A 288,358-nucleotide genomic window follows, 5' to 3' on the forward strand; every position below is an offset into this window, starting at 1 on the left:
AAGGGGGAAGGGCCCCAGTCATTTGTTGCCAGGAGATAGAATGCCAGCCACTTATGGGCACTGGCCCTTTGCTCTGCAACACTCTCACCCCCTAGAGACTTAAGAAATGCATAGGGGAAACTGAGGCAGCCCTACAGTATTCAGAGGAAACATTAAGAACAGTCCTACTTCATCACATCTACTCAAGATGGGAATCATTTTCCTAGCTCTAGTTGTGGACATAGCTTGAGTGTAACTGAGGAGGTGTTACCCACAGCAATAACTAGTTAGTTTCTGGACCTGAATTTTGTCACCAGAGGAAACCTTAGGGTGCATCACCAATTCCTTTCTCCAGCTGTTGAGCAAAGAAAGATATTCCCTAAAGCTCAGACAATATAACAGTCTCACTTATCTGAAAGATAGAAGATGGAATAGACGACAGCCTTCACCATTGTGCTGGGGAGAAACCCTTCCCCCTTTTGTTCCGAAAAGAAACCATATACCTACTTAACAGCCACAGTTTCTATTATTACATTTAATGACTACACTGAGGAGTTCCAAATTCAACAATCTTTTATGAAATTTAATTATTTCCCCCCAGGATTTGCAGAGTAAAAAGGTACAACTACTTTAAAATGGCTTCTGCTCATGACAGCTTCTATTAAACTACATGATGAAGGTGTAAGCTGCTAATGAAGGGCAGTTTCTAAGTGAAGATCTGAGATACATATTCTGGTTTTACCTTTAGTTGAATGTTTTCATTTAGTTGCTCATTTTGTTATACAGAACAAAAGTGAAGAGGTTTGAGGCTGCATACAGGGTCAACTTTGTCCTGCATGTAAGCCCATCAAGATTACACCAAGAATTTCTTTAGTCCATGGCACTGTACCAGCAGATGCTAGAAAGACAGTGTATACTGCATGCAGTGTCATCTAGCAGTTAGATAACAAGACTGGGTTTTAATTGTACTTATGACATCAGTGACCTTGGGAAAGTCATTTACCCTCTTTGTGGCAGCTGCAAAAAATGGGGATAATACATATCAAACCCATCTCACAAGGGTGTTGTGAGACTGTCAATCAATGCTTGTAAAGCACTATAATTGTTTTATTACTTCTGTAAAACACACACCTTCCCTATGCATAGGAAAGACTATCCTACCGTCTGATGCGGGGGGGGGGGGGAGGGAGCAGGGGAAGAACATTGCCTTGAAACTGACCCACCAACTGTGCAGTGGTAATAGACTAGAATTCTGGCATCAGTACTACTAATGATGTTTTTTTCTAAAATGACTATGCAGCATAAATTCTTTTGAACTGAACTGCTTAGTCAGAAGAATAAGTGAAGCTGCAAGGATAAAGGACTACTTTTTTGTATTTAAAAAACATCTGCCTTGAATGAAGCAAATTGGTTTTTAAAACACAAAGAATGCCCTGGACACAGAAAAACAATGGCTTGTTTTTAATGCTACAAAACATTTGCAATTAACGGTCATATAGTTAACATTTTACTGAAATTATTCTCATAGCAAGTAATTAAATGCAACTTTCATCCTACTACCTAATAGGATACTGAATGCTATTAAACCTTAGATATTCTTTGATTTTCAAATGAGTTTTAGAGCAAAATCATTTTTTAAAATCTACATGCAAGATAATTTTCAGCATTCCTTTTCTGTGATATTTATCACTTTATACTGTGCCTTTTAAAATAGCTGGTACATCTTTATTAAAGAAGTAGAAAAGTGTAAATGCAATATAACTTGAGATCAGATCTGACCCTAACACTGGCTGAAATGCTGGCTCCTGTGCGATTGAAAGGAGTAATTTTAAATTGTTGGGTGCAAAGTAATTTATTTTTAAATTACTACATATTTAGTTTAGAGAAACAAGAAATCATAGGCCAACTCTTACTAATTGTTTCTTTCACTAATACCTTAGGGGTGTGTCTCCCACTATTTAGTCACAGGGGCTCTTCCCCTACCTTAAAGGACATCATAACAAGACCAAGCAAAATAACCACTACAATTCACCATGACTAATTTATTATTAAAAAAGTAAAAAAAAAAAAAAAAAAAAAAAAAAAGACAGAACAGGAGAATACAAGTGATAAACTGGTAAATTCCATTACAATCTTTTGTGTGTGTCTCTCGGTGGAGGGGCCTGAACAGGGTTTACACCTTTGGGAGTGAACCACCTCTTGCAGTTGCTTTTCTTTTGCTAAGTTAAGACCAAAATATATGGTTTCCCCAAATTACTGTGAATTTTAGTTCTCAAAACAGTCTTAAAATTAAATTACTTTTAGAAAGCCTTCGACTTAAGTTGTTGACTCTGCATGATTTTTTTTTTTTTTGCGCAGGGGGGGAGCTTCCCGGTTTGACTGAGGGTTTGCTTGTGTACTGCCAGTAATTAATTCCTCAATATATATATTCTATACTTATACGGCCTCTTACACTAGTTTAGCTTAGCATCAAATGACCTTGCTATATTTATACATAAAACATTTCACTATTCATATAACAATATCAGGCAGTTATTACATGAAGGCTTGCTTTAAGAAGTAAAATGTACATTTACAAATATTTTGTAAGAAGCTTATGCCATCTTCAGCACTGGAGAAACATTACGTTTAAATATGTTGAAAATAATCAATATTTTCTGTAAAATGTTTCCCACCAGAAATGTTCTCCAAGTTTAAAGAATGAAGATATATGTTTACAAAAGAAAACAGTTTCAATTAGGATATTTCTCTAATTCTTTTCTGAGTGGAATTATTTAGATTTAGAACCAATGATATGCCTCTGAACTCAGTCCCCGTCTGGCTTAAAAATAAAAAACAAACAAACTACCACACAACTTTTACCTCTGGAGATGAGCCAGACTGTTTGTTGCCAGGCTCATTACACTACCTGGACCCTCCTGTCAGACATGGTGCCACACAAGTTGATCCTTCCCATCTGGCTGCAGTGGTCATCCACCTAAAAGTGTAGATGAAGAACTCAGGGGCCAGATGACCCTAAATTCTTCCCTGAGGGCCCTGTCCAGGTCCAGTAAGATTCCCTGGAGTCCACTTCTTTAGGCATTTCAGAAGCCATCCTATTGCTGGGGCTCCTGCCACTGCTGTTGCCTGGCAAGCTGCACCTCCTGCTGTTTCTGTTGACTCCACAGGAGAACTGCATCGGTCTGTTGCTGCTGTTCTGCCAGTAGACCAAAAAAAAAATCCTCCATCTTTTCCCTTCATAATAAATAATAATAATAATAATAATAAACACAAAACAGTGGAGTCAGTGGTAAGACACCACACAAACCCCTACCAGCTATCACATATGCCACTGTCTTCTCTGTAGCTGCTTCAATTTTCCCCTAGTTCCAGGGTCTAATTACCTGCCTACATTCTCCATCACATATAGGCTACTGGGCTGTTTGTTTCCCCAGCCCAAGAAAGATTAAAGGCCACACCCTGATTCTTCAGTCCCTTCCTTCAGGGAACTGTTTATTCTCCAAAAACAAAAAACTCACTAAATTACACCCAAACAAAGCTATTCCCCTGACCAAGGTAGAGTGCAGGGGACTCAAAGGCGTCTCCCAGGCCCTGGTACCCACCTTCAACTAAGCTTGCAGCTCTTTATTATAAATCACCTGGCCCCTTCTCAGCTGGGTCTGATAATCTCCTCTACCAGGCCCAAACACTTGTTCTTAAAGGGGTCTTCCTTTGAAGAGGGTTGGTTGCTCCTGACACAAAGGGCCAGATCACCCTATTACAGTGAGCAACTAAAGAAAACCCAAAAAACATTAAAAAGCTGCCATACAAAGAGCAGTAAGTCAACTTTAGCCTCAACTAAATGGCTTTTCTTAAGTTCACAGACCTAATTTCAATTTTTTGATTAACTTTTAACTCTAGAATATTTAAAAGTTTTCTCCTTTTGGATGTTTGGCCAAGCAATTCCAGAACACATCCAATACATTTGACAGCTGGAGGGTTATTATTTTAAATACAGTTTCAATAAACCTCAAAAGGTGATAGTGTCAAGACTTAATATGTGATTTCATTAAAAACTGCTAGCACTTAGAAAGATTACTGGTGGCCGCTCACAACTAGGGGTTGATGTAATTTATAACTTGGGTCCACACAACTGAGCCATTCAATCTGATAATAAACATCAATCATAGATTTTTATTGTAACATTTTGCAGTCTAAGTGGAAAACATTGTTCTTGAGAACAAATTAGGCATCCCAAAGTGACTCTTGCAAGTATATATTAACTGTAATATTCAGAGTTAGAATTCAACTGGATCAGTTTTTTATATAGATATAGATATATATGGCAGTGCTCTGACCTTGCTCCCGTGGGTCCTGCGCTTCTAGGCAATTTATGCTAGCCTCTGTGGCTTACTGTGACCCTCCACGTAGCCCTTCTCTCTCTCTAGGGCCAGGGTTAGTCTACTGAGCCCTTTTCATCATAGGCCAGGAAGGAGGTTGGTGAGAGAACTCCCACAGTCTCTGTTTAGCCTCCTGTCCTGACAGGGGCCTGATTTCCCCTCCCAGGAGATGTTCCTGTAGTGCTGGGTTGGGGGGAACCCGGTCCCGCCCTCTGCTCCAGGTTCCGGCCCAAGGACCCTAATGGTAGCAGCTATTGGCAGCCAACCTTTCACTGCCAAAGTTGCTACATTTCCCTGGGCCACTTCCCCACAGATCTCTTGCTTCTCCCATCTTCACCCTTATCTTAGGGCTCCCTTAACGATGGTTTGAGGGTGTCTTCAGTAACCAGCCCTTCCGCTGCACTTCCTCTCCTCTGGCTCCCTGGCTCTCCTCTGCCTGACTGGAGTGAGCCCTTTTTATAGTATCAGCAGGGCCTTAATTAGAGTCAGGTGGTCACATTAACTTAATGGCCTCACCTGACTGTTTGCAGGTTAATTAGAGTGAGGTGTTCTCATTAGCCAGGAGCAGCCCCTGCTCTGGTCAGTCAGGGAACAGAAAACTGTTAACCCAGTGGCCAGTATATCTGCCTTCTGCTATACCCAACTGGCCTGGGTCTGTCACACATATTTTATATATTCACACACACACACACACACTATTGAAGCTAGAAAACAATTGTAATTACAAAAAATTTCACAGAAAAAAAGTTTATGCAGCATAATGGCATCTGGTGACTATGAGATCTGCTTCTCTAGCAGCTTAATGACAATATGTACTTTCATTTATGTCTCCTATAGTTGTTGCCAGAAAGTTAGTGTCCAAATATCCTGTGTGTCAGTCCATAACTCACCATTAAAATGAAGCAAGATCCTATTATGTTAACATGCAGACTCTCTCATTGGGACTAATCCACATTCTACTATTCAACAATGGGTAAAACGTAGTGGTCAGACATAATACACTGCTGGAAAGGCTAACTGCCAGAAATAATATCATTATATCAGATGGATCCCATTAATATGGAATGATGCCCAATCTACTATTAATATAGATACTCTTTCCAAACCCAGCAAGCTATTTAAAAAGTAACTGGAATAATGATTTTGCCTTTCTGTAAATCAAGTATCGTCGATATTTCAGATTTTGCACTCAGTGGAAAAAAGGTATTATTTCAAAGTACATTTTCTTGTGGTTTTCTTGAAACTATTTTTCCCCCCCCAAGGTACAAAAGTATAGGGTTTAAGATTACAATTATTTTAGAGTACAAAAACAAATTAAAAAAAAACAACACACACAAACGATCTAAAGTCCTACAAGTTAACATCCACAAGGATGGAATAGCTATTCTGCAACGGAAGAAATGAATGAGCAGATTCAGCAATTTGTTGGGCGCATTTGCCCTGGAAACCTGGAAAGACAGGTTACATTTCTGCTGTATTGGTGTGTGAGGGATGACATTTATGATTAACTACCCAGCAATGTATATGTTAGAGATTAATGGCCTTTTCCAGGGGGTCTTTGTTTTTACTGACCACTACTCTTAAGAAAAAAAAATGGGGTCTGAAACATTTGTCTTTAGGCAAGTTCCAAGACAGGACCCAAGTGAGACACTGACTTTTATGCCAGATTTTACTAACTAGCAGTCACATGAGAGTTTGAGAACTTTGATCCAGAGGCAAATTATGCAACCATGTTCTTCCATCAGGTTTTGGAGTTGAGTTCTAGGTCTGTCTCTGAATCAACTGAAGTCAATGGGAGACCTTCAGTGGATTTCATTGGGCTTTGTATCAGGCACTTACTTGTCTGTCCAGAGTGAGCTCTGGCTAGACCTTTGGACACTGAATAATGTATGGAAGAAGCAGAGTGGCTCTCCGCATTGAGAACAATGTTGGCAGCCCTGTCGTTCCAGCAAGTTAAGTATGAGGTAGTAAGATTGGGTTTCAAACTACTAACAGAAAGAATGTTGGGTCATAACCCCCAACCCAGGACAAGAAAAAAAATTCAGATATCAGATAATTGAACAACTATCAAAAATAAAGAGAATATTTTTATTAGCCACAAGTGGTAGGGAATCAAGCCAACAGAAATGCATTGCTAAGGCTTTGTGGAATGTGTTCTGAAGTCAAATTACAGTCCACTGGCATATATGGATTTTCTTTAATTACCTCTACAGGGCATACTTTACTCCAAAGAGAATATCTTATATGAAAAATGTATTACCTTTGTGTCAGGCATGTAAAATTTATGAAGGCACTTTCATTCAGACCCTTATAGCCTTGCAACTCTATGCACTCATTACGGTTACTGATGATAAATATCTTAGCTGATCTACTCAAGGTGAAACTAAAGAATTTTTTCCCAGTAAACTGCCAATTTCATAGGTAAGGCAAGTTTTAATATAGATTCACACAACTTTGTAAATGTTGCATTACTTTAAACCTAAACAATTGCTATCTTGGGATGGAAAAAACAAGTTATTAGCCCATATTAAAGCAATGGATAAAAGATTTAAAGCTTCTTTTGCTACTGGAAAGAAAGCACATTCTTTGCTTGACAAGACATCAAGTCAATCTGGTTCATTTTGAGTCCATTTAGTAATGTTATTAGGCATTAGTCAGATGATGGATTTCAAAAGGATATTCACTGTAGCAACATTATTTGCTTCCAAAAACAATAATTAAGTTAACCCCATGAATAAATTCTTCAGTATCTTCAGCCCAAATAAGGTGACAGTGGAAAAAAATAGGAGAAAATAAGGCCCTTAGACAAAACTCACACAAAGTTAAATAATAAATTTGCACATATATGGCACCCTTCATCTGCGAACCTCAAAGCAACTTAAAAACATGAGCACTATGTGTGGTACTCTTTATTCTCATAATTATCAGTATCCCCATTTTGAAGACAAGTAAATTGAAACAAGTAGTAGTTAAGGCTAATATTTCTTTAAAGTGTTCACTAATTCTGGATGCCCAATTTGAGATACCCAGCACTGATTTTTCAGAGGTGCTGCTCAGCACCTGTAACTCCCAAGCATATCAACTAATAGTAGGTGCTCAGCACCTCAATAAATCAAGTCCCAGGTGTCTCAAGATGGGCATACAAAATCTGAGGAACTAAAAATGAAATAGCTACTTTGGAAACCTTTGGTTTAAGTGATGTGTCCAAGGTGAAACTGACTCATTAGCAGTGTCAAAAATAGAACCTACCAGTAGGATCCCTGCTTCCCAACCAATTGCACTAAACAGGAAGCCACATCAAATTCCATAAGTCTGTATATTAAGCTTATGGAATAACTTACTAGGAGAGATGCCTGGGCTGCCGAAGGAAGAGATGAGGAGAATGGAGAGAAGAAAAATAGAAAGGTGGAAACAATTAAATTAATGCAGGTTGTCTTAGAGGGGGGATCAAGTTAAGAAAAAAACTATTCCTTCTGATCTGTCAGCTCCTTTTTTCCCCTCATGTTTGTTGACATCTTTCCACCACTGTAACCTCCTTGCGCCACTGCTGGTTCTCACCACCACAGTAGAAATGTCTTATGGGGTCCAGCAGCCTCTTGGTCCTTAGGATCACCATTCATTTCCACATACTCCCAAGCACAGTCAAGCTCAAACAACTGTGATACATTAATACAGAGGCCCACAGTCTAGCAGAGTCAACTGAACACTTCCACACACTTTTAATGGTGCCCTCCTTGGGGTGGGAGGAGAGAAGATGAAGATTAGGAGGAAAAAGGAAGGTTAGCATGTGGGCAGAGAGCCAAAAGGAGCTGGGTGGGAAGTGGATTTGGAGTTTACAGGTTAAATGGGCATCCAGAGATGAGTGGGAAGGGAGAGGTGCAGTCCCACTTTTGGCAAAATTTTCATCATCACTTGCCTAATGGCTGGAGCCAACTTGAGTCGAGAATGCAACACTAAGTTCAGGAACAGCTAACTTCAAAAAAGTGTCAGCACCCAAAACTTGGAGCAGAAAATAAAGAAAAAGGCAGACAAACCAAACCAACAAAGCGAACATCAGGCACATATTAAAACTCTTAAAATCCTAAGGAAATTCCCAGACTAAATACTTTAAAGGTAAGGTTAAGGCTGAGTGTATCTCTCAGTATTCTACCAGTAAAATTCCTTACATGAAGGCTGTAATGGGGAAAAAACAATTACTAAAAAGCCACGATATTCAGAATTAAGGGATTAAATTTGCAAGAATTAAACATTTGAAAGTAACAAATTCACAGTTCAGATTCCCCGAGAAACCTACCTCTGCCCTCCGAAACTCAGATTCCTTTATCCATCCTTTCACCTGTGAGTTAGCATAAAAACTAAAAATGCATCTGAGAGGTACAGAAGTAGCACTTCACATGGGTAACTGAAGTGATCAATACATGAGGCTTATCTGGGGACTTTTCAGCACCCCATGAGCCATGGGAGGCTTGTTCATCCTACAGCTCCAGCTGCCTTAGTGTCACACAAGAAAAAAAAAAGTTACTCTTCAAATCCTTAATGGACAAACAGCACAATAAAAGGAATTATTCCCTTTCAATCATTACGGTCCAAGGTGAAGTCCTTACCCCACTGAAGTCAATGGGACTTTTGCCATTAGATTCAACGAGGCCAAGATTTCATCCAAATCCTTAGATGTGCTAAGGGTGTTCAGTACCTTGGAGGACGTACCCAGTTTCTAGGATGCTATGTGTCAACAGAAGACTCACTCAGAACCAGCTTGCTCTCCAGTGGAGACATGACACCAATTACAAACCAGTGCTCAGTGATGGACATTTTCCATACTTTGCTTGCAAATTATACAAGTATATTGGTGAATCAAAATGTAATTGGTAAGATGCAGATGTCTTAAAAACTGTAAAGCTAGGGGTTGCATACTTTGTAGCTTATATAAGATGAGCTTATTGTACCTTCCATTTCCCTACCACACACTCCTCATGTAACACACCCCTATCCCATTCACCTGTATTTCAGAGACTCCCTGCAACTCCTTTGAATCTTTCCATTGATGCGGGTTCTTTGTGCCCCATTCCCCTAATGCCAGGGGCTCTGTGCCCCTACCCCCATCTCCCACCCCAGCCTTCTCTTCTGCTAGGAGTTCTGTGCGCTTCATTCTGTCTGGGTGAAAAGTCATTCATGGTATCAACATGTTAAACTCTGTGGGAAGGATAGGCAGAGATGAGATAGAAGTATTGTTATGCTGGAAGTTGTTAATGGATGCCATCAATCAGTCTGATCTAAAAACAAGTGCAGAGGAGTATGACATTGTGGCTGCTCTAAATAGCAAGAAGAGGCTTCATATGTCTCCCATTTTCCCCTTTCAGTCTTTCAATTTTCCCAAAAATCAGTGGGAGTATGGACATTGATGTGTAGAATATTCCCTGAAATTTTGGAATTAATATAATTCAACGTTAAAAAGTTGTTACGTATATACAGAAACACAAACAAAGAAAGGCTGTTGAGTTGAATACAAGGCATTTGCAAGTTGGGCAAAAAGCCCTTGAAACAAAATAGGAAAGTTGAAATTACTAAGAGGGCAGACGTAGGAGAGATAAGATTTCTTAATTATGAATCCTGAACGCTCTGAAATGTTTGGGTTTCTTGAAAGATGAACCTTAACTTCAAATATCCTAGTTTTTATTAGTGGGGGGGGGGTTGGGTTTCGTTGTTGTTTTTGTTTGCTAACAATAACATTCTTGGAATATTTACCCATACATTACTAATATGGAATCTCAACCTTAACCACTTTATTGAAAGTTTCTGCCTGACAATTAGCTTTATGATGAGCTAGCCCATTATAGGAACCCTAACCCTAGCTCCAAGTGCCCTACCCTTAGAAACCCTAACCCTAGGGCGGGAAGCCCTATCCATAGGAACCCTAACCCTAGCTCCAAGTGCCCTATCCAAAGGACACCCTAACCCTAGGGAGGGAAGCCCTACCAATAGGGAATTTAACCCTAGCTTCAAGTGCCCTACCTACAGGAAACCTAACTGTAGCCCCAAGTTCCCTACCCATAGGAACCCTATCCCTAGCTCCAACTGCCCTACCCATGGGAAACCTAACTCCAGCTCAGAGTGCCATACACATAGGAACCCTAACCCCAGGTTGGGGCGCCCTAACCATGCAGATAGGGTTTAGGTTCCTAAGTGTCCTACCCAAAGGAACCCTAAACCTAGCTCCAAGTGCCATACCCTTAGGAACCCTAATCAGAGAGCGGCAAGCCCTACCCATAGTAACCCTAGGCCTAGCTCCAAGTGCCCTACCATAGGAACCCTAATCCTAGGGTAGTACTCCCTCCCCATAGGAATCCTAACCCTAACTCCAAGTGCCCTACTCTTAGTAAGCCTAACCCTAGGGCATGAAGCCCTACCCATAGGAACCCGAACCCTAGCTCCAAGTGCTCTATCCATAGGAACGCTAATCCTAGGACAGGAAACCCCTCAATTAGGAAACCAAACCCTAGCTCCCAGTGCCATACCCTAAGGAACCCCAACCCTAGGGCAGGATACCCTACCCACAGGAACCCTAACCCTAGGGCGGGAAGCCCTACCGATAGGAACCCAAACCCTAGCTTCCAGTCCCCCACCCATAGTACCCCTAATCCTAGAACAGGGCACCCTACCCATAGGAACCCAAATCCTAGAGTAGGGTGCCCTACCTATAGGAACCCAAATCCTAGGGCAGGGAGATCTACCCATAGGAACTCTAACCTTAGCTCAAACTGCCCTATCCACAGGAACCCTAACCCTAGCCCGAAGTGCCCTACCAATGGGAACCCTACCCCTACCTTCAAGTCTCCTAACCTTAGAAACCCTAACCCTAGCTCGAAGTGCCCTACCCCTAGGAACCCTAACCCTAGGATAGGAAGCCCTACCCATAGGAACCCTAAACCTAGCTCAAACTTCCCTACCCATAGTAACCCTAAACCTACCTCCAAGTGCCCTACCCATAGGGATCCTAACGCTGGGGCGGGAGGCCCTACCCACATGAATCCTAACCCTAGCTTCCAGTGCCCTACCCACAGGAACCCTAACCGTAGCTCCAAAGGCCCTACCCACAGGAACCCTAACCCTAGCTCTAAGTGCCCTAACCAAAGAAACCCTAAACCCAGCTCCAAATGCCCTACCCTTAGGAATCCTGACCACAGGGCGGGAAGCCCTACCTATATGAATCCTAACCCTAGCTCCAAGTGCTCCACCCATAGGAACCCTAAACCAAGGGCGGAAAGCCCTCCCCATAGGAGCCCTAACACTAGCTCTAAGTGCCCTACCCTCAGGAACCCTAATCCTAGGGCGGGAAGCCCTACCATTAGGAACCCTAAGCCTAGCTCCAAGTACTCTACCCTTAGGATGCCTAACCCTAGCTCCAAGAGCCCTCCCCATAGGAACCCTAGCCCTAGCTCCAAGTGCTCTAACTTTAGGAACCCTAACCCTACGGAGGGACACCCTCCCCATAGGAACCCTAACCCTGGCTCCAAGTGCCCTACTCTTAGGAACCCTATCCCTAGGGTGGGAAACCCTACCTATAGGAACCCTAATCCTAGCTCTAAGCGCCCTTCCTACAGGAATCCTAACCCTAAGCCTGGAAGCCCTACCATAAGAACCTTAACCCTGGCTCCAAGTGCCCTACCCACAGTAACCATGACACTAGGACAGGGCGCCCTACACATAGGTACCCAAACCCTAGGGAGGGAAGCCCTACCCATAGGAACCCTAACCCTAGCTCCAAGTGCCCCACCCATAGGAACCCTAATCCCAGCTCCAGGTGCCCTACCCTTACGAACCCTAACTGTAGGGGGAGTGCCCTACCTATAAGAACCCCAACCCTAGCTCCAAGTGCCTTTCCTATAGGAACCCCAACCCGGGTTCCAAGTGCCCTACCCTTAGGAACCCTAACCCTAGGGCGGGAAGCCCTATCCATAGGAATCCTAACCCTAGCTCCAAGTGCCCTACCCATAGGAACCCTAATCCTAGCTCCAACAGCCCTACCCTTAGGAACCCTAAACCTAGGGAGGGTCGCCCTACCCATATGAAACCTAACCCTAGTTCCAAGTGTCCTAACTATAGAATGCTTAACCCTAGGGTGGGAAGCCCTATCCATAGGAACCCCATACCTAGGGTGGGGTACCCTACCCACAGGAACCCTAACCCTAGTTCCAAGTTTTCTAACCATAGGAACCCTAACCCTACCTCCAGGTACCCTACACATAGGGATCCTAACGCTAGGGTGGGAAGCCCGACCCATAGGATCCCTAACCCTAGCTCCAAGGGCCCTACCTCTAGGAAACCTAACCCTAGGACAGGAAGCCCTACGCATAGGAACCCCAACCCTAGCTCCAAGTGCACTACCAATAGTAACCGTACCCATAGGGCGGGAAGTCCTACCCATACGAACCATAACCCTAGACCCAAGAGCCTTACCCATAGGAAACTTAACCCTTGGGTGGGAAGCCCTACCCATAGGAACCCTAAACCTAGGGAGGGTCGCCCTACCCACAGGAACCCTAACCCTAGTTCCAAGTGCCCTACCCATAGGAACCCTAACCCAAGGGCGGAAAGCCCTACCCACAGGAACCCTAACCCTAGCTCCAAGTGCTCTACCCTTAGGAACCCTAACCCTGGGTCAGGAAGCCTTACCCATAGGAACCCTAACCCTAGCTCCAAGTGCCCTACCTATAGGAACCCTAACCTAAGGGCAGGAAGCCCTACCCATAGAAACCCTAACACTAGCTCTAAGTGCCCTACCCTCAGGAACCCTAACCCTAGGAGGGGAAGCCTTACACATAGGAATCCTAAACCTAGCTCCAAGTGCCCTTCCTATAGGAACCCCAACCCTAACCCTGGAAGCCCTACCATATGAACCTTAACCCTGGCTCCAAGTGCCTTACCCATAATAACCATAATCCTAGGGAGGGACACCCTATCCATAGGAACCCTAACCGTAGCTCCAAGTGCCCTACCCTTAGGAACCCTAACCCTAGGGTGGGAAGCCCTACCCACAGGAACCATAACCCTAGCTCCAAGTGCCCTACCCTTACGAACCCTAACTGTAGGGGGGGTGCCCTACCTATAGGAACCCCAACCCTAGCTCCAAGTGCCCTACCTTAGGAACCCTAACCCTGGCTCCAAGTGCCCTACCCGAACCATAACCCTAGGGATGGAACCCCTACCCATAGGACCCCTAACCCTAACTCCAAGTGCCATACCCTTAGGAAACCTAACCCTAGAGTGGGGTGCCCTTCCCGTAGGAACCCTAACACTAGGTCGGGAAGCACTACCCATAGGAACCCTAACCCTAGCTCCAAATGCCCTACCCTTAGGAACCCTATCCCTAGGGCAGGATGTCCTCCCCATAGGAACCCTAACTCTAGCTCCAAGTACCCTACCCATGGGATCCCTAACCCTAGGGCAAGAAGCCCTATCTATAGGAACCCTAACTCTACCTTCAAGTGCCCTGCCCATAGGAACCCCAATCCTAGGAAGGGAAGCCTTACCCATAGGAACCCTAACCCTAGCTACAAGTGCCCTACCCATAGGCAGTGGTGAGCTGGAGCTGGTTCCCACCAGTTCGCAGAAACCAGTTGTTAAATTTAGAAGCCATTTTGGAACCAGTTGTCCCTCGAAGGACAACTGGTTCGAGAAGGGCTTTTAAATTTTAACAGAAGCCCCAGCAGCTCCCTGCCCCTCCTCTGGCCCCAGCTCACCTCAGTCCGCCTCTGCCCCCTCCCCTAAATGCTCTCGAGGCTTCTCCTTCCCCTCTGCGGCTTCCCGTGAATCAGCTATTTGTGTGGGAAGCCTGGGAGAGCTGAGAAGGAAGCAGCGGCTTCCCGCAGGTTTGCTGGGGCAGGGAGGTTGGGGTGCGAGGAACGCTCCAGGCACCGCATGGCTCTGGCCTGGCCCCCGACCCCATCCCCGGGCAGTGCGGCGCCGGCCTGGTCCCGACCGCGGCTAGCCGGGAGGCAGGGCTCCGGCCCTGGTCTAGCATCCCGGCTTTGGTCCCAACCCCAGCCAAGCGGCCCAGCCCGGCCCCCATCTCCAGGCAGTGCAGTAAGGGGGCTGGGAGCATGGAGGTGGTGTTGGATAGAGGGCAGGGGAGTTGGGGGGGGCCTTCAGAGGGCAGGGAACAGGGAGATTGAATGGGGCAAGGGTCCCGGGGGGGCTGTCAGGAAGGAGCAGGGGTTGGATGGGTCGGCAGGGGGCAGTCAGGGGCCAGGGAAGGGGGGTGGATGGGGCAGGAGTCCCAGGTGGGGGCCATGACCCCCTCATGGGGTGAGGAGGAGGAAACCGGTTGTTAATATTTTGGCAGCTCATCACTGCATTTATGGTATGCTGTAACACTTGAAATCCTTTGACAACTTTAGGATATAGGTCTCACAGACAAGAAAAGATCACCTCCTCTGCTGTTCATTTTGAATACTGTGGACTCACTTAAAAACACATTCACAGTGGGTGGGAAGAAAGAGGTTAAACTTTTGACCAAATTTTCAGGAGGGTTCCTTCAATGAAATAGAGCATTATATATCTGTACTGACAATGAGATTTTTTTCTGTTGTCACCTTTAAAATAATGTGACAAACACACAGACCTGTCATAACTTATTGGCATAAAAATAAATCAAAATATAAGCTTTGTATTTAAATTAAACTCTACAATCCCATATTTTTTCCTTCATGTTCCACTCTGCCTCTCAAATATATCATTTCTGATACATTTCACAGATCATGACATCAAAATCTATTCTCACTAATTCTTGCTTATGAAGACTGGAAATATGCTCTTTCAGCCCTCCTTTACTGATCATTTAAGTTTCTATTGGCGCTACACTGAAAATGAAAATTTACAGTTAATCTCAAGCTAAAGGGAAAAAACACTTCAGTTTAAGTAGCAGAAAGTTTAATAAATTAAAACCTTGTCAAATGCTTCAAAGTTGTGTTTAAATTTCAAGACCTTTCACATCTTCTATATTTCTCTGTTAATGTGTGTATGCCCTTAGGATGGATTCATTTAATTGCCATTATTGTCTCTTCACAGCTGTAAAGAAATAGGTGACATCTTTATGTAATATACTGTAACGGTACACACAGCATTTACTTTTTATGTACGTCAGTTTGTTTGAATGAACACATGTTCAATATTTCATTAGTAATACTATCATCAATTCATATGGTGACATTTCTGCTTAACCCAAAACCAAACAACTCAGGGGTTTTCAGACAAACAAGAATCACTTACCAAACTGATAATTCCATTTAGGAAAAACTGGGAGAAGATTGTAGAGGCTGATCTGATAAGTTGTAAGTGCCCTCAGCAGCCATTGCCTTACAGTCCTGCCCATTGGCTTCACTGGTGCAGGCCCTTAATTGTTACATGTAATCATTCAACAATTTGGACTCAGTTCTGCACAGCCAGGTAGTCAATGCCTCCTGATATATACAAAATACAGTGTTATTGCCAGCCTACTCCCCTACTCTTACATATGATCCAGTGAGGGGAAGTAATTAAGCACCATGCTCAGCTGCCCTGCTGATGGCTAAATGTTAGTCTCACTAACCTTGTCTGCAGGGTCAAAACTTTTAAGTGAAAGTAAAGCCTTCCGCTATGAAGCAACACTAACAAAATTGACAGTGAAACTGAAAGCCATAGGAAACACTGCTATTCATGCTAAAAGAGATCAAACCATTCTCAGTTCTTTGGTATCATATTCATTGTCCCTTAGCTGGGTATTTTTAGTGAAGTAGAATAAGATGGTAAATAGTAAATGAGAAGTTAGAAAATATTTTATATGCAACATGATTAATAGCAAGTATTTTATTTTACGTGCATCTTCGTGCTTTATTGAACCAAGTCAGATGGCTCCAGAAACAATTACAACATTCAAGCCTGTGTCCTCGGCCTGGAAATTAGAGTCAGAACCTATTAAAATTTCACACCACTAAAATACTGACTAAACAAGCTCAGACGCAGCTAGAAGAAGTTTGGTTGGTTTATTGTCTCCCCCCGCCACCCCCCATTTTCTTTGCATCAGAAGAATTAAAAACCAACAGCTATTGAATATTATTGGTGCTAATATTGAGACTCCAGGATCCCACTTCTGATAAACAGTGTAATTTTTTTTTTGTACATGTTAAGTGCCTGGAGCCTTCATCCATTGCAGCAATTGCAGCTTTAAAAAAATGTAACTATTGTTGTAGACTCCAGTATGAATTCTGTCACTAATGCAGAAAAACTATTTTTTGTGTATTAATGGGCCACCAGTGACATCCAGTGGCTGGTAAGTCATAGAAAACATAGGTATACACTAGAATAACCTGCCCCTCTGAGATCTTCCATTATAATTAAAATCTGCTAGTCTAGAAACAGACTCGGTCTCAACTGCCTTATGAAATAGGCAAACCCCATCTGTTGTATCATATGTCTAATTACTGGTTTGTTTGTATTTTATGTTAGAGATAGTAACAAGGGAATTCTTCTATCATTCAAAATTATTTCTCAGCGGATGGAATATTGGAAGTGATCAGAGGAAAATGTCGGTCTGAAAAAGCTGAGGTTGCAAACACATTTTGTCACTTGGATTAGATTAAAGACGACAAGTTAGAGATGACTCAGTACATCTCAAAAGCTGAAACAGTAAATTGATTTCCAATACACTCTTCAGTCTGCTGCCATTTCCTAATTATGGTGTTAAGTGGAACAAAGTAATGCCAGTCAAAGCAAATCTTGAAACATCTTTATTGGCAAGTTATTTTGGTATCTAAAAATAACCAAAGACATTTATATTATCACATATGGTTGCACCTATTATGCACTAGCTACTTTCTAGCCATTCAAGAGAGAACAGTCCCTACCTTGAGGATTTACAGTCTAAGGACAGTCAAATAAGCAAAGAGAAGTTAGGGGAAGAGGGGCAACAAAGAGGGACTACTTATTTAAGTCAGCTACATTTGCTATGGGAAGATGGCAGAAGTGATTCATTAAGAGGGATTTGAATATGCACAGGTTGGGGCTTTGCAGATGAGCTTAGGGAGGTCAATAGGATGCACAGAATAGCGCTCAGCGGAGACTGGGTGAGAAGCTGACAAATAGGCAAAAGAGGGCATGAATAGAACACTAGCAGAATGCAAGGCATACGGGGACAACTTGAAGCTCACTAAGGAAATAGAAGTAGGAAGAAGAGTTATATAGAATTTTGAAGGTGGTGACAAGAAACTATAGCAGATAAGGATCTAGTAGAGGGATTCCAAGAGGGGAGCAACATGATCTCATGAATGGGAAAGGAAGATGCCTTGGTGGCTATAATCTGAAGAGTGGAAGGGAACAATGTGTTTGTCTGGGACGTCAGGGAGGAAGATCATTGTTTGTATTGTGGTAGCACTTATCAGTCCTGTCCTGGAGAGGGACTCCATTGTGCCAGTAGCTGTACAACACAACTAAAATGTTGCCATTGTGACAATAAATAGCTTACATGGTTTTGATAATGACTATAGTCAAAAGTGATGGTCTAAGCTCTGTGTGTCTATACAATGAACACTACAGAATAAGCAGGATTTTTAATGACAGAGCAAAATCTAAGAAACAACAATTTTTTTATTAAAGTTCCTACTCTACATTTGATGAAAGGATTGTATGGCTCAGCTGGCAATGACAAGAAAATGGGTCTGTAACTGTTTTGCCAATATGTATGATAAAACCCAGAATCACTGAAATCATATAAAATGGTTGCACAAAACTTTCAAGTGAACGTGCTGAATTTAGCATGGCTCTAATACAAATGCCTGCAGAGTTTAAACGTGTCCCTTTGCTGAGCACTGTAGAGTACCAGGCCCTCTATGGAACATTCGGCCTCCCAAAGCCAACATTCCAGACTTACAGAATTGGTGTATATCACATGGGCTGGTCTACACTTGTTTTGGGGAGGAGGGAAATCAATCTAAGATACTTTGACTTCAGCTATGTAGCTGAAGTTGCGTATCTTAGTTCTACTTACCTGGCCATCCTCAAAGCAGCGAGTTGACTGCTGCTGCTCCCCCCGACGCTGCTTACTCCTCCTGCCGAGATGGATTATGGGCGTCGATTCACAGATCGATTTATCGCATCCAGACGAGACACAATAAATCGATCCCCAATAAATCAATTACTACCTGCCATAGTGTCCATTGTGCACATTAGCAGCAAACCATACCATTCATGCATTGAAACACCACTACTGCTGCAGGGAAAAGGATAATTTTGGCCTTGCTAATTAGTACTGGAAACTGAATGAGCTTTAGCCTAAACTAAAAGGAACTAAAAGGGAATATGTCATTTCTATCTCCTCTCTGCTTTGGATCAGTTTCAAATAATGAGGATTGTATGCATGTTTCCTGGATCATTGGAATTTTTACTGTTTTATGATATTCCACAGCTAATGCTTAATTGGGTATAAAACATTAAAAGTTTTCTTAATTTTCCTAACTAATCTTGAATATTTTCAAAGAAGAAGATTGACTAAGAGGAAACTAGAAAGTAGGATTAAGTCTCTTTCCTACCTTTTGGTATAAAAACCATTCTATCTTATCTTCTTGGAGTGTAGTGAACATGAACATGATGAAACCTTATCCATCCCTCAGCAATTTGGATCTATTTCTACATCAGTAACCACTTCCACCTGTGGTTAGCAATCAGCTTTGTTTTCTATGTCAGGCTGTTATGGTTAGGCTGAAAATTTGCCTCCTTTTTCAAATAAAGTACCTATAATAGTAAACCAAAACAAATCAGAAATTGCAAGCAGCACTCTATGCAAAATTTATGCTTCCCCCTGTAACAGTTCCATTGTAATCTATTGCCGCAGGGCACGGCCATCAGATATCACTTTGGCGATTGGTCCTACTTTGAGCAGGGGGTTGGACTAGATGACCTCCTGAGGTCCCTTCCAACCCTAATAATCTAATCTAATCACCACCACCACCTGGGTGCACTCCAGTCCCAAGTATACCTTCAGCATAGTCAGCTGTCTAAAGAATTCTCATCTCTACAGAAAGAAAAGGATGCCTCCTCCCCTCAGAAGAGTTTAGTGACTAGCACTGTAGCTGCCTATACTAAATGGACTCCTAAGAAGCAGAGGTGCTGTAAGTAAGTTCTCAACTCATGCACAAGGTCAAAGCTGAAGACTCTTTCTTCAGTGTTTGCTTGTTGTTTCAATGTCTAGATTTGTTGCAAGTTTTATTTAACGGTCTTGACCCAGTAGTGTCTGCATGTGTCTTGCAAGTTTATTTTGCAGCAGTTGCCGCTTACTTTGAATCTAACTAATAAAGAGAATATGTAGCATTTCCATATTCTGGGAACCTTACAAACAGTAATTAAGACTCTGAAGCAGTTCAGAGATGGCAAGAGGTAGCAATTGTGACTGTACACTTGTTTCTATTTCTGGCAGGGGAAGGAATGGTTTTAAAGCAGTGAGTGGTGACTGAGGTGCATCCACCATGACGATGCTGAACAAAACTCTGAATGATACATCAGAAGCAGCCCTGTGCGACCTAGAAGAGAGCTATAAGCACATCTTACTCCCCCTTGCATACAGCGTTGTGTTTGTGCTGGGGCTGCTCCTAAACGGTGCCATGCTGTGGCTGTGCTGCTGCCACACCAAGGAATGGACATGCACCACTATCTACCTGGTGAACCTGGCTGTGGCTGATCTGCTCTACGTCTTCTCTCTGCCCTTGCTCATCATCAATTATGCCATGCAGGACATCTGGATCTTTGGAGAGCTGCTCTGCAAACTGGTACGTTTCTTATTTTACAACAATCTGTATGGCAGCATCTTGTTGCTGACTTGCATAAGTATCCACCGCTTTCTGGGGATTTGCTACCCCATCCGGTCACTGGCTTATAAAACCAGAAAATTAGCTATCATTGGCACTGCTGTATCCTGGATACTGGTACTCATTCAAGTCTTGCCCAGCTTGATCTATGCTCGCACTGGCTTCATCAATAACCGTACTGTCTGCTATGACCTGACTAGCCCTGATAACTTCAACAATTATTACCTTTATGGTATGGTTCTAACTGTGTTTGGTTTCCTTTGTCCTTTTCTTATCATTTTAATCTGCTACTGTTTGATGATCAGAAGCTTGATTCAAACCACTGGTAAGACCAACATCACAAGCAGCGCTGCCCAGGCTAAATCAATCCGGACCATCTTGCTAGTCTGTGGGCTTTTTGCACTTTGCTTAGCTCCTTTCCATATCACTCGTGCCATCTACCTTTACGTCCGAGTCCATCAGAAAGCTGACTGCCGTCTCTTACACAGCGCTACCTTATTATATAAGATTTGGAGGCCACTGGTGGGCCTTAACAGTTGCTTTTCTCCACTCTTGTATTTTCTTTCTGGCCAAACCAACACTGTCAGACTCATTCTGGAACTGAGGCTGCATAAAGTGGATCCCTTTTCTAGACCTACAGTGAAGGGTAAGTAGACAGTGGCACCCAGGGGGGCTCCTCCTCTTGCTGTGGAATGAAGCCTGAGGAAAGTGATCTCTGAGAACTTCCCTTCATGGCAGATTTACTCCAAAGAAGAGAGACAAACTGCTAAAGTTATTGCATGAATGCCTTTGAGGAGCTGTAAAACACTCACCTGCACTGATAAGAGATACTGAATACCAGCAATTCCCATAATGCTGAGACAAGACAAGAGGCTAGGAGGGAAGACTAAGGCCTTGTCTACACCACAAAGTTGCAGCGCTGGTGAGGGAGTTATAGCGCTGCAACTTAGGAGGTGTACACATCTGCAGGGCATCACCAGCGCTGCCACTCCCTGTTTGCAGCGCTGGCCGTACACCCGTTGAAACTCGGGTGTAGAGGATCCAGCGCTGGTCATCAGGTGTAAACACTCACCAGCGTTTTTCTTGACCTCCGTGGAATAAACAGGTATCCCAGCATACCAGAGGAAGCCTCTCTAGTAATCAAGCAGGTCTCCTTCCCCGCGGTTTGCAGGGGGGTTCGGGGAACGCGACAGCACATCGCGGGGAAGGAGATCTGCTTGCACGGGGGTTCAAAAAACACCGGAGCAAACCGCTGGGAAGGAGACCTGCATGCAGGGGGGTTCGGGGAACACGACAGCACACCGCTGGGAAGGAGACCTGCTTGCAGGGGGGTTTGGGGAACACCGGAGCAAACCGCTGGGAAGGAAACCTGCTTGCACGGGGGTTCGGGGAACGCGAGAACAAACCGCGGGGAAGGAGACCTGCTTGGGGGAGGGGGTGTTCGGGGAACACTGGAGCAAACCGCGGGGAAGGAGACCTGCTTCCCCGCGGTTTGCTCTTGCGTTCCCCTAACCCCCCTTGAAGCCGCCCAACAGCGCTGCAGTGTGGCCACATCTAACACCACTTGCACCACTGGTTGCTGTAAGTGTGACCACTCTGCAGCGCTGGCCCTATACAGCTGTACTAATACAGCTGTAACAACCAGCACTGCAAAATTGTAGATGTAGACACCCTAAATATTTTACAAAGGACTAGAAGGCAAGTTGTTAGCATTTCATGTCAAACAGCAGCAGCAGCAGTTGAGAAATAAAACTAAACTGCACCACCTCCCAAAACAAACCCCAGATCTCCACTACTCACTATTCTTTTCCCAATGGAAAGGGAAGCCATATACACATATAGAGAGGAATGTGTATAGCTGAGAAAGACTCACATTGAAATCAAGAGGAGGCAGAGCTTCCAGTCATTTGTCACATACCAGTTCAAACAATTTTAAAGTTTATTATACACTACATTTCCAAAGCCATTTTCAGGAATCCCTGTTGCTGTTTCAGTGACTGTATCTACTACTACAGAGTGAGAATGGCCATCTTTTCAGAGATGATTCTGCCTAATTTAGTAGATTTTCATTATTTAACATTTTAAATTTTTTTAGTGTTCTTTCATTAGAATGTTGATACACAAGTGTTTTGAGATGAAACGCACTATAGGATAGTTAAGCACCAGAATAGGTTATGTAGGGAGGCTGTGGAATCTGTTACTGGAATTTTTAAGAACAGCTCAGATAAACACCGGTCAGGATGATCTAGTTATACTTGGATCCTGCTTCAGCACGTGAAGTGGGGAAGAAAAGTATGTGACCTCTTGAGGTCCCTTCCAGCCCTACATTACTATAGTTTCATAAGAACTATTGTCAGCCTTTTAAAAAAAAGGCTCCAGCAGCTACTGGAATGCTACTCACTCTTAAAAAAAAAAAAGTCACACTTAGGCCTGGTCCACACTACAGTTAAAATGATTTTAACAGCGTTAAATCGATTTAACGCTGCACTCGTCCACACTACACTGCTCTTTATATCGATTTAAAGGGCTCTTTAAATTGATTTCTGTATTCCTACAAAACAAGAGGAGTAACGCTAAAATCGATATTACTATATCGATTTAGGGTTAGTGTGGACGCAAATCGATGTTATTGGCCTCATTATTTTACAGTAGCTACCCACAGTGCACCGCTCCAGAAATCGACACTAGCCTGGGACCACAGATGCACACCACCGAATTAATGTGCCTAGTGTGGACGCGCACAATCGACTTTAATATATCTGTTTTATAAAATCTGTTTAAGCTAATTTGAATTTACCTTGTAGTGTAGACATACCCACAGTTGGATGAATAGGAGAAAGCACAAGAGCTCTACAGCAGTGGTTCTCAACAAGGGGTATATGTGCCCCCTGGAGGTATGCAGAGGTTTTCCAAGGGGTATATCAAGTCATTTAGATATTTGCCTAGTTTTTTTTTTTACTACAGGCTACATAAAAAGCCTAGCGCAGTCAGTACAAAGTAAAATTTAATAGACAAAATGAGAAAGCAAGCAATTTAGTGTACTGTGATACTTTTGAATTTGTCTGATTTTGTAAATTAGTTTTTAAGTGAGGTGAAACTTGCTGTACACAGGACAAAGCAAATCAGACTCCTGAAAGGGCTACAGTAGTCTGGAAATGTTGAGACTCACTATTTTGTACAGCACCATGGAACTGATTATATTAGACCAAAAATCTGGCCAATGTCTTGGCCAGAGATTGTTGACCTATTTCCAGTTGGATGTTGTCCCTGAAAAGCAGTTACCCTAAAAAGAGGATTTTGTATATTGAAGTTTCATATAATTGCAAGTTAGTGACATACACTGTACAGCTATTAAAGTCTTGTTTCCAAACTCTTCAATGCCTCATTGCAAAGACAGCTCTATGCAATAACCAAGTCACCAAAAAAAGCTTGAAGCATGGCTAAAAGTTAGATTGTGAGCTCTCTGGGATAGGGACAAACTTTGTTTTATTCATTTGTACAGTGCCTGGTATGAGGAGACCCTTATAGGGATCCTTAGTGGGGAAACAAAAAAAACAGTGATAAGCTTGTACAGTGCTCTCAGCCCAACATCCTATTTGTCCATCACAGATGGAAGAGAAACCGAATAGGCATATTGCAGTAAGATTTCATTAGCCAGTAGCCCCCCTAACATACGACATTCCATATATCATAACAGACTTTTCAACCCACAACAGACACAATTAGGAGTTGTATGTTTGACTCTAAACAGCACATCCATTATGAAACGGAAAGTGTCCCACCAAAACAGAGAACAAGAGTTACACAAGGCTATCAGTTTGAATTTTAACATTAGTAGTAGTTTCCCTTTGTTTAGATTTAAGTAATTTTTTTAAAAAAATAAGACACCTATTCACCTGACAATGTTAAAAAAGAATAATATGGCCAGCAGAACTGAAAAAAACATTTAATTGAGCAAGTTACTCAACCAGTCAACAAGTTAGCTACTGAAAATATCTCCTTTCCATATCCTCATCCTCTCTAACACACACAACATTTACCAAAACACCCATCTAATAAACACCTTTTGAAATGTGCTTACTTGAAGAACTCTCTGGGGGGATTGCATGTATTCTTACATTACTCATGGAAGTGGAAATGAAGATCAAGGGGTTTCCCATAATTAGGAGACCAACTATGTCTGGATTGAGCTATTGAATAAGGAAACACTTAAACATGTTACTATTTCTTTTTCTCCAGTGTTTAGGAACTGAATGACTCAGGATCACCAATGGGATGTGGAGCTTTAATCTCCAATATGCTTGTTCAAATTGAGCCCAGGTTGGAAGCAACCTGGAGTTACTATCTGACAGCCCTTTAGGGGTTCCAGTGAGTTGGTCTCAGTCCAGCTCCTGGTAGATGGTGTCTCTTATCAAACAAAATCACTACTCCTGGCATTTTCCATAGAGGCCAATGACTGACGGGGCCTAGCGGTTGAAATAGTTTCTTACTGCTAGAGGCACACTTCAAGGCTAAAGTACAAAGCTAAGTAAAGAAGTCTTCACTGTTATTCCTATTGTGAATAAAGGCTTCTAATTCTCAGTGGATGGCAAGCACTTTCACTAGCACTGTCTCTCCAGCAAAACCCCTCACACAGCATTACGCATACTGACCAATGCTTATAGATAACGGCTGGCAGACTCTTCTACGGGAACTCTTCACTTAATGTTCTACTTATGTTCCTGAAAAATGCAACTTTAAGCGAAACGATGTTAAGCGAATCCAATTTCCCCATAAGAATTAGTGTAAATGAGGGGGTTAGGTTCCAGGGAAATTTTTTTCAGACAAAAGGGTGTGTGTGTAAGTTTTAAACAATTTAATACTGGTACACAGTGATGAGAATTGTGAAGGTTGGTTGAGGTGGAAGAGTCAGCGGGTGGGATATTTCCCAGGGAATGCCTTACTGCTAAATGAACTAGCAATTGACTGAGCCCTCAAGGGATAATTCTCACAACATGCTACAAGGCAGCAGGAAAGGAGGCAGAGCAGAGAAACACACCCTGTGCATGAGAGGAAAAAATGGGGATTTCCCCTTTAAGCAGCTGATCCCAGGCTTAAGTACACTGCCTTGTTAATTAAATCAGCTTGCTGAGACTTGAGACCCACAGCTACTGCCTAGAAGCTCCCTCTGTTGGTTGTGTGTCCTCCCTGCTCTATGGAAGATGGGGTAAGCAAGGTGCAGGAGCAGGGGGAAGAGGGAGGAGGAGACACCCTGACATTAGCCCCCCTCTTCTCCCCCCCCCCCCCCGCACAGCAAGCAGGTGTCTCTGGGAGCAGCTCCAAGGCAGAAGACAGGAGCAGCACATGGCACTAGGGAGAGGGACAGCTGCTGCACAGGGAACTTAGTAGAGTGGGGTGCTGATAGGGGGGCTGCTGGTCCACCCTGGTTCCAACCACCCACCAGGTAGCCTCAACGGGCTGCTCCTCCTCCAAGCAGTGGACAAAACAGATGACTGCCAAACAACATTAGAAGGGAGCATTTCACAACTTTAAATGAGCATGTTCCCTAATTGATCAGCAACTTAACATTGAAACAACATTAACCAGGATGACTAAGTGAGGAGTTCTCGTACTTGGACGGCACTACGAAGTCTGAAACGCTCAAGAAAAAATACAAGATACGGGCAGATTAGCCTGCCAGGCTGATTTCCCAACTTTCCCAGGGAGACAGCGACTCAATATTGTTTGAATGTTTGAAATAGTATACTTCTAAAAATATGAAAATGTGTTTAAATAGTGACAGAATATTTGTCTAATCGTATCAAACATTGATTAATATGTTTACATGATACACTATATAAAATATTCAGTGACGCCTAGGACTGGCCTTTGTCATTCATTGACACTGTTATACCACCCACTGGAGTGCAGTTTATAGTCTAAGTGGGATTTTGGTTAGTAATATTACCAATTAGGGAGAAGTTTAGAGGTGAGTACACAGAAAACTGGAACTCAGCAAATCTGAAAATTTCTCCCAACTTGGCACAAATTTGCTTACGGATCTGTAAAATAAGGGGTAGTATTTTAGACACTTAATTTGTAAATATTAGTTAACTACTTAGCAATCAAATAAGAGGCTATGGCAATATTCTAACCCATATCTAATGATAAAAGCAACTGAGGAAGAAAGGACAACAGAACATCCCACAGTGGAAAGTAGGGCCCCTTTTATCAAAAAGGAAGGAAGGGTTGCACCTAGAAAAACTAGGTTGGACAGTAGGTGTAAGAGCTGTACAATCTGACCTGTCCTAAGGGGAAAAAAAAGTAGGAGTGGAGACTTTTATAAACACTTATTAGAAATTGTAGCTCACCAATTATTTTGTTTGAATTAAACTTGCATTATGCAATAGCAACAAAAAGACTGTTTGGGGAAATAGTAAAGAACATTGTAAAACATGCATTTAGTAAGTTATTTCTTAACCATATTAGCTCTTCTATACAGCCTTGCACTGACATTATAAACAAGTGTGCTTCTTCACTAATAACTGTTCAAGTGCAGCACCGCAGCTATGAGGGAAGTCCATGTACTAAAAAAGGCCTTAGTACAAGAAAAGAATTTCTATGAACAGTTACATGCCACCAACATAGCCTTTGCTTTTAAGAGAAAAAAAATGTGAAGCAAATATGTATGCAGATACACAACTGTTTTCATTTATACAGAACCTTTCAGCTCAAGTTCAAACAGGAAGTAATTCTGGAAAGTCCTATGGCCAGTTTATGCAGGAGGTTAGACTAGATGATCACAAGTCTCCCCACCCCCACAACCCCAAAAAAACCAAACAACACAACAACAAATCATTCCAAGGAATTTTAAACTACATAGATACAAATACTGCCAAAGTACACCCCAACAGCACTTGCTGACTGTAATGATTCTTCTCAGTGGCAAAGGGCTGAAGCCCATTCATTTGCTGCAGCTGCTGGACTCTGCCCATCTTAGAGGGAAGATGAAAGCCCCTTGCCTTTGCTGACAAAGGCATCAAATTGTAGCTGGAACAAGATCATATGAAAGGGCTGAAGCACTTGTGCTTCAGCCAGCATGTGAGGTATGTTGTGATAACTGGGCCTACAAAATTAGCTTAATTGTGAACTCAGCTGTAAAAAGTGAGTGAACGTGAATGAGAGGTCACAACCTATACATGTTCTTGGGACAAGATGCAAAAAATATGGAGAGGGAATTAGTCCAAATGAAAAGGTCTATGATATAATTTCTACTGTGTTAAGATCATGCCTGGTAAACAAGGAAGTCCTAATTGCTGGGCAAAAATGTGAGTAGTTAGTGATGTCTGCGTAGCTTGCCTTTTTGCGGTCCTCAGAGACTTTGGAGGGAGAAAGCAGGGTACTGCTACAGCAGCTGACTGAAAAATAGGGGAAGGAGTAAGCTTCACCATAGTGGTTGTTACTACCACCCCTACCCCTAGGTCACCTGGACCTTTCTCCATCCTGATCCTGAGAGAGATCCTGCCCATAGGGACCCAGGTGACAACCACCTCCACCAGCTCAATCCTGAACACCAATGGGGATGTCAGACTGGCGCGCACACACACACACACACACACACTCTATCCTCTTCCTTCCCCCCTTTATTTCTTCTTTCCAACCCTTTAATAAGTTTGGTTTAGCCATCCTAGTCTGCTCTGCAACACTGCTGTAAGCCTTTGACCAGAAGCAAAGCAAACTGCAATACCCTAAAGAGAATCACACAGAATGTTGTCAGGTCTCCAAGTGGCTGGTAAGACTGAGTGCTGTGCCTACATTTTTCAGTAGTGAGGTTGCAAGTGAGAGTGATCATCAGAAACAAACTGCATTCACTCTGCTGTTTTCTCTCCCCCTTTTTGTACATCTTCTAGGAACTGGGAATTGGACTTTAACAGTTCCAGCCCATCTCAACTGACTACTTTTTCCACAAAAAAGGATAGTTACTACCATTTAAGAGATTGTCAAAGAAGGAGTTCTCTTAAAAAAATACAGCCACACACCACCACACACCTCTCCAGCTGAAGGGAACAAGAGATGTTAAAATGAAACACTTAAATGACTTTTCCTTTTTCTCCTTGTAGCCTAATAAAAGGTTGAAAGGATGTTTAATGCTGTGCTTGTTATGGTACTAAGCAGGCTGAGATCTCTACACTAAGCTCCCTAACAGCGTATACCACTGTTGAATGAGATGGATACAGAAGCCAAATGCACGAACGCTCCATTATAAAGCGATATAGAAAGGTCAGAAAAAGCCATTGAACTAAGAACAGAAATAAGGAAGTTGGAGTTTTGGGTTGAGGCAACATTACATAGTGCATGAGAGCACTCTATTGGCATGTCCAAGCCACAGTTGAAGGCGTGACTGCATCTAAAGCTGGCACAGGTATGTGGACCTAAAGCTAACTAGCATAATGGTTAAGACACAGAGACCTGGGCTTCAGCACAGGTTAGTAATGTGATGAAGTGTCCAGGGGGCTGGTGCAGCCCAGGCTGAAACCTGTCATTTCTTTACTATTTGTAGCCTAGATAATAGCTAGCATCGGTGTGCTTACCCTAGCTGCAATCACACTTGATTGAACTGTAGACATACCCCATGAGGATTAAGGCTCATAGACTCATAGGTCAGAAGGGACCAATATGATCATCTAGTCTGACTTCCTGCACAAGGCAGGCCACAGAACCCTACCCATCCACTTTTATACAACCCCTAATCCAGGACTGAGTTATTGAAATCCTCAAAACTGGTCTGAAGACCTCAAACTGCAGAGAATCCACCAGCAAGCGACCGATGCCCCACGCTGCAGAGGAAGGTGAAAAACCTCCAGGGCCCCTGCCAATCCGCCCTGGAGGAAAATTCCTTCCCGACCCCAAATATGGCAATCAGCTAAACCCTGAGCATGTGGGCAAGACTCACCAGCCAGCACCCAAGAAGGAATTCTCTGCAGTAACTCAGTTCCCGTCCCATCCAACATCTCCCCGCAGACCATTGAGCAGACTTATCTGATAATCCAAGATCAGTTGCCCAAATTAAACTATCCTATCATAACATCCCCTCCATATACTTATCAAGCTTAGTCTTGAAGCCAGATAAGTCTTTTGCCCCCACTACTTCCCTCGGAAGGCTGTTCCAAAACTTCACTCCCCTAATGGTTAGAAACCTTCGTCTAATTTCAAGTCTAAACTTCCTAATATCCAGTTTGTACCCATTCGTCCTCGTGCCTACATTAGAACTAAACTTAAATAATTCTTCTCCCTCCCTAACGTTAACCCCCAATATATTTATATAAAGCAAGCATATCCCCCCCGCAGCCGTCTTTTGGCCAGGCTAAACAAGCCAAGCTCTTTGAGTCTCCTTTCATAAGGCAGGTTTTCCATTCCTCGGATCATCCTAGTAGCCCGTCTCTGGACCTGTTCCAGTTTGAATTCATCCTTCTTGAACATGGGACACCAGAACTGCACACAATATTCCAGATGGGGTCTCACCAGCGCCTTATATAACGGTACTAACACCTCCTTATCCTTGCTGGAAATACCTCGCCTAATGCATGCTAAAATCGCATTTGCTTTTTTAACAGCCGTATCACATTGGCGGCTCATAGTCATCCTGCTATCGACCAATACCCCAAGGTCCTTCTCCTCCTCCGTCGCTTCCAACTGATGCGTCCCCAACGTATATCTAAAATTCTTATTATTAATCCCTAAGTGCATGACTTTGCACTTTTCACTATTGTATTTCATCCTATTACTCTTACTCCAGTTTACAAGGTGGTCCAGATCTTCCTGAATAGTATCCCTGTCCTTCTCCGTTAGCAATACCCCCCAACTTTGTGTCATCCGCAAACTTTATTAGCACATTCCCGCTCTTTGTGCCAAGGTCAGTAATAAAAAGGTTAAATAAGATCAGTCCCAAAACCGATCCTTGAGGGACTCCACTAGTAACCTCCTTCCAGCCTGACAGTTCACCCTTCAATACCACCCGCTGGAGTCTCCCCTTTAACCAGTTCCTTATCCACCTTACAACTTTCATCTTCATCCCCATCTTTTCCAATTTAACTAACAGTTCCCCATGCGGAACCGTGTCAAACGCCTTACTGAAATCAAGGTAAATTAGATCTACCGCATTTCCTTTATCTAAGTAATCCGTCACCTTCTCAAAGAAGGAGATCAGATTGGTTTGGCACGATCTACCTTTAGTAAATCCATGTTGCAATTTGTCCCAATTACCATTGACCTCTATGTCCTTGACTACTTTCTCCCTTAAAATTTTTTCCAAGACCTTACATACTACAGACGTCAAGCTAACAGGCCTATAATTACCCGTATCACTTTTATTCCCTTTCTTAAAAATAGGGACTACGTTAGCAATCCTCCAGTCGTACGGCACAACCCCCGAGTTTATCGATTGCTTAAAAATTCTCGCTAACGGGCTCGCAATTTCACACGCCAGTTCCTCTAATATCCTCGGATGGAGATTGTCCGGGCCCTCCGATTTTGTCCCATCAAGCTGTTCAAGTTTGGCCTCTACCTCAGTTGCGGTAATATCCACCTCCATATCCACATTCCCGCTTATCATCCCTCCATCATTGCTAAACTCCTCACTAGTCTTATTAAAAACTGAGGCAAAGTACTTATTTAGATATTGGCCTCTGCATACTGATCAGTTCACCCACCATTTAAATAGAGCAAATGTTTAAGACCAGAGGGAATTTGGACTGGATGCCAATATTAACATACACTTTTGTACAGATTACTATGTCATTTGTGAAATTATTTCTTGGCCCATGCTCCACCAGTACAGTACTGCCATGGATAGCAGAAAACCTGGATCTCATGGCTCTCTCTGTTTTTGTTTTGGGGTTGTTGTTTTTTTTTGGGGGGGAGGCCAAAACAAGAATACCTTCTTTCTTTCTTTCGAGGAAGAACACCGCTCTACCCTCCTTCGACTAACAACTGCATAAGTTTCCTCAAGTTATTCTTTCCTGAAGCCCTCCCTCCACCGAAGACAGTAGTCATGTGCACTGACCACCAAAGAGCACTGCTTAAAAACAATTAAAGCACTAAACACAGAGAGCCAAGTGGCCCTATCCATTTAGTTTTATTTACTATAAAAGATCAGCATCTATAAGTGTATAAGCAAATCAACTGTACATAATCCATCCATGGATAGTTTATGCTGCTTTCTTCCTAAAGACAGCGTAGTAAAAAACCAAACAAAACATCTTAGCACTACCATGTGTGAATGCAATCTTCAATAGCAACACATAAAAGCACCAAGTTTATACTGATATGCCTGGATAGATTTCATGAGGCCAGACTATGGCAGTTCTACACAATTATAATACTATCTTTGATAAAGTTTGTAGAATACTGAAAGTCATAGAAAAGTAACTCACTTAAAAAAAAAGTATATTTGCATATACAAAATTCTTAATAGAACCACGAGTTCCAGATATAAATGTCAACATTCCTCAAGTTACTTCTTATTTATTACATTAAATACAACTGTTAGGGTAACAAGCTATTAGAAAAAAAATACTGGCTTCCCTGTGCAGTTAAGACAAATTTTAAGCAATAAAGGTCAGAGAATAATAATTTAGCTCAGATTAAGACCACATTTTAAAAAACTGAAAATTCAGTCAGTCTACTTTTTTAGTGTTCTACTAGCCACTTAACATGAAATATACATGTATGAGATTTCAGGGTCCAGTTCTGCTTACATTGCAAGCATAGGAGTCCACACATCTTTGGGAGAAAGTTCATCCTAAAGCCATTTTTTTCATTGCAGATAACATTAAAACTAGTAGATACTCTACACTACATTTGTATAATTACACTGATTGACGGTTATATATTACAGTTAATTTGATAGTTATAAAAATTGTATTGTGTTATTTCCACAGGAAAATAGCTCAGCTTTCATTAACACCATCACCATGTACTAGTGCAACTTTCAAGTCTGGTTTTAATGAATATATGGTGGTTTTGTTTTGTTTTGTTTTTTTAAACTAAATAGAACAGCCAAGTTTTTGTAAAAAATCTCAATTTGACAGAATGTAAAAAGGCAGTCCTATTTCTACTGTTACATGGTCCATAGTGAAAGAAAGTAAAACTGAATTATTGCAGGAAGTTAAGTCATCCAGCATAAAATGTAGTATGACCAGACTAATGCCTACATCAAGACTATGTAGAACGGCTAACAGGCTATTGTTTCCCAAGGCTTTTAAGTTTCAGATTTGGTTTTGTATGGCACACAGCAGTCAAACCTCACCTAATGCTTCAAACCTGAACTAATGTTTCACATTACAATAGGAGCCACTTACTGACACTACATTTTTTAAGGTCAGGTGGTTGCTGATGACAGCATGTGGATTCAAATATAGAACATGGTGCATTATTCTGCTTTTGTTCTATGTGCAGTTCTTGACTGGGAAGAGAACGTTTCTGTCTGCATAAACTTCAGAGCACTTCCATCTCTTGACAAACTTTTGCAGAGTGATGCTATTTCAGCACACTTCTGTGTGCCAATGCAGATACGTAGGAAGCATAATTATCAGGCAGCTGCAAAAAAAAGTTTGCAAGAATGATGAATCTTATTGATACCTATTCTTCAGCTTATCTGTCTCTCAGATTAAAACTACTGATTTATTCTACCCCTTCAGTTTGGTTTTTATTTTTTTTTAACTTGTAGGCAAGATTCATTTCTAATAGCAATGGGATAAATTTAGCTCTTTCATAAAAACCAATATACTGCCTATGTGAAGACACAGATTTTTTTTTTTTGTTTTTTTATTGCACCGTCTTCTGTAGGGAAAAACTGCTTTGCTACTAATACCTGAGCTCCTAGTTTGGAGAGATACCTATTCCTTAAACTAAAGTCATTCTTTGGCTGTAATTTGGCCAAGTCATCTTCGTTTTGACGTCTGAGTTTCTCTCGACTTTCTGCTCTGTAAAACAAAATGGATTAAAATTAAGAGATGCGCAAACCAGAATCTGTTCATCTGAGTCTGTTAATTTTGCTTCTAGTAACTAACGGTTTACAGGTGTAAAACTGCATGTTAACAAAAACCTAAGAGACATTTAGCAAGCCACACTAATTTGATATTCAAGAAAAACAGACTAATTTCTGCAATTGTTTTATTTAGCATTTAGAACTTTATTGGAAAGTTACAACATGCTGACTCATTTTTTAAACAAAATTCAGACTATGCCTTTATCAGTTAAACAAGATTTGATCCCTTAAAATATTTTAAGATTACAGCACAAAAAAGAGAAATGACAAAAGACCTTACTAAAGAGAGACTGCTCAGCAGTCTTACAGAGTTAATAGCAATCAGGATTTGGTTTTATCACAGATTAAAGATCCAGTATTTGGCCATACAGTAGTCGTTAGAGACAGCTCCCCACTCCCACTTAGTTTCAACTTGAGCCCTTTCCATAAAGGGTAAAAAAAAGTCTTGGAAGACTTAACTGTGTTTTACTGCTACATGTGATAGTGTTTTGCATGAAGAATATGCCAAAAGCCACATTAACAGAGACCGGTTAACAAGTTTTAGAAGGCAATGATCTTTTCACTACACAAAAAGTACAAGTCAAATAATTGCTTAAAACCATTATTAGACAAAAACTCTGGACACCAACCAAAGTGACACTACTTAAAGGCTGCTCCTGTAAGTGAGATATTTGATCTAGTTTATATTGCAAGAATGTTTGCTTCAGGTTGAAAAGGAAACATTTTGCAATTACATGAAACTTCAGTTCAGTTTAAAATGCTATGACTCAACGGAGTAACTGCTCTGAGAAAGATGAATGTTTGGTAACTATTAAAAATTGTTACAAAAGCATAAGTGTCATCATAAAATAGTTTACTGTAAAATCCTCGGCATGTTAGTATGTTTTCCAATCAACTGTATTGTCCAGTGCTAAGCATCGAGCTCTAAATACACTATAAATTCTTCAAGTTGATAAGTTGCTGATCAAATGCTCCCCACTTCTGGATGATATTTCCTATTCAAATTTCTTTTCTGCAAAAAACATTGTAGTGAGAATTATTGAAAACATGCTACAAGAAACCCTGACATTCAGGGTGCTTTATCAAACACTGCACACATCTTACACTGACCAGAAAAATTGGCAAGTCAAGTAAAAATATGTATCTGCTTCTGGTGAGATGGAATGGGCTCCACATCCTGACAAGAGCCTTACATGACCTCTTCTTCTGCTCCTTTACCACCCAAAGAAGTTTCACATCTTGGCCACTATCTGTTAGCTCATGTACTATATCTTTCGGAACCCAGTTTTCATCAGATTTCAACAACTTACACTGCTGAAGTGGGATCCTAAATGTTCTCTTCCCATCTCTGTAGTGCCACCCCACAGGCTGGGAACAGAAACCGAAGCCAAGTTTGCCACATGCCAGTATGAAACCACCCCCCACCAGCCACTGTGGGAGAGATGGTTTTGGTTGGGAGATTTCGTTCTGAAGTCATAAGTGTGGAAGATGTTGTAAAATTGTTTTTATATACAGACAATACATACAGAAATCTATCTTTCACCTTACAGTAAAACTAAAATTTAGTTCTCTAGCCACTGCAGTTAAAAAAAAAAAAATTCTATCTGCAATTCACTACAGACAGATTACATATGTAAATTTAGCACCTCATTTTAGCACTTACAATAAATTGTCTTCTGACACAAACAAAAGCATTGTAGTTTGGGAAGTTAATTTCTTTAACATACATCTAGGTACCTAAGCAGCAGCACTGGGAGGGTAAAGGTGTTTTACTGTTCACAATAAGAAATTTATCAAATAAAAAAATATTCATCTGAATGAAGTCTTCATAACACCCAGCTAACTTCAAATTCTGTTGACAATGTTTTAAATATCATGATAAACTAAATACAGAACACAAATTAAACATTGGGAAATGTCTTTAAAGATAATATAAAAAATATATTACACAAAGATAAATTATCTCAAACCGAAAGAATGGACCTTATAGCTTTAAGTGTCTGCTTCAAAAATGTGCCTGATCCTAAAGCCAGTTATATTACTTCTCTAGTTATCTCCATATTATCTAAACACCTTAGTCATTACTAGATTTTATCCTCACAACACCCCTGAGACAAGTATTAACCACCCCATTTTATAGCTGAGGAATTGAGTAATTTGTTCAAGATTACATAGGAAGTCTGTGGTTGAGCCAGGAATTGAACTCAAAGAGATTTTAGTCTTATGTCCTTCTAAACAGGACACTAGACTGACTAAGTTTTTAGGAAAAAACTATCTAAAAAGCAGTCAGCTTGTTTTTTGGCTGGGTTTTTTTTTGGTGTCTACAAGTGGGTTGTATTTTCCAGCCATGCTGGATTTCTACATTTGTACAATTAAACCCTAAACAAGTTTATGTTATATATCAAAGTTCAACTTCACTGTAGTGTTGTTAATGCCCCTTTGGTCACACATTACTAAGTCCTAGTCTACACCAGGAGATTATGTCAGTATAACTACATTGCTCAAGCATGTGAAAAATCCACACCCAAGAGACACACAGTTATGCCTGCAGTGTAGACAGTTCTAGGTCAATGGGAGACTTCTCCTGTCGACCTACTACTGCCTGTCGGAGAGCTGAAGTACCTATATCAACAGGAGAGACTCTCCCATCAGCATCGGTAGTGTCTTCACTGAAGCATTAACCATAGCTACAGCTGCACCGCAACAGCAGTGCTGTTTGTGTGTCAACATACCTTCAGTTGAAATCCTTACGTTAGGAAAGTTACCTTCCCTGAAACTCAGATGTCAGTGACAGTAAAAGTAAACTTGAAATAAATCCTGTGTCTTGACAGGAGGCAATTATGCCCACTTTTGTCTAATAACTAAAGAGGAGACTTGTCAATGTGTATTGCACTAGGTAAGAATGGATACGAGTTACAGTACTGTTTTGATAGCTTCCCATTCAACAACTAAAAGCCAAGATTTTCAGAAATAGGACCCTTAAGCTCAACTTTTCAGTAACCTGAAGGGCAGTGGAGCCTGTGAGCACTCTGCACTCTTTACATTATTAGGCTTCTAAAGCCATACCTATGGCCTGTTTCTATATATGGCTTTAGAAGCCTAACTTTAGGATCCTATTTTGAAAAAAATCAGAGTCTTCATTCATCTTGCTTCTGATATTAAACCCAGATAATCTTACTTGACTCATAAGTGGCCCGATATACTCTGCTCTATATTTTACTTCTGCAATGACAATTAAGAGGTATGCCGTTACCCAAAAGCATGACTAAATGACAACATGCTACTTGTCTTTTCTTAACTAGTCACACCTACATAAAAAGGTCACCAGCAAGCAGTTTTAGTTCAGAAGTAGGAAGTGCTAGTCTTTTTTTTAATATATACTTGGGCTTGTCTACATTCATTTCAGTGGAAACATGATCTATGACAATGGTAAGGATTCACCTGTTGGCATAGGTGCTCCAGCTCCCCAACAGGCAGTAGCTAGGTCGGCAGGAGTATTCTCTGGGGATTAAGCCAGTTTATCTGCGTCACACAGGGTGGTGTTTTCTTTCACCTCCCTGAATGATGTACTTGTACAAAAGATAATCTCCTAGTGCAGGCCAGGCCTTAGAACTTTCATTCAGCTGGAAGGAACTCTATTTTCTTCTTTAATATAAGGTATGTTTTCAAGAGAGTTAGGACCAGCAAGATATGATGCCTGGGCAGTGGACATAAGCCAGCTTTTGCTTTACTCAATAACAGGAGGCAGGAGCATGTAATTCAAAGACGGAGAAAGCCACGATCCACACAGCAGACTAAATTTTGACAGGAGTTGGTCCAATAAAAGATATCCCCACCCTGTCTCTCAAATAGACAATTGCAAATAGTTGTGTATTTTAAAAAGGATAACGTCAACACTCACTACAGTGCAAACTTTGGACACCCAACTTTAGATACCAGTAGATGGCCTCTTTTTCATAGTTGCTGAGCATCTTCAACTCCAGTTAGCTTCAACTTTTTGCAGAATGAAGTTGTGAAGAATATTTCTACTGTAGTAAAGTTATTCTTACCTCATTAATTCCTGATAGTTCCATTCTAGACTTTTGGCATAGTATATTGCAAAATAAATTGACTACAAAGGTGTGGTTAAGGAGAGACTATGTGCATGTTTAAAAAAAAAAATTTCCAAGTTAAAGCTTTTAAAAGGACACTAACTCTCAGCTTTATATACTTACTCAGCTGCAGCTAGCTTTTGCAGTTTTTCCCTTTTCTTTGCAGACCAGTTAAGATCACCTCCTACAAACAGAAGTTATATTGATTTAGGAACTTCTGAAATTTGTCTTTGTATGGTATACTCCACTAGAAACATCTCTATAACTCGAGAAAATGAAAGTCAATATACATATGGGGGAAAAAAAACAGTAATATTGAAACACCTCGGGATAAGACAATACAGCAAATTGACAGAAGACTACAATTCAATATGGCAGCTAAAAGTAAATGCATTTCTAGGCTACATAAACAAATAGACATGTCACAGAGCAAGGACATAATAGCTATGGATCTAGAATCTATTAGAGTGAAATCAGTCATAAGTAACAAGCTGAGTTCAGAGAAGATGATTGATAAGTGCTAGAAGAAATTAAAGATTTTTAGAAAGTTAACTATTTAGCTATCACCTCATCTAAGCTATAATATGGGAGGAACAAAAATTTAAAGAGATCACTACCCAAAAAGAGGAGAAATTTAGGATGAGAGGGCTAGGATTAACAGCATGTAGTAAAGAAAAAAAGTTTCAGGCTGAACATCAGGAACAGTTTTGAGTGAAAAATGTTTTAAACCAAGGAAAGTGGTGGAAGCCATACACAGCTCGGGGCATTTACACGTAGACAGGATAAAATACCAGCATGTCCTTGATAGAAAACACAATATTAGCAGCAAAATGGACTGAATGTAGCAGCTTTTCTCCAGCTCTATCGTTATCCAACCCCAGCGTTGGATATACAATTAGACGTGCAACAACAGTCAAGGAGGAACTAAGATAATTTGCTTTCTGAAGAGCCAATGCAACTTTTACATATGCGAACACACAGCACTTCAGTTACTATGAGATCTACAAAAGCAATCTGAAATTTTTCCAAAGAGGGATAGGAAAATGGTCACAGCCTTACTCAAAGCCTAGTATAAAATGACCAAATCAGATATCCATGTGCAGCTGTACTGTATTCCTGTAATAAAGTTGATCTAACTATATTAAGTACCAGGTGTGTTGAAACTAGTGCTCAAGTTAGTTCAAAGGATAGGTTCTGAATCCCCTGCTTACCCTGACTACTGGGAGCATTCAGCATATTGAGAAGGTTGATAGAATTTTGATGGTAATCGGCAAAGAAAAAAAAAACTTTTACATTGAGGAGATTTTTAAAAGGTCTCCATTACCCTCCATTAATAATCTACGAAGAGTTGAGCCAGAACAGCTTTTGTTACCCTGTGTAATTAATACTAGTTACAGAGGAAAAAAATTTAGATCATTGTTGTAACTAAAATTACTGACTCAAACAGAACAGAGAAAATATGTAAAGAGATAATATAAATATGCACTTACCAGTGAGGTGATTCACAAAATACAGCATGACTACAGCTATTAGTGACACTAGAAAAGCAGAAGAGTGTTATAGTCAGCAAGGTTACTGGGAAGGGAGGAAAACCAAACTCTTCCCCTAAAATGCAATTAAGCAACAGTCAAATCTTTTAGACAGCAATGTTGACAGACATTAGGATTTAAAAATCAGCTAAGTGAGTTAGGAGCTCTTCTTAGTGACTTATGCTCTTAACTCACTTAACCACTTCAAAAATGCCACCTAGAGTGTTTGAAGCAAGATCAGGAAAACGGTCACTTAACATGGCGGGAAAAAAAAATAAAAAATCTTTCCCTGAAGATAACCTTTTTAGGTAACACTGAAACACACTAATGCTAAAAAGGTCTGACTATACTTAATATCCATCTGACCTCATTTTCCCCCTCAAAAATTTCTTCAGTACCCAATATAGATTATATAAAGTCCCTTGAGAGTAAATGATCAATACTCTAGTGAGAATTACTTTCATCAGTTTATAAAACAAAGCACCCAACTATCAATCTACACAACAGAAAGTATTCACTCACGTGGCTACAAACACATTGAGCATTAAGAAAAAAAATGTCAGGTGAGCTCCCCAATATTCAGGGGCCATAAGTTCCCACAATAATGTACTTACAGCAAATACAAGCACTGAAGAAGACTTCTAGAAACAGATACCCTCGAGAATCCAGTATCGTACCAGCTGCTATGGCAATAATTGCCAGACCCAGATTTTGGATAGACTGCATACTAAAACACAGGGTAAACAATCTTGTTATCCACATTACATTGGGAATTTTTAAATTATTTTTAAAGAAGCCAACATGCTTAAAGTATGAAGAGTACCTAGAATTGTCTTATTTGCATTTATAAGTACAACTACAAGAAAGACTCTGTACACTGGCACAAGTTGCATCATGGCATACAGAGGCAGATATGCAACAAGTACATTCTCAGATTGTACAAACTGCACCCACAAATCTGAGGGTAGAATCCAGTTCTACATTTGTGACCTGTTAATTTTGCCAGTAATCCTTTAAATATGAAAAGCAAAAGCTATTTTGGACACAATAATTCCAGAAGAATGAAAACGTATTATGCTTGTTTTGATATCAAACAAATCTATCTTAAAGAATTTGAGGACTGTTCCTAGCCTGAGTAATTTTATAAGATAGTTTCATTGCAATGAACATATTAGCAGCCACTCTGGAATAAGCTACTCAAAATTTAAATAGTGGTTCTGTATTTGGAAGTACCCGTTGTAGACTGCCCCTAGGAGACAAATATATGAATACTTACAATCCATAAGCAGTTCCCAGCTGATGTTCTGGAACAACAAAAGCTACCATTGGCCACAAAGCACAGGCAAGCAGTGAATAGGCTACTCCTAACATACACTGTTGGAAACAAGATGGTATTATATATATGCTGGTGTTGAAGTACAAATATATAGTACTTGGTATAGAATTTTAATAAAAGGATGACATTTCTGTCAACAGTTTCCACAACGGAAGCGTCAGACTCAAAGATATGCGCATAAGCCAAGAAGAAAGTGTTTTGGCAACAAGTTTCTGGGTGAGCTTTGCAGAAGCAGAACCAGCCAATTAGGAAAAAAGTTTAATTATGTGAGTATAAAATACACAGAAAAGCCAATTAATTAAAAAAAACAAGCTGAGTGGTTAAAGAGCTGTTGAAGATCCTTACAATGGTACCAGGTTATTCCTAATCATATCTGGTACAATTTAACCACTCAGCTTTTTTTTTTTTTAATTAATTGGCTTTTCTGTGTATTTTATATTCACATAATTAAACTTTTTTCCTAATTGGCTGGTTCTGCTTCTGCAAAGCTCACCCAGAAACTTGTTGCCAAAACACTTCTTCTCCACCGGAGTGAGATGAGCAAGGTAAGTCAATGGGAGAGTGTCTCCCATCGACCCAGGGTGATGTAGACACTACAATAAGTGGACCTAAACTACGTTGACTCCAGCTAAGTTATTCATGTAGCTAAAGTAGCATAACTTAGGCTGACTGGTTAGAACACAGGAATGATTTAGGAGTGATGGATTCTGTTTCTGGCACTAACAGTTACTTGTATGATGTAGCGTAGACAGCCATAACTTCAGGCAAATAATCATGTTACGTAAAATATTCCCTAACTTCGCTTTTAATTTCTGTTTCATGTAGCGTTCCCTTGTTCTTGTATTCAAAAAGAGTAAACACAAGTGCTCAATGCCATTCATTATTCTCTGTCTCATACCTCCACGGTGGTGGACTACTGGGCACAGTGCCAGCAACATGGTCAAAAAAGCATGAAAAAATACAATTTATCATATGGCTATTAAATAAGATCACATATGCATACAATTAAAGTCATTGTTACTAGCAAGAATTACCATAGCAATCCAAGGGTTCCAGAAAGTGAAGGCCAACATAATGTGAGAAGCAAGGGTTGCCACTATAGCACACATAACCCAGATAATATTTCTTCCAAGTTTATCCACCAGGAATCCAAAGACAGGGGACATGGGTGCTGATATGATATATACAATGCTACAAAGAAGTAATAAAGATAGTTTGAAAACACATTTATTCTACATTTTAAAGTACAAGGCAACTTCTGTCTTTCCATCATGAAGCATCACTATCTACAACACCAAATTCCCTCTTCACTGTGGAGCCCCATGCTTGAGTTGTTCTGGGATGCTTGAGTGCATAACAAACACATTCCCTCTCCAAAAAATAAATATCAAAGCAGCACAATTAGCATCTGGTAGTTGGTGGATGGGAGCAAATTTAACGTTTGCCACCTTGATAATTCAGGGATCAGCCTCAAGAGAAGAAAATCTAGCCCACTTGTATTGCAGAAGTTTTATTAGCCATTTGTAGAAGTCAGAAGGGCATCATCCCAGAGACCAAGATGTCTAGGTAGCCAGCAGCCTGGTCCACTGGTAGAACACAGGAATGATTTAGGAGCAATGGATTCTGTTTCTGGCACTAACAGTCACTTGTATGATGTTGAGCAACTCATTCATCCTCTCCATTTCCTCAGTCTACCCAGATTTGTTATTATACTTTAGTTAGTTGATTGTTGAGTACTATATAGCTACAGAGCATAAATTAGCCTACCTTAAACTCTGTTCGGGAAAGGAGTGCTTCTCAGTCCATGGCTCCTTGTCAAACAAAGCCCCATGATTCATTTTTATACTCTGGACTTCCCACAAGGGAGGGACTGATGCTCCTTGAGAGAAGAGCCTACCCATGCTCCCAGGAATGCATTAGTCATAAAACATAACACAAATATGTCTGAAGATGAGATTTTTGACAGAGACTCTACTCTCTCCCTAGACTAACATGTGACTGACATACATCAAAGCCTTTAATCAAATAAATTTGTAGGAATACCTGTTAATTGCACTTGCTTCTTGAGAAGAAAATTTGAATTTCTCAATGAAGAAAACCCTAAAGTAAAATCCATAGAGGAGTTTTAGAATATTTTTATCCATTTAAAATGTTACCATTTTAGCTTAAATTTGAAAGTGAAAATAGGAAAAAATTCAAAAATTTACTTTTTTTTTTTTAAAACAGTTTGACGAAAAACAGAAGAATGCATGTTATAGAAAATGAAATCTTCCAGAGAACATAGATACTGCATACAGAATTTCATAAGGTATTTAGGAGATGGATTTCTATATAGTAGAAGGTTCTAAAAATGGTTTTCTTCTACATCAGAGGAAGTCCTCAAAAGCATAATTCACTGATGGCTAACCTAGTGATGGGACAGCAAGGACCAAGCCACTGTATTAGACCAGTCAAAGCACGACCTTTTGGAGAGGATGCATAAGCAAAATGGAAAAGTCAAACAACTATCTTAGCTTAGAGAAGTCTGATGGTTAGTGATGCTAAGTCAAATCTCCACTTAACGTGACAGTGGAGAACACTGAATGGCAGCCTTCTTTCCATGGCTCTTGCTGCATTACATTTTAAGTAACCCAATTCCAGTTTTAGGTAACAAATGTAAAATGCATTATAGCAACTCAACCAATGCTAAAACCTAAAGTGTATTCTTTTAGAAAATGCAACAGATAAGAATATCCACCTCACAACTCTCAAATGATAAGAAATGACACAAGCAATATCACTGAAGAAACATCAAAAGCAGATTAACAGGCAGAACTGCTACAAAAACGTTTCCTAACGATTTCTTGAAAAATAAAACAGCAATAATTTTATTTTAAATCTCTCTTTAAAAATTTACATTGTCTCTACAAGTAGTTCTATCCATTAACTTTGTGCTAAACTGGTATGGTATGTTAGGAAGTGATGTTTCTGATGCAGTTTTTGTTTATATTTCATTTTAAAAGGGGAGGAGGGAGGGAGAAGAGAGACACTTACTTCCCAAGTCCAATGAAAGGAAACACAGCCGCATAATAACACACACAGATTATAAATATGAGCCACAAGGACAACGAGAAGTCTTTCACATCAGTTAATTTAATCACTTCACCTTCAGAAAGACAGACAGATATTGGGATCAATGCAAGTTATCTATAGGCAAGTTTAATATTTTTAAAGCTGAATAAAAACTAAATAATGCATTGTAGAATTGAGCATTCATGTAGTTAGATATTTTATGATAAATATAATCTCACTATATAATAAATTAAGCAAGAGGGAGCTAATGACAAGTTTAAACTAGCATTTCATTGATCCTGTCTTAATGCTATGGAAATGCCAAAACTGAAGACCAAAGTCCAAAGTATTCCATGGCAAGTTGGACTTAAATTCTGCAGCACGGTCCCTAGAGTCAGAGACAGTCTGGTGCAGCAGAGTGGAACATCTGCAATGACTTCTTTATTTGAACAGAAGTTGTCCATTGAAAAGTGAAATTTTGCTGCAACCCTGAACTATGGAGAAGTGATTAAATGTGGGGAGACAGCAAAACAAATTTCCAGTATGCCTCAGATTCTTGTGTAGACAACACATCACTACAGATTGTTGGGGGAAGATGTATACTTTGTAACCTGTGTAAAAGAAAGTTGGACTCTTTACACCTAGAGAACACAGGAGGCTTTTGAGGTTGCAGGACACATTAGCTGGATGTTTCTATTAATAATAAGCAGTTATTAAATAGCTACAGCTTACATTAATATGGTATTGATTTCAGCATTAGCCCTGACAGGGTAAAACATGGGGCATGAACTGTCCTTTCTGTAGGCTCTAGAAGAGGACATTACATCCAGTTTTCACTCATGTTTTCAATCATGACAGCCAGAAGCAGTGTTTGTTTCTTTATTAAAACAAGGATTTTGCAGCAAGGAGAAGATGAGAGGTGCTAAAAATCAAAGCACCAGGAACCTGATATGACTAATGGACAGATAACTGGAATTTAAGTTTAAAGGGTATTTTGTTCTAGGTTATACAGACACACTTTTAAGTAACTGATCTAGTACTACAGATGAACATACTATGCAAATTGAGCGTTTTAATAGATTTTTTTTTTAAAATCACTCACCAGTTTTTCCTTGCTCTTTACAAAGGATTTTTTCTGCTCTCTTGTCCAGATAAGCAAGAATTAGTGCACAGATTAGTGAAAAGATACATGTTACACCACCTGGGAGAAGAAAAGGAGTTCACTGTACAGTAGTAACTCCAGAAAGACTTAGTTCATGTATGTTTTAATCATACATCTCTAAACAGAACAGACCAGTCTAACAATTGCAGAGCTTACTATGATCAACATCACTTGCTAGCATTATAAAACTAAGTAGCAGACTAATTCAAAGTCTGAAGAATGTAAAGATATTTTATCTTACTAAACACTACCCTATACAGACACCACCTCAAAATCTTTTACCTTATATTTCAAAAAAATGTTGCAAGTACAATTGTGCCTGTATTTGATTACAGATAAGTGCACTTATCTAGAAATACAGTTACCTGACTACACACACAAAACAGCAGTTACAGGATAGTGAGTGCAGTGTGTGAGCAATTCTGCACCAGAAGTTAGTTGTACTTTGAATATCAGAAGCAAAACTCAAGCCCAAATGTAAGCAGAAGCAATGTCTTAACACTCATGGTTTGGTTTTGTTGGGGGAAAAAGGGAACAAAGACCTCACCCAAGTGGAAATTTTCTCTTCAGAGTACAGATGAATAAACATGTACAAGAACTTTGACATGCTGCCTTTCTGAGGAACAAGGGATGCATATAGTTCAATGGAAGATTAAGATTAAAATTAAAAAAAAAAAAAAAAAAAAAATCTACCCACGATTTCCAAGCATATGCAAGACATGAAGGCCACTATACATCCCCACAATGAAGACTAAGTTTGGTTTCATAATACACCACTAACCGTCAATCAAATGCGATAACTACCCAGATGCTGACTTTGCTTAAAGTCTTAACTTATTGCTGGCCATGAAGACTTGCCTTGCCAGTTATACCACTACTCTCAGACTGAATATAGCTTCTTTTCAACACTATCAAGCAAATTTTCAACTGAAGAACTTATAACAACTCACTCATTTAGCTTTTTCTAGTTCATGCATATTCTTTAAAATGTTCTGTGTACGTTGTTTATGTCATGCAGCATTCAGGATTTTCATACATGTTATTGATGACTTAAAATATTTACTAACCTATCATAAGTGTAAATCCAAGTGTACTATGACCTGTAGAGCCCAGCAGATCTTGAACTCTGGAGTATATCCATCCCATGATATTCATATTCACAGTGCTCCCCTAGAAAGAAAGGACAGTCATGAAGAATACTGCAGTTTACAATTCTATTATAGTTTTAAAAGGATCAGTTGAGGTGAACAGTCTACGTTTCACCAATTTCCCAATAAATATCAGTGTCTAAGAAAAGCCATCTACAAAATAAGTTTGATTTATGTATCCCAGTTAAAATTGCACTACTACAAGAATTGAATAGGTTCAAGATTACAAAGATAAGAATCCAGTCACATACAAAGTTTCAGAAGAAACCCATACTAGATGTTTCTGCACTTGCAGCAATACCACCATGAAGTCTACATTATACACTGCAACAGCTTCTGTGTTATATGTATGATTTGTTTAACCAATATTTTAAACCAAGTAGACTTCAGGAGGACATGTCTAACCAGAGCAGAAGATAATCCTCGCAGAACAAGGGATATTCCAATGATATCCAAGGGATATTCCAATGATAAGGGAAGACTGGAAAAGGAAAAAAAAAAAAGAATTTTTTGCCAGAAGCTGGGAATGGGCAACAGGGGACTGATCACTTGGGGATTACCTGTTCCTTTCATTCCCTCTGGGGCACCTGGCATTGGCCACTGTCGGAAGACAAGATACTGGGCTAGATGGACCTTTGGTCTGACCCAGTATGGCCATTCCTATTTTCTTAATACAGTCGATTCTTATTTCCTAGCCCAAACAGAATGAACAGCAGGCCCATAGTCAGATAGCAGGTCAGATATATTTATATAAAGTCCATAAAATACCATTTTAATACTTCCATACTGAACAGTCATGTTGTAGAGTAAGAAAGAAACTCAGGTCCCAAATCAATTGATGTATACTGCAAATTAAAATGCAAAAAAAAAAAAAAAAAAAAAAAAAAAAAAAAAAAAAAACCAAAGCAAGCAAAATTCAGCCAAGTTGACACTCATTGTGTACACTGCATCAGTAAAGTCTGTTGTACATTTTAAAAATTCACCCTTGAAGAAGGCAGACATTACTGCCATTCCTGTCCTGCCTTCGTATGCAGTATTAGTTTTCACTAGGGCCTCTTCAGAAGTTTGACAGTTAACACCTCAAGGAACTGCTGTGTCCTGGGGGTTACATGATGCAAACTGTAATGCACAACATCCATGCTGGAGTTTAAAATGCTCTCTTATGAGATTCTTCGTAAATGGAGTTTTGGTAATTTTCCACCAGTGCATCCTGACCTCATCACACAGTTCCCACTTCAAAGGAGTACAAAGTCAAATTTTAAACGTATGATTATATAAAAATAGCATTTACAGGTCTTCATACTTACAATTCTAGCCATGCTAAGTTGTAATCCAAACACGAGGTTTAATTCCTTGCCTTTAAACCAACTGACAGCATAGGCATTTTGTGCTACTGCTAAAGACTCCCCACCAATTCTAAATGAGGGAAAGAGAAATATATGTAAAAATGTAATCTGAACACCTGTTGTGATAACAATTCAGTACACTGATTTGACTTCAGTCCATGTAGTGCTGTGTAGGTTCACTTGAATTTTACATGCACACATCTAATGTAACATGAATCGTAACTAATAGAAACGTGTAAGAAAGGCAATGGTTTTGCATTTTGAAGACTATAGCAAAGTGGAAAAGAGTAAGCTGAAGTCTGTGAAAATGGATTTGGTTGTGCAAAGAGAGCAATGTGAAGACAGCAGAGGCAAAAGAGAAATAAGTGAGATTGCAGCACCTTCTTAGAGGAAATGGAAGAGTGTTAAGAGCCAAGGAGTGATGACTGAAGTTAACAGAGCCAGGATTTCACAAAACTTAACTGTGTGTTTATTGTTGCTCATCTACAGTATGTCATGGATTGTCAACCTCTATTCATACTGTTGATCACACCTTAATAAAAGGTATCTTATAGCCCACCTCTTTTCATTTTTTATTCTGCAACATCCCTGAGGGAACTACAGCAATTATTTACATGTTAAATTGCATTAAATGCTAAAACACATTACTTTTACAACTGGAGACAAGGAGCACCAGCACCACAGCGCTATTCAGATCTTTACAGACAACTGCTTGGCCTGCTGGTTATGTATGGTTCGTTATTGTTTAAATTAAGTAAAGAAATTAAATAGAGCACTGAAACATTAGAAAGTCGTTTCCAATTTCTAATTCTTTAATAAATTTAGGAATGCAATTGCAACCCACCACAGACCTCACTGAAACTATATCAAGACTTAAGTATGTAGGCTGTGGGAGCGCAAGTATGCTAGGCACTTTGCAGAACACAGAAAAAGATAGTCATGCCTCTAAGTGCGTACAATCCAATGTTGACCTTTTTCCTAGACTTACCCAAATACAAATCTGCCAGCTTCCATTAGCCAAAAAGCATTAAATAGAGCTCCCATCGCAAAGATCACCTGTAAAATAGGAACATTGAAACAAACAGAACAACTTTAACAACCCAACTTTAAACTAAAATGATTCTGGAACATCAAACTACACAAATCATGTACCACGTGAGCTAACAAGCTGTTTTTTGCTTTGTGATATTTTTTTTCCTGAAAGATAGTAAACATATGGAACTTTGCAATACTTTAATGATTAATGTGCTGCTAATGAACATTTAAATACATACATTTGTAAGTATGAACACCACCACCTAGGAAATGTAATCAAACGCCTATTGACAAATATCCAGTTAACTGATGCAAATTGAATTTCTGTTTAAGCATTTAAGTTTAAAAAGCTAAAAAGAAATTCTCTTTGCAGAAGTATTCTGCATAGTAGCTGCTGAAGGCATCCTAAAGTATGAATGAACATTTGAACCTATGGAAAGGGTTTGTTTTTTTTAAGTAAATTACTAATTATATAGTCAGTCCATCACTAATATGTTATCATGCATAGAATATGGAATAATGCATTACCTAGTTACTATAGTTTCAATTAATATAAACAAGCTAATAAACTGCTACAAAATCCTTATAAAAATATTGTTCACAAAGTCTGATTAACTGTACCCAAACCTACAGCAGTTTATGTATATACAGTATTCCCATAACTAAAAATATAGTAAATGAAGCTGAGAAGTAGTTTTTCTTATCTTAAAAGGAGCTTAATTATTGGCCATGTTATCGGATTACCCCTCACGGAAGGAAGATGGACACAGGTTACTGCAAGGCCACATGGGAGGAAGGATGTTTATGGGGCACTGTGCTTTACCACTACACAGAGTCAATCAGAACTACTACAGAACATATGCACTCAATGTGATCTATGTTCTAAGGCCATGCAGCTTTCAGGTAGAAGGGAAGAATCAGGACAACTGTTAACAAGGCACAGGATTCACCTCAAAATCAAGTACAGGTGAATGCACTAACAATAACCATCCTTGAAAAATGTGGGCAACAGCAAGTCTTTATGTAACTCCAGGCCAAAATGGATGCTGTAAACGTAAATAACTACTTTGCAATAAAGAATTATAATTTGAACAATACAAGCAGGTGTCTCTTAGCCCTGGTCTAAACTTGGAGGTGGGGTGGGGGGGAAGGAATCGATCTAAGATATGCAACTTCAGCTATGGGAATAGCGTCGCTGAAGTTGATGTATATTAGACAGACTTAGCTTGTGTCCTCACGGTGTGGGGTTGACTGCCGCCGCTCTCCCGTCGACTCCACTTCCGCCTCTTGGCGGTGGAGGAGTTCCGGAGTCCACAGCAGAGCGATCAGGGATCAATTTATCGTGTCTACACTAGACACGATAAATCGATCCCCGATAGATTGATCACTACCTGCCAATCCAGCAGGTAGTGAAGACCTGCCCTTAGAAAATACCTCTATGAGCTTCTTAAGGCAATTCCACAATTGTTAAGCCTAACCTGGTTTTTGCCTGCAACCCTCTAGCTGAAATGCACACATTATGGAAGGGCATGATGCATATTAATTAGCACAGATTAATTATGCTATCTATGCATTTTGTTCAGCAAACCCGTCAACAACATGACACAGCCTGTTGTGCCCCTTTTAGTTTGCACTTACTTACTTGTCCAACACAAACAAAGGAGCTGAATATTATGGTGCCCAACCTGTCAACAAAAATTTAAGATATTTAAAACTTTAAAATAAAGCCAGAGGTATTGGAGTACATTGAAAATATTTAACACTACTACACATTAAAAACAGAAGTGCTTCTGAAGCATTCTTAGGTTTGGAGATTTAAATCAAACTGCCCAGAAATCTTGTTTCTACCTGTTACTAACCATGTGCCCCAAGATGAGGAAACTGTTATTGCCTACGATCAGCAGAAATGTCGTTATCTGGAAGAGTAAATGTGTCCAGTGTATAGCTCAGGACTTCTAGCTCTATTTAATAGAATTTACATCAGAAAGCTCCACATTATATGGACATGCCAGAGCTCTCTCTGGCTAAATACTGCTTATCTGACCATTAGCAGTAAAAGAGTCTGGCACTCTTCATACAAGCTTTCTTTGTGCTAATGAGATGTATCTGTTACATTAATTGCATTGGAAATGCCATAGTTCCTTCCCCAAAACTTTAAAATTTAATATGTAAACATATTACAGGGACTGGATTAGATGATCTCTGGAGGACCCTTCCAGTCCTATGATTCTATTATAGTTTACAAACAATACTTGATCCTTTCTTTTGCACTGGGTTTGGTGTTCATAGATACATGTCTGAGGAGATAACAGATTGAGAAGTAGGAGTGCGTATGTTCTGGTTTTCAAGTACCATCATCAGTTTCTAATTCATTTAAAACCTGTAACTTTAATCTTCATTGTTAGGAGGAAGGCAGTGTGACACATCGTGAAGTGACATAACTAGAATACAGTGAAAACATTACAGCATAGGCACCGACTCTGTGGGTGCGCCAAGGCTAAAGCACCGACGGAAAAAAGTGAGTGGGTGCTTAGCACCCACCAGGAGCCAGCTTCCCTCCCACCCACCCCCCCCCGCATCCCCCATCCGCCGGTGGCCTTACCAATCAACTCCTCCCTCTCCCTCCCTCCCAGCGCCTCCCGCCTGTCACGATCAGGCAGGGGGAGAAGAGGGGACAGGGCTCACGCAGAGGAGAGGCAGAACTGAGAGGGAAGAGGCAGGGTGGGGGCAGAGCAGGGGGTTGGCCAGCACCCAGGCCCAGGGGAAGCCTCATAGCAAAGGACACATGTGCCTCATTTTTATCATGATTTGGTTAATACTTTTTAAAAAACTGAAGTAAATGTATTCTTTCCACTTTCCATTTTTATGTTAGAAACGTATTAGCTTCATCCAGCACTTTGTAGTCAAAAATCTAATAGTTTACTCTGTAGTGAGTGCAGAACTTAATAATTTACTCCAGAGGTTGGAGGAATCAAAGCTCCTATACAGTTTTTCCACTTCCAGACTCTTATACTATTACTGCATATACAAGAGATTCATATACTCAGCAGTTTAAAAAAAACATTGCAGCACTATTTTTGAAGTACAGCTTTTAAGACACTACTCTCCTTTAAATAAGCCTGTATTAGATGAATGAATCTATCTGCCTACCCTTGGAACAGTTTCTTAGTAAATAAGTATATAGTATAACTTAGTACACAAACCAGAAAACTAAAGTTGTGAAATATTTCCTAATCACTGAATTCAAATCATGTTTAAATCAGCAAGCAGGAAACCTTGATTTAAAAAAAATTTATTCTTGTTTTACATTTGTAGTTGGGATATGTCTACATACAGAGCTGGGGTGTAATTCCCAACCTGAGGAGACATTTGTGCTAGCTCTGATCTAGTGTGCTGAGCATAGGTGTGGCCGCATGAGCCATGGAAAGGGCTAGCCACCACTCAAGTATATGCCTAGGGTCGCTGATGGGTACATACTTGGGGCAGTTAGCCCATCCTGTCAATCGCACCTTCCTAGCTACAATCCATTTCTAAACATGCTAGTTACATCTGCGTTAGCGCAGATGTGTGTCTCCTTGAGCTGGGAGTCACATCCCTAGATTCAAGTGTACACAGTCTTAGCTGTTTTCCTAAAGGAGGATTACACCAAATAAAAATAATGAAGCATTAAAACACATTCATTAGCAACAAATATAGTCTTTGCACTAAATTTAGTACTTGACAGACTTAGTGTATTCTTCAGGTTAACAAACATTTAAGCAATTATAAAACTAACTTATGTTTGTCCAGATTCTTAATTTTAACATTTTTTTATGTTAGAAAATGGTACACCACATTATTTATTTGCTAGATTACTTTATTTTACTTGCCGTATATACCCAATCATAAGCCTGTTCATTTATAAGCCGACCCCCTACCCCGCCCCACTGCCGCCCCAAGATGGATAAATAAAAATGGAAATTTTTTTTATAATCCATTCATAAGTCAAATCTATAATTCAGGGGTCAGCACTCTTTGGCTCCCAGGGCATCAGGATAAGCTGCTGCTGGGCCAAGATGGTTTGTTTACCTTGAGTGTCTGCAGGCATGGAGGTAAACCTACGTAAACAGTGTAATGGCGCACCAGCGGCTTACCCTGATGGGCCGGGACAGCAACTGGTGGGGAAATTTGGGGGCGGGGAGAGGGCATGGGAGGGGGACCCACAAGCTGGGAGTCAGGGAATAACCGGTGATCACCCCCCCATATGACCCCACCCCTAGCCCGGGACCCCAGACTCTCTCCATGCCATCCTTTCCCACCTTATCTGGGGAGGGCCAGGGAGGATGTCTCTGGCCTGGCTGGAGCTGCTCTGGAAGGCTGGGTAGCACAGCCACACCTTGCTCCGGTGGGCCAGTCTGTGCGGCGTGGCCGCAGCATGTTCCAGCGGGCTGGGCCAGGTGGCGACAGCCTGCTCTGGGGGGTGGAGCCAAGTGGCACGGCTGCAGCCTGCCAGCCCCAGAGCTGCAGCTGCTTCGGAGGCTGGGGGGAGAGCAGTGTGGCCAGAAACAGAGAGACTCTGGCCACATCTCTTCCCTTCTGGCTCTGCTGCCTCTTCTTGTGCCCTCTGTTGGGGGAAGGGGCTGTGTCCCACCTCTCCCTCTCTATACCCGTTCATAAGCCAACCCCCTTCTCTGGTGCTTGCCTTCTTTACAAAAAATTTGGCTTATGAACAAGTACATACAATAGTATTTGTGTCAAGCTGTATTTGGATGGAAATTGGAATTCAGTTAAAAGTGTATTGTAAAATACATTTTTCTACTTTATGAAGCCACCTTACATGTGCTGATAGATAAAATTTCCCAAAACACATTTTGCATTTAAAACTAAATGTAATGAAGCAGAAAGGAAATATTAGCTGCAGTTCACATATTGACTGTTTCTGATCACTATGGTCCAGAATTTCTGAAGTAAATGTGCTTAGGGAGCTAAGGCACTTTTGAATCCCACTAAGCACCTAAATCTGGCTCTACTTCTCAAAACTAGATGAACTGGATCTCATCCTCTCCATAACTAGTTTTTAATTCTAGACTGGAGAAGGAAAACAAGCTTTCCTGCTTTTTCCATTTTCTAGTTATTTTCTCAACTTTGAATAAAATAGTCCACACGAAGAAAAGTCTCTCCACACTTGCTACTTAAACTGAAATCCAGAAGTAATTAAGGCAAAAACTGAAAGTACTTACATTTGGAAAAACAAATACCAGCATTCACTCCATTATAATATGAATACTTCATGCCATACATCACTTTGGGATTCTTATAAACCGTGAATTGACCTCAAAATATAAAAATATTCTACCCTGATTCTGTACATAATTAAAAAACGTACACCGCCCTTTAACTCATTAAAATTTGAGGATTGCTCACTGATGCAGCATATTTTTATTTAAATTATTTGCTCCAATACAGCACAATGTCAGCTTTAACGTAAGTTGTCAATTTCAAGTCTCATTTTAAACAGAGTTGTTTTTTTAAATGCATTTAAGTGAAAAAAAAGAAGTCCCTGAGTTTAAGTCTTTTCTTCCTAGGAATCAAACATATTATTCACCTTATAGAAAAACCTTCGTGAAAGAAACAGATGATTTTGCAGGTTGTTCAGATTCAAAAACTCAAAGAAACTCAGTGAAAGCTGATTGAATGTCACACTTGGAAGGATCAGGTCATTAGAAATGGGAGATGCACGTTCAGAAAAAATCTCAACTACATTTTCAGTGTAGATGAAAATGCTTATCATGCTTACCTTATTCCAAATACTCTGTCTATCAGAAAGCCTCCAAAGAAACAGAGAACCACATTGGGCCAGGAATACCAGGCATATAATGCCATGAATGTAGCTGTGTTCACCTTCATATCCTAAGAATATGCAAAATTTACAAAAAGAGTGTCGTTTAGTGCTATTTTAAGTACAGTGACAAGTGCTAAGACAGCATCTAATAATTAAAACATTAAAAATGCAGTCTTCTTTTTAAGAGAGAAACTGTCACCAGGTGTTTAGAAATCCAAAGGCAAGTCTTGATAAATCCAATTACCAAAGGTAAGGAGAAAACTTCCAGGGGCAAAGTTAAGCCTTGTCTATAAAGCTTCTGCAGAATTTGAATGGGAAGACTTTTAAAAGGCACAAAAGAACACTTAGGGTACATCTACACTACCTGCCGAATTGGCAGGCAGTGTTCAATGCATCGGGGATCGAATTTATCGTGTCTCGTCTGGACGCGATAAATCGATCTGCTAATCAACGCCCGTACTCCACCTCGGCAGGAGGAATAAGCAGCATCGATGGAGGAGCCGCACCAGTCGACTCGCCACTGTGAGGACGGCCAGGTAAGTCGAACTAAGATTGCGTAGCTGAAGTTGCTTATCTTAGTTTAAATCCCCTGGCTAGTGTAGCCCAGGCCTTAGGCACCCATTGAAAGTCAAGAGGAATGTTGGGCCCTTAACTGACCTTTGTGCCTCTGAAAATCCCCCCCAAGTTAGTTAAGTTTTAAACTAGTTTCTAGCTCTTGCTGTAAAGAAACCATTCCAAAATGTGACACAAATGTACTCAATGCAGACAGTCTGAAATGAGAAGTTTTAATCACCCAAGATTCAAATTCTAACCCAAACAGATGGTTCATATGCTGGGGAGCTCATTCAGAAGAAAACAAGGAAAAGAAGAGATAGGAGAGGGGTGGTGGAGGGGATCTCTACCCTTGGGATACGGTACTCCAGGTTCAGCTAAAAATCCCCAGGTCCTTGCTTCGCCTCCAGAGATGCACAGAATAGATCCCACCCCAAGCATGGCTCAGTGGGATGCAGCAAATGCAAACTTTCTGTATGGGATCCCCAAATCCTGCCGCCTCCTCATCCCCTGCAGTCTTAGGGCTAGTCTACAGTAGCACGCTATATCGGCACAGCCTGTAGCATGTTTGGTAAAGACGCACTATGCTGACTGGAGAGTGTGCTCCTATTGGCTTCATTCCTCTACCTCAACAAGAGTCAGAAGCTATGTCAGCGTCTCCCTGACTTAAGCACTGTCCACACCAGCACTAGGTCAACATAACTTGCATCACTCGGAGAGATGGCTTTTTCACACCCCTGAGCAACGCAAGTCACATTGACTTAAGCAGTAGCATAGACAAGCCCTTAGATTTGCCCCTACAGCTGCTTTTACGTCTACAACTTTTGGAAGATTTCAGTCATACTGCTCCTGCCCACCTCAAACCCTAAGCACAAGTGAAGCCTGGATATAGAAGATGAGAAGTCTTCTTTCTGCTGACATGCAGAAGAATGGTGTCAAGCAACACAAAGGCTTTAACATAAGTTGTCAATTTCAAGTCTCATTTTAAACAAAGTTGTGTTTTTTTTTAAATGCAAGTAAGAAAAAGAACCACACACACCCCCTGATTTTAAGGTTAAGAATAAAACATTATCCACCTTATAGAAAAACATGTGTGAAAGAAACAGATTTTGCAGCTTGTTCAGATTCAAACACTCAAAGAAACTCAGTGAAAGCTGATCAAATGTCACACTTTGAAGGACAAATGTGTCTTTCTGCAATATTCTTCATTAACAACAGTCAGATGTGGACTGTATTCTTACAGAAAGTTAAAATTAATCTAACCTCCAAGCTGATTTCTATAATCTCTTGAAAAACAATATGGTTCAGTGTTGAAATTACTGTTAAGATAACACAAGAAATAAGCAAAATTTTGACAGGTACATAAACGCTGTTTAAATGGAGAGCCTTCAACATGCAAAATACCGATGGATTTTGCATATCAATTTGTCTGAGTAAACTACACTAGTGTAATTATTTCCTCTTGGTTTTGGTTTACAAAGAGCCCAACTCTGCAATTTTTACTTGTAATGAGTAGCATTTACCCACATGAGTAGCCCCACTAAGTGAGTGGGATTATTTGTGCACAGATACTACTCAGTGAGAGTAAGGGTCATGGATGTTAGAGTGCATTAAGCAGTGTGATTATCAGAAAGCCTCCAAAGAAACAGAGAACCACATTGGGCCAGGAATACCAGGCATATAATGCCATGAATGTAGCTGTGTTCAGGTAGTGATCAGGTACTATAGTGGTAAGCACAGTATAAGAACTTAGATAGAATCAACAGTTACAGAATAATGGCCCAGACTTGCCCACGCCCCCCCATGTACTCAACTCCTTCCTTGTGACATAAATCAATAAATTTGCAGATGGTCATCCATTCTCTAGAGTTTGAGAACTTCAATTAGAGAGCAATTTGAATGCAACATTTCTGTCATTTTTCACCCTTCATTTTAAAGCAGAGGTCATTTGAATGCTTACTGCAATCACATAAAGAGAAGAATCTGGTAGATTTTATGCAGCATTATTCCACAAGCTCATCTATAACTAAATGCAGAAAGCTACTTAAGTGTTATACAGCAGTTCATTTCAAAAGCAAAAAGTCATTGAATAAAAATATCATTCCAAGTCAACTCTAATGCTGCTACATTCAATATAGGCAGTATTTTTGTTTTACTCCTGCATATGACACTAGCCTTAGGCTTTGTCTACACTAGCACTTTGTCCACAAAACTTTTTTTTTTGTTAAGGGGTGTGGGAAGAAACCACATGCCTGAGGGACATAAGTTTCACCAACAAAAGCGCTGGTGTGGATACCACTAAGGCAGCAGGAGATAGCTTCTGCCACTTGTTGGGGGTGGTTTAAACTATGCTGGTGGCAGAACACTCCCTCGCTGGCATAGAGTGACTACACAGGAGACCTTATAGCAGCACAGCTGTGCCGTTGTAAGGGCCGAAGTGTGGACATTGCCTTAATGCCTTTAACACATGCAGCACAGGAGAGTTATGGTTCCTTCAGGAAAAATCAGCACCAAGTCTCAGCCATAGTTCTACCCCCTCCCCCAGCCCTTTTTTAAATAAAAAAAGGAGCTAGCAGGTGCAACTGACCACAGACAAATGGACATGCAAATGTACTATTCCAGATGGACAGGTTGTAGCTCATGTAGAGTACACTGTGAAGGGCCACAAGAAGGTCACATTCATGAGTATCCGGTTATTTGCATGTACACTGAGTGTATTACTCCAGTTCATGAACTCTCACCTTGATAAGGAACGCCAAGTATTGCACATATACAATAGTTTTAGATTCAAAACTTCAACTACAGTACTTGACAATGCTCTTGTTAAAAAAAAAAGATAAGTAGTCAACCCACCAGTTAATTAAATTACATGGATGATTTCCTCATTCCACTAATGCATGGTTAAAGTCTTCTTTATATGTTATTCAGAAGTAAGCTTATTACTGAAAACAATCTCCCTAAAAGAGTCAGTTACAATATAAAAGGAATTTTCGCCACTTACCCTTTGAACCTGAGTCTGTAGAGCTGCTGGATTGTCATAGCAAAAATAGCTACCTACAAGGAGAATGAAGATACTAAATAAGATTAGACAAACTATTTAGAAATACTGAATACAAAACTAAGATTATCTTAATAAAGATGATCTAGCTACTTTCCATGTGGAAGTTGCAACAAATCAAGTTGAATTGTATTTTAATGACATCTGCAACAAGTCATGTCACAGATAACAGAAGTTGCTTACATTTCTGTCTACTAAGTTCATTTCTCTTAGAACTTAATGAAGAATATTGCAAAAGTCTGTGATAAATTTAAAAACAATGGTATATTTACAGTGCTATTTTAACAGCTTTAAAACTATTAATCTTTCCAGTTAAAAGAAGTTTCTTACTAAGTGTCCAAATAAATAAAAAAATACAACCAGTGACATTTATCTTCAATTTAACAAACTGCTAGGAAATAAGTTAAGCAGACAATATAAAGCATTCACATACTTAAATAGTAACTACTCTTGTGAATAAAAGCAAGTTCTCTTTCACATTAATGCAAGATATAACTTTTTGGAAAGATTTTTCTTTTAAATTAATTAGTCAAATTACCACAGCATCATTACTGGCCCTTGATCAGAGAAACACTTATCTTAACCATTTCTGCCCCTCCAGAAAATCAATTGTTCTGCATTTATACTAACCATACCCCAGGTTTGTTACTGCACAACTACATGAAGTGCCAGTGCTCATACAGAAGCCATTTTTCTTTTGATAACGGGAGCCCCTTCCTGCTATCAGGAATCTGCTCATAACTGTACTGAATAAACAATGAACCTTCAAAAACCACATAAACAGCATTTGATTAAAATATGGTTCTTTAAACTGAAAGTGTCCATGCTTCTGACAGGTTTTACTTTTGTAAAAAGTCTATAAAAACCTACTGCAAACATTTTAATTACTTTAAAAAAAAACACAACATCAGTGAAAGAGTGTTTGGATTCAAACATTCCTGTGCAGTGGTCACAATTTAAACACTGTAGCACTGCACTAGTGCACCAGAAAGTCAGACTGAAAAGTGACTACTCCATCCAACCTGGGCAAGGAAAATAAAGTACAAAAAGAGAAAAGTGAATTAAGCTTTTAGTAACTTAAAGAATTAGTAAAGTAAGATTTAACTTGAATGTGTCTCTATATACTGTTTGCATCAAGTTCAGTGCACAATAACCACAATCATTTGGAATGAAACTTCTCAACTCTGAGAACTGTCATATTAAAGTCACAAGCTGTGAAAGTTTATACTAGCTGAGAGGTAGACAGTGATTTTGGTATGCAGTGATAGTTTCTGTGCAGCGAAACAAACCAGACACAGCCCTGACTTTCTTGTTCAGAACTTGTGGAGGCTTCAAACTCAAGAAAAGCACATTTGAATCAATAATGGGTTTGTATGTTTTGGCACAGTGTGGTGAAAAACAAAAAAGGCCAAAAGAAAATAAACGTAGCGCCTGCCTATACAGCAAAACTCATGTCAGGGAACCATATCTCAAATTCGAAAAAAAATAAAACAAGACAGAAGGTTTATAATGAAGAATTTTTTAAACTTAACATGGAAGAAATAAGAATAGATGCTAAACCTATCAGCCTCCTAACCTTTAAAAAGCCCTGCAATACAACGTAGGGGGAAGGATAGCTCTCAGTGGTTTAGCACTGGCCTGCTAAACCCAGGGTTGTGAGTTCAATCCTTGAGAGGGCCATTTAGGGAACTGGGGGTAAAAAATTGATCTGGATTGGTCCTGCTTTGAGTAGGTGGTTTTGGACTAAATGACTTCCTGCGGTCCCTTCCAACCCTGATATTCTATGATCATCAGGACTCTTAATCCTACCTAAGGCAACAGGCTTGACTCCTGCCTGTGCAGACAGGACACGACTGTAGGTTTAGCGTTTACAACACAGCCTGGACACGGTTTGGTCCGAGGAACAAAGACAGGGGATAACAGGGACCCTGTTGTGGGGACAGAAACCAAGGTGTGGGGGGGGGGGGGCGGTTGTTTTTCCCACCGACACTTTACAAAAACTGCAGCAAGTCCCTGGCCCAGCAGCGCCGCGCCGCAGCTTTGCTGGCGGAGTTCTGCTACGCAGGGCACTGCGCGCGGGTGGGGCAGTGTGAGGCTCTGCCGCCCTCCTAACCGCGGGCAGACGAGGAGCCCGGTCCCAGTCTGCCGCTAAGGAACTGGGCAGGGCAGGGCAGGGCAGGAGAGGAGGATTGGGGCAGAGGGGAGGCACGAGGCTGGCTGCCGCTGGCGGGACTCACCGAAGCCCAGGAAGCACATGAAGGCCAGGACCAGCAGCCGGTGGGCCAGCCGCCGCGGGTCGCAGAGGGCCGGCAGCGCCCGGCGCTGGGGACAGTCATTGTGCGCCGAGCCCAGCAGCGGCCGCTCCTCCTCGCCGCCCGGCTCCCCCATCGCGGCGCGGCCCCGGCTTTCCAGAGTAGGATCCGGGGAGCTGTAGCAGGTCACGTGAGAACCAGTCAGCTGATCCCTGTCCACTGGCTGTCACGTGGGAAAGATAACGGACCGTGGTGCCCGCCTCTTAGACCGGCAGCCGTTACCCAAAATGCAACTCGGCCGAGCAGCACCCCGCCCTCTTCCTCGCAGGCGCTTACATCAGCTGCCGTGGCGCCGATAAACTGAGGAGAAGAGGAGACCCTTCGCCCCGCCCCGCCCCCACTCTCTCCATCCTCCCTTGCTCGGTTTCCCTGGGCTGGGGTAGGAGACCTGGCTTAAGGAAAGCTGACACTGGTGGTGTTTTACCAGGTGATGTCACTCTGTGAGTGTGTAAGGTCCAGTAGAAATGATCATAGCGCTGGAAGGGACCTCAGGAGATCTCTTAGTCCAGTCCCCTGCACTCAAGGCCGGACTAGGGATTAGCACTGTCCCTACTCTTTAAAATCTCCAATGATGGAGATTTTGCAACTTCCCTAGGCAATTTATTCCAGTGCTTAACTAGCCTGACAGGAAGTTTTTCCTAATGTCCAGCGTAAACTGCTCTTGCTGTAGTTTAAGCCCATTGCTTGTCCTAGCCTCAGAAGTTAAAGGAGAATTTTTCTCCCTCTTCCTTGTAACAACTTTTTATGTACTTGAAAACTATTATCATGTCCCCTTTGTCTTGTCTTCTCCAGACTAAACACTTTTTTTCAATTTTTCCTCATATTTGTCTACAATTTTTATACATTTTTTGCAAATTCATAAATTAGTAGAAAATAACTTATTTAAAGTCAATTAAAACGTAGGGTGTAGCTAAAACATGCAGGAATGTCTTTATGTATATTGTCCTTTTTTGAAAAATGACAGTTAAATATGGTTGACTAAAGAGCAGAACTAGAGTAGCATAAAGAAAAACAATTGTGTGTTGACTAATAAATACACAATATTATTTGCTTCTTATCTGTTAATTGTGCTGTAGAAACAAGGTGGGTGAGATAATATCTTTTATCAGACCAACTTCTGTAGGTGAGAGAAACAAGCTTTCAAGCTTATGTGGTGCTCTTCTTCAGGTCCAATAAAAGATCCAAAAGTTGATCTCTCTAATATCCTGATACCGACACAGCTACAACCACAGTGCATGTAACAATGAAGATACTGAATTTTACAGTAGTTAGTTTAAGTTATAATGAATTAAGAACAGGATTTAAAATTAATATGAGTTAAAATTTAAAACACTTTGATGCAAATATTAAAAGTTGAGGGCCATATTCTGATCTCAATTACACCAGGGGAAATCAAGAGTGATTCCATGGTCTCTCCTCTGATGAGGCTTACTGAACCTGATTATTCTCTAACTTATACCAACTTTACGCTGTTGTAACTGCATTGATGTCAATAGAGTTCCTTCCTATTTACATTGGTGCAAGTGAGCTCAGAATCAGGTCTACTGTTGGGAATCATCTCTCCAAGCTAAGGAATGGGTCCAGCATTTACTTAGTGGTTCTTCGGCCATTGGGGTTGAGGCTGAGGTTGCTTCACTTTGTCTTCTCTCTTCCATCATGAATTGTGCCAGGGATTCCTTCTTGAACTGCTACAGCCTAGTCTCGGAATAATTCCAGTGCTGAGGAGACTATCAGAACTATAGCAAGTGTCCATTAAAAAGAATTCCTGAAACTTTTCAGAGTTGTATTGATAATCTAGTATTTTTGAAGACATAAATAAGAGATGGAAATAGTGAGATACCTGTCATAAAGTCAATATCCATCTCCTTAATCTTCATCTATGACTGAGGGGCGCATTCTGATCTCATATACACCAATTTCATACCAGTGTAATATCATGGACTTTAGTGGAGGTATTACTCCTGGTTTCCAGAGGTGTGAGATCAGAATTAGGACCTAAGTGCTAAACAATCACTTGTTCTGTGCACATACTGTTATTTACATAACGTGGGCTAGATCACAGCTTTATGGCCAAAAGGTGCAGTGGCGCATAGCAAGCTATATAATAGTTAATAAAAGACAGCATCTGCTGAATGTGTTAGGAGTTTGATGTTCCTTTGTCCATGAGGAAGATCATTGGCCCTCTTTCTACTTAAACAACAGCACTATCCTCCTGTTATGCCACTCATAGTGTTAGCATAGCATATCTGATTCTGTACATAGCTGCACATTTTGTGGTACCAGAAGTCAGACCTGCACCATGTATATCAATGAATGTAAGCATCTTAAGCATTCCTACTGCTTCAGCAAGGACAAGATTGTGTCCTATACATGCCATTGGAAACAGACTATTTTGTTATTCAGCAAATCTTGGTTTTGATTCAAAAGACTTTTCTAGTAAAAGACCAAATATGATCAGAGCGACAATGAATCGTTCAAAAGACTAGCTCTTTTTGTTTCCATTTTTTTTAACCTAGAAGGCCCAGGCAAAACTTAATTTCTCCCTCAAACAGATTTGCCTTGTTTACATACTATCTGCCTTGATCTGAAGTTGCTAAGTAACAAACACAGTCAGAAATTCTTTGCCCCTTATCCATTCGCTTTTCCTTCGCTGTGGAGTTAGCAAAGCTTTCCCTCCATATGGTCAGATCTGATTTTTAATTTTAAATATTTTTTCTTGAATGTTTTCTTTACTCCTCTTTCTAGCAATTACACAATGAAAAAGAGAAATATTAAGGGCCAAATTGTGACAGGGGAATGAAAGGACATGTAACGTTTGCCCACAGCCCTCATTTAAAAGCAATAAAAGTACCGATGTGTCATAATGTATTACATTTCAGTATTATAACCATTTTACTAAGGCTGATTGCTTCCCAAAATGTACTACTTATAACAGACCAACTTTTGGCCACATTCTCCATTGGTGTAAAAGTGTGTCCCTCTCTTGGCTTCCCTGAAGTTTCACTTTCTTCTCACACCAGCAGTAAACTGGGCTCTAGGTAGCATAGCACTAAGCAGCAGATGTTATTATAGAGCCATTTAGTTAAAATTTTGTTTTTATATTGGCAGAAATACTTATGCCAAGGTCTTTAACTACCTTTTCAGCGTGATGGAATTAAAGCTGCTGAATTTGCCATGTACACAGTGAACCAAGATTACTAAAAGTTCACTTTCAGATTACTCTCCCCCACCTACCTTGTCTCTTCCATTAACTTGGTCGGCAGCCATTCAAGAAAATTGAGATCGACTTTCAAATAATTCTGGAATCAACAAAGAGGCTGAAATTTCATCCACTGAAACTCTGTAGGTTGAAATATTAGTTGATACGCCTGTCTAGTCCTCATGACTATTGTTTCAGCAGTCTTTGAATTAAGTAGCAGTTGTGATGGATAACCTGGATATGTGCCTTTGCCAAGTTTAAAAGAAGTGGAAACTTGCCCATTGAGGATTTTTGCAGATGACTGAAAAAAACAAGATCATATTACAGAACTGTGAATGGAGGCTGGATTTCAGTAAGATCAGTTTGAAATATTTCTACTAGACCCTCACAAATGCTTTTCTCCACAGAGAGATATTGTTATTGCAAGTCTGGTTAATTTGGCCTGGTCTACACTACGCATTTAAATCAATTTTAGCAGCGTTAAACCGAATTAACGCTGCACCCGTCCACACAACGAGGCCCTTTATAGCGATATAAAGGGCTCTTTAAACCGGTTTCTGTATTCCTACCTGACGAGAGGAGTAGCGCTGAAATCAGTATTACATATCGGATTAGGGTTAGTGTGGCCGCAAATCAATGGTATTGGCCTCTGGGCGGTATCCCACAGTGCACCATTGTGACTGCTCTGGACAGCAATCTGAACTTGGATGCACTGGCCAGGTAAACAGGAAAAGCCCTGCGAACTTTTGAATTTCATTTCCTGTTTGCCCAGCGTGGAGCTCTGATCAGCACGGGTGGCGATGCAGTCCCAAATCCAAAAAGAGCTCCAGCATGGACCGTACAGGAGATACTGGATCTGATTTGTCGGGAGACAAATCTGTTCTATCACAGCTCCGTTACAGAAGATGAAATGAGAAAGCATTTGAAAACATCTCCAGGCTATGATAGACAGAGGCCACAGCACAGTGCTGTGTGACAAGCGTAACGGCAAGCCAAAGAATCAAATGGACGCTCATGGAAGGAGAGAGGGGGTACTGAGGACTCCAGCTATCCCACAGCCCCCGCAGTCTCTGAAAAGCATTTGCATTCTTGGCTGAGCTCCCAATGCCTGTAGGGTCAAACACATTGTCCGGGGTGTTTCAGGGTATATGTTGTCAATTTATCCCCCCCATCCCCCATGAAAGAAAAGGGAAAAATATCATTTCTTGACTTTTTTATGTCACCCTATGTCTACTGCATGCTGCTGGTAGACACGGTGCTGCGGCAATGAATAGCAGCATCCTCTCCCCTCCCCTCCCTCATGGCAGATGGTACAATATGACTGCTATCCATCGTCATCAGCGCGTGAGTGCGCCAGGTGAGGTCGGCCGGGGGCGCATGGGTAAAAATAGGAATGACTCCCGGTCATTCCCGGTAGATGGTACAGAATGGCTGGTAACCGTCCTCATCATAGCAACGGGGGGCTGAGTTCCATCAGCACCCCTGCTTTCACGTCTAAAGAAAAGATTCTGTACTGCCTGGACTATCATAGCAGCTGGAAGCTGCCTCCCCCTCATTTTATCTCACTAAAAAGTCAGTGTTTCTTATTCCTGCATTCTTTATTACATCATCACACAAATGGGGGACACTGCCACGGTAGCCCAGAAAGGTTGGGGGAGAAGGGAATCAACGAGTGGAGTTGTTGCAGGGGCACCCCCCGTGAATGGAATGCAGCTCATCATTTCTGCAGGATTTGATACGGAGCGGCTGTGCTCTCTGGTTCTCTGATACACTGGTTCTCTAGTACACTTGCCCCATATTCTAGGCAGGACTGACTCTATTTTTAGATAAACCTTAAAGGAGGGATTGACTCGGGGAGTCATTCCCATTTTTGTCTTTGCGCCCCCTGCCGACCTCAGCTAAGGCCAGCCAGAAGCATCCATGACAGCAGCAGACGGTACAGAACAACTGATAACCGTCATCTCATCACCAATTTACAATGGCACAGCAGACAGTACAGAATGACAGGTAACCATCTCTGCTACCTTGCAATGGCAAATGAATGCTGCTGTGTAGCATTGCAGTACCGCCTCTGTCAGCGGCATCCAGTACACATACAGTGACAGTGACAAAAGGCAAAACGGGCTCCATGGTTGCGATGCTATGGCGTCTGCCAGGGCAATCCAGGGAAAAAGGACGCAAAATTATTGTCTGCCGCTGCTTTCACGGAGGAAGGAATGAGTGATGACATTTACCCAGAATCACCCGCGACACTGTTTTTGCACCATCATGCATTGGGATCTCAACCCAGAATTCCAATGGGAGGGGGAGACTGTGGGAACTATGGGATAGCTACGGGATAGCTACCCACAGTGCAACGCCCCGGAAATCGACGCTAGCCTCGGTACATGGACGCACACCGCCGAATTAATGTGCTTAGTGTGGCTGCGTGCACTCGACTTTATACAATCTGTTTTACAAAACCGGTTTATGTAAAATTGGAATAATCCCGTAGTGTAGACATGCCCTTTATTAGCTACTGGCATAGTATTTTTTTTTAACATTTTTGCATTTTGCATTTTTAAAACTTACTTCATCTATCACTAAGAAGACCCACCTGAACAGGATATATCAATAAATAATGCTTTCGCTGGCCACATATATTATTAGTTATTATTATTTAATTGCAGTATAATACTTAAAGGTCTCAATTACGATTGGGGCCTCATTGTCCCTAGTACTGTAGCAGCACAGTAAGAGAGCAATTGCTGCCTGGTAGAACTTACAAGCTAAAAAAATCAGACAGATACCAGGTATGAGAAAGGGATGTGACATAAAAACAGAAGATAAGGAAACAGGCCCAGGGTGATTAAGTGATTTATTTGAATTCGCAAAAAAACTTTGCAGAAACGGGACTGAATAGAGATCTCCTGAGTCACAGTCCAGTACCTTAACCAGAAATCGTTCCTTTCTACTGAAGAAGGAAATAATATGGTAATAATAGCTTTTGACAATACCGTCACAAATTATCTATTAGTTTATAGACAGAAAACTAAGAAAAAGGGCATTTCCTACAATTTGGTACAGTTTATATGGAGGACAAATCTGGAACTTCCTGTTTCCTAAAAACACATTTTATACTTACTGTTTGTTAAATATACTCAACTGTACACTGCCTGTATTGTATCTGTTCTGCCAAGAAATATTGGACAAACATTTCCAGCTGTCGATCTGCCAAATGCCAAGAGTTATAAAATTTCACTTAAAACAATCTCTATTTTTGAATTACATATGCTAAGAGAAAACTGGTTTGTCTAATACATAAGTGCAAGACACAGTAATGAAAAGAACAGTTTCTGAGCCAGATATTCAGCTGTTGTAAATCACCTTAGCTCCTCCAAACTCAATGCAACTATGTCAATTTACATGAGCTGAGGATCTGACCTTTAATGTGCACTATTTCATAGAAAAAGCAACATAAAAAACTTTCTAGTTTAATGGTCCACTTGGGGGAGCTAGAGGGTAATTTGTGGCCAGGCAGATTAGGATACGGATTTCGGTAACATTGTTACAGAGCAAAGAGCATCTGCACAGATCCCTGTCCATCTGACAGAATGAGGGATACAAACTCTTTGAGGGGGTACTCATGGAATTTTCCTCCCCTAACTCCTCTCCTGTAGGTTTTATTGCAGGAGGGAGGAAGCAGCCTATTGATACTCAAAAATATAATGCAGATTAATCCCTAATACATTTTTTATTATATTTTAATGTGAATGTAGGTTCAGGATAGACAACTGCAGAAACTAAAGCTGTCTATCTATCCACAGAGTTTCTGTTTCTTCTTTGCAGCAAGGAGTCCTGTGGCACCTTATAGATGAACAGACGAATTGGAGCATGAGCTTTCGTGGGTGAATAACCACTTTGTCATATTCACCCAGGAAAGCTCATGCTCCAATACGTCTGTTAGTTTATAAGGTGCCACAGGATTCTTTGCTGCTTTTACAGATCCAGACTAACACGGCTACCCTGCTGATAATTGTTTCTTCTTTGTGTCTTTGAGGGAGCCTGAGTAAACCTGAAATTAATGTAATTTGACTAAGTCTGTTTAAAAAATGTCAGGGTTTTTATGCTATTGTCGTGGTCACTTTTTTAAGATTATTATCAATGGCATTGCAATGATACTGTTTTAAATAGAACACAAACACTTTATACTATAATTTAATATAGAAACTATGCTATCTAGATTATTTATTAAGAGAAATATAGGATTTTTTCCACCTTTAAGTGCAAAATTGTTTCCATATTACTTGTGCTTCCCTCTCCCCCTACCCCAACCATCACTACAGTCTTCACCTTGGGGATGACCTTGTTGTACCTGAAGCATAATATCTTTAATGTACAGTATGAGTTAAATCTAAGATGATTCTCAAATGCGTTTCAGGTAAGTGTTTATGTCACAAATAAATACAGTAGATTACTCTTAAACCCATACTTTGGAATGTTTATTACAGATGCAATTGCTGTGTTAACATAAATCAAAACACTTAAAATGCCATATGATACCAAATGTTTAGTTTAACAGCATAAAATTGAGCAAAAACTGTATACAGAACTTTATAGATGCTATAAAATTCAAGTACTTGTGGACTCACTGTTTTGCTTTACCTTGATCAATCAAGGCCACTGAACATTCTGGATAGTAAATACTCACGTGAATCAATGATTAGCTTTCACATTTTAGGTTAGTTTTTTTTTTTTTTAAATTACTACTGTCTCCAGTGAAAATGTTTCAAAATATGACAACATAGCACTGAGGCAGGGGCTGTATTTAATGTTATTGAATACACATCACCTTTATTAGGCTTTCTGGTATTATTTCTCTGGTAAAAGGCTCTTGTACTTTGGATCCTATCTGCATTCACGCCCCATTATGAAAACTCTTTTTATACAATGAAACAAACACTTAATTAGCCATCCCATTAGAATAAGGAATGCTTTATTATATAGCTCTGTGATTGTGGTGTGTCCTCCTTCTTCTGTCTGAAATGTTAGTGGTTTTATATACCGGATCTGGAGGTTATGTCAATATATTTTTCTTATACAGCAGGGGTGACCGAAATACAGCCCATGAGGTACTAGAATGCAGCACAGTCTGCCTCAACTTTACTATAGTGTGCAGCCCACAGAGACTTCAAATTGCTGTATGCAGAACCCTAACATGATCCAAGAAAGAAGGCACCCCAAATAATGGTGAAAGTCTGCACACTGGCCCTTCAGTCTCTATAGGCTGTATTTCCATATTGAAGATCAAAGTGGCTGCATTCTGCTCCATTTCATGCACACTGAATGAAATGCTCCCCTAGGCAGAGGGCTAACACAAGGTATATGCCCCACTTCAGTCCCATTTAAACCTTGTTATTATTTTATGAGTGTCTTAACTAAGGCACAGAAAGGTTAAGTCACCTGTCTTGAGCCACTTTAATAACTCAGTGTCAGAACTGGAGATAGAATCCAGAAGTTCTGGCTCCAGGTACTGTGCTCGGTCACTTGGCCATACTTCTATTGCTTAACATACCTCTTTTCTTACCCAGTATCTACAGAAGTTTTCCCCAAAATATGCATGTTTCTGTAGAATAGTACTTAACATATTTATTTATTATTATTTGTATTACCATAGTGCCTTGGAGCTGTAGGCACAGATCTTATTGTGCTTAATGCTGTACAACCTCAGAACAATAAGACAACAATGATCAATTTTTAAAAATGGTTTGCGGGCACCTGGTGAATCAAAAATGTTAATAGGGATATAATTGAAATATTGGAGGACTGTGGATCACTGAGTAGCATTATGTTAATGTGTACACTGAATCTAAACATTTATATGGCAATTAGTCTGTGAAAAGAAGCATTTTGGTAACATTTAAAATTGTTTTTAAAGATTTACTCTCTATTTAATGAAATCTAGTGACTGAAGAAGGAAATTCTGATTTTGAATAAGCATGCTCAAAGGTTAGTTCCTCATCACACGGCTATGCTTTGGACTAAATGTTTGTGAATGAGGGAAATTCGCATCCCTGTCAATGCCATTGTTTTATTCAGTCTGGCTGAAGACCAACTGAAAGCAGTCTAAAAGCTGTCTTTGTAACCAGGCCTAGACGGTTCATTCTTTTTAAATGAACGCATATGGAAACATTGAAACAGATGGATGAAAGAAACTGTGAGCCCAGTGACACCATCACTTGCCTTACAGTGCAACCCTTGACATCACTGTAAAGGTAGAATGTATACAGAACTTCATACAGATAGACATTCTGTTCTTAAATTAATTTCTGTTAATACCATTCAGTAACTGTAATAGTAGATTATCATACATTAGGAATTCAAAAGGATTTGCCCCGTCCTTAACTAAGAGCCTAAGTCTTCATGGTTTCCCTCTCTAAAGTTTTATTTACCCCCCTTTGTTACTTGTACACCAAAAGCAACTCTCTTTCAATTTTTTTTTTCCATGGCTGAGCATTTTATGCACATTTAGCAGTTTCACATAACACATTCCTTCCATTCACAAGTTATTGTTGTTGCTCTTTTCTGGAGTGTTTCCAAGACACTGATGCAGGTTTTTTTCCTAGAATTGAGCCCATGACTGAAAAGAGTTTTCCATGTGAGTCCTGACAAGAGCCTTATTCAGTGGCACCAGTATTTCCTGAGCTTTTTGACTAATTCCTTTGTTTATACATCTGAGCATTTTATTTACTTTCCTTGCAGCTATTATGCATTGTACCTTTGCACCTTTATGCTATTGCTCACCACCGCCATTAGGCATGGGCATAGTTTGGGGGGGCAAACTGCAAGCAACGGGCAGCTGCAGAATTTGCCCCCCTCTCCACACGCAGCCCTGTTAGTCTAATTGGACCGCCGCACCCCGCAAATATAGAAGTCAAACTACGCCTGTGCCCTTGGGACCCATCCTTCAGTAGGTTCTTTGAGTTCTTTACCTTAATTTTACTTGCTCTCCTGAATCTTTCTTCTTGAGATCCTAACCATCTAGATACTTATGTGGCCCTGATCACTGCAGTATCTGAGGCCTGGGCTATACTACGATTTTAGGTCGAATTTAGCAGCATTACCTCTATTTAACGCTGCACTCATCCACATGATGAAGCCCTTCTTTTTCGACTTAAAGGGCTCTTAAAATCGATTTCTTTACTCCACCCACAATGAGGGGATTAGTGCTGAAATCGGCCTTGCTGGGTCGAATTTGGCGTAGTGTGGACGCAATTTGACGGTATTGGCCTCCAGGAGCTATCCCAGAGTGCTCCATTGTGACTGCTTTGGACAGTGCTCTCAACTCAGATGCACTAGCCAGGTAGGCAGGAAAAGTCCAATAGGCAATGAGCTGCTGCTGTGTAGCAATGCAGTACTACGTCTGCCAGCACCCAGGAGAGGTACGGTAATGGTGAGCTGAGCAGGCTCCATGCTTGCCGTTGTATGGCGTCTGCAGGAAAAAAGGTGAGAAACGATTGTCTGCCATTGGTTTCATGGAGGGAGGGAGGCCTGATGACATGTACCCGGAACCACCCGTGACACTGTTTTTGCCCCATCAGGCATTCATTGGGATCTCAACCCAGAATTCCAATGGGCAGCGGAGACTGCAGGAAGTGAGGGATCGCTACCAACAGCTACCCACAGTGCAATGCTCCGGAAGTCGAGCTAGCCTCAGTATTGTAGTCGCAGTCCGCCGACCTAATGCACTTAGAGCATTTTGTGTGGGGACACACACAATCGACTATATAAAAAAACATTTCTAAAAAAACAACTTCTATAAATTTGACCTAATTTCATAGTGTAGACATACCCTGAATGTCTCATAATCATGAATGGAATTTGTCACTACAGCTCCCCGTGAGGCAGGGAATTATAACTCCCATTTTACAGATATATTATTTCCTTATCAGCAAATCCTCTGTCCCAGAACATGTATTTGTATCCATTCCTATTGTTTACTAATTTACATGTACTGCTTTACCCTCATCTGTATATTTTTATACTGTTTTGTACAATTCTATCAGGTTAGCCTGTGACCTTTCAGAATATAGCACAGAGCAAAAAATCAGTGCCACCTGGTTTCAGCTATTCCTATGCAGAATTGTCTTTGTATCTGATTTGCGTATCTGACTGTACAACACAAAGCTTTTCTTGTACTAGAGTACATTTGCTGGCACCTTTGAAAGGTTTCATGTGCTAAAATATGTGACCCCGTGAAAGTCAGAGCACCAGGGAATCACAGAATAAACAAGTTGGACATTCAGACAAAAGAGTTTAATTGTTTCCTTACTGAGCAATGAAACGAACACTAGCAGTAAATACACCTGGAGAAGGGGGTGAGAATTGACAATAGAAAATATTGTTCAAACTTTAAATAAGGGACAAGCATTGAGACAAAATTATTAAAGAGGGGTAGAGGAGGAATTACAATTTTGCAGTATACAATTTTCACTTTTGCTTTCCATGAAAGAATAAATGAAAAAATTTCTTACCACTCAACAAAATCACTTGTAATATAAGTCACAAAATATATTATGTCCCTTAAAAACACCCCGCTCAGCATCTGATTTCAAAATTTAATTCCTTAGAGATTACAGTGCTTTGCATTTTTACACCTTCATGTTCATCACCCTGTGGTTTAGGAGTACAAATAAATCCATAAGTATTACTCACAGCATTAGCAAAAAACAGATATATATCCAATTTTTTCTATTGAAAAGGAAAAGTTAATAAATACAAGTCATACGGGTAAATGAACAAACAGTGACGAGAGACTAGCATTTCCTGATATTATGAAAGTAACACTATTGACGTGCACAAAGGAGGTAATTAATATTGAGTAATAAAGTGCTGCTTTCATGAGAGCTGTGTATTAAAAAGTCAACATTAACATTTGCTAAGACTAGATGTAGGTCATGTTACCCTTCTGTAGCTTCTATAAAAATGACTACACTATGTTGTTATTATTTGCATGAGAGCTACAGATTTCAACCCTCTTGTAGCATACTAGGGGCGGGAGGGGAGGCACTCGAGTTAGAGTAGTTTATGGATGTGGATCCTGTATAATTTAATGCATGACCACATCAGCTGCTTTTCATTCACACTTTTCTATATTGAAAATATGAGTCTGTATGTTCAATCAATCAATGACATTCTTCACATTGTGTATGAAAGACTTACATTCAGGGGTCAGATGGGGTGAGGGGAGTGGTGGTATTTTTCCGTGCTGTGCTGCTAAAATCAGACATCACTCACTATAGACTGTAGATATTCAACTTATGATCATATGTGTCACTTGGCTTCAGGAACGGATTTACCATGAAACAAACTGTGCAGTGGCCATGAGGCCCCCAACAACAGGGGGCTCCCCAAAATGCAGGACAAATCTCATCTAGGGTCACCAGATGTCCCGATTTTATAGGGACAGTCCTGATATTTGGAGCTTTGTCTTATATAGGTGCCTATTACTCCCCACCCCCTGTCCTGATTTTCCCACTTGCTGTCTGGTCAGCCTAATCTCATCTGACAACCTACCCCTAAATCCCAGCTGGCAGTGGAGCAGGGCTCAGGCAGGCAGGCTGCCTGCATGCCGTGGCCAGTAGTCCCATGCTGCTCCCGGAAGCAGACAGCTGCTGGCACGTCTCTGCATGCCCCTGGCAGAGGTGGGGACGTGGCTGTGCATGGAGACCCGGTGCCCCACTCCCACCAAGGGGCACGCAGAGACATACCAGGAGCAGGGCTAAAGCAGCTCCCTGCCTGCTCTGCCTCTCTCCCTCCTCACTGCTCCCGGAAGTGGGGGGGGGTGTCTCCACGAGCTGCCCCCACCACAAGCATCAACTCCACTGGAACTGTGGCCAATGGGAGCTCTGGGGGCAGTGCCTGCAGGCAGCAGCATGCGGAGACCCCCTGATTCACCCTGCCTAGGAGCTGCTGCCAGAGGGGTGTGTGGGTTGGTCGCTTTGGGAGCCGCGCTGCCCAAGCTAATCTCTGCCCCCTCCTGTACCCCGACCCCCTGCCCCATCCCACACCCAGCACCTAAACTCCCTCCCAGAGCCTGACCTCCGTACCTCATCCTGCATCCAAACCTCCAGCCCCTATCAAAGTACCTCATTTTATTTTCATTTACTTCCCATTACTTATAATATAGGAGGAGGATGAAGAAAAAAGAATGAAAAACGGGGGCGATAAGAGAGAATTTTCTTTTTCTTGGCTGGGTCCCGGGGGCGGGGGGCAGCTGAAAATGAAGCTGCACACAGGGTCCCAACACCTCTAAATCTGATACTGCTTGGTTCCACTGGCTCAATGAGCTGGGAATATGTCCGTGTGGGGTGACCAGATCACAACAGTAAAATATCAGGACACACTGAGGTGCCATCAGACCTGCCCACAGTCCATCCCCACTCCTCCCAGGCTCTGTCCCCACTCTGCCCCAGGTCCCGCCCCCTCCCTACTCGGGCCCCCAACCACCGCACTTTTCCTCATCCTCTGGCCTGCCACTGGCTTGCGTCCCTCCTCAGTCCGCCACTCACTGCTCGCCTCTTCACCCCAGACGCTCACCACTTGGCCTATGGCATCGACGTCTTCTCTGCCCAGTGGGTGCTCACCTGCTCCCACTCCTCTTCTTGCCCTTGCACCGTTCTCACCCTGCCCCCATTCCACCCACTTCCCCCAAGTCCCCGTCCCTGCCCTATCTCTTCTCTGCCTCCTCCCCTGAGCACACCAAGTCCCCGCTCCTCTCCATCCCTCCCGGAAAGTCCTAAGTGCCGCCAAGCAGCTGTTAGGTGGTGCTTAGGTCTTTCTGGGAGGGAGGGGGAGTTGGCTTGTATCAATTAAGAAGTGGAATAGGGTTTATGTAAGCTAAAGAAACTGAGACAAGATTTTGTTGTCTCCTGCAAACTTCTTACAGTTACACCTGTGGGTTCTCCAGCAGTCATGTTAAGGGTGAAACAAATTTAAAATACAAATCAGATCAGGGAAACAAAGATTAGAGTTAAATTTTGTCCTTGTGAACATTCCTCTCTGCAACATACACATGCCAGTGTGGCCCATGAGCAGCCTTTCGGCTTCTCTAGTCATTTACACCTGCGCAAAGTAAGTGCTGTGTATCTGTAAAATGCTACCAAGTCAGAGCAGTGGCATTTCAAACCCATGTTACATGGGGTAAAGAAACGTACGAGGGGCAAGGCAGTGGGGAAGCAGGCTTGGGATCTGGCAGGCTGTGATGATGGCTACAGTGTCTAGAAAGCAGTGATGTCAAGAAGCATTTCTGCATCTATTTTTGAAGACATGAAATAAATAACATCTCTACTCCATTTATCTGCTAGCAGCTGTATCTAAAATGTATAAAAATGACCTTCGCTGTTGCAAATACAGACTTCGCTGCAGCAGAATGTGGCAGTGTTCTTTCAGCGTTGATGTTCCACTGGAATGAAAGCAGGCCCGCCATGACTTATCTGGGACATGGTGTGGTATGTTAGGTGGTTATTTTTTTTGCAGATAGCAGTTATTGTCAAAAAAAATACCGGTAGTACTATTTATTATTTGTATTATTGTAGATTGTAAGAGTCACAGTTATGGATCGGGACCCCATTGTGCGAGGTGCTGTACAAACAAAAAGAAGTCCAACTGCCTTTAACACAACAGCTCACAGTAGCAAGCAGAGTGCCCATGAGTAACCATTTGCAGTATCAAGTCCTTTGTTAACAGGAAGTGAAAGAGAGAACATGACCTCTCAGTGCAAAATTTTGCCACGGAAACATTTTTGTATTGACCAGGTAACATAACTACAATGATGTCAACAACCTCAAGACATTTGAAGGCTTGAAATTACCATTGAAATAAAAGGCAGAAATAAAATTAAGTGCTGTTACATTTTTATTTCAGATATGTATAACCTAACAGAGAGTGCCAGGCATACTCACTAGTAAGCATAGAAGTATGAGGGATTTATAAATGGACTCTGGAATTTAATTTTCTGTCTCTTTCCTTTTCCAGCCACCCTGTTTGGTAGTATGTTTGATGCTTATGGTGCTGTGAATTTCAAACCCATTTGATTATACTTAGGGTTTGATACTTGAACCCCAAGTATCTTTTAGGGTGCACATTCTAGTGAAAGAAGGGTGAACTCAAGGAAAGGAAGCTGATGAACATCCAGTTTTGAGAATGATACCAAATAAGAACATCCTTTCTTGCCCCTGCCCCTTCACTCCCCATTGCAAGCTCTAGAGAATTTGCTTTTCTTGGGACATTTTGAAAAATCAGAGCTTCTTCCAGCTCCGAGTTACTCACATCCTAAATAACCACTGAGCATTTTTCTGTCGTGTGTAGCCATCTGTCCTGTCTTTGGGATAAACCCAGCTCTGATAGCGCCAATCAAATAGTAGGTATAGTGCTATCCAGTTGGATGTGAGTAACTCAAGCTGTATCAGGGGGTAGCCATGTTAGTCTGTATCCACAAAAACAACAAAGATTCTGGTGACATCTTAAAGACTAACAGATTTACTTGGGCATAAGCTTTCATTGGTAAAAATCCATGCATCTGAAAAGTGGTTTTTTACCCACGAAAGCTTATGCCCAAATAAATCTAATAGTCTTTAAGGTGCCACCGGACTCCTTGTTGTTCAAGCTGTATGCAGATGAGGTGGATGTCACTCAATAGGTTTTGTGAAAATTACAATGGAACACTTGATAATGATATGACTCTTTGAGAATGTTTCTGCAAATTAGATTGTAAGCATATGGTACTCCCAACACAGTACACACACACTGGATCTATCCCAAACTTAACAAGTTCCTAGGGTTTGACTTAAATAACAGCAAAATAAAACATACAGCTCAGCATGAGCTGTCTCCTGAACCTGTCTGTTTCTAGGAATTGTCCTTGCAGGACCCTTCTGGTCTTGCCCCTAACTCTCTTTGCCTCATTTCTGCTTCTGAGCTGGAGCTACGGTAACAGCATCCAGTCTGACTGGATGCATCAGCAGAAACAACTGCAGTTTGGTGCAGGGCCCTGTGACTTTGCACCCTGTTACATTTATGGTGCCATAATGGCTAGCTCTTCTAGCACTGTTCTACTGTTGTTTTACCAGGGCCGCCCGGGGCGGGGGGGAGGGCAAGTGGGGTGATTTGCCCCAAGCCCCAGGCCCCACAGGAGCCCTGCGAGCCACTCCGGGTTTTTGGCGGCAGGCGCCACCCGGTAAGTACAAGTGTGCAAGCTGCGGGAAAAAAACAAAAAAAGCCGCTTTTGGCAGCACTCAGGCTGCTCTACTGCCGCCACTTCATTCTTCGGTGGCAATTCGGCAGCGGGTCCTTCCCTCCGAGAGGGACCCGCTGCCAAAGACCCGGCCCTGCCTCAGGCCCCCTGAATCCTCTGAGCAGCCCTGTGTTTTACTGACCAGTCTGTCCCACAAGCAAAGCCAAAAACTGTTTTATATGCATCCAGTGCTGTAAATAACTTGTAGTAAAGAAAAATGATACTAAGACTAAACACAACAGCACTCTTTTCAGCAAACTTACGACTTTGTGTACTTGTGGATATTGTCCACAAACATCCAGATGCCCAAAGTTTTCCCAGTGCACTGCTCATTATTACTACTTATACTATGTCGAAACATGTGACTGGTGCCTTACTGAAAGTGTGTAAAATGAAGGATGCTGCTCTAGGGATCGTACAGTCTAAATACATAACCAAAAATTAAGGTTCTGACTAAGCCCAAGTTTGTTTTAAAAGGTTTGGGGGTTTTTTTACTGGCAGAAGCATTTAATGACCATAAGTGAATATGATTAAATAACTCCATGAAGAAGATAGATGAGAGGATTTGAGCTGTTTTGATACAGAAAAAAATTGGTGACTGACATTTTCTGCACCATTCTACAAGTAATTCCTATTGTTACTGCATCTATACCTTAAGTGGAAAAGTTACTCCTTAACTGCTAAATTCACTGACAAAAAAATGAAGTATTATGATTTTTAGAATGATGGTTTCTTCTGGCTTTAATATCTATGAATCTATTACCACAATCTATTCTGAGCTACATAAGACAGGCCACAGAATTTCACCCACTGATTCTAAGGTGTAGCCCAATAACCTGCAGTACATGAGTTCTTTCAAGGGCCAGGGTGGGGGAAGAAAATACTGCAGTTTATAACAATCCTTTCACAACTCCATCAGAATGTGCATGACTCAGGGATGTGTATGGTAATTGTTCTTCAAGGAAATACATGGAAAAATAAACTTGCTAAATAACTACACTAAAAAAAAAACCCTCAAAATTGCACAGGGTTTTGGCCTGCAGCCATACCTCCTGGGGCTGACATATGTGGTGGGAGCTTGGACTGGGGACTCTCCAAGGAACACCCAGGTTGCAAAAGATTTGATTATTCAGAAGTTGGAACAGAGGGCATTTTCCCATACCGTATATACTTGTCACAATTTCTCTCCCACTGTCTATGCTTCACATGAGCACAATTTTTTCAGGCAAGCTGACAAGATATTGTTATAGCATGAAATGTTCTTCCTGCACAAGTTTTATATTCTGCACCACTCATCTATATTTGCCTTGATATACCTTCACAGAAAGGGGATACCTTCTATAAAATCAAATCGGGTATGTGATGTTCTCTAGATCAGCAATTAGCGAATGCCTGAGCATGATGTTAGTTGGCACTACTATCCTAAAGACTGCACCTGACGTTGTGAACAGAGGTCTTGACTACAGCTGTGCAAAATTTGACAGGAAAACCAAATCTAGAGCTCATGCAATATTGAAACACTTAAAAAAACCCAAGTCAGGATTAATAATTTGAGGATCTTGTGGATAGCAAAGACAGCTATACAGGAAGACTCCATTCTTCAAATCATGGCTACTAAATCTCCAGAGAAGGGGGATGGTATTCAAAAATGGACCCTTTATGCATAGACCCAGGGTCAGCAACCTCTGGCACGCGGCTCGCCAGGGTGAGGACCCTGGCAGGGCGGGACAGTTTGTCTACCTGCCGCATCTGCAGGTTTGACCAACCGTGGCTCCTACTGGCCGCGGTTCACCATCCCAGGCCAATGGGGGCGGCGGGAAGCAGTGCGGGCTGAGGGATGTGCTGGCTGCGGCTTCCCGCCACCCCCATTGGCCTGGAGCGACGAAATGCAGCCAGTGGGAGCCGCGGTCGGCCGAGCTTGCCGACGCGGCAGGTAAACAAACTGGCCCGGCCCGCCAAGGTGCTTACCCTGGCAAGCCGCGCGCCAGAGGTTGCCGACCCCTGGCATAGACTATGCATAGCACATTCCCAAATACAGGCAGGGAAAATCTGTTACTAGCACATAGCCTGGCAGAGCAATTATCTACACTGTGGATTTAATGAGCAAACTAAGATCTTTTTTCCCTGGATCACAAACAAAATAAATTATAATAAGAGAATCATAAAATTCTCATCTTCCCAGATGTAGTCCGAAGCATACAAACAAAACAGCAGGAGCTGCTTCTCATTCATAAGCTTCTTTACCTTATGCTGCTAAACTAAGGATCAAATATGGGACAAAGGAGTGCACTTCTGGGACACTGAAAGTTCAATGGTCTTGCTAAACCAAATCAAAAGTGAAAAGAACACTGAGATTTTCTAAGGTGGATTCAGAGAGGAGGAGAAATACTATTAAGTATTTTAAAAGTTAGTTTGTTGCATACAGTATATGTTGTTACTACTCCCTAATCCCAAACTACATTCTTCTCCGTTTCCCAGTATCGGTTCCTCACCAACCCACTGGATCTTGGCAATCTCCTACAGAATACCCCAAACCTCAGCAACATCTCCAAGAACACTCAGTGGTGGATTAAATACTACACAGGTCCAAAGTTCAAGACTTGCTCTCATATTTTATCTTAAATCTTGGATTAATGCCAGAATTGCACTGCTTGTCTGAGGTGTAGCAAAATAATACTACTACTTAGCACTTATACGGTGCTTTGGAACCATCTATCTCAAAGTGCTTTTCCAAGAAGGATTAGCATCTTTATCTCTATTTTACATCTGGGGAAACGAAGGCACAGAGAGGCAAATTAACTTACCTACGGTCACATGCCAGTCAGTGGCATAAAGATAATAGAACCCAAATCTCCAGATTTCAGAGGCCATTTTAATTTCCACTTTCTTGAAACACCAGAGTAAGAAATCACAACTTTCCAAGGATATAGCATTCAGATTTAACCCTACTGATTCATGGAATTAAGATCATTCTGATTACCATTTGCCTTTCCCCTCCACATCCTTTTCTTCAGTTCTAACCTGATTTGCGCAGCCTGGAATCAGTGTTGTCCATTATTTGAAAGCTTGCAACCCCAGCTTTCAGATGGAGAAAGTAATTAATCTCTACTTCTAACATTCAGGAGACTATCACTGTTAAAACCATATAATTCAAGGATGAGGTTGGGGTAGAAATTGAGAAGTTAATTCTTGTACTTTCATTGTGGTTCCTTCTCTCAGAAATTCGTATGAAATTGCTTAAGACTGAACCAGCTGCTGACTTCATAATCAACTCTTATTTCCAAACCCAAGAGAAGCTACAATCCAATTAAGTGAAACAGAGAAACTATCAATTTTTAAAGTCCAGTATTTTTTTCATGTAATTAGACCCATAACGATGCATTAAGCATGGAAACTGCTTAAGAAGTCATCAGTAGCATCATGGACTCAACCTTCCCCTTAACTTTGCTAGGAGATCAAACCACAGCAGAAGAACAACGTTTTTCCTAATGTTTTGCAAACTATTGAAAAGTTTTATATAGTAGTTGGCTCTCAATACACAATACAAATATTTTAATAAATGAAGGTCAGATCCAGCAATAGAATCAGGAGGAAAATCAGAAAAAAATGTTACTGTTATAATTCAAAATTATGCTAGTCAAGTGCAGGTATCTGGTTGTTCAGTTCCTTTCCAGTATGATGTGACTGTGCAATTGGTTATGAGATTAATTTCCCACATTTACACTGTATAGATTCTTAACAGGAAGGTTGAGGAAGAAGCTGGATGGATTCCACTGAAGGCCTACAGAAGTTATTAGATATATAGGAAAAGAAAAAAATCCAGAGGGCCTGAATTTTGGGACATCTCATTCAAAAGCCCAGTCCTGCAAGATTCTGAGCATCCTAAGATCAATCCTAAGCATTGAATCTCATGGGAGTTAACATTGTTTGGCATCTTGCAGGACTGGGCCCCAAATAAAAAGACATGACCTCAACTGTTCCATAGCAGGTTCCATGTGTCTTTGTACAATTCAAGGATGCTGGATTGGGGATTTTGGCTTGACTCTATAAAGACAGGATCTATTTAAGATCTATATCCTGATTCAGATTTCAGTTAAAAGACTCTGAGAGGGTGTGGAGTAGTCACATTGATGTGAAATCCTTGCGACACTGAAGTTAATAGGAGTTTTGCCATTGACTTCAATGGAGCCAGGATTGCATTCTAGGAGTCTGGGTTTCACAGCACTTTTAATATTTTCCGGATGTTCGTCCTCCATAGTTTTTCTATTTACTAAACATTCCTATATCTATATAGTGTTTTCAAACTACTATGTATAACTAGAAAGCTTTCAAATAAAAATAAACTTACCGATCAAGGTTTGTTTCTTTTCTTAGTAGAATAGTGTACCCGTTGATTGCATTGTTATAGCAAGGGTATTCTGACAGAAAAATAACAAGATATTCTATTACATTTGCAGAAAATACTAGGCACAGATACCTTAGCAAAATAATATTTCTATAGTACAAGCAATAGTTCAATGCAATTCTGTTTTTTCTTTATGTCCTAAACACAGAAATAATACTTTGTCCTAACATGAAGTTTCAGCAGCATTCACTTGGGGCTGAGGGAGGGGAGAAGAAAAGGGAACAGCAGGAGAAAGCTAAAACTAAACTTATGACCCCAGCTACAATGATATTCCAGAGCCTCATTACAACATCCAGTCAGGTGCAACGGAAATGCATCTGCAGCTGCACAGATTCAGTGAAAGCTGCTTGTTTATAAAAACATATGTCACACCAGGATCTTAAACCTTATTAAACCATGTGATTCAATTTTTGTTTTCAAAGACAAAAAATAAATCTAAATGTCACAATCCATGCGATCACCCACTTTAATCACACGTAGGTCATGGTCTACCAATTTTAACTGTTTCCTTCTATTGAAAAATCTAACTCATTTTAAATTTGTTGATTTTGTGGGAGAAGAGTTTAAATCAAGACTCAACTACCGACAGAAACGTAATTTGTCCTCCAGGACATTTAAAGGCTGAACAGCTCTTGTCTTACATTTAATTTTGAAGGAGAGTCTGGGAGATCTGTTGTTTATAATCTTGCAGCCTTGCAAGTAGCTGAACTTCAGCAAACTATTAACACTATGGCACATAATCAAACCTCTAGGTTGGAGAACAGGCTACCAGTTTTCAGCAATGGGTTTTATTTATTTTTTCCAAACTGCCTGTAGCAGGGTACTGGTGCAAAAGCATCTAATTAGCCCCTGCCTAGTCAGCTCCAATCAGGGGAAACAGATTGGGCTGATGGAAAAGGCCTGATGCTGGCCTGAAGATTGGCAACACATGCTGGCCTGACAAACCAAGAGCTATAAAGGCTGGGAGAGAGCCAGAAGGTGGGAGCAGCCAGGGAGAAGTCAGTCAGTCAGGGAACTGGAGGCCTCCTAGCTGAAGGCTGCCTCTGCTTGTAAAGGGGATGACTAATCTTGCAAGACTTGTATATAGACAGACACTGGTGGTGGGAGAACCTTATATAAATAAAGACACAGGTGTTTCACAACCCTGAAGCCTCTCTGAGCCTTACTGGGGGCAGCAAGCTGGCCCCAGGAAGAGGGGCGGGACGTGGAACCCTGTTACACTGCCTTGTCCAAAGTATTACTCACAATATGAACCCTCTTCTTCCTGTTTTTCCTAATTCTACTAATGGTCCAGGTTACAACTGGTTTCTTTCTTTCTTTTTTTTTTTTTTTTGGTGTCTGGTTGTGCTAATTTTAGACCCAACTCAAAGTCCACTCTGAAGCCAAAGGAAAGACTCCTGTTGACTTCAATGGGCTTTGGATGAGGCCCTATTTCTGCTTTTGAATTGTTAATAGCTACTTAATATATTTTCATGGAATATCAACGATCCTTCAACTGATAGCATACAGGAGCACAGATGTGTCCAGTAAGGACCCCACTGGGGGGCATGGATCTGGATTCATAGTGCACTCCCAGCCAGTACCCAGCGTGGGCTGGAAAAGCTAATGATCCAACAAGTGGACCAAATTTGATGATGAATCCTGGTCATATGCGACCTGAGGCATGCTGGGCATATGCTAAGAAGAAGGACCCCACTGAAGTTAATGGGTCTCTGGGTGGTGGTGGCAGTTCACCTGTGTGCCATCAATTGCAGGATTAGGGACTAAACCATTTGTTATTAACTAAAATTATATAGCTTTTGCCAGGACAAAGCCATGACTTTTCCGATGACAAATAACCAGCCTCGACCATAATCAGTTAATGTGTTAATCTGCTACCACATCATGTTTTACTAACTAAATGGCAGATTTCTGTCCCCTTCTCACATGTTCGCTTTTTAATGGTCTTTATTTCATTTCCATATATCTCATTTCATGAAGTGTTATTTTATTTTCTCTTTTCTACATTGTTTGTATTAAGAAAATGATTTTTCCACTAGTGGCTGTCATGAACTGTTAGATAATTCCTAGGAAGAAATGCTTCGTGAGCAGAAAGTCCTCAGGGCTCTTTGACGAGCATCCAGCCATCTCTTTCTTGGATCAATAATAGTCTGCCTCCATAGTCCTAAACTATTGATTAGTGTCAAAACTGTTTCAAGTCTCTCATTTTGATTTATGGCATTTGCCTCATTCCTAACACGCACGATTTCAGGCATGAGTAAAATCAGCTTTGCTTTTCCTGCTGTAAGCTGCAGCCCTGCATTCACAAAAGTGTGAAGTTGCTTCTTAGAATCCAAGTGGTTAGCACAAACAAATGCTGTTTATTAAAACATATATAAATAAAAGATATAGCCATGTAATCTGAGGCAAAAGCTATCTAGTTCCTGTGAGATTTGGTGTATCTTATATAAGCAGAGATGCACATGGAAAATAGCTCATTTAAAAATATTTGTATTTGTCAATACAGCTCTTGAAAGTCAGTAAGTGATACCTGGCTATGAGGAGCAATCATACAAATAAAACGGTGGCATTTCCGTTTCTGTTTGTGTGGAACTTGCCTCTCTGTTTTATTTTATTCTCAAAACCCTAAAACAGATTAACTTAAACAGTCGTATATCAGAGAACTGCTCGTCAAATTTGAGATGCAGCTGACAGGAGGGAGTCGCTGCAGGCTCTACGCTTGGAGATAGCGGGACTAAATGAAGGATGCTTTCGATCCCTCTGTTGGTTAGTTGTTGATTGTTTGTTCTCTGTGTATGGGCTGAGTAGCTGAGCTGTAGGCCCCTGAGTAAGCACAGTACCCTGCTAAAGGCCACAAGGCTCTAACCTTGGGAACTTGGATTAGTGCCTCGCTAAAGCCTGTGAGGCTCTAACCCTTGGACCTGTGAAGTTATGTGAAGCCTCTGAGTGGTGAAGGGACAGAGTTGAGTAGAGCAAAGCAGGCAAGCTTTGGTTTAAAAAGTCACTTGCTAGACCAACTTGAGAGTCAAAAACAAGAGGCAGCCAACAAGAGAATTTCAGAGGGAGCTCAGACGGGGAGTGTGAGTGATTTTCCTTCCATGTTCAGCACTACACATGATATCAAGATGCCCAGCAATAGAACACTGGTGGAGACTTGCAATGGTTGTATCATGTTCTCTTTCTTGCCTAATGTCAGAAGGAATTTCCCGTGCACAAAGTGCAAATTGGTGGCTCTACTGGAGAAAAAGTTTCTTGCATTGGAAGGGCAAATGGAGATGTTACTGAGAATTGGAGAAGCTGAGGAGTTCTTAGAAAGCCAGGTTCACGAAACACCAGTATCCCAGGAATAATTGAGCTGGCTGCCAAGGAATTGGAGAGAGAGGAGGCCTGGCAGTTCATAACCACCCGATACCAGAGGTCATGGTGGCATTCTACACAGCTGGAGAGAGATGAGGACAGGCAGGTTGTGGCCACTAGAGAGAAGAGAAGCAGGAAGAATCCCACATAGCTAGAAGTTTCAAAGCAATACCAGATCCTCAACATGGAAACTATGAGAGATACCTCTCAAGATCCAGTAGGTCCAAGAAATGGAGAGATGCAAGGGACAAATATGTGAATGGCAGCTTGGCCCAACTGTAAGTAAATCAGGCTTGCCCTCAAATGGTTCTCTCACCATCCAAGAAAGACAGATGATCTATGTTGGAGATTCAATATTTGGAAGAATCAAAAGAACATTCTTCAAGGGGCAGGCGGACAACAGGACAGTGTGCTGCCTTCCCAGAGCAAAGACACATGTCATCACTCTAAGACAGAGCAGGCTTCTGAAGTCAACCGGCAAAGATCTACTAGTGATGATTCGCAAGATATCTCATAGATAACAGATGACTTCAGGGAACTCAGAAATGTGCTGAAGAAGAATGTTCAAGTGATCTTTCTTGAGATACTTCTTGTCCCATGAGCAAAGGAAGGCAGAAGGCAGAAGATTCTGGAAATGGCTAGGGAAAGCATAGGCACCAACTTCCCCTCTTTACCATGGGTTCTCGATCCCACCCCCCATCATCTGCCTCCGGACCTGCCGCCACTCCACCCCTTCCATAAGGCCCTGCCCCTGCCCCCATTCCAACCCCTTCCCCAAAGTCCCTGCCCCAACTCTGCCCCCTCCCTGCCCCTATTCCAACTCCTTCCCCAAATCCTTGCCCTGCCCCCTGCTTCCCCACCTCCTCCCCTGAGCATACCATATTCCCACTCCTCCCCATCCCTCCCGGAGCATGTTAACACTGCCAAACAGCTGTTTGGCGGTGGCCGAGAAGCACTGCAAGGTAGGCAGAGGAGCGGGGACACAGTGTGCTCAGGGGAGGAAGAGGAGATGGGGGGGTGAGGGGAGCTTGACTGTGAGTGGGTGCACAGCACCCACTAATTTTTCCCCATGGGTGCTCCAGCCCCGGAGCACCCACGGAGTTGGCGCCTATGAGGTAAAAGGCAAAGGGTTTCATTTTAGTGAAACATTGGTCCACCTTCTGTGGGAGAGAGAGGGCTGTACAGTTTGGCTGGCCTCCACCTCAGCAGAAGGGGAGCCAATCTCCACGGGGACAGGCTGGCTGGAGTAATCAGGAGGGCATTAAACTAATAGAAAAAAGGGAGGGGGAAAAAGAAGAATGATATGAACACTCACCATAAAATTAATCAAGGAACCAGAGGACATGAAGAGAAGAGATTCTTGAATTGCCTGTACACCACTGCTAGGAGCCTGGGTAGCAAACAAGATGAACTGGGATTGCTCAATTGTGAGCATAACATTTGATTTAGTTGGCATTACTGAAACCTGGTAGGATAATGCCTATGATTGGAACGTTAAAATAAATTGTTATTGTCTATTTAGGAAACATCAAGTGAGCAAAAGGAAAGAGGGAGTGGCATTACCTGTTTCCCAGTCACTGATAACTCAGAAGAAAGCAAACTTGAATGCATATAGATTAAAATCCTAACAGATAAAGCACAAGATGAGGTATTACAGTACAGACCCAATAACGCGCGAATCCACTTAATGTGTGGTAGTGCCTTGCCTCCCAGTGCTGCCGATTTAACATGGGAGACTCATTAACAAGCAGTACAGGAACTTGCTATGTAGTGCTACAGATTTGCTCACTTACGCACTGACACAGAAATCGATAGGAAGTGTGGAGCAGAAATGTGCTGTACGTCTTTACCGCCAATGGGGCGGGAGGGGAAGGGGCAACAATGTTAAAGCATTGCTGCGGTAAAGGACCCTGCAGCCCTTTAAGGTCCCTACCTCCTTTGCCCCCCCTCTGCTGCCAACAGGTGGGGGGAGGGCAAAGGGAGCAGCTGTCCCAGGGCCAGCGATTTAAGGGGCCCGGGATCCGGATGCTGCTGTTGTGGTAGTGGCGTCCGGATCATTGGGCTCCTTAAATCACCACGGGAACCCTGGGCAGCATGGACCAGGTGGCCTGGAAGGACTGGCTGGAGGATGCTGACCCCGACTCCCACCCTTTCCACCCAAGGGCCCACCCCTTCTGAGGGCCAGAGCCGCCTCGGTACCAGTAAATGTCCTGAGTTACTTTCACCTCTGTGTAGTAACAATAATGTTTTAATTAGATTACACATTTGATTTTATATTCTTGCAAAGGGCCGTTAACAGATAGGCCTGCAGTATTTGGGACACTGTGAATATGTATGTAATCCTAGATAATTATACATGTATATATAGATATCTTAAGATATTTCAGCATGGCCATCTTAACCCGGGGTCAGTTAACACGCGGTCATGATGGCTTGACTCCTGACATCCAAGCGTAAACGGATCTGTATTGTAGTTGGTGTCTGCTAGAGACCACCAAATCACACTAGGGAACAAGATGACCAGCTCCTTACACACCTATCTATAATGTGTAGGAAAAAAAACTGTGTGATCACTAGGGACTTCAATTTGAGTGTCATATGCTGGAGGTCTCATGTTGCCAGTATTAAAACATCCTTGGAATTTCTAAACATAGATGACAATTTCCTAACTCAAAAAGTGATGCAGCCAACTCAGGAGAATTCTTTATTAAACCTTGTTTCAGCAGATAAAGAGGAACTGATCACAGAACTAAAAATCAGTGATGGCTTAGGTACAAGTGATAGTGACTTGATCACATTTATAATGTGCAAGCCCAATCAGCTTAGCTTGGAGGAAGAATGGAATAAAAAAATATTAATGATAATTGGGATAATTTAAGAACATCTTACTAGATACCTAAAAAACATAATCCCACAATCAAGAAAGGCTATACTGGTTAAAAAATAAACTACCTAGATTAGCAGGGAAGTGAAGGCAGATAAAAAAAACTAATATATGGAAGAAAGAGGAAGTTGATATAAATGAATATAAGTTCAGAATTGTAGAAAAATGATAAGGGAAGCAAAGGGACACTAAGAGAAATCTATGGCCAGCAAAGTTAACAACAAAAAAGTTTTAAAAATATATTAGAATTAAAGAATCCTGACTATGGTATTGGTCCCTTACTAGATGGAAAAGGTAGAATTATCAAAAATAATGCAGAAAAGGCAGACGTGTTCAATAAATATTTCTGTTCTGTAATGGGGTGGGAGGACAGATGATATAGTTTCATCCTATGGTGGTGATACCACTCTTTCCATTCCACTACTATTTCATGAGGATGTCAAAGAGCAGATACTAAAGTTAAACATTTTTAAAACAGCGGGTCCGGATAACTTGCGTCCAAGACTTTTTAAAGAGTTTGCTTAGGAATGCACTGGACAATGAATGTTGATTTTCAATAAGTCTTAAAGCACTGGGGATGTTTCAGAAGACTGAAAGAAAGCTAATGTTTTGCCAGTTTTTAAAAGAGGTAAATGGGATGACCCAAGTAATTATAGGCTCATCAGTCTGACTTGGATCATGGGCAAGATAATGGAGCTGCTGCTATGTGACTCAATTAATAAAGAATTTCAGGAGGGCAATGTAAATTAATGCAAATCAACATGGGTTTATGGAAAATAGAGTCTATCAAATTAACTTGATATCCTTTTTGATAAAACTACAAATACAGTTGATAAAGATAATAGTGATGACATAACATACTTAAGACTTCTGTAAGGTATTTGACTTGGTATCTCATGACATTTTGATTAAAAAACTAGAATGTATAAAATTAAATGGATTAAAAATTGGCTAGCTGATAGAGCTCAAAATGTAATCATAAATGGGGAATCATCATAAAGTGGGCATGGTTCCAGTGAGGTCCTTCAGGGATCAGTTCTTGGCCCTACACTATTTAACATTTTTATCAAATGACCTGGAAGAAAACAGAAACTCACCACTGACACAGTCTGCAGATGACACAAAAATTGGGCAAGTGGTAAACAATAAACTGGCGACAAGCAAGCAGTATGAATTTTAATACAGCTAAATGTAAATGTATACATCTGGGAGCAAAGGACATAGGTCATATTGACAGGATGGGCGACTCAGGATGGGGAGCAGTGATTGAAAAAGATTTGGGGGGTTGTGGTGGATAATCAACTGAACATGAGTTCCCAGTGTGACATTGTGGACAAAATAGCTAATGCGATCCTGGGATGCATAAACAGGGGAATCTTGAGTAGGAGTAGAGAGGTTATTTTACCTCTATATTTGGCATTGGTGCGACCACTGCTAGAATACTGTATTCAATTCTGGTGCCCACAGTTCAAGAAGGATGTTGATAAATTGGAAAGTGTCAGAGAAGAGACAAAAGAGTGATTAAGGGATTGGAAAACATGTCTTTTAGTGACAGACTTAAGGAAATCAGTCTATTTAGCTTTACCAACAGAAGGTTAAGGAGTGACTTGATTGAATAATTGACTCTTCAGTCTAGCAGAGAAAGGTATAACAATCCAATGACTGGATGTTGAGGCATAAATTCTTAACGATGAAAGCAATGAACTACTGGAACAATTTACCAAAGTTCGTGGTGGATTCTCCATTACTGACAATTTTAAAATCAAGATTGGATGTTTTTCTAAAAGATCTGCTCTAAGAATTATGTTGGGAAAGTTCTATGAGCTGTGTTATACAGGTGGTCAGACCAGATCACAATGATCCATTCTGGCCTGGAATCTGTGAATTTGTCGCCAGTCTACAACTGGTTTTGCATGGGCAGATCCTTGTGTGCACAACAACAATTGCAGAATTGGGACTTTCTTTTTTTAACAAAAAAAAAACAAGGATGCACTTCAGCTGAAAGTTTCAACAAGGCACAACAAAGTTGTTGAGCTCTGCCTCAAGTGGAATTGAAAGCTGTGTGTCAGTGCTGTACGGTTAAAACTGTTGTCTTCTGCATTAGGCAACAGTAGGTCTCATATCTCCTGCTTGCCTGCTCCCTTCCTGGCATGTACTCAGGGTGCAGAACAGTTAGCTGTGGATAGGAAATGACTGGATGAGGAGATATCGGTTTAAAAACAATCCACCTCCTCCTTCGACGCTAGACATTTTCTTCTTTGGCCTTACTCTACTTCTAGGGAAAAAAGTAATTTGCTCCCATAAATGCAGGATTCATCCATTGCTCTCTCTTTCTTGCCCATCATCACTCTTTATCTTGCATTTGTATGATATGTGCAATACTGCACCTGCAACTTTCACAGGCTCAAGCTTTATGTGGAAAAAGGGCACAATCAGTATTCAGCCATTTTAACTTCCTCCTTCTCCTCTCTGGCTGCCTCATTTGGTAAAGTTTTAAAAAGTTAGTAACCATCTTTAACTTTTTAATTACATTATTCAAAAATATGGCAATCCAGAATGCAAGTGAACATGAGCTTGTGCTGAATTTCTGTTTCTCACTTTAAATTGTGCCTAAGCTCTTGCCAAAGTAATTTCACAATAATTTGCTCTTGCTAGATGAGCACAACAATTAGAATAGTTAAAGTTTCAACTGATTTATTATTTTTAAGAGGAACAGACTTTCTAATATTTAGTCTAACTCCAAAAAACATGAAGGGAAAATTCAAATGAGCGTAGACACTATCAGTGATACTGCCATTCACAAATTGAATATTAACTACACCTAATCAGAGTTCCATAAAAACCTGAGTCAGAACACTAAATTACCAGGAAAAATCCTCTGCTGTAGGAAATGTCTCTCTCAAGACAGAAGCTGGGAGTAGTGACATCAGCATCCACTTAATAAAAAAAGTTTACTTAAGACTTTTGTCAGAACATTTCATGGCCCTAAAAATGTTGCCTAAAAAATATTCTGGGTTTTGTTTCTTTGTTGAAAATCTTATCATCTTACTGCATAGGCTCACAGAGTATGAGACCAGTAAATTAGTGAATGGGTATGATTAGAGATATTGGGTGGGGGATAAAGGTTTTGCAAGGGACACGTGTGTGGGTGGGAGCAGGAGGACTCAGAAGGAAATTGAGGGTTCTTAGGACTTTCCATTATTGGCAGGGGTGGCTCCAGGCACCAGCATGCCAAGTGCGTGCCTAGGGTGGCAAGCCACGGGGGGGCGCTCTGCCAGTCGCTGCGAGGGCGGCAGGCAGGTTGCCTTCGGCGGCATGCCTGCTGAGGGTCCACTGGTCCGGCGGCTTTGGCAGGCCTCCCACAGGCATGCCGCTGAATCCGTGGGACCAGGGACCTCCCACCAGCAAGCCTCCAAAGGCAGCCTGCCTGCCATGCTTGGGGCAGCAAAATACCTACAGCCACCCCGATTATCGAGAACTCATTCTCTAACCGCTGTTCTTCACATTTGGTCTTGGAAGTACATCTCACTGAAGACTATTTACATGCTAAGTTTCAGAATTCAGCTTTAGTTTGAGCTAACTGCATCAAAAACTGTATGGCAATAACTTCTTATACTGGAAAGAGTGTAATGTTTTTCAGTCTCTAATAAACTGAAAATGGATAAACGATTTTTCCTTAAATCTTCATGGAGATTTTTTTTCACCTTTGGGCCACAATCAAGCATGGAAAACTTCAACTACAAAGAAAAGCCCTCCAGCAAGTTTTGAGTGGGTAAAATCATGGAGTTATAAATTAAATGTTAAGTACAGCATTCACTGCAATTAATACATCAACATATATTACACTGTTGTCAATATGAATCATATTGACATCGCACCTTTCATCCCTAAAGATGGTACAAATTGAGGCCAGATCCTAAACCCATTTAAGGCAATGCGAGTCTTGCCATTAACTTCAGTTGGAGTAGGACCAGGCTCTTGAACTGATATACCCACTGATCGTTTCATTCACTATGGCGAAGCAGCTACCTCAATACCCAGCAACACTATATAATAAGCGCAATACACCGAGAAGGTAATGGAAAACTGGAATTCCCCACACTGAAATTTGGGCAGGATGTAGGGATAATGCCACTACCAAGAGTCTTCTTCTTCTAATCTTAGTCCTATCTGTATGGGCTTGGCTCGTTGAGTCCCTCGTCTCCATTTCAGTCTGTTTTGAAGCAGTTCTTTGGAAAGTCGGAAGTTGATCGGATTCTTTTGTATGACATCCATCCAGCTACCTTTGGGTCTTTCAACTCTTCTCTTAACCTAGAAGTAGAGGGTAACACCCTGTTTCCTACATATTCTTTCAATCTTTTCACATCTTTTCTGTAATTGGTACCATTTTCATACTTGCCCTAATTTGTTCATTCTGAATATGGTCCATCCTTGTAACTCCAAGCATCTGTCTTAACATTTTTGTTTCCACGTGATCTGCGCCTGTCTTTTCCTCATGTGCCCAGCATTCAGAGCTATACACAGTGCAGGCCTAATTACCACCTTGTGGATCTTGTTCACGAAAAATAACAACTGCAAACAATCCAGACCTCAGATATACATTTTACTTCAAAACCACCTCTCAGGAAGCATAATGAGCCCTGTCACATGCAGGGAGGTTGTTTCCATACTCAGGAAAATGCCCAGTAACACTTCTTGCAACAACTTCTCTGGTGGTCTCTCATCCAAGTACTGATCAGGCCCAAGCCTATTTGGTATGTGAATACTTATATGCCAAGATTTTTCCGTGAGGTAGATTTCACTGTAGTAATAAACACCATGAAAACTCTGCCACTCTGAATGGCAACATGAGAAGAGGTGACATTGATGTGATTTGAGGGAGGGTAGAAAGAAGAAACATTTCCTGCATTTCTGATTCTGTTGAGCTTTTAAAAGAAAGTTTGTAAAACGTGTTCAGACATAGCTTCGTTCCATGGACCACATATAAAGATTGATCAGAAAACCCTCTGATCAGAAATGTTTCTGAGCCCACATTAAGACATGGGCTTTCATTGTTAATGTGTTAGTGTCAGCATGAGAAACAAAGATCTGCCAACTTAAAATGTCAAATTTGCATCTCTGAACTATAAAATATTAATCTGGTTCCTGCTGTAGTAGCATTTCGTTAAAGACTCCTGAGGGTATCAAACCCAAATCCTTCACATTTCAGTTTTATTTAGTGAAACAGCAGAACAATTTGTCAGACCACATTGTATCCTCTGTTGAAAGGAACTTAACTAATGAATTAGCTGCATTTTGTTGGTGATAGCACCAACCAATGTTTGGAAGGGCTGCTTGCCAGGTTAAAAATAATGTGTTCTACTAATTGCAGGAGGAACCTGGCGACAACCAACGTGCACTGGCTGCAGTGCATAGATTGTGCACAATGTTGTCTGGCTGGGGCGAAGGCCTGCCAAAGAAAATGTAGAAGCAACTGTCAACAAGATTTACAGTGATGCTTCCATTTATGCAGCAGTAATGGGAGTTCTGTGATTTTTGTTGAAGGTTGGCACAAACAACTATCGGTCCATAGCAACATGCTGATCATTGCCAGAGAAAAAAATTTACATTGATTTAACATCATCCTTCCTGACTGTAAAATGCCCCAACCTAGCAACCCTCTGGCATGTAAAATGAGAGATCAGTACACAGACACACACAAAAAAATCTGAAAAATTAGAAACGTATGAACAAATTAGACCTTACGCTTAATTTACATGTTTGATACACAATAGAGCTTCAGACAAGAACTAAAGCACAGTGTCTATATGGCATTAACCAAATCCCATTTTTACCTGATCCATTTCTTTGAGAAGTTCTTAATATAAAGAGCAAATGTTAAAAGAATGCAAACACTAGTTTTGATTCTATCATGTTTTGGACAGCACATATTGCACATTATATTAATTATTGCACATGGCAAAAAGTGTTCAGATTTGCAGCTGGGATACACAATTTAGACATAGGCTACAGATTGGTATTTCCCTTATTATGACTCACACTACTGAAAATCTAATACATTTGGTTCTGATTATACTATTACTTAGGTTGCGACTTAATCACAGAGGTCATGGAAATCAGAGAATCCATGACTTCCAAAGACCTCTGTGATGTCAGCTAGCGCCAGCTGGGAGCTGCAGGGTCCCCTGCTGCTTGTGGAGGCAGGGAGCTGCGGGGTACCTCTGCTGCAGCTCCGGGCCACCACAGGTGGCAGGTGGACCGCCACAGCTTCTGGCCACTGCAGGCAGCAAGCGGGACCCCTGCAGCTTCCAGCCACTGCAGGTGGCAGTGGGGAACCCCACAGTTCCCAGTCCACCAGCATTTTGTCATGGATATTTTTAGTAAAAGTCGGGGACAGGTCACAGGCTTCCGTGAATTTTTCATTATTGCCTGTAATCTGTCCGTGACTTTTACTAAAAAATATCTGTGATGAAAATCTTAGCCTTAAATATTAGGAATAATTCTCTCTCTGTTAATGCCTGCACTAGCACAGATTCTCAACACTTCTAGGGGTGGAATATTTCTTACTAGCCTAGTCTTCCTGTTTGCTTCCAGTCTGCTGCTGCTGGGTACAGTTTTTACTCATCATCAGCACTTCCACATTTAAGAACCGCACATGTTCGCCTCTTCCTATTGCACAATTTGGCCACATCAGAGGAGCTGTGGGGTGAAGAATAATGGTGGAGTAGGGAAGTGGCATTTAACTATACATGTTCCATGGTCAAACAGAACTTCAGAGCTGCCATTATGGGATCGCAGCACCCAATTTGATCTCATATTAAGGTTCTCTGAGTGAAAGAGTCTTATTTGTTTGTGCAACAACCAAAGGCAGCGCCCAGAGCTTGGGAGAATGGCAGAAGGCTGTTCCATCCTTGTAAATCTCAACAATGCTAATTTCATTGCAAGTCAGTGGATTATTTTCTCACTTCCTCAGAACTAGTTGGGGGTTTCATACTTAATTTTGGTGTATTTGACTCAGTGGTGAGTTATGTCTTATTCAACCATTCAAGAGATTTGTTTGCATAAACTGGTCCATAAATTGAGATTTCCCTGAAGTGTATCCAAGCCACCTGGAAGAAAACTAAAGGTTCTCACATTTTTCAAATACACAGCTGTTACATGACCAAGAACAAAATTATCTAAGAATTGGTTAGTGAGATATTCTATGCTGCTTTTAGTGCTAGGAAAAACAACTGTTAGCAACTATTTACTCTTCCTTTGTATAATATATGGAATTTCATATAGCAGTTGCAGACAATTCAATATTTTAATTTTCACCAGTGGCATAGTATCATTTTAGGAGTTATCATCTGTTTCCTACAACTTGCTTCTTTCTGAAAAGAGTTTAAACTCCTAAAATGAGATGTGGAATTGTACTGTCCTCAGTGATTTTCATAAGGTAATCATGAATTAGAGATGATCTCAAGTGAAATAATATTAGCATGTCTTTGGCCTCTCAAGAAAGCACACTCTTCAGTCATTGGACTGTATCCACTCTTGAGTATTTGAGACCAGCACACAGTGAAGCTCTCCTTTCTGCTGCAGGAAACAAGAGATGGTTGCATCTTACCATGTCTTCTATCAGTGTGTACACCTGATATTGTACAAGTATCAAGAAACTAATGAGAATTGTAAAGATGGTGGTTCTTAAGTTTGTGACCATTTACTAAGGCAGATACCTGTAAATGTGGCACTGATATTCAATATACCCCCACAAAAAAGAATCTTTTAAAACTCCAGGTTAATGCATGTACTGAATTAGTAAACTGGAAACAGTACATATGCTGTCCAAGGATATACAAACAGTTTCATTCTGAATTCACCCACTAGGATATGGTCTCATTATTAAACAAACAGGGAAACTGACCCCAAATTACACACATATTAGCATAACTAGAACTGACACTAAAATGGCTTATATTGGGCTTATATTGGGATCCCTGTTTAATATAGGTATTAACTTTTTCAAGGATGAAAGGAAACACTGAGTTTGTTAAGTCAGCTGACTCCGCTAAAGCTCTGATCATGTGTGAATACATTTTTGCATGCTAATAGTCTCATTGCGTTCACACAGTTACTCATGGGCTTCAGCATTTGCAGGTTCAGAACCACTGTTTTTATTCATCAAAACTAAAGTAGTTTGGACAGCACAAGGCAAATTAAAAGTTATGCACACTGGCAAATATAGTTAGATATCTTATCGATACTGATTGCCTCTGAACAAGCAGGATCCTCTGAGGAAAAAAGATCAGAAGTCCTCACGGATAATTCAACGGAGAGGTTTGCCCAATGTACAGCAGCAGTTAAAAGACTTCTCTGAAGCCTAATCATGACATTTTCAATTTCACTGAAAGCTGGAGTAATTTTAAAAGGGATATAAAATACAGAAAATATGATCATGAGATATCAATCAATTGTATATCTTCATATGTATGACTGTGTCTAATTTTGGTCCACTCACCACTAACACTCAGCAGAAGCTGAAAAGGTTCGAGCAGGCAATCTGGGCCATCTCTCTCAGCCTGTCCATTAAGACAAGAGTGAGAGGAAGCACAATTATATTAAAAGGCAGTAAATTTAGAGCCAATAAAAAGTTAAATAATTATTTATGCAATATATATTCAACCTGTGGGATTCACTGCTGCAAGAGATCATTGAGATACAGTAGTGAAGTTGAGTTTTTTCTTCAGACCAAAAAAGTTTGTATTAGCATAGAAGATACTGACAGTTTACATAAACTTACATCCAAGTTTACATTACATATAATTTATACACACATGGTATCTTGGCTCACACAGAAGAATCATCCATACAGCATTATGAGCTCCCTGAACTTACAAAGAGAATTTCAAAATCCTGTTCCTGCTCATTGCCTGACCTTGACCATTCCATAACATATTAGTTACAGAGACTGAGAGGGCATTTACTGGAAGTCTATTTGAAAATCTATTCCCAGATTTCTTGGAGCAGGAAATGCACTTAAGCTCATATTACACAGTGTTATTTTGTGAACAGATTCAAAAATATTTTTGCTTTATGCTTCAAAATCAGGAAGGTAGTGTACTGTCTCACATGCCAGAAACACTTTCTTTCTGCCGAAATGGTGGGTAACAAAGGGTGGGCCTTGGATTTTCTTGTGCACTCACTGGTACAGCTGGATTTTAACAGGTATCTGTTTTCTTTGTTCCCAAAGCCCTTTAAGGAGAAGTAGCTGGATCTCAAAACAGATCGAGCTACGAAAAATTAAAAAGGGAACCTCTATTGCATTGCATTGGCTTATTGCATTGCACTTTGTTTTGTTTTGTTTTGTTGCATAGATCACCCTGTGAGTGGAATGAATAGGTCTGAATTTAAAAAAATTGAAGGTTTTCTGCCTCCTTGTAACCCTAACAAATTCAAAAGCATCTTCATAGTATATACCCAAGTGTTATGCTCAGCTGCACAAATTTTCAGTTCACTATAATGCATTTTGCAGTACTATCAAACTCACCACCACTGTCTTCCTTCAGAAGCCAGAGCTAGTGCTGTTCTGCTCTACTCACTGGGCACTAAAACCAATGGATTAGGTGTAGACTGTCATTATATAACTGTCAAAGGGAAATGAAGCGTTCATGGTTGGATTTAATAATGAACTGGATAGTTTTCTGAGCACTAACATTTATAGCTGTAAAAGCTACTGCAAAAGTACAATCAAATCTCATGCTCAGAGGTCAGGTAGGAATTTCTCCCCTTCTCTGTGTACAAACACTGCATGACTAACTAGGTGCATTATAGAGATCATTAGTAAATAAGGTTTGCAGTTGCCTGAAGCTGTGGTTCTCAACCAGGGGGTTACGAGCAGATTCCAGGGGGTCCACCAAGCAGGGCTGGCATTCGACTTGCTGGGACCCAGCAAGTCGAATGCCAGGCAGGGCAGAAAGCCAAAGCCGGAGCCCCACCGCTGAAGCCCTAGCCCCAAGCTGTGGTGGGGCTGAGCCAAGCCCTGCCACACTGGGGCTGAAAAACAATTGTTGTGGCACAGGTGGACTGCAGAGTTTTTATAGCATGTTGGTGGGAGGACTCAGAAAGAAAACGGTTAAGAACCCCTGCCCTAAAGGATAGTGTATTGACCACTGATCTGATCTAGTACTGTACATTTCATGTATAGTACTACTATTAAGCAGGATTCAGTATCTCAAAAATCATCTGCATTTCATTAATCCCTCTGTATTTCTCCCTCATGGACCACTGACATATTTTGTGATGTAAAAGATATAAAACATACACACTGTCACAGCTGTAGAACTAGCTGCACTTCTGTCCCCTTTGTGGTCTGAGTGCACCTCTGGGTAGAATTCCACTGTTCTTCCACTCTTAGGACAGGCCCTGGGCTGCAGCACCCTGTGTGTAAACTGCGCTTTCCAAGCAGGTCCCAGTCTGACTGCGGTCACACACCTGCAGTTTTTCCCTTTGGAAGTCTGTGATCAGCGGTATATGGTGACCAGACATCCTTCTTAATCCATGGCATTGTATATTTGAACAGTAGGAACAATGCATTTAGAAAAGAAGGATTTTAAGTCTACACACGTTTATCTTACCTAAAGGCTTACCATCTCCAGATATTAACCTACATAGGCCTATCTCAGGGGTTGGCAACCTTTCAGAAATGGTGTGCCAAGTCTTCATTTATTCACTTGAATTTAAGGTTTCACATGCTGGTAATACATTTTAATGGTTTTTAGAAGGTCTCTCTCTACAAGTCTATATATTATATAACTAAACTAGTGTTGTATTGTAAGATAAACAAGGTTTTCAAAATGTTTAAGAAGCTTCTTTTAAAATTAAATTAAAATGTTGATCTTACATCGCCGGCCCGCTCAGCCAGCTGCTGGTCTGGGGTTCTGTTCACCTAGGCTGGCAGTGGGCTGAGCGGGACCTGTGGCCGGGACCCCGTCTGGGAAAGGTCCATCAGCCAGAACTCCAGACCAGCAGCGGGCTGTGTGGGACTGGTGGCCAGGACCCCAGACCGGCAGCGGGCTGAGCGGCTCAGCCCACTGCCACTCTGGGTTTCCATCCGCTGGCTCCTGCCAGCCAGGATCCTGGCTGCTGAACCCGCTCAGCCCGCTGCCGGTCTGGGGTCCTGGCCCTGCCCACATACAGTGGGTATCTACCTTCTCCCTGGTTCTGGCCATTCTCTTCCTCTCTGCACTGAGCTGACGGTGGGAGTGCATTGAGCACAGGGCTGGGGTGCAGGGTCTGATCAGGAGCTAGAATGAGGGAGGGGGCTCAGGGTTGGGGCAGGAGGTTTGGCTGTGGGGCACTTACCTGGGCAGCTCCCATTTGGTGCGAGAGGGTCAGGTGGAAATGTGGGGCGGGGTGCAGGAGCTCCTGTTTGGTGCTCAGGGTCGGGGTGGGGCTGGGGGGGGTACAAGAGTCAGGATATGGGGGGTGGATGGGATGTGGAGAGATTGGGATCTGTGGGGGGTGCAAGACTCAGGGCAGAGGGCTGGGGCATGTGAGGGGGTGCAGGTGTCAAGGCGGGGGTTCTGGGTATGTGTGGGGGTGCCGGAGTCAGGGCTGAAGTCGTGGGGGGTGATGAAGGTGTCAAGCAGAGGGCTGGGTGTGTATGAGGAGGGTACAGGGCTCAGGGCACGGGCCTGGGGGATGTGCAGAGCTGCAGGGCTCAGGGTAGACAGCTGGGTGTGTGTGAGGGGGGGTCAGGGCAGAAGGCTAGTGGGGTAAGGGGACGTCAGGGCAGGGGGCTGGAGGGGATATGCCCTTATTCCAACCCACCTTCCCCAAGGCCCTGCCCCCACTTATTTTCTGCCTCCGCCGGGAGCAGTGAGCACGCTGACTCTGCTCCTTCCTGACCCCCTCCCTCGCAAGGGCCATCAGCTGATCAGCCAGCAGGGAGGGAGGGACAGAGAGGTGGAGGAGGGGCAGGAACCCAGCACAGTATGGGAAGAGGCAGGTGAGCTGGCAGGACCAAGCTTCTGCCCTCCTGCCCCTTGCCCCCTGCCCTCCATGGGGGGCAGGGTGGAAGGTGGAGAAGAGCGGCCCGGGCCGGGCAGGGCAGGGTAGGGCAGGATTATTAATGGCACGCTGCTGCCTGCCGGGACTCCATGCCATAGGTTGGTGATCCCTGGCCTATCTTCTTCAGACACCCCAGCTGGCCTGCAGTCACCTCTGTCTCAACCTGCTTCCCCCAAACAGCTCCACCTTCTCTTGAGAGAGAGACCTTTTTAAGCTACTACAGTCCTTCTTTGTTCTTAAGCTTTGGCTCTTCTGCACAAAACCAGTCCTAGAGGCTCAGCAAGAAAGTGAACCAGAGTCCACAGAGACCATGGCTCTGCCATAGTCTCTTAACAGCCCTCTAATGTGTGCTGGATGGTGGCTCATCTTGAGCCATTCTTTCTTTTCCTGCTTCTTTTTTCCCAACAGCCCTCATATTAAACTGAATCTATATATTCATACAGTAAACCTCACAATAACCAGATCAGCACACAGTATTCAAAAACTATTTCAGAGCATCTGCACTTCCATAATACATACTCTTAAAACATTAAAGGCCTAATTTATGCTTTAATACAGCCTCCTTTTGCATGCAAGCACACCAAACAAACACTTTTAGATCACTATCACCTGCGTGATAAAGCAAGGTGGTTTACACACACAACACATCCATTTGGACAAATACGTTTTGTGAATGAGAAGTCTATCACCTATGTGTGCAAGGAATTGAATCTGTCCTCAATGGTACAAGATGTGTGCATGTGTACAAGCTGCCTTTTAAAAATCTAATCCAAAAAGATTTTAAAATGGTAAAACTCAGTCTAATGGTAAATACATTAAAAAAAAACAATCTGAACTTACCCTAAGCAAGTTCAGCCTTGAAATAATTAAAAAGATCAATTCTTCAGAACTTGATTTATCCAACAACAATTTTGGAGACAATAAAAAAATGTGAAACTCCCTCTATGAATAATTGTTGAAAATAAAAATAAGCAGGCCATAGTTATTGATGGATAAAACAAAATGCCAGGCAAGGTTTACTTGAAAACATGCAATGGGGCCATAAAGACCTTGTTCTGTAAACTACTGTGAGATGCCAAAGTCAGAACTTAACAGTAAAATTTGCAAAAGAAAATAAACACAATTTTGTCCAAATTCATTCCACTGCAAAGGCATCTGTTAGTGATTATGAGCCAGTGTGGTCTGTTGTAAAATCTTTATACAAGTTATAGCCAATATTCTTCAAACATGGCATAACTTAAAATAACTGGTTGCTAAACAAATATTTGATGTATGAGAAACTGTTGGAAGAAAAAGAAAATCTCAGATTGCTTTGTACACTAACAGTTCAATAAGTCCAAAACACTTCCTGCTTCAATTTCAATTGTAAGAAACTCTAAGGAGACAGAGTCAGAGATTATATAAATTGTGGTGTAAATTGTACAATGGTAAATAGAGGTAAATCTGTGAAATTTACAGGTTGTAGAAGGAAAATGGTCAATAGAAGGGTGAAAACAAAACAGGCCATGAGCCCCCACCTTTATCTTAGACTTTCTCACGCCATCCTGGTGTCTGTTTTTCAACACACTTTTGGCTTATAATTTATCCTTGTTTCAGTATCCTGGAAGGTTCTCTACCTTGTTATATAACACACACGTACTCACATTTATTAGCATGTAACTTACATCACAATTTATGTCACCTCTACATTTGGCCAAAGTTGTGTGAACTGAGGTAAACATGTACTCTAAAAAGACATAAAATTGCATATTCCAGCCTCTGATCATCCTAAATATGTAAAGGGAATTTTTTTACTTAGTAGGAAAAAGATTAGTTGTCTATCAGTCATTAGTTATTAAACAGATTTCCTTCTTATCTCCACCAAATGAGCAGAGTATAAGTACCTTCAGAACCTGCTGTTACAGAATGCTCCATCAGTTCTCAAGGGCCACCCATTGGGAACCGGATTTTAAGTGAGTATATTTGTCTCAGTCTTGTGGAAGGCGCAGATGCCTTTTCTTCGATGTATGAAAGGGGCCGCCTCTAACCCAGACCAGTGAATGAGCTCAGCATTCAAGCTTTGTATTCCCCAAATCAACACTTTGTTAATTTAGAATCAAGATTGCTCAAGTGCAAATGTCACCTTTGTAATCTCTAAAAATCTAGGAAATCAGCACTGCAAGTCCTCCTTCTTCCCACTTCACGATATAGGTTCTCTATCCTTGTCATACTCACCCATAAGCATCCACTACTCACCATCCTTCTCCACCATACTTGGGAGCAAGTGTGCAGCCTTAACTCTGACAATGATGATGGTAAGAGAGATGGGGCAGTGGAAGAGCACAGTAGGCATATAGTGGACAAGGGCTGAACAGGGTGCTGGGGTGGAGGTGAGCCTAGTGGCATCAGTGATTGTAGGACTTTCCAGTGTTGGTGATTTAGAGCCTCTGGTGTACTAGGCAGCTGCACTATGGGGGACCCTTGATGCACCAATATCCTGGACTGAGACCCCAGGGTCCCTGCAAAGCCCTGATTCCCCCCACTCTAGGGTCTTCCTTACACAAAATCCTCTTCCCACCATACCATCCCTGCTCAGCCTCCCTTCCTGTCCAAAACCTTCCTCAACCCCAATGCCCTTATTGCCTTGAGTTCCTTCACCTGCTTGGCTTTGCACAGCCCTTCTCCTTAGCTGCTGCAGACCATCCTGCCTCCAAGGGCATCTGTGCAGAGTGGGGAAGGTGAGGCAAGAAGGTAGCATCAGGAAACACCTGGCATAGCTCAGACCACTTACACCAGATAGGGGGGAATCACTTTTTGTATTTAATTTTTAAAGTGGCCTCTATCGAGATGTTATCAGAGTGTGCAGGTGAGAGAGAAGGTTGGAGTTGGTAAGACTGTGGCTATTTAACTAGAGGAAATAAAAGGGAATGTGAGACAAACATCAAAAACATTTTAAAGGGAGCATTTTAGAATAAAAACATACATGGAAGACTCCATTGTTCCCTGAAAAATGATGATGCCAATTTGGACACAAATTTAAATAAGTGATTAGGTTGTGAAACAGGGGGACTTTAGTGAAATATCCAGTCACTACTGACACCTCCAGAAGTGGAAACTTTCCATCCAGTTTATTTAGGTAACTCCAGGGTTAGCTGAGAGGTTTGACCCTTGCAACAGATGCAAGGGACTTAGTCCACTGCATGGGTTAATAAACAAACATGCATAAAATTCAAAGATATTCTTAATGGAACACAGTAACTTTGAAGCCTAAAGACAAAATATTGCTATAATCTGTAGCTTCTAGAATGAAGCTTTGCTTTACCAAAAGTAATAGAAATAAAATGGTGGAGTGTCTTCACTTAAAACAGGCATTTTCATAAGCTATAATTCACCCACTTACAATGACTGTCCCCTCATCTGTTGGAAAAGGTTTAAATGTATCTTACCTGCTTGGTTGGGATAACTGGGTTACTATCAGGTAGGCAAGGCGAGTTCCCGCTCCCCATTACTCTCTTAAAAGGATTCTGCACATAATTAAAAAGAATAGTAAAATCATGATGATAACTGGAAATATATACAAGCCGCATAATTATCCTTTACCACTGACCGAAGTCTCACAGCAAAGTTAATAATTGGTATCAAATTAACTTTTCCTGATAAATGTACAAGCTCTGATTGGGGTGGGGGAATCCACAGGGCTAGCTGGGCCTTTGAGGGGGTATCAGAATGAGTAAAGGTGAGAAGCTGGACACATCAAAGAGGGGAAGCAAAATGAGAAGAGAGCAGAATAGCTCATTGTTTGTGCCTGGAGTAGACCATGATTTTCAGAGGAAGGGCCATAGCTGGAAGCAGGGACAGGCTGGGGATCAGAAGGGAAGGCAGAGTGAGAAAGGGATGGAACAATGCAATGTTTGTGGGTTTTATTTGTCTGAATTTCACATGCCGCCATTTTGCATAGTGTCATTTCATACACACAACCACTCCTCTCACTTTAGCATGATTTTGATAAAATGACTGTTCTTGCACCAGAAACATGCAAAAGTGCACATTTTTGCAGGTTTGGATTATAAAAGCCATTTTTGCTTATAAAATATTCCCCCCCAGGAACATGCCGGTTTGGTTTTAGGGGAAAAAAGTTCTATTTTCTTGAAAAACATCCCCATTTTTGAGTTTGTAACAAAATGTTTGCAGATGTATTTGTGAAGGGAAGCAGTAGCGAGAAGAAGAGGTTTAACAAGAGATAAAGGAAATGGGATTAGGAAGGCTACAAAGAATATATAGATTTCCCATTGCAAAATAAAAATAAAATGGTGAAAAGTCCTCTGCTGCTTATGAGTATTTCATGTTTATGTGCTCTGTTTATGTGTAAGTGGGACATACTTGCCACAAGCCATCTAATTGACTTTCCACAGGATCAGAGCCACTTCTATTTAGCTTTGGAAGATGCAGATCTAATTGCTTACCTGTTGTTGGGCTTTTTGGTCTATTTGCTATCATGTGATTATTTATATGTACTGCGGTCTTTGACATTAAACATTAGTTTTGAGCAAGGCAATTGATCGCCTCTGCAACAGCATTTGCACTTTTGAGTCACATTCTCGTATTTAAGGATTTCTATATTCCACGATATTTCTTCCAAGTTGCCTCTTATGCACTGGAGAAGCTACCCATAAACATCTGCAAAACCACTTCATTGTTCTCTTGCTAATCCCTCGTAAAGACTTTGCCATGATGCTTACAAAAAACTCAACAAGGGTTAGGCATCGGGGGTTAATAACTGCCATTTCTCGTGCTGACTAGACTTGTTTCATTGTTACCTGGTGCTCTTCCCACCAGTTTGTTATAGCCACCTGTTGTCTCCTATTTTATACTCAGTTTATAAATTCTTCAAGGCAGGACCCAGCTTTCTGTTATATATCTGTACAGTGCGATTGGGGCACCTATGCACTACTGCAATACTAATAGTAACTTTGAGAGAGGGAATCTTCTCTCCAAGCCCTTGCCTTCTCTAGTAACCAATGTTGGAAGCCCGCTGGTGCCAGGGTATTGACCTGATTTTCAGTGGAGCTAAATGCTCAGAACTTTGAATGCCAATAGATGTTCTGCCCTCAGAAAATCAGACCAAAATGTGTCCATAAAGGCGTGTCTTACCTTTTTCCCCATTGTCACACCAGACTTTTGAATTTCTTACTTATAAACCTACTTACTTATAAATTTCTTACTTATAAACCATAGTCCATGATTGTCCAGTTCCTCTGCTATTACACCTTGGTTCATTTTTATCTGGTGCCATACAGCTATATGTTGCCATAACTGAGCCTGCGTGGCTTCTAGTGTTTCATGTTTCCTGTTGTTTGACTAATGGTTTGTGGCAACTCCTATTTCCTTGGGAACAAGTCTGCTCCCAGACTCAGGGAAGTGTGCCGTGGATTTGCTTTCCCTTTGGCATGCGTAATTCCTCCTCTGTTTAAATGTAGGACTGCACCAATTCCTCACAAGCTTTGGCAGGTCTAGATTTACACTCAGCCAGACTCCTGGGGATCTCAAACACTGTGTGTAAGACACTTAGGTGGGAAGGAAAGAAAATGTTAACCTAACACAATTGTATGCAGTGTAGTTGTAGCCCGGTTGGTCACAGGATATTAGAGAGACAAGGTGCAATATTGGAGAAGTTGGTGCAAAAATAGATACTGGTTCACCCACTTGTCTCTTTAGCCTACCAAGGTGTCTGTAGCTCATCAAAAGATACGAGACAACTGTAAGGGAGGAATAGACTAGCCACAGAGTAAGAATAGAAGAGGAAAGGCTGTGGGAACTCTAGAGAGCACCAGGGCTGGCTTCCAAGAGCTGCTCTCTTACCTCCCAGCTCGGGAAAGCCATAGGGAGTACAAACTGGGCGAGCTGAGATCTGCCTCCCTGCCAAGCAGGCTGGGCGCTCTGGCAGTGAAGGCTGAGCAGAGGAAGGAAAGGGGGAAGAATGAGAGGCAAAAGGCAGGGAAAAGAGAAAAGGAGGGAGGGCTGGAGGAGGAGAGACAGAGAAGAGGCGAGAAACAGAGAGGGGTTAAGGTGAAGGGTGGAAGGAGAAGGGTTCTGGGGCAAGGAGAGGTGGGCAGGTGGGAGGAGTAGTGTTTTCCCCAGGAATTGAAATTAGGGGGGGATGTTCAAATTTACAGGGGGGTGTCAGGGCCAATCAAGGGTGAGACCGTGAGGGTGAAAGGGGGGCTGTATGGCACCATAGTAAAAACTGAAAAATGTGTCACGACCATTTTATTAGATTTAACTCATATTTTAAAATAATCACACAAATTAAAGTTGCCTACTCAAGCCTTCTATGAAGCACTACATCTACATCTTTCTTGTTATAATTTTGCATAACTCTGTTAATGAACTTCTTGAATGCAATGCATTCATCTTTGGTGGCTTCTCGTGTGTCCGGTACTTCCAGTCCTTCAGTTGATATATTCATTAGTTCATTCATGTGATCAGGCAAAAGGTGTCTATTTTCAGAACACAAAATGCTATTCAGTGATGAAAAAGAATGCTCAACTGTAGTTGTTGTGACTGGGAGTAGCAAGACATGAATTCCTACTTCTTTCATCCCAGGAAACAGAACAGAAAGATTGGGTCAAGCCACTAGTGATGATAAAAAAGAAGTTGAAGTCAAATCTTCATTCATTTGTCATATGATATTCCACTCTGTGTTCAAATTCTCTATTCTGTCCTGAGCATATGGCAGCCTCATTGCTGGTAGTGCCTCATTTCACTCAATTGTTGGTGTTTTATAGGACAGGGATCTGTAAAAGCTACGTAGAGGTTGGGTAGAATCCAGAAGTCGCTGTTGTTGATTTGTAAGAATCAAGTCTGTGTACTTTTTCAGCTGTCTTAACAAACACTTCTTGTCCTGTTCACTTAAGGATTCAATATAAATGCCTTCATTAGTCAACTTCTGGACTGAAGTCTTTGCCTCTTCCAGTACTTTTTCAATGGATAGCTCTCTGATTGATACAAATGTAGCTTCCATTGCTGGTCAAAGATCTGCTACTGTGGTAGCAGATGCCTGGATGGCATTGTTTAATGACCCAAGTAGTTTCAACAGTAGACTTACGAGAGAGAGAATGGCAATAGTCTTCTCTGAATGTAGTAGCAAAAGTAATCCACCAGCCTTACTACTTAGATCCATCCCATCTTGGTAGATACTTTCCAAAGCCAGTAATAACGGCTGGAGTATTTTAAGACAATAGTCTAGGATCACTCATGAGAAAGCCAGTGGGTTTTCCCAGGTTGGACTAATTTGAACTTCAGTCCCAGTGTATCTTCTATATTTTCCAAGATATTCAGTCTTTTTCGACTCTTGCTGAAAAAAGACTACAATGAAGACATAAATTTATAGCTTTTTAAATGTCTTTTGAAGAATCTGCAGCTCGTACTAGCGCTAGTTGGAGTAGATGGCCTCTGCAGTGTGCATAGGAGACATTAGGGTTACACTTTTCTCTGAGCAAAGCTTGTACTCCACCATGTCTTCCAGAGAGGTTTACAGCTCCATCAAATGCACAAGAAGCCATCCGTTTTGGGTCCAACTGACAAGCATTTAACTCATTTAAGATGTGGGTTGTCACAGATGCAGTCGATGTGTGTTCTATAACGTAAACATCTAGAAATGCAACTACTGGCCTACCACTGACATCAAGATAATGTACACAGTGACTTAATACTTGATGCCCATTTGCATCTGTGCATTCATGTATGCAAATTTTTTGAATGTGGTAAGAGAGTTCTTCACTTTTTCAACTGTTGAGTCTTTCACTGTTGCACCGCATGCTTCTAGCCAGTCAGTTGAGTTTCTTGCAGAAAGATAGTGAGCATTTGCTGGTCTTGTTCAGAATCAGTGTTCAGCTTCAAGATGAACAAGTGACAATGCATTTAACATTGGCCTCCAGTTTGTAGTGTGTGGTATCTCTTGCTTAAACAGAAAGTCGGATGCCACAGCCATGTTTGTTCACACGAACTGTGTTGTGTCTCTAGCATTCTTAACAGTCTCATTAAGTACTTCTAAATTGGCTTTGAAAGTGGGCTTACAAGGCTTTCTGCATGTTGATGCACTCCAGAGGCCTGGTGTTTTGCAGCCTTTTCACATAGTTTGTCAGCATTGGCTTTGCTGATCAGTCTGACAAACTAAGCTCCTCCACTTTTACCAGTTATAGCACTGGAAAGAGGTGCACCAGTAGCCATCTTTTGTAACTTCAATAAATGGGCACACTTTGACCAACAAACATTTGGAAACTGCCGTAAGGTTTTGGAGGCACTGTTTCTTCAGTAAGTAGCTGTATTTGTGCTTCGGGCTGGTCGGATGTAGATATACCACTTGAACCTTCAGCTGATATGTTGCTATATTCTTGGTTCTTGATGTGTTCTTCACCTAGGCTGGTTTTTGAGGCCTTTGAGTGGAAAAATTGTTGCATGTTTTTTGTCTTTTCATTTTCTCTTTGACCTGCAACACAGAAGAGATATGAATAAATTTAATGTTTTGTTAGGATAATGCGAATTTAACATGAGGATAGTGCAAATTACACCAAAACACATAACAGTACTAGATTTATATAATTTTAAAAAAAATTATATAACTTAAATTGACTTTTGAAAAGTAAGCCATCATGGAATAAGATGAAGGAAGTCCTCTCATGGATCCATAACTGGTTAAAAGATGGAAAACAAAGGGTAGGAATAAATTATCAGTTTTCAGAATGGAGAGAGATAAATAGTGGTATCCCTGAGGGTTTGGTACTGGGACCATTACTGTTCAATGTATTCATAAATAATCTGGAAAATGGGTAAACAGTGAGGTAGCAAAAGTTGCAGATGATACAAAATTATTCAAAATAGTTAAGTCCAAAGCAGACTACAAAGAGTTACAAAGGGATCTTACAAAACTGTGTGACTGGGCAACAAAATGGCAGATGAAATTCAATGTTGATAAATGCAAAGTAATGCACATTGGAAAACATAATCTCAACTATACCTACAAAATGATAGGGTCTAAATTAGCTGTTAACACTCAAGAAAGAGATGTTCGAGTCATTGTGGATGGTTCTCTGAAAACATCCACTCAATGTGCAGCAGCAGTCAAAAAAGCAAACAGAATGTTGCGAATCATTACGAAAGGGCTAGATAATAAGACAGAAAATATCATATTGCCTCTATATAAATCCATGGTACACGCATATCTTGAATACTGTGTGCAGATCTGGTCACCCCATCCCAAGAAAGATATGTTGGAATTGGAAAAGGTACAGAGATGGGCAACTAAAATGATTTGGGGTATGAAACAGGAGGAGAGATTAAAATGACTGGGACTTTTCAGCTTAGAAAAGAGACAACTAAGGGGGATAGGACAGAGGTTTATAAAATCTTGACTGGTGCAAAGAAAGTGAGTAAGTAAATGTTCTTTAATCCTTCACATAACACAAGAACCAACAGTCACTCAATGAAATTAATAGGCAGCAGTTTTTAAAAAAAACAAAACGTACTTCTTTGCACATCATAAAGTCAACTCATGGAACTCTTTGCCAGGGAATGCTGTAAAGACCAAAACTATAACAGGATTTAAAAAAAAGAAGTAGATAAATTCCTGGAGAATAGGTCCATCAGTGGCTATTAGCCAGCATGGGGAGGGATGCAGCACCATGCTCTGAGTCTCCCTAGCCTGTTTGCCAGAAGCTGAGAATGGGCAACAGCGGATAGTTCACTTGATGATTACCTGTTCTGTTAATTCCCTCTGAAGCACCTGGCCTTGACCCAGGAGCGGCTCTATGTATTTTGCCACCCCAAGCATGGCAGTCAAGCGGCTTTCAGCAGCACGCCTGTAGGATAGCCGCTGGTCCCGTGCCTTCGGCGTACCCACCGCCAAATTGCTGCTGAAACCGCGGGACCAGCGGACCTCCTGCAGAAACGCCGCTGAAGGCAGCCTGACTGCCGCCCTCACAGGGACCGACAGGCCGCCTCACCGTGGCTTAGTGCACTAGTGCCTGGAGCCGCCGCTGCTTTGACCACTGTCGAAAAACAGGATACTGGGCTATATGGACCATTGGTCTGACCCATTATGGCCATTCTTATGTAAAAATTAATTACAATAATAAAAATGTTTACTACAGAAAGTCCCCAATATAATCACCTCTCAGGATAACAATGATGTGGGCTAACAACAATGCAAATAATGCATTTTAAAAACCTTGGCCTACTAGGAAACATTTATACAAATTTCTATTCCCAGTCACAAATCTAGCATTCTGGAACAAAGTCACTAAAATATAGTCCAACAAACAAATGTTTATTTAACATGCCACTCACTTTTCCCTCCACTGCACCACATTCACCGGTGTTGTCCTTGGTCAGCGGCAACTCAGAGTTCAGAGGTGCTTTCACACAAATACATCTCCCAGGTCAGAGGGCAAGGAGGCACCTTGCTCGTTCCTCCAACTGCTCAGTGTTGTTTGTTGTGCCACCGTTCACTGCATCGCTCTGTTGCCAATGGCCCTGCGCCATCACCTTCTGCTGCCACCTGCCACTGTGACCTCTGCAAGTTGGTCTCTTGAGGTTCCACCCAGCTCTCAGTGATTTCAGCTGGTGGAACCTCGCTGCTAGTGCAGGTTGGGCCATCTCTTCCACAGAAACACTGTCCCACGGCAGGTCTAAGCACTTAGACCTGATTATCAGTGACTTCAGCTGCAGTGGTCACTTAACAGAACAAAAGACTATCTATGGAGCCTAATCAGCTCTGTCTTTAACCAGTGGAGAGGGGAAGGTCAAATAGTACTTGTGACTCAGGCAGACCATCAAACCCCTGTCCCTGTCCCTTGATGCCCTCAATCAGCACAGGCTAAATACAGTTCTATCACACAATAATAACAACAACATTTCATTACCCTGGCATTCAAGTGATTTGTAACCCAACCCCAGCCAAAATCTATCATTTGGGCAACACAGCTCTGTTTGCTGGATACATAGGTAGATTAGGTGTGACTGTAAATACAATCTGGTCCTGAAGCCTTTCCCCCCCACCCCCCCCCAGCCCATCACTAGCTGTCAGGGAGAGCTCATTTAGACTTTGCTTACAAATCATCATTTGAAATGAATGCACTGATATTGTCCTAAAAGACAACAGCTGTATAAGGAAGCTAGCCTATGTTCATACTTTTGAAATCTATTATACTTTTTCAGCTACACCTCTTTTATCATACACTGTATATGCTTTTAAAGTGTGTATTAATGTTCCGATTTCAATTCAAATTTCTAAACAATCACTAAATTGGCAACACCGCAGGTAACTTGTTCACAGAACTGGGGTGGGGGGTTGGGGAAATTCGGGGGTGTAGGGAAATTCCTGGGAGGAGTCAAGGGAAGGAGCTCGGGCAACAGGGGAGGGAAGGAAAGGGAGGGAGGCTGGGGGAGGGAAGAAGTCGCCACCGGAGACTCGACGGAGCCTCCTTGGTGGTGCTCGAGCGCTTCCCGGCACTGACAGCCGCGCAGGAGGGGCGGGGAGCCAGCCCTACCCTTGCTATTTGTACTGGCGCTTGCGGGCTCAGAGCAGAGCCGCCTCTGGACGCGCAGCACCTCGAGCACCCGGCAGCACTGAACATGCAGAGGCGAAGCGCAGCCCGGCTCGGCCCGCTTCTGCTCCTGCTCCTGCTGCCTGTGGCGTGGGGTGCGGGCCCCGAGCCGCCCCGAGCCGCCGGAGAGCTGCAAGTCTCCAGCCGCCTGGCCGGGCAGGCGGCCCGCGTGGCGCTGCACTATCTCAACTACCGCCTGGGGTCGCCTAGCGCGCTGCGGGCGCTGGGACAGGTCCGGAAAGCCACGGTCAAGGTAAGGGACAGCCGGGCAGCGTTCGGGTACCGCCCCGAGCATAGGGCAGCGCCCCGAGGGGGGAGTGTCTGGGTACAGCACCGAGCACAGGGCAGCATTCGAAGGGGGGAGTACGCGGGTACCGGCCCAAGCACAGGACAGCATTCGGGTACCGCATCAAGCACAGGGCAGCGCCCGGAGGGGGGAGTGTCTGGGTACAGCACCGAGCACTGGGCAGCGCCCCAAGCTGGGGAGTGTCCGGGTACCGGCCGAGCACAGGGCAGCATTCGGGTACCGCATCAAGCACAGGGCAGCGCCCGGAGGGGGGAGTGTCTGGGTACAGCACCGAGCACAGGACAGCGTTCAGGTACCACCCGGAGCACAGGCAGGGCTGGCTCCAGGCCCCAACATGCCATGCGTGTGCTTGGGGTGGCATGCCGCGGGGGGGGCGCTCTGCCAGTTGCTGGGAGGGCGGTCCACCGCCTGCGGGAGGTCCACCAGAGCCGCGGGACTGGGGACCAGCAAAGTGCCCCCTGCGGCATGCTGCCATGCTTGGGGCAGCGAAATGTCTAGAGCCGCTCCTGAGCACAGGCAGCGCTCCGAGGGGGAAGTGTCTGGGTACAGCACCAAGCTGGGGAGTGCCCGGGTACCGGCCCGAGCACAGGGCAGCGTTCGAAGGGGGGAGTACCTGGGTACTGGCCCAAGCACAGGGCAGCATTAGGGTACTGCATCAAGCACAGGGCAGTTCCCCGAGGGGGAAGTGTCTGGGTACCACCCCGAGCACAGGGCAGCACTCCAAGGGGGGAGTGTCTGGGTACCACACTGAGCACAGGGCAGAGCTCTGAGCTGGGGAGTGCCTGGGTACTGCACCAAGGAAAGGGTAATGCACCAAACCCACTGGTGCCCAGGTACCGCACCGAACAAAGGGCAATGCCTGGAACGTGCTGGTGCCTGGGGCAATGCCCAGCCCCAGAGCCCACTTGTTCCCTGGTAACACACAGAGCAAAGGGCATTGTGGAGTGTGCTGGTGCTCGAGGTAACGCACAGAACAAAAGGCAATGTCCCAACCCACTTGTTCTCTGGTAACACACAGAGCAAAGGGCATTGCACTGAGTGTGTGGTACCGGGATAATGCACACAGCCAAGAGTAATACACTGAGCCTGCCTGCAAATAGCACAATGCACAAGTTTCAGACTCTGACACCTCAGCCCTTTTCTGGGGAGACGATGGAGAAAGACTTGGATTTAGTGTTCTTGTGTGTCAGGGGCTGGATGGTGTAAAAGATACAAGCAAAGGGAGACAGCAGGGCTGGAGGAACCATTTCCAAAGGAAAGGAGAAAGATGGATTGTGAGAGGGACCAATATACCCCCCTCAAATGTGCCCACTAGTGCTCCCAAGCAGCAAATCTTCTAATAAATTATGAATTACACTCCTGACCACGGGCTCCTGAACGAGCTACTAGAATAGCAGCCATTTCCCAAATGGTCAGTGCTTGCCCCAGAAGCTCTTTGATAACCAGTACATACAGAATTAAACTGTTCATCAACTCTCTGTGACCAAACCAGCCCAGAAAAACAAAGGCAGGCGGTCTGTACTACACACTTCATTAAAACAGCTCTTAAAATGCCCCGGTCACTAGTGAAATAGTCTATTTGTCATGGCAACTGTGAATCAGATTTAGCAGACCTCATGCTAATTTTTATGCTCACACTTCATTTTCAACAAAAAAGTACCTAAACTGCTTCCAAACTCTGTGTTGCCAAAGAATTTTCTGCTGAAAAGTACAGTGGCCTCTTTTGTTGCCTTAATCTTCAGCTTGAAAACATAGAGTGCCAAGGCTGCTAAATGAGTAACCTCACTGGCAGAAAGGGTTTACACTGTATATATATTGGAATTGGAAAAGGTTCTGAAAAGGGCAACAAAAATGATTAGTGGTATGGAACGGCTTCCGTATGAGGAGAGGTTGGTAAGACTGGGACTTTTCAACTTAGAAAAGAGACGGCTAAGGGGAGATATGACTGAGGTCTATAATATCTTGACTTGTGTAGAGGAAGTAGATAAGGAAGTGTTGTTTACTGCTTCTCATAACACAAGAACTAGGGGTCACCAAATGAAATTAATAGGCAGCAGGTTTAAAACAAATAAAAGGAAGTATTTCTTCACACAGTGCACAGTCAACCAGCCAGAGGATGTTGTGAAGGCCAAGACCATAACAGGGTTCAAAAAAGAACTAGATAAATTCACGGAGGATAGATCCATCAATAGCTATTAGCCAGGATGGGCAGGAATGGTGTCTCTAGCCTCTGTTTGCCAGAAGCTGGGAATGAGCGACATCAGCACTTGATGATTATCTGTTCTGTTCATTCCCTCTGGGGCACCTGGCATTGGCCACTATCAGAAGACAGGATAGTGGGCTAGACAGACCTTTGGTCTGACCCAGTAGGGCCATTCTTATGTTCTTGTGTGTATGTGATTGTAATATCTTTTGCTATGACTGCAAGAGAGAAAAATCATCTACTTCCTTAAATTTGTACAGTTTAGATTATATTTTGGATTAAATTAACAATTTCAGTGTCCTGCAAGAGAATAAAATGTGCAGCAAAGGAGAACACCTATTGCCCTATGGCCATTAATCGTACTGAAATCAGTAGTGTCTGATAGAAATGGGCATAGCCCTTGAGGGTGCTTTTACATTCTAGCATGTTATTGGCTAACCAAGAAATCTAGGTCAGTGCTTCCAGCCTTAGCTCTTATTTCTCCATATATGTTAAATAGATATTACCTTGGTGTCAGCCTCTTCTGGAACATACATAAAATGACATTTTGGACACAATGAAAGTTCTATGCTTAAAGCGAGTGGAAGGCAAGCAGAGTGACTCTTCAGTGTAACATGTTTGTGCCTTGAAAGGAATCTGAAGTCATGAGGTAGGGATGTGGTAGGATTTAAAATAATCTGAAATTAAATTGGTGCTGTTTCTTGGTAGCTTTCAAGACTTTGTAAATAGGCTGGGACAATCCTCGAGCTATCCTAGCTCAAAACACTAACTGTCCTATGTGCCTTACCTTTTTACCTCTTGATGCTGTTTCTTAGTTGCCAATCACAAAACAGACAGACCTAAGAGAGCCTGAAGACAGCTTAAAGGTTCTAGCTCTGGGACTTTGTCGAAAACAAGGTTTTGAAATTGACAGAGTTTGATCTGAGGCCTCTATGTTGAGGGAAACCAGTGCTTTGAAAACACAGGTATGTTTTATTCCCCTCGGTGGGTCATCTTTTCCTTCCCAGAGGCTGGCCATAGCCTGAATCACTTCAGGTTTAAAATTCTGCCCTCATAACCCAACATATCAGGTACAACACCGAAGCAATACCCAAAAAACTGACACTCAGGAGCAGCTTTGAGTGAATTTTACAGAGAGTCACACTAGCCCGCCTGTCCAGAGAAAAATAAATTAATAAGGAGTCATGTAAACAGGGCTAAATAATCTCCATTCTAATACACTTAGTTAAATTACCTCCCTGCTTCTTTAGATAGCAATATTTGTAACAGAATTTGATATGGATACACTAAGGGCTTGTCAACATTACCCACTGGATCGACGAGCAGCGATTGATCCAGCGGGGGTCAATTTATCACATCTAGTCTAGACACGATAAATCGACTGCCAAGTGCTCTCCTGTCGACTCTGGAGGACTGGGGCAGGCGGAGTCAATGGGAGAGCGTCAGCTGTTGACTTCCACAGTGAAGACACTGCGGTAAGTGGATCTAAATATGTCGACTTCAGCTATGTTATTCACATAGCTGAAGTTGCATAACTTAGATCCATTTCCCCCACCTGCAGTGTAGACCAGGCCTAAGTATATGTTATGAATTAATTGATTTCCTACTTAAAAACCTTGAAATCTTAACTCTCTTTCATTTTGTACTCCTTGCTTAAACAAACACTTAAGTAGTTTATGTCCAAAATATAGTAGAAAAAAGTTTTATAAAACCTATTATTAGATCCCATCCCATAATTTTAGAAGATATATTTGAATGGGAAAAGGGAAACTGACAACAAAGGTAAAATTTCCTAATCTTTTGACCAAGCAGCAGCACTTGCTCAAATTCCAATGTCATGCATTATTAGAGTGTATCGTTCTAGAGGTTGAGCTCTCTCTTTAGAAATTTATCTGATGCTGAACAGTATAATTTCCTGTGTTAGAAATCTTTACTCTAAATGAAAGACAACAGAAGGAAAGTTAACTCTTTAGGGACTACAAAGAAATATACATTTCCTGGCCCAAGGTGAACAAGTGTTTTTAAAATTTTCTTATAAGAATGATGATCATTGTGTACGACTGATACTTTGTTTTAATTAAATCACTCTGGGCCTGATCCAGAGCCCACTGAAGTCAATGCAAAGATTGGGGGAAAACCTGGGGCCAGTATTGTGCCCCTCTTACTTTTTGTTCCCATAGTTGCTGCTGCCATTACCGCTGGATGCTCCTTCCCAGCTGGGAGCCGTGGGAGCAGCGTGACAGAGCCAGGAGTAACAGTTGCTGGCTCTCCCCACAGCCCAGCAGAACATTTGACATCTCAGTTAGTTTGCAGGGATAATGATAGGGCTACCAGGTGTATGAGTGTCACTCAAGGTGCATGATACTTCGCAGTCCTGTCTAGAACCTTTCTAAAGTAGCTATTCTAGTGTACTGACAACTGAAAATCTATCATGGGAGTTGGATGAAGTTTATCCTAACAATTAGCTAAATATCCCTCAGCCCAGACATTCAGCAGAGAAATGTCAACATAGCCCATTAAATTATTTTCTTTCCTGTTCTGAAATCCTCCGGACACTTCCTGGTTGGCTGACAATAACCCAGCATACATTAGTTGATGTCCTATATACTAGAGGTCTCATTTTGACCCATAGACATGGAGTCATGTAATGCATTCTAGGATATCAGCAGCTAACCTTGAAGTGAGAGTGAAAGTGAAGACAGTGAAAATCTTTCCACAGAAGGCAGGAAAGGAAGAATTTTAAACAGGCTAGTTAAAATAAAAACTTATTTCTGTGCCAGATGCTGCCCCCCTTGTGTAGATAGGGAAATCTTTCAACATATCTTTCTGTACTTAAGTCAGTTTGTACTTTAGCTTTGCAGCTCAGCCCTGAAAATTTTTTAAATACCCATGTACCAGATGGTGTAGTTACAAATAAGGAGACTACATCCATTTCAAGAAGCACTTAATTCTATACTTACATGATAACAGATATATACAAAATTATGATAGATTTTATTTCCTTCATTAATATTTATTTTAAAAAAATAAAATGAAACTACTGCAGTGTTTTGTCATGAAATTTGATTGTCATTCTTAAAGTTCTCTCAGCAATAATAATAAAATGAAAATGTTTCTCAAGAGGCAGAAAGGGATGAGGCCACCATTAAGGATAAGCATCATGGAAAGAAAAACCCAGCGTTTATTACATGGCTTCGGACATTTCTGATAGGGAAGTTTGGGATTAACTACACAGTGGCTACTGCAAGTATTTTAAGCCTTAAATCCCCGACGCTGGACTTAATAGCATGGGGGCAGACTGCTGCATTGACTTTAATAAGGCTCCCCAAGGGTTCAGAAGTCCCCCCCCACTCACTGTCAATGGCAGTCTCAAACCCACATTTCTTCCATTATAAAAGTGTTACAATCCCCTTGGTGGTAATTATTTCATGTTATCTGTATTAACACAGGATCTTAAAATGCTTTTTTCTGCTATGCAATATATGGAAATAATTCCCTGTGTCCCTTTAAGGCTAAATTGCAAGCTGACAGAGGGACCATCTCTCCTTGGTGCTGAGTACCTCACTGGGTGCACAGTTCCTCACAATATTGGGTCTTGGTTTCTATGCCACAAACACATAACACCTTCATAAAACTCCAGGCAGCTACTTTGTTACTATACTAAGAATGCCTGTTCATTTAATAGCCTTTGTCATTTTGACTTGACAGTTGAGTAGATCAAAAGAACAACACGTTTTTAGCCAGGGCTCAAAGTGGAAGGGAAAAAGAAAAAAAAAAGGCAGATTATGAGGGTCAGCATTCAGTCTCCCTACCCTCCCCAAAGTGATCTGAGGCCAAACTCTCCTGTTTGTACAGGTAAGGTATTTTAAAGTTGTGCAAGTGGCTTATCCACTGTCGCCTCTTATCTGGAATATATAACCAAGTGTATATACAGAGAGCAGGTGACAGGCCCACAGCTTTCTCTCCTAGTAAACTTTTACAAACATTTGGTAGTAATAGCTCCCTGGAGAAACGTGTGTGTGTGTGTGTGTGTGTGTGTGTGTGTAGCCAAGTTTGGATATGCACATCTGCTCAATGTTCTAACCTCTAACACTGTACAAACAGCCAGAATTCTTTTCGCTGTTCACTTGGAGAGGATCTCATGCAAAACAAATGTAAGATTAACAAATTGTAGCAATTTTTCTTATCATACAGTAATTACCCTTTCATTTAAACACACACATTTGGTAAACAACTAGCACTCTCAAATAAAATACTTAGGCACTGCAATATAGACAACTCCTTAAGGGAGAATCTGTATGACAACATCCAAATGGATTTTTTTGGTTTGATTTTCTTATAACTGATTTTATCAAAGAAAAATGTGCAAACATCCCAGTCATTTAACTGATGCAAAATATTAATTTACAAACAAAAGACTTCAACAGATAAATAATTCATTTATAAACACCTTTTACTTGTATATGTTCATTAGCTCCCAAACCACTCAAACTCCTTGCTTGCAAAAAATTAAAAATACAAAAGTTGGTGGGAAGATAAGTGATTGACTAGCAAAGAAAGGAGCAGATCCTGCAAATACTTATTATCAGGCTTAGTGCTTACTACTTTGAGTGGTACAATGGAACTATTCATGATAGTGTTTTTCAGAATTTGACCCTAACATATTAGTTTCTGTGCAACTTGAGTGCACTTTGTACCAGGATATTCTGACAACATCAGAATGAAAGTTGTTAGTTGAAGTGTTTCTGTAAAGATCCACTGAGGAATCTTACTGAACCATTTCAGTCAGCAATCATCATCATGAACGACTGAAATGTTAAACCATAGTGACAAGATTTGCAGATCTGAAAAATGCCACATTTCAAATTTGCATGCTCAGACATAAGTGCTAGAAGTAGGGGTGCTGCAGCACCATCGGCTTGAAGTAGTTTCCATCCTATACAGGGTTTACAGTTTGGTTCAATGGCTCTTAGTACCCCCATATCATAACCTTAGTCCCAGATCTGGACCTTAGCGTCCAAAATATGGGGGTTAGCATGAAAACCTCGAAGCTTAGCTACCAGCTTGGACCTGGTACTTGCTGCCACCACCCAAAAAATTAGAGTGTTTTGGGGCACTCTGGTCCCCCTGAAAAACCTTCCCTGGGGACCCCAAGACCCAAATCCCTTGAGTCTCACAACAAAGGGAAATAATCCTTTTTCCCTTCCCCCCTCCAGGTGCTCCTGGAGAGATACACAGACACAAGCTCTGTGAAACTACACAGAGTGACTCCCCCTCTCTGTTCCCAATCCTGGAAACAAAAAGAACTTTCCTATTCCCCAGAGGGAATGCAAAATCAGGCTAGCAAATCCAACGCACACAGATTTCCCCTGATTTCTTCCTCCCACCAATTCCCTGGTGAGTACAGACTCAATTTCCCTGAAGTAAAGAAAAACTCCAACAGGTCTTAAAAGAAAGCTTTATATAAAAAAAAGAAAGAAAAAATACAAATGGTCTCTCTGTATTAAGATGACGAATACAGGGTCAATTGCTTAAAAGAATATTGAATAAACAGCCTTATTCAAAAAGAATACAAATCAAAGCACTCCAGCACTTATATTCATGCAAATACCAAAGAAAAGAAACCATATAACTTACTATCTGATCTCTTTGTCCTTACACTTAGAAACAGAAGATTAGAAAGTAGAAACTACTCCTCCAAAGCTCAGAGAAAGCAGGCAGCCAGAAAACAAAGACTCAGACACAAACTTCCCTCCACCCAAAGTTGAAAAAATCCGGTTTCCTGATTGGTCCTCTGGTCAGGTGCTTCAGGTGAAAGAGACATTAACCCTTAGCTATCTGTTTATGACACCCCACTATACAAATTGTTCCAGCACCTCTGTGCTCAGATTTTCCAGTTTCCAAAAGTCTCCTGAACCTGTCTGCTAACTGTGGTGTCATTGGTTATTTCCACTCAACAAGAATTGAACATTTTTTTTTGAGTCATAGCTTTTAGGAACTGAAACTTCTGATGAGATGTGAGGGTCTCTTACCTGCTAGCATCTTCAGGGATGACAGACTCAGTCTTCACTTGTAAATCAGTGTGTGACATGACAGACAACTAAACTGTATGTAATTAAGGGAACTCCTGTAGCCTATGTTCAAAAATACCACCCTTATCTTTCCAGCACTGATCTGAAGAGGTGAGTTTCATTCTTTTTAATCTAGACCAGTGGTCCCCAACCTTTTTGTGGCCAGTAGCACATTCATGTTTTCAGAAGGGTGTATCAGGTGCCAACAATTTTTGAAGGCTTATTTTGTATTTGTACATTAAATAATGCGAAAAACATATTTAATATTACATAATATATGAATCCATAAGATAAAAAGGTAATTTTACAAGTAAAAGGTATTAATTACATTATTTGGCAATTACTCTTTTACCTTACCATGTGAATTTGCTCTTTATCTACCTGTAAGAAAAATTAAGGAGTTTTTACAAAATAAATATCATAAGCAGTTTTCATCTTATTTATCTTAAAAAAGTAAAACATTGTTGAACTGCTGGTCCAAAGATATTTATTATTCTTACTTCAACATAGAATGAAGCCTGCAGCCCCAGATTTCTCTGTTCCGGCAGGCGCGGGACCGCGGTTTCTCTCCGGCTTAAGCCGTGGCCCCGTGCCTACCGAGGACTGACAACACCGGCGCCCTCAGGCTCCAGCCCCGGATTTCTCTATCCCCAGCAGGTGCAGGGCTGCAGCTTCTCTCTGGCTTACGCCGCAGCCCCGCGCCTGCCAGGGACCGAGAACACCGGTGCCCGAAGCCTGCAGCCCCAGAGTTCTCTGTCCCCGGAGAGAAGCCATGGCCCGGCGCCCTCAGCCTGCAGCCCCAGAGAAGCAGAAGAGTAACCGCAGCCCCGTGCCTGCCAGGCACAGAGAATGCCGGCGCCTGCAGCCTTAGAGAAGCAGGAGAGAAGTAGCAGCCCCATGCCTGCCAGGGACAGAGAATGCCAGCGCCTGCAGCCCTAGGCCTGGTCCACACTACGCTGTTAAACCGATTTTAACACCGTTAAATCGATTTAACGCTGTACCCGTCCACACTACAATGCACTTTAAATCGATTGAAAGGGCTCTTAAAATTGATTTCTGTACTGCTCCCCAACGAGAGGAGTAACGCTAAAATCGATATTAACATATCGATTTAGGCTTAGTGTGGCCGCAAATCAAAGTTACTGGCCGGATAGTTATAGTGATAGCTACCCACAGTGCAATGCTCCAGAAATCGATGCTAGCCTTGGACCATGGACGCACACCGCCGAATTAATGTGCCTAGTGTGGACGCGTGCAATCGACTTTATAATATCTGTTTAATAAAATCGGTTTAAGTTAATTTGAAATTATCCTGTAGTGTAGACGTACCCCTAGAGAAGCAGGAGAGAAGTAGCAGCCCCATGCCTGCCAGGGACAGAGAACGCTGGCGCCTGCAGCCTGCAGCCCCAGAGTTCTCTGTCCCCGGCAGGCGTGGGACCCTGGCTTCTCTCCCCTGCTGAGCACTAGGTGGGCCCCATGCCTGCTGGGGACAGAGAACACCGGCACCTGCAGCCCCAGAGTTCTCTGTCCCCAGCAGGGGCGGGGCTGTGGCTTCTCTCCAGCTTAAGCCGTGGCCCCGCACCTGCCGGGGACCGAGAACACTGGTGCCCGCAGGCTGCAGCCCGAGTTCTCTGTCTCCGGCAGGGTCGGGGCCGCGGCTTCGAAGCCAGAGAGGATCCGCGGCCCCGCCCCTGCCGGGGACAGAGAACTGCGCCTGCAGCCCTGGAGAAGCTGGAGAGAAGCCGCAGCCCCGCACCTGCTGGGGACAGAGAACACCGGGGCCCGCAGGTTCGGGCCCCGGAGTTCTCTGTCCCTGGCAGGTGCAGGGCTGCAGCTTCTCTCCCCTGCTGGGCACTAGGCGGGTGCACATAAATGACCCGGCGGGCGCCATGGTGCCCACAGGCACTGCGTTGGGGCCCACTGCTCTAGACTATCATCCTCTTCAGTACAGAATCTTAAACTGTACTACCCTGGCTTTAAAACATTCCTTAATATAAGCTCCACATTTTGGGATGGAATGCTGTGCCCAGTATTGTACTTCTATGCCATCTTCAGACCAGTGTTTTGGTTTTTCTAACTTTCCAGTAAAATATATAAGCTACAGGATACATGCTCTGAATTAATTCTGGAGACTACACGCAGCCAGGCAGAATGATTCGTGGACATACTTGCATGTTTTTTCATCACCTCTCTGAGGCCCAGATCCTGCAAAGACTTACTTATACATGCGCTTAATCTTATGCACCGTGAGTAGAATCCAGTTGAAGTCAATGAGACTATTCGTGGTTGCATAAAGTTAAGCACATACACAAGTCATTGCAGAACTGCTACAAAGACAGCTCTTAGGTTGTATGCACTTTCAGAATGAATCAGCTGATGTCCCTCTAACAGTGGTTTTGGAAGGTTTCTGCCTTTATCTTTGTCAAACGTCCTTTTTTACTTACCTATCATAGGAAAAACCACAATCAAATGGAAATTTGGGTTACTTTTTAGACAACATTATTTCTGACAGAGTGAAGGAAGTAGTCTTTGCACACTCTACTTTGCTACTCTGTGATAACAGCATTATCAGTAATAATTAATTATTCAGAGTGGACTCACACTAATTTGGCATTCAGTATAATGAGGAGGGAAGAATCTTCTGTCCAGTGGGCCTTGATCATCACTTCTTCCTGACAGAGATCCATCTGAAAGTCAGCTGAGGAAGAACTCACCTGGTTTCTGGGTCATTGGGAATCCAGCGCCCACATATGACTGTGCCCTGGGAACAGAATAGATGAAGGCAGACACAAAGTTGAAATTGGTTTCCATGGCCCTTCAGAATAAGCAGCAGAGTCTATGACTGTGTAGGTTAGCAGAAACATTTACAGACTTGCGGGGTCTTTGCAGACTTGAAGCTGCAGAGTCTTTGGGTTGGATACAGTCTTTAGTATTAATATTGTTCTGTAACAAATGCATATACATATTTGTGCTCCCCTGACTGCATTTGGTTTCCATTGCTTGTAGCTGGTACTAAAGTAGAACCTGTTTTCATAGTAGCTGTGGTGCTACTATTAAGTTTTGCTTTTAATAGATTGAACAAATTGAATGGAGAAAGAGCAGCAGAATTGAGTTTTACAATGTGCTGGTTTTTGAAGCTGGCTTAGTTGGCACAATTTTGCTTCGAGTAGAAATGGGGCATAACTAAATTTCTGAAGCACCTAGGGAAACTCAAACATCTTTCTAAAAATATATGCACCAAATTACACCCCTTTCAATTGGTGGTAAAGCCAAGCTAGTTCAAGCTCCTTGTTTTTTAAAAAAAATGGATCTTATGAACAGTTTCTGGGCATTAGTGTTAGTAATGTAGATGGTGCCTTTCTCTGTAATGCTTTGTATCCAAATCTGTGAAAGAGTTAGGCATGGTAGAGTAGTTATTGTTTGAGCGCATAAAACAGCCATTTATGGATCAGCTCCTGTTGCTATTGAAGGTAATGGGACTCTTTCCATTTCCATTCCTGGGAGCTGGATCAGGCCCTGTGTGCTTATTCATAGCCTTGGACAGTATAAAACTGGTTTTAATAAGAACAGGAATAGTCAATAGGACACTAAGGTTATCCCCTCATCTTTTCAAATAGTACCATGCGATCTTTAATTTCAGATTGGACAGCCAAAGCAAGGCAAAAGTGACCCCAGAGACCACCTCTAATAATGCATCTCTGTCTTGTCCCTAATATCACACTGTAATGCCTACACTGGATACAAGGGAAAGCCACAGCATGGGTTTCCGTGATATCACCTGAATACTGTATTTAGCAATAATCAGTAAATATTTTAATGATAACCTTCCTATGCAGCCAGAACAATATGTGCTAAAATACAATCTGAACTTCCCCTTTTAGAAAGATCTTGTTTCTCTCACTTTCAGACTATCCCAGGAATTGGACATAAGTACTACCTGCAGTTCACTACAGAAGACTACAAAAGCAGCGTAAGTTTGTAATGTAAGATGGTCCTTCCTACACAAAGTACAATACTTACCCCTAAAAACACAGGTCATTTCAATGCTTTTTTAAGTGGATCCTTCATAGAGTTTATTTTGCTCAATGCCTGAGGAGGATAATCCTGACCTGGAGCTATATTGTCCCATCAAGCTTTTAAGTCAAACTTCCTACTTATGTCAAAATCAATGGCACAGTATGGCCCTCATTATCCAAATGGATCTCCTGTGGTGTCCACACTCCAAAATTTGAATAAGCACTTGATAAATTTGTTGAAATTATAACCCTCACTGCACTTACACTCTACTGGGGATTTATCATTACCGATTTCACCATATGCATCTGGGTTTCCATTACAGGCAGATCTGCTACATACAGAATGATTTTTAAAATGAATCCCTAGCTCTTTTCTGAATAAAGTCCATATTTATTATACATGAAAACTTGTCCAAGAGACCTCTCTTATCAGTTAATCTCCTGTCCTGAGAGAGACTATCCCAAAGTATCCTTAAGTGAACCATGGACAGCTCTCCTCCCCTGTACTAGAAGACCAGCTCTGTTAAGCAACTTAATTTTTGTCTGTTGCTCAGGATGGGTCTGACTGTTATTTTTTCTGAACACTGTTTACTTCAAGAGATGCAAAAGCAATAACTGACAAATCATAGGTGTTTGCCCCAATCCTCCTAACCCTATACAAATCCTATATAGTTTCACATAACGGGCCTACTATATATGCTGTGCCTCCAAGATTAACACAATGGAGTTTTTTTGTTTTGTTTTTAAAACATGGTGCATGCACATAAAGACATGGAGTGAAATATAATCGCTTTGATATTTATGTTTTTAGCAAAACGTTGGGACCTGCCTTGCTACAGTGCTCTACCTGAAGAGGAAACCTCGACCTGCTGTTAATATTAACTGCACATATACCAAAGATCAGAAGCAAACCCGAGAAGATGACTACAGCTTTTACAAAAAATTGAGGCAACAAACCAAACCAATCACTGGAAATGATATTCCTGGTACATTCCCTTTCAGTCATTATTTTAAATTTTGTGCTAAGCAGTTTTTGTAACCACTACAAAACCAAGCAAATATGCACAAACATCTTTTAAAGATGTTTATTTTGACAATAGCAGCTTTAAAACAAAGAGCTTTAAAAAAAGGGGCCAACATTCCTGAAGATTCCCGAAAAAATGTTCTGGGCTTTGCAGGATGAAGACAACATGATGGACTAGAGATATCTGTATGATTAGACGACAAATAATTCTGTGCAAAATTCTGCAATGAAAGACCCACTCTTTTAACTGTTTTTAGGGAAATCATACAGTATTAACAAGTGTGTCTTTTAGGCCACTGGTGTTCCCTCAACTGAGAGGAGGCACATAGGGGACTGACTAGCGGAATATTTGCATACTGGAAATAGTGTGATAATGTGCCTCAGTCATTCATCCACTCTGGATAGGCTTATAATAACACTGTCATCATGGAGATTGGGTTTCCCATTTCACTCTTCATTGTGGGGACCCAGTGGATAGTGTTGCTTGCTAAACTCAGTTCCATCAGGGTCAGCCCAGGCTTTTGTATTTCTGTAACTACAATAGTTCATTACCCTCCCCATTCAATATTGCAACACAGACTTTGAGGAAACAGTAATCCAATGTCAGTGCAAAAGTGGTTTCTTGTGTACTTGATGTAAAAGCAGAATTATTTTTACATCACTGTCTTTTACTTCCCCTTTCAGACAGCTATGGACATATTGAACCAGCCTTGGAGCCCGCCTGGGCTTTGGCAGTTGCTGGCAGCAGTTACCTAATGTGGGAAAAGTCAACAGAGAACTTAGGCTATTTCATGGCGCAAGTCAAGAATGTGAAGCAGTGGGTAAGTGAAGCTGAAATTAAATCTGCATTACCAGGTTAATACATCATCTCACAATAAGCAATACACAATAAACCAGCAATCAGCAGCTCATAGTCACTGTCAAATATCCGATTCATACAAGATCTCAGTATCCGAAGTGCAAGTATTTCAATCAACAATGACTTATTTTGTCCAGGAATTTATGCAAAAAATGTTGGTACAAAGTGTGAGCCAAATCCTGCTTGTCTCACTTATGCAAGTACCTCCACTGATTTCCATAGGACTAAACATGAGAGTGAAGATTTGACCCCATGTTACTATAATATACTGACTTTATACCAGGGCCAGATTTTCAGAAGAAAAGTTTGATATTCAAACTATGGGAAGATGAAAGATCCTTTTCTCAGTGGCACCCTACAGTAGTTGATGAGGTAGGATTCTTGAACCTGGGGTAAGTCTTCATTGCCTAGTTAACTCAAGTGAACAGCATCCAGCTCTGAGCATCTTGGGTTCATGTAGCCCAGGTGTGATCAGCCAAACTGCAAAGCCATATCCAAGTTACTGTGTCCTCACTGGTGCTGCGCTCCCTGTATATATCACTAGGAGTTCTTGGGGCACGTCCCATGCTTCTTTGTGCTGAAGTAAGCTGAGCTGCCATGGTTCTTTCCCAGTGAATTGTGGGAGAAACTGTCATTCCTTCTGGTTACATGAGAGAAATTGTGGGCATGCACTGGAGGACTTTCAGCATCGGAGTGATTTAGCTGATGTTGTCATAATTTCAAAGTGATTTTCCTAGCTCAAGCGAAAGCAGCATCTGAGCTTTAACTGACAGCCTCAGCAGGGCCAGCTAGCTCAGGCTGAAAACACACCATTACACTTGAGTGAGAGGGTTTTATGTGTGGATGGAGAGGAGTTAGAGGCAAACCCCATGTTAACTCTGTAGTGAAGACATACCCTTCAGCATTTATGGCCATATTTAGCCATTTCAATAAGTGGTATTTGGTGCCTACAGCTCCAGAGGTGATCCTGGCAATTACAGAACAGTAAACCTAACAGTAAGCTTAACTCCAGTACCAGGCAAATTGGTTGATACTATAGTAAAGAACAGAATTATCAGACACGTTTATTGGGGAGGAGTCAACACAGCTTTTGTAAAGGGAAATCATGCCTCACCAATCTATTAGGATTCTTTGAGAGTGTCAGTAAACGTGGACAAGAGTGACCCAGTGGATGCAGTGTACTTGGACTTTCAGAAAGCCTTTGAGAAGGTCCCTCACAAAAGGCTCTTAAGGTAAGCAGTCACGGGATAAGAGGAAAGTTCCTCTCATGAATTGGTAACTGGTTAAAAGAAAGGAAATGAAGGGTAGGAATAAATGGTCAGTTTTCAGAATGGGGAGAGGTAAATAGTAGTGTCCCCCAGAGATCTGTACTGGGTCCAGTGCTGTTCAACATATTCAAAAATGATGTGGAAAAAGGGGTAAATAGTGAGATAGCAAAATTTGCAGAACATACAAAATTGCTCATAGTTAAGTCCAGAGCAGACTGTGAAGAGTTACAAAAGGATCTCACAAGATGGGATCTAAATTAGCTTTTACCATGCAAGAAACAGATCTTGGAATTGTGGATAGTTTTCTGAAAAATCCGCTGAATGTGCAGCAGCAAGCAAAAAAGCTAACTGAATGTTTGGAACCATTAGGAAAAGGATAGACAATAAAACAGAAAATATCATAATGCCACTATATAAATCCATGGTATGCCCACACCTTGAATACTGCATACAGTTCTGATTGCCTCATCTCAGAAGAGATACAGAGAAGGGCAACATAATTATTAAGTGTATGGAATCAAAAAGCTACAGCATGTACTAAATATCCAGCTGGCCTTACTAATGGTACGAGGAAGAATTGCTTCTGAATATTAGTCTAATTTTGAGTGACCCTCTTCATTGTCTTTTGTGTGCATCCAGATAACTAAAGATGATTCGATTGACTTTGACTACTTGGTTATACTACATGAAATTCCAACTCAGGTACAAAAACACATATTGTCTGAAATCTCTTTTCATCAACAAAAAAGGCAATGTAGAGATAACCTTGATTTTCTCTGCTCTCCAGGAAATGATTTCATGCCACCTCCGTGTCATTTGGACTCCTGGACATCCCCTCAAAGTGAAGTACTTCTGCTTGTCAGAGAATCAGCAGTCAGAATCTGAAGAAGGGTCTGGAACAGAATCTGGGTCTACCAATGGAATTTTCAATGAGGAAGAAGCAAATTTTTAAAAAGATTAATGATGGCTTTTATATAAAGATTTGAAATGGAAAAAAATCTTGCATTAATAGTTCCAATCGGTATTGTGATAACTCTTCTACACAAATTGTATTGCAATGAATTTGAAGCCTTTTAACTAGTCATCTTTCACCAAAAATAAATCTCTGTAGAATTTCTTATATGAAAGAAATCACACATTCTATATATCTACCTAAAAATGTTCCTATAAAATATATACACACACCCTTGATTTTATGTCACTAAGTTACTTAGCTGTAACTCAGAATATGAACAAAGTTAATATATAGGATAAAAGTCTTGAGAAAAGTATTAATTTGTTCAAGGAATTCTTAGGGGTCACTTCTAGCTTTGTATCTGTCACCAATCTCAATTTTTATGGAAAAAGGCAGTGCACGTACACTTTCAGGAAATGAATAGTCCATTGCATCAGGTGGGTGAATTTCAGCTGTTCATAGGTTTGTGAGGCAGCTGTCCTCTCAGGGAGAAAGAACAGAAGGGACCAAAACATTCTAACAAAGTAGCAAAGCTTTGAAAATACATACTTCGTTGAATCTGGGCTTACTTATTGAAATACTATTATTTAATTTACCCCCATCTCCATACAGCCTGAGCTTGATGACTCTGATTAAAATATTTGACTGGGAGAATTTAGCCAATAACGTAGACCATAGAAGTGCACCTATTGCAAGGCATTCCCTTAACTTGTTATAAGTAAAAATGCTGTTTTCCTTGCTCTTAACGACAATCTCAGCTAGATTGGTGTAGATTTAAGTGTGGGAGGTGAGGGGACACTCCACTTGCCCTAAACCTAGAACACACAGCTTAGGGCAAGGAATTTTGAGTGAAAAAACTATGAATGTTCTTACAAAAAGGACTTTAATATGTTTGGGATCGGGCAAAAAGGCAGCAGTAGGACAGAGAGTCTGGGAGTACTAGCTGGGTAACTAGAAAATAGCTGTGTTTTGCTGGAGCCCTGCTGTGGGGCTACATCTACACAAGGCTTGTTCTGTTCTATCCATCCTTGTTCAAGGTAATAACAGGAACTCTGTGCATATTGTAAACAAAAATAGACTAGGAATGATCATCCTAGGTCTTTGTCCTCATTTTTCTTCTGACAAATTTGTACTTCTAGCAAATTGTTCTAGGCTGTCTGAATGCTGAGGAAGATGACACTACATCAGTTTTTGCTCTGTCCATATTTTCACAGTTGCCTTCGTAGCCATGTGGGCTGGAAACTTTTTTTTGTTTTAAATGGAGCACGATGTTGGGTCAAGTAGCTTATGCACTAAAAATGTTGTGGTCACAGAACAATAAAGTACATCAGGTTTTTCTTCTTAGCTTGTGTTTATTTTAATTTGTGATAGAGAATGTTTTCTCTACCTTGCCTGTTGCTCTTTCCAGAAGTGCTGCCTAGGCTGGTCTGCAGCCTGTAATGGGCATGGCTTTGGAACCAATGCCCACAATGGAGATTGCTTGGAGTTGCTGAGGATAAGGAATGAATCAGCAGTGCCATGCAAAAATAAAACACAATTTCCTCCAAATGTAATGGTATTTATTTTACTGTTGATATAAGTTAAAAGCTAACATAATATTTCTGTTCAAAAATTTAAAAAAATTTAGTAGACAAATATTTTTCTTATGGAGATGGAAAACTAATGGTTACTATCCAAACAGAAGACAAGGGAGTGGTCTGAACGGTTACCTAAACGCCTTACACAGAGTGTGTTACCACGTTAGGGATCCAACAAAACCTGTGCAAGACACCATCCTTGTTAGGTAACCTCTTGTCTTAAAAGAAACTTCTCCCACCAAACAACCCAGAAATGTATAGGGTCTGATTCTCATTCACTCATGTAGGTTTATATTGGTGTAAGTCCACTAACATGGAATTTCTCCAATTAACACTAGTGTGAGATCAGAATTAGGGCCTAAATGTTGAGTTATTCTAAGGCCACTTATACTGAGCAACCAGCTTTTGTCAGTCCCTTCAGTAACCACATAACACTGTATCCCTGTAGAGGGATTTTTAGCCTAAATTCAAGAAACACTTGTGACCTTTAGATTGATAAATCTGTGTCTATGTAAGCTATTTGTTAAAAAAAAAGTGATCCTCTGATAAGAGGACAAAATGAGGGCCACAAATATGTGGGGAAAAAGTGACAATCACCCAGTGTTTACTTTCTCAAATATACTCATTACTTTTTTGAGGGGGTTTATCTGTTTGTGGCAAAGGAAGTTCCTGCTAGAACATTTATTTTACTTGATTAAAAAAGAATAAGCAATATGTGGGGCATTTTTAAAGGCCAAATCCAGTTGATCTTGTTCATAGGAGTACTCCAGGTAAGACTAGCTACATACATGAGCAGGGCAAGCAGGATTTGATCCTATGAGGTTTAGTGTGCATGGAGATAGATGCATCTATTTTGTGTCTATGTGCACCTTGAAATTGTATTTGTTACAAGTTATTTTAAAAAGCACGTCACGACGGTTCTGTTCTGTGTCTGGACAATTAGAACAAGGTGCCGGGAATGTTGTCCCAAAATGCTTTCTTGATTTTGAGCTTCACACACCATCCCCAATCCATGGCCTGTTAACTGAAAAACTGCAGATAACGTAAGTATAGCAGGCGTTAGAGCGGTCAGGGACAAACAAATGTGCATGTGAAAATCAAAGTTATTCATTTGGCTAGGTAATAAAAACTCTAATTAAAACACATGAACAATATCCTCTCTCTTGCCCAATTATAATAGCCTGGCTTTTACTCTGTGCAACCACCTGATGGGAACTAATTAATTGATTCTGAGGATCACTCTTGATGCCAATTTCAATGGTGGTGTGGCAGGGCAGGGGTAAAACCCCTTTAAAGCCCTGCCAAAATGCTGGCTACAGCCTGCTCTCTGGCTGGTAGGCCAGGGGTAGAGATGCAGGGAGCCCAGCTGCAAGCCCTAACGAGGGCTGGCTCTGATGAACCTGCCAGGCTAAGTCATGACAGCTGGACTGAGGCAGGAGAAGGCTGTAAAAGCCACGGGCAAACCTCAGCGGGGAGGCTAGCCTGGGAGGAGACAGGAGGGCAGTATCTCTGTCTCCTTGCCAATAAGGAAGCCTCAAAGGCCAGGAGACCCTGGGGAGGGTCTGAGGGGCACTAACTGTTGGGGGATCTGGGCACTGCACAAGCACTATAAATAAAGACACTGGTGTGATTCAACAAAAGGAGTGAACACTCTTTATTAAACCAGCCTAAACACAGGGTGCAGGCACAAAAGTGGGAGAGCCTGTGACCACCCTGTGACAGGTGGATAAAACTACCTTCTTGAATTTGAGATTTGGGGAAGAATTAGCACTGCTTGTATTTGTTTTTGTCTGTTAGGCAGTCACAAAAAGATCCCATTGGAAAGGGGGAAAGCAAATGAAATAGTAGCTAAATCCATAATACATTTCAGTTTATGAAGGATATTCACTTTAATTGTATTTTAGGCTGGTACAATCCTAAATCCTGGGCAATTTTTTTCAAATTCACTCTAGTGGGCTCATCTGTCCTGAGCAGTGCTGCTGAGCAGCAAATTGCATTGACAGATACATTTAGATGGTGGATTATTTATGACTTTGGAAAATCTTAGAATTTTGTTTTGGAATCAGGGTAAAATAAATATCTATTTAAACATCCCGAAATTACATATTGCTAATGAGTGACTTGCAGAAGCAAAGGGATTGCTTTTGGGAACAGCCTTCAAGGGCAAATTTCATTCTATTGGATAAAAATTCATCCACCTGATGCCCATCAAGCTGTGTAAATTTAGTCCTCTGAATTGGGATCCTTCAGGATTTAAAATAGAGGCACAATAGTCACAGTATTGTATTTTCCGAAGTGACAAAATAAAATAATTACTATATCATCATTTTAATACAAGTGCTTTAAAACAAAAAATTCAAAGACAAATTATTATTATAATTTAACAGATTTTTTGGCTAATGAACGGAATATGTATGTGATCATTTCAGCCGTGATCGCCGGTAACTTCTGAATTTATCATAAAGGAAGGAGCTTTTAATAAAGATTAGGTTCTGATACAGTCTGAATTTGTCTGTTCACCCTCGATGTGTTGAGTCATTGAGGTTACAGAGCTCTGCAGGAGAAAGAGTTTGTCGGAAGATTGTGAAAGCTGCTAATTAACACTCAGGAGGAGGCAAGTCAGCTCTTGGCCTTGCCCTTTTTCACGGGAAGTTGTCCTGTTGCTTCTAGGTATTTGTGAATTAGGTCCTCTTGAACACTAGGTAAACATGGCTGGTATCTATTGTATTCCATTGTATATTCACCCTTTCCCTGAAGGGGGGAAAAAAAATCAAAGTTAGAGACACTGTAAACACACACATACGTGGCAGCTAGATTGCACAGTACTCTGCAAAGCAATATGCAGTAATAACTGCCAGTAAAGCAAGCAGAGCCACACAATGAAGCATACTGTAACATCAGACCAGATTTATTTCACATACAATTTATTTTTCTTGGAAAGGAGCCGAGACAGATAGTTTTATAACAACCAACTGACCATCACTGGGTTATAATTTTGCTTCCTCTTTTTTTGGAAAAGAATGATGCTGCTTTTAATAATGACCCACGCAATGCCTCACAGGTAGAAGTACCTACATGTAACAGAGAATGTTGAGCTGCTATTTGTGTGTGATTTATGTACAGAAAAATCTCCTTTGGTAAAAAGTAACTCTAGTAATTAAGTCAACATGTAGTCTTAAAAATTCATATTGTTAAAGATGGAGATCTTGCTTGCTGAAGTGCTGCTTTCAAAGATCTTCATTACTTGCACAGAAATTCGAAATAGGCAACACATATTGGACTTGGAAAGTAGCTTCTATGCCCAAGCTTTTCTATTCTGATAGACACTAAGAACAGTATTAAATTAATGCCTTACATTATCACTTAAGATTAAGGAAGAATTTTTTCCCCCAAAGCATGTGAAAATCATTAGTATGCAATGACAAAGCAAATATTTAGGAGGTATCAGAATTTAGATTCTCATTTTCAGTGTAACAATATTTATTATTTGTCTTTTGTAGAAGACATAAGTGAAAGCCCACCCATCTATTAACACATTTTACAGACTGTAAAATATGGAGATGTCCTCCTGTTTAATGTATCTTTCTGCCTCCCACCAAACATGCATTTATACAGCAACACCTGCTGGTGGCAATGATTCCAGCTTTGTAGACAATGTAGGGTTTCTGCACAACATACCAGTGCTCTGGGGTTCAAAATAGGCAGTATTATTCTCCTCAATTCTCACCTGCCCTGCCCTGACAACTGTCTCCCCACCCTTTCCCCATATTCCTCCTCCCAATACCCTGCATCCTGGGCGTAGAGTGGAATTGCCCAAGGAGCAATACTCTATTTAAAAAAAAAAAAAATTGAGACCATGCTTAAGCACTTCCAGAATAAGGATGGATTTATGCACATGCATAAATCCCATTGACTTCAATGGAATAGGGATTTTTTTGAACCAGGGCCATACAGAACTTCATTGGGAGAAAAAATGGCAGAATTCTCCAAATTTCAGTCCCACCAATACTGTTCCATTAACTGTTTGTTCCGAGTACTCTTCATTCCTTTCTAAAAGAAAAAAGTGCTCTAGTGCTCTAGAAAGGTTAGGCTCCTCATGCAGATTGTATGAAATATGTTGCTTTGATTCCTTCAGTACTCTATGGTACCCCCAACCTGACTCACCTCCACAAAGGAGACAATACCTGTACATTTGCTGTATATTCTAATCAGCTGAAAACTATGGGCCAGAGTCTCAGGTGGTATAAATTACCACAGCGCCACTGACTTCAAAATAACTGTTGTTGTTGTTGTTACACCAGCTGAAGATCTGGCCTTTTATTTCAACCATCCAACAACATCAACATTTTTTGCTTACAAGAGAGAAATTTCCATCTCCTAGAACTCCAAGAATCTGCAGTTTGAATATCAGCCAATTTGTAAACATTTAAAGTTTCTAAAATCATTAATTATTATTGTTAAAAGAACGTAATGCTACAGGAAGTTTACATGCAATGAAACTCTGGCAAGAACACAGCAGCCTTAGATGATAACCATGTTAAGTACAAATGCATCATACAAGGATCTAGCCTTTCACTCTCCTTTCTAAACTTCTCAACAGGCATTGCTTCTAAGAGTTACTGCCACTATTACTTACTGGCATACAATTGCCAGCAGGTTGTATTGTTTTCTGTGGAAACTGCCATGGACCCAGACAGACCAATGGGCACAGGCCTTTCTAAATTTGGTTACTTTGGGGCGGTCTCCCCTTTTAGAAGACCTGACCTCAGTTGAATCTGGAGCCCATCTCCAGAATGGTGTCAGGTTAGATGATGATATGCCACAGTGTACATGATGTGTAACGCTTATTGGACCTTCACAGTGAACTGGACACCCCAGGGGATTGACTGTTTGCATGGCTAAGCCATTCCCGTTATAGCCTGATGCGAGGCAGTGCAATTTGCTTCCATCTCCGTACCTTTTTCCATGAATGAAACTCCCCCCAATTCTATTCTTCTTTGCCTCTACCTGTCTTAATTCAAACTACTACTTAAAAGTCCTTCTTCTGTGTTGCCCCAATAGTAATTAAAAAACCCAACTATAACATCAAAATGTACATGCTCAACTTGAGAACAGTAACTCCTCACTTAATGTCCTCCCGCTTAACGTTGTTTCAAAGTGATGTCGTTGCTCAATTAGGGAACATGCTCATTTAAAGTTATAAGGGAGCATTGCACAACGTCGTTTGGCTGCCTACTCTGTCCACTGCTTGTAAGATTCTGTGGAAGAGCAGCGGCTTTACGAGGGAGCATTGTACAAGTTCCTCTTCTCTGCCTCCTTCCCCTGCCTCCCAGCGCTTCTGTAGGAGCAGGATTTTACAATTGTACTACAAGAATTAATGTATGATTTGATTTTATCCTGCCAGCCACCCTTTATGAATAGCAGAAAGGAATGACAGATCAGAACAATCCTTATGACTGATTATGATCACCCTTTTGTTTTAGGATAAGTTATAATGTCTACTATGGTTTCCTATATGTACTGCAAATTAGGCACTCCAGTTAAATATACATTTCTTTGGTTTAAGGTTTTAGTAAGTAAGAGACAGGATCATGTATTGTGTCTATGTTAAGGAGATCAGAGGAATGTTGAGGGCCTGAAGCCCCAATGTGAACTGTTTTAGTTATAAGATTTAGCAAGGCTTGATTTACAATGTATTCTGCTGAATATACAATACTGCTGTTTGTATACCTCTGAAGGTTTCTGTAAGAGATTCTGTGTGTGAATGAGGAATGCATTCATCAGGAAAAGAAAAGGTGTGAAAGCCATCACAAATGTCCAGATAGTCATGAAAAAGTGAGAAACTTGGAAAGACCAGGAGACAATCAGAAAACATCCATTGTATCCGAAGCTAAACATGTTAGCAGCATTGACGACTTCAGAGGTGAGGCAGGCACCCCAGGGGGAGACAACAAATAGAAGATAATGATGGGAAACCTGACAATAACCATCAAATAATAACACCACTTAACGACTAATGATTACAGAATGACATTGCAAAATGCATGGACTCAAATGGGAATTTACAACTATAAAGCTGGGGTGTTTTGCCATGGAACTCTGGGGTCAGTCCTGCAAAGCCTTGGAGTATCAGATCACGACTGACAAGAGCTCAGCTCCTCATTCGTGCTCAATCTAACTGGGCATTAGATTGACTCGAGCTACAACAGACTGGTAACTATGAACATCACTGGCAGGACTGTGTGTGTGTGTGTGACGAGAAAGCATATGCTAACTGTTGTATTTTCAACAAATGCAATGTTTTTGTCTTCTCCTTTATAAAAATCCCGTGTGCTTTGTATAGCATAACATTTTCCCCACTGCCAAAAAGCTGTTGGTGGTGCTTAGGACTTTCTGGGAGGGAGGGAGAGGAGCGGGGAAGCGCTGCGTCTTCTCTCCTCCCACTCCCTCCCAGAAAGTCCTAAATGCCGCCAAACAGCTGTTTGGCGGCAGGGAAGCACAGGAAGGGAGGGGGGATGAGCAGGGAAACACCATGTCTCTGTTCCTCCCCCACCCTTCCAGAAAGTCCTAAGCGCAAAGTGCTGGGAGGGAGGGGGAGGAGACGGGAAGCACCTTGTCTCCACTCCTCCCCCTCCCTCCCAGAAAATCCTAAGTGCGGCTAAACAGCTGTTTTGTGGCACTTAGGACTTTTTGGGAGGGAGGGGCAGAAGCAGGGAAGCACTGCCTCCCAGAAAGTCCTAAGCGCTGCCAAACAGCTGTTTGGCAGCACTTAGGACTTTCCGGGGGGGAGGGACAGGGAGGAGTGGGGATGCAGCATGTTCCAGAGAGGAGGTGGAGTGGGGGTGGGAAGAGGTGGGCCTGGAGTGGAGCAGGGACAGGAAGAGGCAGGCCTGGAGCATTCCCGGCAAAGTCTGCACCTGTTCTTCTCCAGGGAAGCTGCTACTGCTGCTGCGAAGGTGCTTCCTAGCGTCCTTGCCTGCAGTGGGCTGTGCCTGTGTGGGGTAAGCCAGGGGCACTTCCTAACCACAGCACAGTACAGTATATAAATGCCTTTTGTCTGCCCCCCCCAAATTTCCTTGGAACCTAACTCCCTGCATTTACATTAAATCTTATGGGAAAATTGAACTCGTTTAACATCGTTTCACTTAAAGTTGCATTTTTCAGGAACATAAAAACAACGTTAAGTGAGGAATTACTTTAACTGTAGATCACCATAACTCACATCTTCCTTTACTCCATCCTCTCTCTACCAATTATTACTCTCACTTACAATTGTTGTGTCTAATATTAGATCACAAATAATTAATCACATGCATCTTTGGCCCATTTTTGTCCTAAAGTGTCTAACACTTATACAGCTTCTGACTGCTGTAGAAATTAATAAAGTTGAGTACTCTTGAATAAACTACATTAGCTATTCATATGTTTATATTATGATTCTACTCCCTAACTAACTGGATTCTCTTTTCTATTGTTGCTGTCACCATTGTTTCCCAATGATAAGCACATCTTCAGATGCTTATTTCTGTAAATCTAATATACTTCAACAAAAATAATCCAGAGTTTATTTGCTGACTTACCTCTGTGAAGGATCTCAGTTCTGTGGCGTATCCAAACATATTATTCAGTGGCACCTGAAATTCAATTTAAATTGTATTATACATGTTATTATTATGCAAGCAAGGAATCTTTCAATGTAATTTTGAATTAAAGGCTCCATTCTCCTAATCTTTACTATGACATCAAAAGAGCCAGTTGGTAACACTTTTAAAATTACGCTTTGTGTTTAATATTGATTTTCTTATATGGTTTTATAAATGGTGTTTATTTCAAAGCATTAATTTTCATTATGCTCAGCAGCAAAACAAGGACATTCTCAGTTTAAGGACATCTCAGCTAGCTTAATGGCACAACCTCAGTACTCTGTAGTTCCACACGAGAGGTCCCCGTTGGAAATATCTCAGGGCTGCAGATTTTAACCAGAATTTCTGAAACAGCACTGAAAAGATTTGTCCTTGGCTGTACTTGCATTTAAACCGTGTTAAGCAGTGATTTGGCTGCACATGTTACTGATACCCTCTGTCAGCAATGGATTATTTTTCCTTATGTAGACAAAGCTATAGATGGAGATAAAGCGCTGCAATGGTGGTTAAAAAATGGTTCTACATATTACTATACAATGACAATGACATTTAACTTCTTCCACCAGGCCACACTTATCCTTTGGATATGGTTTACTTATCAGACTAATATGGGCAAATTTGGAGCTCAGAAAAAGCAGCCACAGACTTAATAATGCAGGAGAGGAAACAAGAAATTGCTTCTGTTCATAACCTAATTGACTATATATTAAAATAAAGTTTCTTGTAAATCAGCTTTAGGTCTGTCAATGAAAGGGGAAACAGGTTTAGACAGACTGAACAGCACATACATCAGCATACAGAGTGAAATAGCCATCTACTCCATCTTGTCCTGTGATCACTCCGTGACGACGATTAACTCCAGCAATCACAGCTCCTTGGAATTCATTCGGTGCTACTATTTCCACAGACATAATGGGCTCAAGTATACACAGAGTTGCATTTTCCACAGCTGGATAAAAAGGAAGATGAAGTGGAATGGTCACATCCTTATGCTTCCCTCATCCATGCATATTACACATTCTTCAAAAATTATCTAACTCAGGCGTGCAAAATTCTATTCAACCACTACCCCACAGGACCTGGTCCAAAGCTCATTGAAATCAATGCAAGTTTTTCAAAGTGCTTTGGATAAGGCCAAAAGTGACAGGCAAGTGTGTTCATTTCCCATTACAATCATGTTGACAGTAAATGGTGAGAAAACAGATGTTGCACCTGGGCTTGAAGATTTCCATGGCAATTTTGAAAGGTAAAACTTAGCTATAAGTTATACTTTTGCATGGACCATCATAGGAACTAGTGGAGAATCCTGGCTGTGATTACTTGATATTCATAATATTCCGGTGCACAACGTCAAGAGCTTTCATGATTAATGTTAAGTGTATTTCTTACATTACTGGAGAAGAATGTCTTGACTTCCAACCTCCCTCAGTAAGTACTTGCACTCTTCATATCACAGATTTTAAGGCCAGAAGGGGTTATTATGATAATCTACTCCAGTGGTGCCCAAACTTTTCCTCTCGTGCCCTCCCCTTACCTGTAATGGAATGTGTCCATGCCCCCCTGCTTCCCCAGGCCAGGAGCAGAGTCACAGCCGGGGACTGGGAGTGGAGCCCGAGCTGGAGCCAGGGACTGAGCCACAGCCTGGAGCTGAGCCGTGGACAGAGGCCAGGAGCAGGGCTGTGGCAGGGGGCCGGCAGTGGAAGTGGGGTCACAGTTTCAACTGCGGCCAGAGCGGGCCTGGGGGCAGAGCAGGGCTGGGTAGTGTTCCCTCCCCGCCCTCTGTGGGGGCTTGCTCAGGCCTCCCCCAAACCCCTCCAGACATTCCTCCATGCCTTCTTAGGGGGCCTGGGGACCACTGGTCTAGTCTGCATAATACAGGCCACAGAATGTCCTGCATAATACAGGCAACAAGACTGCACCCAGTTATTACTTCATCATGTCCATAACTTCAATATGAACTATAGCTTATCTTTTAGTCTTGAAATACTTGATTTAGAAGCTTGAGTTACTGTGTCAACAGTAATATTTTTGAGAACTGAGAATTAATAATAAAATACTGAAAATATATTAGCTCAAGAAGATGCAAGCAGAATGTCAAAGCCTCTGAGGGCATAATGTAACTTCATATGATTCAGTGCACATTACAGACCCATAATGTGAATTTCTCAGCAACTGTTGCTAATAGGAGAGTGCCTTGAAGACATAGGATTGTCCTACAGTCTCTACACAATACGACGTACTTTTATTATAGAGGAAAGTGATTAGAAAATGCTGGTGCAGATTCAGTGGTAAGGTTTACCTCCTATGAATAAGTAATTTGGGGTATTTTGAGGAATGGGCATTAGGAGTGGGGAAAGAGGAACCATTTCCTGAAGATGCTGTCTCTTCTAAATAATCTGACTTTACTTTAGGCTCAGCCAAATACCATCTCAGATACTCTTAGAAAAAATTTACTTCCCTGTTTCCTTGGGGAAATAATAACTCCCTACAGAAATCTGACACATAAATGATACTTTCTAAGTTTTACTTAGAAGTGGCTTCTATTTGCTGTTTCAGCTTGATAGATTCAGAAAAGATCTGGCAGCATCATTTAGAACTTTTTCAACAAGCATTTGAAACTGTCAGTTTTAGGAATGGAGAGGAGGCATGATCACAATTTGTAGTTTAAGAAGCAGAGACATAAACCCATCTTAAAAGAGATCAGTGCAGAGATGTTGTATTTGACTTTGAAATTAAATCTAATCAATTACAGTTGCTGGAACTGAGTGATCAGGGCAGGTCCTATGACAAGTGTTTTATTATTTCTGCAGAGTTAAATGCTATGAAAAGTTTTCATCTCTTCTAACCAAGTGCTATTAGAATCAACAGTTTCTTAGTACTGTTGGAAGACCAGTTTCTAGAAGAAATCCTTTATTGATTTCTCAAAAGTTGCCAATCTCTTACCCTAGCTGGTATGTCATGTGCATTCATTAATCTGTAACGTTTATACAAGGGAAGATTAAGTTTACCATTACAATATCAGAGTACATGTTCTTTGAAATATGGCTGTACAATCTAATTTGTTAGTGATTAATATAAGCCCAGAGGGAGCCATTCAGGGAGTATGAATTAGGATGTAAATGTACAAACATTAGGCCAGATTTTGATTTCAGTTTCACTAGTGTAAATAAGATCAGAATCTGGCCCATTGTCTAGGTAGGAGTTTCTGAGTTTTCTATTCTTCAATTCTGTGAATCATTCTGATAAAGTCTATTATCAAATAGCATTTCTAAAGCATCGATTTTTATACCATTAAAGGAACCAATGTTCCACTGTAGCAGCTACCTACTCTGCATGACATTCCAGGAAAGGCTGTTCAAACATAATTACTCTTATAGGTGTTTATGGTTAGGGAAGAGGTAGTTCCCACAAAGATCTATGCAAAAAGGGTCCATTTTCTCTTTCCTACAGCTTCAAGAGTGAGGTCACATTCCTCAGAATGACTGTTTGGAATTTCTACCAATCTTACACATTCTACTACTCAACACAGGTTACATTTGACGGACTGCCTCTGAATGGGAAATGTGTATGAGTAGGCAAGCAAGCAAGGAGCATAAAATGAAATCAAAAGCTTAATTTGGTTTTAAAAAAGATTCAGTCACGAGCATGTAAAACAGCACATCTTCAAGTGGTGATACCTTGTTGAGGGCCCCTTCTCCTGCTCGCATGAAAGAGAATTCATTAGAATCCACCATGTGATGTGCACCATCTTCTAGGACAAACCGGACTCCAGAAATCTTGTGACCTATCAGAGGACCCTTTTCACACGCTTCACGGAATCCCTGTGGAGAAGTGTCTCAAAGTTAGCAATTTTAATCCCAAAATACAGCTTTTAAAAAGGATAAGGTTAATGGCAGTGTAGGGAACAGTAAACTGCCTCCAGAGATTAAGCATTAAGTCTTTTGCGAAGAGAAAAAGCTTCACAGCAAGCATAATCCTAAACTATGAATTCTAGTCCTATTACTTGACAAGAAGAAAAAACAAGACCCAAAAAACATAATATAGTAAAGGAAAGAATGTTTCTCCCTCAGAAGAGTTTGAAAGCTTTTTACTGTCGTTGTCTTAGACTTTGATTTGCTGTCACTTTGGAAGAGGGCCCTGGTGAGGAATTCAGGGCAAGTTTTACTTTAAAAAAAATTATTCTATTTAGGTTTTTATAAGATTTCCCACGATTGTGGTATCTGAAGTATCATCCTGAATAGAGAGAGAATGGCTTGACTAGGCCCACCACCAGTAAAAATGTCACCTTCATTTTTGATAGCATACTTTTTTTTCTAGGCAAGGGTTGGCCAAAATCCTTCTTTTGTTGTGCGACTGAAGTTAGGGGTGCAAAATGGAAGTGTCTGAGAATGACCTCAGTTTACATAATTAATAAGAGATTCAGAAATACAGCAACATAAAATGGTACAGCAGTGCTATGATGGTGACATTGACATTAACATGCTAATATTAAAAGTTATATGTACTAAACTATACAGCCACATAAAAACAGACACACACAGTGGAGACATTTGGGAAATTATTCAGGATATTTAACTTAGTTGGAGTTTCCTGCACAAAAAGATCTCAGATATGTCACAGACACACTACATTTTTCAGAATTTGCTGCTGGTTATACATACCCCAAAGCAGTTACATTCAGGAAAGGGGATGTTAGAAAACCAGTCTCAATGGAAGTAGGATTGTTTTATTATAACATCTGAAAAACAACTTGTTCTTTTTTGTTTGTTTGCTTGTCTTACCCTGAATATCACATGCCAAAGATGAGAAAACTGATCTGTTTACATTGTCTTTAGTAATAGAAATCTTAGGAATTGGGCAAAACACAGCAAAATCACTTTTAGGCCTTGATCCTGCCTGAATCTGAGTCAACAGTAAAACTCTCATTCCCTCCAATGGGGCAGGACTGGTCTCTTCAGGGATAACAATAGGAGGAAGGTAAGAACTGTGCAATTGTTATATCACAAATACAGAATATTAGAAAATATTTGTCACCTTTTCAACAGCAGGTATAAACTGCTTTGGGACGTTTGTTCCAATAGTTCTGTCTTCAAACTCCAACTGTGTGTAGTTCTCTGGATCCAGAGGCTGTAGACACCCTATTACTTTACCAAACTGGCCTGCCCCACCAGACTGTCTCTTGTGAGTATAGTCAAACCTAAAAAGACAAAACACTGTGTTATCTATCATAGAAGCTATGCACTAGTCAGAATTCCAAAGGAATATGTCCCTTTATTGACATTTTGCTTTATCCTATTTAGTTATGCATAACCAAAATGGCTATGCATTTCTATTTATCATTGAAACAATAGCCAAGAATATTCAAGGACGCGCATGATGAACAGCATGATTCACCATTCTACAAGAGAGTAAAAAAAAAAGGCAGGATACTACTTTATAGGTTACTGCAGTCCAAATGCTCCAAAATACTCTGTAATAAAGAACAAAACATAGCCGACAGACACCCTTATGGGATATTAGCATGGAAATCAGAACTCTTTTGCGGCCCCAGATTCATTTTCTTTTGCTGTCGAGTCTCCACTTGAAGTCCTAATCCTCAACTGTGACATCAATTTGTGGATGCAAAAACTGGGATGTCAAAAAATGTCTGAGATGTTCAGATAGATAAATAAAACCTTGACAGGATTAACTTGTTAGAAAGTTGTCATGCAAATGACACTTAATTGTAACAGAGAATGAAGAAAAATATAGACAACATTTTTGCAAAACAATTTTTTTTTCCATAAAGCATTAGTTGTTTAAGCATGGATGAGCCAGGTAGTCCCTCATACTAACAAGTATACACTGCTGGGGCTTCTAGTGGCAGAATAAGCTCCCGAAGTGAATTTGCATAATACAATGTATTATTAACAAAGAATATAACAGCAGAGACTGGATTTATGGAAGTGGAAGCTGGGACAGGGCTGATCACAAACTTGACTAGTCCCACTACTGGAAGCCCCCACTGGAAAGGTTCATTTTAGTAGCAGTATTTGCAAAGGAGGAGGATTGTAATGTACAGCCTCTTTTACTTACACTTACACACACCTTCCAGCCTACCACATCAGCTTGTCCCAGCTGCTGCGGCTCCTCACTCCTCCGCAAAAGCTAAAGTAAAACACAGCTGTTCCTGTTCCACCGAAACAAGGCGACTAACAGGTGACCTGCAGTGCCCAGTAATGCACACGCATCAGCCGCGCCGCTGGGCACGGAGGCTGTAGCGGCTGCTTCCTGCTTTCGCGGAAGGGGAAGGAATCGGGGTTGGACACTCCCCTTGAGTGATCCTTGCTCCGGCCTCGCCTTTCCCACTTGTGCAAGCAGGTAAAGCGCCCTGCTCCATGGAGATCCCCCCGTCCCACTACCCAGCTACGAGAGCAGCCGTCGTAGCTGTGAACTACATCAACTACCAGCATGGCAGCCCCAGCAAGATCTTTATGTTGCAGGAGGTGACCAAAGCCAGCAGGGAGGTGAGTGCGTGCGGAGGGGAAAACACCGCTAAAAGGGACTGGCCAGAAACACCCCGGCACATGAATTAGAACAAATTAGTCTGGGTCTGGAAAGCTGGACACAGCTGAGTATATACGGCGGAGATATGCTATTTACTGTGCTGGCTGATTGATTGCTCCAGAGCCACTCCCTACTCCGCTGCTCAGTGCTGATTTAGGAGAGCGCAGAGTACAGAGCCCAGACAGGTAGAGTCCTGTTCCCAGCCCAGGGGAGTCTCATTACAGCGTCACACTCATACCAGAGCTGTTCCTTTGCAGTCCTGTAACTGAGGGCTTGTCTACATCAGAAAGTTGCAGCGCTGGTGAGGGAGTTACAGCGCTGCAACTTTGAAGGTGTACACATCTGCAGGGCACCACCAGCGCTGCAACTCCCTGTTTGCAGCGCTGGCCGTACTCCCGTTTTGTCTTGGGTGTAGAGGATCCAGCGCTGGTGATCCAGCGCTGGTAATCCAATGTAGACAGTTACCAGCGCTTTTCTTGACCTCCGTGGAAGGAGGAAGCCTCTGGTAATCAAGCTGGTTTCCTTTCCCGGTTTGCTCTCTCGGTCCCGGAGCCACCCAGCAAACCGCCGGGAAGGAGACCTGCTTGCTCGGGGTTCCGGGACCGAGAGAGCAAACCGGGAAAGGAAACCAGCTTCGCCGCGGTTTGCTCTCTCGGTCCCGGAACCCCGAGCAAGCAGGTCTCCTTCCCTGCGGTTTGCTGGGTGGCTCCGGGACCGAGAGAGCAAACCGCGGCGTTCCCGGTTTGCTCTCTCGGTCCCGGAACCCCGAGCAAGCAGGTCTCCTTCCCTGCGGTTTGCTGGCTGGCTCCGGGACCGAGGAGAGCAAACCGCGGCGTTCCCGGTTTGCTCTCTCGGTCCCGGAACCCCGAGCAAGCAGGTCTCCTTCCCTGCGGTTTGCTGGCTGGCTCCGGGACCGAGAGAGCAAACCGCGGCGTTCCCGGTTTGCTCTCTCGGTCCCGGAACCCCGAGCAAGCAGGTCTCCTTCCCTGCGGTTTGCTGGCTGGCTCCGGGACCGAGAGAGCAAACCGCGGCGTTCCCGGTTTGCTCTCTCGGTCCCGGAACCCCGAGCAAGCAGGTCTCCTTCCCTGCGGTTTGCTGGCTGGCTCCGGGGACCGAGAGAGCAAACCGCGGCGTTCCCGGTTTGCTCTCTCGGTCCGGGAACCCCGAGCAAGCAGGTCTCCTTCCCTGCGGTTTGCTGGCTGGCTCCGGGACCGAGAGAGCAAACGCGGCGTTCCCGGTTTGCTCTCTCGGTCCCGGAACCCCGAGCAAGCAGGTCTCCTTCCCTGCGGTTTGCTGGCTGGCTCCGGGACCCGAGAGAGCAAACCGCGGCGTTCCGGTTTTGCTCTCTCGGTCCCGGAACCCCGAGCAAGCAGGTCTCCTTCCCTGCGGTTTGCTGGCTGGCTCCGGGACCGAGAGAGCAAACCGCGGGGGAAGCTGGTTTCCTTTCCCGGTTTGCTCCCTCGTCCCGGAACCCCCCTTGAAGCCGCCCAACAGCGCTGCAGTGTGGCCACATCTAACACCACTTGCAGCGCTGGTTGCTGTAAGTGTGGCCACTCTGCAGCGCTGGCCCTATACAGCTGTACTAATACAGCTGTAACAACCAGCGCTGCAAAATTTTAGATGTAGACATGGCCTGAGTATTTACCAGCCAGCCAATACTAAGGCCCCCAGGTAGGCTACAAAATAGCCATATTATAGTCTCCTTTAGTCTTGTGTGTCAAGACACTAAAATATATCTTTAAGTCACATAGACTTAGTCTTCTAATGTTAAAATATTGTTCCCACACAAGACCAAGTTTTAACCCAGGAAGATTTAGGCTAAATTATGGTTCTCTGCTATGGCTTAAAAAAAAGTGACCACACAGGTAAAACTACAGTGTTACCCAGGCTCCTGATTTTATCCTGAGTATTGCTATATTTGGTGTTTTGCCTAAGGCCCTGGTTCCTGGACTCATACAGTTCTCAGCTTTCATTAAAAAAAATAACACAGCCCTCATGGTTGCAAATAAAAGCCTGGAAACATAAACCACCACCACAAGACAAATAAAAAGAATGCCAAATTTATAATCTCACGAATTTCAGTGGGGTCTTTCCAATAATAAAGGTGTTACAAATTAATTCTGGTCTTAAATGGCTCCCAGAATTTGTGAGGTGGCCTTTGTGTTTTAAAATTCCCCCTGCTCAGTCCTTCATACATCAGAGACAAAGCACATAACTTCACATTAAAAGAGAAACAGAAGATGCTGTAGACACTTGAAGGCTTAGATTCTACAAAGACTTTTGCACATGCTTGACTACTCATGTGTAAAGTTACTCATGCATGTACATGTCTGCAGGACCAAAGCCTAAAAGTCCATCTACTCAGTGTATATGCACATGTAAGATGCCTATATTAGAACTTGACTGTTTTCAGTGACTGGGCGGCCCATTGGGAGTTGTTCAATTTTGCATATATTTGTTTAAGTTTTGATGAACAAAAGGACTAAAAATCCTAAGTATACAACTAACAATGTGTACTTATTTGACAATTGCACTTTAATGTTATAATGCTTCATAATCTGCTCATAATTGGCATATTAAAAAATTAAAAAATTAATTTAGTAAGAAAATATAAACCCTTACTAACCCCTCTGCTATAGTTTTTGCTGAGATGTTTGGTGGGACTACTTATTCATGTGCATTGTAAAAAGATTTGTATTAGTGAGGTGGTGCTGTGTTGGGCTGATCGGTATTTTCTTTTGAAGAGAGGAAGGAAAAGGAGGTTTTAACAGTTGAACAAGAAATCCCACTTTATCACTTAGCAGAAAAGAACAAAACTGCTTTTACACCTTTCTCTAAAAAGGTCTGATTTACCTCTTAGGATTTTAATCTTCCCTGACACAGGGAAAGATCAATTCTTTCTCCCCTCCATTGAGACCAGCTCCCCTATCCATTCTACCTGTCACCATAAATACTGATGAATGCCACAAATAATTAAGTCATTGTTCAAGCGTTTTTTCCTTCCATACAGGAATTCTGTAACTCTCCTCAATTCAGAAAGGATCATTGTTGATAGTTATTCCAGGTCTGGCTCCACAAGTAACAAACCTTGGATTCTTTCCAGATTGAATTGCATTAACCCCTAACCTGCCATACTTTCTCTCATTCTCAGTTCAACTCCCCTCCTTCAGAGACTACTATGCATGGATGAAAGTCATGTTTGAGACTGTGCCTTTAGTAACTTGAGTTACAGATTAACTTGCATATCAATAACCAAAACTGCTGCTTTATACTGCACAAACATCTATTTGATAAGTAGGCTGAATTGACCACTGGATTGAGCAATCAGGAAGCCAGGAGCTCCCAAATTCTAATCCTGACTCTTACCTGATAATGATGTTGCCTTGGACAAGTGACTTGACTAACACTGAAACAATTCTCCACAAGAGTGTAGTGAGGATTAGTCACTGTTTGTGCATTTTGAAAATGGACCACAATATAAATGCAAAGTATTAATAAACCTGTTTGCCACAGCTTTGAGCTTTTTCTTCATTGTTCTTACAGATCAGGGGTAGGCAACCTGCAGCATGCAAGCTGATTTTAAGTGGCACTCACACTGGCCACCTATACAATCTATTGTGTTGAGATACCTGGTTACAATGTGATTAAAACAGTGTAGGTCCTGGCTACCAGTCCGGGGAGCTCTGCATTTTAATTTATTTTTAAATGACGCTTCTTAAACATTTTAAAACCCTTATTTACTTTACATACAACAATATTTTAGTTATATATTATAGACCAATAAAAAGAGACCTTCTAAAAACGTTAAAATTACCGGCACGTGAAACCTTAAATCAGAGTGAATAAATGAAGACTAGGCACACAACTTCTGAAAGGTTGCTGACCTGTTACAGATAATAGCTGGGACAGTTCTGCTCAAATGTCCCATGCACCAGTTGCTCAAAGATGTCTTAAGTGGCCTTGCTCCCATTACTGGCACAGTCTGAAGAATAATAATTAGCTTGTGCCCATTTTGTTTTTTGTAGTTCTGAAGTATGGAGAGAAAGCTGTTATTACATCTGCATGGCCCTCTCCTCAGACAATGTCCTTTTATATCAGATCAAAGCAGCAGAGAAAGCATAAATAACCTGGTAGGGGTAACTTCTTGCAAAGACTGTTCTCCGGTTCAACACTTCCTGTACTATACAATCTATTGTGTTGAGATACCTGGTTACAATGTGATTAAAACAGCGTAGGTATGAATGAACTATGTTCCAACGTGTGCAGCAGCCTTGCTAGTGCCCAAGGAGGTAGCACAGTTCAGGAACATAGCTTGATTCCACCTACAATGCTAGTATGAAACATGTTTAGTAGAGTTGGGGAGAGGGAAAGGACTACTGTGTAGTAACTGTGCCCGCCAACACTGCAGGCTCCTACTGTACTGATGAGATTTTAGGCTCTCTATTGGCCAAGGAATCAGTCATTACCTTTCCACCAAGAACGCTGGAAAGATATTGTCATGGTTACTATCAGAACAGCTGGGACTCTCTCAGCACAGAGCTGCTCTTGATTTGAGACTGTACCATGTTCTAGAACACAGTTAGCTTAGTCTTGAGGATAAGTCTATGCTATTCTGTAGTGTTTTCATTTTACAGCTCAAATACTTTAAGACCATATACAGTTCTTAATTCCTGGAGGGTGAAAGTCACTCAATGCACATGGTCCACACAAGGCTATTATTTGTAATACTGTAGTGCTTAAGAGCAATAAGGATGGGTTTTATGTGGCAGATAGGACTCTTCATGTTCCCTCTGCACTGGATGTATTTCACCCAATTGGACTTTAAATAAACTGGACCACGGATAACTAACCAGATGTGACATCAGGAACATTGGTGCTGTGTATTAAATGACTAACCTTTAAGTCTGGTCACATGTACACACAAGATAAGTGAAGAGTTAAATATGTACTGTACAGAGTTGGCACTGTGCATTGTCATACTTCACAGGAATAACCTGAACAATCTCCATCAGGTACAGAAATAAGGAGGATTAAAGATAGAACAGTTTAACTTTTTAAAAATATTTCCTCACTTTAGGACATTCCTGATGTTGGGCATAAATATCACCTTAAATTTTCACTAGAAGATATCCTCCACAAGGTGAGTTCTGCTTTATATACTTGAATTGTGAATTCTTTAGGGCAAGAATCATCTTTTAATTATACATATAGACAGCACATAGCATAATGGTGTCCTGCTCTCTGTCTGGGCTTGTAGACTGTATCAGTAAATAATCATTTAAAAGTGATCTGGTTGTAAAATTGGAGCACAATACACAAATTTCAGAGCTCCTTTCATTGCTAATTAGGCCTTAGGACTGGATTTAACCAAAAGAAGAAACAGCCAGTTTTTGCACCATGAAAGCCCTGAAAAGTCACTTTTTGCTGTACAATACCATGGTATGGCAATTGGTTGAGAGAGGCAACTGGCATATTAAAAACAAGGATGTCTTAGTGTCATCCACTATGAGTTAGATCACATCTTCAATTTGAAGACCTCATATGAATCTATTTCTCTATCAGATAACCAGCAGAATACTGTGTCAAATTGATATAAAAGGGAAAGCACCATCACTAAATATATAGCTTTGACATGTTCTATATAAACTACACAGAAAGTTTGTGAATATATTTTAAGGGTAATTAAGATTTTGACCCTGCTTTAATCTTAATGAAATAGTCTGCACATACTCTCACACATCAGACTTGCAGAAAAAATGGGGAATACATAAAACAGTAAAATAGATGAATGGTGGAGTTTTCTGTGTATTAACTATCTATTTTACTTTATTAAAATGGATTAAATCCATGTAACTATTTCTGTAACAGGACAATGCCATTAACTGCACTGCTGAAATTCTTTATCTTCTGAGCAACCAACGTACTGCACCGCAAGTGCATTTTACAGTGGAAGGAGAATTTGGGAAGAACACAGATGAAGCAGATAACAAATTTTACAACAGAATCAAGAGCCTTCAAGAACCATTGGTTGCACAAAATATTCCAGGTATGAAGATGAGGGAAGGGATTTTGGCAGAAACTTCACCTTCTTCATTCAAACTTTAGTGTCAAGCATAGCAGCAGCAAGCGTTCATTTGTTTTGACTGACTTTCAATTTTTTTTTTTTTAAATTGCTCTTTTCCTGAATACTTATTAGGCTAGTTGCTTTGCTTTAAAAACTTACAGCTTATCACTGTTGTTAGCATTACAATAGCTACTGGAGGCTCCATCTGAGACCAGGCCCTCATTGTATAAGGCTCTGTACTTTAACACTGGAATAGATAATCCCTCTTCTGAACAGTTTACCACCTAAATAGAAAAGCCAAACAAAGGGTAGAAACAGACCTTTCCCACACAGCAGGTCTGCGGTAGAGTCAGGAACAGAACCCAGGTCTCCTGACTCCTAGTCCAGTATTCTACCTACTAGGGTGAGACTGAATGAGTTTCAATTGGTCAGATTTTCACACATTTAATACAGATTATTTGCTTTGGTTCTCAGACAATTATGGCAACACATCCCCAGAAATGGAGCCCATCAGCCACCTAGCTCGAGTGGCCTGTGGTTATATAATATGGCAGAACTCCACTGAAAACACATTGTACAATTTGATTCAAATCAGAGATGTCAGACAGGTGGTAAGTAATGCACCTATCAATGCACTGGGATGATGATAATTAAGAATAAATTCAGAGAAGCTGCTATGTAAGGATACTCCATTGTTAAAACTATAGATTGCTGGAGGATAAGTAGAAACATGTACATGCAGATTTAAAGTCTACAATGGAACAGATTCTGTGAATCTGAATGTGATTTGGACATATCAAGATTTTAAATGGGTTCTTTACTCACCATTCACAAAATTGTGTAGGCAATGTCTTACCCTGATTAGGGTATAAGATAGCAGTTTGAAATATGTACATACTGACTGACCTATTCCTTATTCTCTCTATCCTTTGCACCTCAAAGTTCATATGCATTTATATATCAATACTAAAAAACAATTCAGGACACTGAACCTAACAGGACAGCTTGCGCTCTCTAGGTATTTATGCCACAATCATGGTATTAGTACACAAGGTGTTTCTGGAATTTAATATTCAGTGTCCCTATTTCTGAATTCATGCACGTTCATGTGATTGCATGTTTTATAGACCACGTTACAGGAGCACTCATACAATGGATGCAATTAGATATCACTATCAAAGAGTGCATCAATAAAGAAGCAAACCTACCCAGTCCTAATCCTCCCAAACTGTTAGTATGTCAAAGAACATGCTCCTGGCAGAAAACTGAGCTGCTTTATGGCACAGGGCAACCTACACCTGTGATCCATACCCCTCATGTGAAAAGCATACCTCTAGGATTGAGTCAAAGCAAAAGTAATTAAAGATTTCTATTTTAAACCATTCCTATGAATTTCTTTGTTACTTTTAACCAAGTAAATATTTTTTCTGCTCTAGCAAAACAATGCGCCTACTTGATGACTGGAGTGTTCTCCTAGGTCTTCTCTTCATTAATTTAATTTTGCTCCATTTCTCACAGTTTCTTGGTGACAACACTATTGCAAGTTCATTAGTTAAGTCTTTTGACATTTTTTCTGGTCTAATCACTTCATTTGATTAGGGTTTTCTATTACTTTTCTTTCCTTCATTTATATTCTCTGTAGGTCCAATTTACAGTAGTCTTACATCTGCACAATATCAAAATACTCTCCTTTTATCTTTCAGTCTACACTACAGTCTCACAATCAGTCACGGTAATATTGTTTGACATCTCTCTGCTATCTGAGTTAGGACAAATAGCAATGGGCTGCATCTCAACTCCAATAAGGCCTGGTCTACACTGGGGGTGGGATCGATCTAAGATACGCAATTTCAGCTAGGAGAATAGCATAGCTGAAGTCGACGTATCTTAGATTGACTTAGAATCACTTACTTCGTGTCCTTGCAGCATGGGATCAACAGCCGCTGCTCTCCCGTCGACTTTGCTTCCGCCTCTCACCGAGCTGGAGTTCAGCAGTTGATGGGAGAGCAATCGGGGATTGATTTATCGTGTCTACACTACACACGATAAATCGATCCCTGATAGATTGATCACTACCTGCCAATCCAGCAGGTAGTGTAGACATACTGTAAAATCAAAATCCATCTATGTTTGTACTGGTTTGTAACACTCCAGCCTTCAACCATTGTTAATTTACCTAAAAGGATATTCAAAGACGGGATGAAGTCTCGGTTTAATTCTTAATTTCATATCACCAAGTATTACCTTGTTTAACGTTGCTCTTGCTATATTTGCTTTTATTAATTTCTGTGTGTTTCATTTCACTAAATCACATGTATCTTAAAAGAATAATGAAGCAGCTCGTACCTTGAAAGAGTTATATACCTTTGGTTGGGAAATGCCCTCTGAATTCTTCTCTTTTAAAACTATAAAACTGAAAGAGGGCTATTAATATGATTCCTATAATAATTACTTCTGCTGCAGAAGCAGCCATCCAGCTGACTAACGCAGTACATTAGCTAGTTAATGTTCACAGAATTATATGGTATAGTGATCACTGATTAAGTTTGACAAGAAAATAAAATGCATGAAAAGCAAGGCAATGGTCTCTAAGGGAAGGGCCAAAACATGTAGACATTATTTCATGTTTTATCTTTATTACGCTGTCTGATTGTCCATAGAAAATCTCTTCTTACTGAATTGATCTTGATGTGCCATAAACCATTCAGAAGTACATGGCCTGTGGCTGCCAAAACAAATTATAGCTTTTCAAGTTAGTCAAAAGTAACCCATCTGCTACAGCCAAAAGACCTTCTGGATTTCTTACCAGAAAGAGATGTCAACTTGTCTGAGTATAAGTTTCCTTAGGAAAACCATAGATGGTGTTTAGGCAAGTGGAGATCTGTTGACTCCCTGCTTCTATTGTCCACTTGCCAAGAAGAAATATGGATTTTCTTTTGCAATTACTGTGAGACAACTTAAAATTCAAACACATTAATCCTGGACACTGGAACGCAGAATAGGACCTGATGTTCAGAATAACCACAACTGGCATATCATTTAGGATCATGCTGTTGTAGTCTAAACAACTAAGGGGACATCATACATGTTCAAAGCCCAGTTTTGGACATTCAATATGTGCAATTAACTCAGCTAAGGTTGTGCATGTGAAAGGAACCCAGAGTCACAAACTCACTTTGGGAATGAAAAACTGTCACAGAATGGGGATAAAGACTAATCACCTGAGCATCATCACTTCAGTGGTGTTCGTATCATTCTGGGAACAGAATTTGTTAATTAGCTTTTCTCCTTCTGGTGGCTGACTTGGAGCAGGAGTGGATCGTGTGTGGATTTTAACACAACTGTCTGCAACAGATAAATTTTAAAACAGGGAAAAGCAGACACCATATAACACTTAGATTAGATTAAATTTCAGATCCGTGCTGTGTTCCTTTCATACACAGCTAAGATAAATTATTGGTAACTGGAATTATCAGATTTCATTTATCGTTAGATTTTAGTCTGTGTTTGTGTATTCTACCATCCACACCCATCTCTTATAACATGTTACCCTGGTGAGACTTCCTGCAGTGCCTGGCATGTCTCACCCTATTAACATAATTTCATTTACAAGTTATTTTCCTTGTTAGCACACCTTACAGACTTGAGATCTTGAAATTAGTGGGATCTGTGCTCTTAACTCATTTAGGAGCTTTTGAAAAGTCCCATTCTATTCACCGTTATTAGGTGCAAAAACCAAGAAGTAATAGAGACACCAGGGTCTTATTGTCTCTTCTTGCAAGCAGAAGAGATTCTTATTGAGTATGTTGAATGCCAACACCAATGTATCATATCCTTCTTCCTTGGAAACCTGCAGAAATGTGTGTGCTGTAGGGATTGGATTTAGAGGCTGACAACAGGTCATAGGAGCAGCAAAGAGGGAGTTCCCTTTCTCACAGATCCCTGGAGTTGGGAGGCTACATCCCCCTGCTTCCTTTAACCCAGGGGTGGGCACACTATGGCCCGAGGGCTGCATCCAGCCCTTCAGACGAATTTGTCTCTCGAGCTCCTGCCTGGGTCGGGGGCTTGCCCCGCTCCATGTGACTCCCAGAAGCAGCAGCATGTCCCCACTCCAGCTCCTACACGTGGGGGCAGCCAGGGGATGCTGCACGCTGCCCCCGTCCCATGCACAGCCCCAATAGCTCCCAGTGGCCAGGAACCGTGGCCAAGGGAAGCTGCAGGGGCGGCGCCTGCGGACGGGGCAGTGCACAGAGCTGCCTGGCTGTGCCTTCACATAGGAACCGGAGGGGGGTGGGGGGACATGCTGCTGCTTCTGGAAGCTGCTTGAGGTAAGCGCCGCCCTGAGCCTGACTCCCTCCCATGCTCCAACCCTCTGCCCCAGCCCTGATCCCTCTCTCACCCTCCAAACCCGTAGGTCCCAGCCTGGAGCACCATCCTGTACCCACCACCCCTCATCTGCAGCCCAGAGTCCGCACTCCCAGCCGGGGCCTTCACCCGCTCTCGCACCCCAACCCCCAATTTCATGAGCGTTCATGGTCCATCATACAATTTCCATACCCAGATGTGGCCCTCGGGCCAAAAAGTTTGTCCAACCCTGCTCTAACCTCTTCACCCAAGGGAACAATTTTTTCGTATCTCTGCATGGTGAAGTTTAAACACCTATACCCAACATTTATGCAAGAGGATACAATTTCTCTAAATTCCAACACCTTTCAGATTAGATCTGGCCTTGAAATATTCATATATTATGGACATAGTGATTAACTGCCCCAATTGACTGGACAATGGCACATGCAAACATTTGCTACGCTTGAAACAAGAGGTATCGTACTAGTGTTTAGTATCAACAGAAACCGAACTAACTTCTATGGGATTCCATCTGGCAGTGTTCTCCCATCCAAGATTATATTATGAACAGCAGTATCAGCGGTTGGAGGACTAATCCAACTGATTGCTGCTGCTAGTTTCCCAAATCAGGTATTTTTGTAGCAAGATTTGCTTTCCCTAAAATATGTACTAGCTTCCCATGTAACTTTGGATTTTCTTAAATGACCAATTGCTCTCCTCAGCTTCTTTGCCCAAACCCTAAATTATTCACAGTCACAAAAATCTAAACACACAACCAAAGCAAAGAGTCTCTATAGTAACATAAGTACATTGAAAATGAGTCAACACTAAAAAAGTCAAATTGTTTTGGAAAATAAACCCAGTATTTTCCTTGAAAGAGAACATTAGTCATGTCTGACTTTATAAACAGAGCTGTTTGAGCAGTCAGTGTGGAGTTAAACTTTGTGTTCTGTCTTTCAGATGTTATTCTGTGATTAAATGAAGTGCAGCATAGAGCAAAACTAAGTTTCATCTGTTTTATACATTACTCTTGTAACATTTCGGACATTTTATTGCTGCCAAGTACAACTAAATGACTCTTTTTATTAATGAAAAGGTAACTTAAATCTCAGTCCTTATTGTCTGTCTTTATGTTGGTTCCAGAAAAGAAATGACGATTACTTGGAATTTGACTACACGGTCCTACTTCATGATATTGTTTCACAGGTAAAAGTTTTATTGTCAAGCAAAAGGGAAAATTAGATTACCACCTATGAATTCTCTTTCTAGAACCCTCCACGTTAGACAGACTGATGTTTCCCCCTTCACCCTGATGCTTGGGCCAGTAGATTGGCTGCATGACAGGGCTAGACGACCCCATCCACCTTGCATTCTCCAGAGTACTCTGCCTTCATTTGTATGCAGGTAGCAGACCAAGTGTCTCCACTTATGTCAGAGCTTCAGGGATCTTAAATTCTTTGGTTATAATTCTAACTGACAACAAAAACTAAAGAGAAAAGGGTGAAATTCCTGGGCCGTTCCTGTGAGGTGGAGGAGGTTCCTTGAGCAGCTGCTCTCAGACCTCTACATCAAGGGGAAATTATTGTTAGGGTGGTCTGTTCCCCTTTCTGGCCACGTCTGAAGGAGACAAGAAGAGGAGCCAAAAAACATCCAGATCTGCTTAAACGCTCTCACAAGGACCAAAATGATCATGTGTTGGAGAAATTTGGGCACAGAAGATAACCAGAGACATGGGGGTGGGGGGCCCCTCCATAACCTGGAAGGAATGAAAGCAGTGTACCCAACCAGCAGGAGGGCAAGGTCCACAAAGAGCTGTTGGATCAGGCCATGGAGCTGCCCTACACACTGGGCATGGCATTGGCAGCAGCACCTTAGGTTCCCAAAATGGCACCATCTTACTACACAGTACTGTGTCTCAGGTAAATCCTTTTTTCCAAAGAAAATAATTTGCATTTGATTTAAGGAAAAAGTTTTAGACGTAAAGCTTTAGACACTGTTTAGTGTAAAATCATACACAGATAACATGAGATTCCCCTCCCATTACAAATATTACCATTCAGACATGCACTGCATCTTCATTAATATTTGCATCTTGTGAACAACACATACCATACTTTAGTCATCTGTGGGGAGGGAAGCTCTTGAAAGGAATTAGCCAACTAATTGCAGTACAAAGCACAGTTTTTGTTTCTTTTAAAGTCCTGCACTTGTTTTTATTTCTTAAACAGCAATCGGTATTCTAGTTCAGTATTGTTCTAAGAAAATTTCCAGTCTTCTCCAGTATATTATGTATGTTTTATCCACAGGAAATTATTCCTTGGCAAATGCAAGTTCTTTGGCATCCACAGCATGGAGTTAAAGTAATAAAGAACAGCTGTCAGCCAAAACATGCAGAGCAGGACTAGAAGCATATCCAATATGGCAATAATAGATGCTCCGAAGCTATGGTGATGGAGAAGTAATATATGTAGACAGGTGTATAGACAGACTAAGTGATAAACAATATCCTCACTCACTCAGTGAAACCCTCTATTCCTTCCATGTGTATTTTACTTCATGCCCAAACAAATCAAAATAAATGTTATGTATTCTCTGTAGTGTAAATGTTTGATATAATAAAATGTCTCAGTGCTTGGCTAATTTGGCTGGATAGGGAGAATACTCACAGTACAGGTGCTGTTATGCTCTCTCTAAAGGCAACTTTAGGCTTTCCCATGGTACAAAGACAAGCATATTCTCTTTCCATTCGCTGCAGAGAAAGCAGAAAAAATCCAGGACTGTTCCTGTCAGTGACAATGTCTTTGATCACAGTCATTGAAGTAGTTTGAAAAAAACAAATTGCATGTCACTGTCATTCTGATATAATCCCTGTTTAGGAGCAGTAACTTCTGAACTGGAAGTGTTCCACAATACAGGTAACAGCAATATTCTTATTCAGATTTCACCTGTACAAGATTTTCTATGTTCTATAAAATGCTAGCTCCATTTAGTGTTATATAAAATTGTTAAAGGGACACTGACATCTTGAAATACCATACATTTTATAAAGTCAAAACTAGTTTTAAGGGAATAACCTCATACAGACTCCAGATGTCCCTGCTAATTAGTTTTACAACCCATTTTCCTTTATAATTTTTAGAGCTTTTTCTCCTTTCTGTTGCTAAACAGTGGAAACTGATTATGGTGACATTCACTGTAAGCAAAAGGCTGCCAAATGTACAAAATGAGCAAACAGGGAAGAAAGTACTCTTCTGAAATTTTAATTATAGTAATCTTAGGTCGTGTTTGTACTAATAGGTAAAAAATTTCAGACCAAAGTCTGATTTTGAAGAAAGCCTTCAACTAAAATTATTAATGCCCAGGAAAGATGACTAAACAAATGTACAAATATCTATATCTAGACATTTATAAAACCACCCACTTAAGCAGCTAATAATTATTTGCATTAATATTTTAGTGCTTTTCATTCTGGAGATCCAAAAATCTTTTATGAACTATGGCCCCAACCCTCCATTGGATCTAAACAAGTGGAATTGTGCATGTTTGCAGAGCACTGCTAGTACACCTTGTGAGGAATTTTTCGAGGAAATGGTTTTTCATTGGAAATTGCTGATTCATCAAAATGGATGTTTTCACAGGAAAAGGTCAGTTTTGATGATATTTTCATCAAGGTTTCCCAAATCCAGGATGGGTGTGATTGTGGCTCAGACCCAGAATGTGGAAGACCTTGGTTCAAATCTCTACTCTGCCTAATTCACCACCATAAACTTGGACTTATGTCCAAGTCATTCCAGGTGACTGCCCCAATTACCAGGCTGCTGATTTTTTTTTTTTGACAACACATGGCAAAAGATCAGTTTCATCCCAATGTGCAGTGGGAAATCTTTGAAATCTCAAAACAGCTTTCCACCCAAACTCTACCCACTGGCACCACACAAGCATAGTGATTCACAACTGCAGAATCAGGGCCTGTATCATGTGATCACTTAGCCCACCTACCTGAAAGATTGTGGCAGATGTTTTTAAAGTGCACAGCAGCACTACACAATATCCTAGGGCAGAAAGCAAAGAGCAATACTTTTCCCAGCCAAGACTCAACTGCATAGGTCTCAGATTCAGTTTTTATAATCACCTGAGCATAGATTTCCAAGTGCAGTTCTCCCATTCCAGAAACGATTGTCTCTTTGCTCTCATTGTCAAAGTGGACTCTAAAGGTAGGATCTTCTCTTGTAAACCGGTTCAGGCCTTTTGAAAATTTATCTAGGTCATTCTAAAAAAAAAAAAAAAAAAGTACACACATGCAAAATAAATTAACTTTATTCAACATTCTATGAACAGCAGGTGATAGAAAGGTCCGAAAAGTTCATCCTAACTAGCTAGCACTGTTCCCTCCCAATAAGAGGTATAAGGATTTGCCATCCCAAACAGATCCATAAGCTTCTAATCAGGTTCATTCTCCAAACTCCTGTAAGTGTGCCTGCATGTGCCTTACCACAAAGCAAGAACACCTCTAGAGTAGGAAAAGAGGTCATGATTAGGTCAGCGTTAGCTAACCCCAATCTTTTCCTGAGTGAACATGCAGGTTAACACCTTTTACCTTGATTTAGCGGATAGCTTTTTCTTAAATGTAGATAAATCCCTAAAGCTAATCAGGGCCAGCTAACACATTTAATTCACATGTTAAACAATATGAGTAGCATGTTGATAAATGCATCAGCTAACAGGTTTTAAGACACCACTCATTTTCACAGCATAGACAAATCCAGAGTGTTTCCCTCAATAAACTGTAAAATGACAAGAGTAGAATGACAGGGGAGGGAACTCAGACTGAAAGTTTTGTATTATTGGCTATAAATTTGATTGACAGGCTCTTACCTTGTTGGAAGGCTTCATGGCTACTGAAATGACAGGTTCAGGGACATGAATCGATTCCTGTAGTAGTTAAAAAGGAACAGCTGTCAAATAAATAAGTTTCAGTACAGCTGGCAATGCGATCATAGCAGAAAACTGAAGTTTTGGTCCCAGAGACTATGGGTTCCAAACAAAGGTGACTATTTTTATTTTATGGTCTTGTTCAGATTTATATCTGACATAGTAAAAGTAGGGATGCAAAATACTAAATGGTAAACTGGTAAGCATTAGTCTCCCCGATTAACCGAACCTAACCGTTAACCTCAGCCCCACCAGCCGGAGCAGCCCCATGCTGGCCCGCCAACCCCGGCCACCCTAGCTCCCCTCCCTTTAATCATTTAACTGATTAAATGACAATTTTAATAATTTAAATGTTTAACTTTTTAAACGGATATTTATATCTCTAGGTAAAAGTTCAGTTAAAATAATGTTATGTTCCTACAATCACAAAGCCAGGAAAATTCAGATTTAAGACTGTCACTCTGTACTTGATCCACCCTTTATTGTGTGTAGTTTGGGCTTGTGTCTTACGGCATTGGGAATGAAGGGTGTGCATGGAAGAGATCTAAATCTATACTAGAATACTACCCTGATCACCACCAACCCTCCTGAGGAAGGAAGGAAGAGTACTAAGGTGGAAGGAAAGGGATAAGAGCTTGCCCATTTGCCAAGCTCAAATCTTATGCAATAAATGCTGAAGGACAGTGGGATGAGGTGAGCATGACACATTCATATATACAACGTATTCAGCTATTTTGCAAGCATGAGTGAGTGATATTTGTACAGGTTTATAATTTAGGGTAATGGGAAGAATTTTTTTTTATTGAATTATAAAACTGGATAAACATTGCCACAAGTGGACATGGATTAGAACCAAGAATCCTTCTGACCTAACATCATTTCAAACATAGTAAAGGAAACTGACTAGTTACAATTCTTTTATGTATATCAAAAAGGTTTTAAAATCTTAAGCTAATGATTTAATGGTTGATTGCTCATCAATGATGGTGCCCCAACAACCAATGCAGTTATGGGAGTGATGATGATAAATGATTTTATATATTGTACATGACAAACCACCAACATATCTGCATTAGTATTACAGCTCTCTCTCTTTTTAAAGCGCTTTGCCTTATCACATATTTTTAAAGCACAATAGCTCCTTCCCAATTTTCCTACTAAATTCTGTTAGTTCCTCTCAAGACCAGGACAAAACTGTACTCTAATACATACAGTAATTATAAGAAAAATATTTCTAATACTGTTGCTTGAATGTGAAGTTACCTTTTTTCTGGACTGTGGTTCTTCTAGTTAGTTAAATGGTTTGGCTTCCATGTTTTTAACTCCAAATTTTCTATTTATATTGACAAACACAAAAAACATTTTATCTATTATACCCAACTGACATTATACCTCCCCTGAGAGCTGACGTGGTATTGTGTGTGTATAGTATCTTATATACATGCCTATATATATACCACAATTGTACATGCTTGTATCATTTTTAAGGAATCTAAACTGGCATCAGAAGTGTTTCTAAAGGTTATTTTCAGTGGATATCCTTTGTCTGAATAATCAGAGCATTTAAATTAAGTAAAGTGGCTTAAGAACTGAAAGAATAAAACCCGATTAAGTCCAAGGTGTGATGGATCAGGTCCATGAAAAAAGTTGTACTTACCATGGAAATGTCAGTACTGGTTTTATCAGTGAATGTATCCCCACTAGCACAATCAATTCCAAACAATGCACATATGTCTCCTGCATAAACTTCATCTACATCCTAAGAAGAGAAAGTCAGGTTAGGTATGTACAGGGTATTGAAAGGAAATGGCAAAGCATATCTAATATATACACACAGCTACATATGGTTTCAAGTGGAAAGAACTATGATAAAAAAGACTGGACTGGGATTTGCAAAAGGGGCTTAAGAGGCTAACTACTTGAACATTCCACCTATCATAGAATATCAGGGTTGGAAGGGACCTCAGGAGGTTATCTAGTCCAACCTTCTGCTCAGAGCAGGACCAATCCCCAACTACATCAGCTTTGATAAAAATGTGCTGTAAACAGCTGGATACAAACTTGACACCAAGATCTTCAGTGCTAATTCATAAAGGGGTCTCAGTTTCAATATGAGCTAGGCCAAGAGGAAGGGTGCTAAGCACATCACTTGCTAACTTTCACACACTCTTGACTTGCCCATAGTATTTAGGTTGCAAGAACTCTAGAAGCAAACCTACTTGCTTTCCACAGTTGCATGTTTTTTGGATGGGGTAGTTTTTGTAGCATTTTGGGAGGTAGTTTTTAGTTTGAGAATTATATTAAAAACCTCATAGCAGAGCTATTTCATTGGGGGAGCTAGGAAATAGCCTTGGGAAAATAGACATGAATAAGGAAGCTGAAAAGGAGAAAGTGACATCTAGCCTTCTTCAGTCAGATGGCCAAGAGCCATGTTATAAGGCAGAGGTCGGCAACCTGCAGCACGCGTGCCAAACACGGTATGCGAGCCGATTTTGAGCGGCACACAGCCGCCTGCCGCTGTCCTGGCCCCCAACCCCACTCTGCCCCCCTGCCCACCGCTCTCCCCTGTGGGGGCAGGAGGCAGAAGCTTGGTTCTGTGGCAGCTAAGCTTCCCCCTCCTCCGCTTCTTCCCCCAGCGTGGTGCTTTCCTGCCCTGTCCCCTCTCCCTCCCTGTGCCAATCAGCTGATGGCCCTAGTGAGTGGGAGGGGGAAAAGCAGCAGCTTGCACGCAGCTCCATAGAGGATGCAGAAAGAGGTAGGGACAGAGCCTTGGGAAAGGGGGTGGAACAGGGCATATCCCTTCCAGCTCCCTGCCATGAGCCGCTCAGGGCAGGGGGCTGGGAGCACCCCTACGAGCCGAGCACCCCAGCCCTCTGCCCTGACCCCCCCAACACACTAAGTTTTCTGTCCTACACCCCCCCACGCCCCTAGCCCTTTGCCCTGACACTTGAATCCTCCCACACACCCAGCCCTCTGCCCTGACCCTGGACCCCCTCCACACCCAGCCTTCTGCCCTACACCCGCCCACACACCCCAGCCCTCTACCCTGATCCCTGAACTCTCCCACCCCAGCCTTATGCCCTAAACCCCCTCCTGAAACCTTAAATTAGAGTGAATAAATGAAGACTTGGCACACCAACTCAACTGGGAAAAAATACAATGGAGCAGATTTTAATTTCCTGTTCCACATTTGGAACTCTATTAAAGGAAATAGGGTAACATGGGTCAAGTGAGAGAAGAATTTTGCCCTTGTTGCTTTATTTTGAGATGCTGAACAGGCACCTCAACTTTTCAAAAATGCTTCAAGGACAGATAACAGCATCCAAAAATTTTCCTCTATTTCTAGTTCTGACACTTACCTCCATCGAGTCTGCATGCATGCGAACCAGTCTCTGCACTCGCACCTTTTTCCCTGTCCTAGTGTTGTAAATGTAGTCACTTTTCTTCAACATCCCCTGATAAACTCGAAGGTACGTTAGCTGCCCAAAACGGCCAGCCTGCAAACGGCATTAAAAAATGGAGATAAAGGTTAGAACTACCATGAGAGTCCACAGCACAGCTACTCTATATGCACTCTGCTCTGACTGTTGCTAAAGCACTATTAATTTGGGTTTCTGAGTTTGAAACTACACATCAAAAAGAATTTCATCTATATTTCTAAAACAGTCAAACCTTCTCTCAACTCTGGGGTAGAATCTGGCATCTATGACAAGTTTCCAACTCACCAGTCCAAAAGCTAGCTTGCTAAAATGTATGCCACGGCATCCTAGCAATCCAAATGGTAATGTTTCATATGACAGAGACCTCTGTCCCTACTCTATAATTAAAGATGAAACCACGTTTTCATTTTAAGCCTTATTTTCCCTCTCACGTATGCACAAACTCACCCCCTTTCCAGCTTTTCAAAGGAATATAACATTTCCCTCTGAAACTATTTGTGATAAATCAAAGGAAGGCAAAACTTTTCAGCTACAGTTCCAACCACAGAGAAGGAAGGTAACAGCTTTCAACCCAGAAAAAGTGGAAAAATCAAATCCTTTTGAAAAAATGTGATGTGTATCAGGAATGCAACCATTTTAAAATTTCCAAATTCACCCATGTTTAGATGCATTCAGACACAGCAGAATGTAAAAAAGTTATTAAAATAAAGAAATGTATTGGCAGTCTTTATTAACTAGATCTCTGATAGTAAGATCTCCATTTAAAGATTTACTTGTCTGTCTGTGGCAATAGGCACAGACATCAAAGGAGCACCGAGACCAGAGCTCAGCAGCTCCAGCGGGCTTTGGGAGCCAGGATAGCTGCTGACCCTACAAATATGTTACAACACAGCTATTTTTAAGATTATAAAACGTCATTCTGAGCCAAAATGGAAGAAAGAGGCAAGGAAGGTCACAAACACAGGTATAAAAATGGAGGTAAAAGACAGCACAGAATGGAGTCAAAGAAATGGGCTAAATGAGTTTGTCTAGACTAAAATAACTGATTAGGGGTTTTCAGGCCTTCTGTTGAAGCTACAAAATTGTTACAGCAATAAGCTAGAATCATCTTAAGAAGCAGCGATGTCCATAAACGAGCTATCTGGAACAATTAACAATTGTTTAGGGCATTTTTCTGTAGAAAAATTTAACTCAATGGGGAGCCGCATCACCACGTGGGCTACTGTCAGCATCCTCTTCACGGTCATCACCATGTACCAGGACCTGCCATTTACCAATACATCACTAACTCTTTTGCCAGACAGTAAAAAGGTTCTAACTGGACTAAATGACATAACCGCCCTCTTGGCCTGTCCTAAAGAAACAACCAATGTCCTTGCTATTCTCCTCCTGGCATATTAGCTTCATTGTCACTTTATTCTTACCTCTTGATTATGTCTCTCTTATTTTTTGCCTTCTATCTCATAAGATCTACTGACTCTGGTAAGGTACAGTAGTACACGTTAGAGTCCATCCATGTTTTCACCCACAATTAAAATCACAGAAATTTAGGGCTGAGGACCATAAGAGATCATCTAGTCCATACACCACTCTGATTCTGAGGCAAGATTAATTATACCTGCATCACCTCACCCCATCCTACTTCCATTTGTTAATGCTTTTTCCTGGTAATTCATCTTGAGATCAAAGCTATGCTCATGAAATAAAAAGCTGGTTTAAAAAATAAGTCTCCAGAATTTAGTGCATACTGAATGTTAGAGTCAAATTCTTTTGCTAGCCAACCAGAGTACATGTGGTGCCTTACGCAGGGTGCCACATACTGTAATAATTAGAAACAGCATTAAAGATCTACCATGTACCGAATGGAAGAATTCTTATCCTTCTGCCCCTTTTGAGAGATTTGAGCTATAAAAATTATGGCAGATCCCTTTGGTTTCGTTTGCTCTGTTCTCTACCCAAGTCACAAATAATGAATGTGGGTACAGTATGTCTTTAAGGTGACTAACAGAAGCTGTATTCAACACTGTAAGTCAATCAGCTAGGATCAGATGTTGGCAGCATGAAAAAGGTAAATGAAAAACTCAAACAATTGAAGCAAGTCAACTGGCTAATGTACGGGCATCCATCTGCTAGAAATCCTTAGCTCAGCCATGTCATGAACATAATAATGAAGTAATAAATGCGTCATATGCACAAATAGACACATTTATCAGAAAGCTTTTAAACAAAACTCTAGTATGTTTCATTTACAAAATCAATAACCATCCCTGCATAAGACATTTCCTGAGGATTAATGACAAGCTGCCATTAATGTCCCAGTGCAGATAAACCTTACTTACATCAGATCTCCCAGGAAATGTCCTGTGCCTCAATTGTTCTTGCTTAACTATAAATTCCTCTCAAATGAAAAAGAAACATTAATAACCCACCTCCAGTTTGAAAGCCAGACCAACAAAAGGCTCAGAGTCATCTCTGACTGAGTTCAGCAGCAGTTTGGTTTTATCCTTAGAATCCCTTAAAAAAAAAAAAGGAGGGTGAGGGGGAGAGAGTTTAAGTGGTGAGACAATACATGGCAGCTTCTTCTGGCTGTGTGCTCCATCCTGGTAGGTGCTAGAGTGCCCTATACTCCCACTGAATTTGTTTGGGAGCTGCAAAGTGCTGCTCAGCACCTCCTAGTAGGATTTGTGCACATCGCAGGACCAGGCCCTCTGGAGACAACTTCAGACAAACTACAGCCATCAGTGAAGTGGAGGTCTATAGCACTGACTTATTTATCACCAGTGTTCACATCATCTCACTAAAATTCAACTGGAAGAAGTGGCTAGCACAACGCTTTATTACACATATTTCATTCTTCATGGAAGATGCACTAGGGACAGAATAACTAGACTGAAATCCTGGCCCCTTCAAAGTCAATGGCAAAACCCGTTGACTTTAAAGGGGCCAGGATTTCACCCCTGATCCTCAAAGCAGGTATAATTAGAGAGAGGTGTGCGTCAGACACAGAATTGGGAGCCAGAAAGTCTCAAGTACAAATCCAAACTCTAACAGTGACTCCTTTTATGATCTTGGGCAAAACTGGCTTAATCTCCCAAGTTCTAGTCTCCTCATGTGTAGGATGGAGAGAACACTACTGCCTCTTCCAGGTATTTTGAAGATTAGTTAATATTACTGAAGTGTGATTCTACTCTGAAAGGAGACCTAAGGTTTGTCCACACTTAAAATGCTACAGCTGCGCCACACTACCGCTTTAGTGTAGACACTTCCTACACCAATGGCATCTCCCATCAGCATAGGTAATCCACCTCCCTGAGAGGCGGTAGCTAGATTGATGGAAGAATTCTTCCATTGACCTCGTGCAGTCTACATGGGATTTATATCAGCTTCACTATGCCACTCAGGAGAGTGGATTTTTCACACTCCAACCAATATAGTTAAACTGACCTAATTTTCTATAGTAAGAAAGACAGTGCAGAACATTTCTATTTACCCTGGAAAAAAACAAAAGTAAATGTGGCAGAGAGTCTCCGAGCCCAAGTCTACAGACCAGGCTCACACTATGGTGCTAGAAATAGCCATGTAGATGCTCCCACTCCGCCTCTGATAGGATGGGGTAGTTGAGTGGTGGATTTCAGAGCCTGAGCTCCAGCTCAAGCGGGAACATCTATACAGCTGTTTTTAGTACTGTAGCACGAGCACAAGACCTGAGCACTAAGACTCACTACTACAGGTGTTTTTTTGCAGTGTGGATATGGCCTTTGTAGCTAAGTGTCCCCTCCACGTCATGCTCTTCCTGCACATGCAGCAGAAAAGCATACTTGTAAATGTCAACATAGGGAGTATTCATGAGAACAGAATAGAGCGGGAAAGCACATGAGAACCTCAACTACAGCTGGCAGGTCAAAAATTCAACTGGTCAATACCAATAAGGGTACAAGAATGGGTTAGCTTGACTGTTGCACCGTATGCTATTATTCAATTCAGGGTCTCTAACCTCAGAGCCTCTGGGTTTGGTCTTGCAATTGTGGAATGAAAGTATTATAAAGAAAACATTTCAACTCGGATGCTAGAAGGGCAGAGAGAACCCTCAGTAGCAACTGCTCTCACCAGCTCAGACGTAACACTGATGGATCACATAAGAAACTTTATCTAACCTTTCTAACACAGAAGGATGGTCATGATAGGGCAGGGGGTTAAGTAGGGGTGAGGAGTCAACTGAAAAATACTGGTGATCGGGGGGTGGTAAACAACATTTACTAGTGTAATTTCTAAGTATGAAGGTTTCACATTGTACCTATCACTGCATTATCTGAGCAACTCAAATACAGCAAGAGAAACTTGATCATCCTTCTAAGATTTATTTCTACATGAACAGATGTCTGAAAATATGCACATATGTACAGGAGATTACTCAAACCACCATTTATACACAAAAGGATATATGTTAGCATTGAAGATTTGGGTGGGGTTTTTTTGTTTGTTTTTAAACTATGAGAGCATATCTATAGTAAGAGATAGCAAACACTTTTTAAATCAAGCCCTGACATTTTTAAATATGGCCTATGCCTTAGTCTACATATAACCTAAGATGTTAATATCATTTTACCCTTACAAAAAAGACCTGACCAGATCACTAAATATGTCAGTTTTAATATTTAAGAGGAAGTAAAACAATGTTATACTACAAGTGAAAAGAATGCCCCCTTGATGGAGGGATTTATCATCTTTTAATCATCATGCAAGCCTACTACACACGCTATTATACATGTTTTTTCTTTAAAGCGACTAATGAATTGTATTATTCATACATTTTGTTAAGATTTCTTGCTCTGTTTTTTTTGAACCTGCTTGAAATCCTGATTCTATAAGCACTCTGCACACCCATAAAATAAACCTGTCCTCCCCACCCTCTTCCCTCTGGCACTCACTCCTGGTTGAGAATAGCATAGTTCTGGACTTCAGATGGATTTGGGAGATAGTCTAAGACAGCATCCAGAAGGGGCTGCACTCCTTTGTTCTTCAAAGCACTTCCCACAAGCACAGGCGTAAAGGACTTTTTCAGTGTTGCTCTTCTGATTGCAAGCTAGAAAAACATTTATGAATTACTTTAATATTGGAATTGCTACAAAATTACTATACATAGAACCAAACGTAGTTGCCTTTAACACTGTAGCAGTTCAGACTGTCAGCTTTGCTGGGCAGGGATTGTCTCTTTACTTACACCTTACAAGGTGCCAGACAAATGGTTAACAAGAACAAAAAATGATAATCATTCATAAAGGGACAGGGTTGGACCGGAAGCATTGTTATAGCATTAATGATGTATGTAGCACAGTGGTCTCCAACCTTTTTACCCCCAAGATCACTTTTTGAATTTAAGTGCAACCCAGGATCACCACCAGTGAAGGCCATTTTGGGCTCCATTCACCAAAGGTCAATTATGGAAAATTTAGTCTAGTGATTTGACTGCCCAATTTAAAGGGGCCCAATTTTTATAAATTACTGAGCACTCATATTAAGGCACCCAAAAATCACTAGTCAATTTTGAAAATTTGGACCTGAAGTTTACGCTTGAGGCTCAAGATCTCTTAAATGAAGGGCTGAAATCAATTTGCACTGAGGTCAGGGCTAAGCATGAGGCATTACAGATACACATGGCACTTGCATGTAAACAGGACTTTTATAAAATATCCTAAAACTCAAACTACTTGCAAAAAAGGATTAAATAATCCTTTACATTAAATAATTTTACTTGCCTTTTCCATGAGCACAAACCATCTACCTTGCAGTTTATTTTTAAGCTCTCTTGATTGAAAGAATATTTTGAAATAGCAAGATGGTTCATAAGGAGGATACTGGAAAAAAACTTACAGTTCTTGAATAGGAAAAAAAAATCTTGCTGGATGCTTTTTCCTTTCTTTCTTTCTCCTTTTTTTTCAGTATTTGAAGATATACCAAAATTCATGCACAAAAATGAGATTCCATTGTCATCTTTTCTGCTTAACTGGTCATCAAGTGTGTGCGTTTTGGAAACCTATTTAATTATGTTAATGCCTATTCCTGTTTTACCAGCCTAATGAGACACTGGAAATCTATGGTTCCATTCAATTCTCATCAGCAATAATTTTTTAGAGATACAGAAGTAATTTTATTTCTTTTTTTGTGAAAATCATTTTCATTCCATTGAGGAGCTGGGGTACATCAGATAGGATTTCTTGTAAATAATGTTTTGGTAGCAGAGAACCAGGTATTTGTTTAAGCACTTGATCCTTAATGAACATCATCCACTAAAACTGTGACCTTCAGGATTGATAGCCAACATGTTTTCCAAGAAAAAATATTTTAAATAAAAACTTGGTTGCCTGCCACTGAAAAAAATTAGTATAAGTAAACCTGCCTTTGCTCTGTCACAGCTATTAAATAACACTAATTAATTTGCTTTCAGGAGAGGAGATAAGAGCAAGGCCACTCTGAATATACAAATTTACTTTTGTAACAGACTGTCTTATCAGACATCCCACTGGGTACTACCAACAACAAACTCTTAGGCCTGGTCTACACTACGTATTTAAACCGATTTTAGCAGCGTTAAACCGATTTAACGCTGCACCCGTCCACACAACGAGGCCCTTTATATCGATATAAAGGGCTCTTTAAACCAGTTTCTGTACTCCTCCCCGATGAGAGGAGTAGCGCTGAAATCGGTATTACCATATCGGACTAGGGTTAGTGTGGCCGCAAATCAATGCTATTGGCCTCCGGGCGGTATCCCACAGTGCACCATTGTGACTGCTCTGGACAGCAATCCGAACTCAGATGCACTGGCCAGGTAAACAGGAAAAGCCCTGCGAACTTTTGAATTTCGTTTCCTGTTTGCCCAGCGTGGAGCTCTGATCAGCACGGGTGGCGATGCAGTCCCAAATCCAAAGAGAGCTCCAGCATGGGCCATAAGGGAGATACTGGATCTGATTGCTGTATGGGGAACAAATCTGTTCTATCACAGCTCTGTTACAGAAGACGAAATGAGAAAGCATTTGAAAAAATCTACAGGCTATTTTAGACAGAGGCCACAGCACAGTGCTGTGTGATAAGTGTAACGGAAAGCCAAAGAATCAAATGGATGCTCATGGAGGGAGGGAGGGGGTACTGAGGACTCCAGTTATCCCACAGTCCCCGCAGTCTCTGAAAAGTATTTGCATTCTTGGCTGAGCTCCCAATGCCTGTAGGGTCAAACACATTGTCCGGGGTGTTCCAGGGTATATCTCGTCAATTTACCCTCCCTCCCCACCATGAAAGAAAAGGGAAAAAAATCGTTTCTTGACTTTTTTATGTGTCACCTTATGTCTACTGCATGCTGCTGGCAGACGCGGTGCTGCAGCAATGAATAGCAGCATCCTCTCCCCTCCCGTCCCCGGTGGCAGACGGTACCGTGCAAAAGGACTGATAGCCATCCTCGTCATCAGCCCGTGAGTGCTCCTGGCTGGCCTTAGGTGAGGTCAGCCGGGGGCGCCTGGGTAAAATAGCAATGACTCCCGGTCATTCCCGGTAGATGGTACAGAATGGCCAGTAACCGTCGTCATAGCAACTGGGGGCTGAGTTCCATCAGCACCCCTGCTTTCATATCTAAAGAAAAGATTCTGTACTGCATGGACTATCATAGCAGTGGGATGCTGGGCTCCTCTCCCCCCCACCGTTTAATGTCCTGCCTGGACTATCATAGCAGCTGGATGCTGCCTCCCCCTCATTTTATCTCACTAAAAAGTTAGTATTTCTTATTCCTGCATTCTTTATTACATCATCACACAAATGGGGGACACTGCTACAGTAGCCCAGAAAGGTTGGGGGAGAAGAGAATCAACGGGTGGGGTTGTTGCAGGGGTACCTCCCATGAATGGCATGCAGCTCATCATTTCTGCGGGATCTGACACGGAGCGGCTGTGCTCGCTGGTTCTCTAGTACATTTGCCCCATATTCTAGGCAGGACTGACTCTATTTTTAGATAAACCATAAAGGAGGGATTGACTCGGGGAGTCATTCCCATTTTTGTCTTTGTGCCCCCGGCCGACCTCAGCTAAGGCCTGCCAGGAGCACCCATGACAGCAGCAGACGATACAGAACGACTGATAACCGTCATCTCATCGCCAATTTACAATGGCACAGCAGACGGTACGGAATGACTGGTAACCATCTCTGCTACCTTGCAACGGCAAATGAATGCTGCTGTGTAGCACTGCAGTACCGCCTCTGTCAGCGGCATCCGTACACATACGGTGACAGTGACAAAAGGCAAAACGGGCTCCATGGTTGCCATGCTATGGCATCTGCCAGGGCAATCCAGGCAAAAAGGGCGCAAAATGATTGTCTGCCGTTGCTTTCACGGAGGAAGGAATGAGTGACTACGTTTACCCAGAATCACCCACGACACTGTTTTTGCACCATCATGCATTGGGATCTCAACCCAGAGTTCCAATGGGCGGGGGCGACTGCGGGAACTATGGTATAGCTACGGGATAGCTACCCACAGTGCAACACTCCGGAATCGACACTAGCCTCGGTACATGGACACACACTGCCAAATTAATGTGCTTAGTGTGGCTGCGTGCACTCGACTTTATACAATCTGTTTTACAAAACTGGTTTATGTAAAATCGGAATAATCCCATAGTGTAGACATACCCTTAGAATCACTTCTCTCTTACAGCAGATCACAACAGGAACACAGAGTGCACAGATTACTGCAACACTCCCTCCTCTGGCTAGAAGAGCTTTGCAGTTCTCTATGGCCACTATTAAGGACTATCTTAGTCACTCAGCAGCGAGGGTGCTTTATGAGTGGGTCAGTTAGTTTTTCTTGCCCTTACATCTCATCAAATAAAGCACAGTGGATCGGATTTTCAAATGTGAAGAGCACCCAGAATTCCCACCGAAGTCAGTGGGAGCAACAGCTGCTCAGCACCTCTGAAAAATCAGGCTTTTTCCCACCATGACACGTTTTAATAGCATCTTGAGGTATAAGCTTTCTGAGTGCTCCTGAAGCCAGAGCACATGCTGGACAGGAAATTCATGATTAAAACTCCATGGAGCCAAAAATCAATATTCTTTCAATCCTAATATGCATTACATACATAAAAGGAACAAACAAAGCACTTACTCGAATCAAAAGTTAGGAGCCCAGAGCATCCAAATAAAGTTTACAATAGAACCCTCAATGCATCCCTCACTTTGAGTGACTATTGTGCCTCCACAATACACCATTAATAGCAGGCACAGGGGGCTGCTTCCTATGGTGATGCATGCAGTATAAGAACATGAACAGAACAGGAAACCATTACAAAATGGCAATTGCACATTGACTCCCTTGTTATCAGAGTAAAGAGATGCTGATAAAGGCACTTTTAAATCTAAAGCTATGTTTAAAGTTACGATTTCCATGATCAAGTCTGAGTTAAATTCAGCATAGCCTAAGTGGGTTCAATTCAGTGAAATGTGTTAAGATAAGTTCCTGTCTGCATCCTAAAAGACATGCCCATACCGGTATTGCCCTGGCCTCTTCCTTTGTCAGTCAGTGTTAAAGGCATTCTGAACTATATGCATTTCCTCACCTTTTGGGGGCGAAGCCAGACTTTCAGGCACCTGTTCCCCTACTTGGTGTAAACTTTGCTTGTACCAATCAGAAACGAACACACACAGTTTTTGGGCCCCGTCCCCTATGACACTTTTATGATGTCATAGTGGGTATTTTAGGCTGGTCTGCCATGTTCAGGCAGAAGAGGAGAAAGAAAAATGAATCCTGTGTACCTTGTGCACACCCGTAACCGAGCCTGATCACCTCGAAGCCTCTCTCAGCTCACGTGTTTTAAGCAGAATTTCTACGTTTGCTGGTCGTTATGAGTTGGTTTGTATTCGTAAGTATTGGTTATTACTAAATGCTGCATCCGTGTTTATAAATATTGTTTACTGCATCTTTGTTTATAAATATTGTTTAATAGTAAATACTTTAGCCATTGTATGTTTTAAGTTCCATTAACCCTATTAGCTAATCATACGCTGCTCCCCTATCCCTTGTAACTATCCCCAATAAAACTTTTAATTAATTAATTTTAGTTGTGTGCGTGCCTGCAGTTTGCATCGTGACCCAGACCCTCCTTGCATCCCTTACCTATACAGTCTATTGCCAAGTGCAGCCTGGTAAATAACAGCTCTGCATTTTTCTTTCGCCCCTAAAAGTACGTGGCAATCTACATGGCGTCACGAACAGGATGCACGGAGGTCGGGCCATGCCCGTGGCACACTGCAGATTGCGCAGATAATGAAACTGAACAGTTCCAACATTTGCAGTTTCACCTTCTTACTAGCCAAAATTCGACTAATCCAAAAATAGAATGGATCTGTTCTCTTGGCTCGGGCAAAACTCTAAAAGGTTATACTGTACTATTAACCCTGGCAGATATGGGATGCCTCCTTCAGTGCCACCCGAGCTTTAGGAGTCAGCCAGCCGATTGTTCCCTGCAGCCTCAGTGCACGGAGACTGTGGAAAACCTCGGTGCTGCAGATCCCTCTCAACTTTAGAGAGAATGTAGCAGCATTGTTAGAAAATCTGGAGGCACCGTTTCCAAATTAATTCCCCCACCTCGGGTAATACCTGCTGATCCAGCACATAAATTATTAGGCCAAATGATAAAAGAATTAAATTTGATTAAGAAAACCAAAAAATTGCGACCCGATGAATATAAATCTGAGGATGTTTCCACCGTCCTGTTTAGCATGATATGCAAGGCCCTTGACCTGTGTTCTGTCCTCCATGGAGGCACAATGTTTTCAGCTAAACAGGCAGCCCCAGGCTCTCCTAAAGGTAATAATGAGAAGAAGACAGAAAAGGTAGAGCCCATCACTACCCCCCCCCAGTCTCTTTCGGAAAATTTTGCCACCCCCATATGAAGCTCCTAAAACTCCTCTGTATCCAGCTCTGCCAACAGCCCCAGAATTTGCAGAATCTGAAACCGTAGCAGAAGCGTTGCCTATTGCAATAACTAAAACTAAAATAGACGCACAAACAGGCAACACCACGCAGGTTACTGAACTGCAAACACATACTAAGGCCGAACTTAAAGAGTTTTTAAAGGAAACGCAACGAAAAGCCGACGAGGCACCCATAGTTTGGGTCAGGTGGCTAGCCTTAGAACACGGAGCAGAATTGGTGGACCGCGAGGAGGCCGGCACCTTAGCCAAAACGGCCAGTTGGGCACGAGGCTTCCCGGGTCACCCTTTATTAAATAATCACATTTGGCCACTTACCACCCCGGCAGCTGCCATTTTAGCAATGAAAGGCAGTTTTAAAGGATTATATATCCCTCCGGGAACTTTAGTTACTCCACACGATCTAATATGGGCAATTGCAGGAGCTTCCATAGCCCTGTGGGATCCAATACAAAATCCACTTAATTTAACTATTCAACAGCAATTGGTGGCCATACCCTTTATACACGTTACTGATCCCACACAAATTCCTGTCTCAGCAGAGGCGGTTAATTTGGCATTAGAAGCTGCCCCTGGAGCTGACACCGGTGTGCCATGCTGCACTTGCATGTGGCCGTTCGCAGACCCATCTTAATGTTATTTGAAGTGGTTAGTAAAATTAAGTTGTTACTGCTACCCCCGCCTGTTGTTCTCCCAGTTGATTCGCCACCAAAAAAACCCTCCAAAAAGTCGGTTTAATCCCCAAAAATATCCTGAGCAAACTAAAGCTGAACGGGCACTATTTGGCTTCCTTCTTAACAAAGGGATCCCCAAAGAAGCCCTGTGTAAAATGTCAAACCAAGAGCAGCAAAATGTAGCCGAACAGCTAGGCTGGAAAAATTGGGAAGACTATGTTAGGACAAAAAATGAATTGGGGCCGGATGCTGCCCGGCCCAAATTAAAGATCCCACCAATGAACGCCCATATGCCACCCTGTTAGTTAACGGTGACACCCATATTTCCTTTTTATTAGATACTGGAGCTCAAATTAGCGTTATTGAGCCCAACGTTCCCCACTGTCCTACTGGCTCCTTTATGTTTGTTCAAGGTCTCAATGCAGTACAAGAAAAACCCGTGGTTTGGGTTAAAATTGCCCACGGAAAATAGCTAAGAAAAATAAAAGCCTTGTTGGGATCAAAAAATCTGCTAGATGTCTCAGATATTAAAAAATTTAAACTGCATGATCAAATTCTGCAAGCCCTCCCTATAACCGTAGGCGATCATTCCCCCTAGACCCCCGAAGTAGTTAACTCCCAGCCATGGAAATTTTCCCCTATTCCCACAAAATCCGAAGGGCTTCCCCTTATTGAAGCTTTGCTCACTCAGCTTCTAGAAGAAAAAAAAATAGAAAGGGTCACTGCATCCACCTTTCTGTCCGCGGGTTGGGGTACTCCCAAGCCCGGCGATCCCTCCAAATATCTCCTTGTCATTGATTACAGACAAGCTAACAGCCGTGTAAAGCCTATCGCATTTTCCAGCTCTGCCACCATTCCTGAAATACAGCGGCAACTAAGCGATGCAAGTAATCAGTGGGCATGTACTCTTGATTTAAAAGATATGTTTTACCAAATCCCACTCCAAGACACACAAGGAATCTTAAACTTTGCTTTTAAGGGCGTCCAATATAAATGGAAAGTTTGCCCACAGGGGTTCAGTAATTCTCCTGCACTTGCATCGTCCCATCTCAATATCACATTACAAAAGGTAAAACCCCTACAGGATGTGTATGTGCTAATCTATGTAGATGACATTGTCATTTGTGGGCCCAATCCACAAGCAGTTCAAAGTACCACCCAAATGATAACTGATGCATTAGAAGCAGATGGGTGGCAAATTAACAAAACAAAGAGCCACCTGCAGGCCAGCCAACAATTCTCATTCTTGGGACTCCAATTCACTCCCACCACTCACACCCAAGCCCCAGCCAGTGTATTAGACCCTTGGACAGAAGCCCCTCCGCAAAATAAATGAGAGCTTCAGCAGCTATTAGGTTTCCTTAATTATCACCGCCAATATATCCCGGCACAGCTAATTTTTAACCTAGAAATCCTACAAAGCTCTCTCTCTTCTAAACGCTCCCGAGAAGTATGGAACGCATCAGCACAACAAAGCTTAGAGAAACTAGCTGGCTGGTTCGCCTCTAACCCCCACCTCGCCTGTTTTAATTCCCAAGAACCCCTCAACATTAATTTGTTTATTACAAAACACCATGTAGGGTTCACTGTACTGCAACACGGTAATGCTATTTACAATTGGGCCCATCGCCTGTCTGGACTCCAGTACAACTATGGTCTAGTGGGAAAAATGCTACTGGCTGCATCCAGTGCGCGTCACTGGTCCCAACTCCCTATCCCAGGTACCCTGTCTGGACCATGTGTTCATTTAATCCCATGGCTTACAAGTACCCTTCCACCCGAGTTCCACCTGGCAGCTTCTTTGTTTCCAGGTTGAGGTAGCTTGGCAGGCATGGACCCTAACTCCCAGCAATAACATCTTAGCACCCCCCCTTCACCAACCGTTATGCATTGAAGTAAAATATGATCCCTGGGTTGTGTCTGACGGGGGCACCTCACCATCCCCTAGGGCAGGAGTTCTTTGTTCCATATGTAATCACTTTAATGTGCAGTTGCTGCCCCCCTCCTGCTCCGCACAAGAATGCGAGGTGCAGGGTGTTCTTTTAGCTGCCCAACATGTTGCTAATTCCCACTCTGCCAACAAGCAAGTCGTTTTAGGTATCGATTCTCAATTTTGTTTAGACATTTTAATTGAGCAAGCCTCTCCCTCAGCTTTTGTTAAATTGTGGGACCAAATTTTTGCCCTAATTCGTAAATTCTCTCACCCTTGGTTCGTTACGCACTGTCCCTCCCATCGACCAGACTCTAACCTCCTGCATTCCAGTCTTGATCAAAGAATGAGAGAGGTCTCCCAAGTTCATATGGCAAATCCTGCTATACAGGCAGACCCGCTGTTGCGCTGGCTCCACGAAGAATGGGGACACTTACCACCCACAAAATTGTACGGCCTGTTATCTAGCTTTTCTAACCAAAAGCCTGACGTTGGCCGCAGTCAGTGCGAGCTCATTGTTCAGTCCTGCTTGCAGTGTGTGCAGGTAAAAACTATGAATCGTCCCCGATATGAGCACTCTGCATACGCTGCAGAACACTTTGCCCCAGGTAATACGTGGCAAGTTGACTTAATAGGACCCTTGCCAGGTGCTCGTTGTTTTCCAAAAGCCTTAGTTACTGTCGATCTGGGGTCTCGACAAACCTTTTGTGTTCCTCTTAATAAAACCAATGCTGCTTCTGTCGCTGTGGCTCTTAAGCAAACAGCAGCTGCCTGGGGCACTCCCACTGAAGTTCAAGCAGATGGTGGACCACCCTTTACCAGCAAAAGCATTGAACAGCTCATTTTCGGATGGGGGGCTTCCCTTCACATCCATACTAAATATCATCCTCAAAGTAATGGTGTGGTAGAGCGAAAAATCGCAGTCCTTAAAACTATGTTGCGAACAGCAAACCCCAACCCTGATTTTAAAAACTGGAGATCATTTTTACCCCAGGTACTTATCGCACTCAACAAAAGTTACTCTCGCTGGCCTCACATTTCACCTACACCTAAGCCGCCTTGGTCCTCCCCCATGTTTAACACCAACTGGTTTGGCTTACAGAACCCCAAGCCTCTGGCCATCGAAAACCTATAAAAACCACCATTCTCTGGGCCAGCAAGTACCCTAACACCTACTTAGTGGCTACAAGTACCCCCGGTAACAAGCTAGTTCATTTGCTGAGCCAGTTATGATGTAGTTCTTAATAAACAAACTAATGCCCCTGAGCAGGGCTCCTGTTATTCTGTTTTACAGGTTATACTGCCCTTCCTCACAACATCTTTGCCCATGGAACCCTTAGGAGAAGGTGGACTACAAACATGGTTCGCTGCCTACTGGGTGCAGGAGGTCAGCGGAAACCAGTCCCTGTCAGCGCTGAATCCAGAAGATTGCCTTGCTCTACTCAGTTCTCACCTAAATATCCATTACCCTTTCAATTTGTACCAATAGTTAATAATTTTTCTTCATTTATTTTGTCTTATGTAAATTGTTCTTCCCCCTATGTGCAATGGGCTGCTTCTAGTGTTTGGAATAATTGTTCTTCACAATTTAATTCTTATGTGTTTCCAGTTCTTAATGCTTCAGGTCGAAGTGATCATAGCTTTCCTTTAATTGATAGTATTAGAGTTCCAGCATCTCATTGTTGGGTTTTTGTTGGTAATAGTTTAACCCCAGCCCCTACTTGGGTGAGTACTTATTCTAATTGTTCTTTGTGGAGTTTCTCTTATGCTAATACCTCCCTAACTAAACCCACTCTTACTTACACCTACCCCTCTCCCCTTAATTGTTCTTATCGTCTTCATTATAACATTCTTTTTGGAACCTTTTATACCTCCATAACACATATGTATCTGTTCCATGCCCAGCATATGCACCATGCTGAGGCTGCATGTATCAATCGTGCATCCAGCTTTTTCTCCATGGACAATAATAGGTGGAGCCATACCACAATTTCTTCCTTAAGACCCGGTCATTTCTGGATTTGCGGTAATGTCGCATTTGCTGTGCTTCCTCCCAATCCCCGGGGTATATGCACCATTGGCACCCTGTATCTACAGGGGGGAGGTATTTATACCTTGCCATCTAGCCACCGACACCGTCGTAGTAGTACCAGCTCGTTTTGGACTCGTTTGCAAACAGCAGCTTCCTCCCTCGCCTCCTCTGTTGTTAGTTTTAACCCTGTCAGTTATATGATGTTACGTGATCAAGTGCTGTTTCAATCCCTTGCTACTGAAATGCTTGCTAATACTACGGCCAAAGGCCTCTCCTTAGTTAATCAGCAGTTAAATTCCCTTGTTCAGTATAGTATTCAAAATAGATTAATGATTCAATATTTGTTACAATCTCCCTCATTTTGTACTAAATTTGCTGAAGTATATCCCGAGTTTGCTGATAAATGTTGTGTTTCTTTGCCTTCTATTTCTCCTAATTTGTCCTCAATTGTTAAAGATCTGCAAACGTTGAGCTCTACTGTCAAAGAGTCACGAGAGTCCTTCCAGTTTTGGTCATGGCTTGATTGGTTTGGCCTTGCGCCCTACAAATCTTATTTCCAATCCCTGTTTGTGTCCCTTCTGGTTGGGCTCGGTCTTCTCTGTCTTGGATGTGCCTTCATTAAAGCCTGCATTCACAAGTTTGTTGCCTCGGCCTACATCGCTTCCACCCCCGAAGTGCATCCCCTCGTAGGTGGGAATGAGGAGTCACACTCGGAAGTTTAGGTTTTCGGCCAAACTGTTTCGGCGAGGGCACGGGGGCATGTTAAGATAAGTTCCTGTCTGCATCCTAAAAGACTTGCCCATACCGGTATTGCCCTGGCCTCTTCCTTTATCAGTCAGTGTTAAAGGCATTCTGAACTATATGCATTTCCTCACCTTTTGGGGGCGAAGCCAGACTTTCAGGCACCTGCTCCCCTACTTGGTGTAAACTTTGCTTGTACCAAATCAGAAACGAACACACACAGTTTTTGGGCCCCGTCCCCTATGACACTTTTATGATGTCATAGTGGGTATTTTAGGCTGGTCTGCCATGTGCAGGCAGAAGAGGAGAAAGAAAAACGAATCCTGTGTACTTTGTGCACACCCGTAACTGAGCCTGATCACCTCGAAGCCTCTCTCAGCTCATGTGTTTTAAGCAGAATTTCTACGTTTGCCGGTAGTTATGAGTTGGTTTGTATTCGTAAGTATTGGTTATTACTAAATGCTGCATCCGTGTTTATAAATATTGTTTACTGCATCTTTGTTTATAAATATTGTTTAATAGTAAATACTTTAGCCATTGTATGTTTTAAGTTCCATTAACCCTATTAGCTAATCATACGCTGCTCCCCTACCCCTTGTAACTATCCCCAATAAAACTTTTAATTAATTAATTTTAGTTGTGTGCGTGCCTGCAGTTTGCATCGTGACCCAGACCCTCCTTGCATCCCTTACCTACACAGTCTATTGCCACATGCAGCCTGGTAAATAACAGCTCTGCATTTTTCTTTTGCCCCTAAAAGTACGTGGCAATCTACAAAATGGTGCCCACTTATTGGCATGAATCTGGCCACTTTCCTGGGATACCGAAAATACATTCAAAGCTGGAACCGTGGTACTCTTGAGGGAATTCTGCACCAAAAAAATTAAAATTCTGCATAGTTCTGCATATTTTAATTGTCAAAATAACACACAAACAATATAATCACACTATTTTCAATTATTTGCTGACAAGTATTTTGAAATAAATTACCAAAATAATTGAAAATGGTGTGACTATATTGTTATTGTGTTTGTGTTATTTTGACAATTAAAATATGCAGAATTTTAAAATATTGTGCACAAAATTAGTAAAAATTTTTGGTGCAGAATATTTAATTTTTTGGTGCAGAATTCCCTCTGGAGTACGTATATATTCTCAGCACTGCTACCGGATTGCTGTGTGACTTTGAGAAAGTCATAATCTCTATAGCTCAATATCAGTAGGGCCATCAACAGTGACAGACTAATGCTTACAGAACCTGTGTGACTAAATAGATGGCTCAAAGATTCAGAAGGGCATAGAGAATACGTTTTTGCTGAACACTAAACCTAGGGTCTGACTCATGTTTGAGCCCAAACTTCCTTTCTGTCCACAAACAAATCAGCTTGACACGGGTCAGCAAGCACTCAGGACCTAGGTCCTAGGAACCTGCTAGAAGTGGGTCAGAGCGGGAGTCCTGCTGTAACTCAGGTCCAAGCCCTGTCATTATGCAGTGTGGAAGTAGGTCACATCAAGAGACCTGAATCACAAATTCTGTGTAGTGCAGTATGGTCCTGTTAGCACAGAGGAGACACCTGGATCCAGGTTTACAATGCAGTCTGGACACTCAAGCACTGGCTTGGAAACACTGACTCCACAAGCCTGAGTCCCACAAACTTGGACTTAGTGTGAAGTCTGGACATACTTACAGAGACTATCAGAGTTATGGAGGGCACATAAAAGTTCAAATCCACTCCAGACCTCACAGTCTTTTGGCAGTGTCAGTCCAGTTCTCTGTCCACATTACAAAACCCACCAACATCTGGCAGCCTTGTTAGCCATCTGAGCTGATGTAGGAAGCGAATGTGCCTCGCATCCAAGGGAGGTGGTGCCTCTAGGTAAAGGCACACTTTACAAGGTAATGGTGGCCCTCTAATATGTAGCACTTGGCACACTTTGGGAAATATAAAGAACAACTGTAATGGTATTTAGGCACCTGAAACCCTTAGGAGGCTTTGAAAAATCTCACCGCTAATAAATAATATAGGTTCCACAAGAATCATCATTTACCTTTAAATCAGTAACTGTAGGGATCTTCTCTTCCAGAAACAGCTCCCCCAGTTGTTCATCTGAGTTAGCAATACATTCAATCAGCTCCTGGCGTCTTTCTGTAGCCTCTACTCTAAATTCAGCTGGGATTTCATCGTATCTAATGGTCTCGCTACAAAGGCATAGACAACATGATCAGTTTTGTGGACAGCCATGTGAGTTGAGCTTTGAACCATATGGGCACCACAGTGGCCATGAAATTTGGAGATCAGTTCAACAGTCTCAGCATCTAGGTGGGTAAAAAAGTTACTGAGGTCTATCAATATTGCATCTTCAACACCACAGCACAGAGGAACTTCAACAGTGCAGCCGAACAATCTGTACATCAGCCTCAATTCCACCTTACCTTTAGTTTATCCCAAGACTCACATACCAAACGGGCACTAATGGACCTCGTTTTAGAGCAGATCTCCTACTCTTTAGGTTGGATGCAACCAGACTGGCCACTAGTGCTAATCCGAACATTTTTGACTACATGAAATTTTGTCAAAATATCCTGTTGTGTCAAAGCCGAAACATTTCGTAGAAACATATTGGTTTTGACAAAGTTCTCACTGGGAAGGTTGAGAGAGACTATGCCATGCTCTCTAGCCTGGTGGTTAGGGCACTTGCCTGGGATGTGGTTCAAGTCATTGCTCTACCTGATTCAGAGTGGTCTGGGATGAAAAGCTCTATTCTGAATCAGGCAGAGCAGGGTTTCCCACATCCTAGGCCAGTAGGCTATCTTAACCCCTTGGCTACAGACACACACACTCTTCTTCCCAAATCAAAAAGTTAAGTTTTTGGTCTGAAAACTGACATTTCAACCAACTTTTGTTTTGTTTCCAATGGGGACCAAAAATTATTTTCAAAACGTCCCATAAAACAAAATTATTGTCCTCTGGACAGCTGTAATGTCAGAACCCTTTGATTCATGCTGCACAAAGTTTCCAGCAGCTACAGCTGCACCCTAAACTGGCCCTACTGGCATCTCAACAGGTTTTGAATAAAGATGCAAAGTTAGGGGCCTCATCCCCTATTAAGTTATGGATGGATGGATATTTTATGCACAGCCAAAATGAAGTGAGGAATGGGAACCCTGCCTATCTACTCCACCCTCATGAGAGACAATGGGTGAAATCCAGGTGCACTGAAGTCAATGGGAGTCTTGCCGCTGTGTTGAACAGAGACAGGATTTCACCCAACAAGCTTAACCAATGGCAAGAAGAATAAAAATCTTGCTCCAGATTTCTACCAGATATGTGATCTAACACTGTGTTGTCTTCTCACCTTGCCCACAACCACAAAGATTGCAAAGATTTGGGATCCTGAATTGAATTGCATTCCCTATATCCTTAGTGAACAACGGTGCTGTTTTACCTCCTCAGCCACATTCAGGTGGCCATCAAAGGGATGCAGCTACCAAATCTGGGCAACCAAACATGGACCTCCCAGGCAAGTCATTAACTACGCCTCTCACTACCAAGAGAGAATTTTTTTTAAACGTCTTTTTTTTGGGAGGGGGGGGCAACTTGAACAATTTTGTACTCAGTTTCAGCATTCAGTTAACAGGGAGTAGTCTCGGCAAATAATAAATGCCTTCAACCACTTACCCAAAGTCACCATCGAAGTATATGGCCCTTTGCTCAAGGAGATCGATAAGCCCCCTGAAGTTTCCCTCCAGGCCAATGGGAATCTGGATAAAGGCTGCATTGTGATTTAACTTGGATCTGAAAAGTTTAAAAATATAAATTAGTTCTCCATACAAGACAAGGCAGCATTTTAACTCATCTGTCTTACCTGGATCCTTCAACAGTGTCCCCAGGACCAATAAGCAAGCCTTCCTTCACTCAAATGAAAAGCCTCACTGGCTCATGTCATAAAATGAGAACCCTAGGGAAACTGAAACACTGGCAGACCAATAAGGTTTGCTTTCACCCATGTTAGTTTGTTTTCAATAGTAATTTTAATCCAGGGGGTTACTTCTCCCTCATGTGCGTTAGTACTTTGGAGCCAGCTTATTCTTCTATTATGAATGGAATCTATGCACAGACTTAGAGGATGGGGGGAAAAGATGAGACACAAGGCTAAAAACAACCGCCTGTCCCACCTTTAGGTCCCTACTCCTCCTCCATGGGATACTGGAACAACACACTGCAGCACTACTATTATCCTAGTGTAGAGGTAATCTTCTTATTAAATCTTTATAAATGACTCCATAAACATCTCCATTATCATAATGAGTCCAAATGAGACACAGAGACAATTCAGTAGCCATGAAACTGGCTTCTTTTTGGGTAACAAAAGTTTCATAACCTAGGCTGACATTGACAGCTGTTCTATCAATGGGAGAGTTATTTTGGTACCACCTTACGGTGATGTTAAAGAGGAGTTGTTTCTGTTACCTTGCAACCATCTGATGTAACCTGAAGCTATGCACTGTTCTCAGAACTGTTACCACACAAGCTAAACAGGCTCATTAACATCTACTCAGAACATCAAGAAACACCACATGAACAGTTTGGAGCTTCACTGCAAACAAGCTAAACACATTAGTTACCTCAATTGTTGCACAGCTCTGGTTGGATTTGAGCCCATTCTGTCCAGTTTATTGATGAATGCTAAACACGGGACATCGTAACGCTTCATTTGTCTGTTCACGGTCATTGTTTGGCACTGGACTCCTCCAACAGCACAGAGCACCAGGACAGCTCCATCAAGAACTCTTAAAGCTCGTTCCACTTCAATTGTGAAGTCCACATGCCCTGAATGAGAAAAACAATTTTCTGAGATGTTTTAAGCTGCAGCAGGGAATTACACTCAATTGGGTTGTTTTCTCTTCTGTATCCACATGAATAAGTCTTTAGCTATACTGAAAGGGACACTGTCAAGTCAAATTTTGTCCAAAAATTAGATTTTGAAAAAAAAAGTTTGAGAAATTGTTTTTAAAGGAATTCCATTGGACAGTGTTTTGATTTTATCAGATAGAAATCCCCATACAGTGACTACAACTCAAAACACTACAGCATTATACTAGTGCAAAAAAGCCAGAAATGGAAACTGATTTGAAGCAGACTACTGTATAAACAAAAATTAAACAGAATCACTGATACCACTGCTGATCATGATGACTAATATTGTCTCACTGTCTTCTTGTGCTCCCCATCTCCCTTTGTATCTGCTGTTTCTTGCCCAACACTTAGATTGTAAGCTGTTGGGGCAGAGGTTGTCTTTTGGTTCTGTGTACAGCACCTAGCACAATGGGGTCCTAGTCCAAGACTAGGGCTGCTAGGAGCTATATTAATACAAATATAATAAGAGTTTATTTTTCATAGACTAAGGTGACAGAAGTACAAGATATAAACAGTAGTAAAGAGTGAAACACAGATCTGATATTTACTATCCTTCCAGTTTCAGCAATTCAAGGTGTTGTTAGAAACACAGGTGAGGGCATTGTACCTTGCCTATTTACCAGATACTGGTTAGATACCAACAGTCATCCTCTCTGTCCCAGAAACGTGGTTCATATCTGTTCTGGAGGGATCAATGTTAAAAGTAACATTTTTTTGCCCATTGCTATTCAGCCTTGGTCTCTCTTTTAACACTGCCAACAAAGAAGCTAATTGTCCACATAGTTAAAATCATCACAGTTGTCTACCAGAAGCCAGGAACCGCAAGTGCATTTCACAGGACACTGAAGAATGGTAAAGACATTAAGCATTTTCAGTCTATACCAAAGGCCCCTAATTCCAATGAGCGTCACGTGGGAGACCCTGCATGGAGGCTCCTGTCAAGAAGGGGGCCTTCGAGATGAAGTGCTCTGTATCTTAAGCCATTTCAACTGGGATTGAGATAAACATTTGGTCCAGTTGCTCTAATGTTTTCAACCACATTCTACAAGAGATGACTGTCATAAAGAGAATCTAAGTCTGTATGTTTGTCTTACTCAACCCTCAAACAAAATTCCAGTAGAGCAGTGAGTTTCACATGATTACTCCCAAGTACAGTAGAAACATGCAAAAGTGTCGAATACTTTTCGGAAAAGGCTGCTGGGTACAGAGCTGTAATACCTTTCTGCCTTTATTATTATGCACTGTTTTGATGGTGCCATAAAAAAAGTCTGTGCCTTGGCCTGAGGAGCTTACAAATATGTTGAAACAAGATGCAAAAAGACTGGATAAATCTGCATTCCGCAGTTGGCGAGGCCACTAATGATTACCAAAACAATTACACAGTGAATTTCCTCTGCTCTGTTGATTTCCACACTGGCAAACAAACAAACTGAAACATATACATGGAAGTCTCTGTTCAGTGCAACACTGTGTGATCAGCTCAGATAAACAGTTAGACTACTGTTATCAGACTGGTAACAGTGGTGGGGGAGAATCAATGTCTTCTCTGGATAAAAGATATTTTGGAGGGGGTAGCACTTACAAAGTTCTCAGAGTTCATGTTACCTGGTGTATCTATGATGTTGATGTTGGTGTCCTTCCACATGGTATAGGTTGCTGCAGACTGAATTGTGATACCACGCTGTCGTTCCAGCTCCATAGAATCCATGACAGCCCCGACTCCATCTTTACCTTTTACCTAAACACAAAAAACAAAGCATTTACTGCACGAAAATCTTCCACTGCCTTCAATGAGAATTTTGCCTGAATAAGCACTAACTAAGCATCTTTCACACAGGCAACAAAATTCAGCTGAGTTAGTGGCCCAAGTCTACAATCCTAACTAGCTTTGCTCTTTCCTTTGCATATCATTCCTGAAGAAGATCTGGTGGTCAAAAAGCCATTACAAACAATTCTATTTCACTGTGAATTTAATAAGCCAATGTATCTGGAGCCAGTGAGCACATTCTTTATGTTTTCTATTCCAGTTTGTCACATTCACCTTTGACTGCATGGAGTTTTCCATTTATGTTGGTGGTGGGTCTGTTGGAGTTTTTTTGTTTGGGGGAAACAGGGTGCTGGGGGGTGTATGTGACAGCAAATGTGTGTGACTTAGGGGAGGAGTCAGAGAGCATCAGTCAGAGAGCTGTCCCTAGGATTCCCCACTTGGCTTGTATTTCAAACAGGATCAATGGGCCTTTAAGCACAACCTTCTCATTCCATTCAGTACTCTTTGTGGTTCAACAATTCTAGACAACTCAATAGCTGAATCATTGCATATAACATTCAAAAGCTCCAAAATGAGTGTCATACCATTAATTCAGAGACAAACCTCATGCATCTGCGCTATCCTCCCAGTGTAAAAAAGGACTCGTTCTGTTAATGTCGTTTTCCCAGAGTCAATGTGAGCAGAGATTCCAATATTGCGGATCTTTTCATTGGGAATGATTCCTGAAGAACACTGTCTGCAGCCGTTCATGAGAAACTGAAAAACAAGAGCAGAAGGCCGTTCAGCCTCTTTTGTCCATGTCAGAACAACAATGGCTCCCCATAAGCATGCCTCAAGGAAGGTACCTTGTGACCAATAAAGTGATTCTTTTCTGTGATTTCTTCACTGTTTTACTGTGATAGAAAATAAATCAATTAATCTGAGCTCCCCAAGGATATTCCAGAACCCCCACCCAACTAGGGCAGCAGACAGCCTCCAACTCCAGGGCCAATCAATCCTGCACTTAGCCTGCCACTCCCTTGGACAAGCAGAGAGAGATGCTGCAATGAGGTTTCAGAGAAACTTGCCCCCTGCACCCTCTTGCTTTCTGGGATACCAGGGAAGATGCTGCACACATTCAAAAACAATGTGTGAAGTAGCAGTCTTACTTTTCCCTACATTTACCAGCTATTAACTCACTCAAGCAACCTCCTAGTTCTCCTATTGTGAGGAGGGCCATAGTGTGGATTTAAGGGGTCTTTGGACAATGTATTAAAGCCTATGCCTAACGGGAGCACCAGAGACACAATAGGTCACAAGATGACAGGAGAGATCAGGAACATCTGAAAATGAGCAGACACGATAGCCATTATTGGTGAGTTCATCCCTAAAAGTGGTGTGTGTGTGTGTGAAATTGAGGACTTGGACACTTATAGATTTACCCTGTCTCCCTTCTTTTCTATCCCTTCATTCCACACTCTTCTCTATGTCTACCTACTACTTTCCTTAGTCTTACTTTCCATGCTCTAAGATAGGAAACTGAATGAAGGGCATTTTTTTCCATTCATCGCCTCTTAATTTCTAGTCAATGACAGTTTGTCCATAGAAATGCTCCCACCATTATTGGCATCACTATTACAATAATAGTAAGAGTCTTAAATAAAAAAATGTAATCTCTGTGCAGATGAAGTCCCATGCCAATAACCTGCAGGTGAGAAGCAAAACCTATAGAGAGGGCAGATCAGGGCAAAGCTGAATAAGCATAGAGCAGTTCTGTGCAGAGGCAGGTCAGTAACAAGACGGGACTAGGAATACAATTAACAGCACTTACAGAGCCCTAAGAAATACAAACCACAACTGCAGGAAGAAGGGACCTGTTCCTTAGTTTAGAGCCCTCAACTAAAGCAGAGGGGGTAGGGGTGGGTTAAGCATTATATTCTAACATTGTGTTATAGTAGAAAAGAAGCAACATACTGTATCCAAGTGAGGCTGGGGGTACTGAGTTGGTAGAATGCATTTATCAAGGTAATGTTAGTAACCTTTGTCTGGTGATTAGAGCTGAGGTATAGAAGCCAAAATTCTTTAATTCTGTTTCCAGCTCCGTCACTGAGTCTGCATGGCCTTTAAATCAGCCAAGTCATATTCGGATGTCTGTAAAACTGAGATAACATTTACCTGCCTCACAAGGGTGTATGCAAGGTCTACAGGGGCAAAGACAAATATATATCAATGGCATTTTTATTCCAACAAAAGCTTTTATTCTTTGTTCGGATTTAAACATTATCCTGTGGTGTTTGCAACCCAACCATAGCAGGATTGTTCTAGCGCTTGAGAGTCACAAAGGACCACTGACTAAACTAGAATGTAGTTTGGTCAAGACGCAAAAATTAATCCCATACTCTTGCCAAGAGTCCCACAGGTTTAAGGTCTATGTTGCACACTAAAGCTGGTTTTGACTCTGGTTTGAGCCCTAACCCCCCTTCCATCCAGACACATCAGTCTAACTCAAGTCAGCGAGCACTCAGGACCAGAGTCCTAGGTCTCTACTATGGGGCTGACTCAGAGCCAGAGTCCCACTGTGATTCAGATCCAAGCCCTGTCATTTTGCAATGTGGACACATCTCAACTGCAGACTTGAGTATGGATGCATTTGCACAGCTGTAAAACCCCAATCTGCAATTATAAACCCAGATTTACCGTACAGTGTGAATGCTAAACAATGGACTTGGAAACACCAAGCCCACAAGCTTAAGTCCCACAGACCTGGGTTCACAATGCAGTGTGGCCATACCCTAAGTGAACATGAACTTTTATGAGTTGGGCATAGAACTCTGTAGATACCTGTTGTTTTGACAGGGCAGGGGAAGGGTGTTCAGCACATCTTTTGGGTGGCAAATAAGATGGGCTGCTCCACTTTACACACACTCAACCACACTCAGTTCTGCTCTGAGCCTGGGGGCTGCCAGAACTGTGACGCTTCCCCTAGACTCCATGAATCCCTGCCCATCGCCCACTGCATGCCTGGGATGACCCAATCCAGGCTTCCCCAAGGATCATGAACCCTGCCAGACACAGGTCACGCAAGTGAGTCCGGGCTTTACACCTAGTGGCAGAGGGAGCGTGGTATTCCGTACTACTAGGGATTTGGAGCTGCGCCCCGGTCCCGCTCCAGCTCCAGGCAAAAACCTGCTCCGCTCCAAAGCCCTGTCTACTACCGCCAGCCCGAACAGCCCTCGCCCCTGACACGACGGCAACAGCACCCAACGCCACTAACGGCCAGCAGCCCCGAGCGGCCGGGGCAGGAACTGGCCCTTTACCGACACTCCCCGGGCCGGGGGCTGCTCCCCCACCCAGAAGGACTCCGGCCCCCGGGCCAGCTTGGCCCCGCGGAAACAAGCGAGGCTCCTGGCCTAGCCCAGTACCTGCTGCCACAGCAGCGCCGAGCCCTGACGCCGCCGGGGCCCCAGCACCAGCCCGGCTCTGAACAGCTGCAGCATGGCGCACCTCTCCCCTCAGGCTCTGACCGTCAATGTCCCGCAGCCCGCGCGCTTCCGGCCCGACTAGGTATCACTTCCGGGGCAGAGAGGGGACCCGTCCGGCCCCTGGCAGCGCCACCTGCAGGGCGGGAGGGGGAGGAGCTCGGCGAGCCCTGGGCGCTGCTCGAGCCGCCTGGAGGAGAGTCTGTATGGATGGGAGCCAGGCCCTTCCGCTTCATGTGGCTTCCGTGGGGCGCTTCCCACTGGCGGGAGCATTCATCACAACCAATGAACGCCTCGCTCTCTCCTGCCACGCGCCACCAACGGAGTGCGCAGCGCTTTACAAAGAGGTCAGTATCGTTGGCGTCCTTTTACAGCTGGGGAAACTGAGGCACGGGCGGTGAATTGTCCAGTGGCAGCATAAGGAAAGGTGTCCCCAGGATTGCCAACCCCAAGCATTCGATAAACCTGTCTTAAAAATCACAAGATTTTTTTGAATAATATATTAATTACACTGGTCTACAATTTTTGAGAAGTCATCTGCTTCAGAGATAAAATGTGCTATTTTTTATGTATTTTGATGTGCTGAATTCAAATATGACAATTAAAACAACTGATTGGCTACTGTTTCTAAGATATTTAAGTTTTTACATTTTATGTCTATGTATATTGTGTAGATAGTAGAGTTTTAATCATAAATTGTACACCTAGGTCTTTTCATGTGTTTGTGGTTGCTTTACATGATAATATTTCACCTGTCCTGTTTATGTAACACTTTAAAAATCAGCAAAAGGGTTATATAAATAAAATTTATTATGAAACAAAAGGCAAAAAACTATTATGTACATAGTTTAGTCCTACTCAGTGTCTACTTGGTGCTTCTTGGCTTGTCTCTTGTATTCATTAAATGGAGCATCTCTTGTCACTGTCCAGCAATAGTCTGCAAGCATTGATAGCCTGCTAGGAGATTCCACTGCTGTAGTCTGGAGCCCAACAGCTTTGCCTTACTCTTGGATAGTTCCAAATCCCTGACAAGGTCATTCAGTTCACCTTGTGTTATGAGGTGTGGTTCAGAGGAGGAGGATGGGAGAAAATGTGGGTCCTGTGACATTGATGGTTCAGGACCAGAAGTTTCATCCTCTTCCTCTTCCTCGTCTGACTCAAGTGAGAATGATTCTGGTGCATCAGGAACCGGCACTCCTTCTCCGTGGGGTACTGGGCATATAGCTGATGGAAAGTTTGGATAATGCACAGTCCACTTTTACTTCTTTGACACACCTTTCCCAATTGGAGGCACCATGCAGAAGTAACAATTGCTGGTATGATCTGTTGGCTCTCTCCAAATCATTGGCACTGCAAAAGGCATAGATTTCCTTTTCTTGTTCAACCACTGGTGAAGATTTGTTGCACAAGTGTTGCAGCATATGTGTGGGGCCCACCTCTTGTCCTGATCTCCAATTTTGCAGCCAAAATAAAGGTGATAGGCTCTCTTAACCATAGTGGTTATACTGTGCTTTTGTGATGCAAAAGTCACTTCACCACAAACGTAGCATAAGTTATCTGCACTGCTCAAACAAGTATGAGGCATCTCTGCTCACTTTGGCTAAACAGAAATGTGTCCCTTTGCAAAATCAAACACTGACAAATAAGAGAGCACAACACTGTATGATTTCTAGAGCTCATATAGGGCAATTTGTTCAGCAGAGTGATGTAAGCTTCCTTATGATTGCATCATCCATGACTTCTAGGAATAACATGATACAATTCATATCATGTATGACGCAATACCAGCTTCAGATTGCATCATTCATTGTTTTGCCTAAAAAGCAAGTACTATCCAAACCCAGTCATAGATTTATTCATAGATCCAGTCAAAGATGTATTTTAGTCATTTCTGGTTTAAATTGAGATCCCTTCCCTTTATAACTCACTTATCCTCCGCCATTCCCAAGTCAAGGGTCGTATATACTGACCCAATAGCATATCTTGAAAACTAGACCCAATCAACAATTTTAAGCATCATTTTCGTTCTCAGTGACCCAGAATTAGTAAAGTTGGACTACATTTATTTCAGAAGCATTTTGGCTGTAGAGCAGTGTTAGTACTAGTATTAATACAATAATAATAAAGGTTAGATTCTGTGTATTGGCCTTCTGGATTATGAGCGTTAGGGTGCCCGTGAATCACATTTTTCAAGCTTCCTTTTCCTCAACCATGAAGGTTAGAAAGTTACAATTTTTTTAAATGAAAGCTGTGATTCTCCTGTAATCACTCGATTCCAGGAGCTGGAGCTTAAGAACTACACCAAATATCATGCTTTGCTGTCCACCAGCACTTTCCAGGCTAGTGAGGGCTGTGTTTCAGTGGTACTGTAGGTGTATAGCATATTAAGTGTTTTGTATAAAATATATTATTAATACAGTGTCCTTCCCCACCCCCAGACACACTGATTACATTATATAGATTAATCTGGCAAACAATGTCTTAATTCAAATCTAGGCACAGCAATAATGAGATGGGGTGTTTATACTTATTATTTATATTACAGTACCCTCTTAGAAACTGTATCATGTTGGGCCCCTTTGTGATATAAGTGGAATGGTACAAAAATTAGATAAATAGGACTTTTCTGGAATGTTAAAAGACTAGTCAGTGGTGGCAAAGCAGTTCTCAGAATAGGAAGAATTCAGTCCCAAAAATGAACAGGATGGAATGGCTTAAAGGTATAGGCCAAGTATGAAGACTTAAGACACCCTGGAATCATAAATTCAAATTGCAGCAAATCCCACTCACTGTCTTTCTAAAGTAGGAAAATATACCGTACCATGCACTATAAATGTGTGTGAAAAGGAGGAGGATGGGGCTTGTTTGTCCTTCTGACAGAATCTTAAAAATTAAAGCTGTGTCAGTTCTTTGTTGACAGTAAAGGTCCATTGCACTGATTAAGAAACATGTATACCTGAGGGTACCTCACTGAATTCCCCTCCTGCAATACTGCAGTGCATGTTATTGTCCACCCACAGGTGGGTGCATTTCAGGGACACTGTTTCGCAGATCATTTGGGATGAACTGTGCTATAAATATGTAATAGAAGACTAAAAAAAATATACCAAATATCTGCTAGCCAGAGCCTGATGTACTAGGGATGGGATGAAGATGGACACCAGACAGATCCAAGGACAACATCCTGTAAGAAGCCTGCTGCAGCAAAAGGGTTGGAGGGTTCTGAGATTTTTACTAGGGTGCTGGCCCAGAAACTGCTTGTGTCCTTAATCTTCCATACGTCACTGACTGGTATATGTAGCAAATTTTAAGCTTCCTCCTTGTTCTAACTGCTGAAAGGGAAAAGGAACTTCATTATCTGTTCTCTTCCCAGAGGAGACTCTTCTTTACTGCAGGTGCGGAGGATCCCATCTATTCTTTTGTACACAGAGTTTCCTGGATGTTATAAGGAGGCAGGATGTCTGTCTCTGATGTACTCTACCCCTCCCCTAGCCACCTGACTGAGGGTAGAAAAGTCTCCAGCTACTACTATCTTTCTCAAGAGCATCCTGTCTGCTGTGAGAGGGCAGTCTCCATTATTCTATTTCTCCCCTCCCCTCTCCCCATCTTCTCTGGTCTCCTGGCTTTTGTGCAGGGGGAGAGGAGGGCTAGGAAGTGTGGATGGATGGAGGGAAAGATGTCACCACTGCATATCTTTAATTTTAGTAACTCCAAGATCTGCCTCTGCAGATGCTCAGAACTTGCCCTACAGGAGGAAGATGTTGGACAGAGAGGTGCTCTGTAACTGTGGGGCCTATTTCTGCTCCTCCCTCAGATCACATATCTGGGCAGAGAGCCTCTGGGCTCCTTTGAGGAGCAGTGGGCTCCTGGACTCCTTTGAGGAGCAGTGGGCGCTGTCCAGGGTTCTCTTCTCAGTGTCCTCTTCTGGATCCCTGATTTTGACCCTGTAACCTTCACTTCTGTTTTCCATTAGTTATTTCCTGACTTCAGTTGAGACCTGGTTTCAGTGGCTCCTCCCCTTAGGCTGGGAGAGGGGCCTTTCGATGTGGGCGGGCTTCTGCTCATCCACTCCCCCCCCCTTCTTCCCCTAACTCAAGAGGTGCTCAGAACTTTGTCTTGCAGTGGAGGAGTAAAACTGAATGTTTGTCAGTTTCGCTGCTCCATCTTTATGTGTCACTGCTTACACTGAGCAGCAGCAGATGCGCTAGAGCTGGATAGCAGCAGGAAGACAGTCCAGAACTAGTTGACATTCTTATAGCTGTCTTCACAATATATGGAATTTTTTTTTTGTAATGAAAGGGTACATTCTGCAGTAATTTATGTCATGCACCCTCCTTCACCAAGAAAAGTTCCCCACTTGCCAATGGTAAATGGATTTTCCAAGCCCTAGTGTAAATTATTAAACCATTTTCAAAGAGGACAGGGGAAAATTAAAAGCTAGGCTGTGCTAAATTCTAATAATTATTTTATCAGGGGACACAACTGTGGTGGCTTATTGGCAGCAAGGAAGCAGAAACATTCAGAATGCTTGTGCTGTCACTGCTATACAGGTTTTTGATTATACTATGTATTAGTGCATAAGCACAACACATGCATTACATTCTGCTTTATTCTGCCACTTATTATAAGCAGTTATCACACCCTGAACACAAATCACAAATATATGCCAAAGTGGAAGATTTAAAACTTTAATTTGGTTTTTAATGTTGTGAAATTCTCCTCAGAGCATACTGGATCTGTACTTCATAGCAGGGTTTAATGATGGCAAGGAGAAATGTATAAATATTCCTAATGCAGTATGTTGCACTAGGGCAGGCAGACATGTTTGATGCAATAAGACCAAAATTTGAATATCTAGTGACCTAAATTGCTTAAAACATTGTCACAATAGCTATCCTATAAGTACCATCTCTTAATTCATTGCTGTTCACCACTGCAAAAGATCATCATATTTGTACTTTTCCTTTTTTTCAGAGTAGTTATCAGCATTACAGCTATCATGGAATTCACTAAAATGGATCACTACTTCATATGTAGTTTGTTCCAAACAACCTTAGATCGTTCTAGTAATAACAGCAACTCTACTCACAACTTGAACTTCAGCAAGTTCAACAGTCTTTTTCCAAAGTAAGGCAGAAAATCTGTTTGGTTCTTTGGATAGGAATACATATTCAATTATTTTAGTTCAACTTTTAATTCGTTAGTATGTTTGGAGATCAGAGTTATTAAAAGAACCAACTCTGGCCTCTAGCCAAATTATTCATACATTTGTGTATCCACACCTCTCTGTACTGTACTTCTATGTTTGGCATTCCTAAATTGATTGGTAACTTTAGATACGTACAAAATGTATATGTCATAGCACATACAACACAAAGCTTGCAAGCAGTATCCACATCTGGGAAATTCCTTTCTGATTGAAGCCTTCATCAGCTGTTCTATCTTGTCAATTACATGATTTATTGTCCTTGAAGTTTAACACATGCTTTGCACAGTGGGGAGGGAGGATAGAGGAACTACTGCAGCACTTGCTGTTTAAGTGTTCAGGTGCCCATTAATGTACAGCCAGGAAACAAAAATACCTTGATGGAAACTAAATACACCACAAAATGCTGCCTTAATTATACTCTTGTATCCCCACGAGTCAATAGGGCTAAACAGGCAGAATTAAACTAAGTTTTGTACAAATAAATCAATTTTAATTGTTTATATTACTATTAAGGAAACAGAACTTCAATTACCAAGTGTGCTGACATATTGAGAAAATTTTGCACTAAGCAGCTGTGTGACACTGTAAAAGTCACTTCACTTCTCTGTGCAAATTTCCCCTCCTACTCTTTGTGTCTCTATTTAATTGTAAACTCATCAGGGCAGGGACTGTCTCTTATGTGTTTGTGCAATGCTTAACAGTGTGTTTTTTTATCTCAATTGATAGCTCTAAGTGCTACTGTAATACAAATATGAACCTTCATCTAGTCAAACTGGTATATTGTATGTTAGAATTTGTGATCTAATTTGGTGTCATCTTACTCCTGCACGAAGTTTTACAGACTCCAAAGGGATTGCTTTTATAAGCAGGGCAGGTGTAATTTGGCCTTCCAATAAGAAGCTTCTTGGCTGATGCTTAAGTGCATTGCTGACTCAGTGCCTGAGTATTCAGTTGCACAAATACATCTGAGGACTCAAAATCTAATGTGATGTAAATTTGAATTTTACAAGTCTCACAGATGTCTACCTAGGTTGATGGTGTATGCAAATATACATGTAAATTGAATGTTGGGCACCAAAGCTCAACACCAGACTGAGGCCAATGGGAAAATTAGGCACTAAATATTGAGTTTTAATAACAATACTGTAGGGATTTCACAGGTTCTGGAAACACTACACTGGGAAAATGAATTCATACATATCTCAACCATTGCAGCTTCAACCATAAATCTTTCATCAGGCAGGTGGAAGAACAGGTTCGTTCCCTAGTGAAACTCATTTCCGGTGTGTCATCTTTTACTCTGCCAGGGTAGATTTCACTAGTCAGGGATGGAGGGGGGTGTAATCTCATCAGATAATAACCTCATGTGGAATAACTTTATATCTCAGGTGCATTACTACTCAAAGTAATAGTCTTCAACCATCCTATCTTCAAGAGCATAGAATTATTTAGAAGTATGCAAAGAATGGGATAGGTGTCAGATTTATAAATTTAAGTAACTACACACAGATGAAGAGTGTTACTCACAGGGGATTTTTTCTTTTTAAAATATCCAACACGTTTCTGGATATGGCTAAATAGTTCAGAACTAAACCCTCCAAAAGACAGAGTCTCACTTTGGGTGAATGCTAGTGTTCAGCTAGTAAACACGTTTTTCTTCTGCCTCACTGCTCCTCTCTATTCCTGCAGCATCACTCCATCTCTAGGTTTGTACATTTTAAAATATTGATTTGGTTAGTCACTTCAGGAAAGCGTTAACAAAAGATTCTAGTGTCTTGGACAAAAGACTTTTTACACAATGAGGCTTTCATTTCTACCACATCCTTGAGCAAAGTATTCTTTCAATCTTAACACTAGTCAGGAAATTCTCACCACCCAGTAGGGTGTTCATGATCAGAGGCATTACTTCCTATGCTAGTGGAGGCAAACTGGATTTAGGTGTGGGCTTCAATTTATCTTCTGAGGCTTTGAAACTTTGAGATGACATCCTCAAACAGCTTTCACACTGAGTGAAAACATGACCTATGGCACAAGAACTAGTAGAAGCTTGTTAGAATATGTAATTTTATTCTAGAACCTTTCTGCACATGACAATGTCAACTGAATTAGAGTTTCTGACACTTTCAGTGTTTGTCCCCTAAGAACATTTAAAAAATGAAAAATAGTACAGGGAATCACCCTCAGGAAAATTTGTGGAAGAGTTGGCACTTTTACTGGTATATTTTAAATACAAAGGTATCTGCTAGTTTTCTTTTTTTTAAAGAGTCCTCATGAAAGTTGCTAAATTGAACTGTATTGTGCTCTACATGTTACTGCAATGTTACTGACCTATGAGCAAGGGGTCCCAGCAACAAGGAAGGAATAGGTTGGAAAAGAGGAGGGCTGATAGCAGCCCTCCCAAAAGATGGAGACTTTAGGAAACAATGTCCTGCAATGTACAGTTCATTGCCAGATATTTCCCAAATGAACTAATGACGTTTCAGTCTAATTAAAACCACACTCCTCATATCTCATCTTTATTTCTGCATGGCTAGGACAAGGCAGTAATTCAATGTGCATGTTTATGCAATCCCTGGCCTCTGCTGAGTACTGCATTTGGCACTAATGCAATTGTGGTTGGGGAATTGTATAAATAAGGGGATTGTTGATATGAGAATATGGAGCCTGCCTTTCACATAGAGGCTACAAATTCAAGGTCAGTAATGCCCAAATGTTACAACTATTTGAAAACTGTTCAGTGGTTCCTGCAAAAAAAGAGTTAATGGTCTCTGTGGTAATGCATAAGCATCTATATTGTAAAAAAAGACTGGAAGAAGCCAGACAACCTGGTGAAGCCAGAAAGAAAAATACAAAACAGAACCCAGCCAGGTGAAAAACTAAGCTGAATACAAGAGATGTTTCATTTGCCTCTACTTAGGCAAAGAACTGTAACACTGGACAGCTTGAATCTGAATTTTCTGTGATGCCACGCATTAGTCAGTGATACTAAAGAGAAGTACTCTACCAAGTGAAAGAACCACCTGTCTGAAATCCATCTTAGTCATTGCACAGAGATATTAAGAACAGTTTTCCTATCTTATCCTTGTTGCATTTTTTTAGCTGCATGTTTTTCTTTTAACAGCCAGCACATTTACTTCCCTACAGAATATTGCTGTATGAAAAAGTATTATAACAGCCCAACCCAACACAATGCACACTGTGGTACACGCTAAGCAGAAAACCAAAAGGTTAAAGAATAAACAACTCTTCATTAACCAAAGTATTATATTTTTATACCTTTAGAAACAACTTTTCCTGCATTAACTTTTAGATTATTAACATTACATCCAATTCAACAAATGTGTATTAGTCCTCCACTGCTTCTTTACAATCATAGTATCTGCTATTTAATAAAGAATGAAGTACTTTATGTGTCACTAATATTTCCTATTCAAGTACACATAAAAGATGTAAAGAGAAAAGATTAAGTATAGTCAAATAATATGAAAGGCTGTAAGATGTAGATTTTTTTTTTATGAAGATACAGGATTTCCTAAACAGAAGATTTCTTTCTGATTTGATTTTAGACAATAGAATTGTAATACAATATTAAGTGTTCGGTTACATTGCTTGTTATTAGAGAATCTAGGTGACAAAACTGAAACATACATTAAGGGCCTAATCTTGCTCTAAATGAACTGAATGGCAAGATCCCCATTAACTTCAATTAAAGTGGGATCAGGCCTCAAATTTGTACACTGGTTAGTATCTAAGGACAGTACATTTTCAGATTAAGATTTATTATCTGTAAATAAGTCTGACTCTGACTGTATGAACTACAAATGGGTCTTAGTAACATTAAACCATAGGCACTGGCTTTTACTATAATATTTGAAGAAAACCCATTGCATTAAGCAAGCAGAGAGAAAACAGTCTTCCATTCCAGAAATACACATAACATGCCCTGTTAAGTGTAAAAATGATAATATTAAATAATTTAGGGATCTGCAGGGGAAAAAAATCAATATGATTTCAGAGTAAAAACATGTTTTAAAGACATCTCGAAGGTTGATATGATTAAAAAAGTGTACATCTTGGCCATGAGAAGTCAAATGCTGTAACTTAAAAATAACAGATTCATTGTTCATGCTGATATTTATATATCATCTACAATTCCTTCCAAGTAACAAAATGATGCATGAATTTTGACACAGATAACATACATTAAGAGGTTTACTTTTCCCAATAAGTCATTCAGTTTGTTTTCGCCTAATAACTTTAAGCCAAGGAAACTTTTAAAAAAGAAAGAAAACAAAAAGTACAAACAAGGAAGAACTTTGAAATAGTAAAATTTTCAAGGGAGGTCAACAATTTTTAGGTTTACCAGATCCTGGATTCCTTAAAAATCAGGACATAAAATGATATAACACAGCCACAAACTTAGCTGATAGAAGAAGGAGGACTGCAAGTAGCATTTCCTGCACACATGCTTTTAAAACTATCATTTACAGAGGGAATGGTGTAATTATTTAGCATTTAGTTCATATACTTCTGTCTGCTGAACCAAATTTGATTCCCATACCAATCTGGTTATGAATGCCAACATTCATATCTATTGTTCATACAAGGGAACTACAGTATATTGCCACAGAAAATAGAAAACCCATCATGCTACTTAACTCTAGCCCTAGTATAGAGAATCTGCAATGGTGAAAAATAATGGGTTACCTTCAATGGAAACACACAAAGGATGTAGAACCACTTAAGAGATACAATATAAAGCCACTGAAATCAATAAACAACATACAGAAAATCAAGTATGCAAAAGTGATAAATAAGAATGTTGATAAACTTAAATTTTACTTAAAAACAAGTTACTTTACTTATTTTTAGACTCCGTTAACATTCTGAAATCAGGGAAATTAAAATGAATCTGGCGATTATTCAATAGCTAATGAATAGTTTTATAGTATAATTTTAAATCTAATTTCACCAAAACCACACTGGTATTGCTTCAGCCACAAAAAAATAATTTTACAAAAAGTGAATTTAGTTCCTGTGTAAAGTTGTATAGCATGGGTAAAAGATTTAGTTTTACCACCAAGCCTGCTGAAAAGTTTGAGAGATTAGCATAACTGTAGGAAAAAAGCCTTGGAAGGCAAAATATTATAGCTTACAGTATATAGAAAAGTGATAACCCAATAAAGTGCTTTTCAGTGGTAAATATTTTCTTTTACTGCTCAGACCCAGATGTAATAGCCAAAAGCTGGTGTCTTCAAGAACATTCAGTGGTCGAATGACTAGACGAGCAGGGCACACTAACACTTAAAAACCAGGGATTGGTCTATGATCTAGCACCATTATCTTCTCTGAAAAAGATCCCATCCAAATCATTATACAAGCCATTTATCTTTTGCTGGTTTTGATTGGGACGTGCGATCCTTTCACATTGAGGTTCTCCACAGAAACTTCAGGTCTTCTGGATCCTGCAATCAATGGTTTTGGGTGGGGTTTCTCCCTGAAACAAAACACAATCAAAACCATTGTAGAATGCTTGATGAACAATATGATGCATTGGCCAAGTATTTTTTTCCATTTACAAAACACACAGTGAATAATCTAGTTATTTTTATGCAAGCCTTTATGATATGTATTTAAGCTGTTTTACAACTTAGAAACATCCTCTGCTGGTAAAACTACTAGCATGTTTCAGTGGATGAGACGCTTTAGCAGCCTAGGCTTTTTGTTGAGTTTATTGTGTATCTATGTATTGATAAGAGACAGCTGCAAATTGGTATGTTGGCAGAACTCACTGAAGTGAATGGAAACTGTGTCTGATTAAAAACTGAGCAGTAATCCAGAGTTGGATTTGTCACTCAGTTTACATGAGCACAACTTCCCCATGGAATACTGCAGGAGGGGCTAATGCAGCCTCTGCATTGTGGCAGTGTTTCCCCTCTAGGACTGTGCACAAGTGACACATGGAAAGCACTCTGCATGGTTTGGGAGAAGGTGAAACAAGGACTAGTGCTTCTTACCACAGTATTCCCTACTCACTCCAGAAATTAGTTTGAGCCAGCATTAGCTCTTGCTGCATATATCCTCCATGGTTGATACTAAGCAGCTGACAAGAGCAGCATACCTCTTACTGGAGTTATGCTGATAAAAAAAAGACCAAAAGAGAAGCATGGGGAAAACAATCTACGCTGAACAGATAACTACTGCCTTCATAGATATGGGGCATGCTCTTTCCCACAGATTCCCTGGTCTCTGGGGTTGGATGGCCTTGTCTCCTCCTGAACCTATGCATCTCACCCCAGGGGATACTGCCAGGAGAGGAATACAGCAATTTTCTGACCTTCTCCTGCTCTTTTCCTCAAGGGATGGACCAATCCACTTCTGACTGAACAGTGGAGGATTCAGCCTTAACACAGTGAACCCAATTTGCATGTGATCAATTTTACCATTATTCTCTATCTCTGTTTGAGATAAAAACATACTTGTCTAAAAAAATAAAATTGTAAAAAATTTACAAGTCGAATTATAACCAAATAGGTTAAACGGCCAAAACTTCTGAAAGCCACACCTAGTATTTCCTCAAATTTTAGTTATATCAAAATACTACTCTGAATTACACTTCAGCTACATAATCTGTGAAGCAGAGAGTAAGTATATTTCTTCTTCTCAAGGTTCCTAACAGAAAGTTCTTATTAATGAAATACAAGCATACACTCATTTTCTTCTAAGAAAAAGGAAAGACTATCAGCATAATTAGAGCCATTACAGAAACCGTTTCTACCTCCTTGATGCATCTTCCTTGCTTATATGATGGTTACTTCTGTGTTTTGGAGCTTCTAAATTGCATCTAGCTCCAGATGTTCCAAACTTCATAATCTCCTTCTGCCATTCCTCATCAAATACGTGGGCCTCAGCTGCAGAAAGTTAAAAACATTTTTGTTTTAAACTTGATGAAAACCTAGGAGAGAGTATTTAACTACAATTGCTACATAACTAGTCAAAGCAATTGCATTAAAACACAAAGTTTTTTCACTGGAATTTTATATGGTTTAATATATTACTGTTCATTCAAAACCATAAAACATTATCACTCAGATTACCCTCAAGTATGACCACCCCCTCCCCCAACACCTCCCCCACAGAATAGCATTTTCAAAAGTGACTGATGATTTGGGATTCCTCAATTTTTAGGTGTCCAACTTGACACCTACTGAAGGGGCCAGATCAACAAATCAGCACTTCCTAAAAAAAAAATCAGAGGTGTGTGCTGGAAGACTTACATTCATCCAGGTTGATAAATTCTTGATTCAGTTCTCGATCACCAGTTTTGTTGTTCTTTGATTTTTTAATGACATGGGCACGATCATGAATGTGATGACCAATAGCCATTTTTTCCAGCCCACTTTCAGAATCTTTAAGTGCTTTTCTAGTCTCTTTGATCTGCTCAAAGAAGAGAAATTATATTGCAATTGCTCCTTCAACTGAAAAAGTGGATTATGCAAATTAGTTCTCAGAGTTTTATTTTCAACTCAAAATAAATTTGTTTTAAAATGAAATTTATGGAAAAAACAGATGCTTCCTACTGAATCTATTTTAATTCCACCGGCTGAAAGACTGATAGCTCAAACAATACTCATCCCACTGTTGGCAGACAGGAAAGATAATATTACCACCCAGCAGTTTTTAAGAAGAGAATATGCATGCAGATTATTAATTGTTTCAAAATCTGTAAGAGCCCAGGCTAAATATAACCCCTGCAGAGAGCCTTAAACATTCTCCTTGACAACAGAACAGATAAGTATGTGTTGGTATTCTCTACATGAAAGGGCAACTAATAACGAGGCTGTCATGTTGACTTGTCTGAAACTCTTGGCCACTGCTTATCACTGTGTTCATAGGTATATTATTAGAGCCTTTCTGATAACCAAGTGCTGGCTTGAGCTCTGATATGATTGGCTGTGGGATACTTTCAGCAGCATCCTACTGCTTACATATAATCTTTCATGAACCTTGTTTGAGGGTTCAAATTTAAATTTGAATTTCTTAGCAGAATTAGATACACAACAGCTGCAACGAAGCTAATGAGAGGGCATCTTCATCTGAAGCATTATGTAAGCATTTAAGAGTCAAGTACTTAGGCTCAACAGATAATTCGAAGTACCTATTTTGCACTATTATGGGTACATAAAGTGATTTGAAGTAAAGTCATGTATAAATGCAGAGACTTAGTATCTTACGATTGCAAATATTTAGGTGTAAATATTCCCCAATAGGCAAAAGGAATATGACATTATACACTGGTTCAAAAAACAGCAAATGCAGAACTGGTAGCTGTATTACTAACCTATTCAGCTTTTGAGAAAATGGGTATACAAGTAGCTTTAGTAGGGGATAGCACAGGATATAATGCCTTAAAGAGTATTTTCAAACAGTATCTCTCTAAGATATACACTCTATTACACCATTGCTATATCTTTCTAAATTACAGAAATGATTCACCCCAGTAAGCATTTTAAAGGAGACTGAACTTGAGTCTGCATTAATATACAGTCTGACAATTTAATAACACTCTTCAGCCATGTCTCAAGAATACTTACGCCTCCTGGAGCTGTGCGGGTCTGAGCTGAAGCTTGAAAAACCTTTGGTGGTTCATCACCTATCTTGGAATATGTCATCACAGAAGAAGAACTGAATGAGTGTGCATCTGGATTGAGTGAGAGATGGTCCTGAAATTGATACACTTCAAATTAATACAAATATTAAAGCGGGCATATAACCTAAGAAGAAAGAACAGTATCCCACATTAGACACCTTCTCCATTTCAATATTACTTTTGAGTAATTACATCAGGAAAAAATAGGGGGGAAAGCCTGAGTTTGCAGTATCCTCTGTATTTGCCAGTGAATCTTGCTTTAAGCCCTGATCATGCAGTCTGTCCACACAGAGGGACCCCTCTGCCCACATACAGCCCTATTGACTTCAATGGGATGTGCTTTTGTGGAGTTTATTGCAGGATTGGTACTTCAGAAGGGAAGGAACTGTCTTTATGTGTGTGTCATATACAGAACAAAGTACACAGTCTGCACTTAAATAATAAAATAGTCATGTAATGTATTTGGGAGGATAAAAGGTATAAAAATGTTCGAGTGTTCTACTGTCTTCAGTACTGATAACAAAAATGTTTTACCAGAGCACCTTAATAAATTAGACACATTTGACCACATTCTTTTCAAGTACCTAGACATAACTGGTGTACAACTGATCGTATTAAGAATTAAAATTCCAATACTTTCTGGGCAAAAACCAGAACATTTTCTCTCTGCACCCCATAGATATCGTAATATGGCTTTTTATAGGACTTCCTGAATAACTGTTTTAAACACTATTATTCTGGTCAATAAATAATACTTTTCAGACTGACTTTTTGAAATGTACTTACAAAATTTCTTTGCAGTTCTAGCATACTGTTTCTCATGTTTGATATAGTTCTGTCAATTGCAAAGAAAGGATCTCTGAAATCTGAATTCTGTTGGAGGAGAGAAATTATTAGCTACAGGAAAACACAAACAAAACAATGAAAATAAACTGTGAATTTTAAGGCTGTTCTTTGACAAGACAATCACATGCATGTTTCCAAAGATGCAACCAAATAAACTTCTCACAAGCTTTGTAGAGCCTACGAGTAATTCACAAATACAAATGAGCTGAAAACAACTCCCTTTTTTAAAAATTAAAAGCCAAAAAGCACAGGTGGGAAACTTGGGATTGTGGAGGTGAAAACAGAAAAGGAAAGATCATAGTTTTTTAGAAATTATATGGAATGTCAAAACAAGCACACATTTAGGATGGCATTGACAATTGTTTGGGGTCTCTGTCCCTTTAAACCTCTCTTTGGACTGACTAACCTGTCAATTATGGTGACATCCAGAAAACCAAACAAACTAGAACTGCAATATGTCCTTCCACCCTTAGAACACCAAGGTAGGCAGAGCATCTCTAATGTGCAAATCTCACTGGCTGCATTCATAAACATAAGGCAGTCAGCCAGAAAAGGACATGAACGAGGATCCAGGGCGGACTCCAAATGTAATCAGTGAAATTTTCAGACATTGTTAGCAATTGTTCAACAAATGTCTCATTAGGTAGTGCTATGACCTCCATAGAGCAGGGCTGGACAAACTACGGCCCGTGGGCCAAATCCGGCCCACGAGCTCCCACTGAGGGTCTGAGGCTTGCCTCACTCCAGCCACAGAGCAGGATTTGGGGCTGCTCCACGCAGCTCCCGGAAGCTGCGGCATGGCCCCCTCCGGCTCCTACATGCTCCAATGGCCCACTCTGGTACTGCAGGGGCAGTGTGCAGAGTAACCTGACTGTGTCTCTGTGTAGAAGGGACATATCGCTGCTTCCAGGAGCCATCTGAGGTAAGAAGGGGTCCAAGCCTGCATCCCTGAGCCTGTCTCCACACCCCAACTTGAGCCTACATGCCCCTCCTGCACCTTATCCCCTGCCCTAGCCCGGAGCACTCGTCCATCCCTCTGAACGCCTCGGTCCCAGCCCAGAGCACCCTCCTACATCCCAAACTCCTCATTCCCAGCCCCATTCCCAGAGCCCTCCCCCCTCCCCCCATCCCCCCGCACCCAACCCCAGAGCTCCTCCGGCTCAGTTTGTCTACATCTTTCTGAGAGTGTGGTGCCCAGAACTTCAGCTGAGGCCTCACCAGTGCTTAGTAGAACAGGACAATTATCTCCCATGTCTTATTTATATCACTCTTGTTAGCACACCCCAGAATATTAGCCTTTTTCACAGCTGTGTCACATTAACTCGCATTCAATTTATGATCCACATTGATCCCTTTTGACTGCCATCTAGTCAGTTATTCCCCATTTTGTTGTTGTGCATTTGATTTTTCCCTTCCTAAAGTGTAATATTTTGAACTTGTCTTTTTTGAATTTCATCTTGTTTTCAGACCAATTCTCTAATTTGTCAATGTCATTTTGAATTCTAATCCTGTCCTCCACAGTGCTTGCAATCTCTTCCAGCTTGGCATCATCTGCAAATTTTATAACCACTCTCTCCACTTCATTATCCAAGTCATTAATGAAAGTATTAACTAGTACTGGACCAGGAAAGACCCCTACAGGGCTCCACTAGATACTTCCTCTCGGGAGGACAGCTAACCATGATAATTCTTTGGATATGGTCTTTCAATCAGTTGTGCGTCCACCCTGTGGTAATTTCCTCTAAACCACATTTCTTTAATGATATACCAGTATTTGTTACTCATGGCTAAACTTCATTAGGCAGAAAGAGGCGTGGAATGGTGTTCTGATCAGATAGATAAACAGAAACAGACATATCAAGAAACTCATTTGTTCGACAGACCTTTGAGTAACTCCAATTTTTATAATTCTCAGTCACAAGATCTACATTTACAGGTCAAATGCATTATATCTCCTTTGGATAAAGTAGACAGCAGACCTAAGAGAAACAGCAGGTATATGAGTGACTCCTTTCTGACTAGCATGCACCACATTGGGTTAACCTAATGAACTACTGGAGGCTTTAGTTGTTTCATAAATACTGCATGAGCAAGCATTTCTTCACCGTTTAAAAGTTAATTGCATAATTCACAACATATTTCAAGAAAGCACTATGGAAAAAGTGATTTTCCTGGTCATTCTGGAGTAGGGATGGGAAGGAGATCTTTGCACATCACTGACAAATGACTCAGAATTAAAATGCAAAACTATAAAGTGAGCAGCTAATTCCAGTGTGGCACAAAACTGCCTTGTAAGAAAACATGTCCATATCAAAAGGGACAGCCTGAAGGAGAAAAGCGAGCCTTTGAAATTGTGTAATTATTGTCAAGGGTCTGAAGAAAATCCAGTGACATAGGCTTGTTCAAGTTAAGTTAAATAAAGCATCTGTCTCTGTCCAGATAAGGAAGAAATTATAGGTTACTATACTGCTCCCAAAAATATACTTCAAAAACACACAATTATGCTGGCTGAGTAAGTTTAATTTAAGGATGTCCATTCCCTAAGCCAATTTAAACACTTTTGTATTTGGTAAATACACTGATGCCAAAATTCCATTTTTGAATTTGATTTGAAAATCATGACTGTTTCATTAAGAGTGAAACAGGCAGATCAGACTACTGCACATTTTGGAGTGAGAGATAACATTTCCTTTGACAAGAGAACTGTATTAATGTTTTTGGGTCCCCAAATTCTCTACTCTCTTCTTCCATCCAGAAAGTCTAATCATGGCCTAACTACCACCTTCACTCCCATACTCACATATACAGGAGATATTATTGCTTAGAAGGTTCTTGACAGCGTTATTTTCTTTTGTCATCAATGGAGAAGCTAATGACACTACTTCAGTCTACTTTTGTTTTGGAGAACCAGTATCATTGATATCATCAGCAGGAACATGGTATTGCTATGGAAACAACATTTCCTAATTAATTATTTAATTGCAGAGCAGCAAGGAGCTTGCGTATCATTTGAATGTCTTGTATCAGAATGATGGCTTCCAACCACACAAGCTAGTGTGCATGTTCCTGTCAAAGCTCTCAGTATTCTCATTTTCTTCTGCATTGCACTCTTCACCCATCCTGCAATAACACTTGAGACACTATGTCAGAGGCATTATCATTGTGGAAAACGTCTCCATTTATTAGAGTTGTTTTATGTTGCTTCTGAGTTGGCTACAAGGGCCAAAGAATGACAGTGATAAAGGGATGAGTTTTATCTGTGTAAAAAATGTAAAAGGATTTTTTCCAGCTAGCCGTGCCTTCCCCCCCGCCCCCCCCCCCCAAGCTATTGAGGACATTCCCCAACAAACTAAAAATGTTGGCACAATTCAAGTTCTGGTCCTTGAACTGATATTGCCCTGCTAGTAATACTGATCAAAGAAATTATCTTTTCCCCAAAAGTTTTGTAAATGAAACAAAAGTATATCAATTTTTAAAAGGACAAATCCAAAACTATTTAGAAAAAAAAAATTTCAGCAGCAGTATCAAACTTGATATCAATAGAATATTTACTCAACCTCAGCATTTTCTCTAGATAAAAACAAACATTCCTTTGTTATATCACTCAGCATTTCTAACAAGCAACTACAGTAGTTAGAAAGCACCATGTAGCTACGATTTATTCGTTTTAGTTAGAAAGACAATACATACATGTCAGCAAAAGTTACAAGGGCTGTTTCTCTCAGGATACTAACCATGCTACCAAAACTGCCAAAGGGCATGAGGGAGCAGCTCTCTGCCTGGAAGAAAAGTACCAGTTCCTTTTAGTTATTGTACCGATTATGCATCATGGTTAAGGGAAATCCAGTGCACTTTCACATATAGCAACTGAAATAATATGTTTTTGGTAAAATTAAAAAAAAAAAGTGTTATTTAAGGGGACCTCAGTGAGTTACAATATGTTAAAACAACATAACATGAAACAGTTTTCTGTAGACACAAGAGTACAATTATTTCAAAATAAAAGCAGATGATTGCACTCACACTGAATAAATCATATTTACACAAATGTAATAAAAGTACTTAAATAATAAGAAATGTGTACCACAGCAACGTTTATACTAGAGGTAATTAAAACATAAGGTTTATTTCAAATGTCCCCTGCTTCCCCAAACACTCAATTCTGCTTATGTAGCAGAGGCAGTCACAGAGGATAATTAAAACCAACAAGTTTGTTTCTACTGAAACAAACAAATTTACATAACTAAATTACAAAAGGCTGGCATAAATTTTAGGGCAAAAAAATTAAAATAAGTGATACAGCTGATCTACTCATAAGCTCTCATTTTATGTAATGCAAGAGATTAATGTAGACTTAAAAATGAAATATATACATATTCTCTAAAATATTCAGATCCCTCAGGATAAATCAAATCAACCCTACTATGTCAGCAGTTTCAAAGGTCATTGCAAAGAAGTTCTAAGTATATCTATCATCACATACAGAACTGTCTGAAGACTAATAAATCCACAGTGCATAAATATATTCTTGTACAGATGCATAAATAGATGCAGCTATGAACACTGTCAGATACAGTGTCTGTAAAACTGACTAGTTGGTCTTGAATATCCCTGTATGAGAGAGCAGTTGAAATGCTGGAAAACAAATTTAAAGTTTCCAGGAAATAAGGATGAGATGTTAAATTTACACACACACACACTAAAAAAATGTGTGTGGCTCATAAGAGTATAACACTTGCTAATAATGCAAGTTCAAAATGGAATACAACATCTGATTGCAGAATATTATACGCTGTATGGAGCCATATACATTGCAGCTAAGGCTGATGGCTAGTATTGGGAAAAAATGCACAAATGCACACAAGTAACTGTCATGACTTCCTTTCATATCTAAACAACAATTTAGTTTTTGATCATGGTCAATTAGAAATTAAATATCCTTTATTTTACAATAAAAATGTAAAACCATTTAATATTTGCCTAATAGTTTAAATCCATAAAAAAGCTCTTATTGCACTACGACTGGACATTCATAAAGGTGGCTTCCTCAGTAGCTGAGCAGGTTAAAAAATGGAAAAAGAAAATCAGCACCTGGGGGCTTTTTCTATAGCAATTTTGAATTTTTTGAACTTTTCTCAGTTAGTTCTACTTAATATCTGTCGTAACCAAAATCCAACTGTTTATTGAAAGAAACTAAAAATTCATAAACCTGACAAGTTACAGCTCGAATCAGACACACTGAAGACAACTTAAGAAATCAGAGTATTACTGCACATGTTAAAGCACTGTATTCTTCCACTCCCCTCCCCATCCAAAAACAAAAAGTTAAAACAAGCTTTGTGATCTGTTTAGAAAACAGTGTTCAAACAAACCTGGAAGAACAGTTAAAATCTTAAAACAACAAATGTGATTGCTCCCAGATTGTTGCAACATACATTTTTTTCCTTTTTAAAATGAAACTTAGGCACTATAATTTACTTAAACACAATAGGAATTATACTTTCATTAATGACCGGATAGTTTCCCAGCATGGACTCAGACAAAAAAGTTCTGAAGCTTTTAAATAAACTAATTCTTTTTAAAGTGTATAATTTAAATTTGTAATAAAGACACTGATATGTCCCTATACCTTGGCTGTTGTATAACACCGAGTATGACTGAACCATCCCTTGAGCAAAAATATCTACACCCAAAAATCCACAGTAGTTTCTAAATATTTATGCTTTGAAATGTTGAACTTTATGCTTTTGAAATGTTCCTCTATCAAATGCATTTCGATTTCATCTGAATTCTTCATTCTTGCATCTCTAACACTTATGGTTGGAGCAAACAAGCACACTGAACTACCATCAGGTCAGCTCTAAACTCTAAGTTTTCTGTGCAACTTGGCCACAAGTTTTAGAGCAGACACAAGGAATTTTTTAAAAGGATATTGAGGTGACTTTAGGCACCAGGACTAGGCAGATGTATTTTTCTTGGTGCTCTTTCAAAATACTTCAGTGTCCTCAAACACTAAGCTCCTCCCAGCCACAACTCATGTTCCTCTGTGCCTCACAATTGTTGAGATTAGACAGTGAGAAATCCCACTGTGTTTTGTTTTGGTTTGTTGTTTTTTTAAAATAAGGTCAAGCCCATATTTAAGCATTTGCTGAATTGAAGCCTGAGAGCCTACTCCTCCCATGGACTTTAATGGAAGCAGAATCAGACCCCAAGTGGGTCCAATTCTATCTATAGTTAAACTAACTTTCAGCTTATAAGCACAGGGGAAAGAATCTGCCAGTTACTCTTTTGACCTGCAGATGACAGTTTGAGCTCCAGCTATGTTTATTAAGCTCCAAATATGTAAGTTTGAATTACAGTGACTGATTTTGGCAAAGTTCCACAACCCCCTGTAGTTGTGTTATCCTTGAACTAAATGGCAGTAGTTCATATCTAATTTAAAACAAAGTCAAAATGCTTTGAACATAAAATATATTTGTCATATTATTTAAAAACATATATCCTTTCTAAACCAAGAAATCAGATTAGATTTAGCAACAGAAACATTGCCATAATTGTCACTGCACAACCAGTCAGTTGAAAGCGCACTTTATATAAAAGACAGACTGTTGCCAATTTTCTTCTCTTTTGCAGAGAATCTCCAGGATTATTAGATTTCATATCATTTACTTGATCTTCCTTAATTGTTACAGCCATATAACTGGTGACAAGACATATAAGGATCAGGCTGAATGCAGAATATGAAGCACCAATTCAAAGTAAAGAAATTGTATAACGCTTATATTATTCCAACAATTTAGATGACTTGGTTTCAAATGTGTCTTACACCCATGAAAGTGGAAATTCAAGGTTAATGACGAGCCATTACAATACTTAGGCGCAGATATAACTGAACGATTATGGAGAAAGCAAGACCCTTCACTATTCTAAAGCCAACATCATCTGAACACAATATGGTAAGTAAATTAAATGGAAAACCAAAAACCTAGGGCCCACAGCATTATAGGCCTTCTTCCACAGACTGAAGCCTCTCCACTTCAAAGAGCAGATGGTTTGTGGAGGCTTTGCAGGCCAGTAGCTTCAGACAGCTAAAGGACATTGATAGTGGCTAGCTATGAATCATCCAACTTTGTTGATTTAATCTGCCATACACGTTTAGGGGCAGATTTTCAACTGGAACAACATTTATGCACCCTCATACTGCTTCCAGTAATTAAATGCAAACATTCTTGACTACATTTGTGTGTATAATTATGTAGGCCCAAGAGAGGAGTTTGTAAATTAAAGGCATAACTTAGATACCCACTTTTAAAAATCTTTCCTTTAACATTATTAAATAAAGGAAATTCATATATAAAAATAAAGGGAAGTTTAGGGAAAACTCTTCCATTGGAAAATTTTATCCCCTGCTATTTAAATATTAGCCAGGCACAAGTGTTTTTTTCAATCACCAGTTCTAACATAAAACAGCTACAAATGAGTTAAGTAAAACTCTTATATAGTGCTTTTCATTCAGAGATCACAAAGCACTTTACAACAGGTAGGCAAGTACCATTATCCCCATTTTAGGCTAGGTAGAGAGATTAAGTAACTAGACCAACGTCACATAGGCCAGTCGTAAGGCCAGGAATATAACTTTGATCTCTTGTTCCCAGACCAGCATCCCATCCATTAGACTAGGTTAGAGTCTAAAATTGAAGTGTTATGCTAGACACTTGAAACAATTAATTACTGGTAAAGGAAAAAAATCCTTTGAGATTATGAAAGGACTTACTCTCTGATTTCCTCTTAAAGCAACCTGAGAATCATGGTGTCCTCTTTGACCTCGAGCTCTTTCGTCACCCTCTGTAATACTGAGAAATGGATCTCGTCCAAAAGGATCAGAAAAACTTCTCATCATTTGACGCATGTATTGATGCTGCGCAGCAAAAGGCTCCCTAGGGAGTGGGAGGAAGAAACAAAGAAAAAACTCATGACTATTCTTTTAGAAAGTTAACGTGACCAATTCCAAACGATGTAAAATGATTAGGAAATAGGCCAGGCCTGCTGAGCAATAACCAGAACTCCACTTAAAGCCACTAGACACATGGATCTCCAGACACCTCATCACCTTGATAGCAAAAACTGTTTTCAATGGACAGCTCCATTGTAATAAACCCCAGGGAGGCAGAGATTTCCGCTTATTCCCTCCATCCTGCTGTTCATTTCCCCATGTATTTCTCTCTTCTATTCCCCATAACTCTTTTGCCTCATCCTCCCATCATCAACCCCTCTGGCTCTCAACTCTCCATATTTCATTCTCTTCCTCATCATCTTTAGTGAGGTCTCACATGCTTCAAATCCATCTTCTTTTCAACCCAATCTCATACCTTTCCTGCCTGCCAGGCTTTAATACCATCAAATTTATATTTGTTGGCCACACTCCCCATTCCTTTCACCTGCTACATCTGGAATTCCCTCTCAGTTTTAAGAGCATCACCCTGCTCCACTTTTGTCTTCCAGTTGGTCCATACACTAACTAAAAGCCAGATCTCTAAAACTTGAATACTCCTATCTTCATATTAGGCTTAGTTCTTCATCTCTCCATTTGGTTGTTTCCATCCCTCCTACGTTTGTTTTTTTCCTCACCTTTGAGGCCCATATCATTCACTAAATCCATTCCTGGCTCATTCTCCCTTATTTTAAGCTCTCTGCCCACCTCTACTCGTCTCTCTTTCCCTCCCAATATGCCCTTTTATCCCCCTTTCCATCTTGGAAAGCATTTTCTCTCCTTCTCCTACCCCCACTTACCCCTCTAAATCTGATCTTGTTTTTTCCCATAAACTCTCAATCTGTGTCTCTACATTCCTGAAGAACAGTGAACTCTTTCTTTTATCCTCCTCCAGATCCAGTCCACCCCATTTACTACCTTCTCTGCTACACTGAAACCAACCTGAATAAGGTAGCTGCATCTCTCCTTTTAGCTTAATTCAAGGGATAATTCTTAATCCTTCCCCTCTTCAATAGCTTCTTGTCCTCTTTCCCCTCATCCTTTTCATGTGTGTCCATCAGGCTTCTGCTCACAGTCCCTCTTCTTGGCTCTAGAAAACCTTAATACCTCCCATGGTGCTAACCACCTCTATGTGAATGAGTCCCAAATCACCCTCCTAGTCTCACAGGCATGTTGTCTCCAACATCCAATCATCTCCTCATACTCACTAAAGGTTGATTTCTTTCCTTACCACTCTCCATTAAATACTACATCCCAGGCTTATAGCTATGTTGCCACCCTTGACTTTTCTCTTTCCTCCATATCTGTATCTCTCACTAGGCCCCATGGTGTACGCAAGTTTGTTTTTAAAACTGGTTACATAAGACTTGTCTTAAAAAATCTAGAGTTATATTTGTAATATTGGGTGAAGATGTTTATTAAAAAGCATGATTTTTAACCAAACAGTGTCTCTTTAAGCTATGCATGTACTTTACATCCATGTCAGTGCAGACAAACAATTCCATGTCTAGAAGTAGTTTTTTTATTAAGAGCAGTCCCTAACCCACCCCTAGTTTTAGCTTCAGTCCAAACATGATAAGCAACTATAAGGCATCAAAGTGTCTTGGCAGTTATTCACAGGATAAATGTCTTACTCGCAGTGTGAGAAATACAAGCACAAGCAAGTTTTCAGCTGTACAACCACTGTTCTCAAAACCATAAAGCATAGGAGTGTCACCACAATTTATAATTGCATACATACACTTCCATAAAGCCTCCTCCTACTCCACAGACTTTAAATATGTTTAGATATCAAAATACAAAATGCATATACCATTTCTTAAATAATTTAACACATAGTTTTTTCTATCTTCTCCTTCCCACACAAAGGACAGGTCTCATTCCCTATTAAGCACCAAATGAAATATGCTCAGTGTGCCATGCCCAAGAACATACAGGACTTATAGTAGTTTTCCAAGTACAGTTTGTCTAGAAAGTTGCATTACATTTCATCCCGTGGGGATATAACTTTCAGGAGAAAACATCTCATGAAAAATGCAGTAATTAAATGTGGTACAACAAAAGGCTTGTTTTTAAAAAACAAAACAAAAACTACTAATATTTGGCAACTGGTAAAGGTATTACCTCTATACGTATAAATGAAGCAAGTCAAAGAAACGTGAAAAAATTTGAGGTCTTACTTTTTGGCCATCTTGTGGGAAATGCTGAATGATTTTTTATTCTTAACATTTCTCCAATATTTCTGCAAGAGCATGTGCATAACACTAATGCATTCTAAGAATCTGAAATATTTCATACATAGCATTTAAAGCACTTTTCATCTAAGGATCTCAAAATGCTTTACAAAAGTGAGATTGTAAAACGTGGGCATAGGTATCGTCCAGGAGGCAGACACAAAGGAGATTACGTGTTTTGTCAAAGGCCACACAATGAGTCAGTGGCAGACCCACAAATAAAACAGATCTCCCAACTCCCAGTCCAGTAACTTATGCACAGGATCTTGTTTTGTGATGTGGCTAAAGGGGAGCTGCTGGTGCAATCCTAAGTATAGAGTATACAAAAATTTCCAGGTTTGCCAATAACCAACAAGACAGGTTTCAGAGTAGCAGCCATATTAGTCTATATCCACAAAAAGAACAGAAGTACTTGTGGCACCTTAGACACTAAACTCGTTTATTTGAGCACAAGCTTTCGTGGCTACATCCCACTTCATCAGATGCACAGAATGGAACATATAGTAAGAAGATATATATACATACAGAGAACATGAAAAAATGGAAGTTGCCATACCAACTCTAGAGGCTAATTAATTAAGATGAGCTATTATCAGCAGGAGGAAAAACACAAAAAAACTTTTGTAGTGATAATCAAGATGGCCCATTCCAGACAGTAGACAAGGTGTGAGGATACTTAACGTGGGGAAATAGATTCAATTTGTGTAATGACCCGTCCACTCCCAGTTTTTATTCAAGCCCAGGTTAATGGTATCTAGTTTGCAAATTAATTCTAGTTCAGCAATTTCTCACTGGAGTCTGTTTTTGAAGCTTTTTTGCTGCAAAACTGCCACCTTTAAGTCTACTACTGAATGACCAGAGAGGTTGAAGTGTTCTCCTACTGGTTTTTGAATGTTATGATTCCTGATGTCAGATTTATGTCCATTTATTTTTTTGCGTAGAGACTCTCTGGTTTGGCCAATGTACATGGCAGAGAGGGATTGCTGGCACGATGGCATAGATCACGTTGGTAGATGTGCAGGTGAACGAGCCCGATGGCGTGGCTGATGTGATTAGGTACTATGATGGTATCACCTGAATAGATATGTGGACAGAGTTGGCAACAGGCTTTGTTGCAAGGATAGGTTCCTAGGTTAGTGTCTTTGTTGTGTGGTTGCTTGTATTTGCTTCAGGTTGGGGGGGCTGTCTGTAAGAGAGGACTGATCTTTCTCCCAAGATCTGTGAGAGTGAGGGATCATCTTTCAGGATAGGTTGTAGATCTTTGATGATGTGCTGGAGAGGTTTTAGTTGGGGGCTGAAGGTGACAGCTAGTGGAGTTCTGTTACTTTCTTTGTTGGGCCTGTCCTGGAGTAGATGACTTCTAGGTATTCTTCTGGCTCTGTCAATCTGTTATTTTACTTCAAAAGGTGGGTATTGTCGTTTTAAGAATGGAAAGCTAATAACTCTGTGTTTTGGGGGACACGACATGTTCAGTTGACTACTGTTACATCTCTGAAGACCACAAATCAAATCATAATTACAAGGATAAGGAGTTAGCCAATCTTGTTCATGCTACACCTCCACCCCGATATAACGCTGCCCTTGGGAGCCAAAAAAATCTTACCGCGTTTTAGGTGAAACCACATTATATTGAACTTGCTTTGATCTGCTGAAGCACGCACCTCCCCCAATCCCCGCGCTGCTTTACTGCGTTATATCCAAATTTGTGTTGTATCGGGTTGTGTTATATTGGGATAGAGGCGTAGCTTTGGGTTTGGTTTGGTTTTTTAAATTTGACTCCACCCTATTGTTGGTCCTAGCAGAACATACAATATTTGCAGTGGTACAGTCTGGTCAGGCATTATCAGACAGTAAGAGATGGAGAAGCCCATTTAAGTTTGACAACCCATCATGGAGAGAGAAGATGCTAATTCTTTTTAAAATATTTATAACTCATCTGTTGCTCAAGTCTGAGTTTGCGGGTTTCGAGGGGGAGAAAGAGGAAGATGTAATGGCGAGGAAAGTTGACGAACGAGTTCCTGCATGTTTTGTACCCCTATGCTACAAAACTGACTTTCTCAAGAATTTTTTTTCCTTTTTAAAGCTCCACTACTAGATAAGGATCTTGCACATCAAGCTTCTGTTCTTCACATGATAAAAAAATGTTATAAGCCACTATAAGTACATTTATAATGGAAGCAATGGCAACTCTGAGAGCAAAGCAAATCTGTTGTTCCACTATTATGCAGTAATTATATTTGCATTATGATCTAACTGGTGGATAAATTTCCAGTAAAGGTCAAATTAAGACTTTGAGAGGATTAGTAATGGGATACAGAACCTCTCTCATCTGAGGCACAGTTCATACTCCATCCAGGTCAATAGTAATCAAAAGTTTCTTCAATCTGAAGGTGAAGGGGTTTACGTGAAGTGATTTTGTACTGGTCTCAGTTCATCTCAAACAAATGTTCATATCACAAAACTGTTGTGACAGCTGCACCAGAAAAGTTAAGGATTCGGAGGGTCTGAGGAGTGAATTATTGTCTCACTTGTACAGGCAGGTCCTCCAACTCAGGAGCTGCTGTAGCTGGTAGGAAAGATAGCCTTTGTTACTACCTGAATTGTGTATGCTCGGTGGACAGAAGAGGATCCAGTCTTTTAAACTATCAATCAGGCATAATTCATAATCACTATGGCAAGACAAAATATAAATCATTTTAAAAATGAAAAAAGACAGATACTGCAAACATTTATGCAAGTAACTCTACTCTTGTGAGTAACTCCACTGAGATTCATTACCTGCAAGTGTAAGCATTTGCAGGACAAAGTCTGAAGTTCCTAAAAAAGTGCTCTTCGTTCCCAGTTGAAAATAACAATGTCCTCAGAAAATGGTAACAAAAATATTATTGCTACTCTTTATTTTAATCGTACATTTTATTCTAAGATGTGTGTTCAACTGAATAACCATATTTTTATTACTTTCAGGATCACAGGGTGGATAAAAATTTATTTTTTTTTAAATAAAAAATCAGATCTCTTTGATAAAATGCTTTTTCAGGAAAAAACCTATGTAAAGATAGTTTTAATTACGATACATTATAGCTCAAAGAGATCTCATTATGGAACAGGGATTATAAATTCTAATTCTATAGTATGAGATAACATTCATGTAATGTTTAAGAACAGCTTTGTAAATGTGCTCCAATAGTTTATGGATTAGGGGAACCAATTTTATGGGGTTCCAGGGGCTTCTGTATAGATTATTTAGGTTAATCTTTCTATCTACCCAATGGGACTCAGTGTTCAGTCTAGAAGATACCATCAGAGATGCTTAGTTTTGCAGTTGTCAAACTGTGGATTTGTGTCTCCAGAGATAACATGCTTGTTAACAGCAAAAATGTTTTAAAATAAATAATATATAGTGGTGAGAAATAACAGATCTCAACCCTATTGTCCCTCTGCAAATGTGTGTACACAGAGTCCATCGATCCCTTACTTCTCTCTAAAAGTGCAAAATTTCAAAAAGTTCAGTGAATAGAAGATTGTTGGGGGCAGAATAGATCTGGACAAGGAGAAGAAGTCTGGAGATAAATGTGAGAAGGGAGGGACAGGCAGTAGAAACAAAAGTGAAACTGTTGGAGTAGCATATTCCAGAAGTCTTGAGGTCTTTCTGGGCGTAGCCTTCACTGATTTGAGATCTACCATACCATTCTCTCACTAGAAGGGAAAACCTATAATGGCAGCAGGCTGTAAAAGAGACCCAGTTTGGGAATATTTTAACGCAGTTCCTCTACCTGTGGGTAAGACAGGCATGCGTGCAAAATGCAAACAGTGCAACAAAGAAATGCAAGGCCTGGTTGTCCAAATGAAACATCATCATGAGAAGTGATCCTTCCCAGGAGAAAGCTGCGTTGAAAAATATGAAAGGAACATGTCTGAACATGCGGGATCTTCAGGTTGGGAAACTTTTTTCTTTCATACTTCTTTCTTAAGGACTGCCCGTCTTCCTTCTGGAATATTCTTGAATTCTCATGTTTGAGCAAAAAAATATAGTTGTTACATTATGGTACTATCATTTTAGATGCAATTGTGATAAAAAATATATAGCTGAAATAGGCAGATCTTCCTTTTACAATTTCACCTTTAAAGTAGTACTGAGTGTTAGTGAATGCAATGAGTAATACTAAATGAGCAGAATGGTAATTAAATAACTGCACTGACTTATTTTGTTTAGCAGAATCCATCCTCAACATACAGGATTCTGAAGACTATCCACCTTCAAGATCACCATTATTTTCTACAGTTTTAGAGATATCTGCCATAGTGTTTCAGTTGCATCATGTATGTCACATAGCCACAGTATATCATCTGTAGCAAAAAGGAAAAAGAAAAATCTCCATCATCCAGAAACAACCACAGATAAGTTTGTAATAAGAATCAGCAGATTACAAAAAGAGGTAATTGATGAAAAAATTGCCTGGTGTGTTTATGCAACTCTCCTTTCTGTATGATTGAAAACCCACACTTCATCAACATGGTTCAGTCATTAAGAGCAGAACAGTCCACACAACAGAGCAGATGTCACAGGCAAATTGCTTCTAAAAATGAAACCTACATCTGAGTTGTGAAGAATGCACTTTTATGTAGAAATCCATGATTAAATCAAGTCTTCCTGACTAGTGATTTAAATCAATTTGATTTAAATAAAATCCACCCTGGAAGATCACATTTGGAATTAAGTTTCAAAGTGGTAGCCGTGTTCAGAGCCGGCTTATGAACTGCAGGAACCAGTTCAAATACCCAGCGGCGGTAGGGACTTCAGCAACAGGGAGTCTTCCGTGGCACTGAAGGACCCCCCCGCCGCCGCCGCCGAAGACCCAGAGTGGACACTCCCCCACCCCCAAAATGCCGAAGACCTAGAACCCACGAAAGCTTATGCCCAAATACATTTGTTAGTCTCTAAGGTGCCACAAGGACTCCTTGTTGTTTGGAATTAAACAATTTAATTAATTCACTATTTTAAAATAAAATTTTATTAGTTCTGATTTGGAATGAAGTCAGAAGCAGCAGAAAGTCACACTGAAGATAACATCTGGAGTGATATAACACATTGGCAAGTTAAAAACAACAGAAGAGATCTAGCTTCTGCACTGACCTGAGCTATTCAGAAGGAAATTCATCTAGGTCCTGGAAGCATTTTGGCCAAGATCAACTAGTGCTTCCCAGGGACAGCTGTCTAGAGATGGAGACATTTATAATATTACTCTTAACCCAGACACTATTTCCAGTTCATCAGTCAAAATTCTCTCCTTGTGAGGCAGTGGAAGCCTTTATTACACTAATTTGGCAGTTAATCTAGTCATTGGCTGAAGAAGTAAGCTGCCCCCATAGCTGTATGTAAAGCAGCTCTGCAAGAACTGTTCCAGCAGTCAATCTCTCACTCTCACATGCGCTCTTATTTACACACACACACACACACACACACACACACACACACACACCTTTTTTTTCCCCTTGCAAACAATCCCCCATCTGCTAGAGCAGCACTGGAGCCAGAAAAAAAGGAGGAATTATGACAGTTGAAAGTATGGTGGTGTTTCCACTATCCTTTAAACATGTGACCTACAATGAACTAGACTTTACATTTTTCATCTTTCCTTTCATATATAAATGAAAAGTGTTTCTAAATGGGACAATTACCAACAATTGTGTCTTTCATGTGGGAATCCTTGTTAACGGAAATTTTGCAGCTCCTGTAAAATCTTGCACATCTAGTTGCCACAATAATTTATGAGTTTCTAGAGGTCAGTGGTACCAATCAAGTATAAATGGAGGCTAGCCTGAGGACTACAGAAGGTTAACCCTACAAATAATATTCTTCTTGAGATAAGGCCCAGAACATGCTCTCAGGTGTGCACATGCAACATAAGAATGGCCATAGTGGGCTAGATCAATGGTTCATCTAGCCCAGTATCCTGTCAGTGGACAATGACAAATACTTCAGAGAGAGTGAACAGAACAGTACAATTTATAAAAGTGATCCATGTTCTGTCATCCAGTCCCAGATTCTAGCAGACACAATTTAGGACACCCAGAGCACTGGGTTGCATCCTTGACCATCTTGGGTAAAAGTTCATGGCGGACAGGTCCATCAATGGCTCATCTAATTCTTTTTTGAAACCAGCTATTCTTTTGGCCTTCACAATATCCCCTGGCATTGAGTTTCAAAGGCTGACTGTGCATTGTGTGAACAACTTCCTTATGTTTGTTTTAAGTCTGCTGCCTATTAATTTCATTGTGTGAACCCTGTTTCATGTGTTATGTGAAAGAGTAAATAACATTTTTATTCACTTTCTCCACACCACTCATGATTTTACAGTAGCGTATTCTATGTTAGCATACTCCACTTTTCATCTTTAAAAGATGAACTAGTCCCAGTCTTTTTAATCTCTCTTCATATGGAAGCTGTTCCATACCCCTAATCATTTTTGTTGCCCTTCCCTGTACTTTTCCCAATTCTATGTTTATTTTTTTCAGATGGAGTGACCAAAACTGCACATAGTATTCAAGGCGTGGCAAACCGTGGATTTATATAGTAGCATTATGATATTTTCTGTCTTATTATCTAGCCTTTTCCTAATGGTTACTAACTGTTAGCTTTTTTGTTTGTTTGTTTTTAAAAACACTGCTGCTGCACTGTGAGCAGATGTTCTCAGAGAACTATCCAAAATGACTCCAAGATCCATCTTGTGTGGTAATAGCTAATTTAAATCCCATGATTTTGTCTGTATTGTTGGGATTATATTTTCCACCGTGCGTTACTTTGCATTTATTAAGATTGAATTTCGTCTGCTATTTTTTGCCCAGTCACCTAGTTTTGTGAGATCCCTATATAGTTCTTCCTGGTCTACTTCAGAATTAACTAACTTGAGTAATCTAGTATGGCTTGTAACTTTTCCATCTCACTGTTCATCCCTTTTTCAGATAATTTATTAATATGTTGAACAGCATTTATTAGTGCAGTACAGAGTTTAATGTTTGTTTTGGGTTTACCCACAGCCAGTTTTGTCTAATGAACTCTGTGCTCAGTCAAAATTGTTGTAAACCATGTTAATCCTTGAACAGTCCTTCCCCTAACAACTTCTTCTGTGCAATACACACTTCCCTCAAGGTACTGTTAGCACTTATGTCAACTCATCTTGCACAGATCACCCGTGAGGCAATTTCACAGTGATACGTACGGAAAGAAATAGCTCCACTGGTTATAGCTTCTTGTCTGTTTTGGAAGAATGGATGGTGGTTGCTATACTAGCACTAGAAAAGGTTCAGAAAAGAACAACTAAAATGATTGGGGTAACTAAACTAAGGGCAACTAAAATGATTAGGGGTTTGGAGAGGGTTCCATATGAGGGAAGATTAAAGAGGCTAGGACTCTTCAGCTTGGAAAAGAGGAGACTAAGGGGGGATATGATAGAGGTCTATAAAATCATGAGTGATGTGGAGAAAGTGGATAAGGAAAAGTTATTTACTTATTTCCATAATACAAGAACTAGGGGTCAACAAATGAAATTAATAGGCAGCAGGTTTAAAATAAATAAAAGGCAGTTCTTCTTCACGCAGCGCACAGTCAACTTGTCGTACTCCTTACCTGAGGAGGTTGTGAATGCTAGGACTATAACAGCGTTTTAAAAGAGAACTGGATAAATTAATGGTTGTTAAGTCCATAAATGGCTATTAGCCAGGATGGGTAAAGAATGGTGTCCCTAGCCTCTGTTTATCAGAGGATGGAGATGGATGGCAGGAGAGAGATCACTTGATCACTGCCTGTTAGGTTCACTCCCGCTGGGGCACCTGGCATTGGCCACTGTCGGTAGACAGAAACTGGGCTAGATGGACCTTTGGTCTGCCCCGTTATGGGTGTTCTTATGTTGCTCAGTTTCTTCTTTGCTCCAATCCACTGTAGTTTCTCTGAACTCCTGCTGCAGATACATTTGCCAAAGGTAACACTGGCTATCTCCTCATGTCAAAATTGTGCAACCCTGTCTCGCAGCTCAGGAGAAACAAATAGAATGCTAAACTGTGTTATCTGAGGTTAGAGATATTACTTTCTTATAAATAATGCTTGTTTTGACTAGTTTCCACCTTGTATGTCAGCCCTTCAGCCAACCAACTCCAGTTTTATATAGGAGATATGTGAGCAGCAGTGGCTTTTCGGTTATAGTATACTTACATATTCAAACTGTAGTATAACTTCCAATTCGCATAGGCATCTTCATTTTTTAGCAGGAGCATGGCTTGCCAAATGTCTAAAATAAACTCCCTTCCTAGCATAATGGCTAAGACCCTACCGAATTCACGGCCATAAAAAACATGTCAGACCATGAAAGCTGATCTCCCCTGTGAAATCTGGCTGTTGTATTATATTGCTACTCATATTTGTGTACTGCTGCTGGTGGTGGCGCTTCCTTCAGAGCTGGGTGGCCGAGAGTAGCTGCTGGCTGGGAGCCCAGCTCTGAAGCCAGAGCCACCAACAGCAGCAGCACAGAAGTGAGGATGGCATGGTGTAGTATTATTAACCTTACTTCTGCACCGCTGCCAGCAGCAACGCAGAAGGGTGACAATAGCATACCATGTCACCCTTACCTCTGCGCTGCTGCCTTCAGAGCTAGGTGGCCAGACAGTGAAAGCAGTGCCGCAGCCAACAGCAGTGCAGAAGTAAAGATGACAATATCGTGACATTCCCCTCCCCCCAAAAAAATAGCCTTGTGATCCCACCATGCATGACTTTCTTTTGGGTTGGGACTCCCACGATTACAACACAGTGAAAGTTCAGATTTAAATATCGGAAACCATGAAATATAGGATTTACAAAATCCTATGACCGTGAAATTGACCAAAATGGACCATAAATTTAGTAGGGCCCTAATGATGGGGAAATCCATAGAAGTTAAAGGTTCCTGCCTTGGCTGCTTACTTTTGAAGTAAAGGTACTTCCATGTAGTAGGTAAGTACTGAAGCAGAGAACTGAGATAGCTGATATGATGGACATTCAAAATATAGCCTGTAGTGTCATGTGTAACTAGAACACAAAAATATTTCAGAAAAAAAATATATACACTAGGGCAAGAAGTCATCTTGACAAGTACTGGGGCAGCATGAACTTGCGAATGGAAGCTTCAAAGGTAGCAGCAATGTTTGGCTTTTTCTGTATGGGAGGACTTTTTAAGGAGGAGCTGCTGGGCTGTATATAGAGGCTAGTAGTTGTTCTGATTCATAAAGTTCATGTATTTTCTTTTCTCCCACTCAGCAACCCCCAGTATGGAATCATGTTATAAAGACATTATTACAGCTGGGTGGAAAATGGTAGTCCCATCCTGGGACATTTTTAGAGATTTTGAAAAAATTTCCCGCCCTCAACCCAGATAAAAAATCAATCTTCAAAATATTTGTGAACCGACAACCGGGGGGGGGGGGGATTTAAATAAATAATTTAGTCAGGACAATTGAAGTGTTTTAACATTTTCAAAATGTTTTGATTTTTGATCCTTTTTATTTTACTATAATCAGTTTAAATTTTAAAATAAAAATTTGTTTGGAACAAAAAACCCAGAAATTTTTATCTCAGAAATATCAAATGGAACATGGACATTGAAGAACTCTTGAAAAAAAAAATTCCCAACAAACTGAGAAATAGGTCAAGATCAACCTTTTCTCAAGGTCAGACAAAAATAATAGACCTGCTTTACTGAAGATATTTATAGATAATTTAATTCTTACACATGTCAATAAATGCAATAATGAATAATCCGTTCCTAATTAGTGATGATGTAGGGCCAAATTCTTCTTTCAGATATTCTACAGCACCACTGATGGGCGTGTGCTTTAGATTTGTAAGAAGACATTAAGTATCAGAGGGGTAGCTGTGTTAGTCTGGATCTGTAAAAGTAGCAAAGAGTCCTGTGGCACCTTATAGACTAACAGACGTATTGGAGCATGAGCCCACGAAAGCTCATGCTCCAATACGTCTGTTAGTCTATAAGGTGACACAGGACTCTTTGCTACTTTTAAGAAGACATTGTAACTATTTTATAGAGTTAGAGTTTATAATCTAGATTAGAGACATAAAAGGAGTGGGGGAAGAAGGGAATGAGAGAAATTACATAGAGTGATGTAATCTGGATTGTTTTGGCATATCTTATACTTCAAAAAAGTTTTGTTTGTTTGTTTGTTTTTGCTTTAGTTGAGTCCAAAGCAGACTGTGAAGAGTTACAAAGGGATCTCACAAAACTTGCTGACTGGGCAAGAAAAAAGCAGATGAAATTCAATCTTGATAAATGCAAAGTAATGCACCTTGGAAGACATACGCCCAATTACACAGACAAAACTTAAGAGTCATTGTGGATCGCTCTCTGAAAACCTCTGCTCAATGTGCAGAAGCATCCAAAATTCATTAGGAAAGGGAGTAAGACAGAAAATATCATAATGCCACTATATAAAATGCATGGTATGCCCACACCTCAAATACTGTGTGCAGTTCTGGGTCACCCCATTTCAAAAAAGATATATTACAACTCGAAAAAATACAGAGAAGGGCAACAAAAATGATTAGAGGTATGAAACAGTTCCTCTTTGGAAGAAACTAAAAAGACTGGGACTATTCAGCTTGGAAAAGAAACAACTAAAGGCAGCTATGATAGAGGTCTACAAAATAATGAATGGCACGGAGAAAGTGAATAAGGAAGTGTTATTTATCCCTCCACATAATACACAAACCAAGGGTCACCCAAGGAAATTAATAGGGAGCAGGTTTAAAACAAACAAAAGGAACAACTTCTATACACAGTCAACTTGTGGAACTCGTTACCAGAGGATGCTGTGGAAGCTAAAAGTACAAATGGGTTCAAAAAAGAATCAGCTAAGTTCATGGAGGATACACTCACCAATAGGTATTTGCTAAGATGATCAGGGATGGAACCCAATGCTTTCAGTGTCCCTAGCCTCTGACTGCTAGAACTGGGGAGGGCTCACCTGATAAAACTGCCCAGTTCTGTTCACTCCCTCTGAAGCATCTGGCATCAGCAGCCACTGTCAGAAGACAGGATACTAGGCTAGATGGATCACTGGTCTGACCCAATATGCCCATTCTTATCTTCTCAGATTGTGATCCTTAATTTAAAAGTTTCTTTAGGTAGAGTACGTAAGAAAAAAACCTAGTAGATTTTTCATAATACCTGTGCTCCGCATAGTCTATTAGGGCTCCGCATAATATTGAAGTTATATAATCATAAATCACTTTTTGTAGTCTATCATCTTTACAGTCCCACTGGATCAACTGAAGCATCAGGCAACCCACCTTTTCTGCAGTTAAAAAATCATAAAAATATGGATTAAATCTTTTTATTAAATATAAGATATGGGCATTTTAGCCAATAGGATTGCAATATACAAACGATTTGTGCAATAGCGTGAGAGTATGATGACAGGCATTTACCTCTGATAGTGCATTTCACCAACTAGGATGTGATAATACCCATCACACAACAATGACTTCTTCCTAGGGTAGCCTCGAATGGGGAAAGTGGGAGAAGCAGGGAGATGAGAAGAAGAGCACCAGTATGATGGTTCTGGAAATCAATTCATGCTTTCTTTACTTGTCATTTCCTTGAGATTAAGAGATGTATTAACCCAGTGTTTGCTGGAACAGACTGTGTGTGTTAGATTTCTTGGTTTACACACACAGGTAAAGGCATTAAACACAGACAGAAAGATGCCACACTTTGCTATCTGGAGGACAGTTATACAACTATGAACTCCAGTGCTTCATATGCTTTGCATGTACTGGCCTGACCATCCGCCACCGGCAGATCTCAAGAACACAACGATAAAAATGCCAGCCCACTGCCCCCACTGCTAGCAATGGAGGCGCTGTGGACAGCTGCAGCCTAAGCCCCTGACCCAAAGTCTTCCCTAAGTGGCTCTGTTAAGTTTCCTCCCCAGAGCAGGACGCTCACAGCCATGCGCCTTCACCATCTTCTGCTTTCAACTGTTTCTCTGCTTAGTACTTCAGGGGGGTCGAAGATCCCGGTTCTAATTCGGACCCCTCCCCTTCATGTCTCCTCAGCGCGCACCACACTCAGCCACCGTACCCACCTGCCCGGCACGGGCTGAAGCGCAAACACGGCGGGGCCGCCGCCAGCGCTTGGCTCCCACACACACCCCGGGGAAGGAGACCGAGGGGACGGACTGGAGGAGCCGGCTCCAAGCCGCTGTGGGTGCGAGGATGAGGCAGACAAGCATCAGGCCGGCCGGTGCAGCCCCCCAGCCTCGGGCGGGTGGGTGGAGCAGCCAGTCCCTTCCCGCCGGACAGTCCAGCTCCCCGAGCGCCGCGCGGGCTGGGAGCTGCCCCCGCCAGGTGCCTCGCCCCGCCGACCACTCACCGGAAAAAGGGGTCTTCTTCGAAGAGCTCCCTCAGCCCCCCAGCCCCGAACATGGCTGCGACTCCGCTCCTCGGCCGGCCTCCCTCCCGACGGGCTGTGGCGCGGGAGTGTAGCCCGTCGGCTCCCCGCGGCTCGCCTCTCCCTCCGCCCACCAAGCTCACGGGATGCGCCGCCCACTTCCCATTGGCTGCCACCGGCCCTGGCTGCCTCCCAATAGGGTGGGGGAACGGAGTGGGAGGGTGTCGTGGAGGGGCTGCTACCCTGGCAACCGCTTTCAACACAAGGCCTGGCTTGGGCTGCTGGCCAGGTCTAGAAGCTTCTAGCTGTGCGCGAGCCTCAAGGACAGTAGGTTACGTGGGCGGACAGCATCGTGACAGGGGGAGGGGATCCCTAGGGCAGGGACCGGGCAGGGCACCGTGACAGGGGGAGGGGATCCCTAGGGCAGCCTAGGGGGCAGGGACCGGGCAGGGCACCGTGACAGGGGGAGGGGAGCCCTAGGGCAGCCTGGGGGGCAGGGACCGGGCAGGGCACCGTGACAGGGGGAAGGGATCCCTAGGGCAGGGACCGGGCAGGGCACCGTGACAGGGGGAGGGGATCCCTAGGGCAGGCTGGGGGGCAGGGCACTGTGACAGGGGGAGGGGAGCCCCAAAGACAAGGCACAGGGCAGAAGGCACACAGCAGCACAATAAAGTGGGTTGCAGCATAAGTACTTGGACGCACAGCACCAAAATATTAGGGGCACCAGAGCATAGGGATGGAAAGCCATGAAGTATGTGGGGCGGGGGGGAAGTTGGGTGGGGGGACAGTTACCTCAGAGAGATGCTCCGGAGAAAACTATGGCGCAGGGGCACTAAATAACCATATGGCACCCTAGGGCTTCTTAGGAGCACAGGCTCATGGTATATAGGAAGCCTAGGGCCACAGCATGTGGAGTTTGCTGCACCCAAAATGGAGTGCTACCCCCACAGCACTATTGTACAGGGTCCCTAGGGAGGAAGCCAAAGAAAAGTCCAAGGGCAAGGAGCCAAAGCAAACAGTGCACTGTAAGACAATGAAACAACGAAAAATAGCAGAGACTTGGAAAAATATATTCTGTAGCTAGGAAGTAATAGGCTATTTAGAGACAAGGAACAGAATTTGCACAAGAGGTGGAGATGGGAAGAATTGCCCTTATTTCCACTTTGAAATTATTCATTATTTGTTCTACTCTAGCCCTAGGAGCCTTAGTCGTAGACCAGGATCCCTGAGTGTTAGGCCCTTTGCAAATGCAGACCAAAAAGACAGTCCCTAACCCCCAAGGCTTACACTCTACATCAGTGATACTCAGACAGAGGCTCGCAAGCCACAGGTGGCTCTTTAGTGTGTTTCCTGCAGCTCTTTGCAGCATGTGATATTAAAACAGTATGATTTAATTACTAACCAATCTAAGTTGTTAACCACTCAGGATGCTTTTACTATGTTATTAACCAATTGTAGTGGATAAAATAATAATAGTTGGCCCTGGTCTACACTATAAGTTTAGGTCAAATTTAACAGTGTTAGGTCAGTTTAACCCTGCACCAGTAGCGTAGCTGGTGGGATTCAGCGGAAGCAGCTGCTTCCGCTCAGACCAGCAGGCGCAGAAGCTGCGCCTGCTGGCTGCACGGCCGGAGGAGCCACAGGGCGGCAGCCCGACGCGGAAGCGGCGCCTGCCGGCCGCGCTGCCCACCCCACGGCCGCAGGAGCCGCAGGGCAGCAGGCCGACTCGGAAGCCGTACCTGCCAACCGTGCTGCCCACTGGCCACGCTGCCCGCCGCACAGCCAGAGGAGCCGCAGGGCGACAGGCCGTCTTGGAAGCCGCGCCTGCCAGCCACGCTGCCCGCCGCATGGCCGGAGGAGCTGCGGGGCGGCAGCCTGTCTCGGAAGCCGCGCCTGCCAGCCATGCTGCCCGCCGCACAGCCGGAGGAGCTGCGGGGCGGCAGGCCGTCTCGGAAGCCGCGCCTGCTGGCCGCGCTGCCTGCTGCACGGCTGGAGGAGCCGTGGGGCAGCAGACCGGCGCGGAAGGCCGGCGCGGAAACGCAGGAGGAAAGGTGAGCGGGGCGGGGGAGTGTCTGGGGGCATGGCCAGAGGGAGAAAGCCAAGGGGGCGTGGCCAGAGGGGGAGCTAAGGAGGGGGCACCTTTTTTTTGTTTTTTGCTCCCTCTACCCTGAAAACCTGGCCACGACTGCTCTGCACCTGTCCACACGACCAAGCCTGTTTTGTCCACTTAAAGGGCTCTTAAAATTGATTTCTGTACTCCTCTCCGGCGTGGGGCTTAGCACTAAAATTGACCTCACTGGGTCGAATTTGGGGTAGTCTGGATGCAATTCGACAGTATTGGCCTCCAGGTGCTATCCCAGAGTGCTCCATTGTGACTCCTCCAGACAGCACTCTCAACTCACATGCACAGCCTAGGTAGAAAGGAAAAGCCCTGGGATCTTTTGAATTTCATTTCCTGTTTGGCCAATGTGGCGAGCTGATTAACACAGGTGACCATGCAGTCCTACTGCACCATCTGCTTCACCAGTGGAGAACTGCAATTACCATAAAGCTCCGCTCACTCTGCTCTACCAAACTGTCAAAGCCCAGCAGCAGCTCGTTCAGCCAGACAGTGTGCTGGGTGCTGCTCAGCCCCAGCACACTGCCACCGGGGAGCACCCAGCCAGCCCAGCCCAGTGTCACTGCCCAGCTCAGCCCTGCTCCCACGTGTTTCCTGGGCTCTTAGGCCCTCTTTCTGCAACTCTCCTCACCACACACCTTTTAGCTTCGCTCTAAGCCTCCCCTCTCCCCCCAGGAGTGTCTGAGCAGCTCCTGGCTTGCTGGCCTCCCGTAGCTCCCGACACCAAGCCTCTCGGAGCAGCCCCCTTCCTGAGTGGCAGTGTTGTGTTGCGGGGGGAGTTAGCTCTTTATTCCCTGCTCTCACTCTTCATTCTCAGTCACACACGCAGCCCCCATGCTATCCCAGCCCTCCCCCGCTTTTCCATCATAAGTGTTTTCCCCACCTCCCCCCACGCCACAACACAGCCACTTTTTAAATCTCCTTCTCAATCGTCCTCGAGTGGAAGATTGCCTGTATCCCCTCTCTCCAAAACTCACTTTTCACTTCGCTCCCCCACTTCCCATACTGCGTCCCTCACCCTTCAGCCCTTTCCCCCAAAATGTCTTTCTCCACATCACAATGCTCGGCTTCTCATTGTCACCACACACCCCTCCCCTGGACTGCTCTACTTATCCCTTCATTAGATTTCTGCATGGGTTTTTTGATCCCTTCAGTCATTGGGTTGGTGGTTATCTACTATGTCTATTTACTTTGGCAGTGCAGCTTTTGGCTCAGGCAGCTCAGCTGGTAAATTTCATGTTTGTTATGCCCGATTTGACAGATACTCATACATTTGGTTGCTCTGCATTAGTGGTATAGTTATATATGCAATATGGATATAGAAGGTATTGGTTCATAAAGGTTTATTTTGTAATGACAGGAGTGACTTATCTTTAAAAGATGGAAAAACAGAAGTTCCCTAAAGAAGACTAGACTAAAAAACAACAGAAGTTGTGACTCTTAGTTACCGACAGTGTTTTACCAGTCAGATAAAAAATAAAAATAGTCTGACAATAGAGCTGGTATTCTGAGAGATTTTATTCTTTCTGTTTTAACTTTCGGTGTGTATCTATTTAAAAATATTGTCCCTTTCAAAGAAGAAGAGAAATATCAACTGTTTGAAACCCGAAACTCTAGACACACAACTGAATAGCCTTTCCTTGGAGCCTCTAAAAACAGCTGATGCAAATGAAATGGGATTTTTAAGCAGCACCCAGGACACAACAGCAGTGGTGACAGTGAGCTGAGTTGAGTGGGTTCCATGTTTGCCATGGTATGGCATCTGCACGGAAAAAAGGCGCAAAATGATTGTCTGCTGTTGTTTTCTCAGAGGGAGGGGCGACTGACGACATGTACCCAAAACCACCCGCAACAATGTTTTTGCCCCAGCAGGCATTGGGAGCTCAACCCAGAATTCCAATGGGCAGTGGAGACTGCGGGAACTGTGGGATAGCTACCCACAGTGCTACACACTGAAAGTCTACGCTTGCCACGGTACTGTGGACACACTCCACCAACTTAATGTGCTTAGTGGGGACACACACAATTGACTGTATAAAATCGCTTCCTAAAAATCGACTTCTATAAATTCGACCTAATTTCGTAGTGTAGACATACCCTTAGTCATTTTACTGTGAGAATAATATACATCTATAGTAAATAAAACAATGAATTCATATTACTGTGGCTCTTTTGGGTAATGGTGATTGCTAATTAGGCTCCTGAACCACTGAGGTCTAAGCATCACTGGTCTAAGTAAAACAAGAGATTATGGATGGATACAGACAGATGGTGAGAATAGCAGGAACAATGAGATGATGTTGGTTCACATGACAGGCTGGTCTCTTGCACACTATGGGCTTGTCTACATCAGAAAGTTGCAGCGCTGGTGAGGGAGTTACAGCGCTGCAACTTTGAAGGTGTACACATCTGCAGGGCACCACCAGCGCTGCAACTCCCTGTTTGCAGCGCTGGCCGTACTCCCGTTTTGTCTCGGGTGTAGAGGATCCAGCGCTGGTGATCCAGCGCTGGTAATCCAATGTAGACAGTTACCAGCGCTTTTCTTGAACTCCGTGGAAGGAGGAAGCCTCTGGTAATCAAGCTGGTTTCCTTTCCCGGTTTGCTCTCTCGGTCCCGGAGCCACCCAGCAAACCGCAGGGAAGGAGACCTGCTTGCTCGGGGTTCCGGGACCGAGAGAGCAAACCGGGAACGCCGCGGTTTGCTCTCTCGGTCCCGGAGCCACCCAGCAAACCGCAGGGAAGGAGACCTGCTTGCTCGGGGTTCCGGGACCGAGAGAGCAAACCGGGAAAGGAAACCAGCTTCGCCGCGGTTTGCTCTCTCGGTCCCGGAACCCCGAGCAAGCAGGTCTCCTTCCCTGCGGTTTGCTGGGTGGCTCCGGGACCGAGAGAGCAAACCGCGGCGTTCCCGGTTTGCTCTCTCGGTCCCGGAACCCCGAGCAAGCAGGTCTCCTTCCCTGCGGTTTGCTGGGTGGCTCCGGGACCGAGAGAGCAAACCGCGGCGTTCCCGGTTTGCTCTCTCGGTCCCGGAACCCCGAGCAAGCAGGTCTCCTTCCCTGCGGTTTGCTGGGTGGCTCCGGGACTGAGAGAGCAAACCGCAGCGAAGCTGGTTTCCTTTCCCGGTTTGCTCTCTCGGTCCCGGAACCCCCCTTGAAGCCGCCCAACAGCGCTGCAGTGTGGCCACATCTAACACCACTTGCAGCGCTGGTTGCTGTAAGTGTGGCCACTCTGCAGCGCTGGCCCTATACAGCTGTACTAATACAGCTGTAACAACCAGCGCTGCAAAATTTTAGATGTAGACATGGCCTAGTAGTCAAACTGTTGTCAAGTTTTATGTAGGTATCATAGCAAAGTTCTGAGAAATTTGAAGGTGGATAATGTGGTGGCTTTGTGGATATTTACCAGGAACACCACCCAAGCGTGTGAAGCAGCATGGGAGAAAGGATGAAGGTATCTGAAACTGTAACAAGTGGACAGTGGAGGCTCACGCCATTGAGTAATCAGAGGCAAACATTTACAAACTAATCACTGAGTCTCAGAATGTGAGACTTGGCAAGCACTGCATTAGAGTACTGGTTTTCTGTAGCTAAATACAAATAAGTCTACTTGGTAACAACTTGCATAACAGGATTTGTGTACATTTAGCTGGCCAGGGTTGTGAAATCCTTGACCATAGGTTCTCTATTCATCAGTCCATTGTATATGTATGAAGGGCGGGTCCAGGATCTATCCCTAAATTGGTAGTATCTGTGTCCTCAACTGCCATTGACTTCAATGGTTCTTTGCTACTTGGTGGAGATCAGATTAGTAAATACATAGTAAAGGTAATAAAATTAGTTTTGTTTTTTAAAATTGTGTGTTCATCCATACAAGTTTTCTTTTCATAGAAAAGGGTTCTGAAATGTCATTACCTGGTGAGAGGGAGAACAAAGTGTTTCAGTGGTAGGGTTTAGCTGTTGGCTGCAAGCTACAAGTACTGTGAATTCTATAGACTGCTATAAGGCTTTTGGGTCCCCTGGGATTCTAAAATCTCGATCCATTACTTTGTGATGTACTTTTCATTACTAAGATTGTCTCTTAGATTCTAAATATTCCTTACATACTAATGCAAAGACATCTTAAGAGAAAAATCACTATTTAGGAACAGAACCTATTGGTACCAATGAAACAGTAAATAAGGCTAAGGTTTTGTCATGATTATTTTTAGTAGAATCATAGAATATCAGTGTTGGAAGGGACCTCAGGAGGTCATTTAGTCCAACCCCCTACTCAAAGCAGGACAAAGTCATGGACAGGTCATGGGTAATAAACAAAAATTCACGGAAGCCTATGACCAGTTTTTGACTTTTACTAAAAATAATTGTGACAAAATGGGAAGGGGGGGGGGGTCCAGCACCCACTGCTGCTGTGGCTCTGGGTTCCACAGATGCCTGTGGGGGCTGAGAGTACTGAGGTTCCCCCCCTCCCCATGGCAGTTAGGAGCTGTGGAGTCTCCTCACTGCCTGCGACAGCCGGAAGCTGCCAGGGGCCTCCCACTGTAGAGCTGCAGGGCTGGAGGCTGGGAGCTATTGGGGGGGCTTGCCACCTGCAGCAACGGAGAGCTACTGGGCCCTGCTTGCTTAACGCTCCAGCTCTAGTGCCCCAGTGCTGAAGTGAAAATGTTACTGAGGTCTCTGGAAGTGATTAATTCAAACCACTGTTCAAAAAAATGACAGTTTCTGTGATATTATTAACTTTTGTGGTACAAAGCAAACTTTGATCCAGCTTAACTGGAATGTGGGAATTAAGCTGCACAGTTAGCTCCACAGTGTAGGGGCTGTTGCTAGGGAAAAGATGGCATGACTGGAGTACTTCTGCACTCTAGTAATTCCCAGCTGCTGGAATGGTCCCTGGTAGATAACTTCAGCTGGCACAATTTAGAGCAGCAATTTGTTTCTTGGGATCTGATTGGCAGCCTGAGGATCAGACTTACAGCCATCTTTATGGTCTTCCCCCCTGAGCTCCTGTGAACATCAAACATCCAGTCCCAAGGATCAGGAACACAGCTTTGCAAAGTCTCCCAGCATCTTTGCATGCCTGAATGTTTAAGAGATGGGGCTAGAGCAGATCAGGAAAGTGATTTGTTATGATCTGGGTGAAACCCAGTTGTGGGTTGAGTAAAAAGTCATTCAAACCGAGGTGTGAACACACCCTTCATTCAAGATATTTGTAAGAGACACTTAAGGGGCCACACCTTAAACAAGGACTAATAGAGTCTTGCCCAGAAGCTAGCAGTATTCTGTGAGCAGGGCATTCCACTGTGTACTGGAACCAGGGGTGTGTATGTGAGAGAGAAAACAGAACACACAAACTGAAAGCAGACACATAACAGAAAGTGAGGCAGAGACAAAAAGCAAGAAAGCCAAGCGGTAGCCTTTGAGCACAGTGTGTGACCCTGTAAACACAAAAGAGAGCACTTTTGGGTTTGGTGTTGGGTAAAGACACTTCAGTCTGTAAGTTAAGAAACTGCTTCTTTTGTTCTTAGTTCCTCTTGTATTCAGAGAAGCAGGACTTAGTATATCATTTTAAATAAGATTGCATCAAAGAAAAGACCAGACTCCATCAATTTTCACTTCCAACTGGAACATCCCCAAAGCACCTATTTTTGACTAACTACTCAGATCAAAAAGGGGCAACACTGGTGTTAGGAGTAGGATCTAGTTTCCAGGGAGAGAGATTGTGAGCTGGTATTCCTGTTGAACCAAGATGGAACTGTGATGCTTTGGGGGTCCACCCAGAACTGTAAGAGGTTCTGGCACCACCTGTCTAGTAACCCTAGATGTGTCTGTGCTGTGCAGTTTTGACTTGGAGCCCTGACCCCAGCAACATACAGGGTAGGGGCCTCACCCTGGCTTCCACCAACCTAGTTACTCCTTACAGAGTGACACCAACAGCCCTTCCAGTCCCAAGTCTCCCTAAAACTAACATGACACCTTTGAGACACAGATTATGACACCAGTGTGTTGGGGCAATGAGTGTATCAGGCCTGATGTAAGTTGTGGTATGGTGTACCCTCTGCTAGTTAGCACCGAGGGACTCCCTGGGTCACGGGACTATATAATGGAATTACTTGCAGAAATCAGAAATGTCCAGCAGGAATTAAAATGAGACCTAAAACCGGAGCTAGAGATTTTGCAAAAGGAATTAACATAGGGCCTAAAACAAGAGCTGGAGGTTCCCAGAAAGAACTCAGAGATGATTCGCAGGTTGAGATAAAATCCCTTTTGGAACAGAAATTACAAAGTGCCTGGACAAACTGGAAACCAACTGCCATGCAGCAAAGCTAGAATGGTAAAATAGCTTGATGAGGTAACCAGCAACCTGACTGCCACAGAACAGAAGTTTTTCCATTAAATAGTGGAGACCAAGTAGGCTTTGACCAGTTTGGAACTTCCTAACCAAGATGAGCTGTAAGGACCTAAGGAGCTGAAAATTTAACTCCAGAAGGAAATTAAAGGGTCACAGATCACAGCAGAAGGCAAGTGCCTGGATCTGGAAGTGACCAATTAGAGGACTTGGGTGACACTGGACATTTACAACAGTTTTTTACTCTGTAACCCATAGAGGGGAGGTCAGGCTGTCCCAGCTCAGATGATGCAAAAGCCTGCTATCTTTGAGGGGAAAACTCCCTGTGAGTCTTATTTGGCTCAATTCAACATTGTAATTCGAATGGCTGGGAAGAAAGACAGAAAAAGGCAGCCAATTTCAGTGGCCCAGCTGTGATGCAGGTGCAGAACTCACACCCAGAAAAGAAAATGAGTCATCCAAACCTGGTATAAGCTTCTGACATGTAGTTTGGAGCTAGCTATCAATCTGAGCTGTCCAGGGCACAGCTAAAAGCTAGGAGAGGGAAATATGAAACCCCACCTCAACTGGCAGAGGACCTGTGGAGGCTTGTGTTCCTGGCATATCCAGATACCAACAAGGCCTTCCAGGATAAGTTGGTGATGGATCAGTTTATAGGTGCTTAGCTGGACTTGAACTTGCAGATCAAGATCAGTTAGAGGAGGCCAAAGCCACTCTAAGAGGCTATGGAATTTGCCACATAACTTGTATCTTTCTTTGCAGCAGTGCACCAGAAGAGGAAGCAACTAAGTTGATCTCCAAGAGCCCTCTAAGTACGGCTCTGTATCTGATGAAAGAGGGGATTCTAATTTGGTCCATGACATTATTGAATGATTAAAAGAACTGATAAATTATTCAGTTTGCAAAACAAGGGAAAGCTGCAATAATGAAAAAATTAAAGGAAACAGTTCAGTTAAATGCTAGTAATGTGACAAAATTCGCCACAGAAGAAAGGATTGTTATAAATATAGGCCAAGACAGACAGCCACAAGTGTCTTGTGAAAGGCAAATCTCACAGTTTGAGGAAATGGAAAACACAAAGCTGAAGGGTCAAAGCTTGGTAGAATCACGAAGAGCAGCCCCACCAGTTTTGTGTAGATTTGGGCAGCTGAACACCAACAATGGGAGTTTGGCTATTGAGTGTGTATTAGGATCTATAAAATGCACAGGGGTGATTGAGACTGGCTCAAACATAAGTTATTAAACGAGACTTTCTTAAAAAGTCTAAGGAATCAGGTATCCAAACTGAAATGGAGACATTGACTGGGGTAAGGGTACCCATTCAAAAATTGAGTTTGAAGATTGGTCCTCTGGAATTTGAGCAAGAAGTCTGGGTGACTGAAATAGATGAGTTAACAGTGGACTTGGACTTCTTTATAGTTAACAACTGTGTACAGTAATCAGTGCCAGGAAAGGTGTCTTTCAATTCAGTCTGTGGAAATTCCCTTTAAAGGTATGGCTCAGGTGAGACAAATGGTTTGTTGGAACTGGTTTGCAGTGAACCAATTGTCTTGTCCCTGGGGGCAGAAACCATTATATCAGATACATGCTGTGGTAGGCTTCTGGCATGGGAAAGATGGGGAGTGGTTGAAACTTGTGTTGAAACCCGGATGGCACAAAGCTGGGAGGTATTGCCAATACAGAGAAGGACAGGGATATCATACAGGAAGATCTGGATGACCTTGTAAACTGGAGTGATAGTAATAGGATGAAATTTAACAGTAAAAAGTGCAAGGTTATGCATTTAAGAATTAATCATAATTTTTGTAATAAGCTGGAGACTCATCGGTTGGAAGAAACAGAGGAGGAGAAGGACCTCAGATTATTGGTTGATCAGAGGATGACTGTGAGCTGCCAACGTAATATGGCTGTGAAAAAAGCTAATGCGGTCTTGGGATGCATCAGGCAAGGTATTTCCAGTAGAGATAAGGAAGTGTTAGTACCGTTATACAAGGCACTGGTGAGACCGCATCTGGAATAGTGTGTGCAGTTCTGGTCTCCCATGTTTAAGAAGGATGAATTTAAACTGGAACAGGTACAGAGAAGGGCTACTAGGATGATCTGAGGAATAGAAAACCTGTCTTATGAAAGGAGACTCAAAGAGCTTGGCTTATTAAGTCTAATGAAAAGAAAGCTGAGGGGAGATATGATTGCTCTCTAAAAATATATCAGAGGGATAAATACCAGAGAGGGAGAGGAATTATTTAAGCTCAGTACTAATGTGGACACAAGAACAAATGGATATAAACTGGCCATCAGGAAGTTTAGACTTGAAATTAGACAAAGGTTTCTAACCATCAGAGGAGTGAAGTTCTGGAATAGCCTTCCAAGGGGAGTAGTGGGGACAAAAGACATATCTGGCTTCAAAACTAAGCTTGATACGTTTGTGGAGGGGATGGTATGATGGGATAGCTAATTTTGGCAATTAATTGATCTTTGACTATTAGCAGTAAATATGCCCAATGGCCTGTGATGGGATGTTAGATAGGGTGGGATCTGAGTTACGACAGAGAATTCTTTCCTGGGTGTCTGGCTGGTGAGTCTTGCCCACATGCTCAGGGTTTAGCTGATAGCCATATCTGAGTTCGGGGAGGAATTTTCCTCCAGGGCAGATTGGCAGAGGCCCTGGGGGTTTTTCACCTTCCTCTGCAGCGTGGGGCATGGGTAACTTGCTGGAGGATTCTCTGTACCTTGAAGTCTTTGAACCATGATTTGAGGACTTCAGTAGCTCAGACATAGGTTAGGGGTTTATTACAGGAGTGGGTGGGCGAGATCCTGTGGCCTGCGTTGTGCAGGAGGTCAGACTCAAGGATTATAATGGTTCCTTCTGACCTTAAAGTCTATGACTCTATTAAAGTCGATAATTTAGCTGTATGACAATCTTAGCTGCCTAAACTCCTGTGATTCTGAAATAATTGATCCATGTTCATTTGTTGAATGTTCCTGACAGGCAGCAAATGGTAACAAAGGGAAACCATTGCAGTGGTCAGCAGGGTGTGATTTAGCATTTTCAGAATTGAAAAAGGCTTTTGGGATTGTTCTTCTCTTGGCTTATCCATGTTTCAACCCCCTTTCATATTGGACACAGATGCTAATGCTTGCAGTTTGCGGGGCAGGATTTCAGTTTGGCAGTCCTCCCTTCCCCCAAAATCTGAGACTGTAGCTATGGAAGTTGAGGCTTGAAAAGTTGTTACAGAGGTGAACTCCCATTTGAACAGAATGGGCAGGTTCTGCCAGCAAAATGAACAGCAACAACAGGCATTCCTTAGGGGCTGCTGAAAGAAACCCTGTTTGGTGGTTGAAAGAGGGACCATCCGGAAGTGAAAACTCCCATAGGGGCTTGGATGGGAATAAAAACCAATTGGGGTTGATGATGTAAAAACATCTTGACAGAAAGATACTGTACATATGTAGATAGTTAACCTTGTATCATTTTCAGTTTGTTACATTGTTTGTGTTTTCTGTTTGAGAATGGGTCATACTGGATGTCACCATTTTGGCCTCATCAGGAAAATAGGCAAAGCTGTGATGGGGGCTTGTTGTTGTTAGCTGAGTGAAACCTTGTTATGAGTTGAGTTAGAACCTCATTCAAATTGCTCTGTGAATGCACCCTTCATGTAAGATAGCTGTAAAAATATTTAAGGGGGTCACACCTAAAACAATGTCTAATAGAGTCTGCCCAGAAATTAGCACCCTGTGGGTGGCGAGTTCTACTGGGTATTGGGACCAATGGTGGGTGGGTCCAGGGAAGGCAGAACACAGACAAATTAAGAGCAAATAGAGAACAGAACAAGCCAGAGGCAAAAAGCAAGAAAGCCAAGCGGTAGCCTGTGAGCATGGTGTATGATGACCTTAGAAAAGGTAGAAAAACTTGGGGCTGTAAACTAGGAAATGACTCCTTTTGTTCTTGGTTCCTTCTGCATTAGAAGAAACAGGACTTCGTACATTTTTTGTACCTACAAAAAATATCACGCTCCATCTATTTCTGCTTCTAGTTGGAACATCCCCAGGGCCCTAAACTTTGACAAACTGCTCAGGTCAAAATGGGGCAACAGATGAATGCACTGCAGATCTTGTGGTTGTTCCCATGTGGAAGAATGACTATTTGGTGGGAGTGCAACAAAGTCACTCTGTGTCCTGGGTGACAGGATTTTGTCCCCTGATCTAAGATCCATGGACCTCCTACATGCATAGCCTGATAATTATGCCTTAAGGGTGAAATTCACTGGGGGTGGAAGCTATGAAAATCTCTGTGATTGGGGGAAAAAAATCATGCCCTGGTATGGGGCACACAATATCATCAAAAATGCCAGTGAGGTACAGGTATTTGAGGTAGACTCAGGACAATCTTGGAGTAGGGCCATTTAATGTTAATTTATACGATGGATGGAATACCTGTTGCCCTTTCATCTGTGAAGGGCTATGGAGTGGGCTGCTCAGGAGCCTTACATCTAATATGCAGGTTAGGCTTACATTTTATTCCCCACATTCCACAAAATGTCAGCTTATTCGACTTTATACAGGATTAAGGAGTTTCACCCTGAAGTCCAAGTCAGCTCTACATTAGCCTCCACAATTTGGAAGTGAGGCTCAATGTGAAAGCAGGAAAGGAAGAAGAGCTCTTTACCTGTCCTGCAGGAACAGGGTGTACAGTCAAGCTTATGTAAAGGAGGTGCTTTCTCCTGGGTAGCCCTCTGCAAAATCTATTTTGCTGTTCCTGTGCATAGCCAGCAAAGGTTAATCAGTGCCAGGGCACCAGTAAGCTCTTTGGAGCAGCCACAGGGGGAATGTGATCTGGGGTTCCTAAAGAGGAACATAAAAACCCCAACAAATCAGTCAGTGAGGAGAAGATGGTATGAGGAAGTCAGTGGAGTGGGAATCTCCTCTTTCCCTTTATTCACTATAGGAGGGGGAGAGCTGTGTTCCATGGCTGCAAAGCCTGTCCTGTCCTTTCAATGCGGTCAGCCTCTTGGTTGTGCTAACCCATTCAGTTTCCCTGGTGGTCAGTCAGATGAGGAGATCTTGCACCTTCTAGTGGGAAATGGAGAAGGCATTCTTTGCCCTGATGTCATCCCTCAGTGCCCCAGTTGTTGCATGTGTCCGTGAGAGAGGGCAGAGTCACAGAATGTGTCCCAGGGGTGCATATAGGGTTGGGCAGCAGTATAGGAATTACATGGCTATCCCAAAAAGTCTGTCACCTTTCAGGATCGGCACAGCTCATCTGCAATGAGGAAGATGGTGGGGTGATGCAGCTCTGGCTAAGAGCTACACTGCAGAAGCTACCATGCCAACATTTGGCCTTAGTTGGAAAACCGACATAAAAGATGAATGAACTGAGCCTGCAATATTTTTGAAAAATATCTGTAATCAGATGAGCATTGATTTTGCTGTCCACTGATGTGCTCTTTTCTGTAAATCAAGCAAGTGGTGATATTGCAGCCTTAGGATACACTCTGAGTTGACACAGTTGCTATGGGAAAAAGGTGTATAATGACTGACTGGTGGGCATGGAGGCCTGACAGAGAAAGGGTTACCCACTGATCATTCAAGTGAAGTCTGTGAATCATTTGTACATTTCTAGTGAAAGACTGTCAAATAAAAAGAAAACAGGGCTATGATTCTGTCGTCACAGAACTGTAACTATAAAGCTACGAGGCTCTCATATAGAAACTTGTGCCAACTGTGATATTATACTAAGTTGCATTGCTCAGAAGCAAAATCCATTTTGGATTCTGAATAGAAAAAAAGTGATTAAAAATTATCATAGTAATAATATTATACTTTGCACTTTTATAGCCCTTCAATCTATGTATCTCAAAGTATTTTCAAAAGTTATGTCTCACAAGCTTCCCATGAAGTAAAGAATTATTGTTATCCCCATTTTGTCATTGAGACAGAGTTTTCAGTAATTGACCTGCCCCAGGCCACATGGGAAGTCTCTGGTAGAGCCAAGAATAGAATGAAAGTCTGCTGACTGCCTTTCTCTGAGTTAGCTACAAGATTATCCTTCCCCTAGGAAGGAGGGAAGGAAGTCTCCTGAGAAATGGCCTTATAGGAGCACAGATAAGTCCTAAGAGCATTAGAACGCAAAAGAGAAGTTAAAGGAGGAAAAAGTGGCAACAATGTGCAGAGAAATTAGAATGAGCTAATAATCCCGTATCTTTTTCACTGCTAGTCCTCCATTGCATCCGTCAAAGCTACTGGGTTAACTGCATCTTTGACTCCTTCCAGTCTCCTCAAGTGCACACGCTCTCCAGTCTCAGGCCTAGAGCCATCACCTTTGTCAGGATCGAATCATGCATCCTGGTAGGTCAGCTATGATTACCTCAACAAGTCTGCTTTTTGTCCAGACCCTGCAATTCTGTTCCCCCCAGGAGCAATGATAGTGGTAACCAGTGACCAGATAACTTTCTTAAAGCAAAGTATTATTTATCTGAGACAGAAACTTTCAGAGAAATCAGATTTTAAAACAATAATATAGGCTATATGCATGTTTAGTTTACCAAAGGCCCACATGGGAATCTTGGTAGTTTAAGCTTCCTATAGACTCTCTGCCCCCCCAAAGATAGCTGGGGTCTAGGTCACACTCTCTTTCCTTAACTCACAAATCAGTTCACTCTCCTTGCTTCAGGGAGAGTCTTCTTTAAAAGGTGCTTAGTCCTTTTGATCACCCTCCTTTCCAGAGAACAAGTCACTTTTTAACACTTTATAGCCCTTTGATCTGTTGGGTCCCAGCACTGCCAAAACAGGGCTTGTCACTCAGTTAGGGACAGGATATAAGGTCTTCAGAGGTAATATTTTCCCCATTGTCTTTCATATGTGTGCCTGGGACTACTGTGTTGCTTTCTTGATTGCTTTTCCAACAGCCCTGTCAAGATCGATCAATACATGCATACAGGAAAGATTTTTAACCCAGTATGCTATAACTTCACCTTACTGACCAGGTCACAGAGTGTTCATAAAACGATTACATATCATTATTCTTAGATTGCTACAAGCAGCTCCTCATTCATTACAGCAGGTATGTTTGCTATTTATTACTGTTTCTCTGGTATCCAAGGTACTGGCATGTTAGCACATATCTCTTTTTTTCTGCAACACAGCAAGTGGGTTTTACTTGGCCATACCTGGCATGGTCAGCAGCAGTTCAATAGCTCTACAAACTTGCCTCCTCTTAGGTGAGTTGTCTGTATAAATTTGCATTTCAGCTTGATTATACTGTATCTTGCAGTCTTCTCCCTTAAATAAGTAATTCATACAAAGTTCATTAATAGATTTATAACTTGAATCTTTAGTCATAATCAGGCTAGAACACAGTCTAGCCTTACTATGAAATTCGTTATGTAAGAACAAACCAGTTATTTTCTTCCATTCGATTATGAAATGGAATTGTGGAGCCTTTCAGCTGCTGTTCACTGTTGATTATTTAGTCTAAGGGTTGCCTATCTATTTTCATGAAGACTAACTCAGACTCTAAAGATAGAATTTTTTCCCAAGTCATGGAAGACCTAGACAGTTGTCTATACAGACAAATAAGGAAGATGAGTTCTAGCTATTGTTAATTTATTTTGGTTGTTAGTGGAAAGAGGGGCTCTGTTATAAATGAGCTCATTATGGGATCACTCACATGATAAAGTCGGTACCCTATTTGTGCAAAGTGATGTCTCTAATTGCTCAGACCTTTTTATGGTTTGTGTCTGCTTGAGTTAGAGTTCTTTTGTGTAGATAAAACGACTTCTGTAGGAAATCACCTCAGTGCTATAGGACTGTCAGTCTGGAGGGCATCTCCAATGAGATTAATGATATCTGGCATAATATAAAAAAATTTGCATAAATGAGATTATAGATTCTGCAGAAACCTGCCAACTCTTATTCATTTGGAGTAAATATTATCTTTAATTAAAAGTTTTAAGGTATCTTGTCCCCAGACTAATGAGATCTACATTGATTTCCCTTAGGAATTAATTTACCTTCTTAATTCTCATTCATTTTGGTGATAGGACTATTTAAATCTTATTCCAACTCTGCACTTTTGTTGAACATACTCATTTACAACAAAAGGTTATTTTGCCATATTGACATCTTGTTTGTATTTATAATACTCTGTTCTCTTTTTTTGGTTCCATAAGTATTTGTTTAGTTTGTTACCCAAAACATTTTTTATTAAAGTCTTCGTTCATCTTAGTTCTACATACTGTGCAACACTTGTCAACAGCTGTGTCATTTCGGGATATATTGTCTTTGTTTCACACAGAAAACAGATAATTAACTGTGAAGCTAAAAAAATAACTAAGGTAAAATAGAACTGCCTAGATAAGAAAAATGCACTAAAAGAAGTCTGAAAAGTACATTGTGCAATCACTAAAAGATATAAATGGCTCACTGTATATCTGCACACTCATCAGCTGCTGTTTTTCTACAAGGATTAGTTTTAACCAGCAGGGATGTTTTAGATTTAGAAGTGAAAATTGCATTACTGATCTTGGATACACATATATATTTAACTAGGCAAAGCTCCAGCATGTAAAAGGGCTGTGAGAATGGAAGCCAGTACCCACTTTAGGAACATACTTTATAAAAGTAATATTGTTGGCTAGAATAGAATTATTTTAGTTAATTTACACATTTTCTTGTTTCATCAAGAATAAAGACAATGGATCTTAAATATCCATCACTCTCATGTCACAAGTACAGCATAATATGGTCTAACAGTTTAAAACATTAAGGTAAGGCTATGTTTACAGTACTGCAATACGTCAACCTAAGTTACGCTACTCCAGCTACATGAATAATGTAGCTGGAGTCAACGTAGCTTAGGTCGACTTATTGCAGGTGTCTACACTGCACTGGGTTGACGGAAGATGCTCTCCCTTCGACTTATCTTACTCCTCTCATTCACGATGGAGTACTGAAGTCAACCAGAGAGCACTTTGCCATCAATTTAGCGGGTCTGCGCTAGACCCACTAAATTCACCCCGATGCATCGATTGCAGCAGTGTCGATCCCACGGTAGTGTAGACATAGTCTAAGAAAGAGAATTACTGAAGGCTGCCTTCTGATGCTAGATGGAATTACCATGATAAATAGAACAGTTGTTGTTTTGGGTTTTACTGTAGCCAAATACCTATTTTCTTAAGCCAAAATTATGGAAGACTTTACCCACTTGCCTTTTCTATGTCTTCTTTCTTGTATTTTGGTATGTCTGTGTCTTCAATTTTGTCTACAGTTAAACACAGCCATATAAATGATTCATGATAAATCACTGACTTTAAACATTTTTGACCTTACATCTCATGTAAAAAGTGTTGAGATAAATTGATATTTAGAGCTCTGTGAAGCTCAGTGGTTGCTGTTCACAGGGGTTCAAATCAAACTTTTTCTATTACAGTTCATGTGGACTTTGTATTCTGAATTTCACTTTGAGATTTGGGGTCAAATGAACCAAAAGATTGAAAAAGTGCTGATTCAAGTAACTAGTGGGATCTATTTAGTGGGGTCCCACAGAGGTCAGTCCTGGGTTTGGTACTATTCAATATTTTCATTAATGACTTTGGTAACTGAAGTGGAGAGTATACTTATAAAATTTGCACAAAATTACCAAGCTGGGCGGGGTTGCAAGCACTTTGGAGGATAGGATTAAAATTCAAAACAACTTTGATAAATTTGAGAACTGGTTTGAAATCAACAAGATGAAATTCAATAAAGATAAGTGCAAAGTACTTCACTTAGGAAGGAAAAATAAAATGCATAACTACAAAATGAAGAATAACTGGCTAGGTGGTAGTACTGCTGAAAAAAATCTGGCAGTTATAATGGATCACAAATTGAACATGAGTCTATGTGATGCAATTGCAAAAAAGACTAATATCCTAGGGTTTACTAACTGGAGTGTCATATGGAAGACAGGGGAGGTAATTGTTCTGCTCTACTCAGCTGGAGCACTGGCATCACACTCTCCAAAAGATGTGGACAAACTGGAGAGAGTCCAGAGGACAGCAACAAAAATTATAAAAGATTTAGAAAACCTAATCTATGAGAAAAGGTTAAAAACACTCTTTAGTCTTGAGAAAAGACCGAGAGGGGAACCTGATAACAATCGTCAAATACATTAAGGGCTGTTACAAAGAGGACTGTGATCAGTTGTTTTTGTCCTACCTTCAGTGGAAAAGTAATGGGCTTAATCTGCAGCAAGGGAGATTTAGGTGAGATATTAGGAAAAGCTTTCTAACTATAAGGGTATTTAAGCTCTGAAACAGGCTTCCAAGAGAGGTTGTGGAATCCCCATCATTGGAGATTTTAAGAACAGGCTGGACAAACTCCTGTCCAGGATGGTCTAGGTTTACTTGGTTCTGCCTCAGTGCAGGGGGCTGGACTTGATGATTTTTCAAAGTCCTTCCAGCCCTACATTTCTGTGATTCAAAGTTTAACTGGTTTTGGGGAGGAACCATTAATTGGCTTAAATTCATTGGAAAAAGGCTTAGTCTTGGTCAGTGGGTCAGTTGAGTCTTGAATTTGTATTGTACTCCCAAACTAGCAGAATTTCACCTGGTCTGATGATTGTAATTAATGTTTCACTCAGCCCTTGTGATAACCTTATCTCAAGTTATGCTGAAGTTGCTACTCAGCTTTTATTTTGTCCTTACTCTGTGCAAATGCCTATGGATTTAAATTAGAGTTTTGACTAAGGATTCTCTTCATGAATTGGCTGTTAAAAAAAAATTCTGCTCCATCAAAACTCAGTTCACACCATCAGGTACTACCATACTTTCAGATCAGACAGAACAGTGCAGCACTTTCTGGACCTGAGTGAAGCTTTTCAGAGAACAGATACTCACTGAGACCATTAGCAAAAGATTTTATGCTTTGTCTGTTGTAATCTAAGCCACATTGTGAGACAAACCTGCTGTCTTCAGACTAATGAGTGGGCCTGATTCTGCTCTAGTGTAAGTGAGGGCTAATTCCATTGAACTCACATAATGGTACGTTTGCCCTTGTATGCACCCAAAATCTCCCATTCTCCCTTAGTATGTTGTGTACCTTTTCCACCCCAGAAGCTGCTTCACAATACCACACACAGTTTGAGAGTCATCTTGGAATCTCAGTATACATAACTGTAACATACTCTTAAACACTGCTGCTTTTTCCCTTGGAACTAATAGAAAACCATAAAATAAAATTATGGAATATTTTACATGCACCACAGAAACACACATTTTATGAGGTTTCAAGTTCTACATGATAAACAAGAAACATTTGTATATCTCCATTAGCAGATCAGTTATCAATCATTGTTGCAGAAGCAGAACATATACTGGGACTAACCATAGATAGATTCATCATTGATTTCTACAAGTTGTTGATGATTTTCCACTAACAACACACTTGCAGATGCACTTCCTTCCATCACACATGAATTAGAGTATTATCAATAATTTAAAAGCAAATAAATAATGCTTATGTACTGCATTCAGGGTAACAAATGTCCTTTAGACTGAACCAGAGGTCACCAGCTTGTGACATGTATCTTTTAAGCCATCCATAAGGCTGCAACTACATAAAACAAGCTATTAAAGGAAAGAAAGGTGCAACAAAATTCAAACCGATATTAATCTAAAAGATCTCTGATAAATATATTTTATTAGGTTTCCCCAAAACATCAGCGTAAAGTTATCCATTCCCTTCCTCGTGTCACTAGTTGACTACATTAACTAAGCACAATGAAAGTTAAACCCCCCCACATCTATTCATTTAATACATAAGAACTTAGGAATAGTCTGTGTGGATAAGACCCAACTCTCATCTAGTTCTGTATCCTTTCTCTGACAGTGACTAGTACCAGATGTTTCAGAGGGAAGTGCAAGAAACCCCACAGTAGGCAGAGGTGGGATAATCTACCCCTCTTCTCCCTTTAATATTTAATAGAGATTGGTTTAAGACCAAGTATGAGGTTTTATATCTATTCTAAAATGTTTATCCTTAACTATTATAATTCTGAATATAAATAGACAATCCTTTGGATTATTGCTAAATTCTTGACTTCAGTAACTTCTTGTGGTAATGAATTCCACAGTTTAATTACTCCTGGTGTGAAAAAGTATTTCCTTTTATCAGTTTTGAATTTTTCACCTTTTAATTTCATTGGCTCTGTCCTTTGTTCTTGTTTTTACAGCACTGCAGTACAGCATATATTTGTGGTTGGTAGAGAGAAAACAAACAGATACGTTTTTTAAAAAATATTTCTTAAAAGCCAAATCCTGGTTGCAGTGGAAGGGTTTGCACCACTTAATTCAATGGAACCAGGCTTTGGTCCAAAAGAAGTATTTGTTTAAATGGGCTCCACTGTACTTGTCTAAGATAGCTATTGATTTATAAACAACTTTGGCACCACACATCAAGATATTAGGAAGGAGAGGTGAACTCAGTCATGACTCATTTCACTGAATTGCAGCTGGATCATTTGCCATTCCCTTTGGTGTTCTAAAAATAAGTGTAGAAGTTGCTGCATTTGAAAGTCCTCTCTGAGTTGATACATTTTAATTCTTAAATACTGAGAGTTAAATCCTTTCTTGACTGGCACTGTGAGCCAGAGAAGAAATGTTGCCAATGCATCATCTTCTACTGGCATCCTGACACCTGGAAGGACTGTTCTTTGAAGAGGGGGGCAATGTCTGTGGGGATCACTTTGATGCTCCTCTTACTAATGCTTCTTGCTAGCAGCAGCATATGCAGTAGCTCACACAGAAGGCTATACATCCTCATAACCCGTGCAACAAACTAGCAGACTCCCTCCGCCCCCCCCCCCCCGGGAACTTTGTACACAAGCCTGCACGTTAGCAGGCTATTTCTCCTACTGCTATACAGAGATCTTATGGTGCTGCTTGCATTGGGTTGAGGGGGTAAATAGACTCCCTGGGCCAAATTCTCTGTTGGTTTAAATGGGTGAGACTCCACTGAAGCTCAGCTGAGAATTTGACTGTCCCCTCTTTTGTACCAATGCAGCATAGGGCAGGATTTTGCCTCAGCTGTAATATCAAGAAAACAAAGGTACAAAAAGCACATCAATACACACCGCAGAGGATATAGATTGAATGGCTAACTAGAGCTGATTGACATGTCAGCTATGTGTGTATACAAATTTCATGGCAGTTCAAAACAAACTATTTTGGGGGCTTGACAGCTAAGTGATTTGCATCAAATCTGGTCAAGTTTGTGTGAAATCCACAATGTGACCACAGTCAGAGGCTTCTCATAGTTGTTGTGTATATGTACTCCTGAACAAGGACCCGACTTCCAGGGGCGAAAGTCGGAAAGGTGCTCAGTATGGTAGGAAAATATCTGTGCCTAGTTTACACCATTTGACTTTTTATTTTTACCTTGGTTAGCCTGAAAGAAAGGCGGCTGTTACTCCCAAAAGCTTCAAAGTGGTGGTGGTGCTTGCCTAACCCCCATCATATCATTATAGTGAAACTAGCCGTTCAAGAAACGTGTGCATGACCAGATTACCATAACATCAAAGTCATACAATTAAATTGTATGACAGTACAAATCCATAGAAAATAACTATTGTCACTGTCAGAGAGCAGGATTTTCACATTTTAGTAGTCTAGCAGGGGGTTGCTCCCATCCATACAAGGATAAAATCTAAGGATTTTTTCACACCTAAGGAAGATTGCTTTTCTAATGGCATTTGTTGCGACCTTCAACTTATAAGAGTCTGGAGACGTTCAGGCCCATTGCTCAAACACTGAGAATTTACATATATTACAAAATAGGTTGCTTTTCTGAACATTCACTGCAAACTTGCTAGTTACAAAAGATTAGATGCATTTGCAGATCAGTTCCACTCTGTCATATTTCCACTTGCTACAGAGCAATGTCAGAGTCAAGGTTGAAGGTAATTTGAGAGGACTGGGACAGCACAGTGCCCAATTCCCATGCAGTTTTACAAGGCCTCAGCTGTTACTATTTAGATTTAAAGTGTACTGGTGAAAATGAGGTATCCTTTTTTACACCTAAGTGCTTTTACAGTGCCAGCTTTAGAGATGTGATTAGTTTTCTAGAGTTTTAAATGTGCTTTAAGGAGAAATAGTGGGGCTTCTTGACAGTGCTAGTAGAAAACTGATCCTAATTTCAATCTGCACCAATGGACAAATGCACAAATGTTTTGAGAAGATACATTTATGAACAGTTTATTATAAACTAACATGAAAGTCAAATGCCAAATGCAACATGAGCTGAGCAAATAATGACAAAAGTTATATTTTATTCAAAAATATAATTAATTTAGATATAGTCACCCAGCTCAGTAACTGGAATGGAAAAAAATGCAAGTAAAATTTACAAAAAAAATTGCAAAATTAACTGAAAAAAATTATCCAATAATTATTATTCAGCTGGCCTCAAACACAATAACATACGTGCAAACATAAGATACTTTTATTCCTATTTTGATTAATAGAAATTAATAAAGTTCACTACATGCCTGGCTTACACAGTGCATAACAAGAGAATATACAAGTTGCCTCCAGAAGTGGTGAACACCTACTGTGTACAGAGGAAGGTAATTCTCTCCTACTCCATCCTCAGTAATGTGCTAGAAACTGGCCCTTGGCTATGCCTCCTTTGTGCTGCTCTGATGGGCAATAGAATCAGAGCTCTAGAGATGCCTCTTTGAACAGGAAGGGGAGAAGAGCAGAGAATTTCTTGAAGTCCACTAGGAACCTCACCATTCAGATATAAATTTACCTGGGTAGCTCTTAGATTCTGTTGGACGGGTCCTCTAGAAAGCCATTAGATACATGACCTGCAAACTTGCCCATGCTGCCCTGACAACTTGCCTCAAATCTGACCAGCAGGGATCAACTTGAGGGTAGAGAAGGCATGTTCAGTCTTCATGCATACACGCTATTGCCTTCTTTGTTGAGACTACAACTACGTTCCCAGTTAGTGCTAACTGTATTGTTGGGTGAGGGAGACATTGATACTCATTGGGGATGAGACTGAGACCATTAACCTTATTTCACATAGGCAACTCAACAACCACCAGATGGTAGCTTTTGGTTACTACTGACTCTGATATGTGTTCAGACTGGTGACCCTTAGCTTCATCCCATTACCAGTCCTCTGAGCCATCTAGCCCTTCTTGTCCCTCTTACTGCTTTTCTAAACTAAGGGGGAAATTATATCTATATTGGGAAATGCAATTTAAAAAAAACAACATGATTTAGTTGCTTTCAAAGAGTTATGTTGACTGGGCTTGGAAAAATAGGTTGGGCTAAGTATAGATTGGTGACAACTGATGGGGACAGGTCTGAAGCACCCATCTAGAGCAACCAATTTTCTCCACAGAGGAAGGCTAGAGAGACTTACGGTTTAATGAACTGCAGTCCACCTGGAAGGGCACTAAGGCCAGCAGTGATAACCACAATCAGACTTGTTGACATTTACAGCTGTATAGGCAGCTAGAAGAAACCCTGCTGAACTACAGCCCAAATGGATGTCATTTTTGCTAGATATTCAAGAAAAAGAATACATATACACACTTTTTGAACATGCTCTTAAAAGTTGATAAGATAGATACAGTATAGGCCTGTAAATCATCATTGCTTAGATGGAATTAACCATTTACATAAAAGTTACTATTCCAGTAACAAAACATTTCAGTCTCTTCTGCAGTTAAGTGTCTGTGTCTAGCTATGTATTTATAAAGTGCACAATTCACCTCGGTGTGTAGGCATGTAAGGACTACAGATACTTTACCAAGTAGGAGTCTGCTCTCTACCATGTTTTATTTGTTGTAAAATTTCCCTCTTCTCTCTTCCTGTGAGACTATACTCTGCAGCCCTGTTGTCAGCCTGGGGAGAGATTCTCTCTCTTCTAGTTCTGCACAATGGGAACCCCAATAATCCAGATTGGGGCTTTTGGGGGTCTGCAATAATATAAACATTTAATGGTATTATTTTTACTGCTACAGTTTGAAGAGGTTGTGCTTACATTGTGTTCTGAATATAGCAAGGCTTGGGCTTAGTCTGCTCTATTGTGACCGATTTTCGAAAGATAGGACCCCTTACTGAATTCACTTTGCCTCCTGCAATTTTACTTCATCCTCCCCTGTGATTATAGTTCTGTTGGTGAATTCCTGTTGGAGAAATGGTCTTCAAAATAGCCCAGTCCTAGTCCATTCAGGGCCTTAGAAATTAGGGCCAGGCCATTGAATTTGAACTGCTTCCCATCGACAGTTTTAAAGATGTCAATATTCCACCACCATAAATCCTCCTGAAATAAAATATTGTTATGTTAACAATTCTAAGGACTGGTCTACACTGGGGGGTGGGGGATGGAATTGATCTAAGTTATGCAACTTCAGCTACATGAATAACATAGCTGAAGTCGATGTGCTTAGACCTACTCACCCTGGTGTCTTCACTGTGGTGAGTCAACTGCTGCTGCTCCCCCGTCAACTCTGCCTGTGCCTCTTGTGGTGGTGGAGTACAGGAGTCGATGGGAGAGCACTCGGGGGGTTGATTTGTCACGTCTAGACCAGATGTGATAAATTGACCCCCGTTGGATTGATTGCTGCCCGCCAATCTGGCGGCTAGTATAGACATAGCTACTGTATTAGTTTTAGGGTATTAGTAAATTTTCATGCAATTTACCTATTTAAAAGTGAACTGTAGAGGCACCTGATAAGTCAGGAGAATGGCAGTAGGATAGTGAATATTTTACCTAAAAATTACCTAATCACATTCAGCCCTGCGGGATTATAATGGAAAGAATCTGTTTTATGATGGCTGTTCAGTAGCCTAAGTGAAATGAGTTAGTTAATGTAGTTCCTAGGGATAGATGTCTACATCATAAGTTTATTGGCAGTCTCAGAAGAGAGCTCAAAGGCTGAATGGATAAAGTTACTGAACTATCCTCTCACCCTATATACATAGTTCCTCCGGGTAAGGTTTAAGGAACACTGGGGTTTGACAATGTGAGGAATGTTGGACTGCTGCCCACCATACTATGGCCACTTTGTAAGTAAAACTAAGACTTCTGTCTCCAGAGCCATCACTCTGGTATCGTTCACAAATTCTAAATTCATTTGCTGTTTATTTCACTGCATTCTCTAAAATAGGTGAAACACCAAACTATATGTATGTAATCACATAACATTGTTTATTGTATGCAAAAGGCAGAACAAGAGAAAAAAATAAGTACAGACCAGCATACATGAATTATTGTCACAAATAATGGGTGATAAAGAGTCATCAGAAGTGCATGTAAGATAAGAGTCAGGAGACATTACAATTCACCAAGAATTCTTATGGTTTAATTTAGTTAGGGTTATTTAAAAAACAATTCTCTCTTTTCCTTTCTCACTCCAGAACCCATTCCACCCCCCAAACTGCATTGAGAAACTAAAACGGAGAGGAAAGTAGGTCAACAAAGGAAATTGAAGCTCTCAATGGTGATTTTTAAGGTTCAGGATGAAAGGTGCCTTTAGGATTTCAAGGAAGTGAGGCCATGGGACAGGTATAGATATGACCTGATCCCTGACTGCTAGCAGGAAAAGAAAGCAGCACATGGGGAGAGCTAGTTAGCAAGAACTTATTTTTTGGCCTATTCAAGCCCTTAATTTGCGTTCATTGGTTTGATTTTCATGCCCACATTGTGCATGGTGCATGTGAATTCATAGCCAGCCTGTCTGATTTGGAAGCCTATTTAGTTTCTCCCTCAGCTGACAATGGCTCACAAACCAAACTTTTGTTGAATATAGATATATTTTGGATATATTTATATTGGGACCAGCCTTGTAAAATGGTTTTAATCAGTAAGATTTTCAAAGTTCTTCTTATTCTTTCACAGTTAGTAATGCACCAATATTTATTTCTGATGTTATTGTCTGTCCGCATGTATTATTTCTGCTGGCTGAAGTGTCTGCCTTACATTGACAGGAAAATTAATAATTTATTTAATCATTCATAGAACATTATTCACTAAATGCAAGACAAATAGGATATGGGGAGTTTACACAACCTCAATCATGCAGTCTAGTCTTAAGTCATGTCCACAATATTCAACTATTAAGACCCCAAGGATTCAGACTCTGTCCTTATGCAAACTTTACTTGCCTATTTAGAAGCAGACTCAGCGCGCAAAGTGAGTTCACTACCATCCAAGACCATGCCTTACTAGCAAACTTGGTAATTCACTACTGACCAATAATGTTGGAAATTGTAGTGTAAACAGGAGTTGAGTGTTTTTACTGTATTGTCTAAGGTGCTAAAAATGCCCAAGTCCTGTCTACACTAAGCTTCCACTGTTGCTACAAGTGGAGCTATACCACTGGTAAATTATGGCTATGAAGTTTCCTTGTGTAGACAAGATCCCAAAATGGTGAGAACTCCCAAATGTCCATATAATAACCATATGCCAGGCTCATCCTCTGACAGCATTAAAGAAGACTGGCACATGAATTTTACAGAGTTCCATTAACTTTAGAATGCTTAGTGTTTTGAATGGTCCCAATAGTCAGGTACAGCAGGATACCCAGTGCACTGTTAACACTTAACTGCATCATAAGACTTAAAGGATAAGAAGATGCCATTTAAATTAATTTAAAGCCCTCTCCACCTAGCTATTGAGGCTATTCAGCAGGGTACATTTAAAACTATAGAATTTTGTACAATTATTTTGTTGGTTACCTGTATCAGTAATCTGCAAATGGTGCTATAAAAATCTAATTGTAGAATGATGTGCTGATCATCCCAAATGGTGTCTGGGGAATTTCAGCACAAGATTTTAAACAACTTCTTTTCCTTCTATTGCAGGTTTAGTGATAGCTATTCCCATCCGATTGCGAGATCCAGCTCTCTATTATGCTTCAATATGGACTTTGCGGTTGATATTTCACTACTGATTGATCATCAGTAGCAAATGAGCTCTGCTCACACAGGTACATCCCAGTTTTTACATTACTGAATGATTTTATAACTTTTCAGAATACCCTGAAGTTGTAAAAATGCAATTATAAAACAAATACATCTAATTCAAAATAAAAACATTAACAACATTATGGAACTGTGCAATTTTGGATAATGCAGGAATTTTGAGCTGAACATGGCTTGGAAATTGAACATTATAATTATTTATAAAAGACATACAAGTAAATTAGAAAGAGGACAATGCCAAATAGAGAACTTTTGAAAATACTCATTTTGACCACTGCTTCTTTGACCATTAATGCAGCTTCTCTTCATTTAGTTGCAGGAGACTTAATACATTTAAAAGTAAACAGTTATTTTAAACATGTCCCAATGAGACTTTCACTGTTGTTAAAAATAAAAACTGCATCCCAACATATTTTAATCCCTCCTTTTCCCCTGAAAAAAGGTATAATCTACCCAAGAGTAGATCTCTACAATGTCTTTTTGAACAGGTCTGGGTTATGGAGAGGTAATATTGAAAAAGTGACTGCACATGCCCACGGCTTGATACAGGGTTATTTCCAGGTGATTTGTCCATAGATGTTAGATTTATATTTTTCCTTCTTTAACACAAGTATTTTGACTACAGATGTGCTAGGTACCTCAGAAGAGCCATTTTTTTGGATTTAATTATGTAGCTGACTGATATGTTTTTGGACAATGAATGGAAATTCAGATTTGGTTTTGAAATAAGCTAATCGGTGTTCACTAGAGGGAATAAAAAATGGTACTAAAACTTTAGCACTGCTTTCCCTCATTCTACCAAAAATATTATGACTTTTGATTTAATTTGTTTATAAATTGAATGGTACCCCAGATGTGACTAATCTTTCATTAGCAACGTGTTTTAAAGGACGATTTGGATAACTGCAAACTTTATATTCTGAAACACTCTTTCCATCTAGTTTTGCGAACTGCAGATACCATTTTAGTCTTGTTCAATATACTTCTGTACAGGTGCACACAACAATATATGAAGCATTTCCCATTAACAGGTCACACACAGAGCTGACTACTCTAAAATGCCAAACATTTTAAAACTGTTTATGAAATGCATTTCTTTAAACCAGCTGAAAATCTGCACATTTGGGTTTAAAAGGGATAGCAGTACTATTTATCATACATGCTTATTGAATCTTTATGAGCATGATGACAGTGGGAAGATGCAACAGTAGAGTTAAACCCACTGTTTCTTTCTGTTAAAAAATACAGCCTCATATTTTCATTCTAGTTTGTCTGCCCAAGACATGCGTTGTACTGGTGAGGAACAGGGTAAGGGCCAGGACAGCAGTGGATGTACAATTCAGCACATCTCTTCAGCAGCCTCTGCTGGCATGATGCATGCAGAAGCCCAGATTAAAAGTTGCTTCTCCCCAGGAAGACAGTAGTAGCAATACCACAGGCCCTACTTTGAGCTGAATCTCTCTTGGGGAGCAGGAGGCCTTGATGACCCCAGGAGATGTAATTTATATTGTCCTGCTGCAGCACTAATACATTTGGCCCTAAGTCTTTCCTCGTTCTTTGACAGTCTCATCTCTTCATTCATCCCTAAAGTGCTACCTGTATACACATTATTCTGAATATTGAATACATGTAACTCACAATGAATAAAAGGGGATAATGAGTGAGAGTAACGCATGCATCTCCATTCAGATGAAACTTGTGTTCTCTCTTGTACAACTCACATTTACTTTTTAAGAGATGTTAACATTCAAACAATTTTACAGGAGAATTTTCTTAGCCTTCATGAAGAAATTCTGTATGATGTTCACTGTAATTCACTCAAGCCACAGGACTGCCCATCAGCCTTTCTTGCCGAAGAGCAACCAATCTCTGGAACCACTTTTCCTCTGCTTCTGCCTTCTCAATGAATAGCTGTAAAGGGGGAGGGAAGAAAACTAATTTTAACCTTCTGTTGTTGATTGGGTTTTGATAATACCGTATTGATACAGATATTGCATATTTCACTGCTGTCAAAAACAAAAAAGTGCAATCAAACACGGAAATGAAATACAAAATCTGTGTTAAAAGGTTGAGATTTTAATCAGATGAACATCAAGAAATTTAAAGTTATGGCTTCCACAACAATTGCAGCTCTGTCATATTGTACAGCTAGTATATCTATATTGAACATATGCAATATAATACAGCAAAATACTATAAATTCACCATGTATATCTGAATTAGTTGCTGTAGAAGCTTTATATGTTTCCTTCTGTGTGACTGAAATTTCAAATATAAACACTGCATTAATATAGTTCTTTGAATTAAATACAATCATCCTATGGCGTGGATGAAAGTAGGAAACCACAGCTCTGTGCTAAAATGACGGCAGAAGCTTGGAAATATCCATTAGCAGAACTAAAAAGCACAAACATGAGATTCCACTTAATTAGGAGTGCATAAAATGTGTGAGCCAGCTTTCACTTTGATATTGGATTGAGGTGGGATTTTATAATGTGCATGAGGTCAGATAGAATTCCCACAGCCAGAAATCAGGCCTGGTCAACATGGGAAAGTTGTACTGGTTTAATTAGTTTTTAAACTAATTTAGTTAAACCGGTTCAAACTTTTGTGTGGACACTCTTATTTCCATTTAAAAGTTTCCACACAGGAGTTTGAACCAGTTTAGCAATATTGATTTAAACTCACACCTTAGTTTAAACCAGTTTAACTCGCTAATGTAGCTAGAGTTTGATGGTATTTGGAGGGTATGTCTACACAATACTGCAATGTAAGCCTGGGCTCAGGCTCAACCACAAACCTCATTTCTGTCTAAACACAATTCTGTCTGACTCAGGCCATTAGGCCCTCTAGCCTAGACCTGCAAGGGGGCCGGGTTCAAGCTCGAGTCCTACAGGACTCGAGCCCAAACTTCTCCGTCATTTAGCATGGATGCAACTTGGGTCTGGGCCCTCCCAGACTCAGATACTGACAGTCTGACAACACTATCCCACAATCCCTTGGGAAGTGTCCTTTGTCCTTCCTATCCCAAGACGATCTAGTTGACTCCCAGGAAATGGAAACAGCCCCCGATTCAAGTACAGCTGCTCGGCGTTTAAGCTTCATTTTATCTGCTGAGTTGCAAGCAGAGTGAACCTTCTCCTGCATTTGTAATGGCTATTGACATGAATAAGTCTTTTGTCAAGCACTGCTACCTGGTCATGAGAGCAGTCAGATTTTGGTTAATCTTTAGTGTGAGGTGAGCAAAATATTCAACTTAGCAAGAGTTCTAGGAACGATTGCATGTACCAGAAAATAGCGAAGAAGCTGGCAGTGCTGGGGATTCATCAAACTGGTGGGCCAGTGCATGGGACAGATTAAATGGCTCGAGAATGACTACTGAACACACAGGGATAAGAACCACACCTCTGGGAACTCACCGTCATCCTGCCTCTTTCACAAGGAGTTTGACTGGTGCTGGGTACTGCATCGAGCATTGAGCCAATAGCGCTTCATGACAGCCCAGTCAGCTAGGTTGGCAACCTTCTGACCCCAGAATCCAGTATCCAACTGGAAAGGAGCTAGCAAGTGCTGGGCCAAGCTGCCAGAGTAACTCTGGTGCTCACCTTGGTCACTGAGGAGGCTTTGCTGCCGGAGCAGCTGCAACAAATCATAGGTCTCTCTTTGGAAGAGCTGTTTAATGACTTCCCTCCAGAGGAGCAGCTCATTGTGGAACCAACAGGAGAAACACAAGAAGCAGAAGTAGTCCCTCAGCCTAGTAAGTTTCTGGCTCAATGTCTGTTGTTATTAATATAAGGATAGGAGGGATTTCTGGTTTATGACCCCATGCAAAATTTATTACAAGCCACAGGTGTGTGTCCACCTTGGCATCACTCCCTCTTCCCCATATCACTGCATGGAATTCAAAATGGAGACCAGGAAGTGCATGTCTCTACATCAAGCCATACTGTAAATCCACAGTTCCTGCCACAGGCCCTCTATTGGTGGGAATCGTGTCCCAGCCTGTCTGTGAAGACAGACTCCCAATAAGCAGAAAACCCTGGCATCATGAAATTTTCCAGTGCAGCCTACACTGGCATCCATAAATTGGCCTCTGTGGTCCACAATGACGGCATAACAACGGAGTAGTACACTTAGTGGTTATGCACTCATGTGTTCCTTGAGGAGGGTAAACTATGGACGTGCGAGTCCAGTCAATGGCCACGATGCAGTTTGAAAACCCCATTCTCTCAGAACCAGCAATTTCTTCAGGGACATTGTTTGTACCCACCACTTTTGAGTAAATCACTTGCCTGATTGCCTCAATAACCTCCACCCTCCTTTTATCCGCAGTTGACCTGCCAGCATCAAACTGGTTAGCAATGGATCTTTAGCAGTCTGGAGTAGCCAGCTCCCAGAGAGTTATAGCAACCTGCTTCTAGACTAGTATGGCCACCCTCATGCATATGTCCTGATGTTGGAGATCAAGACAAGCCACTTACAAAACTCCAAAACTATAGCTTTCTTCATGCAGAAGTTTGGGAGCCACTACTGGTCATCTCATGTCAGTATGCACTGGTGGCCCTGCTCCAGAAGGACAGGTCTGCATAGGGGGATCAGCTGCTATACCAAGAATCCTGAGCAACCTCAGCCTGTTTGAGTCTTCCATTTCTGTATCATCCTCCTTTTCCAACAGGCGCCTTCAGTAGTCAGAAAACATCCACAGAATGTCCACTAGCATCTCATGGATGCTCTTCTAGTTTCCCAAAACAAGAGTGAAAGCCCAAGCAAAAGAAGCTCTTCAAATGGTAACTCCTCCACGTTGCTAGTTCTGGTTGCTGGGGGCATGCAGACTCAGGAGATGGCTCAGCAGGGGATGTTGGTGGGATGCGACAGCTTTCTGTAACATGCAGGGTGGACAGTCAAGTTTTCCCACGCTGCATTACGAACCCAGAGCTAGAACAGCCATAGTTGGGGAGGGCACAAGGAAGCCCAGAATATGATAGTTTGACTCGGGTCTGTGTACTGCAATATGGATGCGAGGGCCCAGTTTGGGGCCCAGGTCCAGAAATTGTAAACCCTAGGATCACAATTAATGTAGATGCTCAAGCTCTGGGCTGACAAACCCAGGGTCTGTGGACTTGAGTCCCACTAACGCTGGGGTTACATTGCAGTGTAAGCATACTCTGAATCACACTGGTTCACTAATTATCAAACCACAGAAACTTGCAAACAGTTTCCACTGACTTTTCATAGATTTGCACAGGGACTTAAATTGAATTAATGGCTTTAGAAAATCTCTACGACTCTGAAAATGTAGGAATTTTTAGGGGATAGTGTTTGATTCATTCATTGGTTGTATACAATGTAATTTGTATATTTCTCGCTCTCATTTTATACTGTATATTAACTGGACATGTAATTTAGAACGGATAATTATCTTATGGGTTTAAAAAAAAGATCAAATGATTTATGAAGAAGCAGGCCAAAGAGACTGCTCCAGTTATTACTCAACAGAGGTAACTTTTCAAAAGGATTGGGTCATACTTTTCTCTATGGAATCTTAAAACTTCCATGTTTTCATCACATCATTTCTACTATTTTTCCTCTAAAGCTACTACAACTTCTGCCATTCTCTGCTCAGGCATCTCTGTTACAGGGTCATATAACACAGCAGTAATAAGTACATCCTGGATAAATGTAAGTTAAAAGATAGATATATATTTTTTAAGGCAGACTGTCACTCATTCACTTTAAAATTTCACTTTCACTCAGAACAGTGTTGGGCCCATCTCCTAACACTTCACTGTTTTAGATTATGTGGGTTATGTAATCCTTTTCCAGCCAATGGTGAGCTCATCAGTAAATAGTCTTTGGAACCTAGAATCTTTAACAATCAACACTGCAAAAGTATTAGTTCATGTGACCTTGACTCCACTGAGTAGACCTTGTTATTTCAAGGGTGCAATAAATATCAACACTCTTACATTTGGATGCGCTAAAGAGTTATCATCTTGGTACTTTATGGCAGTAGGAATGTTGCCAGGTGCTATTTCTTTTTCAGTATTAGGCAGATCGACAGTTCCCACTCCTACAGTTGCAGGTTCACATTTTAGTTCACCAGGTTCTGTTGACTAAAAGGAAAAAACAACAACATTTGGATGCTATCAAGGATGTGGAATACCATTCCTGAGAAACACCGAAGCATTATAATATACCTTTGCATTCAACTTTCTTAACATGTTCAGATTACAAGCATTAAATAACGAATCCACAAAACAGTCATCATCTTCATACTTTTCAAAATGGATAACAGGAACTGCCTGCACATGTCAGACTGGTAATATGAAGTGAGGGAGAAGTACTGCCAAGTAGGAAAGCAAAAGAGCAGAGCTGCTGTTTTTTTTCCCATAGAGCACATTTATTGAAAAATTGTGTGAAACTTTTCAAGTAAATATATACCTGAAAAGACAATAATTGTACTCTTTTCAATGGAACACTCAGTGCGGATTAAAAACATTCCATTATCTCAATGGAACACTCATTTGCTTATGCACTCTCTCTTATAAAGGGAAGAGTGTGTGGTTTCTGAACAAAGAGAGAAGCCTGGTCCACACTTAAAAATTAGATCGACCTATGTCGCTTAGGGCTGTGAAAAATTTTGCACCCTGAGCACCACAGGTAGGTCAAAATTAACACCAATGTAGACACAGTTAAGTGGACAGAAAAATTTCTGTCCATCTAGCTACTGCATCTCAGAGAGGTGCATTAACTATATACAGGGTTTTCCCCTCCATGTAGGAAGCATCTACACTACATGCTGTAGAGGCATAGCTGCAGCTGTGCCACTGTGGCGCTTGTAGTATAGACATAGCTTCAATGGCCAGAGATAGGTCACAATTTTTAAACCTGGATGTCTTAAGCCATATTTAGGCACTGAAATAAAAGTGGCCTGATTTTCAGAGTTGCGGAGCTCTCTGAAAATCAGTCCACTTTTATTTTGGTGCATAAATATATTTTTAGAAGTCTAGCTTTAAAAATGTTTACCTTTTATATTAGTACGAACATAAACTACCTTATTGCCTTTGCACTATGATTTGTCTAACCCTCGCCCCTCCCTTTTTCTTTACACCTTTGTGTTCTGACATAATGACTTTTAAAAAAAATGTTCTAAATAACCAAACTCCTAAGCCGGGCCTTGACTATCTTGCCATTTTGACAATATATTTCACCTCGTCCTAAACTCTCATGCATTTCCAGTCCTGTCACTCATCCTCACTTCAGCATCAATTCAAGTATCTAGGTACATGTTTGAACTCTGATACTGGGAATGAGGATTGCCAGTGTGACGTGTCAAGGGAAATTGCATTAATGCTGCAGCTTCCACCTGGCACCCCAGGCAGGTTATACACGAAGATAGGCTATTGACAACTTACCTTTTTGACTTCTTTACTTGATCTGAATGTCTGTGGAACAAAAGAGTCACTTTCAATAGCTTCAATTTCTTTTACTCGTTTCACTTGTTCTACCAGGGTGGCTTGGTCTACAAAAGAGAGGATAATGTCAGTATATTTCAGTGTAAGCTTATGATCAGTGCTGTGCCTAAGCAATACTATCTCTAGATATTTAGTATTTATGAAACATGTACTAGGAAAAAACCTTCAATGACAGCGAAAATATTCTGTTACAAGGAAACATTCCTGCTTTATTAAGAAGAAGAGTGATTATGCTGTAATTGCTTTATTCATTATGCTGACATAAAAATGTGCTACTTATATGTTAACAGTGCCAGAATTGCAGTGTTTGGATGTATTGAAAAAAAAACAGGGATTCTGGAATAGTGTGGTTTTTGTAACAAATGTCCATTAAAAGAGAAAGTTACTTACCTTTTATAACTGGAGCTCCTTTGAGATGTGTAGTCCCTATCTGTATTCCACTGTGGGCATGCAAATACTCCATGCGCCCAGAGCCAAATAATTTTGAAAAGTGTGTCCGCTGGTCTGCAGCTACACCTTGGTTCACCTCATGCCTCTAACTGAGGAGATAAAGGGCAGGACAGACCACCCACCTCTCCAGTTCCTTCTCCACCTTGAATCAGACAAGATCTGAAGCAGAAGAGAAGGAGGGTGGGTAGTGGAATATAGATAGGAATATAGATCTCCACTTACTAAAAGGTAATTAACTTTCTCCTCTTCTTCGAGTGCTGGTCCCTATATTTAAGTTCAGTGTAGGTGACTGAGAAGCAGTACTCAAACAGGAGAAGGGTGCAAAGTCATAAATGGCAGAGCCGAACAAAAGCACTGTTGTTCCAACAGATGCATCAGCAGAGAAGTCCTGTACCAAGGTGTAACTCCACATAGCTGCCTTGCAGATGTCAAGTAGAGGCACCTCTTGAAATGATGCCATAGATGTTGCTTGTGGTCTTGTGGAATAAGCTCTTACCAAGGAGGAGGGAAAAGATTAGACAGCTGATAGAGCAAAATACAGACCGAGATCCATTATGAGATTCTTTGAGAGGCTATAGCCCGACCATTTTCACTTCTGTGACAAATAGTCCAGGGGATTTCTATATTGTTTTCGTTCTCTGCAGGTAAAAGGCTAAGGCTTGCTGAATGTCAAGGGACTGGAACCTCCTTTCTTCTGACAATGTGTGAGGTTTTGAGATGAACATAGGTAAGTGGATAGATTGGTTCAGGTGAAACTCGGACTATTTTGGGGGTGAATTTAGGGTGTAAATGCAATGAAACTTTGTCCTTATGGAATAGCGTAAGGAGGATCCACCATCAATGCCCAGACTCATCAATCCTCTCAACTGAGGTGATGGCTACTAGGAATGTGACCTTCATGGATAGGGAACACATGGAACAAGAAGCTAATGGTTCAAAAGAAGGCTCAGTAAGTACTGAGAGAACAAGTTTAAATCTCCATGGAGGAATATGCGTTTTTTAATAGGCAGAAAAGTTCTGATTAGGGCTTTCCAGAATTTGCTCATCAGAGGGTGTGCAAAGATTGAGTAGTCCTGTGAAGGCAGATGGTATGCACTAACTGCTTCCAAGTGGACCCAAAAGGAACTGACAGACAAACCTGCTGTCTTCAAGGAAAGAATACAGTCCAGAATGAAAGCAATAACTGTGGCTTCTGGAGAAATAAGTCTTGAATGCATCCAGAAAGCGTAACGCTTCCACTTGGCTAGGTAACATTTTCTATCGGAATCTTTCCTACTATTAGAAAGGACGTTGTGTACAGCTTCTGAACATAATGGCTCGGAGAACAATGCCCATTCAAAAACCAAGCTCTGAGATGAAGTGGAAACAGGTTAGGATGCCTGATCTTGCCATTCCCTTGAGTCATGAGACCAGGACATGTAGGAATGATTGGTGCCCAAGATGACATGCATAGGAGCTTTGGGAACCAAAACTGTCCAGACCAGTTGGGAGCAATGAGAATGACTCATACCCTGTCCTGCCAAATCTTGTACAAAACTTGAGGCAGAAGTAGCAGGGGAGGAAAGGCATAGTTCTGATGGTCTGACCATGGAAGGAATAAGAGTGTCGCCCTCTGAGTGGTGACCCAGGGCTCCTCTGGAACAGTGCAGATTGCACTTTGTTTGATTGGGAGGCGAATGGGGGGTCTCCCACAGAGTGAAAATATTGTTTGCCAGAGAGTCTTGAAGTTCCTGCTTGTGATAGACAGCATAGTGCTGAGAGAGTCCGCTAGCACAGCATTTCTCAATGACTGGTCTGTGGACTGGCACCAGTCCCTAAAATCTCCCTGACACAGTTTAGGAAGGCAGCAAGTTGGTCCCCGGTATCAAAAAGATTGAGAAACTCAGTGCTAGCACTTCCGGGTTTTCTGGGAGGTTGAGTGCTGAAGGATAATCTGATTGCTGATGCACCAGTTCCACAGACCAAGCGCTTCTGCGCACAGGGAGATGGGGGTGAATCTAACCCTTTCTTGTTTGTTGATATAAAAGATAGTTGTAATTTTGTCTGACATTATGAGGACATGGTAAATGAGAGGAAGCTTTTGCAAGCCCTTTAAAGTGCTTGTAGCTCTAGAACATTGATGTGCTTCCTAGACTCTCAAGGTGTCCAGGTTTACTGTTATCCATGCAAGCTCCCCAAGCAATAGAAATGTGTTAGTAGTGATTGTCCTGTCTAGTGCAGAGGCAAGAAAGAGAATGCTGACACAAACCCAATGGGGATTCTTCCACCATGACAGGGACCATATCACTTTGGTGTCAAGAGTCACTGTGATGGTCATAGATTGTCAGTTTGGCAAGTACACAGTTTGAAGCCACTCTTGTAGGCAATGAAGGTGTAGTTTTGGAAAAGATGTGATGTAAGTGCATGAGGCCACATGGCCTGGGATGGGGAGAGGAGAGAGGTCTCACAGGCTCTCTGGTAGGGTTGTAAACTTTCTGATTGCAGAAAACCAAACATCCTTGCCCTGCCCCTTCTCTGAGACCCCCCCCGCTCACTCCATCCCCCCCTCACTTGCTCTCACCCACCCTCGCTCACTTGCTCATTTTCACCAGGCTGGGCTACAGTGTTGGGATGCGGGAAGGGGTGAGGGCTCCAGCTGGGAGTGCAGGCTGGTGATGAGGAGTTTGGGGTTCAGGAAGAGGCTCCAGGCTGGGGCTAAGGGGTTCGGAGTGCAGAAGAGGGTGCAGGCTCTGGGAGGGAGTTTGGGTTCAGGAGGGAGCTCAAGGCTGGACAGGGGATTGGGGATGTGGTTCCCGGCCAATGGGAACTGCAGAGCCAACATTCGAAGCAGGGGCAGCGTGTGGAGCCCCCTGGCCATCCATGCGCCTAGAAGCTGGACATGCTTGCTGTTTCTGGGAGCCAGTGCACGCAAGGAGCCTGCCTTCATCCCGCTGTGATGCTGATCGGACTTTTAGCAGCTTGGTCAGCAGTGCTGACTGGAGCCGCCAGGGTTCCTTTTTGACTTGGCCTTCTGGTTGAAAACCAGATGCCTGGCAACCCTACTCTCTAGGGTGGTTTATGATCTAGTCTATAACAACATTCATAGCCTGAAACCTGTCTCTTGGCAAGAAACCTTTTCCGTGATGGAATTTAAGGATGTCCCAATGAAGGCCAAAGTCTGTGTAGGGGTGAGAATGGATTTTCAGCATTTATGTTGACCCACAGAGAGGACCTGTAGCACTGTTGAAGTCGATGCCTGAGTGTCTTGGCGTGATCTGGTGACAAGGAGCCAATTGTTGAGGCCCGGGAAGATGGTGAACTCACGGCATCCTATATAAGTTGCTACTACAGAAAACATTTTGGTAAAGACCCTGGGGGTGGCCACAATGCTGAAAGGGCATACTCTGTACTGGAAGTGGTTGGAGCCAACAATGAATTTGAGGAAGCATCAGTGAGTGGGGTAAATGTCCATGTGAAAGTAGGTGTCCTTCATGTGGAGAGCTGTGAAACATGTTTTTTTCCAAGGATGGAATTATAGATGCCAACGTGATCATGAAAAACTTGAGTTTGCAAATAAAATGGTTGAAAATGGGTCTCCAACTGCCTTTCTTTTTGGGGACTAGGAAATATGTTGAGTAAAAACCCCTCTCTTGGAACTGCTTTATCACTCAGTGCTGTAAGAAACATTCTCCTTCTTGACTGAGAACATTCTTGCAAGAGTGGCCCCCGAGACAGGGGGGGAAGAGGTTTTTGGAGAGGGTAAAGATGCAAACTCCATTGTACAGCCAGAATGGATGATGCTGAGCACTCATCTGTCTGTAGTTATTGCACTCCTGCTGTTGAAAAAGAGTGCTAGACAACCCCCAAAGCGTGTGTGGGAGTCGGGAAGTGTTGGACTCAGTGATTTGCAGCTCTCAAGCTCCAGTGAAAAATATTTAGACAAAGGATGGGATTGGAATGAGGAACCTTGCTGCAGACAGTGTGGGGAAACAGATCTTCTGAGTGCTCTGCCTCTTACCAAGTGGTCATAAGGTCTCTGGTGAACCAGCAGTCTAGACTTATATTGTTGTCAGTTGAATTTTCTCTTCAGGGCACTTGTATGTATTCCCAGGGAAAAGAGGGTGGAGTCTTCTGAAGTGTGTAAGGACTCATCCATCTTCTGATTAAACAGATGAGTCTCATTGAAGGGAAGGAAGGAAGGTCCTTAATGGTGTTCTGGACCTCCCTGGGTTGATATCGCTTTGCAAACGAAGAAAAGTTTGGGGGACTTCTTAAAAACCTTCAACCTGTCCAGGTAGAAGGCTAGGGCTCTTCTGACATCTAGAGTGTGTAATATAGCCACCCTGTTGTCTCGGTGAGGCTTGGGTTAGTTAGAAGGGTGGAAGAGGAATCAACTGGTTCATGTGAAACAGAGAGGTTACTTTAAGAATGAATTTTGGATATGACCTAACCGTAACCTTATCCCAAAAGAATAACATGTGGGGGAAGGAGGGGAGTATTCCATCAGAGCTGCTATTTCTCCTATTCTCCTAGCCGAGGTAATCGCTATCAGGAAGGCCATGGGTTCAAAGGGAAACTTAATCAGTCTTTTCAGTACCAGGTTTAGGTCCCATGTGGGAGTAGGAAGTCAAGGGTGTGGGAAGAAGTTTGCTATACCCTTGAGGAACTTTTTAGTAGTCGGGTGTGACAGCACTAAGTATCCCTCTGTTGGTTGGCTGTTATAGCCACTAGGTGGACTCAGAGAGTATTTAAAGATAACCCTGATCTTTTTAGGGCCAGTGCATAAGTCTAAGATAAGTATAAGAGTTGTTAATGTTGGGGAGATTTATTGGAAAGTACATCAAATCTGGAACCCAGAGCACTTTTGCAGGTAGACATGTTGTTTTGAGCACTTTTTACTGTGTAGTAATACCTCTTGAACCTCCTTTGAACAGGAGCTTTCTATGTGTTTGAACCAACAAGGAGCCATGCCTTGAGGCGTAAAACCACCAAACTGGGATGTAAGATACATCCTCTGTCCTGGGAGAGGAGATACAGAGTGACTGGGAGAGAGATCGATGGGCACATCACAAGCTGTGACAGGTAAGGGTACCCTGTCTGTCTTGGCTAAGTAGAGACGATCATAATGACACCTCTTTATTTTCAGCAGGACATTTGACAGCAGGGGAAAGGAGGAAAAGCATAAAAAGGTCCCTGTCTCATGGGAGGAGAGCATCTCCCAAGAAGTGTTGTCCTATCCCCGCTCTGGAGCAGTAGCATGTACATTCTTGTTCAGGTAAGTGGCAAACAAGTCTGCCCCATCCCCTGAATAGATTGTGAAGTACTACTGGATCTAGCTCCCATGCATGGTCGTGTCCCCCACTCTCTTTGCCAGGGTCTAGAAGAGGCAAAAGTCATCAGCCAGGAATGGCAGGAGGCAGCATTGCAGGCTCATCTAGGGAGGAGGAGGATATGGTCCTCAGGGTAACTTCCTCAACTGTGCCCTCATTTTCCTCTACAATTTCTTTCTAAATTTCTGAAGTTCTGGAAGCTGTGGCCAAAGAGGCGTGCCTTGAGGGTTCTTGGGCAGGGCTAGAAGCTTGAGAGGCATGGTGTTGATATGCAAACTAGGGGTCCCATGATGGCCACAGGGATGGTGGTGGCATAGAGGTTAGCAGTGGTGCCCAAGGGTTGCTGTACCACAATGGTGGTGGTGGGGCTAGCTGAGGGTATGCTTGAAAAGCCTGTTGATTCTGGGGATCATAAGGCACCTGAGAGGAGTACTGTGATACTACCTTCTTAGATTCACTATCTGAGTCTTCACTAGAGAGCAGGAAGGCATGACAGGGCAGTGGGAAAAACGCCCATGCTGGTCGAAGACTTGGTGTGAAGGTCCTGGTTCCAAGGGGAGGAGACTGTGGTCTTTCTCAAGGCAGTTAATGCACTGGGATTGCTTGTCTGCGATAGGGACTGCCTATTTGCAAGAGAGGCACTTCTTGAAGCGTGGTGAGCTGGACATACCCTACTGGGAATTATCCAATAAGGAAAAAAGCGGAAGAAACTAAAGTGTTTAAAAAAAAAGAGAAAAAATAAGATAAGAGAAAAACTACAACTAGAATTACAACTAAGAATGAGGAGGCTAACTAACTATAGAAATGCAAATTGAAAGTAATGGTACTAACGGACTGCGAATAGCTCTGTCTCTAGCCAGGGCGGTTGAGAAAGAACAGAGGATGGTTAGCCTGCATGTGCTGACTAGCCTCATAGTCCAGCACAAGAAGAGAAAGCACATGCGTGGACCTAACGGACACTTCTATCGAAGTTCTCCGATCAGCAGCACAGGGACGCAAGCAGATCTACAGCGGAGCACCCATAGGGACACTACTCAAAGAAGAAATTAAGATACGTTTGAAATCAGAAAAATTATAGAAGAGCAACAGGATTGAAACAATTAACAAAATAAGGACAATGATGTTCCAAATACTTCCTGTTGTGCATGTGAAATTCTAAATCCATATGACACCTATGCTTTACCAGACTGCATTTTATTTTGCATAGAGAAAATATAAATGATAAACTCCATCCATCTGTGCAAACATACAATGAAAACTCACTTCAAACAATATTTTAATGATGATCAAGCAAAGAAATTTGTGTAGCTGTCAAATACCCTGATATATTCTTTGTAGAGACATATACTAATTTCACAACAACCTTGTTTTCTTTGACAGCTTGTGCAACAAAAATGTCCTGTCTAAAATAATGGGTGGCTTGGGCTTTTCAGTTACATTAACATCTGAAAACAGCACTTGTGCTGCTGTGTGTCTCATTTTCTGCTTCTGCTACACTCATAGTTAATCTCGCATATTACGTAATCCTCCTCAGCTGGTTCCATGTGCAACTGCAGTGACAGTACAACTTTGGCCCCAACAGTGTGGTTATTTTTATTTTCTGTTAATATTGTAATGGCTCTCCTCCCATCTCATATACTTCAGATAACAATTATTGTGTTTATTACAATAGTGTCAAGGGACCAGCCAAGAATGGAGCCACACTGTGCTAGGAACTGTACAGACACACAGTAATAGACAGTTCCTGCCATGAAGAACTTTCAATAAATAGACAAGACAGCAAAAGGTAGAGGAAAAGGGGTATAATGCACAAGAAGAGTAAACAATGAGATGGCCTGAAAATGTCATATTAGTTCCATGATTTTTCTTTTTTTAAAATTTTTTGGGGAGGGTTTACTTAGGAAGGGATAAGATGAAAGAAAAGACATGGGAAGGGAGAGGTGAACAATATACTTGCTCATGCCAAATATTCATAAAGTTATACATTGATTGTTGACTATGGATCAGTGAATAAATCATTGTATTCAAAAAGCAATTCTATAACAGTTTTAAGTATTGCTCTGCTATCTACCATTTTAATAATCTGATTGAACATATGAATTATTTTTTTTACTGTTTCTTTTGATAATTGAAAAAATATGGAATAAGGCACTATCATCTTAGAAAGACTAAACCATACTCATTCCCTTATATCAAGGGTTCTCAACCTTTTTCTTTCTGAGGCCCCCTCAACATGATATAAAAACTCCACAGCTCAACTGTCTCACAACTGTTCTTCTGCATATATAAGCCAGTGCCAGCACTGAGGGTAGCGAACACAGCAATTGCCTATGGCCCTGCCCCACAGGGGTTCCTGTGAAGCTACATTGCTCAGGCTTCAGCTTTAATCGTGGGTGGTGGAGCTCAGGGCCCTGGGTTTCTGACCCATGCAGTTGGGCTTCGGCTTTCTGCCCTGGGCCCTAGCGAGTCTAATGCTGTCCGTGCTTGGTGGATCCCCTGAAACTGCTCACAGCTCACCAGGGGCCCCGGACCCCTGGTTGAGAACCACGGCCTTATATCTTAATTTTAACAAATATGAATTCTGTATTCTTATTTTAATTTGGAGCTCACTTGAAATAAACATTGGCAATAATCACTGGTGACAAACAAAAAGTCAGAATAAATGTGAAGGGCTTGATTCACTGCTGGCAGAACCAAGATGAAAGCTTCTAGTAGAAGAAAGTCTGCCCAGAGGTAGATCACAGTGATGCAAAATACCTAAAACCACTATCTCGACAAGGAAGATTGCTGCTGTTCAGTACAATTCTACAAATGGTTGGGAAGATGGCTTGGCCAGAACATCTGAGAGATGCACTGATTCAGTACATCTACCAGGCACCCTCCTCAAGAAGGACTGCAGAGTGGCTGTGATTGTTCATGAAGGGCCTCTGATCCAGCAAAGCACTTAAGTACATATTCACCTTTAAGCTTGTGATTAGTCCTACTGACTTTAATGGGACAAATCACCTGCTTAAAATTAAGCAGATGCTGAAAGACTTTGTTGGATTAGGACCAGAGAGCCCAGCACCTTACAACAGCTATCCCTAAAGCTGCATTCCCCGGGCAGAACACCACTATGGGAGAGTGAACAAGCAAACACTAATGCCTTCTTTGATAGAAGGGAAGTCATTCTCCTTTGGGTGCAGCTGACTCTGCTGGCACAGAAAGAAATGGTGAGGGAGGCTAAATAAGCTCAGATACCATTGTGATGGGCACAGTATCAAAAACTAAATCAACAGACGTCAGGAGGAAGGGAGTTGGATATAGATTTTTATGGTTCAGTTGCTCAATTCTTTGCATACACAAAATCCACTATTACTATCTAGCCTTTTATAATAATTTATATTAATCAGATACAAAACTATAATAATGACAAGTTATTAAGAGAAGCAAAACCACTGAATGTTTCTGGGATATTTTCAGTGACATTAACTTGCTGAAAATGGACCGGGATAAATCATCCATTAATGGATGATATTTTTGACAAACACATATTGGTAGATAAAATGACTTCCATATATATGTTGTTTGTCAGATGTCAATATGTATTTCACAGTAAAATCAAAAAGAATGGAGTAAGAAAGCTAAGAGGCTACAGACAAAAAATTCAATACTAACTCATTCCAGAGCAAGTCCTTTTACTCTGGTACTGAAAACAGAACACTAAATATTGTATTAGTGATTGTTGATGTGACTTTTTATAAATAGCTATTTTTTCTATAAGAATTAAAATTAAACTAATTTTTACAAGATTTTGTCCTTTTAGTTAATACCAAAGGAGACAGACGTATATGCAAAATGGTTTTTAATAAAACTGTAAATGATTGAGAAGTCTTTCATGGGATGAGCTTCTGTTTCAATGTGTCTGCTCAAACCATATGGATGATATCTGTAAATCAACACAAATACTGTAGCAATGTTCTCCTAAAAACAGCAGGTGGCATTATCCTACCAGGTAAATCAGACCCCAAGCATAAAGACTTCACACTGGCAGATGCAAAGCATCAAAAGAAACATCCTTATCTTTAATAGATATAAACAATACTTTGTTTAAAAATGATTCTCTATTTCATTGTCTTTTACCTTAAAATTAGTTCAATTAGGCTAGTATTTAGTTAACCTAATTTTATAGTAATATAAGGTCATTGCCTTATCTAAAGTCACTTATGATTTTACTGTAAGCATTGTATAGTAAAGATGATTCAACTGATATTTTGTTCTTAATACATTGCCACAGATACACGCATAATATAATGAATGTCTTATTTTCATACTGAATAATTTTGTATTAAAAACAGTTCCTTTTAGAAAAGAAATCCCCGGAGTATGCCTTCATTAAAGTTGCATTTAAAACAGCATACTGAAATACTGCACTTAAAATAATTACAAATGCTGGAGAATGAGAGGAAAAACCCAATTTACCTGCAATCCGAGCACACAGTATACCTGTATAGATTTTTTGATTGATTGTTTTTAAAAACAAAGTAGCAGCTCCTAAATTCTGCCTACAATTTAAAAAGTAACAAAAACCCAAATCTTCAAAATTATTGAGTCGTGAACCATCCAAAAATCTGCCTTTAATTAAAAAAAAAAAGTTACTGAAATCTCTTTCATCTTTAATCATGTGATTTTTTTCTCTCTCTCTCTAGTATAATCCTCATGTTGTGATATTTACCAGATCCTTTACTAAAATAGCTGTAAAAATGAACTGATCATTAATATGGTGCTAAACAGATCTAGTGACTGTTCTTCAAAACTTTATGACTGAAGAATAACAGTTTCAGTGTATTCTGGTGGAATTTGTTTATCTCTCTCCATGTTTGACCACCTGTTACATATTTAAACGAACATTATTTTAATTTGTGAATTAAAAACTCTTTTCCAATAGACTACACATTAAATAATATGGTCTGAAATACTTTTAGAACATTTTAAGATTTTTTTTGCTCTCTTGTTTGCTTATGTGTCTTTTTCAGCAAAAGAAAACTGTGAAACTTATAAAAAAAGTGCTGCCAAATGAAATAAATAAACAAACTGACAAAATAGAGAAACATATTCCCCACCTGCCTTTAGTTACAGTAAAAACTTAATTACGTGTAACATCTATAGAAAACACAAATTGCAGATAGAAAAGTGATTTTCAAATTTACAAGCCTTTTAAATACCACATATGCTTACTGAATCGATGCAAAACTTCCTTAAAGGACAAATAAAATAAAATAAAATAAAATAAAATGGTGTAGTATGAAGACAATAATCTTGTGGTGCAATCCAGTGTATGCCAAGAAATTTAAATTTATCTCAATTACTTGGGAAGAAAGGCACAACTGCATGAATTAAAATCATTTTAGTCATTCGCAATGGGCAAACAACATTTTAAACTAGACTAGACAAAAGCACTAGTACAATAAAGAAAAATCCTGCACTGGCAGCAGGATTGGCTGACCTAGTGCATCTTTGCCATCTCTTAAATTATATGAGCTTTGGACTTCATTGTGAAAATAGGTTATGAGATAAACCAACAAAACCAAGAAAGTAACAAACATAAGCCATACTGGGTCAGACCAAAGGTCCAACTAATCCAGTGGCCAGTAACACAGGTGCATATTGTTTTTTTCTTTTAATTCCTATTGTCAGTTCGACCTTGCGTAGTGTCTGCTTCTGGCAGAGAACTGGAAGTCACTCCCAAGGAAGTCCATCAATATATCATGTATTGGCTGTAATGTATTTGCACCATGGCTACCTCTGGACAGAATCTGACTTGGTCTGGTATTTGTGATTCTATACATTCTGGTAAGTGGCCTAAAAAAAATATAAGAGAAACAGTTTCAACTAGCAGAGATTCTCCTTTAGTGCAAGTGGTATAGATCTGAGTATTTGAATATTTAGAAAAGAAGGTCCCGAGTTCTATTTCTTCTACTAAAAGCCAGAAGTTTGGCAGGTGTTCAACATTGTCTATGTATATATGTGGCCACAAAGTCATTTCAAACATAACTTCTGAGTAAGCTGGAGTGGTGGCTACAGAATAATGAAAAGAATCCTTTTCTCCATGGGGTCTGAAGATGTTGCCTTCAGAGCTCTTTGTCTTGACTGAGTGAGCTGTGATAGAGCAAACATAGATCTTCCTGCCTGTTTAACAACCTCCAATACGAGTCAGCAGTGAGGATGAATTCTGGGGCATTCAGCACCAAGGGTGAAATCCATTCTACCCACGAACCCCAATACATCAGTCTATCTTTATGTGGACAGAGTATGAATGTATCAAGAAGTGAAATCCACCATCCAAATCTGAGGCCAGTGAATGGGACAGCTATACAGCTCACCCCCATTCACTGCAGCTAGTTTTCAAGCCTATGGTTTGGAGTAGCAGCTGCAGCCTCTCAGCAGCAGAGATCTGATTGAAAGCCCATTGAAGTCAATGGAAAAAAACTCCCAATGATTTCAATGTTCATTCTGTTCAACTGTAGATACCATGACGCTTCCACCAAGCCAACTCCTTTCAACATCCACTGTGGCCTTCTGGGCAGGGTAGATAAAAAAACCTGATGATTAAAATCAGGTTTTTAAATTTTTTTAAAATCTAAATCAGAGTATTTTTCTTTAAATCAGGTTTTTAAAAATTTAAATAAAATACAGTTTAATTAAAAAATAAACCTATTTAAATTAAAATTAAATTTACAACCTATGTAAACATATTACAATCTATTAAAATCATTTAAATTAAATTAAATACAAAAAATAATACTAAGTAGTACATATTTGCTGCACGTTTTAATGAATGTCAACCGCTGAAGTCATGGTAGTCACTAGCTAGGCACTCACAACTAGAGTTTATTGAAGTGCTAAACAAGCTTTTGATAGCAGTAGCCTCTTCTGGAGGTGCAGAGAGAATATTTTCTTCATTTCAGTTTATTTAACTAGCTCAGTTCTATGACTAGGTCATTCAAAGTTATAAAACCAATTGGGAACTGAAAAATCAGGCAAACTTGTTTTCCTCTTACAATCTAACATAAAAACTAGGTGTGAGAGGATGAGATCTACTATTTCCAAAATTTTGAAAGACATGGGTGACCAGAAATAATCAATTCAGTTCACCATCTACACAATACATCCTTTGTTTAATATATCAGTTTTTAATACCAAAGATGTTTTGGTAAGCTTTTCTTCTAATATATCCAGTCCATTTAAGGTAGTTCTAGTTAATTAAAAAAATATAAAATAAAAATGCTGTTGCATTCTTAATTGAATCTTAATGTCCATCTGATAAAGCTTGACACAAATCACAGGTAAAAAATTAATCATCTAGTAAATAAGAAATACATCATTTACCACTTTCTAATAATAAAAAATGTGAAAATTAAGAATCTGAATAAATGTAAGTTGTTATATAATTGCTTAAAGGTGAATTTCACCTTATAAGCAACAGATTCTTCCTTTTGTGCTACAGCACTGTTTCTGTTGGCTGCCAGTGAGGAGTGGGATTTATCCAAAGTGGGATAAGCCATTAGAGGGAGACACGATCATAAACAAAGCCAGTTTATCAGACAAAGAAAGTATCTAGTAAGCATCCCAAGCATTGGATGTGCACAGTTTTTAAGTGACAACTGAATTTCCACTTTTTAACAACCTGTGACTGAATACAAATATCACAATCATTAGCTGAAATTGAATCTAAGACTTTCAGCACCAAAACACAGGAAGTCAGAGGTCAGAGCTCTCCTGACAGATCATGGAGGATACTGCTACTCTGGGAGCACATGCCAGGATTTCCTCTATTTTCTTTCCTTTAAATGAAAATAAGTACTCATGAAAAGGGGCAAAACTGACACTCTTCTGTGTGCAGAAAAAGTATGACACCAGCAACAAACACTAACTTCTCCACATTGCTCTGCCACTGTATTTCAAAGCTTCCCTGGAATGATCACCTTTAAAGAAAAAGAATAGTCCACTCTCCTCCAATTAAATTTTGTCTCTCTTTTCTGAAACTGCAGCATGGGAGCCAACTGTGGTGATGGTTTCTGTGGTGTGGGCCCCTACCACTAGGAACTGGAGTGAGCCCACCAACTAATTCTACAAAGAAAAACTGACCACATCCAAGTTAATTAAAAGGCAGGATTTTTTCCCCAGTTTAATTTTTAAGTTGTCATGAAAAGTTATAAATAATAATTTTTAAAAAATGTAGTAGGTCAAATAGATGAACTGGTTATGCTAGTGTGTTTATTCTGGGGTCAAATCTGTGCATTGTAAACATCTGAGATGCTGTGGTCTGAGTATTTTTCTGTGCTTACCAAGGGCAACATTCTGTGCTGATTTACACAATTCCCTGATGCATATGTAATCACATGAGAGTTTAAGTCAGGGCAGAATTCAGAATGAAGTTTTTAAGTGCTTAATTTTCTTATTATGCCATTTCATTAGCTACAGTACCTGTATGGACAAGTTTAATGTGCTAAAAATTTCTCTGAAAATTCTTTGAGGCATTTATAAAATGTCCTGAATTTCTTGGTCCAAATAAAGTGCCATTTCCACAAAAAATCATCTCTCAAATCATTTTCAATTTCTTTTTGTGATTTTACAACTTTAAAAGGCAGCCAGTTTTCCCCTCCAAGTTGGGAGAAATATAAAACCTCACTCCAAAACAAGCAACCTTGCCTTAAGCTGCGTATTCCATTTTCAAGTTTTTATTGCCAAGTTGTATTTTTCAACTTCAACTACAGTGACTCAAACAGCATCACTATAATTTAGTTTTCATTTAGCTTTTAAACAAGACTAAATACTTATATCTATCCCTTTATGGAGGATCAAGACAAGAACAAAATGCAAGGGATAAGGACACATTATAGGAATCTCAAAGGAATTAAGTTCTAAAGTTGAGATATATGTAAATCAAGAAACTTTGGATTTCTCTTCCAGCTGTGTTTTAAACTATATTTATGTTTAAATTAACTCTATTGTTGATATTTTTATGTGCATCTTATTGCATATATACACCTAGTTCTCCAGAAACTTAGGATGTATTTTTTAAAAGTAAGATGTACAGTTGTAATGAAAAAGTAAAAAACAGCTAATAAAATTGTAGGAATCAATGCTAATGTGCTTAAGGTTGTTGGAGGTTTGCCTTGTTTTAATAGGCAGAGTATAAAACCAGTCTTAGTTGCTCCAGATTAAAAGGACAGAATACAGACTCTGCTGTTGCTGTTTGCTGTCCATGTTAATTTTGGAATTCTCATTGACTCTAATTAAAGTTCTATAGATGGAAGAGTTGTATGTTTCTAAGGAAGTAGCCAGTGAATGCTGTCTGCCAGCCATCTCCAAACACCCCATAACCACACACAACCAGCCTGTCAGGAGAGCTAATGCAGACATTGCAGGGCACACCACATTTGTCACTGTGGCTAATATCAGAGATACACAGCTCTTTTTTCTCAGCACACAAAAGCAAGATATGTAATTCAATGCTCAATTTACCCTTGTCTCGTAGGAGATTTCCCCCCGCTAATTGATAGAAATTAAGCCATTAATCAAGCCACTAGCCATCATTCAAACCAGGGAAGATGAATACAAACTTTCATCATAACCACCTTCCCCATTTTAGTGTTCATTAGCATTAATTTTTAATGCAATTATGCTATTCTTTTACGCTGAGCTCATAAATTACTGCTCTTTTGTTGCTGGCTGGCCTTGTAAAATCCAAGGTAATGCTTTGTGCTCTGATCTTAAAGGCAATTACTGGGTTCTTCTATCTTCTGTATCCCCAATAACTTTATACAGTATGTACACATTTGTGAATATATATATATATGCATGTGTGTATATATATATAACATATATGTATATGTACATATTTAATATATAAATATATAAAAGCATTTCCACATATAATCACATCCAGCATAAAGTAGGGATATAAACATATGAAAATAAGAACCTAATAAAAGCTCTTGAGATCAGAACAAAGCATCAGTATATTATATTCATACAATATATACACAGAAAAAGAGAGAAGTAAAATACACAGTGGTGAAAAGTCGAGCAACAATTACAGTCAAGAATTTGGAAAATGCATGTTAAATGTATATAATATGGACAGAATGGTTGAAATTGTGCAGGCACTTAGTCCATTACTTTAGGCTCCTGCTTTTTCATTTGCACTTTAAAAGAGTCATGTTCATATTTGAAAATCAGCAACTGCGCATGCAGATAATTTTTTTCTACTACATGTGGTATATAATGTGTAATAACATCAAAAACATCTTTCCAAGATACTGGTTTAATATGCGCATATTAACAACTCCACAGTACTACACATTGACACATGGAGCCATTATGATGTTAGTGTCAGTGAGAAGTAGCTGTCATGCTTTTATTTCAGTCCATACACTGGAGCCTAAAGTATGCATCAAGACAAGCACGTGGAAGCTAGATGCACTTTGGGTTACCCTCAAAGCACTGAATAAAATGTAGGTGACTGGAGAAAAATGGACTGCACAACAATAAAAGTTGAACTTTTTCCACTATTTTAAATATATCAGGCCAGATTCTCAATTAGTGTATGGAACTGTGACAATTTACCCCATCTGAGGATCTGGTCCAGCACCAACAAAATACAACATATATATTTAATCATATGTAAAGTTTGACATTGACCATGCAAACAAGGACATTTTCAGTTAGGGCAGACGCTCATACTACAGATTCATTCAAAATATTCATTTTGGCATGTGGTAAGAACATGTATAATGTTGGCACATCTACTGTGAAATCAGCAAAAAAGACTCCACACAACTGAGCGTAGTTTAAGCAAACGGATATCATTTTTGTTAAACTTTAATCCAAGAATCAGTCTCACTCTCTCCTCATAACCTGACAAACTCATCCCTTTCCCCAAACAGGCTCCAAACAAACAGGGGCTTCAGCTAGTCTGCAAACTCATGGGACTGGCCCACAAAAATGTCTACCAACTTGCTCCTTCCATGAAAAAACCTGGGCTCTAACTTCTAAAGTAGTTTAAGTCAATTCAAATGACCATGCAGAGTTTAGAGCCGCTAGATGAGTCAAACTTTAACCAGAAAGCTGGCCTCAACCGTAACTATAGCAGACCAGGGAGTCTGCAATAATACTAAAGCCCAACTCCATATCACAACACGTAGCCCTAATCCTGGCCCTGAACTTAGTTTTGGAAAAAGCTAATCCCCTGAAAGTGAGCTGCTATCTCAAAAGATTCCTGCAAAACAAACATAACCTAATAATCTTAGCCCTTTTTTGGATATTCCTTGTGTATTCCCTCTCTCTCATAATCACACAGATACACAAACATGTCTGGGGAGGTGACAACCACATGGCAAGTTTCATAATCATCTGAAAAATAAAGTTATTTTGCAACTTTGACTCTGTCACCCATCCGTGGGCCATTAATCACTCATGTGGGATTTCTAACATTCCAAATTACACAGTGATTTCAAACATGCTTTAAAATTTTTTTTCACAAATATAAGTTTCTTCATTCTCAATGTGGAATTTCTCTCAAAAAATTATTTTGGCCTACGATGATATACAAATTCTAAACGATCTCTTTTGTCTAAAACATTCCTAAAATATATTTTTCTGACATACAGCATATGCAGAGAATGCCATAGCGTGATTGTGACTCCAAAAGCTCCTTTATGCCAGTTGGCAAAGGGTGAATCCAATACCCTGTTGTCAGAATATTTAGTCAGTGTCTTCTAAAGTATCCTATGAAAATTGGTGACACACTGGTATATTGATATATTGTATGATGTATGTATGTTTAGTGTGTAAAGAATTGTGTGTGATTTCTGAAAATACATTACTGAAATATGTTCAGACCAAACAATTTAAATAGAGTGGATAAACAATTCTGTCGTTGACAAAGGAATGTTGTTTTGCCTGTTTGCCTGTGTCTCCAATGTAAACTGAGCAAGTTGAGGCCAGAGACAATGGAAGGACAGTTACATCTCAGGTAATCAAAGTGATCAAGCCCATTAAAAAAAAAAAAAAAGCAAATTGACCATAGGCTGAGGATGAGAGCATGGCATTTACACACCAGCAGGGGAGAAGAACTTTGTCCGAGTTTCCTTTCTAAAGAATACATTTCAAAGGTTTACTGGACAATAAAAAGAAGGAGAGAGAACTCCATCACTTAGGGGATGGAGGGTACAGCACTCTTTGATTCTATGAACTTTGGATCCTCCTGCTAGAAGGGCTGCAGATGCTGGTGGCTTGATGTAAGTGAGAAAGTTGTTTAGGCAGGGATTGTAGCATGCTGAAGTTAAGTCTTAGACACTGGAAAATATGTTTTTTTTTCTTCTGTTTGTAATCATTTTCTGTTCTCTCTGCTTAATATCACATAAATGTCTGTTCTTTGTTAATAAACCTATTATTGGTTTTTACTATAAACCATCTCAATGTTGTTATATTGAAGTACTGAGTGATTCCGCAGCAAACCCAACTGGCTAGTGTGTGTATTGTCTCTTTGGAGGCACTGAACTTAATTTTGTGAGTGTCCAGTGAGAGGGACTGGACACGAAAGAGAGACATCTCTGGAGAACTCAGGAACTGAGGTTCACTGATTGTTATTTGCAAGGCAAGGTAAAGACTGGTGAGTCTGAAGGAGTTTGCTGCTGAAGCAGATAGACTAGTCTGGCAGGGAGCTGACACAGTATAATCTCCAGCAAAGCTCACTCTTTCTAATGCAGAGGGGTATCTCAGTGGCTTCAGGTTCTGGTATGTCCTGAGGAAAGTCACAGTGCTGTAATAAAAATGCTTTATCCGATCTTGTTTGGGATTCTTTGCATAACTCACTTGTAAGTATTGCCTTGCACCAGCCATGCAGAACAACTGAGCTTGCTTCAGACCAGGGCAAAACCAGACCTCCCCTGTACCTGCTCCAGGCCAGGATGGGACTGGGCACTGGAACTTAGAGCAGGGAGTGCTCAATAACCCTGTGATGGTGCCTAGGTAGCATGCAAGAGAAAGCTGTCTGATTCAAATGCAAAGGGGGGAAAAGTCACACTAGAGGGAGGAAAAGGAGAAGAACAGGACAAGGAGTTTTGTAAAATTGTGACTGGATGGGGTGGCACAGGAAACTGTGACTGGGATTTGAGGCAGGAGGGCTGCTGGGGTTGGTTGGGAAAGGAGAGAGGGACTAGGAGCTGGTGAGGAAAATGGAGTGGGGGTAGAGGACTAGGAGCTAGTTGGCAGAGGAGTACAGATTTGATGAGGAGTGAGGGAAACAGAGGGAATACTTGGAGTAGAAACCTGTGTGTGTGTGTGTGTGTGTGTGTGTGTGTGTGTGTGTGTGTGTGTGTGTGTGTGTGTGTGTGTGTGTGTGTGTGTGTGTGTGTGTTGAATGAGGATGGAGGAGGAGAGACTGATTGAAAAAGGAGCTGTGGTAGGGGAGGGTGAACTGGGACCAGCTGGGCAAAGAGACTGGGTACTAGGAGGTGGGGCAGAAGGGAGATCTGGCACTGGCTGGACAAGGAGACTTGGACTGGGATGAGATACCAGTCTACTACTACATTTTTTGTATGGAAATAGCAACATTTGCTAGTTAAGAGAAAGGTTTGAAATCCATTTGAAGGCTTGAGGAGACGCAGAGTGCACCTTTGCTATACCTCCTGGAAATGAAAAGATGGGTCACTTGTTCACAATGTGTTCAATGGCTTGGCAGTCTCCACATGTACATTGTTGTACATACTTGATTTTCCACTGATGCATTAGGTGCATGCATTTTCCATGTACCATCCCAACACAATGATGGCAGTCTGCTGTCTTTGGGACAGCAAGAAACCAGGTCGTTCAATGCATCTTGGTTTTTATGTCAGAACTTGCCCATTGCATCCTGCAGTGTCTTCTGAGTTGAAGTTGGATGACAGAAGAGCTTCTCCAGCTGTCCAGAATGGTCAACGGGACTTAGATGAGTGCGAGGTGGGTGAACAAGATTGTCAGAGGTGGAGCTTTTGGTTACAAGAGCTTTCTTGTACTCGTGCTACCCATCATTCACTAGACGGTTTGAGGAAGGAAGTTTCTGAGGAGTGGAAGCCAATGAACCAGAGTGGACTTCAGGGTGCCAGTTACAAGTCTCCTAGCTGCATTTAACTGGATATTGATGTCTGCGTGAGAGTTTCTTCCCCATATGGTTGCACAGTACTTGGCTTTGGAAAAAACTAAAGCCAGTATTTCTGTTTGTAGTGTTCAAGCATCACAACCCCTGCTAAAACCTACTTGTTTCTGGACAATACTGATGTCACTTCATTTTATGGCTCATCTGCTTCAGATACTGTTGACAGGTAAGGCTGCAATTGAGAGTGATTCCTATGTGGTGGTGATTAGGAACATGGGCGACTGCGTTGCTGCAGAAGTTCACATTCAGCTTCAGAATTGCTAATGTGGAAAGCTAGTGACATTTTTTGATAGATAGGGTTTGAGCTGCCAGTATCAAAAGTAGATTTCCATCGTCTTCACATCAGCATTAAGGGTGTCTTCCATTTCCTTGAGTGTTGTGACCTGTGTCATTAGTGCCAGGTTGTTGACATAAATGAAGTTGTGGTCTCTTGTTTTGGGCACATCACAAACATAAGTTGAAAAGGGATGGTGCTAGTACTAATCCTTGTGGAAGGTCATTGTGCAGACTCTGCTTTTTGCTAACCTAACTTCTGAGATTGACATGGAATATTCTTTCTAAGAGCATTGACCCAATGAGTTGAAGCATTGGGTTACATAGAAGCAGGTTGAATAGCTTCAGCAGTAGGCCCTTGTGCCAAATAGTGTTGTAGGCTGATGACAAGTCTATTTAAGCTTTCAGTGGAAACTGGTCTTGATATGGATAGTCAGTGGAGCCACTTAGTCACAGGAGCTTCATCCTGCCCTGGAAGCAGCTTGTTTCAGGGGGACTGCAGTCTCCAAGATGGGGGTCAGCCTCATCAGGATTGCCCGGTACAATAATTTATATGTTGTACAGAGGAGAGATACAGGGCAGTAGATTTTGGGTCACTGGGCAGATTTCTAGGTTTTAAAATGGTAGTGACCTTTGATCACCTCCAAGCTTTTGGTAGTTTGCTGGTGATGATTTCCGTGAATAGTGCAGCCATCCAGTCATGTCCTTTTCAGCCTGAGACATTTAAGGAAGAATGGAAGGGTCCTGTCAATGTCAGCTGTTTTTCCTGCTTTGGCAGCAGAGAGTGGCAGTGTCAATCTCAGCTCTTGTGAAGGACTGACAGAGACGTGACAAAGGGGCACTTAGTGCACAGGATTCCTTTTCAGTGGTTGGCTTACAGTCATCTTTGAATTTCTTAGTAGGAGGCTATGCTGCTTGTAGTGACTTGTGGTGTTTGTGTGTCTGATGGCGCCTCTCCACCTACGAGCTGCAGAAGGGCCCAATCTACTGAGTAGAGACTGGGACTAGATATGCAAGAATAAGATTGGGGCAGAGAGACCAGAGTGGGCAATGAACAGCACAAGAACGTGGGCATATTGGCAGAGATGGGACAGAAGGGATCAAGCTTGGGAGGAATGCCCACTAGAATACACTCCCCTCCACAGCCTAGGGTGGAACCAAAGATTCCTGAGTCTCACCAGTCCTCTGCTGTGAGTGAATATTTGTGAAATCTCTGGCAAAGCGTGTGTTTCACTCCCCTCTAATGCTAGTCCACAAAGATTATGACAACCTACTACTGCTATCAGTTACTCCATTAGTGCAAGTGTCAGAGGTCTGTGCAGGAGACCTAAAGGGTTCAGCTCTGCTGATGAACCAGATGCGTATTAGTATGATGCCACATGATGTAGTTTCTCTTTTTAAGTTTGTTTTTTAAAAAACCTAGGAAACTATACACATAAACCCACCTTAAAACAACATTATTAAGGTTACAAAGTCAAGCACTCTAAAGTTAGAAAATACTAGAATTAAGGTTGCCTGTGAAACCTTTGTTTTGTGTGTTCCTTAGTTTCTGGGTGCCTGACTTTGGATCTTATTTGCAGAAGTGCCAAGTATTCACAGCTGCCAGTGAAGTCAATGGGAGTGTGCCTTGAATGTGTAAAGTGCTATATAAGGCTAAACAGTCTGGAAAATCATGTACTAGTTATCTCAGATTGGGCACCCAAAATTAGTGGAATCTTTTTACTTTAGGGCTTGTCTACATGAACTTTTAGTTCATGGCAAGCTGGACTGTGAATCTACCCTGCACTAGCCTGCCACAGATTAACTGTCCATGTGGACCTGCTGACATGCTTTAACAATTCATTAGTGTGCTTTGATCTAGTTCTCTTTGAAACAGGACTAAATCAAAGCATATTAATGAACAGTTAGTGCATGTCAGCAGGATCCATACAACCTCTTAGTGCGCAGGAGGTTAGTGTGGGGTACTTTCGCACCTCAGCTTGCCACAATCTAAAAGTTCATGTAGACAAGTCCTGAATCTCTGTGCCTCACCTCCCCATCTCTAAATGAGGATAATACCACTCATCCACCTCAGAGGAGTTTTGTGAAGATAAAATCATTAATGTTTGTGAAGCACTCAGATATTACAAGTTCCATAGAATAACCCACAAGGAAATGAATAATTCTGTATTTAGAGCAAGTAAATAGGTCATGGAGTCACACTGAGCAATGAGGAAAAAAAAATATTTAACAGCTGTTCACTAAGTGAGCACCATCCATCTTGTGTACTGAATGAGGCAGGGGACTTATGAAAAAAATAGTATGTGATCTTTTAATTAAAAGTTGTATCATAATACATACACACAAGGCGACTGAATAAAGGTTGCACAGGCAACCTTAATTCTGAAATTTGCTAACTTTTGAGTGCTTGACTTTGCAACCTTAATAATATTATTTTAACTTAGAGGGTTTTGTGTGTGTGTGTGTGTGTGTGTGTGTGTGTGTGCGCGCGCGCAAAATAATCTGTCTATCTAAATACCTGATTAAAAGGTATCTAACATGGGAGGCAGTACAGTCTTACTTTCAGAACACTGGAATAAGAATCAAGTGATATGGGTTCTCTTCCATAAATGAAATATGAAATAGAATCCATACTGGATTCCCAGTCCAGTGCTCTAATCATTAGACATTACCACCTCTCTTGTTAGATGCCTTTTTTGAAATAAAAAGGGTAAGAGGGCTTTTCAACACACTCGTTTAACTCCTCTTTTCTCCTCTCCCTTTTCATATCCATTAAGAATAACTCTCTTGTGATAGCTCATTTTCCCTCTGTTCAAACTCTCCAGCATGCAGTTGGCTGACACCATTTATTAATGCAGGAGAAGGGAGCCTGTTCCTCACTAGGGTTTATGTAGGCTTTCTTGTAACAGATATTAAAAAGTAAAAGAAGAAGTCCCTCTAATGCTGGTAGACTTAGGCATATGGGCCATTCATTAGCGTTATATCATAAGAAGTGTGTCTAGTAGTGCACCACATGGAAGGAAAATGAATAACTGGGATGGATGTAAGGAAAATATTTTCAAGGATCTGAAAAAAAACCTATCTCCTACTTGTAATTGTTTTTGGAGGCAGTAATGATAATAAAATTCCCTCTTCAGAGTCTGATGGGTACCATCATCCTGGCAACAGTTTCCATATACCCCAGATAAGCAGAGCCCCATAATGCCCTTCTGACGTGAAAAAGTCCTTTAGACATTCAACTGGAACAGATTAAAACCTTTAGAATGTTCAGTTTTCTGCTTCATTTGACACTGTTACATTAGACCAAGCTGTATCCAAGAAAACAATGTCAAAAGTAGATCACATCACTAATGTTTTTGTTTTTTTTTTGAATGAGTCCAAATCTTCAAGTGGAGAGCATGTGGTCAGTTATTTTAATAACAATGTTCAGCCTCAAATTGAGTCCTACCCTAGACAATTTTCAGGAAAGACACATGGGAGCATTCTACATATTTTCCAAAAATGAAGGTTACTTATTATAACCGGAGGTTCTTCCCTATCTGTATTCCACACATGGGTACGCATGTCCACGAGTCTGGAATTTCCTCGAAGCAGTGTCTGTTGATCTACACACATGCAGTAACTCTCCTCATGCTCCCGACTGAGGGTATAAAAGGCAGTATGGGTTGATGCCTCTCCAATTCCTTTTCTTACCGCTAACCAACTGGATCCGAAGCAGAGAGGATGGAGGGTGGTTACTGTAGCACAGATAGGGAACACACATCTCAAAAAGCCTTCAGTTACAGTAAGTAACCTCCATTTCTTCTTCAAGCGAGGACTCTGTGTATTCCACATGTGGGTGATTGTCAAGCTGTGTCCAGACTGGAGGAGGATGTAAGGAAACCGGTAGCAGAGGTGTCTGGAGTATTGCCATTCCTACGGCTGCGTCTGCTATTGCTGCTCAAGTTAGAGCATAGTGTGATGTGAAAGTATAGAAGGAACTCCAAGTTGCCGCTTTGCAGATGTTCTGCCTTGGAACGTCCAATAAGGATGCCATGGAGGCAGCTTTTCAGTGCATGGAGTGAGCTGTAATATGCTCGAACAGGAAAGATGGAAGCTTTGCTATTTTGTAGCATTCAAAAATGAATTCTGAAACCCACTTAGAAATCCTTTCTGAAGAAATGGCTTGTCCCAGTGACCTTTCTATCATGGAGTCTCAAAGATTTTCTAATGGGTTTGGTTCTCTGCAGGTACAATGCCAGGGCACAACTGATGTCAAAGGAGTGAAGTCTCTTCTTCTCAAAAGATGCATGGAGTTTTGGGAAAAATACATTAAGTATACTGATTGATTGATGTGGAACTCAGACACAATTTCGGGAGGAATTTGGGGTGTAAATTAAGGGAAACCTTCTTCTTGTGAAATACAGTATAAGAGGGTCTGCCATCATGGCTCCCAGCTCACTGACCCTTCTCAATGAAGTGATGGCTACTACGAATGCCACCTTCATGGACAGGTGGGTCATGGCACATGCTGCTAGAGGTTTGAAGGGCAGGCCTGGGAGTTTTGAAAGGACAACATTAAGGTCCCATTGAGGTGTATGTTTAATGACCAGTGAGAAAGTCCTGATCAAGCCCTTAATAAACTGAACCATAGTTGGGTGTATGAAGATAGAACATCCTTCCACCAGGGGCAGGAAGACACTAATTGCTGGTAGTTGTATTTGCAGTGAACTAAGGGCCAAACCTGAGGTCTTTAAGAAGAGATAGTCTAGGATAACTGGAATGCCCACATTATCAAGTGAACACTGGTGGTGATCTGTCCAGTCTGAAAATCATTGCTATTTAGCCAGGAAGCAGAGTTTAGCAGAATCCTTCCTGCTTTGGTTCGGAATTTCCTGAACGGGGCAGAGTATGAGCATTCTATCTCCGATGCCCATCCAAACACCAGGCTATGAGATGGCATGAGCCTGGGTTGGGATGCTTGACTTTCCCTGTCCTGAGCTAGGAGGTCCTGACATGCAAGGATCCTGATAGGAGAACATATGGACATCATTAGGAGCTTCATGAAACAGAACTGTCTGGGCCAGTAGGATGCTAGGAGGATGATGGTGGGTCTGTTGCACCGGATCTTCCGTATAACTTGCAGTAGTAGAGGGATGGGAGGAAAGGTGTATCTGAGATTGTTTGTCCAAAAAAGCAGGAGAGCATCACCTTGGGAGTCTTGGCCTATGGCTTCCCTGGAGCAATACATTTGGGAAACTAAGAGATCCCATAGCGGAGTCCTCCATCATGCAAATATTGTGATTAGAACTGTGTCGCAGATTTCCCATTTGCGTCTGCAGAGACGCTTCTGCTTAATCTGTCTGCCAGGGAGTTCTGAACAGCCAGGAGGCATGTGGCCTGTGTGCTGATTATGATTTCTGACACAGCAGTTCCAAAGTCTGATTGTTTCCAGGCAGAGTGGAAGAGATCTCGCTCCTTCCTGTTTGTTTATACAGACCACTGCTGTGATATTGTCCGACTTTATCTGTATGTAGAGTAAGCACATGAAGGGAAAGAAATCCTGGAACACCAGGAAGACCACTCTTAGCTCCAGGAAGGAAAGCCTGGCATGCCAGTCAGACTGCTCTTAGCTCATAAGAACATAACATATAAGAACGGCCATACTAGGTCAGACCAAAGGTCCATCTAGCCCAGTAGCCTGTCTTCTGACAGTGGCCAATGCCAGGGGCCCCAGAGGGGATGAACAGAGCAGGTAATCAAGTGATCCATCCCGTCGCCCATTCCCAGCTTCTGGCAAACAAAGGCTAGAGACACCATCCCTGTCCATACTGGCTAATAGAGATTGATGGATCTATCCTCCATGAACTATTATAGTCTTGGCCTTCACAAATCCTCTGGCAAGGAGTTTCACAGGTTGATGGTGTGTTGTGTAAAAAAAAATACTTACCTTTGTTTGTTTTAAATCTGCTATCTATTAATTTCATTTGGTGATCCCTAGTTCTTGTATTATGAGAAAGAGTAAATAACACTTCCTTATTTACTTTCTCCACACCAGTCATGATTTTATAAACCTCTATCATATCCCCCTTAGTCATCTCTTTTTCAAGCTGAAAAGTCCCAGTTTTATTAATCTCTCCTCATATGGCAGATGTTCCATATCCCTAATAATTTTTGTTGCCCTTTACTGGATCTTTTCCAATATATCTTCTTTGAGATGGGGCGACCACATCTGCACACAGTATTCAAGATGTGGGCATACCATGTTATACAGAGACAATATGATATTTTCTGTCTTATTATTTATTCTCTTTTTAATGATTCCCAACATTCCGTTTGCCTTTTTGACTCTTGAAGAGTGGATGTGTTCAGAGAATTATCCATAATGACGCCAAGATCTCTTTCTTGAGTGGTAACAGCTAATTTAGATGTATAGTTGGGATTATGTTTTCCGATGTGCATTACTTTGCATTTATCAACACTGAATTTCATCTGCCATTTTGTTGCCCAGTCACTCAGTTTTGAGAGATCATTTTGTAGCTTTTTGTAGTCTGCCTGGGACTTACTATCTTGAGTAGTTTTGTATCGTCTACAAATTTTGCAACTTCACTGTTTACCCCTTTTTCCAGATCATTTATGAATATGTTGAACAGCACTGGACCCAGTACAGATCCCTGGGAGATAGGGATAGGGATAGTATTTACCTCTCCCCATTCTGAAAAATGACCATTTATTCCTACCCTTCATTTCCTGTCTTTTAACCAGTTACCAGTTCATGAGAGGCCCAGCACAGACCCCTGGGGGACACCACTATTTATATCTCTCCATTCTGAAAACTGACCATTTATTCCTATCCTTTGTTTCTTATCTTTTAATCAGTTATCAATCCACAAGAGGATATTCCCTGTTATCCCATGACAGCTTACCTTGCTTAAAAGCCTTTGGTGAGGGACGTTGTCAAAGGCTTTCTGAAAATCGAAGTACACTATATCCACTGGATCTCCCTTGTCCACATGCTTGTTGACCCCTTCAGTAGTAGATTGGTGAGGCATGATTTCTATTTACAAAAATCATGTTGACTCTTCCCCAACAAATTATGTTAATCTATGTGTCTGACAATTTAGTTCTTTACTATCGTTTCAACCAGGTTGCCCAGTACTGAAGTCAGGCTTACTGGCCTGTAATTGCCGGGATCACTTCTGGAACGCTTTCTAAAAAATTGGTGTCACATTAGCTATCCTCCAGTCATTTGGTACAGAAGCTGATTTAAATGCTAGGTTACAGACTACAGTTAGTAGCTCTGCAATGTCACATTTGAGTTCTTTCAGAACTCTTAGGTGAATACCATCTGGTCCTGGTGACTAATTACTGTTTAGTTTTTCAATTTGTTCCAAAACATCATCTAATAACTCCTCAATCTGGGACAGATCCTCACATTTGTCACCTAAAAAGCATGGCTCAGGTTTGGGAATCTCTCTCACATCCTCAGCTGTGAAGACTGATGCAAAGAATTCATTTAGTTTCTCTGCAATGGCCTTATTGTCCTTGAGTGCTCCTTTAGCCTCTCCATCATCCAGTGGCCCCACTGATTGTTTAGCAGGCTTCCTGCTTCTGATGCACTTTCATTTTTGCTATTACTTTTTGAGTCTTTGGCTAGCTGTTCTTCAAATTCTTTTTTGGCCTTCCTAATTATATTTTTACACTTCATTTGCCAGAGTTTATGCTCCTT

General features: G+C 41.4%; 7 protein-coding genes across 17 annotated transcripts in view; 3 read left to right on the forward strand and 4 right to left on the reverse strand.

Moving 5' to 3' along the window:
- The first annotated feature begins 17,489 nt into the window (after positions 1-17,489).
- LOC115657630 (P2Y purinoceptor 3-like) lies at positions 17,490-20,845 on the forward strand. Its single transcript, XM_030575686.1, has 3 exons — positions 17,490-17,555; positions 19,408-19,498; positions 19,842-20,845. Exons 1-3 carry the CDS (start codon positions 17,490-17,492, stop codon positions 20,843-20,845), a joined length of 1,161 nt encoding a protein of 386 aa, XP_030431546.1.
- Positions 20,846-31,280: 10,435 nt separating this feature from the next.
- MFSD1 (major facilitator superfamily domain containing 1) lies at positions 31,281-59,802 on the reverse strand. 4 transcript variants are annotated; one of them, XM_030574843.1, is made up of 17 exons: positions 59,585-59,800; positions 57,291-57,343; positions 53,693-53,805; positions 49,559-49,601; positions 47,870-47,937; positions 46,843-46,951; positions 45,455-45,557; positions 44,328-44,426; positions 43,208-43,319; positions 42,218-42,274; positions 41,209-41,365; positions 40,115-40,212; positions 39,453-39,565; positions 38,800-38,847; positions 37,433-37,493; positions 33,042-33,153; positions 31,281-32,767 (listed from the first exon to the last, which is right to left on the reverse strand). In XM_030574843.1, the coding sequence occupies exons 1-17, from the start codon at positions 59,733-59,735 to the stop codon at positions 32,708-32,710; spliced, it is 1,557 nt and encodes a 518-aa protein (XP_030430703.1). In that variant the 5' UTR covers positions 59,736-59,800; the 3' UTR covers positions 31,281-32,707. The 4 variants fall into 4 exon arrangements, with proteins under 4 accessions (XP_030430703.1, XP_030430702.1, XP_030430705.1 ...); XM_030574842.1 differs by lacking the exon at positions 31,281-32,767 and having other exon boundaries at positions 32,778-33,153; positions 59,585-59,802; XM_030574844.1 differs by lacking the exons at positions 31,281-32,767; positions 33,042-33,153 and adding an exon at positions 33,327-34,230 and having other exon boundaries at positions 59,585-59,799.
- A 50,465-nt stretch (positions 59,803-110,267) lies between these two features.
- Positions 110,268-128,457, forward strand: RARRES1 (retinoic acid receptor responder 1). Its single transcript, XM_030574486.1, has 6 exons — positions 110,268-110,663; positions 122,899-122,961; positions 123,819-123,993; positions 124,716-124,852; positions 126,798-126,860; positions 126,946-128,457. Exons 1-6 carry the CDS (start codon positions 110,439-110,441, stop codon positions 127,108-127,110), a joined length of 828 nt encoding a protein of 275 aa, XP_030430346.1. The 5' UTR covers positions 110,268-110,438; the 3' UTR covers positions 127,111-128,457.
- A 1,860-nt stretch (positions 128,458-130,317) lies between these two features.
- GFM1 (G elongation factor mitochondrial 1) lies at positions 130,318-188,238 on the reverse strand. Of its 2 annotated transcripts, XM_030574476.1 has the most exons (19): positions 188,105-188,238; positions 185,307-185,459; positions 184,541-184,673; positions 182,644-182,848; positions 181,697-181,813; positions 180,066-180,216; positions 166,591-166,745; positions 164,092-164,176; positions 161,582-161,719; positions 159,880-159,981; positions 158,166-158,222; positions 157,423-157,560; positions 155,957-156,039; positions 141,368-141,530; positions 140,011-140,154; position 139,277; positions 137,122-137,282; positions 136,271-136,324; positions 130,318-131,441 (listed from the first exon to the last, which is right to left on the reverse strand). In XM_030574476.1, exons 1-19 carry the CDS (start codon positions 188,177-188,179, stop codon positions 131,310-131,312), a joined length of 2,247 nt encoding a protein of 748 aa, XP_030430336.1. In that variant the 5' UTR covers positions 188,180-188,238; the 3' UTR covers positions 130,318-131,309. The 2 variants fall into 2 exon arrangements, with proteins under 2 accessions (XP_030430336.1, XP_030430335.1); XM_030574475.1 differs by lacking the exons at positions 130,318-131,441; positions 136,271-136,324; position 139,277 and having other exon boundaries at positions 137,130-137,282.
- On the forward strand, positions 141,560-155,940 carry LXN (latexin). The gene is made up of 6 exons (XM_030574487.1): positions 141,560-142,839; positions 147,957-148,019; positions 148,748-148,925; positions 149,418-149,554; positions 154,434-154,496; positions 155,597-155,940. Exons 1-6 carry the CDS (start codon positions 142,711-142,713, stop codon positions 155,693-155,695), a joined length of 669 nt encoding a protein of 222 aa, XP_030430347.1. The 5' UTR covers positions 141,560-142,710; the 3' UTR covers positions 155,696-155,940.
- Positions 188,239-196,616: 8,378 nt separating the features above from the next.
- On the reverse strand, positions 196,617-225,634 carry MLF1 (myeloid leukemia factor 1). 7 transcript variants are annotated; one of them, XM_030574478.1, is made up of 10 exons: positions 225,507-225,595; positions 224,561-224,730; positions 224,301-224,427; positions 210,641-210,803; positions 206,601-206,645; positions 202,807-202,893; positions 201,965-202,093; positions 200,648-200,807; positions 200,149-200,281; positions 196,617-198,867 (listed from the first exon to the last, which is right to left on the reverse strand). In XM_030574478.1, exons 3-10 carry the CDS (start codon positions 224,408-224,410, stop codon positions 198,756-198,758), a joined length of 939 nt encoding a protein of 312 aa, XP_030430338.1. In that variant the 5' UTR covers positions 224,411-224,427; positions 224,561-224,730; positions 225,507-225,595; the 3' UTR covers positions 196,617-198,755. The 7 variants fall into 7 exon arrangements, with proteins under 7 accessions (XP_030430338.1, XP_030430339.1, XP_030430343.1 ...); XM_030574479.1 differs by having other exon boundaries at positions 224,561-224,791; positions 225,507-225,547; XM_030574483.1 differs by lacking the exon at positions 224,301-224,427.
- A 25,529-nt stretch (positions 225,635-251,163) lies between these two features.
- RSRC1 (arginine and serine rich coiled-coil 1) overlaps positions 251,164-288,358 on the reverse strand; it is a 349,528-nt gene continuing 312,333 nt past the window's right edge. The window contains exons 8-10 of the mRNA XM_030574477.1: positions 260,377-260,483; positions 258,928-259,074; positions 251,164-254,872 (exon numbers count right to left, since the gene is read on the reverse strand). Coding sequence (XP_030430337.1) covers positions 254,780-254,872; positions 258,928-259,074; positions 260,377-260,483 — 347 coding nt within the window. The 3' untranslated portion in view covers positions 251,164-254,779. The remainder of the gene's footprint in view (positions 254,873-258,927; positions 259,075-260,376; positions 260,484-288,358) is intronic.

The sequence above is a fragment of the Gopherus evgoodei genome, chromosome 9, assembly GCF_007399415.2.
Source record: "Gopherus evgoodei ecotype Sinaloan lineage chromosome 9, rGopEvg1_v1.p, whole genome shotgun sequence".
Lineage (NCBI taxonomy): Eukaryota > Metazoa > Chordata > Testudines > Testudinidae > Gopherus > Gopherus evgoodei.

Excerpts from the sequence above, each read along its gene's own strand:
- LOC115657630 (XM_030575686.1), top strand. The coding sequence starts at position 17,490 with ATGAATAGAACACTAGCAGAATGCAAGGCATACGGGGACAACTTGAAG. Across the intron at positions 17,556-19,407 it reads AGCTCACTAAGGAAATAGAA|AAAGAAAAGGATGCCTCCTC; the intron begins GTAGGAAGAAGA and ends TCATCTCTACAG. Across the intron at positions 19,499-19,841 it reads TCCTAAGAAGCAGAGGTGCT|GTGCATCCACCATGACGATG; the intron begins GTAAGTAAGTTC and ends GTGGTGACTGAG.
- MFSD1 (XM_030574842.1), bottom strand. The coding sequence starts at position 59,735 with ATGGGGGAGCCGGGCGGCGAGGAGGAGCGGCCGCTGCTGGGCTCGGCG. Across the intron at positions 45,558-46,842 it reads AACTTAGCATGGCTAGAATT|GGGAGCACTGTGAATATGAA; the intron begins GTAAGTATGAAG and ends CTTTCTTTCTAG. Across the intron at positions 44,427-45,454 it reads TGGATTTACACTTATGATAG|GTGGTGTAACATGTATCTTT; the intron begins GTTAGTAAATAT and ends TTCTTCTCCCAG.
- RARRES1 (XM_030574486.1), top strand. The coding sequence starts at position 110,439 with ATGCAGAGGCGAAGCGCAGCCCGGCTCGGCCCGCTTCTGCTCCTGCTC. Across the intron at positions 122,962-123,818 it reads CAGAAGACTACAAAAGCAGC|CAAAACGTTGGGACCTGCCT; the intron begins GTAAGTTTGTAA and ends TTATGTTTTTAG. Across the intron at positions 126,861-126,945 it reads TACATGAAATTCCAACTCAG|GAAATGATTTCATGCCACCT; the intron begins GTACAAAAACAC and ends TCTGCTCTCCAG.
- LXN (XM_030574487.1), top strand. The coding sequence starts at position 142,711 with ATGGAGATCCCCCCGTCCCACTACCCAGCTACGAGAGCAGCCGTCGTA. Across the intron at positions 148,020-148,747 it reads TAGAAGATATCCTCCACAAG|GACAATGCCATTAACTGCAC; the intron begins GTGAGTTCTGCT and ends TTTCTGTAACAG. Across the intron at positions 149,555-154,433 it reads TCAGAGATGTCAGACAGGTG|AAAAGAAATGACGATTACTT; the intron begins GTAAGTAATGCA and ends TGTTGGTTCCAG.
- GFM1 (XM_030574476.1), bottom strand. The coding sequence starts at position 188,179 with ATGCTGCAGCTGTTCAGAGCCGGGCTGGTGCTGGGGCCCCGGCGGCGT. Across the intron at positions 156,040-157,422 it reads ACTTGGAAATCTATGCTCAG|CGAATGGAAAGAGAATATGC; the intron begins GTGATTATAAAA and ends CTTTCTCTGCAG. Across the intron at positions 131,442-136,270 it reads AACTGAGATCCTTCACAGAG|GGAAAGGGTGAATATACAAT; the intron begins GTAAGTCAGCAA and ends TCCCCCCTTCAG.
- MLF1 (XM_030574478.1), bottom strand. The coding sequence starts at position 224,410 with ATGCTTCAGTTGATCCAGTGGGACTGTAAAGATGATAGACTACAAAAA. Across the intron at positions 202,894-206,600 it reads TTGGCAGTTTTGGTAGCATG|AATTCAGATTTCAGAGATCC; the intron begins GTTAGTATCCTG and ends CTCCTCCAACAG. Across the intron at positions 200,282-200,647 it reads ATTTATCAACCTGGATGAAT|CTGAGGCCCACGTATTTGAT; the intron begins GTAAGTCTTCCA and ends AACTTTCTGCAG.